The 288,358-nt window shown below is 46.6% G+C and overlaps 1 protein-coding gene across 4 annotated transcripts; it reads right to left on the bottom strand.

The window, feature by feature from the left end:
• Positions 1–149,142: 149,142 nt before the first annotated feature.
• On the bottom strand, positions 149,143–285,758 carry CRLF1 (cytokine receptor like factor 1). 4 transcript variants are annotated; one of them, XM_085639393.1, is made up of 8 exons: positions 284,943–285,660; positions 228,519–228,797; positions 215,173–215,302; positions 202,946–203,115; positions 198,352–198,509; positions 194,954–195,122; positions 164,566–164,748; positions 149,143–150,123 (listed from the first exon to the last, which is right to left on the bottom strand). In XM_085639393.1, the coding sequence occupies exons 1-8, from the start codon at positions 284,995–284,997 to the stop codon at positions 150,107–150,109; spliced, it is 1,161 nt and encodes a 386-aa protein (XP_085495519.1). In that variant the 5' UTR covers positions 284,998–285,660; the 3' UTR covers positions 149,143–150,106. The 4 variants fall into 4 exon arrangements, with proteins under 4 accessions (XP_085495519.1, XP_085495518.1, XP_085495520.1 ...); XM_085639392.1 differs by having other exon boundaries at positions 164,570–164,748; positions 284,943–285,339; XM_085639394.1 differs by lacking the exon at positions 228,519–228,797 and having other exon boundaries at positions 164,570–164,748; positions 284,943–285,758.
• Between the last annotated feature and the right edge of the window lie 2,600 nt (positions 285,759–288,358).

Raw genomic sequence — 288,358 nt, 5'->3', positions numbered from 1 at the left:
CACTCGCAGCATCTCTACCTCACAATGGCATACCTGCACGAGCCACTCACTCAAAACAAGCATTGGGATAGCCAATAGGTCTCACCTTTGGGACCTTATACGTGTTTAGCCATGCAACACTTGTTGTTGCACCAAGGATATTGTGCTGGATAACTAAACACTTATAAGGTCCCAAAGGCGAGACCTACTGGCTATGCCAATGCTAGTCTAAGAATACCAGGAAAAGGAAGATGGGAAAACAGGGACAAAGAGACAAAGTGGTGGGAAAAGAACCTGCAAGAGTAGGATAAAGACATAGGAAGTGTAGGGTAGTGAAAGAGAGGCATGAGGTGGAATAATGACTAGGCAGCCTTGGTATTCATGAGATAGAGACAGGAAGTGTAGGGGTGGTGGAAGAAAGAGGCATGAGGTGGAATCAAGACCTGGCAGCATTGGTATTCATGAGATAAAGAGACAGGAAGTGTAGGGGTGGTGGCAGAAAGAGTCTTGAGATGGAATGAAGACCAGGTAGCCTCAGTATTCATGAGATAAAGAGACAGGAAGTGTAGAGATGGTGGAAGAAAGAGGCATGAGATGGAATGAAGACTAGGCAGCCTTGCATTGAGCAAACTTGGCAATCAGCTAGACCAGTGGCGGTCTTCTAAGAAAACTCTGGTCCACTTTACATGGCCAGTGTGTCTACCTTGTTTCTGTGACGCTGAGCATAATCTGTGTTCTGTTGGATAAAGGATTGGCATTAAACTTGGATGAGCTGGCCCAGGCGCAGGAGCCTACAATTTGAGAGGCTTACAGAGCTGTCTTCATACATGTCATGCAGCAGTCTCCCTTCGACCTGACAGAAGAAAAGTACATTTCATCACCGTTATGTAGTTCACTTGCACACATATTATCCTCTCTGTATATTCCGATGACGCTCACTTCTCTTGCCCACTCCTTCTCCAATTGTTTTCGTAAGGCTTTAGGAAAACCAAATGTTTAACGTAATATTTAGTTTCACCTAGGAGGCTCTCTGAGCAAAGGCCAACCATGGTCGGCTGATGCTGTCTTGGATTCCTCGACTGTTTTCACCTTGCGTCTGATATACCCAAAGTGCTATCCAGTCTTTATCCCGCAGGCAAATACCACACAGTTTAGTACCATCCAGGCCAGTTTTCAGTACTTTACACCTCTGGACCTTGCCTAGCAGGTAAGTACATAAATATATTTATTATGCCATTTAGAAAAAAAATACACAGTGTGAGATTTAGGGTTAAGGGATGGGTAAAGGTTCAGGGTGGTAAGGGTAAGAGTGGGTAGACAGATTGATTGATAGATTGACAATTAGCACTGGGCACTTCAGGGCTTAGAACTGAAGCACCCAGGTCCGCGGCAATCAGTGACGATCCCTCTGGTCATTAAGGTGAGGGTCTTGAGGTGCTTTACCAGTGTGAAGATGTCAGACCCACAGGAGCTGTGACTTCTTTAGCCCAGCAAAGTTAAGCTCAGGCAGCCAGGTGCCTGCGCATGTCTAGCTCCCGGCTGTCTGACCTGAACATAGTCCCCGACAGGCTGACCCTTACTCAGCCTGACAGACATTCTTTATAGTGGCCAAAAGGTGAGGGGGCGTGGCGCCTCAGCCAGTTAGGCCGGGATGCGGCTGGGTAGAAGTAAATGGAGATAAGGACTTTTTAGGGTTCAGTAGCAGATAGAGGTAAATGGAGGTAAGCGGTTTTTAAGATTCAGAGGAGGGTAGAGGTAAAGGGAGGTAACCGGGTTCTATAGCTGAGGGACAGGAAGAGGTATAGGTAGGTAAGGGTATTTAAACAAGCCTTGGAAAAGCCAATAGGTTTCGCCTATGCAAGACCTATTGGCATTGTAAAACATTTTTTTGAAATGTTGCACTGTAGTGCAGGAGCTGCAGGGAGCATCAATAGACAGGCGAGGAGGTGGGAGGGAGCACTGACACTGGAAAGTGGGAGGGAAGGAGGTGGGGAAAACTACACAAGAGAATTAAAAAGCTAGCAAGGGAAATGCATTAAGTGCTCTCTGCATTTGTCTCCTCCACCAGGGATTTACCCATGTCCAGTGACTTGATCACCCTGCTTTATTTAATCAAAGTTTACACGACGGTTCAAACCATCATCTAAAACAAACCACACGAGGGAGAGGAGAAAGGGAGCCGTTAGATTGGACAGTGGTAATGGGGGTGGTAGACTAACATGAGGGAACTGCAGGGAGCATCGAAGGACGAGTGAGGAGGTGGTAGAGAGCCTGACAATGGAAAGTGGTAGGAGGGCGGTAACACATTCTTCTAGAGTTCTTGCCCAATTTCTTTTTTAAGTATCTGGAGGAGCCTGCGGCCAGGGAAGGCAGTCGGCTTCAGGCTAGAAACTCTACTTGGTCCAGGAAGAGAAAGCAATGGAGGAGGTGCTGGCCAGTGAGAACTAAGGAAATAAGAGTGACTTGAAAGACAGCCAATGGTAATTAATGGGCGAACTCTAAGCCCCTTTTACGTTTTTTTTGGTATTTTTTATTTACAAGAGATTTCACAAGCACTATGCAGGCAAAACTTAAAAATTAGTCTCTATCTGGAGAGTTACCCTCAAAACAGTATAAGGAAAATAATTTAAAAAGAGGGTTTCAGGGAGTTACCCCAACAAAACAGTAAAAGGAAAAACTAATTAAAAAGGAGTCTTTGGGAGTGTTATTCACCCAAAATTAACACACACACACACACATATATATATATATATGAAATCGCAAAAGACTTTGTCCTTTTCTACCTCGGCGTGGATGGCACTGTGCTAATCCTATGCTTAAAGACTTTGATAGAAAAGCAGACATTTGAGGTGAGCAGCTCTAGAGTGTCGCTGGTGTTGAGAGTGCTCTATACAAGAGCTGCTTTCCACATAAACTTGAGAACTACCCAGAGTTCTCTGCTTCTTTTTTTCATAATTTATTTGTCACTCTATGCCCGAAAGGGTATTTCTTTTACATATACTGGGTGCTCCCTTGTGTCTGGACAAAGCTATACCTCTCTGAAGAGCTCTAATTAGAGTGAAACACTGTGTCGGGGGTTGCTTTTACTCATTTCAGGTTGGCTTGGTTGGTATTTTACCAATTCAAAGCTGTAATACTGTGCCTGGAGTGGTAAATGGCTTTTGTCATTTTACAGCTCGGCAAGGTCCTGTGCTTAAAGACTTTGCTGTAGAAATGGTAAAAGACTTTGTCCTTTTCTATCTCGGTGTGGATGGCACTGCGCTAATCCTATGCTTAAAGACTTTGATAGAAAAGCAGACATTTGAGGTGAGCAGATCTAGAGTGTCGCTGGTGTTGAGAGTGCTGTATACAGGAGCTGCTTTCCACCTAAACTTGAGAACTACCCAGAGTTCTCTGCTTCTTTTTTGCATATATATATATATATACATATATCTCCTATCTGACAATATCGTTGCTTAGCGTGGTAAAGGTATGTGCTCTAAAGCCATCTGTGGTATTAGAATGTGTTTTGAAGGTCAACACGTTGTATTGCCCACGGGGTAACATCATGCAGTGTAAGCACTGTATTATAACATTTGATATTCCCAAAACACAAGCCTCCTCTTATGTATAGTATTGGGCTAGTGAAAAATTACAAAAATTGCTGTCTTCTGTGACATCCTAACTACGGGTAAACCTGTGTATGCATCTTGTTTCACATTCATAATGCCCTGACCTCCACCTGGGCAATGGCAGGATGAGTTAGGTAAACAAAATGTCAGGACACAGAATGCATGTAACTAACTCCTTATATCTAAAAAACATATTTTCATTATATACAATACACTCTACAGCAGGCTTCTCCAACATTAGCTTGTGAGCTAGTGGTAGCCCTCGAGGTACCAGTAAGTAGCTATCCATTGTGTAGCCCAGTGAACTAAATTATAGGGTTTTGATTAGTTGAATTAATATATGAATATCAAAAGTTTGCATTTGAAACAAAAATGTGTGTATTTTCAGAATTCATAGGCAGATGTTGGGAGAAAAATGGTTGACTTTCTAAAATATGTTTTTTAAAACTGATATTTGATTGATAAACTTGGGAAGACTATTATTAACTTGGTGCTAGGTGCACTGCAGCTATGGCTGTTATGTATTACCTATGTAGAGGAGTTATGCATTGACAATGCATTTTTAACTTAAATGCTGGTAACTGTGCCTGATGCACTGAGGTAATCACTGCTAGTACTCTTGCATATGGTTGTCACTAATGTAATTGTGTTTTCTGTAGTTAGTTTGACAGCTTAAATAGTAGTAGTTTGGGGTAATTTTCATTGAACAGGAGTAGCTCTTATTACATAAAAGTTTGTAAATCACTGTTCTACAGGTTCAGAAGAACCCCAAAGTTGGTCTGATGAACTCTGTCATGCAGCACACTGGAACTATTTGGTACATAAGGATACCTTTTGGGTTGTTGGAGCTTGTTTTTAGATTAATTCGTGGTGCAGTGTGCTATAAGGCAGGGTTGTAAATCACAATTTTTGAAATTGATAGGAAAGTATGTTACAGTTTTGGATTCAGACAAGGTCTCCGGAATGACCCGGATCCCATATCCATACCAGCTTTTCAGATTAACCACTGTGCAAATAATTTCTATTTAGTCTCTCTTTAAGTAAATTTATTTTATGAGGACATCATGAAAATCTGTAACTTTTTCTATATTTCGGCACTAAGTTAGCCACATCAACTCTACTACTATGATGTTGTAACATACTCTTATATCAATTTTGAAAACAGTGCTTTGTATCTGAAAAAAACTAGTGTCAGAAACACTTGTACCATTACACAAAAATTATAAACTTGATATATTTTGTCTTTCTTACTTGTTTGCCTCCATCTAGATGTACCAAAATGAATTGCATGGATAGTTGTAGATCTTAACAGACTTAGACTGTTAGTTTGTGCAGCTGTTCTTTCATGGCAGGAGGGAAAACAATTTCTAGCCTTGTCCTGGGCTCATAAAACTACTGGTCAAGCAGGACTGGATATATTTCACTAATTAGCTGCACACTCTCTGTACTTCTGGGAGCCTTATAAAATGGCGCCTGCACTGTTCCCACCCTCCCGCCCAGCAGCGAGGAAATTCCTGGTCCTAACTTTTTTATGTGATCAAATAAACTGTCTCCTTCCCAGAACCTAGGCGTTTGTACGAATGAAGCTGTTGTTAATAGCACCATATGCTGTGCCAAATTCGTGCCATTAGCATTTCTCCAGAAGTGAAATTTATGACTTTGATGAGATATCTCACCTTCTAAAGCTGTCTTGCCTGGTTCCCGCTCCAGGACTGCGATAAAAACCACCCACACTTCCAACACATAAAATAGCAGCCATTTCCCATGTTGTAGAACCTGAATCGCGAATCATTTATCAAACCCTGGAAATTCTGTGGGAAGCATTGGGACTCCTTTTAAGCTACTATGTATTTATTTGGAAAAGAAAGCAGCAATACTAAATAGTCTCAACTGAATCATCTCGTTACTAAACAGATTTATAGTACGTGGGACCAAGTGGAATTTGCATGCCTCTCTCATATGTCCCACCTTAATAGTTTATTTAAAAAAAATAGAGAAACCCGTGGTCTTACAATCCTGTTGTGCAAAAAATGCCCTTAAACACATATAGAGGCCTAGGATATAGTTTTAACAGGTAATAAAAAATTCGATTGATAAAACTGGATGATCGTGCCCTAGTAGGCCAAAACCAGATAGCAAGGACTGAGTATCATCTGAAAAACATATTGTGTCCTAAATATCTTTTACAAATATTGCCCTATTGGATTTCATAAGAGAACATCCACTCTGAGTGAGATTATATTTTTGTAAAGTTAATTAGGACACACTATTTATGCTAGACAATATTTTGGTCATTGATATTCCATTGATCATGTTATGCTGCTCAACCAACCTACAATCGCCAGGGGTATCGGGCACCACAATAATGACAGCCAGTCTTACCTTAACCCACAGATGAGACCAAGTAATCGGTATGAAATGGGGTGTGTGTCTAAAAAATATCCAATATTTTATGTATTAGTACTAGATTGTTCTTACTGGAGCAGAGATTAAAGTTCTACTTATGGATCTAGATGATTCAACATATTTTCATTTCCAGTCTGTTCAACCTGCCTAACCTGTACAGAAGGCCAATAAATAAAAAGGTACCAGTAGAAAACCTTCTCAACTGCAATGGAGTGTGAGAATGGAATATGTAAAGTGTCTAAACTACATTGGGCTGCACGATTTGCAGCTTTTCCTGGTATATGGTAGTTAGACTGTGCATTGTCTTTAAGATCTATGTTTTGTTTAATGGTTGAGAGGATCTTGGCGATATTGAGCTGGTTATGGTGTGCTGCCATCATGGTGGAGGAGATGGTATAACAAAGGTCATGTGAAGATGATCTCAGTGAGACAGGGGTTATAAAGAGAAGCAGCTCAGGTCATGGCACTGTGTGGCTATTGGGGCTTGGGCGCAGGGGTTCATTTCATGTTGGCTCATAACGCAGTGAATTAGCTGTCTGTGAAGGAGAATAGCCAGAAAAGGTGTTTCACTTTGACCCAAATTGGTGTGTGGTAGTCAGTGGTGTCATAGTCTGCACGTATGGCAAGTGGGATGAGGATTGAGGAAGTATGATTTGAAATTGATGTCCTGCCTGTGGACTGTCTCAGGGGTGAAGAGGAGGAAGAACATTCTTGAACTATCTTAATCAGTAGGAATTCCTCTGTGTATCATTCCGTTCCATCATTTATGGCTCATCTTCTCTTTTACAGTCTTGGTTCCACCTTCAAAAGGAACACCCGAACTGCAAGGCTGCAGTCCCTCTGAGCAGGAACAGAAACAACCCCAGACATAATTTTTACCTGGTGCATCGCCAGTGAGGTGCAGTTTTACCCCTTGGACAGTGAGGTTCTGACCCAAGTCTGGCATACCTCTCCACCCCCGAAAGAGTCCGGGAGAAAACACGTGTGGTAGAAATTACTTTTTTTTTAGCTCCTCCATACAGTCATAGAAAAGGACCAACCATCTGAAAGGCAGCCTTGGTTCCAACTCAAATTGAACAGTTCTGCCAAAAACTGCAAGGGTGCAACTACTTGACATGGTAACACTAGAAACCTCAGACATTTGTTGGCCTTCATCAGTGAGGTGCAGCTTGAGTCCCTGGGCACATTCAACTTCTCTTCCAGGGGATCCTCATCAAAGTCATAAGCACTGAATATTCCCGCCCATGTGCGGGGACCCCGGAAATAATAAAATTATATATGTAAAAAGCATACATATATACAGCTCTGTATATGTATAAACATATATCATTTTTTCCAAGCAAATGCAGCTCCCATAAAAGGCTAGGCAATGTAAATATACACATCCAATAACACATATATATATATATATATATATATATATAAAGGTATAACAATACACCTAAATCTCTTTTTATTTTTTTTTTTTTTTTTTTTTTAATGAGGTAAACACTCATGAGAAAGCAAAAAATAAAGAGAACAAACTGTGGAAAAACACAGATGTACAACACATTGCCAGCCTGCAGGCTGCATTGCAATATAATACCATAGAGACTAAAAAGCCCTGTACAGGTAAAAACTGGCACCGTGCCTTTAAGGCAGCCCTGACTTCCATATCCCATCATGCCTCAGGGGTGACAGTTAGGTCAGTTGTTCTTTCCGGCTCCTTCAGTCAGGACCCTGGAATTCAGCTCTCTTCTTTTTTGACTCTTTAGTCAAGAATTATTACTACTTTAAGATTTATTGGACTTCTTCTTAGAACCTCTTTGAGGAAGTCTGTATCCTGTGTTTTTCTGACTGACTTTTTTGCTATTTTGTCAGAAAAATGCCTTCTTTATTTGTTCCATGTCCATCTTGTGGAAAAAAGAAGGCGGCTTCAGACACACATGAGGTGTGTATTATCTGTCTGCCGGACTCTCACTCTCCAGCAACTTGCCATCATTGTGAAGACCTTTCCAAAAGGACTTTGAAGGAGAGGGAGAGGATTAGGCTGTATGGCCTAGCAGAACGGTCGACGTCGAAGCAGTTGGTCCCTGTTTGCTCCCCATCGACGTCGGGCTCGGCGTCGAAGACTCCAGCGGCGGGATCGTCGCTGAGAGGTGAGGAGTCAAGGGGAAGTCATGCTGCAAAGAGAAAATCGTCGTCGACTTTAGATTCAGCGTCGAAGCGGATGCGTTCGACGTCGACGGCGTCTAAGAGCTCGGCGTCGAGGACTCGGCGCCATAGTTCAACGTCGAAAAAGCATCTGTCGACGTCAAGAGAAGATCGATCGACGTCTGCACAGAGATATCGTTCGTCGTCGAAAGAAAGACATCGTTCGACGTCGAGGTCGGCGAGACATCATTCGACGTCGCAAGAAGTACGTAGACGATCTCCACAGTCGACGTCGAGACCAAGATCGCCGTCAAGATCAAGATCGCCGTCGAGGAAACATCGTTCGACGGCGAAGAGGCTTTCGACGTCGTCGGAGCATTCGACGTCGAGACAGAAGTCTCCGTCAGGAGTGACGTCGAGGCAGACGCCTCCGTCAGGGCCGACGTCGAGGCAGGAGCCTCCGTCGGAGTCGACGTCGAGGCAGAGGCCTCCGTCGGAGTCGACGTCGAGGCAAAGGCCTCCGTCGGAGTCGACGTCGAGGCAGGTGCCTCCGTCGGAGTCGACGTCGAGGCAGGTGCCTCCGTCCTCACAGGTCTCCAAAGCTTTGGTGAGGTACATGAAGCCTCCGTCGAAGATAATCTCGACGTCGAGACAAGAAGCTCGGAGCCTCGAAGATTCGAGTCAAAGATCTCCGGTGATAGGCCTATCACCGTCGAGACAGCCCTCTGTTGAGGGTACGCAGGAGGTGTCACATATTCGCCTCACGATTCGACCAGTCTCAAGGCGGAAATCTCCTCATAGACTGATATATACGACTCCTGAATCACCGCGTCTCATATCTATCTCGCCTTCAGGATCAGAGGGCTCAGGTTCAAGATCAGAATCACCAGAGCTGGTGCATCAATCGCCAGTACCTGCAAGAGAAAGTTCGCAGGAGGAGGACAATGCTGTACCTCAAAGTCCCGTAAGGGAGATGCCTCAGGACCCTGCTATGCCAGACACAATAAAGGCATCGCTAACAAGAATAAGGGGCGTGGTATTCCCAGCGACACCGATCAGACCAAGATCTCGAGAAAGGGAATCCCGAAGTCACTCTCGAGCACCAAGAAGGCGATCCAGGTCTCCCTCCCGCAGAAGAGAGTCGACCAGATCAGAGAGAAGGCGCCGTAGGACCCCTTCTACCTCCCCTTCTTCCAGATCATCCAAAAGGGATTATTCACCGACACTCTCGGAGACGCCACCCTCTCGGGTATCTCCGGTAGATGATATTTCTACGTTTCAAGAAGTGTTGTGTAGAGGAGCTACAAAATTAAATATCCCTATGCCGGTTCAGGAGACCACGTCATCCATAATTTTTGAAACTCTTCATGAACGCACAGTGTCACGCCCTTTATTGCCGTTAGTCCCCGGTTTGCTACAGCCGGTAATGGATATCTTTCTCACACCAGCAACCACCAAAACGGCGCCGGCGAGAATTCTAAAAAAGTACCGTCCAGCTCCGGAGGATCCTCTATTCCTTAAATCGGATCCTCCACCGGACTCTGTCATCACCGCCGCTGCCAGGAAGACGCATGCAGTAGCGGGATCTTCAACGGTACCACCAGATAAGGACAGTAAAACACAAGACTCCTGGGGGAGGAAAGTTTGCGGCTCAGCATCCTCAAGCCTTAAGGTGGCGAGTGCCTCGGCTCTTCTGGGGCGCTATGATAGGTCATTATGGGACTCTCTGCAGAGGTTCATTGACAAAGTTCCATCAGAGGACAGACGGGACTTTGAAGAGATTTTGCATGAGGGGAGTCTGGTTTCTAACCAGATCATAAGTGCAGCGGCAGATGGGGCAACACTGGCAGCGCATGAATATGCACATGGAGTCACAGCCAGAAGATCATCCTGGCTTAGATTGACGGCCTTGAAACCGGAAGCGCAGGCAAGAATTTTAAATCTGCCTTTCTCCGGTAGTTCTCTTTTTGGGTCCCATGCAGACGAAGAAATGGCCCGTATGAAAGCAGAGCTGGAGACCATGAAAGCTGTCGGGCTTGAAAAGAGAAAAGAGTTTCGACGCCGCAAGGGAAATGACAGGCGCAGTTACCAACAGAGGGTTCAAACCCCTCATTGGCAAAAGAACCAGGACCAGCAAGGTCAAAAGACACAACAATACCAGTCCCGCAAGCCATCCAGGGGACGAGGTAACAACAGGCAGTCTAATGCTGGAAACAAAGCTCCGGGGAAGCAATGAGAAGCCGCTTCCTCCGATGCTGTCCACCGCTCCGGTGGGAGGAAGTGTTGCACATCATCTTCCAGAGTGGCAATCCATCACAAAGGACAAGTGGGTACTGAATATACTGCGTCATGGGTACTCGCTTCGTTTCAAAAGTCACCCCCCATCGATTCCTCCTGTCAATTCATCCCAGCATCTAAAGCAGCTCAGAGAAGAGGTAGCGACGCTACTACTCAAATCTGCAATAGAGAAAGTGCCCATAAACCAGAGAGGAAAGGGAGTTTACTCCAGATACTTTCTCATCCAAAAGAGGAGTGTGAAGGTAGAGTTCAGACCCATTTTAGACCTACGGATACTGAACAAGCACATAAGAAAGGAAAAATTTCGCATGCTGGCGCTCCACCAAATATATCCTCTTCTCCGGATGGGCGATTGGATGTGTTCACTGGACCTTCAGGATGCATATTTCCATATTCCCATCCTAAGGAATCATCGAAAATTTCTCAGGTTTGTGGTAGGCAACTCTCACTATCAGTTCAAAGTCCTCCCATTTGGCCTGAAGTCAGCTCCTCGAGTATTCACAAAATGCGTGGCAGTAGTAGCGGCTGCTCTGAGACGCGCAGGAGTCTTCGTCTATCCCTACCTAGACGACTGGCTAATAAAGGGCTCATCACCACAGAATGTGCGGTCACAGCTGTCGCTATGCCTGAACTTATGTCGCAAGTTGGGTCTCAGAGTGAATGTCAAAAAGTCCAATTTTTCACCAACGCAGAGGATCCACTACCTGGGTGCAACTATAGACTCCGTAGTAGGAAAAGTGTTTCCTTCGGAGGAAAGACAGTCATCCATTATGCTAAAAGGCAGACAGATCATAACCAGCAATCTGTCGTCGGCAAGGCAAATCTCATCTCTGCTAGGGGCCATGGCATCCTGCATCTTCCTAGTGCCCAATGCCAGGCTAAGGATGCGTCCTCTCCAGCAAGATCTCGAGGACAAATGGGATCAAAGGAACTCCCTGTGGGAAGAAAAGGTTTGCCTCTCCTCTGCAGCCAAACAGTCAGTCAAGTGGTGGCTGAAGCCAAGGAATCTACAAATGGGGATCCTCTTCCATCAAGAGCCCCCAATTCAGACCTTAATCACCGACGCATCCCTTCAGGGATGGGGTGCGCATTTTGGGACTCTGCAGACTCAGGGACGGTGGTCCAGCAGCGAGCAGTTGTACCACATCAACATGCTGGAGCTCAGGGCAGTCCACCTAGCCCTCAAAGCGTTCCTGCCTGCGATCACGACGAGTACCATTCTAGTACAGACGGACAATACCACCACAATGTACTACCTGAACAAGCAGGGGGGTACTCGATCCAGAACGCTCTCGCTGGAAGCTCAGTCCCTGTGGCACTGGATCCTAGCAAGGAACATCTCATTGAAAGCGGTGCACCTACCAGGAGAACTCAACGTGCAAGCAGACTTGCTCAGTCGGCATTTTCAAGAACCAGAGGACTGGGTGATCAACGACGAGGTGTTAGAAGACATCTTCGAGGAATGGGGGCGCCCGCAAGTGGACCTCTTCGCGGACGAGCAAAACACAAAATGCCGAGGCTTCGCCTCAAGATACCATCGACCAGGATCCCTAGGGAATGCCCTTTTGATCAATTGGTCAATGGCATTTGTGTACGCTTTTCCGCCTCTCCCACTAATTCCCAAGGTGGTGACCAAGCTACAGAATTCATCTGCCAAGATGATCCTCATAGCACCGGACTGGCCGAGGCAGTGGTGGTACACGGATCTCCTACACATGTCGATCCGCCCCCACAAGCGGCTGCCGTGCAGGCCGGACTTGTTATCCAAGATGCAGGGGAAGATTTACCATCCCAGCCTTCCCTCGCTGAGCTTAACAGCATGGCTCCTGAAGTCCTCCAGTATGGCCATCTGAACCTCCCTCAAGAGTGTATGTCCATACTGAAGGAAGCCAGGAGGCCTTCGACAAGACACTCCTACTTCTGTAAGTGGAAAAGATTTTATATATGGTGTGCTCAGCATCATTATGATCCCACTAAATGCCAGGAGGATGTAATTTTGCCCTATCTTCTACATTTAGCAAGGGCAGGGTTGAAATTTTCATCCATAAAGGTTCACTTAGCAGCCATAACAGCATACAGGCGTTCGCCTTCACAGCAGTCATTTTTTAAAGTGCAGGTAGTGAAGGATTTCTTGCAAGGACTCAAGAAAGTCTATCCCCCTGTTAGACCTCCCTCTCCTTCCTGGGAGCTAAACTTGGTTCTGTCAAAGCTCATGGGTTCGCCTTTTGAACCTATTCATAAGGCTACCCTACAGCACCTCACATGGAAGACAGCATTTTTAATAGCCATCACTTCAGCACGGAGGGTCAGTGAGATACAGGCCCTCTGTTCTAAAGAACCCTACACAATTTTTCATCTAAATAGGGTGGTGATGAGAACTCATCCTTCGTTCCTACCCAAGGTGGTATCGGAGTTTCATGTAAACCAAGCCATCTCCTTACCAACCTTTTTTCCCAACCCCTCCTCTCCGGCAGAGAGGGCGTTGCATTCTCTAGATGTCAAAAGGGTCCTAAAATTCTACCTAGATAGGACTAAGAATGTCAGGAAATCTGATCAATTGTTTGTGAACTATGGGGTTGTCCGTATGGGCTTTGCTGCATCCAAACGTTCCATTGCTAGGTGGATTGTTTCAAGTATTACATTGGCCTACCAACTGGCTCAGAAACCATTGGGGGCGCGCCCTAAAGCGCATTCGACAAGAGGAAAAGCGGCTACCGCGGCTTTTCTCAATAATGTCCCACTCTCCGAGATCTGCAAGGCAGCTACTTGGAGATCTGTCCACACTTTTACCAGGCATTATTGTCTGGATTCGGACACCAGAGCAGACACTCAAGTAGGACAAGCCTCCTTGAGGAATCTGTTCCATGCATAATCATTTTCATGATTCTCTTTCTCCATGGGTGATACAACCTTGGTTTCATTTGCCTGCAGGTGGAAGGGGAGCTTGCTACTCTATTCAGTGCTTATGACTATTGATGAGGATCCCCTGGAAGAGAAGGGTAAGTTACTTACCTGTGATCCTAGTTCTCTTCCAGGGGTATCCTCATCAAAGTCATAAGCAACCCACCCACCTCCCCAGGCAAATGAGAAGAAGTGTATTATTCATTATGGAAAGGATATATCTTTGTGTTTAGGACTACGGTCCCGCAAAGAACAACTGACCTAACTGTCACCCCTGAGGCATGATGGGATATGGAAGTCAGGGCTGCCTTAAAGGCACGGTGCCAGTTTTTACCTGTACAGGGCTTTTTAGTCTCTATGGTATTATATTGCAATGCAGCCTGCAGGCTGGCAATGTGTTGTACATCTGTGTTTTTCCACAGTTTGTTCTCTTTATTTTTTGCTTTCTCATGAGTGTTTACCTCATTAAAAAAAAAAAAAAAAAAAAAAAAAAAAAGATATTTAGGTGTATTGTTATACCTTTATATATATATATATATATATATATGTGTTATTGGATGTGTATATTTACATTGCCTAGCCTTTTATGGGAGCTGCATTTGCTTGGAAAAAATGATATATGTTTATACATATACAGAGCTGTATATATGTATGCTTTTTACATATATAATTTTATTATTTCCGGGGTCCCCGCACATGGGCGGGAATATTCAGTGCTTATGACTTTGATGAGGATACCCCTGGAAGAGAACTAGGATTACAGGTAAGTAACTTACCCTTTCAGCCCATATTTGGCTATACACTTCCAACTTTCGAAGATTCACTTAAACTGAAAAAAACTGTGGGAGGTACTAAGATACTAGAGTTCAGTTTAATATTTTAGCGTGTCTGTTCTATTACAGAATAGGACAATAACCGCATTCAGCTCAAGAACTTCTGGAACTGTAACAGGATTATTTACCAGTGATTAAGGTTCTCAAGCATTTTCTCTCTCTCGGTTCACAGTGCAGCTGTTGCTAAACCTTATGTGATGATGAAGAGCTTCCAGGAGTCCGACAGAGAGGGACTGATGCTCCGCCCAGATGTCAGTAAACCGGAGTACAGTTTATTTGCCAAAAGCCGTGTGGTTCCACAGAAAGAGTTTATCGTGCAGGCATCTGGGATAATTTGTTTATCCTGCTGTTTAAACCATGCTCTTTATCAAGAAAAGCTAATGTGTTTGACCTTTTTGGTCAAATACTTGCCACTGTAGTGGATAGAGCTTGCCCTTTAAGGTCACACAAATGCCACTGTGAGAAACAGTTTCTCCTAGATAATTACGTAATTATGGGTTGCTCTTCTCTAGTGCCATGTGTGCACTGCTTATGCTCAAGTTGAGGTGAAGTCAGTGGGCGTGACTTGTTTATTGTGAAAATGATATGTTGAAGTAAATAGACATTTAGGGGGAGACTGTTATTACTCTAATACAATCTGCAGAGATGTATTTTGTTACACGGACTCTCACAATTTACAGTAGTAGTTTAGGGTTTTAGTGCTGGTTGCCCACTCCGACAAACTGTGGGAATAGATTTCCAATGTGATACCCCTTGTGAGGCTGTCCAAGGAGACCGAGTATTTTGGTTTACCAGCAGTTAAATTTGCATTTCTAATGTTTTGAATCTCTGCCTTATGGTTGGCATGTTGGAAAGCTTATTCTTAATATAGAGGGCCTGAGTTGGTTATGGCGATAAGCCAATAATATATTGTACAGGCCTGATTGATGCACTGATAAGTTATGTCTCAAACCATAGGTCTGATCTCTTTACTGGTAAACTTTATGACAAAGGCAGTTGGGGCGTCTTATTTATTGTGAAAGCAATTTGCTAAAGCCAATAGGCCGTTTAATAGTGGATTGGTGTCATGCTGTGTTACAGGGTGTAGAAAGGTCTTTTATTACATGAAATATCACGCATCACCATAGCAGGGAAGTTAATGTTTGTCATCTCCTGTAACAAACTGTGGTGGGGGTGAAATATTTTAATTCTGATAATTCTTGTTATGCCACCTGTAATTTTGAACATATTGCTAATTTTAAAACGTTATGTACGATGGCTTCTAGTATTCGCACACTTCAGTAAGCCTGTGCTGGTTTTGGTGTAAAGTCAGTTGTACAGGCTGTAGGCCTTATTGGTTAGTTTTGGAAACGTAATGTCAGATTTCATAGATTTGATCTCTTTATTGTGAAGCTTTATCAGAAAACCGGTAGGCCAGACTTAATTTTGGAGAAAAGCATGCGGTAAAAGCAATAGACTTTGGACAGTGCATTGCTATTACAGTGCTGTCCGAGCCTGTTCACAAGTATTGTGTTAAATTGAATCTCACAGATTGCCATAGTAGGCAAAGGTTTTGGTGTCGGTGACCCACGCAAACAAACCATGCGGACATAAAATGTGCGATGTGAAAATCCTTAATAGGCCCTTTCAGGAGGGATTATATATGGTTTTGCCAATTGTAATTCTTACATATTTGTTATTTTATTACAGTGTGCCTGATGGTTACCTTGCAGGACACGTCATGCAGTATACCACAGGTCTGCTTTGGTTCTGATGACAAGCCATTCACAAAGGCTATAGGCTTGATTGGTTCATTTGGAAAAGTCATGCCAGATGTCATAGTTCTGATAAATATTTTCCTAAAAGTTAGAACAAAGGCAATAATCCTAGTTTATTTATTATGAAACACACATGTTAAAGCCAATAAGTATTTAATTGGGGGATTGTTTTTGACCAGTGTTAAGCCTGTGTTGTGTCATTTAAGAAGCTAGTGGTCATAAATGATGTCATAGAGCATGTCATACGTGATGTATTATGTGAGGTCACAAGCAGTGTATGCGGGGGCGCAAGTTAAAGTTAGCTCTGCTAACTATAACTGGTATGTCTGATTTCTTTTTTTAGAAACATATTTTATTGCGTCAGGTGTCAAATACAATGCAGAGCTCTGTAACCCAGAGGCTATCTGCTACAGTGTAAAGTACAACAACTTTGCATTGACATTTAAAATATACATTTTTCAACAAAAAAACATTATACATAAGCAGTATAACACCCCCGCCTTTGCACTGTCTCTGCAATGCATCTCCAGCATCGCCTTTACTCCCCCTGCATCAATAACAGTTTCCGCTTAACCACTGGTCCCTTGCACCTCCGTCCTGCGCACTCATCCCAAAACCGTAGCATTTCCAGAAGAAACGGGCTCCAAGTAGAGGCCTCTATAGTCCGCCCATCGCTTCCAGATCTTGGAATGCTTTTGCGGGCACCCCCGTGCTTTAAAGATAGGAACCTCCAATCCCATGTTAAAATCAAAAACCATTTTCCATGCTGACAATGAAGGCGGGACCTCTGCCTTCCACTTACGTGCAATGTCATGTTTAGCTAGTGTAAATCCCATTAGCATTAGGTGGCATTTATAAATATTTCCCCCCACACACTCCATGGTATGTAAAAGCACTAATTTAGGTGAGAAGGGAAGCACCCACCCCAACACCTCTGCAACACGGGCCAAAATCCCCGGCCAGAACTTTGCAATGGCTGTACACTGTCAGACCGCATGAAATAAGGTGCCCTCCTCCTGACTGCATCGTAAGTAAGTTGGAGATGCCACCAAGCCTGCCCTCCACAGCCTGACCCAAGTATAATATACCTGGTGTAGGTAATTAAATTGGATTAGGCGGAGCCGCATTGCGATCACCACCTCCCGAGGGGAGTCCAGCTCCTCAGTCCAATCATCTCCATCCAATGGGCCAAGGTCATCCTCCAACGCCTCCCAAAGTTTATCTAGTGTGGTGGGACAATTCGTTACTAGAGACTGATACATTTTGAAGATTTTATGGTCCTGTAGGACTCCCATAAACACTTTGGCTTGAATGGAGCAAAAATCCGGGAGGGACTCGAGTCCCGTAACACTGGGGAGGAGGGCATGCCGAAACTGAAGATATTTATAAATTTGGGTCTTTGGCATCTGATATTCTTGCTGGAGCTCCTGAAAAGACTTCAGAGCTGTGCCCCTTTTCACATCTCCTAGAGTAGAAATCCCTATATTGTCCCAACTCCGAAAGCCCACTAGAGCAGCTAATTGAGGCAATCTCCCATTAGACCAGAGGGGAGTCTCCATCAATCTACCCCACCACCCTATCCTCCACAGAGCCTGTTTCCACACTTGGAATACCACTCTGGTGGCCGATGGCAGGGTATTGCGCACAGAAGCCGAGTATAAGATAGTATGTAGAGTGGTAGTTCCCATGCATCTTCGTTCCACCGCATACGCAGGGTCTGTCCTGTCCCCATACCACCAGTCATTTAATATCAGTAGGTGCGAGGCCATATAGTATGATTGGACATCCGAGGTGGCCAACCCACCACAGTATGTGGACTGGAAACATGTCCACAACGCCACTCTGGGTGTCTTTCCTGCCCACAAAAACTGACCCAAGGCCGAGTTGACTTGGCGAAACCACGAAGGGGGGATGGGGAAGGGATAGTTCTGCAATTGATAGAGCAGCCGCGGTAGCGAGACCATCTTGAAGATGGCCGATCGACCAGGGATGGAAAGGGGCATATGAGCCCAGGCTCTAAGCTCTTCGCTCATCCGCGCCCACACCGGCACAATGTTACGATCCCAGGATACACTTGATAAGTCTGATAGGAAGACACCGAGGTACTTTACTCCCACTGTAGTAACCTGCACCGCTGAAGCCCAAGTACCCAGTTCTATTTGTTTCCCCAGAATTCACAGGGTGGACTTACAGGGATTCATAAACAAACCCGAAGATTCCCCAAAGATTTTCATGATACGAAGCAGCCTTGGCCCTGTTCTGTTAATGTCCGTCAAGAAGAATAGGACATCATCGCCATATAATGCGATGCGGTCCGACAGTCCCTAGGCCCAATCAAAACCTTCCACCTGCGCATCCATCTGGATCCAAGCTGCCAAGGGCTCCATTGCTAAGGCAAACAGAAATGGTGACAATGGGCAACCCTGACGGACACCCCGTCCAATAGAGAAAGTGAAGGAGGCAGACCCTGCGATACAGACCACGGCCGTTAGGTCCGTATGTGAGAGGTTGGCCTGGCATATGCTGGTCACTAGTTATAGTGGCCACCTTGCACCAGTCCAATTCTACTCTTATGGTAGATAGGTTTAAGACAACCTTTTAAAGAAAGCTATCCTAGTGGTAGCTGTTGAGAGCAGCCTTCAGGCTAAGTCTCAGAGGAATGTATAGCAGCTTGTTTTACCTTATAATCTCTTGAATTAACAAATGAAAGGACACCACACAGGTATATATATCAAATATATATGTATTTATTACTAGACACACTCTACTAATCTCTTTATGAGATTAGAAGTCAGGAACATATGCAAATATCAACGTTTCACAATAAGTTGAGCACAAATATGGGGCGTACCAGACCATATACTAAAAAAGAGGTTTAGGAAAGTCGACTTGCAAGGGGACAAGGCCTAGGGCCTGTGGTATCGCTGGGGCTTCACTAATCCACCCAAGGCAGGTAAGTAAAGGACCCACGGGAGACGCGTACATTGTGAGAACACAGCCGCGGGTTCCCTATTGATTTCAATGGAGCAAGTCGCGGTTGGAATTTTAAAGTTTTAGGGTACTTCTAGAGAGTCTACAAGCAAGCCACTTACAAGGTAAGTAGTTTGAGGGCCAACACCCACAGGAGCACCGGAGTGCACGAGTTACCTCACCAAGGGAAGTCGGGTGCATAGGTGTCTTTTGGTGTCAGGCCGCGTCGTCCTTTTCAATGGAAGCCGAAGAAGTTTTGCTGCTTGTGAAGACTGGAGAAGTGTCCGGTGGAATCCAGGTCTGGATTCTGGATGAAGAAGACCTGAAAGCAGAAGGGACAGTGTTCACAGTCACTGGCCAGGAAGATGGATGCCAGCGGAATTCGGGTGATTTCAGGTGATCAAGGGTGGTTTGACTCTTCAGCCACGAGGTCCAGGAGGTGTCGACGACGCCCAGGAGCTGGATTTGGAGTGTCCCACGAAGTCTGCAGCTTACTGAGGTGTCGGCAACCGGATTGAAGCCAACAAGCCTTGGCAACAGCAAGTCTCGTGGAAATTGAAGAAAGTCAGCGGTGCAGACCAGCAAGGTCTGGGGGACTCACCCAGCGAGGGTAAGTCAGGGCAGGCCTGGAGCAACCAGGGGAGCCCTTTGGTTTGATGAGAAAGTCTTCAGGGGACCCACAAGCCAACCGGCAGGGGATCGCGAAGACGCCTCATGAGGATTCGCTTCACAGGAGCCCACGGTCACTCGGGACGAGGTAGGCCTCTGATTTTCAAGGGAAATCCTGCTTGATCATGGGCTCTTGTCTGTACCTGCCCAAAATATTGGGACTCATGATAAAGTTGGCAAACCCCATGCCACCATCACAGACTAGAGTTGCTTGTGTAGGGGACCTGGTTAGGCCAGAGTCCACCTGAGTTCCCCAAGAAAACCCCACTAAGTTCTTGAGTGCACTCCCACCACCTGGGGGATTACTACTGGTAGTAACAGGTGTTGGAGCTGCAATGGGAGAAACATTTTCTTTATTGCCATTCTTTGGACAGCTGGAGTCAGTTTTCCAGTGGCCAGGTTGTTTGCACACATGGCAATATGGTTTCTTATTGGAAGAGGAAGGATTTTGGGACCCACCCCCAGAACTGGGTTTTTGGGGCCCTTCAGAGGACTTTTCTGTATTTTTGTTATCCCCACCATTCTCTTTGGGCTTAGTTGAATATTTCTTCTGGTCACTACCTTGGTTCTTGGGCCTCATCCTGGTTCTGACCCATTTGTCTTTCCCAATTCTTGGGGAGAGGTCAGATCAGAGTCCACCAGGTACTGGTGTAAGAGCATAATCAAATTATACAATCCTTTAACGTCAGTTGCTCTACTGCCAATTATCCAACCCTCCAGAGCCTTGGTAGCACAATCTTCAAAGTTCACCCAGTCCTGTGTCTGTGCCTTCTGGGTATCTCTGAACTTCAACCTGTACTGTTCAGTGGTTACGCCAAACCCATCTATTAATACACTCTTCAAGACTTCATAATCATCAGCATCCTCTTCTCTAACAGTGAGGAGCTTGTCTCTACCTTTATCAAAAAAGGAGAGCCACAAGATTGCTGCCCACTGTTTCTGGGGGACCTGTTGTACTCTACAGGCCCTCTCCATAGCAGTTATCCATTTGTGGATATCATCCCCACTCTGGTAGGGAGGAACAACCTTGGACAGGTTCCTATGGTCTGGAATGTAATCTCTGACTCTAGGGACACTGTTGCTGCCACCAGGGCGTTCTAACCCCTCTTTTCTAGAAGCTCTCTGAAGCTCAAAGGCTTCTTTATCTAATGCCAACTGCTTGGCCTTAAGGGCAAACCTTGCTTCCTCATACTGCAGCAGTTTGTACATTCTTTCAGTGAAGGTCTCTCATCTATTAAAGTATGAGCTCCTCTGATGGACAGATTCTTTGCCAGAGTGATATGAGTGGTCAGAGTCCCTAGAAAGGGACCTAGGCCTCTCCTCCACTCTGTCAGTTCTCTTAGGTAGAATTCCTCTGTCCTTTTCAGACCCATGTGGGTCTGGCCCTTCAACCACAGAGTCCTGGTCATCTTGATTTTCATCATCTGACCCAGACACTGTAATTGACCCAATCCCTGATTCAGATCTGTTAGCTCCTAGAGCCAACCTCAGATCATCTGCTGTCAGCAGAGCTATCAGGCCTAGTGTGGAGGGACTCCGTCCTAGCTTCAAGTGTCTTGCAACACACATGGCCTTCAAGTGAAAGAAGGTCATGTCCTTATACTGAGGCTGGGTGGACCCACTGGCTCCATCCCTTGAGGACATTCTAGTGTTGTGCAGTGTTGTACTACCTACACTAGTTTGTGGCCTACTGATCCTAGCTTGAGCTGTAGCAAGGGTGTGCTATCCCTTCACAAACAGCTCTAAGTTCAGTAGAACTTATTGATACTAAGCTTGACTTTATATGTACCTTGAGTACCTTTAGTGGTTTTCAGTTAGTAATTCAAATAGAGATTCTCTGGTAAAACAGTGGCAAGCTGGAATCCCACACGCTGCCCACCAATGTGAGAAGTTGGCCTGGCATATGCTGGTCACTAGTTATAGTGGCCACCTTGCACCAGTCCAATTCAACTCTTATGGTAGATAGGTGTAAGACAACCTTTTAAAGAAAGCTATCCTAGTGGTATCTGTGGAGAGCAGCCTTCTTGAATTACCAAATGAAAGGACACCACACAGGTATATATATCAAATATATATGTATTTATTACTAGACACACTACTAATCTCTTTGAGATTAGAAGTCAGGAACATATGCAAATAGCCACGTTTCACAATAAGTTAAGCACAAATATGGCTAGGGCCCTAGGGGTGTACCAGACCATATACTAAAAAAGAGGTTTAGGAAAGTCGACTTGCAAGGGGACAAGGCCTAGGGCCTGTGGAATCCCTGGGGCCTCACTAATCCACCCAAGGCAGGTAAGTAAAGGACCCACGGGAGACGCGTGCAGTGTGAGAACACAGCCGCGGGTTCCCCATTGATTTCAATGGAGCAAGTCGCAGTTAGAATTTTAAAGTTTTAGGGTACTTCTAAAGAGTCTACAAGCAAGCCACTTACAAGGTAAGTAGTTCGAGGGCCAACACCCACAGGAACACCGGAGTGCACGAGTTACCTCACCCTGGGAAGCCAGGTGCATAGGTGTCTTTTGGTGTCGGGTCGCGTCGTCGTTTTCAATTGAAGCCGAAGAAGTTTTGCTGCTTGTGAAGACTGGAGAAGTGTCCGGTGGCATCCGAGGCTGGATTCAGGGTGAAGAAGACCTGAAAGCAGAAGGGACAGTGTCAGTGCCAGTGACCCGGGGCCAGGAAGATGGATGCCCACAGAAGTCAGGTGATTTCAGGTTATCAAGGGTGTTTTGACTCTTCAGCCACGAGGTCCAGGAGGCGTCGACGATACCCAGGAGCTGGATTCGGAGTGTCCCACGAAGTCTGCAGCTTACTGAGGTGTCGGCAACCGGATTGGAGCCAACAAGCCTTGGCAACAGCAAGTCTCATGGAAATTGAAGAAAGTCAGCGGTGCAGACCAGCAAGGTCTAGGGGACTCACCCAGTGAGGGTAAGTCAGGGCAGGTCTGGAGCAATCAGGAGAGCCCTTTGGTTCGATGAGAAAGTCTTCAGGGGACCCACAAGCCAACCGGCAAGGGATTGCGAAGACGCCTTGTGAGGATTCGCTTCACAGGAGCCCACGGTCACTCGGGACGAGGTAGGCCTCTGATTTTCAAGGGAAATCCTGCTGGAGGCTTGGACCACACGTGGTCTAATGCAGAAGTTCATAGAACGTCGTGAAGGGGTTGCACTCGACAATAGTGTACGGTACCCGGGTATTGCTGTTCCTCGTCACTCGTGGGGTCCACTCGCCTCAGCTCTGCTGAGGACTCACAATGGCCGTCGAGAAGTCAGGAAATCCACTTCTGGGGCTGCAGGGACTTCGGTGGGAGCGGGAAGGTTTACGACTGTTGATTCAAGTTTCTCATGCCTGCCAAGCAGGGGAGTCGCTCCTTGACTCCAAGGGAGATTCTTCAGTCTTCCAAAGGTAGTGGAAAGTCGAAGGGCCAGGATTTTTGTTGTAGAGCCTCGTCCAGGGATATCTGATTTGCAGTGGCAACGTTTCCCTAACTTATACCAAAAGAAAGGGAGGGACTAGCTCTATGACCACTCCTCCGAGAGGGTCAGGGGAGTGGGTGGTTACACCCACTTCCCTTTGTCCAGTTTCGCGCCAGAGCAGGGGCAGGTAGCCCCTGAACCGGTTTGAGCTGGCATATGCACAGAGAAGCCTACTGCTCCCCCAGTGCAGGACTTCAAACCACTCTAGGAGTGCACCCACCCAGCCCCAATACACTAAATCCTGTCTGGAAGGTGGTGACACCTCCCTGTGACAGGATGCCTATTGTTGGGCCTCCTCCACTGCGAGTTTCAGTCAGAAGCAGGAGGGTAGCCCAGTGTCTGTGCAGGTGGCATCCATTTTGTGATGCCAGGGCTCTTTCGGATTTCTACCGTGTTTCCACAGTAGGTGCATTTCGTCCCCTCTAGAAGGGTGGGATCATACTCCCACACCAGTTACTGGTGTGGGGGTATGATTCCAAGTTGTTTGACACCAAACACAACATGTTTTGATGCAGTCATTCCAAAGTTAGCATTTACCGCTAGGTTATAATGCACTTAAGAGTATATGGTTTAACCGCATCCACAAACAGCCACAGAGAATAGACTCTGCCAGCTGCAGAGGGGCCCTGCTCATGCAGAGGCACCACCTCACATTGTAAACCAAGCACACTGCCCTCAGGATTGATAGGGCCTGCCTTAGGGGGGACTGATAGGTTTATATGTGTGTGTAAGGTGAGATATAGGAACCTATACCTCAGTGAGGAGTGCTAACACTACCTCACCCAGGCTGCAGTAGCAGGCCTGTGGTGTCAGATTTAGTCTGCTTCCCAGGGGTGGCATAATACATGCTTCAGCCCCTGGTAGGCCTAAGGTACCATATACTAGGGGCTCATAAGGTACCACAGTATCCAATCACTAGTGCATCTAGTATGCACACCATGTCATTTAAGGGAGTAAGCAGATAGGCTGGGGTCCTGGATAGCAGGATCCCAGCCAGACTAGTCAAAAACCATCCAAACACCAGGAAAAAAGTGGGGGCAACCATGCAGTCAGATTCCACCTTCCTACACCGTATATAACAATTTCAAATAGGACAAGAAGCGTGGACCCATATTCAGGCGATCTAGAAGGGCTAATAAATACGTCCAGCTAAGGGAATCAAATACCCGATCCATATCTGCCAACAGGAGTGCTGCTGGCACATCCAGCCCCCGAATAGTGGCAATGGCAATGTGTGCTCGATTATTGTTGTGCCGCGTCGCTCTCTGAGGCATGAAGCCAGCCTGGTATGGATGGACCAAGGAATTGATATGGGATTGGAGGCGTTTGGCCATTGTTTTAGCCAGGAGTTTAGCCTCTATATTCAGTATTGAGATAGGGCGATATGAAGCGTGCTGGTCTGGGGGTCGACCCGGTTTATGAAACACGACCACCTCAGCATGCCTCCAGTCCCACAGGAGGCATCCGCGTTCGCGTGCCTCCTCTACCACCCCAAGTAGATGGAGTCCCAATTTCGTGGAATATCTCTTAAAAAACTTACAGGGGTACCCATTAGGGCCCGGGGCTTTCCCAGAGTTAAGGTCTCCTAGAGCTGAGCTCAGCTCCTCTTCCGTAAGTGGTAGGTCTAGTTCTGCCCAAGCCTCATCAGAGAGGGTCCGGGGCGGACGGTCCCCTATGAAGCGGTGTACCAGATCTACTGGTAGGGATTCCTTCGGGGTGTATTATTCCGCGTAGTAATGTGCAAAACTCTCCACAATCGAAGAGGGATCCTGAGAGTCTTCCCATCAGGTGCTGAGATACCAGAAGGATCAGGGGGCACAGGGACCCCTGGCACAGACGATGGAGTAGTTTGCTAGATTTGTCCCCCACTGGTAAATCCTACTACGGGATGCCAACAATGCCAATCGAGCCTCCTCCATTAAATGATCTGCATTCGTTTGTCTCACCATCAGCAACTGACGGTGCGCCCGGCCACCCCCTACCTCCCTACTGTCCCGCTCAAGTTCTATAATATGGGCCTCAGACCTCAGGAGCGACTCCTTTCGGGCCCGACGTGCCGCGGAGCAATACGAGATATCAATGCCTCGTATGGTCGACTTCATTGCCTCCCATGGGGGTTCAGCTGCTGCCACCGACCCTACGTTAATCTCCAAATGTTGATCGATTGCCTGCCCTAAGTGTTCTCTATACTTCTCATCCTGCAAATTCCAGGGGAAGAGGCCCAATCGAAAGGGTGACTTCGCAGGGCCAAGTTTATCATAAGCACAACTGGAGAATGATCCGATAGTCCCCTCGGGAGAATTTCTGCATCCCTCACTCTACCAGCTGCACCTGATGGCACAAATATATAGTCCATTCTTGAAAATGATTTGTGTACTGCTGGGAAATATGTGCAGCCCTGTTCCTCCCTATGCAACCTACGCCAAGAATCCACCCAGCCCAACCATGACACCAGGAAATATAATTTGGTGGGTTCACAAACAGTGGGCTGACCTCCCTGTCTCCATCTATCCCTAGCCATATCGATCACATCATTTCAATCCCCCCCTATAATTGCCAACCCATCCGGTGTGTCTGCCCATAGGGTCGTGAGGCGCTCAACCAACGTACAGGACAATGGTGTGTTAAATGGTAGCGGCAGTTTCAGTCGATAACCTTTCAAGTATTGCCCGGCGGTAATCGCCTCTTATACCATTCGATGATTAACCAACAAAAGAGGCAGGCGCCGGAGACTGGAAGGCAGGAAACAAAGTTTTATTCCGGCGGAGCAGAACACGTCAGATCGGACAGCAAGGTATCGTCTCGAGGTGCTCTAACCACATCTCTGAGGCCTGGCCTCTTATACACAGGTTTATTGCTTTATTACACGTTTATTGTACATGGCACATTCTTGAGATTGCTTTGATACATGAAAGAACATCCTCGGAATCCCCGGCTCGGATCCGCTCCCACACATAACTACAGTGGAAGTCCCCACCCCACTCACAGTAGGAGATGGCTATCACACAGCTGGACATTCCGCCAATTCCCGGGGGTGTGTGCGACTGGTCGGGTCTCAGGGGGTGGGGGCCTTGATCTACTGTAATCCCTTTGATGTGAGGTGTTTCCCTTACAGTAGGGGCAATAAACTGCATCCGCAGGGCTAGGTGTTGGCCTGGGATCGGTTCGGACAATCGGGCGCAGAGGAAGGGGGTTATCAAAAGGATGTATGACCATGTATGGGATGAAAGGAGGTGTTGGTCAGGCGCGGGATGTGGTTCCATGGCAGGGTCGCGCAGAAGGAGAGGGTTTATGGCCCGTGTATGAGAGAGCGGGGAGGTGGCCGGCACGCGGGGGGGATGTTTGCAGCGCCTGAGGGACGCGCTGGCGATCGGCAATGAGACCATGGTGCCTAAAATGGCTGTCGCGCGTTTTCTGCGTGTGGTGCTTGGGGAGAGACAAGATGGCGCAGATAATGTTCAGATACGAACTAAATTTCCACAGTCCTCCCTTTTAACATATCTCGCCAGCTTGTTTAGTTCGGATCTATCCCCATAATACCACGTACTTCTACTTCGTACAGGGCTTTCATTCGTTCTGCTTCAAAGTTCAGAGTCTTAGGGCAGATGTAGTTTGTGAAAAGTGAACATAAAGGTGGCAAGCACTGAATCCCCAGACAGCACCCACACAGTATCACAATTGGTATCATGATAAATGTAAACAACCTCCACCCCCAACTTTTAATAGTGTCCCAAAACCAACTCCCAAGCGACCATCCTTCTTGCTCCTGATGAACCTCTGCGGAAAGTCTGTGGAGGTGTTCAATCGCCTTGTAGACTGAGGGTGAGTTATCCGGTACGTAGGTACAACAGCTGGACCCAATGATGCGGCATGCTCCTCCACGATCAGCCAGAACCACATCTAGAACGAGGCGGTTCTGAAGAGCTACCAGGCGGACGGCCTGAAGCTCAGCGGTGTTGTTGGTGAGGATGCCGGCTGTAATGTTCATTGTGGTTTCGACTGCCTGGGTTAGGTGCCGGATGGCATGGCTGTTTGCCATTGGACCCCACAGTGGAACAAGTCCCTTTACTGCATCCATGAACTGTGCTCCAGTGGAGTCAGCTTGTACAATGTCCTTTGCACGTTTCTACCGGTGATGGTTTGCTGGAGCCACATATGTTGGAGGAAGGATAAAAGCGATGTAGCAGGTGCCTCCCCAACCTTTCGGAAGCCAGGTGTAGGCCTTAGTACCACAGACGAAGTACATATATGGGGAGGTAACAAAGGAGGGTGGGTCAACTGAGTCCAATGTTCGGGTGATGAGACAGGAACTGTGGCCTACCGGCTGTGTTCCTAGGCCTTCGAGGCACACCAGACCTGTGATGTTGACGACGGATAGGGCCACTGTTAGGGTGGCGGCCGTTCGTTTCCGGAGGTAAGAGAAGGTGGGTCTGGCTGGGTTGTTGAACACCTGCATTTCAACTCGCTCCTTGGCAGGGATGTCCATATGGAAAGAGGTGTTTGATCTCAGAGGACAGAAGGGGGCAGAGGTTTTTCCAGTTTGGTTCAGCCAGAACCCATGATAGAAGTGCGACACAGTTTTGCCGGAAGTGGCATGGTCCTTGTAACTTTCTTGCAGGAGGAATAGCCAAGCGAGGCAGGAGCCATGGACAGAGAAGGGCGAAGGGATGAAAGGGATAGAATGTCCAGTGGCATGTGGTAGCAATCCACAGATCCAGCAGTTAGTGGCATTGGCGGCAAGATTGTGTTGGTGGAGCAGTTGCACAAAAGAGTTATTCCAGAACTCCTTACGTCTTTCTCGGAGTTGGGGTGAAAGTGAAATCAGATGGTGTTCTTTCATGGTGGTGGGTTGAGCAGTGGTCAGCAATGTCTTATGAGCGGGTGCGTTTTCTTCCATGATCCAGAAAGTGACCATGAGAAGGAGGCAAAGGAGAAGGGTAATAAAAAGTGCAATAGTCTTTGAGCTGTGCATTTTGTCAGTCTTGGGGTTTTTGTAGTGGATCTTCGGACGTCCGGTTGCTTCCATCATCTTCATGTCGGGCGCTTCCATCACCTTCAAGGGACTCGGTAGCGGGCAGAACCACAGACTTTGTTTAGTTTCTCTCCTGGAGGCCTTTGAGGTGACTAGGCTACCGCTCTGAGATTTCAACTTAGTTCGTGGTCTGCTTAGCCGAAGTTCCCTCCTTTCGTCGTAGGTTATACCCTTCTTTGGATGGCACAGTGGGATCGGGATATTCAGTCAATTCAAGTGTCTCTGTATTCGGGTAGCAGCTCAGGGATGGTCGGTCTTTGTCCAGAAGTTCCTCTTGGGCGGTGATGTTGTCGGTGGTCGTCAGGGTCGATGATACCTTCTTGCAGTGGTGTGCATGCAGCCAATTACGTTTCCCCTCCGCTCGAAGAGCTGTTCGGGTGGTGATCAGGACTTGCAGGGGGCCCGTCCACCGGGGCTCCAGACTCTTGGTGCGTTGGAAGTTGCGCACTAGGACAAAGTCACCGGGTTGGATGTCGTGTCCGGGGCCCCTGGAAGCATCGGGAATGGCTTGCAGCACCTGCTGATGGATAACAGACAACGTTTTAGTTAGATTGTACAGATAGTCAGACATGAGGACGTCCGGGACGTCGTGAATGGATGCTGGTTTTGGTGCAGTCCAAAGGTTCACGGGTCGCCCGAAGACGACCTCGCAGGGGGTTAAGTGGTGTTTGGTAGGAGTGGAACGCATTGATAGCAATGCTAGTGGGAGGGCGTCTGGCCATTTCAGTCCTGTGGTGGCAACTATTTTGGCTAGTTTGAGTTTCAATGTGGCATTATGTCGCTCAACCAAGCCTGCAGATTGGGGGTGGAAGACCGCATGAAACTTCTGTTTTACACCCAACCCTTTTAAGATGAGTTGGATAACTTCGGCTACGAAGTGGGGGCCGTTGTCGCTCCACAAAATTCGACACAGGCCGTAACGGGGGAAGAATTCTTTCAGTAGTACTTTTGCGGTAGTCATAGCAGTGTTGTCGCGGGTTGGGTAGGCTTCCGCCCATTTGCTGAAGGCGCACACAACGACAAGCACTTACTTCAGGGTTTGGCACCTTTCTAACTGAATGTAGTCCATCTGTAGGACCTCAAAGGGGTGACTAGGAACCCCAAACCCTCCCCGGGGTACAGCAGTTCCTTTACCAGGGTTGTGTTGGAGGCATATCGGACATTGTTGGACTAGGCGTTTAGCTGAGTCTGGGATTTTGTCGTTGTGCCAGACTTTGGAGATGAGTTCAATCATGGGGGCAGACCCTATGTGTGCGGGGGAGTGTGTCATGGTCAGCATGGGAATCAGGTATGAGTCAGGTAGCAACCATTTGTTCGTGTCTCTAGTTCGCCAGCAGTCTTCATCGTCTTTCAATCCCACCCGTGCCCATTCAGTCAATTCGTGTGGTGAGCTGGCCAATTGTATGTCTCTAATAGTTTCCCTAGCATCCTTCCATTTTTCAGTTTGTGACCTGGTCACGTACATGCGTGTTGTTGACCTATTCTCGGCTGTGGTTCGGGCAGTGATGTCAGCCAGCGCATTTCCCTGTCCTATAATGTCCGTCACCTTTTTGTGTGCCTGGCATTTGATCACAGCTAGCCGTGTGGGGAGGAGGACTGCTTCGGTCAGAGCGGAGACTAGATCTCCATGTAGGATGGGTGTGCCATGGGAAGTCAGGAATCCCCTCTCCTTCCATAGGAGCCCAAAGTGGTGAACCACCCCGAAGGCGTACTGGCTGTCGGTGTAAATGTTTGCGGTTGTCCCCGCTGCTAGGATGCATGCTCGTGTGAGAGCAATCAGTTCAGCCGCCTGTGCGGATCGCTGTGTGATGCGGGCTGTCTCAACAACTGTTCGGGCCGTGGTGACTGCATAGGCGGCTGAAGTGGTGCTGTCGGGGAGCTTGATGCATGAGCCATCTACCCACAGCTCTCCGTCAGGATCTGGGAAGGTAGTATCTCGGAGGTCAACCCTACTCTTGGTCTGTTCGTCGGTGAGGGTCACACAGTCATGTATAGGGGACGCATTGAGGTCATTGTCAGGGAGAGGTAGCAGAGTGGCTGGGTTCAGAGTGGTGCATCGTTTCAATGTGATGTGGGGTGCTAGCAGAGTCAGTTCATAACCAGTCAGTCGTGCGCTAGTCAGGTGTTGAGTCTTAGTCTGGTTCAGGAGGGTGTCAACTGCATGGGGTACTAGCACGGTGAGGGGGTTTGAAAGCACGATCCCCTCACTTTGTCGGATAGAGACAGCAGCGGCGGCTACCGCTCAAAGGCAGGCGGGCAAAGCTCTGGCTACAGGGTCAAGAGTGGCAGAGAAGTAGGCACAAGGGCGTTGCTTGGGACCTATGGACTGGGTTAGAACAGACAACGCGCATCCCTCCCTTTCGTGGGTGAAGAGGGAGAAAGGTTTAGTGTAGTCTGGGGTTCCTAGGCCTGGTGCTGAGCAAAGGGCATCTCGTAATTCTTTGAAGGAGGATTGGCATTCGGGTGTCCAGGGGAGGGGGAAGGGGACATCTTTAGCCAACAGGGAAAGCAGAGGTTTTACAATAAGACTGAAGTTTGGCAACCACTGTCGACAGAAGGAGGTGAGGCCTACCAGAGACCGCACTTGCTTCTGAGTTTTGGGAACAGGGGTTTCTAGGATGGTCTGGATTCGGTCAGGTGTAAGCTTCCTCCCATCTTTGGATAGGAGGTGGCCTAGGTATGTCACTTGGGGTTGGCAGAATTGCAACTTCTTCCTGGAGACCTTGTGACCGTTCTCCGCGAGGAAGTGGAGGAGGTGGATGGTGGCTGTGACTGCAAGCGGAGTGGTGTCGGCCGCCAAAAGAATATCATCGACGTACTGTATTAACACCACTCCGTCCGGTAGTTGAACTGCATCCAGTTGTCTCTTGAGGGGTTGGCTATATATGCTGGGACTCTCAGTGTAGCCCTGTGGTGCCCTACAAAATCTGTACGAACGGGCTTTTAAGGTGAAGCCGAAAAGGTAGCGGCTGTCTGGGTGGATGGGGATGGAAAAGAATGCGTTCTTGAGATCAATAACGGTAAAGGTAGTGGCAGTGGACGGAATCAGGGTGAGGATGGTGGTGATATCTGAGACTACGGGGTACTGAGGTATGACTACTTTGTTAACCTCTCGTAAGTCGACAATGAAGCGGTATGCTTTCTCATCTCCCTCGCCTTGCTTCTTAACAATGGGTAGGATAGGGCTGTTGCAAACATTACTAACTACTTCTACCACTCCTGCATCGACTAGGGACTGGATGATTTCCACCAACGCCTTCTCGCCTTCGGGCGATATCCGATACTGTGGAAGCTTTGGGAGCACTGCGTCCGGTCGGACAGTTATGTGTACAGGGTCGATCACCATGCGTCCTACGTCTGAGTCGGTTTTAGCCCATAGATGTGTGGGTAACGTGTCAAGTAGGGACAGGTCAGCATCGGTTATGGAGAACATACATCGTGCGAGACAAGGCCTGAACAGATCTGGGTTATCGTGCAGTATGACTCGAACTCCGTCTGGGGAACATCTGATGGTAGCCCGGAAATGTTTTAGTAAATCAAGACCCATAATGGCGTCGGGGGTGTTGGAGGAGAGCAGAAATGTCGTGTCAGTGGTGTTATTTTCCAAGTCAAAGGAGATTGGTGCGGACAAGTGATTAGTGGAGGGCGTTCCATCAAAGCCTATTGAGGTTACATGTGAGCCAGACAAGGGTGCCCTTGGGATCAGCCGTTTAGATAGCGCACTACGTGTCGCCCCAGTATCTACCAAAAATGGAGACTTTGTGCCCAGGACCTTAGCAGTGACGTAAGGACCTTGCTGGTCAACACGGAGTTCGACTGGATCCCTCCCTTGCCCCTGGCGGTCCTATGCAAAGTCATGGGTGTTTTCGTAGTCGGACTGCTGGCACTGGTTCTGTCAGGGGCGGTCGAAGGTGTTTGGTCTGTCTGGCCTGTCGTTGGTGGTGTCGTTCGTGTGCCCTCGTCCCTGTCCTCTATTTCTGGGGCTGTTTGCTATGTCTCTTGTGTCCCTATTCTTGTTCATATCCAGAAGGACCGGGCACTGGGATTTCCAGTGTCCGAACCCTTTACAGAACGCACACTGATTCTCGTCTAAGTCCCTGCGTCCAGCGTAGGGTGTGGGTGCATGGTCTCTAGGCGGTAGTTTTCTTGGAGCAGTCGGTTGGTAGTTTCCCTTGGGAGGTTCCCTTCCTATGGTCACCCCTTGCAACTGTGCGATCATTACCCTTTCCTTCAGCTCCTTTTTCTTTCTCTCGGACGCCCTATCGTTCTCATTCTTTTGGTGTTTTTAGTACTGGGCCATCTGGAGGATAGCCGCGGGTTTGGAGGCTGCCCAACTACTCTCGCTGGTCTGTAACTTCTGGGAGACTTCCTGTGACAGACCCTTCACATAATTCTGGACAAAGAGGTGATGTCCGGTTGCAGTGGTCATGTCCTGGCCACTATAATCGGAAAACACTGTCTCGAATCGAGAGAAGTATTCGGATACATCCTCCTGGGGTTTCTGGTGGCAAGCCGTCACTATCGACCAGTCTACCTTCCTTTCTGGGATTAGGGTCTTTAATTTCTGAACAATCTTGTCTGGGAGTTCCAATATGGCCTTTAGAGGTTTCTGTCCAGGTTCTCGCTGCTTGTCTATGGTATCGAGTTGTACCCAGGTATATCCGAACGGCTCAGCGTGGTCGATTTTCCGGATTTGCTTCCACACATCAGCCGGCAGACATAACCCGAAGAACAAATCGATATCCGCCAAGGTCATTATAGTTGAACCTAAGGCCGTACCTAGTTCTGTGTAAAAGGCAGTCGGGTTCTTTCTTAAGTCGGGTAGGGTTTTTCTAAAGGTCAGGATGTCTTGTCGGTCCCATGGCTGATAGACCCAGTTATATACAACCCTTCCCTTCGCATCTTGGTGGTTGATGTCATCATGTGTTCCCTGACCTCGTGGGGGGACCCAGTAAGGAGCGGCTTCCTTGATGGGCATCATGGTATCAGCTTTTCCTGCCTGGGGTTCAGTCGCTATGGGGGTTTCTGTCTTGATCGTCTGCCTGTGTTCTTTAAGATGTCGGAAGACTTCGAGTGTACGTGTGAAGAGGTCCGTCACATCGCCCTCTCCCTCTTCCCCAATGTCAACCTTTCTATACAAGGTTGCTAAGCCTTCGGGACCTCTATCCTGGTACCTATCCTCATAGGCATCCAGAGTGTGATAACAAAGTCGTACGACAAAGTGTCGTCTGTGGTTGTCGGCATACGAGTTATACATATCTGTCACATATTCCTCACTTTCCTTCCGTTCTACTAGTGTTCTCACTACCTTATCGATTCCGGCTCGTTCACCCTTTGTTAGCCGATTCATTCTGGCGGAATCTTTCTTTTTCCGTCTCGGGGTCATCTAACGTTATTGCTAACGTTGTGTTCAGTACAAGAGGCTCGGCCGGCGCGGAGGCCGTGAGGACCTAGGCCCTAGTACTGCTTTCGCTTGCGTTCGGGGGTTGTGGGTGCTGCACTATAGGTTGGGAGGGAGCGTATGGAGGGGGCATGTAGATAATCGGAGGACCTAATAGCAATTCATCGTTCGCCCGTTGCTTGGAAGGCAACTCAGGGTAGAGTGTAGAGGGGGTCCTAACAGGGCACTGGCCTGACGTTTCAGATTCTTGTTTTTGTTTAGCTTCCTTTCTCTCCTTTATTTCTTCCTCTAACTTTCTAGCGACAAGGTGAGCTGCCTTTCGTAGTTCTTTTTCTGCCTTTACTTCTTCTCTCTTTTTCCGTTGCGTTGTTTCTTTGCGCCACATGCCGATACTGTCGAGCATAGTGGGCGTCGTTTTATTGCTACGTAGAGCTATTTCTAGCGTTTTTATTTTATGGTCATCAAAGGATCCCATCAGTGGCCACTGACTTTCGGAGTCCTTCTTTGTATATTTATGCCATAGTTTGCTATAAGCTACAGCGACTAGTCCATATTTAGTAAACATGTCCTTATTAGGGGTGCCTTCCAGTGGAGCCGGATGGTTCATCTCTAATAAGCAGTCCGGGCAGAACCAACTACCAATCAGTGGGGAGAAGATAGGCATGACGGGTTACAACGGGCACAAAAGTCTGCACTACCTATCTTTTCACTGCTTGCAAAGACTAGACAGAATATCTCTATTCCACGTTATTTGTAAGCAGAGAATACCTCCAAGGAACCAATATCGAACAATCAGTGTTCGGACAATCAAACAATCAAATGGTGAGAAAGAGATAGGCACGACGGGTTACAAAGGGGGACAAAAGTCCGTGTTACCTACCCTTCACTATCTGCAAAGACTAGACAGAATATTTCTATTGTACGTTATTTGCAAACAGAGAATATCTCAAAAAGCACTATTCGTCAAAAACAATCAATGTTCGGACAATCAATCAGTGGGGAGAAAAATAGGCACGACAGGTTACAAAGGGGGACAAAAGTCCGCGTTACCTACCCTTCACTATCTGCAAAGGGAGGGAGAGTATTTCTACTCTTCCCCGTTTGTAGGCAGCGAATATCTCAAAAAGAACAATCAAATAAGCAATACTAGTATTTTCAATCAATCAATCGTTTCGCAATTTGTCGTGTTACACGACCTTACCCGGACCGCATGGACAGTTTCTCGTCTTCCGCCTCCAGCGCCCGATCGTCCTCTACTCTCCGTATTTGCCGCGGCACTCCTGATGGTTCCCAGTCAGGACCGTAGATCACTCGAGAGAGGTCTGCTCGGAACCAGTGAAGTTCGGATGATCGGCTGCCAGACGAGGGTCTATCGGGCAGGAGCTCTTCCCAATCGTTGCAGTCGTCCACTCTGTCGTCGGGACCTCTCCCATTGGATCCACGTGTCGCTGATGGGCCCCACGTTGGGCGCCAATTGTTAAATGGTAGCGGCAGTTTCAGTCGATAACCTTTCAAGTATTGCCCGGCGGTAATCGCCTCTTATACCATTTGATGATTAACCAACAAAAGAGGCAGGCGCCGGAGACTGGAAGGCAGGAAACAAAGTTTTATTCCGTCGGAGCAGAACACGTCAGATCGGACAGCAAGGTATCGTCTCGAGGTGCTCTAACCACATCTCTGAGGCCTGGCCTCTTATACACAGGTTTATTGCTTTATTACACGTTTATTGTACATGGCACATTCTTGAGATTGCTTTGATACATGAAAGAACATCCTCGGAATCCCCGGCTCGGATCCGCTCCCACACATAACTACAGTGGAAGTCCCCACCCCACCCACAGTAGGAGATGGCTATCACACAGCTGGACATTCCGCCAATTCCCGTGGGTGTGTGCGACTGGTCGGATCTCAGGGGGTGGGGGCCTTGATCTACTGTAATCCCTTTGATGTGAGGTGTTTCCCTTACAGTAGGGGCAATAAACTGCATCCGCAGGGCTAGGTGTTGGCCTGGGATCGGTTCGGACAATCGGGCGCAGAGGAAGGAGGTTATCAAAAGTATGTATGACCATGTATGGGATGAAAGGAGGTGTTGGTCAGGCGCGGGATCTGGTTCCATGGCAGGGTCGCGCAGAAGGAGAGGGTTTATGGCCCATGTATGAGAGAGCGGGGGGGTGGCCGGCGCGCGGGGGGGATGTTTGCAGCGCCTGAGGGACGCGCTGGCGATCTGCAATGAGACCATGGTGCCTAAAATGGCCGTCGCGCGTTTTCTGCGTGTGGCGCTTGGGGAGAGACAAGATGGCGCAGATAATGTTCAGATACGAACTAAATTTCCACAGGTGGGGGGGCATAGACACTACCCAATATCACCTGTTCCTCATAGATAGTACCTTGAATGAAGACGTACCTCCCTTGAGTATCTACCCACATCTTGGAGTGTTTATATGGGACCCTCCGATGGATAAGAATGGCGACCCTCCTGGGATCCCTTCGTGAACCCAGAGTGGAACACCTGCAAATATCCATATCTATGAAGGCATAGGGCCTTTGTTCCCAATAGGTGCATCTCCTGCAGCATCAGGACATCAGCCCAATAGCGTTTGGCCTGCTGGAGGATGGCCCCCTCTTCACCTTGTCCAACGCACCCCTAACATTCCGGCTCACAATCCGGCAACCTATCTGTGGGGGCTGCCATCTATAGAACCAGTAACATTAGTGGTCAGGACCAGAAACAACCAATAAGCAAGTAGTGGTTCAAAGTATCGGTGGTGCACTGCAGTTCAGTAATAAAAACATCCCAGGTCATGGTATATGAAACAATCATCATCTATAGTGCAAGTAGTAACCCTACATAGCAGTGTTCCAGTGCAAACAAACAGCATAAACAGCCCTACTACCCCCCACCCCCATCCCCAATACCTCAAAACTGATGAAAGTATCGCGGCGCAGGTGGCTTGCAACCCCAACCGGAGCCCCCCCCCGCCAATGGATCCCCTGAAACCCATCCATAGTCAACGGGCTTTCCCCAGACTATAGAAGGTCAAGCGAGGGTACTAGCCCCTACTCTCGCTTCGTCGGTCAGAGCGGTTGATCTCGAGAGTTCCCCATTTGAGAGAGTTCCATTATATTCACGAGGCCAAATTCCCCGGCCGAGGCAGATCTGCTGGCGTCTCCATGGGACAGAGAGCGTTGTCTGGATCTTGATCTTCTGGTCTCCTTGGATTTAGGTTTGGGTGATTTACGAACCATTTCACCAGTCGAAGAGTCCGTGACTGGTATACCACTCGCAGCCTGGCTGGATTCAGGAAAGCATACGCCAGCTTCAATTCTCGGAGGCGGGCCTTTGCCGCCATAAAGGACTGACTTTGCTGTTGAACCAGTCTTGTATAGTCCGGAAATATAAGGACAGAAGTGTTTTTGAATTGAAGGGGTTCTTTGAGTCGGGCCTGTTTCAGGATAGTGTCCCTGTCATGATAATTTAGGATCTTTGCAATAACTGGTCTTGGACTGGCTCCCGGGGCGACTTCTGCAGAAGGGCCCTATGTGCACGTTCGTTAACGAAACTGCGAGACATCTATTCCGGGGGAAGCCAAATTACGAGCCACTTGGTCAAGAACTGTTCCATGTCTCCCACCTCACATCCCTCCAGGAAGCCCACAAAATGCAGATTGCTTCTCCTTGCCCTACCTTCTGCATCTTCAACCCGTGAGGCCAGGCCTCTGGTGATAGGTTTCAATGTCACCACTTTTTTTTCCAAGGTGGTAACAGAGTACTCCACCTCTGAGACTCTAGTCTCGGCTTCTGTGATACGCTCCGTTGCGTTCCGCAAATCCGTTAGAGGAGTAATACTTCAGAGCCCGGCTCCCTCATTTTAGTTTCCAGGGCGGTTCTGGACTGCGTAATTGCTGCCATGAGGGCTGCATTGTCCGGGACCCCACCCTGAGCTCCCCCTTGGCCAGTCGCTGGGGCCCCTGGTCCAGTGTAGAGATACATCGTGCTTTGTTTAGCCAAGCCCCCCGTCAGCTTATCTTTTGTCATTGTAGCGATAAGGCACCAATACAGTTGAGTGTCGGCAAGACAGGCCCTCAGACGGGATCCCCTGCCCATCTATAGCAGCCAAGCCCAAGACACGCAGACCCTTCTCCTGTGCAATCTCACCTTGCGTTGGCCGGGTCCGGTATGGCAACTCTTGAGGAGGTAGGACACGTGCGGAGACCTCCCACCCGCAAGCTGCACCGAGCGCTCACCCCACCGCTTCCGCTGGCAGTCGAATCTCCCCTAGCGGGTGTCCCACCTGTCTCCAAATGTTCAGGATAGTGCCCAAATAGTCCGCAAACGAGAGCACTCTGGCGTCATCAATACCACGGCTCCACAAGCCGCCTCTGTCAAGGACGGCGCCCCCATGTAAGGGGGGGCAGTCACTATCAGCCTGGGCTGCTTATCGGTCCCAAAGTGCACCGCCTGGGGTCTAGCGAAATGCTCCACTCGCCAACTACTGCAATACCCCCTCAACTCCGGCGGGCGAGAATCAGATAGGGTAAGGCTCTGGGTCGGGCACTCCAACAGACCAGGTGGCCGTAGGTACTCCCCACGGCACTGAATTCAATGACCTGTGAGACCCAAGTAATTCACTCCCAAGCTTCTGGCCTCCTACATATACACCACAACAGGCCAGTACAGGCCACGAGCAGGCCGGCTCATGAACACCCAACCCTGGTGCTACGCTACCTCTGAGGCCCCACCAAAGATGTCCCGGGCTCCTGGGGGTGCCGCGTCCTCCCCTGGCCCCTGATGCGTCAGTCCACGCTCCCCATGCGGCCCGATTCAGCTGCCGATACTCAGCGAGTGAAAGTGAGGGGGCAGAGGGAACCAAGGGCACCAAAAGGAAGACCACGGGCAGCCAAGAATGTCGTGCCCTTCACCGATCCCCGGGGCGGCTGCCCAACCTCCTCGCATGGCCCGATCGGACCATCGAGATTCGGCGAGGGGACACAAGGGGGGGCCCAAATCGCCCACCGGACTGCCAACGGTAATTTTGCTCTCACCAGCACTGCACTCCCCGCAGTCCTGGTCTCATGCCTCCATGGACCAAAGCAACATAAGCCGCAGCTTCAGGGCCCCTCCAGAAATGGCCCAGATGACCAGGGGCGCCGCACTCTTCCTCGGAACACGGCATATCTGCCCAGCCCCCCCGCGCGGCCCGATCTGGCCGCTGGGATGCAGCAAGGGGACACGGGGGGGAGAGAGGGAACCAGGAGCCCCAATCAAGATGCCACGGCCCGCCAGGGGTGCCACAATCTCCCTTTGTCCCCGGCGTAGCAGGCCAGACTCCTTGCGCGGCCCGATTCGGCCGCCGAAATGCAGCGAAGGGGGGGGGACCAGCACAGTCACCGGACCACCTCTGCCACCTCCCTCCCACGCAGGTACCACAATCGCCGCAGCCCTGGCCCCAATGCCACCTCCAGGGGCAAGATTAGTAGTTCACTGGGCTCTCTTCCAGCGAGGCACGTCCGCGCCTCTATCCCGACTTCGGCAGCTCCGGACGCCACCCAGCCAGCTCTGCCTCGAGCGCACTAGCCAGGCCTCGAGGCCGCGCATTCCGGGAAACACCTTCAAAGATCGCATCCACGGCCGACTATGCCATAGCCACATTCCCGGTGGGTTCCTCTCTCGCTCTGGGGACTTTGCAGCAATAGGATAGCTGACTAGGCAGGATAATTGTTGTATAATGAAGATGGGCTCAACGGAGCTCGCCTAAAGTGCGACCGCCATACTGGATCTCTAGGCCACGCCCCGTCTGTGATTATTTTAGTTCAAAACGGCAATGATGTAACTGGCACTTAACTATAACATTAATTTAACATTTGTGTTTTTTTCTGTGAATTTCTAAGGTTTTTGGTAAACTAAAACAGCTCCTTTTATCACACCTAATTATAACGTTACTCTAACCTTTGGGTTTTTCAGTCAATTTATATGTTTTTTTTTTATATGTAAAGGAATGTTATCTGTTATGATACAAAATGTCAAACCATCACCCCTGCAGCCAGGCCCTGCAGCAAACCCATCACAGGCAGCCATCCCAATGCTACGTACGGCCATTGGTTGTGCACCTGCACAGCACGGGGTTGCCCACCAGGCCTGGCCTGCAACCAGACGCTGTGGCAAACACACCCAGAGGCAGCCAACCCCCACGGGCAGACACCCACACGCTGCGCACAGCCTTTTATTGTGCATGACAGGGGATTGGCCGCAGGGCCAGGCTTGCAGCCAGGCCCTGCATCTAACTCCCCACAGGCAGCCACCTGGAAGCAGCCAACCCCACGTTGCACACGGCCACGGGGGGAGCCCCAGGGCCCCTGTGCCCCTAGCTGGTTTCCCGCATGGTGCGGGAACTGGCATTATGCTTGCTTCCTCTGGGCAGGAGCAGTATCTGTTCTGTGTGCATCAATAAGCAGGGAAACTAAACACAAGTCTGCTTCCAACCGGCTGCAGAATTTTTAAATCTCCCGCCGGCTGGAAGCAGACTTATGTTTTTGCTTCCATTTGGCGAGAGATTTAAAAATGCTCCCGCCAGACCGGAGCAAACACATTTCCCTGCCCGTGCTAGTGCCGGCAGGTTACATACTCTGTGCTGGGGGTGGGGCTCCCCGTGGCAGAGTACTTAAGCAGGCCCTAGGGGATAGGGCCCTGGGGCCTATAAAGGCACAGCGAAGGGGGACCCCGCTGCCTCTTTCCTTTTAAATTACAATCAAATAAATCAGCCCTGGGGAAAGGGGTCCACAGGTCTTTTCAAGGCTCGGGGAGCAGGCCATGTGGCACCACTTTTTTTTATAATTTTGTTCCCAGGGCCTTTCTAGGCTCAGGTAGGAGGGCCAGTGTACCCCCTACCCTAATGAATATATCTGGCCCCAGAGGATGGGGTAGCCAGGTCCCAAAATGAGCTTGGGGAGGGGGGTCCTACTCACGCCCCACTCCCCATATATTTAAAAGAAATTAAATGGCAGCCGGCATTTTATTTTATTTTTGCCGCTATACTGTGGGAGTCCAATGGGATTGTTGAAAAAAGCATTTATTTTTTATCTATTCCTCTGGCCTGCTTGGGGGTCCCTCCGGGTTCCCTCTCATGGGGTATAGGGGGACAGGATCTAAGTCCCCCCGAGTCCCGTTATGGGTGCCAGCAACATTTTTCTCAAGTAGGTGGCAGCCAATCAGAGCGCTCGCTCTTGCAGGAGGGTGTCTCCCGTGGGAGCATAGTGACGCACTGGAAAAAAGCTCCCTGTGCCAATCAAAATGCTCTATTTTTAAAATTGGGTTCGAGGGACTCTCATGAAAATCCCTCATACCCAGCCATCCAGATATACAAATATTTTAATTACTCAAAAACTACTGAATGGATTTACACCAAATCACAAAAAGCACGCATTCTGTACCAAGATCCAGCTTCCTACCAAATTTGGTATAATTCTGTTCAGCAGTTTGTGCGGTAGCGGCGTCTAAAAGAGTCTATGAAAATTCATGAGGATTTTGTGTTTTTGGACCTCTTTTTGTCTTGGCCTGCTCACAAAAGATCACCCAGAAACTTTCCATGCACTTTTTGGAAAGTTTTGTGAAGATTTGTCAAATGATGCCAAGTTATAAGCAAAACAAAAAAAGGCATTTCCAATGGAAACTCTGACCTAGCTATGGCACAAAACAGACATACTTATCTTGGGGCAATATGTAATAGATTTATGCGGTACAAAAACAGTAGTAAAGCCAAAATACAAAACAATAAAAATCCCGAACTGAATTGGAAAAATAGGGTACAGTTTAATAAACCACATTACAAAAATACAATCAGCAGAAACAGTTATTATTTTTTGAAGATTTAAGTAGAAATCTCACCTAAAACCACAAAGTGCCAATATTAATCAACAGTCGGTGTGGAACTAGACCTAGGTGCAATTGGAGGCTGGCCAATATGGAGCATGTGTCGGATACACCAAGCAGGTTGGTCTTAGTCAAAGATTTGACCTTATGGCTTAGTTTTTAAGTCCCTATTCCACCACAGGAGAATATCTTTAAATCCCCCAAGACCTCAAGGGAGGTACTTAGAGCCTCCCAGGATGTCAAGGAGAGACTAGCAGCAGGGTCCAGACAAGGTCTAGTTGGCAGTGCTCAGCTGAGTACCTCCAAAAGGCATCCTCGTGAAGCTTGTTGTCTCCGCTGTAGCAACACAGGAAGTCTGCGAGCCAACCCTTGGGGTCCACTTCTTTGTCCTGGGTGCAAGAGGGAGCAGGCCCAGTACTTCTGGGCTCCTTCCTGGTCATGCACAGCAGGTCAAGTCCACTTTAAATTTTCCACAAGTCCAGAAAGTTTTCTGAAGTGGGTGCCTTGAGGTGCCACATTGATGCTTGGCACTAGCTATTTGGTGTGAATAACTCCTGGTTATGTCCTAGGGTAAACGCCGCCTGGAGTAATCCTGTTCCTGTATGCCTTACTGCAAAATACCATGTCAGGGCATTTTCAAGACATGGAAAGTTTTCACCTATACTAAACTTGGGGTCTGAGGGCTGGGAATGTGTGTGAGGAATGTACTATGGTCATTTGATTGCCCTCTGACATCTAACACTAAAATCCAGTTTGAGGAGGGCACTGTGCCCACAACAAGCCCAAAGACAGAATTCTGGTAGCACAGGCTGAGAGCTGGCTGAGACGTATGCTGATGAGTCTGCTGACAGTTCTGGCGGGTAAAGGCCAAGTTACTTTTCTTTAATGTTTATTAAAAAATCCAATTTTGCCATTTAATTGGATTTTAATACCTATTAAAAATGGTTTCAATATTTTTTAACTGGTTGCATTCCTGGGATGCAGTATTAGTAGTTTAATCTGTTCTCTGTTTTTTCACATAACACAGCGGAACCTGCCACAGTGAAAATAGTCTTTAGGGCCTTTTCAATGTATGGACATGGTAATATTAATTTTCCACATGTCCCACTTTTAAATACCATGAACCTTAACTTTTGGGTTACAAGGCATACATCGGAGTGGCTTACTAATATTTAAAAGGGAAGTTTTTACCTGTCATAAGGGGTTATTTTGACAGGTTGCAGTGCATGTTTTTCACAGTTACAGTGAGGCTGCAGTTATAGGCCTAAAGACATGTTTGCACTGCCACTATAGTGAATGGCACAATAGGTTCCACAGTCCACTAGTGGCATTTAAATTCCTTGTGCTGTGTACATTTTGTACCATCTAGAAGACCTTATAGGCAAGTTAAACATACCAATTAGGAATATGCCAGTTTGACCAAGTTAAAAGGGAGAGCACAGGTTAGCAGGGGTAAAGTGCACAGAGTTCCAGCATTTAGCATAAGGTCTATTGTCCTAATACGAGTGAATTCATTTTTCTGAACACGTGCATATGCGCCTGAAAATGAGCATGCCCCAGTACTAGTACTGATGGGCCATTACCTTAGTTTTCCATTTTATTTCGTCTTATTACTTTCCGTCTCATCTTTCTGGCACTATTCATGGTCCTGCTGTTTTACCATTCCAAGATGTCCAAACACGTTGGTCTAAACGTGGCGGGCATGCTAGAACATTAAAACACCTTGTACAATACCATTGCAAGTCGACCGCCTGCTAAGTGTTACTTTATTTGTTATTGCAAACATGGGCCTGCCTTATTTAGTCACCAGTTGTTTTCTTTTTCTACTTATATTCTTTTAATTTATCTTGCATATGTTGTTGAGTTTGTGTGTGAATATACTGTGGTCCTTAAGTGAATGAATACAAGAATGAGTAAGTGAGTGGATGAATCAACGCATGACTGCTAAGATGAGAGGTAGAGTGCATGTATGATGACAAATTGAATGTCGAAACCCATCACTGACTGAGTAGGCACTTTCATTTAAAAGCTAGACCTACTGCCATTGCCAATGCTTGTTTCAGTTTGATTTAGTATGTGTACTCCTAAATGTATAAAACTGGAAATCCCAAAATGCAAACAAAATGATGGGCCTTTCCTACTTGATCACACCGTTCTCGGCACATGTTGAAATGTGTGAATGGTGTTTGTGCTGCCTCACTGCTGCAGCCCAGCTGACAGTATTCGCTGAAAAGAGCATCTTTCATACAAAGGCAGCTCGGTTGGTCCAATGCCGCTGGCGTGTCTTAAACATGTCACAGCCGATTATTCATTGTGCCTGGACCAAGACCAGGTGAACGGATACAGTTTCTGTTAAGTGATAAAATCCTGTCGGCGATGGTATGTTCTGGTCCCCGAGTTTCCTTCAGAGACACTATCAAATACTCAACATGAAACCCCAAATTGAGGAGCATCCCCTGAGAGCAGGGCTTGTAAAACTTTATAGAACGCTGTAAAACCTGCTATTTCTTTCTTTTATTTTTATTTTACATTTTTGCTTGAAGGCCTTCGCCCCACCCTCCACTTCCCTGGCAGCCAGCATTCCTCTCAGTTCAGTTCTCATGCATCAGCTTCTCTCCCAAGGACACACTTACTGTGTTATAGTTCAGTTTAACGTGAAGTGCTCTCAGCTATACTACCTTCCTTGCATTGAATTCATTCCTGCGCGCTGAGCAGGATTCTCGTGTGAAAGTACCATGTATTACCAATTGTTATCAGCTGCTAATAATGTACTCGTCTTAGTGCAGTGTTTGCTGTAGTCTTGCATCAGTACTAATACAAATTGTTACTGTTATCCTTCTGGGACCCTCGAAGACCGTGTGGTAATGAACTCGGGGTTTATGAGCATGGGTTTATTTGTCCAGACAGAAGTCAGCAATCACTTGCTGTTACTCTATCTTAATTGCGTCATTAGCTGGTGGTACTCAGGGACACATTACCTTCAGCAATGCAGCGATACTGTTGCTGATTAAAATTGCTTGCATCGCAATGAATTCGGAATCCACAATTTTTACCCCGCCACACTCTTACCACAGCTATGGAAATGAGAAGCCTAATGTCCTTCTTGTGCTATCAGATTGCTGCAAGCTTAGCGATTGAGCCTGCCCTCCACAGTGGAATCCGGTAGGTGTAGATCTCTACAGCAGAAGATGGTCAAAAGTAGGGCAAGGAGTCCCAAATAAATCCATGCAAATTTTACCACTAATTGTGCAATTGAGTGAAAGGCAGATTTATTCACCCTCATCCCAACTATTGTGCAAATCCTGGTTGAGATGCACACTCCTAATTCTTCCCAAACCGAAATTCCAACTGAATGGATGAATATTGCATTCCCCGCAGTTTTTGCTTGTACTATTTTCCTCGTACTATTTTCCCTAGGTAAAGCTTGGTATAAAGAGGGAACGCAGATAGCATACCTTTCAAATTTTCCACACCTTAGAACGGGTAAACATCTACAGTTAGAATGCTTCCCCAAATTCTGAGGTCCAGAACTGAAAATGGCATGGTATAGTTGCATTCCTGGTCAATTCCACACCTTGTGGTATCCTTATTTTCATGCTGGCAATTTGCTCCCAGGATTGTGCCAAACATAGAATGAGGATGGTTGTATGCAACTGTCTAGTATGTGGGTATCCTGGATCTGGTGGCCATCACAAAGCAGTAAAAAAGCCACAGCCCACATGAATATGTTTTATTGAGCAAGATGGCTGCTAGCCCACCTTTTCCTCCTTCTCCTTTCAGTGACCAAACATTTCCATAGAGCTTACATATGAAGACCAGACAAAAGAGAAATCCAAGCACCTTTCCCAGCTTAGGCTTAAAGTGCTGTATTGGCTACCAGTCATTCTCAAAATCAAATTTTAAATGTTGTCCTTGAAGCTGAGTGCAGGTTGGAGTATAGATCTGGTACATTTAGAATCCTGAGATCAAAATAGAGACCTTGTGCAACATCTGAAAACATCCGACATATAATTCCTACAGCTTTCAAAGTTTTTTTAAAAGATGGCAAAATACAGGTACACGGGATCAATTGACAGCCTTAGCTCGCATACACTCACTCAGAGGAATATACACAAATGTTAGTATGTTTGAACAAGGGTCTTTGGTGTTTTTCCATCATTTGCAAAGGTAGGTTTTTATACTATCCTCCACCGAGCTTGTTTCCTGCTGATGATCTTTTTTCAAACTGTGCCTAAATATCTCGCTTGAGACTTAGACACTACCAGTTCTTGGAGATAAACAGTCTTTACTACGCAACTGTTACAACGCATGCCATTGCATCGCATGCCGTTGCAACTAAAAAGGTGTGCATCAGTAGGTAGAAGGTGTTGGATTTAACTCCAACACCTTCCCTACTGTTGCACCCACTGGAGTTGGAATCGAAAATTAATCTATTCCAACTTCCAGCGCTCCCCGACAGAAAGTCGGCGTAAAGGTTGGCGTTGCAACGGCATGCCATGTAATGGCATGCGTTGTAACGTTAAATATTCGTTCTTGGAATGCTGATTCCACGAGTGTTCTTGTGGCATGCAAGAGAAGGTGTTCTATTTTACTGCATCACAGCCTAATGTGTGCAGATATTTGTTTTTCAATTAGATGATTGAATTGGATCAGAACATCTAATGAAAGCCAGGGTAGACACCTAAGATCTTTTCCTTTGGTATTTATTCACCAAAATATAGTTCTGGTAAGGCACAATGCAGCCCTCAACCTTAAATAAAAACACATCAGTAGATTATTTGTTGGTGCTTTTCCTTAGTCAAACAGTTTGCCCTATGCTTATTAGAATATGTAGTCTTTGAATGCAGTGCATTCTCTATTTGATTAGAGGAGATGTCCTCTTAGTATATATACATTTCTAACAAAACAGGAGTTATGGTTAACAGGTGTTGATAGTGGCAGCAGCAGAAGGAAGATGAAATTCATAGGTTAAGGTATTAACTTAGCCTTATCTTCCTTCCCTGCTTTACTTACTCCTCCTCAACTCTCGCCCCCGGCATTGCTTGTTGAAAGTGTGAAGGAGGTATGAATGAATTAATTACAAAGTGCGTACAGTGATAAATTTGTGCTATTTTGTATGATTGTGTGCCTTAGTAGGCATAGTTACTCTGGATTGAAAGGGCAACTGCATCATTTTATCAATGTGTGGGAAGTTGTTTAGTAAAATAGTCATAATTTGATGAGAAGAGTAGTTTTTTGTTGTGGTCCTCACAAGATATTAGTTTAAATATGTTCTTACCAATCTATGTTAGTACTTTGAGTAATTGATTGTGTTGTAATGTTTTTTTTGTCTTTGAAAAAGATTTCAGCTTAGTTACTGTAAATGTAATTTATTTATTTGGAATGTGTTATCGTATGTTTCAAATCAATGACGTTTGAAAGAGTGTGTAGTGGTGGGCAGTGGAGTAAGTAAATACTGATTATGCTGTGGATGGTCAATAAGGGCAATGGTTAAGATAATACCTTAACTTGTGAATTTCATGTCATTTTAGGTTTTGTGCTGTACCAACTATTAACATCCATGGCAACCTTAACTCCCCTATAACTGTAGTTCGTACACAGATTGTGATCGTTTTTTGATACGTCAATGGCTATTATTCTAATAGTTGAGCGGACCAGGATTACTATATAATGTTTTGGTTAAGTTGGTACTTGCAAAAACATTTTTATTTTATGCATTTGCAAACTTCATATTGAGTAGTTTATGCATTAGACGTTGATACACACCGATGTGATGTGTTTTCATTTTAGTTTGCAAAATCCTGTTGTTGGACCTGGCCCTTTTTGCAGGGCTATCCCCAAATGTTTGCCTTCTTCTTCTTTTTTTCTGACCTATTTGTGTTGACTTTAGGACTCTGGGGACCTTGCCACTGTTAATTAGTGCTCAAGTGCATATGCTCTCTGGTGTAAATTGTATTGGTTATTGGGTTATCCCTGATTGGCATATTTGACTTACTGGTAAGTTTGTAGTTAAGTGAACTGTGTATGCCCAGGACCTGTAAATCAAATGCTATTAGTGGGTCTGCAGCCCTGATTGTGCCACTCACATGAGTTGCCCTGTAGCCATATCTCAAACCTGCCACTGCAGTGTCTGTGTGAGCAGTTTTAAACTGCCATGTCCACCTGGCAAGTACACACACTTGCCAGGCCTAAACCTTCTATATTACTACATGTTAGGCACCCCTAAGATAGACCCAAGGCAGCTTCCCGGGCAAGGTGCAGTGTATGTGAAAGGTAGGACATATACTGATTTATTTTGGCATGTCCTGATCGTGAAATACTGCTAATTTTGATTTTCACTATTGCAAGGACTATCTCTCCCATAGGTTATCATTAGAGCTGCCTTGTAACCTCTTACAAGTGTAACTTCTAATTGGGAAGAGATAGAGATTTGGAGTTTATTTGTAGTCCCCGAACTCGCAATTTAAAATTTCATCTTTTAGGGATGTTGGTTATTAAATTGCGTGGTTAAAAATGCCACTTTTAGAAAGTGGCCATTTTCTTGCTTTACCGTTCTGTGCCTCTCCCTGCCTGACGGGGCGAGGCACAGGGTGACAGTTGGGCTGTGTGTGCATTCACTCTAGACAGTCACACAAAGGGGTCCTGACGTGTGCTCTGCATAGTCTGATGGCCCATCACCAGGCTGATGCTTCCTGAGCTAGAGTGGTGAGAGGAGTTGTCACTGACACCTGCATGGGACTGTGCCTGTCCTCACACACAACTGTCTGTACCCCCTGTAGTGTGTCTGGAGCCAGGTCAAGAAAAAGCAGGGTCTTGTGCACTACAAAGACGTTCCTTTGAAGTTTACCCACTTCAAAGGAAGAAACTGTTATAAGTACTGGAGCTGTGACGTCATAACTTTAGAACGCAGCTGAACTAAGAGGACATTCTGCCAAGAAGAAGAGTTGGAGAAGCTATCATGAGGGACTACCACTTTACTGGGTTGGCCTGCTGCCTGCTGCTTCTGTCTTGGGCAGTGTAAGGGATGGACTTTGCTTTCTGCATCCTGTTTGCCAAGGTTCTCCAAGGGCTTGTGTGTGTTTGCCTCCTGTTAAGAAGTCTCAGGGCCATCAAAGACTTCATGTGCAGGCTCTGGGAGTTCTGGCCTGCCACGTTGTGCCAATTCCAGGTCTGCGCTCTTGGAAGTGTTTTTGCTTCAAAGGACTGAAGAAAATCCACGCATCAACCTTCAATGCCTGTTTTTCCTGACGCAGCACCGCCAGAAAGACGGTCACCCACCCACTCATCACCAGCAGACTCAACTAGGGCAACGCGCTCTACGCTGGCGTCACCCAGAAACAGCTCAAGAAACTACAGAACGTCCAAAACGCCACCGCCAGACTAGTTCTCGACATCCCCTGCCAGAGCCACATTATGCAACACCTCTGACAACTCATCTGGCTCCCAATCAACAAGAAAGTCTCTTTCAAACTCCTCACTCACACCTAAAAAGCCCTACACCCGAAGGACCAGCGTAGCTGAACTACCGCCTAACATTCCATGCAGCCGTCAGACAACTCCGATCATCCCAACTCGCCCTCACCTCCATCCCCAAGATCCACAAGACCAGAACCGTAGGAAGGACGTTCTCCTTCCTTCCTTGCTGCCAAGACCTGGAAAACCCTGCCCCTGTACCTCAGGCAATCAGTGTCGCTGACCCAATTCAGGAAGGACCTCAAGACCTGGCTGTTCAAATGTTCCTCCACCCAGTCCAACCAGCAGCCCCTCCCCCAGCACCTTGAGACCCTCACGGGTAAATAGTCGCACTTTACAAGCCCTTGATTGATTGAAAACCCAACGCATTGCCGCGTTGCAGCCGAAGAATCGACGCACCACCTGCCATGCGGCTGAAAAGATCACCGCAGCCCGAGTACCGTGTTTTCGACATTGAGACGCCCGCTCTGATTCCAACGCAGGCCCTGCTGTGCGGCTGAAAAAATGTATGCATTACTTGCTCTGCAGCTAGAAAATCAACGCAGGGCATGTTTTGCCGCTGCATCACCGCGAAGTGTCAAAAAAACTCCGCCCCACTACACGGAGTTCCGCAAGCAGTGGAGGGCTACACGTCGCGCTGCTCGCTCTGATTTTTAGCACTGGGCATTTGTTCCATGCTGTAAAATCAGACTCACTGAGAAATTTCACCGGGAGGTGGTCTGGATTAAGATTTTCCTCGCTTGCCAACTTAACATTGGCAGCTGCAGGGGAAGAAAAACTCCGCTACGCAGAGTTTTGGGGGAACTCCGTGCTCTATTGGAGCGCTAAGTGTAAAGACTCTTCAAACTAAATTTCTTTCCCATGCCTAATATCAGTCTGTATGTGTATGCTTTCGACATGACAGTTGGGCCCACCAGATTTAGCCCACATTCTGTTTGGTGGTGTATTTACTTGGGTGTTCACAAACATTGAGGTTTGCGTTTTTTATACAGTATTACTTGTGCTTTGTGCGTTTGTTTTAGTAGTGACAGGTTAAACTACCAGGGCAAGGCCAAGGACTTTGCTTACTCAGAGTTTGAGGATATGGTTATTTTGATGCTCATACACATTGAAATGTAGTAATTTATTTTAGCATAGAATAGCTTGAACCCTGAATGTTTGTGTGGGAGGTGTCAATGTGGAACCACCACGGTCTGGGCTTTCCCCAGGTCATATTTGTTCATGTGTTTCCACAGAGGTTTGGAAATATTGGAGTTTGGTTTGTATACCTCTGTTCACATGAACTTTGTTTGTGTTGTGGTAGGAGTGGCAAGTTTGAACATCCAGCACCAAGATGTTTTAGATTACAATCATCGCAACCATGGTTGTTTTTGACCCAGGATGTTTACAAACACTTTCATCACGTTAAATCATACATGTACTAGTTGAGCATATGCACACTGTCTTCACTATCCATTGTTCGAAAAGCATTATCTTGTAATATCAATATGTATGGGCACACTTGGGTTTTAGTAAAAAGCACTACAGCAACTGGTAGATAATTCACCAATCCCTTAAGTCACGAAACGTTGAAAAGGCTGTGGGACCTGAAAAGACCGGTTCACGTTTTGAGGTTTTGGAGTTGCTTGCCATGAAACCTGATTGCAATTTTTATGTTAGATTGAAAATTACCTATTTTGGGACCATTTTAAAACATTGAAGCCTTTCAAAAATCCACAAATCTCCACCAAATTTGTCACACTAAAAAGTTAATTGTTAAATGAGTTTTTTTCAAAGTTTGATGCAAATTTGTCAATGCATGGGCATAATTGTCCTCTGTCACTAGATTCTCTGTGAATATCCATAAACAGTCAAATATGTCCCTGCTTGTGCGGGATCCCCAAAATACCATGGGGAGGCAAGGAACAACATTTTTTTAAGATTTTGTTTTTATGAAAACATTGATATAAGAGGCAACCTTTTAAAATTATTCTTTAAGTTTTAAAAGGTAAATTTAGTTAGCTATATTAACAAACAATAAATACATCTGACTGTAAACATTTCTTTATAATCCCTTTTTAAAACTCCAAAGCTAAGGAAAATCTAGCCTGCAGTAGGCTAACAAATGCTAAGTGTCCAGTTGTGGAGTGCAGGTCAGTTATGGCAATGTGCGCTCTGGGTTTGTGGCAAAAGGGATATGTCTATATTCAAAGGGGATTTGTTCTAACTGCTAGCTGTCTTGGGTTTTGTTTGCAATGCAATGGATATAAATTTCCAAGAAAGAAAGAATTTGTTTCTGCTTTATGTTGACGGCCTTGGGTCCATGTGGTGTATTAAAGTCATTTTACATGAATCGCAAATTTAAAGAAAACAAGCTACTAAATCACTAACATTCTTTTTGAAAATAGCACAGAGACATGAAGCAGATGTTTCAACAACATCAGTCAATTTGACCTCCATAAAAAGGCATCTAAAATCTATGTGAATTCCCTTTTTGTTTATAGTGTCTCTCTAGGGTAGTTTCTGCCTCTAGACATTTAGGAACTTGGTTGAAAAGGAAGAAAAGCACTGCTTTTTACATAAAGTGAGTGTTTATTGGGATTCACAATGCTCCCCAGACATACTGACCTTAGTCGAGTTAAATTGTGGATTTTTGTGGATTTGCTTGTATGCATCTAACCCAACAACTTTTCCATTGGCAGAAAATTTACTAGGTTGCAATTAGGTAACAGATGCAACTGCACCTTAATTTTTGCTTTGTTGCTTCCTGTGCCCAGAACATCTGTTTGCCTATACCCCTTGTAATGTCGTCATTTTGTGTGTTTTAACAACCAGTGCACCAGCTTACTCCATTCCTTTTTGGCACCAAGTGCTGGTGCGTCTGTTGGGTGCGAAGAACCATAAGGTTAGGCTCACCTGTACAAACGTAAAATTCTGTGGGTGTTCGTTACTTTCCTGATGGTCATTTCTGCCCCTCTCTTCGGATGACACGTCCTCACCCTTTATCCTGTAGAAAATATACGTTATCTGGGCAATTATAGAGTCATAAGTAGTGTAGGAGAGTAGGGTCTGCTTTCTATGTTCACCCCCACTTTTTGCTTTTGCTTTACTGGTTTACGACTTAGATGTGGCTGTGGGCCTGCTAATCAGACCCACAGCCCTGCTGTTCTCTCTCTAAATTACTACTATGTACTTTAGGTGCATAACCCATTTGGATAGGATCACCTTATTGGCCCCTGTACAGTGTACCCTAGGTACCCAGGGCATAGGTGTACCCTAGGCCTACCAGGGGCTGCAGCATGTATTGTGCCACCCCTGGCCTGGCCTTCCATTTTGACACAACTGGCTGATCACTCAGCTGGGGCAAGGTCGTGTAATCACCCCTTGCTTAGGTGTAGTATTCCTATACCTAACTTACATATAGACACATGTGTACCTATCAGTCACTCCTATGGCAGGCCTTGACAATCCTGGAGGCAGAGTGCTTGGTAACATGTGAGATGGTGCTCTAGCATGAGCTGAGCCTGTCTGCAGCTTTCGGAACCATGTCCTTATAGCTGTTCTATGATATAGCCTACCATATACTCTTAAAGTGCCTTATAATCTTAGACGGTTATGGTAACTATGGTTTGGCTTTATCAAAGCATGTCGTGTAAGGTGTCTAACACTCGGGAATAATACCCCCATGCCATTTCTGGACATGAGAATATTATTCCCCCCTTCTAGAGGGAAAGACATGTTAAAATCATACTTCAACTGTTAGCCTCTGACCAAAGCCTCAGCATCACAAAATGGATGCTGCTGCCACGACACAAGTCTGACCTCCTGCTGCTGGGAGGGATCCCAGCCAGGGAGGCCTGGACAATAGGTTTCCTGCTTGGGGAGGTGCTAGCACCTCCCCAGACAGCCTTTAGTGTATTGGGGCAGGGTGGGCTGAAAGGAATGAGACATGCCTGGGGCACACAAGGTGTTCCTTGCATAGTCCAGTTCAAACCGGCGCTGGGGCACTCCAGCCCCAGCTCTGGCGCGAAACTGGACAAAGGGAAGTGGGTGTAACCACCCCCTCCCAGGTCCCACCCATAAGGCGTGACCTAGCAGGTATCCCAGCCCCCCAGATTAGTATAAGAGTGGGAGTTGGGCCTCAAGACTTTAGATTATCCTGAACCTGCAAAACTGAACAGAAACTCTGGACCTTCGACATTCGACGAAAGAAGAAGACTGAAGAATCTCCCTTGTAGCCAAGGAGTGGCTACCCTGTGCAAACAGGCACCATCAAGTGACTACCCTTTGCTTTGTGAAACGTTCGACGAGGAACCGACTGCAGAGCCCGACCAGAGCCTTGATTTCCAGACTTCTCCGACCCTCATCCACATCTGCAGCAGAGCTGAGATCCGTGGAGGCGACGAGCGACGTGGGACCGGCTACCTGGGAAAAGTGGCTAGTAACTTACAGCGCAGCTTCTGAGGTACCCTCGAAGTTGTGCACCGGGGATTGAGAAGCCCCAACCCCAAGCACCATCTGCACCGAAGACCAGCCCCCCACACTCCACGAGTCCTGCGTGGGGCCCTTCAGCATTTTCCTGCTTGCCGCGTCTGTCCGGTTGCTTGCCCGCTGGCTAGTGGCCTTTGTGACGACGCTCCCTAAAATCTTCTGCGCTGGTTTGGCTCCTCCAGACTGGCTCCCGCTTCTCTGCAAAGAAGAAGCACCCCAGACCTTCCTGGTCTGCACCAGAAGCAAGTCCCTTGTTCTTCGTGGGTTCCGCTTGCCAAGGCTTGGTGAGTCCTAGTCCAACTTCGACGCCGCCGACAGCAAGAGCCTTCGTGGGACAGCTCGCCTCCTGGTCCTGGTCGTCCTCGACGCTTCCTGGTCCTCCTGGCTCCAGCGACAAGCTTCACCTTCCCCTGCAACTCTTCACGACATCGCCTGGTTCCTTCCTGGTTCCACGTGGTCACTGGCTAGTGACCTTGACTCTGTCCCCTCTGCTTGCAGGTTTCTTCTCTTCTTGATCCCAGGCTTGGGATCCACCGGACACTCTCCCCTGACTGCCTGTCAGCATCTTTCTTCAGGCATCCATAGGAGTCGACGACGAAAACGACGCATCTTCACCCCTATGCACCCGCAGCCTGTGGGCTAGGTAACTTGGGTACTCCGGTGCTCATCAGGATAGTGACTATCCTAGTGTCTAGTTTTCAAGTCTCAACTTCCTAGCTACTCCGGAAGTGTCCTAAATCTATCTATTTCTAAACTGTAACATTGCTATTGACTTTTACGCATTACGCGTGAGTGTTTCCACTCTGCACACGAATCCCGTGGGCCTCCCACTCCCTAACTAACGCTAGTGTAGTGTAGCCCCAGCGATTCCCTAGGCCTAGGCCTATTCTATTTCCGTGACAGTGGTTCTTATACCACTTATTTAGTATATGGTTTGCGTGGCCCCTAGGGCCTAACTGTATTACTTACCTGTGTGACTTACTGTATGCATTAATAAGACTGTGTTGTACTTACCTCTAAACTCATAAAGAGTGCTGAGGGTTTGCTTAGAATAAATACACTTTATTTTATGTATATATATCTGTTGTGGTGTCCTTTCATTTGGTATTCAAGGGATTATATATGGTATCACAGCTGGCTTCACATGCCATTCAGAGTTTAGCCTAAGACTGCTCTTGTCCATGCTACCACTAGGATAGCTGGTCTATAAGGTTGACTTTACAACCAATCACCATAAGGGTATTTGGACTGATATAAGGTGTACACTATAACTAGTGACATCATACATCAGGCCAACTTCTCACATTGGTGAGCAGCGGTTGGGATCTGAGCTTGCTGTTGTAATACCATTGTAATCTTGAGATACTAAATTGAAAGATCACACAGATATTGTCTAGGTACATATAACATAGATTATTATACTTAAGTCCTACTGGACTTTGTAGTTGTAGGTTGAAGGGAATAACACACCCTGACTACAACTACTAGAAAGGTTTAGTAGATACAACTAGTGTAGGTAGGTGCACACACCACACCCTCACTAGATCATGCCTCTGGGAGGAGATCAAGTAGATGCTCTCTCAGGAGGGGCAGGTCTGCAGAAGACCCCCTCTAGGTATGATACCTTAACATTCCAGGAGATGAGACAATTGTGTACCTCCAGAGGAATAAAACAGGGTGCAAACCCTACCCTCCTTCAGTTAAGACAACTCCTAGAGGAGTATGATGCTCAGAGGGCATCACAGGAAGGTGCCCTAGGCGCAGAGGAGGGTCTACCCACCACAGAGGAGTCAGATGGGCCTTCAGATGGGGAGGTAGACAGCCAGAGCCAAGTAAGGAGACTTAGCCAGGCTAACTTAAGTTTACATGGGAGTTTGCATGGGGTCCCCCCATACAGACCCACAAGTAGACATTCACAGAGAAGCAGGAGGGACAGATCCCCTTCAAGGGAATCCATCCACTCCCATGTCTCTAACACCTCTAATGCTTCCTCTCACAGGGGAATGACTTCACCTGAGAGAAAGGAGCATGCAGCCAGAATGAGGGAGGCTAATCTGAGGATTCAGAGGGAAGAACTTGCCCTTGCCAAAGAGAAGCTTGCTCTGGCTAGAGAACAAAAGTTAAGTGGGTTAGAACCCACTGGTGGCAGCAACATTCCTAGAGATAGAGACAGGCACTATGATAATAGAAACCTGAGCAAGATTGTCCCTCCCTACAAGTGTGGGGATGACATCCACAAATGGATAACTGCTTTGGAGAGAGCTTGCAAAGTACAGCAGGTACCCCAAAGTCAGTGGGCAGCTATCTTGTGGCTCTCCTTCTCTGAGAAAGGAAGAGACAAGCTCCTCACAGTTAGTGATGAGGATGCAGATAATTACACTGTCCTGAAGAGTGCTCTGATTGATGGGTTTGGCCTAACCACTGAACAATACAGGTTGTTGTTCAGGGATACCCAGAAGACACAGACTCAGGACTGGACTGACTTTGTAGATTGTGCCACTAAGGCTCTGGAAGGCTGGCTATTGGGAAGTAAGGTTAAGGACTATACAGGACTGTATAATTTGATCATGAGAGAACAAATACTTAACAACTGTCAAAACCAGCTATTGCATCAACACCTGATTGATTCTGATCTGACTTCTCCCCAAGAATTGGGAAAGAAGGCAGATAGATGGGTCAGGACTAGAGTTAAGCAGAAAAACCAGAACCAGGGCGGTGATCAGAAAAAGGCAGACCAGAAGGGTAATGAGCAGAAACAAAAAGACCAGAAGTCTTCACCAGGCCCCCAAAAGGCTCAGGGGGAGGGTGGTTCCAAAAAGGATAAGAAGAAAGAAGGCCAAAAGAAACCATGGTGCAACTATTGTAAGTCTACCTCACATTGGTTTAGTGAGTGCACCAAAAAGGATAAGCCCCCAGCCACCATTGCCCCTAAGGCAACTGTACCCCCTAGTTCAGCTGTAAGTGGTGGTTCCCAGCAAAAGGGTGTAGTAGGGTTAACCCTGGGAACTGAGGAGGATTCTGGCCTAGTCAGAGTGCCTACTCAGGCTGTCCTGATCTGTGATGGGGACTTAGCTTTGTCCTCTACTGTAGGCCCCAGTAACCTGGGCAAGTACAGACAGACACCTTTTATCAACCAAAGAATGGCTCAGGCCTACAGGGACACTGGGGCTAGTGTCACAATGGTGACACCTGCTTTTGTGGACCCTGGACAGATCATACTAGGTGAGAATTACCTAGTGACCAACGCTAGCAATGCCACTACCTCCCATAGTGTGGCTATTGTTAACTTCTCCTGGGGAGGGGTAACTGGCCTCAAGAAAGTTGTTGTTAGTTCAGACCTTCCTGTAGAGTGTTTACTGGGCAATGATCTTGAAACTTCAGTTTGGTCTGAAGTGGAGTATAGGACCCATGCAGAAATGCTGGGGATAGATGCACATGTCCTTGCTGTGACCAGGTCACAGGCCAAAAAGTGCAACACTGAACAAGTGCTGGATCCTGAAACTATGGACCAGTCACAATCCAAGAGAAAGAGCAGTAGGGTTAAGGCTGTGCCTTCCCCCCTGCCTCAGGTGGTGGATCAGCCCTCCCAGGAGGATGGTTCTGAGAGCCCTGAAGGAACTGTCCTAGAAGAACTTGAACCTGATCAGGTTGAGTTTCTTGGGACAGGGGGACCTTCCAGGGCAGATCTGAGGCAGGCTCAATTAGACTGCCCCTCTCTTGAACCCCTCAGACAGCTGGCTGCTGCTGAGGCTGCAGGGAATGCTCAAGGTACCCATAGAGTGTATTGGGATGAAGGGCTACTGTACTCAGAGGCTAGAGACCCCAAGCCTGGTGCATCCAGGAGGTTGGTCATACCACTGAAGTTCAGAGGCTTCCTTCTAACCTTGGCCCATGATATTCCCCTTGCAGGACATTTAGGCCAGAACAAGACTTGGGACAGGCTTGTCCCTCACTTTCACTGGCCCCATATGTCAGAAGATACTAAGGAGTTTTGTCGCTCCTGTGTCACCTGCCAAGCCAGTGGCAAATCAGGTGGCACCACAAAGGCCCCCCTCATACCACTACCTGTGGTGGGGGTCCCCTTTGAAAGAGTGGGCATAGATATTGTAGGACCAATGGACCCACAAACAGCATCTGGGCACAGATTCATACTGGTGATAGTGGACCATGCCACCAGGTACCCAGAAGCAATTCCCCTGAGGACCACAACAGCTCCTGTTGTGGCAAGGGCCCTGCTTGGAGTATTCTCCAGAGTGGGCTTTCCAAAGGAGGTCATTTCTGACAGAGGTGCCAACTTTATGTCAGGATACTTGACTGCAATGTGGAAGGAGTGTGGTGTTAACTATAAGTTCACCACACCCTATCACCCACAGTGCAATGGGCTTGTTGAGAGATTCAACAAGACCCTAAAGGGAATGATAAAAGGATTACCAGACAAGCTTAGGCGAAGATGGGACATCCTTTTACCCTGCCTTCTGTTTGCTTACAGAGAGGTCCCACAAAAGGGGGTTGGCTACAGCCCTTTTGAGCTTTTGTTTGGGCATCCTGTAAGAGGACCCCTGTGTTTGGTGAAGGAAGGATGGGAGAGACCTCTCAGACAACCCAAACTAGACATAGTGGATTATGTACTTGGTCTCCGCTCCAGGATGGCAGAGTATATGAAGAAGGCTTCTAAAAACCTTGAGGCAAGCCAAGAACTCCAAAAAGCTTGGCATGACCAAAAGGCTGTACTGACTGTTTACCAGCCAGGACAGAAAGTGTGGGTGTTGGAGCCAGTGGCCCCAGCAGCACTCCAAGACAAATGGTCTGGACCCCACACTATTGTTGAGAAAAAGGGAGAAGTCACCTACTTGGTGGACCTTGGGACTCCCAGAAGCCCCCACAGGGTGCTTCATGTCAACAGATTGAAGGCATATGTTGACAGGGCAGACATGGGGCTACTCATGGCTACAGATGAGGGGCAGGAGGAAGAGAGTGACCCTCTCCCAGACCTGTTGACTCAGAACCCTGATGATGGCTCAGTTGATGGTGTGGTCTTTTCTGACAGCCTCACTGTCCATCAGCAACAGGACTGCAGACAAGTTCTGCAGGCCTACAGACATATGTTCTCTCTGACCCCAAGTCAGACAAACTGGTGCACCCATGAGGTGGACACTGGTGACAGTCTGCCTGTGAAGAGTAAAATCTACAGGCAACCTGACCATGTCAGGGACTGCATAAAAGTTGAGGTACAAAAGATGTTGGAGCTGGGAGTCATTGAACCTTCAGAGAGCCCTTGGGCTAGTCCTGTAGTCCTTGTGCCAAAACCTCACACCCAAGATGGTAAGAGAGAGATGAGGTTTTGCGTGGATTACAGAGGTCTCAATGCTGTCACTAGGACAGATGCCCACCCAATACCTAGGGCAGATGAGCTCATTGACAGACTGGCAGCTGCTAAGTTTTTGAGCACATTTGACCTAACAGCAGGCTACTGGCAAATCAGACTAGCTGAGAGTGCAAAGGCCAAAACTGCTTTCTCGACCCCAGGAGGACATTATCAATTTGTGGTAATGCCCTTTGGTTTGAAGAATGCACCTGCCACTTTCCAAAGGCTGGTGAATCAAGTCCTTACGGGGTTGGATGATTATTGTGCAGCTTATCTTGATGATATTGCTGTCTTTAGCTCCACCTGGGAGGATCACCTGGTCCACCTGAGGAATGTTTTAGAGGCCCTGCAAAAGGCAGGCCTCACTATCAAGGCCACTAAGTGCCAGATAGGGCAGAGCAAGGTTGTATACCTGGGCCACCTAGTTGGTGGGGGTCAGGTTCAACCACTGGAGAGCAAGATCCAGACCATAAAGGACTGGGCTCCTCCAACTACCCAGACTCAGGTCAGAGCTTTCTTGGGCCTGTCTGGGTACTACAGAAAGTTTGTTAAGAACTATGGGTCCATGGTGACACCACTTAATGACTTGACCTCCAAGAAGATGCCAAAGAAAGTTCAGTGGACAGCAAGCTGTCAAAAAGCATTTGATGACCTGAAGCAGGCCATGTGCAGTGCACCTATTCTGAAAAGTCCAGACTACTCCAAAGAGTTCATTGTCCAGACAGATGCTTCTGAGTTAGGTGTGGGAGCTGTTCTTTCACAACTGAATGTAGATGGTCAAGACCAGCCCATTGCTTTTATAAGTAGAAGGCTGACCCCTAGAGAGAAACGTTGGTCAGCTATTGAGAGGGAGGCCTTTGCTGTGGTTTGGGCCCTGAAGAAGCTGAGGCCATACTTGTTTGGCACTCACTTCAAGATTCAGACAGACCATAAGCCCCTCTTGTGGCTAAATCAGATGAAGGGTGAAAATCCCAAACTTCTTAGGTGGTCCATCTCCCTACAGGGGATGGACTTCACAGTGGAACATAGACCTGGGACTGACCATGCCAATGCAGATGGACTCTCCAGATATTTCCACTTAGAACATGAAGACTCAACTGGTCAAGGTTAGTTTAATGTCCCTAAGTTTGGGGGGGGGTTGTGTAGGAGAGTAGGGTCTGCTTTCTATGTTCACCCCCACTTTTTGCTTTTGCTTTACTGGTTTACGACTTAGATGTGGCTGTGGGCCTGCTAATCAGACCCACAGCCCTGCTGTTCTCTCTCTAAATTACTACTATGTACTTTAGGTGCATAACCCATTTGGATAGGATCACCTTATTGGCCCCTGTACAGTGTACCCTAGGTACCCAGGGCATAGGTGTACCCTAGGCCTACCAGGGGCTGCAGCATGTATTGTGCCACCCCTGGCCTGGCCTTCCATTTTGACACAACTGGCTGATCACTCAGCTGGGGCAAGGTCGTGTAATCACCCCTTGCTTAGGTGTAGTATTCCTATACCTAACTTACATATAGACACATGTGTACCTATCAGTCACTCCTATGGCAGGCCTTGACAATCCTGGAGGCAGAGTGCTTGGTAACATGTGAGATGGTGCTCTAGCATGAGCTGAGCCTGTCTGCAGCTTTCGGAACCATGTCCTTATAGCTGTTCTATGATATAGCCTACCATATACTCTTAAAGTGCCTTATAATCTTAGACGGTTATGGTAACTATGGTTTGGCTTTATCAAAGCATGTCGTGTAAGGTGTCTAACACTCGGGAATAATACCCCCATGCCATTTCTGGACATGAGAATATTATTCCCCCCTTCTAGAGGGAAAGACATGTTAAAATCATACTTCAACTGTTAGCCTCTGACCAAAGCCTCAGCATCACAAAATGGATGCTGCTGCCACGACACAAGTCTGACCTCCTGCTGCTGGGAGGGATCCCAGCCAGGGAGGCCTGGACAATAGGTTTCCTGCTTGGGGAGGTGCTAGCACCTCCCCAGACAGCCTTTAGTGTATTGGGGCAGGGTGGGCTGAAAGGAATGAGACATGCCTGGGGCACACAAGGTGTTCCTTGCATAGTCCAGTTCAAACCGGCGCTGGGGCACTCCAGCCCCAGCTCTGGCGCGAAACTGGACAAAGGGAAGTGGGTGTAACCACCCCCTCCCAGGTCCCACCCATAAGGCGTGACCTAGCAGGTATCCCAGCCCCCCAGATTAGTATAAGAGTGGGAGTTGGGCCTCAAGACTTTAGATTATCCTGAACCTGCAAAACTGAACAGAAACTCTGGACCTTCGACATTCGACGAAAGAAGAAGACTGAAGAATCTCCCTTGTAGCCAAGGAGTGGCTACCCTGTGCAAACAGGCACCATCAAGTGACTACCCTTTGCTTTGTGAAACGTTCGACGAGGAACCGACTGCAGAGCCCGACCAGAGCCTTGATTTCCAGACTTCTCCGACCCTCATCCACATCTGCAGCAGAGCTGAGATCCGTGGAGGCGACGAGCGACGTGGGACCGGCTACCTGGGAAAAGTGGCTAGTAACTTACAGCGCAGCTTCTGAGGTACCCTCGAAGTTGTGCACCGGGGATTGAGAAGCCCCAACCCCAAGCACCATCTGCACCGAAGACCAGCCCCCCACACTCCACGAGTCCTGCGTGGGGCCCTTCAGCATTTTCCTGCTTGCCGCGTCTGTCCGGTTGCTTGCCCGCTGGCTAGTGGCCTTTGTGACGACGCTCCCTAAAATCTTCTGCGCTGGTTTGGCTCCTCCAGACTGGCTCCCGCTTCTCTGCAAAGAAGAAGCACCCCAGACCTTCCTGGTCTGCACCAGAAGCAAGTCCCTTGTTCTTCGTGGGTTCCGCTTGCCAAGGCTTGGTGAGTCCTAGTCCAACTTCGACGCCGCCGACAGCAAGAGCCTTCGTGGGACAGCTCGCCTCCTGGTCCTGGTCGTCCTCGACGCTTCCTGGTCCTCCTGGCTCCAGCGACAAGCTTCACCTTCCCCTGCAACTCTTCACGACATCGCCTGGTTCCTTCCTGGTTCCACGTGGTCACTGGCTAGTGACCTTGACTCTGTCCCCTCTGCTTGCAGGTTTCTTCTCTTCTTGATCCCAGGCTTGGGATCCACCGGACACTCTCCCCTGACTGCCTGTCAGCATCTTTCTTCAGGCATCCATAGGAGTCGACGACGAAAACGACGCATCTTCACCCCTATGCACCCGCAGCCTGTGGGCTAGGTAACTTGGGTACTCCGGTGCTCATCAGGATAGTGACTATCCTAGTGTCTAGTTTTCAAGTCTCAACTTCCTAGCTACTCCGGAAGTGTCCTAAATCTATCTATTTCTAAACTGTAACATTGCTATTGACTTTTACGCATTACGCGTGAGTGTTTCCACTCTGCACACGAATCCCGTGGGCCTCCCACTCCCTAACTAACGCTAGTGTAGTGTAGCCCCAGCGATTCCCTAGGCCTAGGCCTATTCTATTTCCGTGACAGTGGTTCTTATACCACTTATTTAGTATATGGTTTGCGTGGCCCCTAGGGCCTAACTGTATTACTTACCTGTGTGACTTACTGTATGCATTAATAAGACTGTGTTGTACTTACCTCTAAACTCATAAAGAGTGCTGAGGGTTTGCTTAGAATAAATACACTTTATTTTATGTATATATATCTGTTGTGGTGTCCTTTCATTTGGTATTCAAGGGATTATATATGGTATCACAGCTGGCTTCACATGCCATTCAGAGTTTAGCCTAAGACTGCTCTTGTCCATGCTACCACTAGGATAGCTGGTCTATAAGGTTGACTTTACAACCAATCACCATAAGGGTATTTGGACTGATATAAGGTGTACACTATAACTAGTGACATCATACATCAGGCCAACTTCTCACAAGTAGGTTTTGAAGGTGGGTAAATCTGTAAATCCCAACTCTGTGATGCAGAAGTTTAGATTTTGTGATTTCTGATCACAAATTCATCTTTTTGTATAACAATGTGAGACCCTACGGAGTTCAAAGATTTTGGGGAATGTGCCCTTGGAACAGGCATTAACATAGTGAGTCCAATCTAGGGTCCCTTCTTCCCAGTCATTAGTGTATGAGGTACTCCCAGCGATGTGCTGATACTGTTTTTTTTCTAATTCAGTATAGAGGGGACATTTTAGTTTTCCCATGTACCATTCCGTTGCATAAGAAAAATAAGGCAACAAACAACAAAGTGATGGAAGAAATTCTTCAAGTAATCTCATCCTCCGGTGATCCCTGAGTGCCATGTTCAAATTTATAATTTCCCCTACTTTGCCATTGTAGACAGGCACCAGCCATTATCTAGCAGCACCAAGACACCTCTTTGGGGTTGAACATAACATAATGTGTATTTGTAAAGCGCACATTCACCGCAACGAGTATCTTGGCGCTGAATAACAGATGTTTATTGTTAACCAACTCAATGGTACGCATTGTATCGACCTCAGAAGGATGAAATGCTGAGAGGACCTGGTGGGATTTGAACCTGTGACCATGAGGTCGAACACAGGCCCCTACAGTGGACGCATTAGTCCACTAAGCGACTACACCCCAGAACATGTGCGCTATAGTTAGGCATACTACTTTTTATGTTATGTTATTGCCTCTGTTAAGGAAATGCAGACTGTGCCTTTCATGGCTTTCCATTTGGCATCTTTCATGAATCCAAAAGTGTATTCACACGAAGAGGCAATTCTTTAAAAGATTTATTGGTGCGAAATGCAGAACTGTCATGCTAAACATTTTACGTGTTTGCGGTCTGTTTTGTTCCATTCCGTTTGGCTGCAATAAAATATGATTTGTGCACAGACCGAACGACTTCTTTTAACCAATATAGTGTGTCTTTACTCTGTACTTTCCTCATAAAGGCCAGGGGTCGTTGTATTTCACAAATACCAACGCCGGCAGAGAATACCTTGAAATACTAATCATATGTGTGTTGCAAAACAAAACCAACCGTGAGCATCTGCTTAGCATCCGTTCTGCTGTATTGCGAATTTCAAGCTTTCTTTTTTCCCCTCTCAGAGTTCTGGTTTATGTTTGATGTTCAGCTCATCATTTCCATAAAATGCTTTCATTTTTCTCTGTCCGCGCTAAATGTCATCTTGCAATCTGTCTACGGGCATCTAAAATAAAGAAAAACTATATGTATTCTGGCTCAAAATGTACACATTTGCCCTTATTAAATGTACGAAAACTGAATAATCGAACTGGTTCCAGTGTAATGTTGTATTTTGATTAGTTAGCTATTAACGTGTGCTTTTGCCAGTAGATCCCCTGTTATAAAGTAAGGGTAAAGTTTGGCAATATCTTCACATATTCATGATTTTAATGGGTGAATCGTGCATGCTAAAGCCGACACTTTAAATATATTCACATCTCAGACCAAATGTATTCAGATAATGGGTGAAACCTACTACCGCTGTAAAAAGCGGTGCAAGGAGTCGCAGTCAGAACCTTAGTCCTCCCTCTATACCTTGTGTTGGAAATGTGACATCATTTCCGCTTTGTGTGAAAATGTGGTTTTATGGCCGCATCATCACAGAAAGCCTTTGTTTTGCCATTTTCTCTGCTTTGAGCACCAAGGAGTGCACAGAACTTTAGGAGTAGTGCACAGAACTATAGAATATCTATTTGCTTGTGCAGTGACAGGCTGGTCACTGTCTAGTGTTTTTACACTATGTGGTTCCACCAGCCACTCCTTGAGGGCTGGCTTCCACACTCACCCCACACCCATCACAGGTGTCACCAGTAGGGGACCCTGCTAATAAGAGGGCCGGGCGCACACGCCCTCGGCCAGTTCCAGACATTACCACTATGTCTCTGTATGGTTATTGGAGCTGCATGAGGGCCTAGTGCCCTACTCATTACACTGGCGACCAGGGGGTTGGACCCGCGTGCAGCACAAGCCCTGAAGTTTAGCGAGGGGAGAGTGGAGCCTGCTTTTAGGGCACCCCGGCCAGCATTCGTAGTACTGACTGGTTACGCTCTGGGCATGAACTGAACTCCGGATACACTGATATACAGCATGCAAAGCCGGGCATGTGTTGCAGCCCGTACAGGGTCTGCGTGGTCGGCACGTGCTGACAGGCATGGCGAGGGAGAGCACTGCCTGCAGGTGGGAGCGTAACAGGCCGTCTCTGCTGCGTCCGTAGTCATGGACACACCCTATGGCACGGTGACAGTGGCCGACAAGTAGACGGCCTGCAGTGCGAGGAAGTCTGCGGTGGCTTCCACCAGCGTCAAGCTGCATCAAGCAATTTGCAGGTGGCGGCCCCAATGAAAGAGAAGAAGGGGAATGGAATTGGAGCGTTGTTGGGAGAGCAAGAGATGCCTGGCTGGGAGAGCAGCTTTAGCGCCGCCTAGTGGCAGCCACGTTGAAATGCACCAAAACGAAAGGGCAGGTGACTCGCACTTTTCCGTCGATGTATGCGAGTCACCAGTGGGCATGCGGTGCCCCCATGACAGTGAGAGGAGGAGAGGTCATGCACTGCCTGTTGAGGCGGAACTGGACACCAAAACCTGTGTGCAGACATATGGTCCTGCATGAAGCTGCTCCCCGTCTACTAGGCACCCCAGAAAGAGACAGGCCTGGAGAGAGAACCACATGCCCCCTGTTGACTGCTCATCGGAGAATGTTAACCCCTAAAAGAAGACCCAGGAAGTCCATAGGTGCCCAGCCCAGGAAGCTGCCAAGGGTCCAGTGATGCCAAGAGCAGCCAGACAGCAAAGTTTCAAGGTAGCAATGCCCAAAGTAAAGCATAAGAAAGACATGTGCAGAGCGTTCTACACCTGTGACTGTCTGACACCACCGTAAGCGAGGGAATTGCGCCACATGCCCCTCAGTTGTGAATAGAGACCACCGCAAGCTAGATGAATGGGTACGCAAGCCACCAGTAGAGGGTGCCCCTGAAGAAAGACTAAGCACGTTATCAGAGGTGCGCCTAGGGCCTCGTCTGGAGATCGGACTGCAGTGCAGGAGGCCATGGAAAAAGAGAGCCCTCCGAGCACAAGAAGGAATGTCGCAAGACAGAGGCTGCACCATTCGGCCACCCCAGCACAGAATGGCCACCATTTGCCCACCAAGCATGTCACACAGAGTGACCCTGCAAAGCATTACCCGAATGTAGGCAGGAGTAACTGTCACGACGGCGCAGTTGTGAGTCACATGTACGTCACCGTCGAGTGACAGAAGGAAAAGGAACGAAGAAAGGTGACCCTCCAGCTAGGGTGTGGAGCACCAAGATCCCTGAGGGAAGGGACAGGACCTGTGAGAGGTCCACGAAGTGAATACCTGTGAGAGGTTCACAACGAGAAGACGTGAGAGGTCCATGAGGAGAACGATCATGTCCTACAGACAGAACAAGAGTCAGGTCCTACAGAGAGTACAGGACGCGACCAGGGAGGCCCCTGTGAAAAGAGATCACAGCGAGAGGCCTGGTCAGGAGACGGAGAAGAAGAGAGTCCATCCTAGGGGTAGGACGTGACCAGGGAGGTCCAAGTGAAGTGCTCCTCGCATGGAGAGGCTCGGTCAAAAGTAAGAAGAGCGTAATTAGATGGCATAAAGCCACATTTTGAAGAGGTAGAGTAAAGTGGAGAAGAAGAGAGTGGCCGGATGCCACGTCGTGGAACAGGAGAAGAGTGGCATGATGCCACGACGTAAAGGAGAAGAAAGAAAGGTGTGATGTACCCATCACATTGAATATACCAATAACCAAAGGTGTGCAGGAGGAAGGAATAAAATCGACAAGTGTCATCACACTGAGCAAGACCTTCAGCATGGGTTGTCCAATGGAAAAACTTGTTACCATTGCCACTTGCATCATATGTCACCTAAGGAGCACCACACCACCTGCGTGAAGCCCACACCTGCAAAACAATCTGGATAGTCACAGGGCATCCCTGGCATCGTGTGAGGCTGGCCACCCAGAGACCTTCAGGTAGACCCAGTGTAGCTGAAGCCTGCTGAAGAGAGCATACTCAACCATTTGTATCATCGACCTTTGGGGTTGCACAAGCGATTTGGTCGTGGTCCTGTTCGGACTTCCTCAGTGACTCGGTCAGGGGGTCAAAAAGATGCTCTGAACAATCCACACAGGTCCGTGACAATCCAGAGACAAGTGCGTCAGGGAATCCCGGTGAGAGGGGAATACCGACACGAGAGATGCGTCAGCAGCAGTTCCACAACAGTTCAGTCAAGCCAAGCAAAGCTTTATTCGACTGCTGTTTTAACAATCATAAAAGCACATAAAAGAAAAAGATGCATATTCTCACAGAATTACACACATTATAAAAACAGCAGTTATTAGGAAGCACTAAGGTCGTGGTTGAGTCTTGTTATCCCAAGACTAGCAGATGCCTGTGCACCTACGTCCTGATGTCAAGAGCACACAGGCCCTGAGACAACCACTCTTGCGGCAGAAAGAGTAACTTGTATGTGGTCCTGTGGTGGTTCCCCAGTGGCCACTTTGCGTGGCGTGGGAGACTTGCTGCACAGTCCTACGGAAGTCCAGTGAAAAGGGCCTCATGGACGTCCTGCATGAAGTCCTTCTGGCAAGAGAGGGAAGTCTGAAAATGCTCCACCACTACGTACCAGGAAGCACTACCGCCATCGAGGAAGACTCTTAACCACTGCACTGTCATCCTCCGTATTTGTAGATTGGCCATCCTAGAGACAAGCCGTCTTCCAAAATATATCTCCACCGCAGACTCCACCACTGCTCTGGATGCACCATCACAGTGACATTAGTATATAGATTCCAACACCGTGAGACCAGGCGGAACAGAACTGACAGGGCCCAGGTGGACTGTAACCTCATGGACTGGCGATTGAGAGTTCCGGACTTCATCTACACTGCCATTCGTGTCCAGAGTAATCTGGTTGAACTACGGAGGTGTGCTGTGATGCCGGGTGCTGCCAGATGCAACTCTCCACTCATCCTTTCTGGAACTCAACCTAAAGATAATGGTCTTTTTGTTATGTTGTTTTCCTCTCTCCCACTGGTTGTACTTGTTGTTTATTTCCAATAAAGTTGAGAGGGATGTAGTGACTGGCTGGTGATGGTCTAGTGGTTATACACTATGTGTTTCCACCAGCCACTCCTTGAGGGCTGGCTTCTACACTCGTCCCACATCCATGCATCACAGATGTCACTAGTCAGGTGACCCTGCTAATAAAAGGGGTCATGCGCACATGCTCTGGGCGAGTTCCAGACATGACAACTATGTCTCTGTGTGGATATTGTTGCTGCATGAGGGCCTAAGGCCCTACTCATTACAGCTTGTTACCAGCGAAAATGGTACACGGATGCAAACACTGTGTGCTGCTGTGTGTACAGCGAACGGGTAGCAAGGCTTTTTTATCTCCAAATGTACTGGAGGGGTTTGGCAATGGTGCCTCAGGAGGAAGGGCACATCATTGAACTGTAAAAAAAATATATTCTGAAAGAAAGTAGCTATATACTGAGCATGTCCCAGGGAGACACTGTGGAGAGGTTAGGTCATGCTGTAGGGCATGGTGGATTCTAAAAGGAAACCGCATTGGGAGAGGAACTCGAGAATCATTCAGAATTATTCATTTGAGTACAGGAAGTGCTGATGGTATCCTCACTCAGTGCGCACAAATAGGACTAATGGACACATGGTTCCATTTAACTTGGATCAAGTCTTGTTTGAGTCCACATTGCAGGTGTTTCGGGCTAATGTTATCTTATGTCCGGGCGAGGGTGCTCCATCTTTTAGAGGTATGTTCAGACGGAAAATGTCCAGAGTTTTGAGGGGGTGCAGTTATAAGGTTTGCCCATCTAGTGCAGGAGCCGTTTGCAGTGTGTTGCCTGCCATATGACCGCTTGGGTGTTGGCAGTTGTGATATCTGGGGTGTTGGAAGTCAGTGAATGTTTTGGTTTTGCAAGTAAAGTTTTCAGCCAGGCACTTAAAAATTGAGCAAAAGATATCTCCCTATGCCAGCAGAGGTCCGGCAGTAAAATGTCTTGTTGGGACCGAGCCTGTGTTTCACAAGGCTGTATAAATTTCAGTACTACTAAAACAAGCATTTGCAATGCAATAGGTCTCGCATTTACGCGAGTTTAAGCTATTGGCATTGTAAATTACAATGCCTTTTATTTGTTTTAGAAACGAAAACAAAAATAAAAGGCATTGTTATTTGCAATGTCAATAGCGCATACTTGCGTAATGCGAAACCTATTGCATTGCAAATGCTTGTCCTCTTTGTAGTGACAGAATCTGAGGAGGCGGTCATAGGATGCAGGGCGACAAAATTGGTTGTCGCACCGAGTGCCAACAGCACTAATGCCGGCCCTGACTATGACAGCTGGTGGCGGTTCTCCTAGGCAAAAATGAGTAGGATCAGTAAGATGCTTCAGACTTTATGAGAAAACTATATGGGCCAGATTGAGGGATGAGTAACTGGAATGTATTCCTCACTTGTTCACTCTCTCTCGCGGTGGCCACCAAGGTTTGAGAATTAATGCCAGAGTACAGTACCTGGTTGGTGATGTGTGAGGTTTTGCATGTGGGGGTGTTAAGTACATGGATAAGATTCTTGACCTTCGACAACCAGGTAGAGTTACGAACATACAATACATAATGTATACACTAGGGTATATTAGGAACAAATCACACCATCTCCCCACCATACCAGGATGTGATAACCCTCCTCTCTACAGGTCATCACCACAGACCAATGTACTGCTAAGAGGTGCATGCCCCCAAAATAGGGAAACCAGAACTACATTCATCTTTGTTACTTTTATGTCAAAAATGACCACTTCTGATTTCTTTGTGCACGTCACGTTCAAAAAACGAGTAAAATGCACTAAAAAAGCTGCTGTCAAAGTACCGTCGTGTGAACTGAGAAGGCCTGAGGTAGTTATGGCCTGTAACAGCGTAGTGTTGAAGAATGCCAGTGTACATGGAACACTACACTTGCACCACAATCTGCTCTGTGAGAGGTCATCTGTAAGTGCTAGAGATACGAGGCACGGATTGCATTCTACACTCACATACATTCATGTATTAAAAGGCGTATACATTTGTCACTGTGACCTTAGTGCTACTATGAACATTTCAAACATCGATTTTGTGTGCCCTGCACTTTACAATCTCTCCCCAGCAGCAGGGAGAGCCGTTACAAGTGGTGCGAAGTGTTTGTTATGGCACCCAGTAACTAATTACTGAGGCCCTGTGGCTCAGTGGTGGTGAGGGGTTTTTAAAGATGAAAACAATACCAGATGATCCGTATTTATTAGAGCTAATAAATAACTGCATATGTGATTTTTTTTCTACCAAAAAGGGGAACAAAGGGGCATGTAACAAGCCAGGCGATAAAATTATCGCCGCTTTAAAAGCGGCGATAATGGGCTTGATAATATGCTCTATGGAATTCCAATTGAAGCCCATGTTAGACGTCCTTCACATTTAACATGGGTTTCAATTGGAATTGTATTGCCTGGCTTGTTAATATGCCCCTAAGTGTGGTTTGGTCCTTTCCGCACCAAAATCTGCATGCGCCTGTCTGCACGGGCATTTGCTCTCTATAATTTTGATAGTTTATAACCCGCCGACATTCACCGAGGTAAAATGGCGGCTGATGGCCATAATTATTGCTAAAGTCGTGCTTCCGGTCTCGTGCAAACTCGTTTGCTCAATGACAAAAAAAAAACAGAACAAAAAAAACATGCCATTCATAATGAGGGACGGTGTGAAAAGCCTGCTCCGCTCAAACCTCTGGATAAATTTCGCCACTTCAAACCTGCTGATATTTAATGGAGAGAGAATGCCCGGTAAATACCGCACTGCGTAGATTTTGGTGCAACAAGCACTAAAATGCTACAACAAAAAAACACATGTTGTGCTCATTTTGAGAGGGAACATCGGAATACGTGGTTGTTATGTTGAAATAGGCTACACCCCTACGGGAATCTCTTTACAGGCACCTTACTGGATAAAGAGGAAGAATAAAATCATAAGAAAAAGAGTGCTTCTGTATTTTATCACTAATGAGATTTTTATAAGCAATTTGCTATTTGATTGTGAACATTTTTAAACATATTTGGGATCTCTCAGAAACAAGCTGACTCGATGGTAAAAAGCGGTTGGCAATTACGATGTCAAATGTACAGAATTTGGAGCGCAATTAATGTGCAGCTAGTTACCAGCAAGTTGAGCTAATTTATTTCAGGTGTGAATCTCGATAAAAAGCATTGTCGGCGGCAGCTCCGGAACAAAAAGGCATCAGCATTCCTGATTGTGGATATTGATGGCATGCTTTGGTGAACACATGGGCGATTTTGTAAATGTTGTTTCCTTTTACACCATAGCCTCAATAGATCTGTGCTCTGTACAACGCAGCGAAGCAACTGCTGTTTAAAATGTGCCCCTTTATTTTTAAATGGTCACTGTGGGAGTGACCTGTATTAAGCATTACAGATAAAGTAACTAAGTGGGTTCAGCTGCCAGTGGCAGAGGCTGTTAGTGGCATCTTAAAACCAGGCCGGTTCCCGCCAGCTTGAAGTCAGTAAAGTGAGTTCAGTAATGCTAATGACTCCTAGTAGCCGCTCTTTGAGGCTTGGCTTAGAAACATGAGGACAAATACAAGTCTTTGTTAATTTTAAGCGGTAATCGGTATCTGATTGCGTAATTAGGTGATTAACATTCTAAAGATAGGAAATGAAGCCGTGTGCTGCACTTTGTCCCTGGCCTGCCTCCTGTAGGTTTCACTGTTTTGAGCTCCCGCTCCAGTTCCTCACTCATGGAGCAGTCTGATGGAGGATGCTGCCTGGTAGGTATTAAGGACTGCATGTATCACTCAGAATTGCACATTGCGCCAAGAAGTGGTTAGTTGTGCCCCTGCTGCTTTTAATGCACTACAGGATTTGAAAGTCTCTAGTTTTTCTATAGTAGTTACCATCGGGGCTTAGCCTGTAAGAAAGCACTGAAATATTAACAGAGTCCACCATAGCCTCAATAGATCTGTGCTCTGTACAACGCAGCGAACATGCAGCTTGCATCAGTGGAAACTGAGCCGTCAGGCAAAAGGCTGCATCGAACCTGAAACTTGGTCTAACTACCGGTGACCGAAAACGGATGCGTGGCCGAAGGGCTGGGCGAGAAGGGAGGGGGGAATGCCAGCATCAGAGGAGCCTGATTAAAGCTGAAAAGTGACACGACCGCGCGAATAAACAAGCTGCGATGAGGTGGGGAGAGAAGGGAGGGGGAAGGTCAATCCAAGGAGCAGAAAGGAAACTGATTAGAAGGGAGGGGGTAGTGTGAAAAGAGCGGGAGAGTGTAATGAAAAACAAAGGAGCCAAAGCTATAGAGAAGGGAGGGGGGAGTGGGAGCAGCTGTGCACGTGCATGTGATCGTGCACTCAAGGTTTAGGCCAGCTAAAAGACTGTGGGTAGCACTTTGAAAATCCCACATATAAAATGTCTCTTCGAGCCTTTGGCTCAGCGAGACCTAAAAACCACAGTTGAAGAGAGGCAGCATGGTCGCCCTCAAGGGCAAGATCTTCAGGATTTCCATTTCTTCAGGATCAGTGTGGTCTCCAAGAGGAGGGAGAGGGGTGGTCAGCTTAGTATGTGCAACAAAAAAAAAACACCAAAGGGTTTAATGGAGTTCTAATGGGGCCTTTTATTGACAAGGCCCAGAAGTCAGAACAGCAAAATGCTGATCTTTGCTTAGGCAATTTATGGGCTACTTTTGTTGGCTGTGTAATGCCACAAAGCATTGCAGAGCTGAGTGTTCTGTAATAAGAATCTGTTTGTCGAGTAAAAACTGGTTACTTTTAATGTGCAAAAAAGACTTAAATGTAAAAGACTTAAAACTGTATGCCATTCAGGACATAAGTTGGGAGGGTCAAATTAAAATGAAAAGGCACCTCACCACGTAGGCTACTTCCTTGGAGAAATTCAATTTCAATGCCAAAACTGACTCTTTTCCTAAAGTGTGTAAAAACATTCTCTTGTATGATGGCAGCAGTTCGTATCATACCAGCACTTTAGTTGTCATTGCATTGCTTGCATTCCATTACCCCTTGTATTTGATAACTATCGTAATTGTTTTTGGATCTAATTCAGGCAGGAGCTTCAAAATTTGATTTCTAGTCAAATTGTATGCATTTTCCATAGCCGTGCAGCTCACAGATTTTACTTTACATTTTGATAGAAGAAAGATGTAAGAAAGTCTGAATAATTGACCTTTTGGTGGTTTTATATAAAAGTCAATCATCTTAGAGTGTATATTCTTATTGAGTTATTATTTTTTGTGTATTTTGATGTTCATAAAAAATTGTAAAGCTGAAGATAAACACATAAAGTGAAAAATAATGTGAAGGATGCCACATCTTTCTGTTAATCCAACAAATATGGCCAGAAAACCCAAGTCTCTCTCCTAGATTCCCCAATTCCAGGACATTTTACAGTATTATTTGAATTGCTACTTAAAAGTTATTGATCAGGCACATTACAATCCTCCACCCAAATCAGTTGGAGATGAGGAGGCTTCAATCACAAAATCCTGGACTAGCAACTAGTGGGAATCGCCTGGTAGTCAACTGCAACTTAATATTTAAGCCACTAATTTGTATTACTTTATTTAAAAGTTGTGTAAAACAAATATATCCCGTAGCTGTACATCACAGGTATTAGAAATAAAAAAAGAATACTATTACTGTTACAGAAGTCAACTACAGGGACACAAAAAATAATCAATCACAATTATTTGTATTTTTGTTCGGAAAACATGCAATAAATTATAATTTTTCAAAAAGACTAAAATAATTTGATTAGCTATTTAACATTTTGTACTGTTTAAAATGACTTTATTTTAAAAAAATGGCTGACATCGAATGAAAGTTTGTCAGTTTGTCGTCTCTATGAAAATCTAAATAATGTATTGGTGGTCCTTCCAGCACATAAATCAATGCTAGAATCTACATGAAGATTTCTGCAAGTTGAATACAATTTAATTGTAGTGCACTTATATGCTACTCACACATTTTTTCAACTTAAATTCACAAATTGTTATTATGGATAGTTTACGAGATAAACAAAAGTGATTTGAGGTAATCTAATTAATTATGCTAGTGTATGCTTGAGCCAAATAATCTTACAGGCAGGGTATAAACCCTAATACCTTTCTTAATTAAAAAAAAATGTAGGCACACTGTTATCATTGTTATTCGTGTATTAAAAAAAGAGACAAACGTATTCTGATAGCCTTTAGACAAGTTTAACCTGAAATGATAACATATTTTTTGGGTGTGCATTGTATTTTGTACACTACGGTTGCAAAGGTATTTCAAAAGCTTCTGGTTGAAGCATATTTTGCAAAATTCGTCTGTCAACACCTATCTGCCTATCAGCCCAAATTGTGTCTACCTTAAATGGTTCTAAAGTTACAGCTGTCTTCTTAAAAGATCTTGTCTTTCAAATCTACCACGTAGCTAGCAGTACATAGCCCTTTCCACAAGAAACAGTAATTCACAATTAATCACAGATGTTGAGACTTATGTTAATGACCCCTTGAAATAAACCAAATAAAGAAGAAGTGAAGCAAGGAAGTAACACCCTCTTCTTTCCTCCTCTGGGTAGGAAGTTGCTTTGAACAAAAGTAAACATTGAATTCTTTAAACAAAGGGTGTTGTTACAGTCTTTAGAGCGGTGTATGCGGGTTACTATTTCATTTACGATATGTCATATAGTAATATCACAACCCCTACATCGACCTACGACTATATTCCACAGAAATTATGTATTTTCTGTTAGTAACTCGTTTTACTTAACTCTCAAGATAAGTATAGATGAAGTAAAGAATAATAAATTTATATTTATGCATTATTGTGGTACATATTTCAAGGAGTTTTTTTTTATGACAGCTGTTGCTTATTTGTTTTTTATCTGGCCACCTATAGGTTGATGTCACCTTTGGATCCTTTTGCCAGGGTTGACCTTTCAAAGTTATTCAGATAGTTCTTTTATGAATTCCATGTCACATTTTTCAGATAGTGTGTCCATACAACTTTGCACAAGAAGCTTACGTTTATGGTGGAGCAGGTCGAAAAACATTCAACATCGCTGTATGTGGTTTTGTATTTCGCAGTGCAAGATATCCTTTTGAATGTACAGTTGCCATTCCTTCATTTTGAAGATGAAATTGGACAAATTTAGTCTTCATAAATGGTGATTGTTGTCACCAAATTACGTCTCACTGATACTAATGATACAGTTAATACAAAAAAACTGTAAATGAGTCATGTCTTAATAACCTTAAAGCAAAATGGGCAAGCAAGAGGGGAATTCCCTTCTTGTCAACTTCACTTGTCTTTTCTGCAAACATAGGGCTTTTAAACCTTAAGATATAAGATTGTTATTCACGTCACATAACTTGCTTCTAATGTTAAGATTTACAGGGTCCGTGAGGACCAGACCGGTCAACCGAAGTCCTGGCCTCTGACCAGCTGACTGCAGACTGGCTGCCATTTCCAGAGATCTCTGCTTTCCTGGGATCTCTGTTTTACATGTGTCTGCTGATGTGGTGGATGTTCTTAAGTCACAGCTGTATGCTGAGCCACATTTTGTAGCCAATGTAGGACTTAGTTTGTAAAAAAAAGAAAAAGAAATATGGCCCCAAAAAGGAGTTTTCAGGAGGAGGAGTTGGGTGTTTAGAGACTCATCTAAGTAGCTCTTTGTAAGGTGGCCAAGCAGTTAAATACATTTCCCATATTCCACATCAAGTATGAAGAAATTGCTGCCTCCTATTCCAATGCTCTTGAACTGTGATCATGTGGGCCCTTTGCTGCTTTTGGTTCATAGGTGCATACATGATACTTACACTAATTCAGTAGGAGCAATTCCCATATTAAATGTGCCACATTCCCTTAACATTTTGCTGAAGATCAGTTTAAGAACAAAGAATCAGTTCCAACAGTTGTTAGGCCTTGTTGGCAGGAAGTACAGATGGCTGTAAGCTCTTTGTCCTTTGTAGATATACTAACATACATTAATTATACATGTATAGAAGTTCGGACCAGCTTTGTTACCATTGTGCAAGTTGATTATCCCTGCAATAATTATTTATTTGCTCTCTTTCCACTGTTCCCCTCTAGCCCGGCTGACACCTTGGTGGAGTAGTTATGACCTTAGTGACACTCCTGACTTCATCTCGCTTGTCATACCCTAAGGCTGCCTCCATTTCCTCTTCCAAAATGTATATGCCTCTTCCTCCCGTCCACTACTTCCTTTTACTTTTCTTTCTCTTGCATATGCCATATTGTGTCAAAATTCGTAAGTTGTTTTTTGCCCTTATCACCTTCATTTTCTCATCTTTCCCCTCCCATCCAGTACCCTCTCCATAGACTGTCCTTGCCACACTTCCTGCACACCTCAGTCGTGTAAGTGGGATTTTGTTCCTCTGTACCTTCTTTCCTCCTTTTCCCTTCATTGGAACTCAGCAGCCTTTGGCAAAGTTTGCCACTGTTCTTTCCTGTATGTCACAGCCAACAGTAGCTGGAAGTTACTCCAGTATTGGAACTCTCATAGATTCACATGCTTGAATCATTCCCCGTCGTCAAGATGGGTGTCCCCATCTCGACAAGGGGGAATGATTCAAGCATGTGAATCTATGAAAGATTCCAATACTGGAGAAAAGAGTGCTTTCTGCCGAGATACAATACATAACTAAACTATCTGGCAGACTCATAGGGTGATCCCCCTACTCCATGTCATTATGGACAGTATTTCCAGTCTTTGGATTTTGTATGGTAGCAAGATGATTCTGTGGATTGTAGTCTTGCATTGAATACAATGAACTGTAACACATCTGGTTAAAATTCAGTAGGTGAAAACTCCAGGACTAAAAGAAATGTCAGTAATGACATGTTGCGAGGGGGGCACACTAGGTACCCTTTTTTTTTAGATGAAAACTACTGACTACAAAGACAGGGTGATTAGAGACAGTAGGGATTTGTGGGGGATGTGGAAGCACCACTTCTGCCCCCACCAAAAAAGAAGAAATTAGTTACTTACCTGTAACTGTAGTTCTCCAGTATTGGAATCTTTCATAGATTCACATGCTTGAATCAATCCCCGCCGTTGAGATGGGAGTCCCCGTCTCGACGACGGGGAATGATTCAAGCATGTGAATCTATGAAAGTTCCAATACTGGAGTAAGAAATAAGTTACTTACCTGAAACTGTAGTTCTACATCTGACCGCTCCAAGTGGAACTCTATTTTGAAATCCTCTCCTTGACCTTTCTGGTGCTTGACTCCTTCTATCTTGGCTGGTACATCCATGGCTCTCCTTTCCAATGACAAGGCTTTTTAAGAGATCCCATATCCAAGGTCCACAGTGGGACCTGAGGTGCTTTGGACCAATTTCACAGGTGCACAATTCAGTGGCACATTCACAACAAGAGAATGAATCTGTGTGCCGTGATGTAGGACTTGTACTCAGTATGAGTGCACCATGGTGTGACAGTCACAACCCATGAGTGAGGTTGTATTTCACGATGGTAAATGTACATCAGAGAGAGGCATTGTGCTCCAAAAAGTGAAATGTACACCCAGTGAAAGAAACTCTGCTTCAGTGCTTGAGGCTACCACCAAATTAAAGAGGATGTACTTGTTCCTTTCTGTTTTCGCGTGTTTCCCGTCACTGGTGTCACTAGATCTGTCTACTCTAGCAAACTGCGTGCTCTTTGGGCCTCACCTGCAGACAGCCTTTAGCTGTCTGTTTGTGAAAGACGTCTTGTATACAGTACACCATACCAAAAACCTCAGGTGGGTTTAGGTCCCGCCCATTGCTCACCGTTGGTTGGCTTCCTTGTCTCTCGTACTTGCTTGTTATTCAATGGCCTTCCTCCCTCGTGTATTTGATTATTTGTCCCTTTCTTGGAAAACAGCATCTCCACCCTCTTTTTGACAGCATGACTTGTATCCTTCTACTGCCCACATTTAGGGAACTATTTTCTTATTTTTCTTTAAGCAGTCCATAAAAGTGCGCATGTTTTCAAGCTTTGTCTCAGGTTCTTTGTCCCCAAATACCCAGCCCATGTGCTCTAGGTTCCTCTTTTCTCCCCCCACTTGCTGTCGCCCTCTTGTTCTGCTTCTGTCGTTCAGTACCCACTCCATCACCCTACAGGCTCGATATTGGACCCTCCACCGTTTATCTCGGCTTTAAAAAAAGAAAATCTTTAAATTCCCCCTCCAGGCTTAAACCTCCGCTGCTTCCCCCCCGCCCACTCCTCGCTGCTTCCCCCCTCCACTCCTCGCTGCTTCCCCCAGCACCTGCTCCCCCACACTTTTCTCTGGTCCTTTAAATAAATTATTTTAGTTTACATTTCTTTAGTGGGTCTGGCAGCTGCTATTCACAACTAAGCCACCGTATATTCCAAAAGTGCTTTAGAGTAAGTAAAACAACTTTCTTTTTTTATTAATTTGCTCTCCAGGTAGTGTCTGCCGTTTTCGACCAGAAAATAAAACGGGATGCGCTTGCATGAAGAAGCATGGGTGGGAATACGTCATCACGCATGCATGCATGCACCTACAGAATTCAGCTGGTGCCAGATGCGGCTGCATCATCAATCCATTTCGGTTTTTTTCTTCGGATGCTGTACAGCATTAGCAAAATCCATTTTGCAGTTTGCTGATGCACTGCTTGAGCATAAAGCATTGGCAAAGCAAATAGGTCAAAAAGGCAAGACCTAATTCCTGTGCCAATGCTTGTTTTCTCTGGGATACTCTGCTGTTCTCCTTTGCCCTTACTCAGCTTATCACTGTGTCCCTGGCTCCTCAGGCCACGTTTCCCTCTGCTCATCTGTAGTCTGGTACTTTTTCATGAGCTGCCTCTTCTATTTTCCTGTCCCCGGTGCCCCGATCCTGTGTACTCATCTCTATTGTAGGATATTATTTTTCTCTGTGCTCCCTTGTCCAAGAAAACTCCTGTATCGCTCCTTGCACACCTTGCACACATTCATACAAGAATCTTAATACACAATATGGTACATGCACCTATGTTCCTGCCCAATACTAAGAGTTTAGAGGAGTTTAACAAGAGATGCTATGCTATCTGCACTAATACATGCACCAAGCCTAATTATTGTGTAAAAGAAAAACATCAAATAGCAGACGTGGTGCTGGTTCAGGAAGGAAATACCACAGGGGAAAGAGACTCCAAACTGTGAGGTTTGTCAAAATATTCGATAATGCATAGGGACTCGTTCGTAAAAAGAGCACTGCTCTTATCGCCCTTCTCTGTAGGATCTCTTTGTTCGTTTGAATTCTCTATTTGAGGAGCATACAGTGGAGATTTCCCTTGGAATCAGAGATTGATTGGTTGGAAGACATGTCTGATCCTTTCAGTTTATGCCTGGGGTAAGCAATGGCATATAATGTTGGCCCACTATAAAAGCATTGCCACATTTTCGGGATAACCCTGAATATGTTATCGGTATTCGTGTAGATTCATTGTATCTGTTAGACCTGTCAGCCCTTTGGGTGGTCCCTCCTCATCATTATTTATTTTGTCCCACTTTTGCCTCAAACCCTGTTAGTATTTTTTCCTTTTTGGGAACCACCAGACTTTTTAGTATTGATGCAGATTCAGGGAGCCATTTTATCTACCCCTGGAACTTCTGTCTGAGGGCCTGGAGCACAAAATGGTGGCCACCTGTGACATCACCAGCACCCACTGGAACCTACTAGAACCTTCTGCAACATTCTGGAGCCCTGTGACAGTTGGAGGCGGTTTAGAATGTTGGGAAGCTAAGACAGAGAGTTGGCAGTTGGAGCTGGCAGTTGGCACCTGACTGGTGAAGAGAGAGCAGCAGAAACCTGAAGGAGGAAGGAGTGAGGCAGCAGGGGTGGAAACTTGTGCCTGGAGTGGGGTCCATAAACCCACCCTTGATACTAGTCCCTACTGACTGAGCCCAGCCTGGAGCCCTGTGTGGGAAGAAGCAAGAAAAAACCATCTTAAGGACCTGGACAGCAGGAACAGGCCTTAGAAGCAAAGAACGTCTGGCAAGCAACAGGGTTATACCCAATTGACCCTATATATACCTGGGTAAGGAACAATAATATATAAACAGAAAAAGGTATACAGGAATAAATATGAAAATTACTTTTAGATTAGAGCACAATTAGTTACTCTATCTCTAGTTTATTCATCTAGAGAGATTTAATCAAAACATTTTTTACATATCTACATAAAGGATGACTTGTGATCAGGAAGGAAACAACAACCACAATACACATATACACATAAATTGTACATACGCACAACCCTAACATGAAAAAGTGAACAAAAGTATACATACAAACTAACCCCAAGAAAAACAAAAGTATATCTCCATACAAACTAACCCCAAGAAAAACAAAAGTATATCCTATAAGTGTCCTCCAAGTAGTTCTGGACAGACCACTGGGAGATAGTCCAAAATATACGCTGCAACTCTATCAATTAGTTTCGACCATTCTCAGCGTACTGACAAAGCATCTCCAGACATTGCTTAAGCTCTGTGACTCCTCCTTCAGAAAAAGTCAGACTTTTTCTGAAGGAGGAGTCACAGAGCTTAAGCAATGTCTGGAGATGCTTTGTCAGTACGCTGAGAATGGTCGAAACTAATTGATAGAGTTGCAGCGTATATTTTGGACTATCTCCCAGTGGTCTGTCCAGAACTACTTGGAGGACACTTATAGGATATACTTTTGTTTTTCTTGGGGTTAGTTTGTATGTATACTTTTGTTCACTTTTTCATGTTAGGGTTGTGCGTATGTACAATTTATGTGTATATGTGTATTGTGGTTGTTGTTTCCTTCCTGATCACAAGTCATCCTTTATGTAGATATGTAAAAAATGTTTTGATTTAATCTCTCTAGATGAATAAACTAGAGATAGAGTAACTAATTGTGCTCTAATCTAAAAGTAATTTGCATATTTATTCCTGTATACCTTTTTCTGTTTATATATTATTAGAAGCAAAGAACAGCAAAGTCCTGACCTGATTATTGGTTTTCCTGGAGTCCGACGTCGAGAAGCCTAGAGACCCGGAGCCCGAGGTGGAGAAGCGGCGCTGACTGGAAAAGCAGACGTCGTACCCGGAGCCGCCAGAGGTCGAGAGAGGGCGCCGACGGAGGTCGTAGAGAGTACCAGAGGTCGAGGAGGAAGTCACCCGAGGTCGAGTGAGCGGCGTCGACGGGGGAGTGAAGTCCGCCCTCCGGAGTCGCCGGAGACCGAGGTGAAGCGTGCCGGAGGTCGGGAGTGGAGGTCGCACTCCGGAGTCGCCGGAACCTGAGGAGAGGAGCACCGAAGGTCGGGAGTGGAGGTCGCACTCCGGAGTCGCCGGAACCTGAGGAGAGGAGCACCGGAGGTCGGGAGTGGGGATCGCACTCCGGAGCCGCCGGAAGTCGACATCGAGCCAAGGCCGGCCGACGTCATCGAACCTGAGGTCGCCATCGGACCGGAGCCGCCTGAAGTCGACATCGAGCCAAGACTGCCCGACGTCATCGAACCGGATGTCGAGATCGAGCCGAGGCCGCCGACATCGAACCAGAACCGCCTACCGGCGTCGTCAAGAACTGACATTGTGCCGAGGCCGCCGACATCGAACCGGAACCGCCTCACGGCGTCGACACGACTCCAGCGGCGTCGGAGCTTCATAAAAAGGGCAGTAAGTGGAATAGAGGGCGCCTAAGGCCCTGTGGAGCTCTAAGAGACCATCCTAAGGGATAAAGAGGTGTTAGAACCAGCCTGGGAGTACCAGGGGTGGACTGAGACTGATACAGTGACCTGTGTGAGGGGTTGTGTAGTTTGGGAGAGCCAGATTCCTAGATTACCCTTGATCTACCTCAGTTTTAGCCTCAGCCTTACCCAAGCTAGGTGAGACACCCTCAGGCCACTGGCGTTGGACACTATAAAGGAGATCCGAAGTGCCTGAAACGACCACCCCCTCCCATTGGAGGAAAGACCCCCGGAGTAGCTAGTGTAGTGCTCGGGGAGGAGATGCCCTTAACTAAGGGAAGGGAGTGGGCGGGTGTCACTTTAGTGTCCCTGGGAGAACGGGAGATGGTTCCTAAGATCCAGGTGCCCGCAAATACCGTAAAGTATGGGCAGTGGGTCACCATCAACGGCCAAAGAGGGGAGGCTCTGAGAGACACAGGAGCCAGTATGACTATGGTACGTAGTCAACTGGTGTCTCCAGAGCAGGTAATTCCCGATGTACTCCACCCAGCCGCGATGGCTGACGGCAGAACAGGCCACTATCCAGTGGCCGAGGTTCCCTTTGAATGGGGGGGGGTTGCAGGTTCACTTCGAGTTGCCGTAAGCCCTGCCGTGCCAGTCGATTGTCTACTGGGGAATGACATGGAGCACAACGCTTGGAAGGAGTGGAATACCGGACTCATACTGAGATGCTGGGTTCACCTGACTGGGCCTGTGTGAGCACAGGGTCCGCGACTACCCGGAGAGGGAGTTCGTTTCGGCTGGAGCCTGGAACAAAGGCCCAGCCAGCTGCCAGTCAAGGGAAGAACCGAGGACAGGAGGAGCCTGCCTCGGCGTCCACACCCCGTAGGACGGATAGGCCACCGGAGGTGGTGGACCAGGAGTCTGCGGTGGGGGACGTTACCAAACTGGAGGACCTACCCATCCCGGCCGAGTGGCACGTGGAGGGAGGCCCGTCCAGGGAGGAATTCTGCCAGGGCCAGAGGGAGTGCCCTACCCTTGAGGGGCTAAGGCGTCAGGCCCAAGCCCAGGCAGCAGGGAACGTTGAAGGGAACTACAGTGTTTACTGGGAGGATGGCCTCCTCTACAGTGAACCCAAGGCACCCCTACACGGATCGTCACGAGCCTTGGTAGTCCCTCAACGTTATCGAGCCTTCCTTCTGGAGTTGGCTCACGAGATCCCATTGGCAGGACACCTGGGGCAAGACAAGACCTTCGCCCGTCTTGTCCCACACTTTTATTGGCCTCAAATGAAAGTGTCGTCCGATACCTACTGCCGGACATGTGTGTCTTGCCAAGCCAGTGGGAAAACAGGGGTGAAGCTGAAAGCTCCCCTGGAACCACTTCCTGTCGTGAGCACCCCCTTTGAAAGGGTGGGCATCGACATTGTGGGTCCGTTAGATCCGCCAACGTCAGCTGGTCACAGGTTTATCCTGGTCCTGGTGGATCATGCCACACGGTACCCAGAGGCAATACCTCTGAGGACCATAACAGCACCTGTTGTGGCTAGGGCCCTAATGGGAATCTTTACCCGAGTGGGTTTTCCCAAGGAAGTTGTGTCCGACAGGGGGACCAACTTCATGTCAGCGTACATGCGGGCGATGTGGAAGGAGTGTGGAGTGACCTACCGGTTCACAACTCCTTACCACCCCCAGACCAATGGTCTGGTGGAGAGGTTTAACAAAACCTTGAAGGGCATGATCAGAAGTCTGCCTGAAAGCCTGCGGAGGAAATGGGACGTCCTCCTACCCTGTCTACTCTTTTCTTACAGGGAAGTGCCACAGAAGGGAGTGGGCTTCAGCCCCTTCGAGCTTCTGTATGGGCACCCTGTACGTGGACCTCTCAACCTGGTGAGAGACGGATGGGAAAGAACTCCCAGAAAGCTTCCCCAGGACGTGGTGAGCTACATGCTGGCCTTCCGGAGCCAAATGGCTAAGTTGTGGAAGCAAGCTTCTGACAACTTGGAGGCCAGCCAAGCAGTGATGAAGGCGTGGTATGACCACAATGCTCACCCGGTGGAGTTGGAACCTGGCCAGAAGGTGTGGGTGATCGAACCAGGAGAGCTTAGCGCCCTCCAGGATCGCTGGTCAGGACCCTTTGAGGTGTTGGAGAAGAAGGGTAAGGCTACCTACTTGGTGGACCTGAAGACCCCTCGTCAGCCCCTGCGGGTGCTGCATGCCAACCGCCTCAAACCCCACCACGAGAGGCCCGAAGTCATCTTGATGATGGTGACTGACGGAGGAGAGGACGTGGAAAGCGAGCCTCTCCCCGATTTGTTTGCGTCTCAAGAAAAGGATGGGTCGGTGGAGGGAGTGATTCTCTCCCCATCTCTAACTCCTGAACAGCAGGAGGACTGCCGCCAGGTCCTGGGGCAGTACTCTTCGTTGTTCTCCATTGTCCCGGGTAGGACTCACCTGTGCGTCCATGACGTGGACACAGGAGACAGCCCACCTGTGAAGTCCAAGATCTACCGGATGTCAGACAAGGTGAAGGCCAGCATTCACAGTGAAGTCACTAAGATGCTGGAGCTAGGAGTGATCGAACCTTCTAGCAGCCCCTGGTCCAGTCCGGTGGTGTTAGTACCAAAAGCTGCACCACCGGGTGCCCAACCGGAACTGAGGTTCTGTGTGGACTACCGGGGACTGAATTCAGTGACCAAAACTGATGCTCATCCGATCCCTAGGGCGGATGAATTGATTGACTGGCTGGGAGCTGCCCAATATCTAAGTACCTTTGACCTTACTTCTGGGTACTGGCAGATCTCTTTGACTGATGGAGCAAGGGAAAGGTCAGCCTTCTCCACGCCCAACGGCCACTACCAGTTCTGTGTGATGCCCTTTGGGCTCAAGAACGCACCTGCCACGTTTCAGCGCCTGGTAAACCAGATCCTCACCGGAATGGAGAGTTTCTCTGCTGCTTATCTGGATGACATAGCCGTCTTCAGTAGCAGCTGGGAGGATCACTTGCGTCACCTGCAAGCTGTTCTCCAGGCCCTGAGACAAGCTGGATTGACGATCAAGGCCAGCAAGTGCCAGATCGGGCAGGGGTCGGTAGTGTACCTTGGACACTTGGTGGGTAGGGGAGCGGTGCAACCCCTCCAGGCGAAGATCGAGGCCATCATGGCCTGGGAACCCCCCAAGACACAGACTGAGGTCCGAGCTTTTCTGGGCCTCACGGGATATTACCGCCGCTTCGTGAAGGGGTACGGTACCATTGTAGCCCCCCTCACGGAGCTCACGTCCAAGAAACAACCTCGACGGGTAGTCTGGACAGAGGCTTGTCAGCAGGCCTTTGTGAGACTGAAGAAAGCCATGTGCGAGGCCCCGGTCTTAAGGGCCCCAGACTTTTCCAAGGAGTTCATTGTCCAGACGGATGCATCAGAACATGGCATTGGGGCAGTGTTATCTCAACTCAATGAAGAGGGTCTGGATCAACCCGTGGTCTTCCTATCCCGGAGACTACTTCCCAGGGAACAGAAGTGGAGTGCAATAGAGCGTGAAGCCTTTGCAGTGGTATGGGCTCTGAAGAAGTTGCGGCCATACCTGTTTGGCTCGCACTTCCTGGTTCAGACCGACCACAGACCCCTTCGTTGGCTGATGCAGATGAAGGGGGAGAATCCCAAGTTGCTGAGGTGGTCTATTTCCCTACAGGGAATGGACTTTCAGGTGGAACATCGGCCTGGAGTGGACCACGCCAATGCAGACGGTCTCTCAAGGTATTTCCGCCTTAGTGATGAGAACTCCCAAGGGGTTGGGTAGCTCTCCCCACTTTCAGCTGGGGGGGACGCGTGTTAGACCGGTCAGCCCTTTGGGTGGTCCCTCCTCATCATTATTTATTTTGTCCCACTTTTGCCTCAAACCCTGTTAGTATTTTTTCCTTTTTGGGAACCACCAGACTTTTTAGTATTGATGCAGATTCAGGGAGCCATTTTATCTACCCCTGGAACTTCTGTCTGAGGGCCTGGAGCACAAAATGGTGGCCACCTGTGACATCACCAGCACCCACTGGAACCTACTAGAACCTTCTGCAACATTCTGGAGCCCTGTGACAGTTGGAGGCGGTTTAGAATGTTGGGAAGCTAAGACAGAGAGTTGGCAGTTGGAGCTGGCAGTTGGCACCTGACTGGTGAAGAGAGAGCAGCAGAAACCTGAAGGAGGAAGGAGTGAGGCAGCAGGGGTGGAAACTTGTGCCTGGAGTGGGGTCCATAAACCCACCCTTGATACTAGTCCCTACTGACTGAGCCCAGCCTGGAGCCCTGTGTGGGAAGAAGCAAGAAAAAACCATCTTAAGGACCTGGACAGCAGGAACAGGCCTTAGAAGCAAAGAACAGCAAAGTCCTGACCTGATTATTGGTTTTCCTGGAGTCCGCCGTCGAGAAGCCTAGAGACCCGGAGCCCGAGGTGGAGAAGCGGCGCTGACTGGAAAAGCAGACGTCGTACCCGGAGCCGCCAGAGGTCGAGAGAGGGCGCCGACGGAGGTCGTAGAGAGTACCAGAGGTCGAGGAGGAAGTCACCCGAGGTCGAGTGAGCGGCGTCGACGGGGGAGTGAAGTCCGCCCTCCGGAGTCGCCGGAGACCGAGGTGAAGCGTGCCGGAGGTCGGGAGTGGAGGTCGCACTCCGGAGTCGCCGGAACCTGAGGAGAGGAGCACCGGAGGTCGGGAGTGGAGGTCGCACTCCGGAGTCGCCGGAACCTGAGGAGAGGAGCACCGGAGGTCGGGAGTGGGGATCGCACTCCGGAGCCGCCGGAAGTCGACATCGAGCCAAGGCCGGCCGACGTCATCGAACCTGAGGTCGCCATCGGACCGGAGCCGCCCGAAGTCGACATCGAGCCAAGACTGCCCGACGTCATCGAACCGGAGGTCGAGATCGAGCCGAGGCCGCCGACATCGAACCGGAACCGCCTACCGGCGTCGTCAAGAACTGACATTGTGCCGAGGCCGCCGACATCGAACCGGAACCGCCTCATGGCGTCGACACGACTCCAGCGGCGTCGGAGCTTCATAAAAAGGGCAGTAAGTGGAATAGAGGGCGCCTAAGGCCATGTGGAGCTCTAAGAGACCATCCTAAGGGATAAAGAGGTGTTAGAACCAGCCTGGGAGTACCAGGGGTGGACTGAGACTGATACAGTGACCTGTGTGAGGGGTTGTGTAGTTTGGGAGAGCCAGATTCCTAGATTACCCTTGATCTACCTCAGTTTTAGCCTCAGCCTTACCCAAGCTAGGTGAGACACCCTCAGGCCATCCACCTAACCACAAGCTGTGCCTGGGCCAAATCAGCCCATAGAAATCTAGATGTGATCTGATTCTAGAAGTGTCACTGTCAGCTTTTAATTATTTATTGAGAGCACTGTATTTATTGTATTTAACCTATTTATTGCTTCACTGTATTTATTGTTCCACAGTATTTATTGTCGCACAATATTTATTGGTTTACAGTATTTATTGCCTCAGAATATTTAATTGCCTGTATGTATTGCACTTATATTTATGCCTTAATTATTTATGATCACCCCTATTTATTGAATCATTAAGCCAGTATTTATTTGACCTGCACTATTTAGAAAGCCTTGTATACTGTGATTGTGTTATTATTTATTTAACCAGCAACTAAGAGAAAAAGAAGATAAACAGAGATATTTTCATAATTTTTACGGTGTAGAGTCGTTTTTGGAACGGATGCACGCATGGTTATTGTATGGGTATGACGTATGCTTAGCACGGTGCCTGATTCCTGACCACTCGAGCCAAGCTACCACTGTGTATGTCTGGAGAGACCCCGTTACCACCATCCTTTCCGGTGTGGGAGTGGAGTATTTCCAACAGTATCGAAACGTATGATCTATACATCCTGATAATCTGGCATGGGTTTTGTCTCCTGGATCTATGTTGGACGTAACTGACTGAGAGATTTGTGTGCAGCCTGAAGGCACTCCTGAGACTAGACTGTGGAACCAGTCATGGTTTCCCCTCGATCTTCAGCCTGCCAGATTACTCAAGCTGAAGAGCAGTCTCTTCTTTGCTTTTTGACAGTATACTGATGCTTCTCTCTTGACTTTGGTGCAAATACGTTGGAAAGATACGCCAAGGTAAATGCATGATAACTTTCTTCCGGGTTAAGTGGCATATGAAATATCCCCGTTTATATTCATGTATGTGTGGAGTCAGACAAAGGGCTGACATTCAGCATCTGCAACCAATGTAAAAAATAAAAATTGTATTTTAATTCAACTTTCAAGATGATTGACACATCTGTGTAGCAAGCCACTTAGCTGAAATCCTGTCTTGTGTGGTGCCTCCTTCCATAAGCTCAGCTTCTGATAGTTACATAGAACTTTCACTTACAACTAATGTCTTACACACAAACGCATAACAGAAGACATCTCATACACCCTGCACAGCTCATGTATAGCATATTAACAACTGCTGCATAACTCCAAATAGCACTATCTACCAAACTATGCCACACCAAACCAGAACACAGCACATTAATTAATATTCTAACTAAAAGCTAAGCAACACGTAAGACAAAACTTTAATACTTATTCAAAAGAACACCCTGGTGGGCATCAACAGCATACAGTCAGAGCCCAATGAATAACCAGAACACAATGCCCAAAACATATAATCACAATTAGCATTGGACTATTTTTAGTCCGCTAAATGCAGAATCGAATTGTGATAACATTGTGAAAATGTTGCTCCTGCCTCTGGGAAGGAAAAAGACAATCTGCTGTTGAGCATCCTGTTCAGAAATCACAAATTGTCCTCCTTGTGTAGTTCCTGTGGTTTTCGTTAAGTGGTGGGATTGACAGCAGACTCAGGCACGATGAGAGTTTATCTCACAAATGTACTGTCACACAATGAACTATGACGACTTAGGCGAAGTAAGATGAAACCAGTCACAACACACACCTAATTGTTTTGTGATTTTATAAAAAAATTGATTTGAAAAGTTTTATACAGCGCAAACATGACCCTTATGGGCATCAGAGCACTTTACAAATGATAGAGAGCAGAGACGTATAGAACCAATAGTGTCATAAACTAGAACAGTACATGATAAGGCAACACCCCAGAAGAGGGTGTTGAGTCCTCAATGTAAAAACAGATAGAGCAGAAAAGACCATAACAAGCGAGTAGTAAAGTAATAATAATGTCATAATCTAGAACAGTACGGGCTAAAGCAACACCCCAAATGAGGGTGGTGACACCTCAATGTTAAGACGGATATATCAGAAAAGACAATAACATAACAAGCGAGCGTCAATCATAATGTCATAATCAAGAACAGTACAGGATCAGGCAACACCCTAGATAAGGGCGGTGTCACCTCAATGTTGAAACAGAGAAATCAAAAAATGAACAATAGCATAACTAGCTAGCAGTCATCATGAGTGTAGTTGACAAGTCATAATATGCTTGGAGTTCCTAGGGTCTAGGGCAGGAATATGTCCATAAATAGTTTAACTTTTTCTTGAAAGATCTGGTTGAAGGAATCGGTCTTATTTCAGGGGGGAGGGAGTTGCACATTCTTGGGGCGATTCCAGAGAAGGCTCTGTTGTCGGTTTTCTTTTTTAAAAATCTCTGTGTTTGAAGCAATAGAGTGCTGGAGCTTTTAGAGTATCTGAAGCCTCCTGAAAGTTCAAGCTTCTGAGCGAGGTAGCTAGGGGTATTGAAGTGTAGAGCTTTGTGGGTCAGAACATGCAATTTTCATTTGAATTCTTGCTTCATAGGGGAGCCGATTGAGGGATTTCAAATCAGGAGTGATGTGATAATTTCTTTTTGATCCAGTGATGAGCCGTGCAGCAGAGTTGAGTGAGGCCCTTAATGGGGCTGTTTTGGATCTGGGCAAGCGGCAGAGGGTGGCACTTTCATAGTCCAACCTGGGAATCACTAGAGCTTGGACGGCAGACTTGAAGTCGTTGTGGGAGAGGAAGGTGTTCTTTGGAGGTTTGCTCCTTTTAAGGGCAGCACTAATCTTTAAGGGGAGCACTAATGTGCTTCTGCATATTATGGTTCTTGTTGAGAGTTATTCCCAGTGATCTTGCTGAATCATTAAAGTGTTGTAGGCAGTTGAAGGCTGTTAGTTGCTTCATCCATTCACTAATGATGGGTGACTGGATGGGACGAATAGAAGGTTTTCTGTTTTGAGAGTGTTTAGTTTGAGGTTTGCCAATTTGGGGTATTTTGTAGAGTTAAGTTGAGGGATCTGTTGTCTTCAGGAGAGGAAACTTTGAGGCAAATTTGGATATCATTGGCGTACATGTGATATCGGATGTTGGTTAAACTCAAAACTTCTGTTAGTGGTTCCATGAACAAGTTAAAGAGAGTCAATACATAGAGCCTGATTCACAAACTGCACTTTGTAGTATGTTTTGTTGTTCTATAGTAGAACAAAACTTACCACAGAGTGCTTTTCACAATCTGCACTTTTGTATTACTTACAATTTAATAGTAAGTCCTTTGTCAATTATTCTCTATGGGAGGGTGTTACTGTACAAGTGGCTGGTCATGTGTAGGGCTGTACTTACTACAAAAGTTCAGATTGTGAATACCAAAAAATAGTAAACAGGAGCGGCCGACTCAGGTAAGAGCGGTAGGGCGGTGCGGAGTGGGATGGTAGTCGACAGAATAGGTAAAAAATAAATAAATCAATCAATAAAAACACTTACCTTGCGCTTGCTGCATCACCGAGTCGGCAATGCGGAGAGTGCAAGGTAAGTGGTTTAATTTTGTTTTTTAATTTGATTTTACTTATCCCATCGTCTGTCGACTCCCTGCCTCACCACTCTTACCTGTGCCGGCCACGCCTGGTAGTAAACTTACTCAAAAGTGTCAACTTATTCAAAAGTGTAAGATGACTTTATGAATCGGGCGTGGAACTGCAGAGAAGTGAGACTGGACCTGTAACTCTTAAAGATCTGTGGGAGGGGAGAGGCAGATTCAGTCATATGTCAGGCAAGTGTGCCTGTCAATTGTTTGAGCAATTTCTTATCAGCATTTAAGAGCGCAGAAACGTCCTACAGTCCAGCGCGCTTCTGCTCTCTTAAGCCCCACATGGTGATGTTCCAGCCCAGTGCCCCGCTCTCACTAGGCTTGTTGGCAGACACAGAGCCTCGGTGCCAATCAAAGGGTTCTCTTGCTTTAGTGCGGCATCTGACGGGGTGTTTCATAAGCAGTAACCTCGGGTTAAACATGCCGGGTAATGCAACCCACATGTACTTTATTTATAGCCTCCATCCGCTGCTCCAGGATCATTAAAGCCATTGAGGCAATCAGCGAAATACTGCGGGGCTCAAAGTACAATTTGGAGCGGAGTGATGCCTGCCCCAGGGGGCGTAGAAGGAATTGTAAGTGCTCGGAGACATTGTTTACTTTTTAGAGATTGCTGACAGACTGCTTTTTTACTGTCTTTTAACGTAGGGTAAATGAAGAGAGTGCTTTTTTGTAGGGACGAGGGGAAGTGAATGTTTGCCAGCCATGCAGAGCCATCCAAGAGTGTCTGCTGGATTGGGTGTCCATATTGCTGGCATAACGCTTTTTCCTACACGCACTTTGATACGGTCCTGTACACATACAAAGGGTCTCAGTCGCAAATAAGTTTGCAATTTTCTACCCCACATTTGCAGTGAATTTCTACATTTTTTGGGAGTTCATAAAGAATAACAGGTGTGCTGAAGCTGTGACTGTTCTGCATTCATCAGTACTCAAATGTACTTTCGCCATTTCAGCATTATTCAACAGCTCGGAATCCTTAATAACTGGTCACCCACCAGTAACAATTCCCTTCCCTATGGATGGGTGAAACGTATATAGGACCATGTCTGAGTTCTCATTGAGGCCACCATGGCCCACACCTGCACTACATGAAAGAATCAGATGTCATGGAGAACTAGCAATTAGATTATATCCACTAGGTCTACCAACAAGTTAAGAAAAAACACTCCTCCTACCCAACACGTAATGAAATCTGTGACCAACGACTGGGTATTCCAAACAGGATGCATCATCTGTATATGTGGAAAAACATATCAAGGTGTTCTAGCCTTTTCATGACAGTGCCTTAGCACAGTATCCATCAACACTGTTCCAAGCACACCTTAGCGCCTCACTCATTTATGTATTGTATTTATTTTACATTTTTCTACTGCACCCCTCTACACTTGAGTCAGTGCACTTTACAGTGCTACAAAATAATGTCAGAAATAACATTGGAACAATTGATGGCAACAATAACAAGCAACAGAAGAGTAGCAGAGAAGCATTTTCTTCGGATAGGAGAGGATGTAAGGAGAGAAAGTGTGGGGGAATAGAGTATGGTAATGGAGGAGTCTCCTTGTTATGGAGACCAGATGTGTGTGCAGTGAAAAGACAGTCCTCCGTAGTGCAGTCCTTATGCCTGCATTTGTTGGTGGAGTTTACAGCATCTGATAAGGGCATAAGTGTAGATGCCGTGCAGTTCTTTGCCCTAGTTTAAGACATTCTTGCATAGATTACCATGAATTGCCTTCTCACATGTCTCAGATTTGTCTCCCAATATTTTCTAATTTGTACCTAAAGTCATTCAATAAATTGCCACCTGTGCCTCTCTCGGCTTGTCGTTCCCCCATCATCCGATGGATATTGTTTAACTGTTCCTGTCTGTATCTTTACTGGCATGGATGACCTGCACTTTGGGTCTTTGTCTACTTTCTTCAAGTTAAGGTTGGTAATGAATTTCTAAAGTGGTTCATATGCCAAGTTATAATTTATTCTTTTATAGCTGATAAAGTTTTCTGAAAGAACTATCCTATTTTTAATATTCAATAATTCTTTTACAATTAAAATTGATTATTTGAAGCCTTTGAAGTGAATTTATTCTTTCTTAGACACTTTTTCCTCTTGGCTATGCCTGTAGGGCAACCAAGAAATCAATTTTTAGAAATCGGTTCTCTTTACTCTAAAAGTGGTGTATTGGCTACTTCAGACTTGATTATATTTGACTATCAGTCTTAAGCTCATTTTTTGTTAACCAATAAAGTTAATTCAAAAGTTGTGGTCAACGATTATTCTCTAGGTGGGATAAGGGAGCACGCTACAATGAAACCCCAGGTCTTTAAATCTAAGCACCCGCTTTGATTTTAGTAGTCTTAAACCAAAGCTAATCGGGACTGCCACTAACGATTTTCGATTGTAACCGACTTGCCCTACTTTGATTGGTACTTTCAACCAACATAAATTAGATTAATTCGCCACGCATAAAGCACAAATCTGCTCAGGAAATAAGAAAATTTGGTCCATGTAGTGAATTGAAAGGAATCTACTTTCTTATATCTAATGTCTTTCTTTAGTATATATATATATATATATATATATATATATATATATATATGTGTGTGTGTGTGTGTGTATATATATGTATATATCAATCAAAGTTGATTAAGACACGTTCTCATATAAACTTCATACAATAATTAGTGCTTAGGCATCATGCAATAACTACTACTTAATTTTCCTAAAACAGGCCTTGATATCATTTCTCACTACGATGCTCTATATGTTTCACATATAAAAAGCATATAGAGAGCCTCTACCACAATTCTGATTATTTCCTGATTAAACAGAGGTTGCAGATAAACTTTATGCTCTTGAGATATAATTGACACAACAAAAATATATGGGTAAAAGCATCAGTTTTCTTCTCACTGAAATGACACTTTAACCTTTCTGTTTTATTAACCCCTTCATTTTTGTCATCAGACTTGTCAGACTTGTAGGCTAACTGGCCCAGCTTCATTAACGTTATACTTATCCGTGTTGTTGGATAAATAGAGAGCGATAGTAAGGCACCAAAACATATATTATAATTTACCAAGTGCTGTACTTTTTTTTTAGTACATGCATAGATTTTATCCTGAGAAAGTGATTGCACATTTGCTCTCTCTTTTACTATCTCTCGAGGCAAAATGACTTGCACAAATTGCCCTAAAAATGAAAGACGATCCCATATTTGGGGAAAAGAAGTGTTAACTGGTCCCCAGCTTCTTTTGTGACTTTCTTTTGTGGCTGCCGTCGGTCATTCCGGCTGTAACAATTGAGGGCACCCCTACATTAACTAACCACTTAATAAACTTGAATTTCAATATTCACATTTTGATATATGAGGAAATCCCCTGATTTAATATCCTCACTCACAATGCTGAGCAGAGCTGAGATTGATGCAAAGAATGTCAAAACGTTACTTTAGTCAATGAAGGTTTTTTTTGTGCAATGCTCACTTTTTGAGCAGAGAACAACAATGTTAAAGGAGCAGTGAAATCTTTCCCATTATGCCTTCGGCTGGGAATAACAAAGAGGATAGGACAGAATCCTCTAGCTCTCTATAAGTGGTCACTTCCTTATCGGGTTGACTGGCCTTAAGCTTTCTAGAGACACTAGAGTGGTTCTTTCTTTTTTTGATTTATTTATGATAAACAAAATTCATAAAATCATACAGTAAAAAAGATAAAAGCAATCATAAAAACTATTCAGATGACTACTTACGAGAGAATAACACTGGTAAATTCCATTTTAATCAACAATGAAATAAAAATATAACATTCTCTTAAAATGACATTAGCCACTGCAGGAATCACTCAAGATCTTGTACAAATGGGGAGCAGGAGAATGGGATATGTGGTTTGTTACTGGTGGCTGGTTCCTGATGTGGGAGGTTTCTCATCAGTGGAGAACGGTGATCTCCTTGAAGAGCTGTGCTTTTCACTTTGTTTCTCAGGTGCAAGAGCCATGGGACGACACTGATCGGCAGAGGGATACTGATCCATCTTCTAGGTCTAGACATTGAGAAGACTTCTCTATTGTTCTCCTTCTTGTACCTCATGGCTTCAGATCTGATGATGTTGCTGTTTACAAAGCGGAATGCGGTAGGAACTACCTTCGGTTTATCTTTTGTATAAATTTTCACTAGTATGACAACTTACTGTCCCTCTGAGGTCAGAAGCCAGATGTGATCGGTCTCCCTTTTCTCCCGCTGTCACTGAAGAGGTCAAAGGGGCAGCCAGCCTATTGGCATTTCATGATATGGTTTGGAACTCTTGGTGTGCAGCCTAAGTCTACTTCTTTGAGTTATTAAGGTAAGATGCTAATTAAAGTATGAACAATGTACATTAAATCTTGATTGACATGCATCAGAGAGTTTGATGCCCACATAGTTGCAATATGGTTGTCTAAAGACAAATGGGGCCCATTTGATAGGGTGACTAACCCAATGATCCTGAAGACACTGATGCTACCTGTCTTTCAAGATACCCTTGCCCCTGGCTGGTGTGACTGGAGATGTCACTTTGCCTGACTGAACCACATTGTCTCAGGGCACTGCACCCGTTAGCATCTACAATTACATCTACCAGATTTGTAATTCAAGAAAACATGCGGAGTCCTCCAGTTATCACAGTGCTATAACATTTCCTGTGCATAAGTTGACCTATGAAGATGTAGGGGTACGAGTTATACGCAAGCAGTGTCTACTGTGGACGTCTATGAGATTCACGAGTTATGCTGGCACGGGATAAAATGATTTGTAGAAAAGTTTCAAATATTGGTCTGTTGAATTAAAAAGTACCACTTTGGACTTGTACTCAAAAAATATAAAAAAATATAAAATGTATTGGTTAAAACGCAGTATTCACATTTGAAAAATCATCCAGTGATGGAGGGGGTTAACCACAAGTTAAAATAACATTAAAAAAAAAAGCGTGACTAAATGGAAGGGGAGAAAGGTGGCTTCGCAAAGATGGAGGGCAGGGGCTGATTTCATACAGATGTGCCCGGTGAAGCATTGCACGAACTCGAATCACCTCCATAGTCGTCAGCACAAGGGATGCATTTGCCTTCAAATCCCACTCCCACGCTTCCACACACCTGAGGTTGATCAACACTAAAGCGAGCTCAGCCAGTGACTTCTTATTACTTACAACCTATAGCAGTGAAGAAGTGTAACTCGTATGTCTCGAAGATGAATGTTTTCCGCTCTGTTGAGCGTCACAAAGAAATATTGAGACATGTTCCAATAATGAACACATTGTCAAACACAAGAGTACTCTGCACGAAAAAAGCTGTAACATAATTTGAGTTCACGAAGACTTAGAAAAAAGGTGGGGAATGACGCATAATGGCAACATTTTGTAAATAAAGATCAAACGGGAAGTAAAATAAGTCGAGAAAAGTGGAACTATTCAGAGCTAGTGTGAAGTGGAGTGAAGTGGCAGTGTCTATGCATTCAAGAAACAGTGAACAGACATACTGACTGCACAGCAAAGGGCAGGGACGCAAGTTGGGGGAGCTTTTTTCAGGAGACAAGGGGCAGCCAGCGGTAACTGGGCTCAATTTGTAATACCGAGAGCATTTTACCCCTGGTGTCTTAGGGCCTTACCTTACTTTTGGACCCAAAAGTGAACACCAAGTACACCTCCTTAGCATTGGACCCTCAGGGTAGTGAAGTCGAGAAGCCAAGGCTTACTCAGGAAGGAAGAGTAGGGGAGAAACGCAGAACTCAGTGCAATACATAATAGCGATTCATAAATCATTGTGCGGCCAGTGGTTACGTCTGCACAAAGTACTTTACTCCTTCACACACACAATGTAGTACTGTACATAAAAGGACATCCGGTACATATGGTGTGCACAAGGAACGAGGTACGAATCACTGTAGGATGGAATCAGCGGGTATTATTGGCTGCTGTTCCCAGGTAATGCATACAATAGTCAGTGCAAGCTAGGGCTATTACCCTCTATGGAACAATGATGGGTACAGGTCTTCTGGCTCTGTCTGGTTTCCCTGCCCACTCCTGCCACAGGAAATATGACTAGGTTCCTGGTATCCCGTGATATTCCCAAAAGACACAATTGCCCTGCATAGCGGTTCCTCTCCACAAGCCCAATTTAGAGTTGTGTGGCAACAGAGTACCCTCTGCGCCAAACTCCTGGTCCACTGTGCAGAACCTAGCAGTGAGAGACAGGGGAAAAAATGACCTCCACATCAAGGGAGAAAACTCTCCTTTTGTGGGGGTAGGATGTTTTATTTTTTTAATTTTTCATTAAAAAAAACCCCTGCTTCGGCAGTTTGTTTTTTGACAAATAAATAACTTTGGAAAAGTTTGTAAGCTGTCTGGCAAACTTTTCCAACATGATAGCAGTTCCTGCTAATGTATAGAAATGTCTGGGGACCAGTGGACATCTCTCAGTTTGTTCGGAGTAGTAAAGGCAGGGCTGCAGATAAAGTCCCTGCCACCCTGTCTGCCTTTACTCCGTCTGCCAAACCCTAGATCAAGCCTTAAGTCCATGGAGTGTCTGCCCTCTTATGGTGGCTAACAGTAGGGCTGAGCGTCTCCAGTGGTGCAAGATCCTGAACAGCCACCAAGGAACAATTGCACTGCCTTGTCCCTGACCCAGTGCACGCAGGTGACAAGGCTGCCGTCAGCTTCTGTTGTGGTTGTTTCTCTGGCCTTAGCACAAACCCACCACCCAAAGTGAAGAGTCCATCCAGGGTCACAGTAGTGACCCAAGGGAGTACAATATATCTGTGGGATTGGATTTTGACGTAACTCCGACCTTCCCATGGTGCTTAGCTTTTTTTGGTATGAGGAGAAATGTGATTATGATTGTCGAGGTGCCTTTCAGTCACACTTGTGTGTTGTATGCTTTGGGGGAAGACACAGAATGAGGTTCTGGTCTCCATGATTGCCAAGCTGTCACAGGTGCTTCTGGCCATCCTTCAGGGGTCCCAGGGTATCAAGGGCCACCAGATCTCCTTACAATGAAGATTCTTACCTGGACTGTAGCGGCCTGTCGCTTTGGGGATAGCTGCTTATAGAATTACATTGGTACCACTATTGCCGTAATGAAGCCATACGCTTCATTACTTATAACATGACTACTACGCAATCACCTGAAACCTTGCTCACCTCATAGATCATATTAAATCTTAAGAACGTATGATAGGGCATATTGCTTTATAGTTTGTAACCTGTTTATTCAACAGATTAAATTGCAAATTGCATGGCAAACTACCTATTGCATGGCAAACTATTTTTTTTTTAAACAGATTTTATTAAGTTTTTAAATTGCAGCTTGTGCATTAGTTCAATACATGGCTGGTCACAGACAGGAACAACATGCAAAATATTGTTTCCCGGATTGGGATGAGTTAGTTTCCAATAACTTTACACATGTATCCTAACGGACTGACAATATAGCAAAGGAAAACTGCAGCTTCCGCTGCATTTTTTTTCTATGTAAGTCAGCATAACAATAATTAGATTCAATGCATCACAGCCTGTTATAAAACAAATACCCCTTCCATCACCCACCCCCTCCCACCAGTCCTATAACAACGTATGCTTATAACATCATAAAAAACACAGCTCAAACCACCAGCTTGCAACGATATCAGCAATGAAGGGTTATTAACTTTACATGTGAACCCGGGCATTCAATACATATACGAGGCAATACTTTGGCCTTATTACGACTCTGGGTGTGCTTGGCTAACATTAGAGTCCAAGTCAAGGTTTTTTAGGGCTTCCAACATAATGTCCCATTCCATTGCTATTTTACGCATACCTTTAGCTTCCTCCCTTTGTATTGCAGCACTTTCAGCGCTGCCCATCGAATTAACTCACTGTGCCAAGTGTGATCCACTGGGGGTGTCTTTGATTTCCAGCGCATAGGGATGGCTCCCCTTGCTAATATTAGGGCCAGGCATGTGAATCTGTGTATTACTTAATGTTTGGACGAACCCTTGTGTATCCCCAGAATACACTCCTCCACAGTATTCCCTACTTCTCTTCATGTGACCGCCTTCGTATACCGTCTAATTGAGTCCCAGAATCCTCGTAGGCGGGGGCCATGTGTAATAAGTCAGCTCCTTCCAATTGTCATCTGGGGCAATGGTGTTGTGTCTCTGGAAACATACGGTCTAATCGTTGGGGGGAGAGGTAGGCTCTATGTAGCAGCATGGACTGAATACATTTAAATTTTGCATTTCTGGATACCTACTTGGGGTGTTCTATCATGGTCACCCATTCTTTCTCCTCCAGTACCCGCCCTATGTCGCCTGCCCAAGTGTTGCGTAATGTAGTAAGGTCGATCGCCGCATGCGCTCGTATTTCAACATAAAGCCACTTGATAAGGTGACTGCCTCTGCCCATGTAGTATAGGGCTTTAACTAATTTGTATGTGGGGGGTTCCTGATGTTGCAGAGCCCATTGCTTCCTAACATATTGCAGTAGTGCAGTGTGCGGTAAATATAGGTGATCCGGAGCACCGTTTTCCCTCACAAAGTTGTCATGGTCCATGAGTCTCCCATTATTAAATAAATCAGTTACCGTACTAATTCCCACCTCAAGCCAGGGTGCAATACTTTGCTTTGTTATATTTCCATTCGTCAGTGGTATCCCAACAACGGGATGTTTCCGGCATATGGTGGATGCTGGGCCGTGTAATGTAATGTCCCTTTCCAGCACTGTAGTGCTGATCTGAAAGAAACACGTTAGTTAGATTCCTCACCTTAGAATATCCCCAGGCGTCAGACTGGATCCGGAAGATTTTTCGTCAGCAATACCCCTTGCGCGTCGCTAGGCGTCGTCTGCGGCTCCGCGTCCGTCGTCGGCGTCGTGCGCCGGGATGACGTCGTCGGAGTACTTAGACGCCGCCCTCGCGCGCTGACGTCAGTTCTTCTTTTTTCCGCGCCAGTAAGCGCAGATCCGGGAGAGCTACCCCTTTTAGTCTTTTTTGACTAAATCTTTTTGATCATTTTTGATCCTTGTCTGTCGACATCTGGTGCCGGTAGGATGCCTGGGTTCAAGGCTTGTGAAGATTGTCATCGACTGATGTCGGTGACCGATCACCACCGCCGGTGCCTCTACTGCTTAGGCCTCGACCACGACGCGGAGTCGTGCAACGACTGTCAGGCCCTGACTTCGAAGGCTAGGCGGGAGCGGTCCCGCAAGCTTCTGGAGCTTCGCCACTCGGCTCCGCGTCGTGCGCGATCCCGGTCCAGGAGGAGGTCCAAGGATCGCTCGCGGAGCCCTAGCCGACGCCACCATCGCTCGTCGGGCTCCAAGTCGTCGGGTAAGTCTAAACACTCTAAGAAGTCGAAGCGGCGACATCGCTCTTCGGACTCCCCTCGCCGGTCGCGCGACTCGGCCGAGGGTCCAAGTGGTTCCACCCCCGCGGCTCCGGCAGAGCCGCAGGTGCCGCGTCCGCCCCCATACCTTCCGGTCCCTGGGGCTGACGCGGCGCCGGCGGAGATCAGTGCCTTCCTCTCGGCCATGAGGAGCCTGGCCCCGCCGTCGACGCCCGCTGGCGCGCCTTCGGGCCCCGCGGACTCGACTGGGCGACCTCGCGTGCCGGCGGCTCCGGCCCCGGCGCCGTCGACGACTCCGGTCTCGACGCCGCGGGGCCCTTGCCTGGGCCCCAGTCGACGCCGGTTGACCTTGTCACTCCTCCACCGGCGCCGACGCCTGAACCACCGACGCCGTCACCGGCGCCGCCGACGCCGACGCCTGTGACGCCGACGCCCCGGTTTAGCCCTCATCCGGACCCGACGCCGGCACGGCGTCCGCCGACGCCGCATCCGACGCCGCTTGAGACCTACCATCTCTACAGTCCGGTTCCGATCATTCCTCCTGTTTATCAGGAATCGGAAGAAGGGGGCGACTGGGAGGGGTTCGAGGACCCTCTGGCTGTTCAGTCACAGCTTTCTCAGGACTGGGCAGATGAACTGGGGGAGGCCAGCGGCCTGGACACCTCGCCAGACGCTGGATTCACTTCTCCTCCGACCGTGGCTTCGGAGGAGGGTGCAGCATTTTCTGTGGTGCTGCGCAAGGCGGCTGAGGCCCTTGGGCTCGAGTTGCCTGCCGTGGCTGTGAGGACCAACATCCTCACTGAGGTGCTTCAAACCTCAGCAAGCTCCACTGAGCCTCTGCTGCCGTTCAACGAGGCCCTCACTGACGTTCTGCAGGGCACCTGGTCCAAGCCCTCCACAGTTCCTCCTGTGGATAGGAACGTTGCCAGGCGCCACCGCCCTGCTCCGGGCGACCCCAGTTTCCTGTCCCAACACCCCACCCCCGAGAGTCTGGTTATCCAGGCCTCTACTTCCCAGTCCTCCTTCCCGACCGCTCCGCCGGACCGGGATTCCAAGAGACTCGAGCAGTTTGGCAAGAAACTGTTCTCGTCCCTTAGTTTGGGCCTGCGGTCCTTAAATACCGCCTGTCTCTTGGACCGTTATTCCCATTCCCTGTGGGATACGGTGGAGGACGTGCTGCCCCTGTGTCCGGAGGAGGTCCGGACGCGGCTTACCCAGGCTTTGGCCGATGGGAGGGATGCAGCACGGCACGCCATAAGATGTGGGCTTGACACCACGGACTCGCTAGGTCGGGCGATTTCCACCACGGTGGCGCTCCGCCGCCACGCCTGGATGCGGTCCACGTCATTTTCCGGGGATGTCCAGAACACCCTCATGGACATGCCCTTTGATGGCACTCGCCTGTTTGGTGAGAAGGCGGACAGTGCGCTGAACCGTTTTAAGGACTCCCGGGCTACGGCCAAGTCCTTGGGCCTCTCGGCTCCGCGGGCGCACACCTCCGCTTTTCGCCCCTTTCGTGGCCAAGGAAGGGGCGCCTCCTCACGTCCGCAAAGCCACCAGCCGCAGAACCAACCTGCGCGCGGTCGCGGACGTGGCTTCCGCCGTGGCGGAAATGGAGGACGACGTGGTCAGCCCACATCCACCCCGGCAGCATCCGCCTCAAAGCCTTCCTAGTCCGAGCTTTCAGGCCCATACCACGCCAGTGGGCGGCAGAGTTCGCCATCACCTGCTCCACTGGCGGTCCATAACATCGGACGGGTGGGTGCTGCAAATCGTCCGAGGGGGCTACTCCCTCCCCTTCGAGACGACCCCTCCAGCCATGCCACCACAGCACCACCGTATCTCGGGGGATCATTTGGATCTTCTCCGCGAGGAAGTTTCGGCTCTCTTGGCCAAGAGGGCCGTGGAGCGCGTTCCGAGTCCAGAAGTAGGTCGTGGTTGTTATTCCCACTACTTTCTGGTTCCCAAGAAGGGCAAGGGGGGCCTGCGCCCTATCTTGGACCTCCGGAACGTCAATGCCTTCCTCCGAAAGGAAAGGTTCAAGATGCTAACGTTGGCTCAGGTCTTAGCTGCCCTAGACCCTGGAGACTGGATGGTAGCGTTGGACTTGCAGGACGCGTATTTCCATATCCCCGTCCTGCCGGCCCACCGGCGTTACCTGCGGTTCACGGTGGGCCAAGAGCACTTTCAGTTTACCGTGCTCCCCTTCGGCCTCACCAGTGCCCCTCGGGTGTTCACGAAAGTGATGGCGGTGGTCGCAGCTCATCTGCGCAGATCAGGGGTCCCAGTCTTCCCCTATCTCGACGACTGGTTGTTGAAGGCGGGCTCGCCCCAGGCAGTCGTCTCCCACCTCCAGACTACGGCGGATCTCCTGCATTTGCTGGGGTTTTCCATCAACATGCCGAAGTCACACTTGAGTCCCTCTCAGAAGCTCCTCTTCATCGGAGCGGTTCTCGATTCGGCGCAGTTCCGGGTCCATCCTCCGGAACAGCGGGTCCGGGATATACAGGCCCTGATTCCAATCTTTCGGCCTCTATCCCGGGTTTCGGTCAGGCTAGTGTTGCGGCTTCTGGGGCTGATGGCCTCCTGCATCCTACTAGTGCATCACGCCAGGCGGCGCATGCGGGCTCTGCAGTGGGACCTGAAGTTTCAGTGGGCCCAGCATCACGGCAACCTGTCCGACCATGTCTTGATCTCGGAGGGTACTGCACAGCAGTTGCAGTGGTGGCTCACGGACCGCGAGTGGGTCAAGGGCAAGAGCCTCTCCCTTCCCCAACCGGAGCATGTCGTAGTGACGGATGCGTCCCTCCTGGGATGGGGTGGCCATATGGGAGAGGCGGAGATCAGAGGCCTCTGGTCTCCGGCGGAGTCTCGTCTCCACATCAACCTGTTGGAGTTGAGAGCGATCCGGCTTGCACTGAAAGCCTTCCTTCCCTCTGTCAGGGGAAGTGTCGTGCAGGTGTTCACGGACAACACCACCGCCATGTGGTACTGCAACAAACAGGGCGGGGTGGGGTCGTGGACCCTTTGTCAGGAGGCTCTGCGCCTCTGGACATGGCTGGAACACCAGGGCGTCACCCTGGTGGTTCAACATCTGGCGGGCTCTCTGAACGCCAGAGCAGACGAACTCAGCCGCCGGTGCATGATGGATCACGAATGGCGTCTGAACTCCGAAGTGGTGCAAGGCCTCTTTCAGCAGTGGGGAGAGCCTTGGTTAGATCTATTCGCCACCGAAGAGAACGCGCAATGTCAGCAGTTCTGCGCGTTGGAATTTCCAAGGCGGCACTCGCTCGGCGACGCTTTTCGTCACGAGTGGAGTTGCGGTCTGTTGTACGCCTTTCCGCCTATACCACTTCTGCCCAGAGTGCTGAAGAAGATCAGGCGCGACCGGGCCCAAGTCATCTTGGTGGCTCCGGATTGGGCACGAAGATACTGGTATCCCGAGCTACTCAGTCTGTTGACCGATCCCCCGATACGTCTGCCCCTTCGGGAGGATCTTCTGTCGCAGCAGCAGGGGACGGTCCTCCACCCGAACCTGTCCAGCCTCCACCTCCATGCGTGGAGATTGAGCGGCGGCAGTTGATGCCATTTGACTTGCCTCCTGAAGTCTGTGATATCATTCTGGCAGCCAGGCGTCCCTCCACAAAGTCGGTATACGCCTGCCGGTGGAACAAATTTGTGGCATGGTGCACAGCAAAGGCTGTGGATCCCCTTTCCGCCCCTCTTTCTGAGGTTCTCCTCTTCCTTCTTTCTCTGGCCCGGCAGGGCTCTGCCCTGGGCACCCTGAAAGGTTATCTTGCTGCCCTCTCCGCCTTCTTGCGGCTTCCTGATCAGCCTTCTCTTTTCAAGTCCCCTGTAGTGTCACGCTTTCTCAAAGGCATTACACACACGTTCCCTCCTGTCCCTTTTGTAATGCCTCAGTGGGACTTGAATCTGGTTTTGACGTTCCTGATGTGCGCTCCCTTCGAGCCTCTTCACAATTGCCCTCTTCGTCTTCTAACTCTAAAGACTGCTTTTCTGGTAGCCATCACCTCGGCTAGACGGGTGAGTGAGCTCCAGGCTTTATCTTCAAAGCCTCCTTTTCTATCTGTTCATCCGGACAAGGTTGTCCTTCGGCCTCGTCCCTCCTTTCTTCCTAAAGTGGTGACTCCATTTCACCTTGGGCAGTCTGTCACCTTGCCCACCTTCTTTCCGCCTCCGCATCCTTCCAAAGAGGAAGAGAGGCTCCACCGTCTGGACCCAAAACGTGCGCTCTCCTTTTATCTGGACCGCACAAAACAGTTCCGGGTGGACGACCAGCTTTTTGTTGGGTACGTGGGCGCTAAGAAGGGGAAAGCTGTGCACAAACGAACCATCTCTCGGTGGGTCGTTTTGTGTATAAAAATCTGCTATTCCTTGGCTAAAAAGGACCCTCCTGTTGGGCTGCGCGCCCATTCTACTCGGGCCACGGCGGCTACTACTGCCTTGGGACGGGGAGTCCCTTTGCAGGACATCTGTCAGGCGGCGACGTGGGCTTCGCTACACACGTTTGCCAGGCATTATTGCCTTGACAGCCAAGTCCGGAGGGATGGCTTCTTTGGCCGTTCTGTCCTCCAGGACTTTCTGGTGTGATCTTGGTTCGCAGACCCACCACCGGGGATGGTATTGCTTGGGTATCTATTCTAAGGTGAGGAATCTAACTAACGTGTTTCTTTCAGATGAACAAGTTACTAACCTTCGGTAACGATGTATCTGTAAGAAACATTAGTTAGTTAGATTCCTCACCGACCCACCCATCCTCCCCGTTCTGCGAACTGACATCTAGGGTTAAGGTTGTCCTTTCAGGCCCCTAGATTTTATTTTTGGCACCAGTGTCGGTCTTTGCATGGCTCTGCGTTCCTGGCGCGGAAGGCTATGTACAAGAACTGACGTCAGCGCGCGAGGGCGGCGTCTAAGTACTCCGACGACGTCATCCCGGCGCACGACGCCGACGACGGACGCGGAGCCGCAGACGACGTCTAGCGACGCGCAAGGGGTATTGCTGACGAAAAATCTTCCGGATCCAGTCTGACGCCTGGGGATATTCTAAGGTGAGGAATCTAACTAACTAATGTTTCTTACAGATACATCGTTACCGAAGGTTAGTAACTTGTTCTTCATAGCAAGGGTGGTAGACTGTGGGGGAGTTTACAACAGGGGATTAACAGAGTGATCACCGACAGTGGTAGCGTAGTCCAGAAGGCGATGCTCGAACGCATAGCTCTGATTGCTCTATTTATGTTACCCTCCAGAATGTCTCCATGCGGCCGGTACACTTGTATCTCCAGGTATTTGAAGGTGTGTTGCGCTACCGGGAGGGTATATGCTCCAAATGTAATTTCTACAGGGTGCACCCTCTCCTGAAAGAAGAAGGCGTGTGACTTCATTGCATTAATAGCCAAGCCCGATATCTCTTCAAATATCCGAAAAATTTCAGGGATAGGATCCAGGGTAGCCCAAAGGTCCCGTATGTAAAGAATGATATCGTCTGCATAAGCTGAGAACAAGTGTGTTGTGGCCCCATTCTTTGTACCCAGAAGATGTACTTCAGTACGTAATTTAAGTACTAAGGGTTCTAATCCCAGTATGAATAGTAATGGTGACAGCGGGCATCCCTGCCTTGTACCCCTGTGTATCTTGTACTCTGCAGAAATGTGTCCCCCCTGTACGGGCGGTAGGGGCATTATAGAGCTAGCCGAGCCATTTAAGATATTCTGCGGGTAAACCGAACCTTCCCAGCGCCTCAAACAAATAATCCTAGTGGATCGTGTAAAATGCTTGTCTTAAATCCAAAGATATATACCCTGCATGTTTATGGTGTGTTGGGGCAGTCGACATTATATGGTGCAAGCGTCTGGTGTTCAACGATGTACTGGGGGCCGTCAGGAATCTGTTTTGGTCTGTATGTATAAGTTTATTTAGTGTTGGTAGGAGTCTGTTTGCTAATACCTTAATCAGTATTTTATACTCCGTCGCCAGTAAATACAACGGGCGATAACTTGCCATATCTGTGGGGTCCCTACCCGGCTTCGGGAGCGATACTACCAGTGCCTGTGCTGTAGTAAGGGGTAACCTGCCCAATTCCAGTGCTTTATTATTTAGCGTTTCCAGTTGGGGTACACGGGAGTCCGCGTATACTTCATAAAATTATGCCGGGAGCACATCTAAACCAGGAGTTTTATTGCTCTGGAGGCCTCTTATTGCAGTTTTGATTTCAGCCCTAGTAATGGGGCCTATTAGTTCTTTTTGGGCTGCTGTCGTCAGCCGGGGTATGGCAGGTCATTCAGGAATTCCTCCATGTGTGAGCCCTCTATACTATCAGGCCCTGCATATAATGAGGCGTAATGTTGTCTAAAAGCAACATTAATGTTGTGTTGAGTATGGGCTGTTGCTCCCATGGGGGTAGCAACTTCATTAATTCCAATAGTGGGTGGGTCGTCCCGTAACAATTTGGCCAGTAATGTTCCTGATTTGTCTGCGTCAGTGTGACGCGTCTGCGTGCATCACTGATAATCTATGACCTGAAGGGTCTCCAATAACTCTGCGTGTTGGATTCGCGTTTCTTGTAGTGAGGCTTTTTTGCCAGTGTCATGTATGGCCTCCTGTTCTAATGTGTTCATTTTATTTTCTGTGTCAATGAGGTTTCTGTATACTTCCTGCCTTGCTCCTACTATCGCACTGATTGCCTTTCCCCATATAACTGCCTTGAAGGCGTCCCATTCTATCAAAACGGTGGTCGCAGTGTTACTATTCTCTGTGAAGTATTGCGTAATTGTATCTGCTATAGTGGTGCGGAACACTGCGTCTTCTAGTGTTTGCGGCACATTCTCCAGGTGATCACCGGGGTTGGGACTCTGCCCCAGTTGATAGCTATTTCCATCTGGTTGTAGTCTGAGAACGTCTTGGCCAAATAAGTGGCATGTGTTACTTGCATTACTATTGATTTCGAGCAATAAATTCTATCTATTCTTTTTTTTTTTATTATTCTGTTTTTATTAACGAGAAAGGTTCAGGTCACTACAGTACATTAAAGATTCATTGCAACATCACAATTCTGGTAATGAATTCGAAACATGTCATATCACAGTACACACAGCAGAAATGAGTCCAGCAATAGCATTAGGTTCAAGGCAATAATGGTTCATCACTGGGGGGAGAGGAGGAGGCTCACAAAAATTACCACGATATATATTCCATTTATCCCAGACCGCCAACCATTTTTGGGGGCAGCCGCGTGCAACATAGACAGTTTTTTCCCTAAGCATACTCCAGTGCATGTCCACTTTCCAAGCTCCCAGTGTAGGCGGCACAGTCGCTCCCCATAACCGGGCAAAATTTCTTTTTGCCGCCATTTGTCCCAAAGTTGCCTAGAGTTTGCCCTTGCTGTTAAGGTCTGTGGGCTCCCACACATTCAAAATGCACAGCTTGGCTTCCGGCCGAATCGCCACACCCCACACTGTACTCATGCACTTGTGCACCTTCCTCCAGTACTCCTGAATCAACGCGCATTCCCATATGATATGCATGAAGGAGCCCTCAAGTCCCTTCGTTAGCCCTGCCCATGTGTACCAGTCTGGGACCAGAGATATACGTTCTGTGTAGAATTTTTAGTTGGACCAGTCGCAGTCTAGAAGAAATAGCAACTTCTCTGGGAGATGACACTTCCTCCTGCCATTCCTCATCATCTATTTCTAGCCCATCCCTTTCCCATCGTTCCCTCAATGAGACGAGGGGGTCCGGTGTATTGTTTGAGTTTTTTGTACGTGAGGGAGATGGCCTTATCTGGTAGATACCCATCAAGTTGTCTATCCTCGAGGGTGGAGGATTCCGGTGGGGAGGACCCTACGGGGAGATTAGTTTGAAGGGAGTGTCTAACTTGTATATACCTTAAATACTCCGAATCTGGTAGTTCGTGTGTCTGTTGAAGTGAGGCAAATGTAACCACCCCATCTGCTCCCCAGAGATCCCAGATGCGGCATAGACCAATTAGGTCCCATTTGTCAAAACCTCTTGACCTCCCAAGGGAGACCAGTTGTTCAGCGTCCCACAGTGGGGTGGCGAGTGTGAGTTTCTTAGCCCAACCTAATTTCTGATTAATCATGTGCCAGAACTGGACTAAGTGCTTTGTGGGTCCTGTTAGGGAGTACCTGTTGGGTCTGGAATAGAGCGCTCTGCTAAAGTTACCCCCTGGGAGTAGCCACCTGTCCATTCTGTAGCCGGGTCATCCCCAATACGATAGGTGCAGTGGCTTACGGCCGCTAAATGGGCCGCCCAATAGTATTTTTTGATGTCTGGGAATCCTATGCCCCCATCGTACCATCCAAGTGTGAGTTTGTGTAGTGCTATACGCAGTCTACCATCCCATAATAAGTCCCTAAGAGTACTTTCAATTTCGTTAAAGAACCTGGTCGGAACCAGGTCGGGGTAGTTCTGCAGAGCATACAGGAAGCGTGGGAGGGTTATCATTTTGAAAACAAACAAACATAGAGACACCAAAGCAGCGACAATAAATACTAAGCTCAGGCTAATAAGCTGGAATGTGGCAGGGTTTAACTCGATCCTGACCAATAAAGAAGCCATGGAATCTCTGAAGACAGGAGACATTCTATGTTTGCAGGAAACTTGGATGGAAACAGCCAATTACATCAAAGGCTACCAGGCGATTCATACAATGGCTAGCAAAAAAAACATCTTCGGAAGACCGAGCGGCGGGATCTCGATATTTGTAAAATTAAATCTGCAATTACAAATCAAGGAATGGCCCACGTATGCACTTGATGTCCAGATTATAACCATAAATGGGTTTAGAGTAGAGGGCACACCGTTCACAATTGGAGTAATTAACCTTTATGTCAACCCAAAAAAGAAGGACAAAAACATAATCATCAGAAGGATCACTGGGTTGATTAGAGAATATCTCCACGAGAACCCAGGATATGAATGTATCATCATTGGGGACTTTAACATAAGAGACCTATGCGGCCCTGATCAAAAAAAAAGAGGATCACGGTTGAGATCTTAAGGAAGCCTGTACTAACGAATTTAAACTGGGGTCTGCTAATAATGCAGGGCAGCTGACAACGACTCCACAACCTACATTCAAAAACATCTCTACGCTTGACTATATCTTCCTGAGTAAGAATTTGTTGAGGAGATGTGAAGAATATAAGGTATTGCACACTCCCGGAAGTGATCACCATCCAATCTCTGCTCTTGTCAATTAAACATATTAAATGGGACCCCATAAACCGGGCAAATTATAATAAATGGAAGCAGAATATATGCATAACTGGTCCACAGAGCAGCTGGTCTGAAATCATGGCTTCGCTATCCAATGCCTTGGCTTCAGGAAGGCAGCCTACTCATAATAGCAAATATATCGCTCAGGGGCAACTCAACTTCCCTGACAAAAAAATCTTCATAGTGAGCAAAAAGAGATGCCGCTTGGCAGAGTCAAAGTATAGGAGGGAAAAGTCAATTCGGACAGAAATACTACTGAAGGCAGCGAGAAAAATGCATTAAAAAATTGCTTGGCAGTTGAAACAAACTAGCATAGAGGAAAAAGGGAGAAATATCTATGTGCTATTAGCACCCAGGGAATTATAGATCGATTGCATTACTGGACGTGGAAGGGAAGGCATTCGCTAAAGTGCTCTTGAAGAGTTAGAGTCATGGATTATAAAAAACCATATAATCCTGCAATACCAGACCGGCTTTCGTCCGAACTCGTCGACCATGGACAACGCCATCGCCCTTTCATACCTGGCAACTAAGGCAACTGGGGCCACCACCCCTCCGTTATATGCTTTTTTTGTGGACTATAGTGCTGCCTTCGATGGGGTCGATCAAAACATACTGTGGGCAAAATTGGCTAAGTGGGGTATACCGAGGAAACTGGGTGCGTGTTAAGCTCACCAGCACCTGTGCAACTGCCAATATCTCCCCGAACAGGGGGCTAAAACAGGGCTGCATGATCGCCCCCACCCTGTTCAACTTGTACACCTCAGACCTGGGAGAGGCACTTCTAAAAACTAACATCTTTCCTCCAAAATTGGGCCACCTCAGATTGCCAATCATGCAGTATGCGGATGATCTTGTTTTATTGGATCAAACAAGAATAGGTATGAAAAGGGCATTAGAGATGCTACACAACTACAATATGGAAAATAAAATTATAGCTAATGCATCAAATACAAAAGTGTTAATCGTCGGCCAAAAGTCAAATAAACTATCATTGGTATGGCAGCTGGCCCCTCTAAGGATAGCCACAACCAATAAGTACACCTACCTGGGAGTACAATTTGCAGACGCCTGCAGACCAGTACTGCAGGTTAAAGCACTGGAGGCAAAAGCAGCCAAGCTATCATACGGCTTGTGAAAATTACATCACAAGCTTGTAAGCCACTCGACGGAAGGAATCCTTCAAGTAATGCAAGCCAAGCTAATGTCTACACTCAGCTATGGCCACCTCGCCTTCCCTGGTCTGCTGACCAAAAAATTCCAGGGCCTATACACAATGGCTTACAGAAAAGTTTTCAAGCTCCCAAATTCAACTAGGCGTTCACTGATCCGACTACAGTTTAACATCACAGCAATGGACATTGAATGCAAAAAAGATATAGTCAAATTTCATCACAATGTGTTTAATGCATGCCCGGGCACAATTGGGGTAGTGCTACAGGTGGTCTTTACAGACAATAACAGTCGCTGGGCGAGGTATTTCCTGATGGCCAAAAAAACATTGGGACTACCAGCTGATCTCTTAACAAACACACCATTAACAAAGCTTAGTCTAAAGAACCTGCTAACAAAGTGTGGCAAAAACATCTCAAGGCAACAAGACCTTGAACGTATCAGACCTGTTCAGGGTGCAGAAAGTCTTATTAGCTCATATGAAACCACCGCATGCCAGCCCTACCTAAAAGCAAGACTCGGAATGCAAGCCCTACAAAACGTTATGATGGTGAGGCTCTTAACTTTGCCAATACAAGACTATAGAGCTCACTGGAACAACCGGTCGTCAAGTGGGACTGGATGTTGTCTGTGCCAATACCACACAGAATCCGCGGAACATGTCATCTGCTGTTACCCAGCTTTGCTGTCCCCAAGGCGTTTGTACTTAAGATCCATGTTCATTCAGCACAGCCTAAGAACATGCAAGGAGGCCATAAGGCACATTTACACCACTATAGTCCCGGTGAAGCTGGCACGCATTGGGAAGTTTTATGCGGTTGCTGGAATGACTTTACGATCGGCCCGAGAATTGACAGTTAAATAAATTACGATTCACGGATTACCAGTACTCGCATTCGCTCAGCATCGCACTTTTAATACTATTACTGGCTACACTAACTTTTACTAGTAACAGGATATCCAATAGACTGAGCCCTCCGTGGTGACGTTGCTTTGTATACCCTCTGCATGTCAAATCTTTCATGTGTTTTAATTCTAAATGCACTTTTTTCTTTTTTTGCACCAATTTACTTATGTACTGGTACATTGTAGCATCTCTGCATTTTATCCCCCTTTTTAGAGCTTTATCAATTTTACCTTTACCTTTTTTACTTGTATCTATTTGCTCCGCTTTTGTAAAGGATTTTAAGTAATCATTCAATAAATAACTACTTACTTACATTTTGAAAAGTGCTGCACGTCCCAATAATGACAGCGGCAGCGTCTTCCTGGTCACGGCATCGTGTCTGAACCTTTTCAGTGGGGGAAGGAGATTACTCTCATAGCGAAGTTTGGCATCAGCTGTGATAAAAATGCCCAAGTATTTAAATCCTTCTGAGGCGGCTAACATGGGGCAACCCCATGGCAGAGAGGGAGGGCTTCCATGTAGAACATACAGCAGCGACTTGCTCCCGTTTATTCTATAACCAGAGTTTCTCCCAAAACTGGTGAAAATATCAAGGACAATTCGCAGTGATCTCTGGGGAGAGGCGAGATATAAGAGGATGTCGTCTGCGTACAGGTGGATGCGGTCTTCCCACCCCTCTGCCCACTTGAGTCCCCTTATAGAGGGGTCTCGCGCCGTTTCCAGGCCACCAAAGGCTCGAGAGAAAGAGCGAAGAGTAAAGGTGAGAGTGGGCAGCCCTGTCAAGTTTCCCTACCAAGGGAGAACGCCTCGGAGATCTTCTTATTCTCTACCACTTGGGCCAGTGGGTGTGTATAAAGGAGCTTCACCCAATCAATGAAGTTAGGGCCAAAGCCCAATTTCTTGAGGACCGCCATTAGATATGGCCATTCTATAGTATCAAACGCCATGGTGGCATCTAGCGAGACCACCACTGCATCTTCCTGAATAGTAGCCAGTCGCCCCATTACTCCATGTAGTCTGCGCAAGTTGAAAGCCGTATTGCAATGGGGCATGAAGCCTGACTGGTCCAGATGCACCAATTTGCATATTACCCGTTTTAGTCGATTGGCTAATAGTTTAGCTAAGATCTTAGGTTGCGCATTTAGTAGGGAGATGGGCCTGTAGGAAGAGCATTCATCTCTCTGCTTCCCTTCCTTATATATGGTGACCAGTGTGGCAGTACGTTAATCACACAGGAGTTGGCCACGGTTCGTGCTATCTTCGAACATATGTCTGAGATACGGCGCCAGCTTATCAGGTTTGAGCTTGTAAAGCTCAATGGGCAGCCCGTTTGGGCCTAAAGCTTTCCCTGACTGAAGACTTCTGCTTGCCGTCGTAATTTAGTCGTTCGTTAGTGCACTGTCTAATGTTTCCCGTTCTGAGTCTGTAAGGGTAGGCAATGCAATATCTGCAAGAAGTGCAGCAGAGTCCTCCTCCGGCAAATCTGAACCACTTTGACATACCTTCTTATAGTGATCAGCGAACTCAAGGACAATGTCATTACGGTGCCAGAGCTGTTCTTGAGCACCAGGATCAGTCTCTTTGCCCTCTCTTTCTTGTCCATCCATGCGATCAGTTTGCCCGCTTTATCCCCTTGGTCGTACAGTCGTCCATCCCTGTCTCTCGCCAGGGTTTTGGCCATGTCCGCAGCAACGGATTTGTATTCCGTTGTCTTTAGTTGTAGCCAATGGAGGGCGTCTTGATCTTCTCCCTCCCCAACTACCCCCTCAAGACGAAGGAGATCCTGCTCGAGACGAGTCATGTCTTTGCGCGAACCGGCTATTGCCGATAGCGCATGGCCCCAGACAACTGTCTTGAAAGCCTCCCAGAGGGTTGTAGGAGAGTCCACCGAGCCTTTGTTGTCCTGGAAATAATGGTCTAGTGTTTTCATAAGTGTTTCTTTGATTGCGGGAATACGGAGAAACAATGGGTTAATGGGTGCCATACAACCCACCCTCTTGTCCCCAATTGTCAAGTGTGCCCACAGCGGGGAGTGGTCAGAGATACCACTTGCTAAATGTCTGACCTCTCTGACTGTCATTGTCTGTTGCTCTGGCATGAGTATGTAGTCAATTCTGGAGAAGGTATGGTGGGACCCTGAGTAGAAAGTGCAGTGTTTGAGTTCTGGGAGGCGTGTCCTCCAGAGATCTGTGAGGCCAAGGGCTTCGGGGAAATTGACGAGCCGGTTGCCCGCCAAGCCAATATCCTGTGGCGGATGTCGGTCGAGCTGCCCCGATACAACGGAGTTAGAATCCCCACCCATCACCAGGTGACCTTCTGGAAGTGAAAGTATGAAGGTTCCCAGGTCCCTAAAGGATTGGATCTGCAAACCCGGGGGAACGCAGACTGCAATTATCGTCAGGGTGTAACCCTCCCATTGCCCGGAGGCTGCCGCATAACGACCCAGCGTGTCAGTCCAGACGTGTTGTGTATTGAACGGAAAGGATCATTTAATGAGAATGCCAACCCCTCTAGATCCTGAAGTGAAGCCCGCGTGCGCCTCAAGCGTGTACCCCCACCGATTTAGCGCTTTACAAGTATTGCCGACTAGGTGCGTCTCCTGGAGCAGTGCGATGTCTGGAGCTTGTCGCTTAATGTACTGGAGCACTATACCCCGTTTGATCTTGTCCCCCAACCCATTAACGTTCCAACTAAGGAGCTTTAGATTCTTGTCCCAGTGAGTGTTCATTTATATAAAGAAGACCTTGGCTGTGTACCCTAGACATGCCACGCAGTCCACGCAGAACAATGTGTTCATGCTGTGACCGATAGTGACCTGCCCAACCACCCACCCCCCAATACCCCTGTGAACAACTTACCAAAGAAATCAACCACATTTCCCCGTAGAACCGTTCCCCCCCTCCCTGCTACCCTGCCACGTAGGTTTGAAACTACCCTTATACCCAACTAGCAGAGCGCCTGTCGCCCAGTGAACAGATCAACAATTACGGGGGAGTAAAGGATGACACCAACTCTGGCAACTCGGGGCCCTCATCCCCACCCATCACAGGAGAGTGTCATTGTGAGGTGCCAGCAGTCCCGCAGTGCCAACCCCTGTAGGGGGTCTCAACCTCCGGTCCCCTTCGGTAAGCATTATACATTACTGTTTGCTGGAGCAGTTCCAAGAGTTCGACATCATAAGGAGACCTCTAAGTCCCCACCGCTGACCAGTGCCGCTGGGCTCACAGATGGTGAGCGGACACCAGTGTCTCTCCAGTTGTCTCCAGGGGTCGCCCTCATTCTTTACGTAGTCTCCCTGTCCAGCCATACCTGCACCTCCGACGGGGCCGTGAAGAACCACGACTTCCCATCGGCTATGATCTTGAGCTTCGCCAGGAAGAACATCATGTACTTGATGCCTCTGTCTCTTAACGCCCTCTTTACTCCTTCAAAGGATCGTCGCTCTTGCTGCACTTTGAGAGTGAAGTCTGGGGAAAACCGCACTGTGGTATTTTCATAGCGAAGATCCCCCTGTAGACGGGTTGCTTGCAGGATTGCATGGCGGTCTCTATAGTTGAGGATTCTTGCAATGATTGTCCTGGGAGCGGCTCCATGCCTCGGTGGAGGGACCGACGCTCTATGTGCTCTTTCAGTCGTAAAGAGGGAGGAGAGTCGTTTTGGTTTGAGATGATTGAGAATGAGGCCTTCAAGGAAGAGGTCCATACTCGGCCCCTCGGATCCCTCCGGGACCCCACACCACTCTAATATTGTTGCGTCGAGCCCGCCCCTCTTGGTCTTCAAGCTTGAGGGCCATCTGGCGGTGTTGATGCACCAGCTGTTGGACCCGATCTTCCAGTTTTTTAGTTGTAGTCTGGAGCTCCACCACATTTGCCTCTGTTGCAGTAACTCTGTCCGTCGTTTTATTCATGTCAGTTCGCAGCAGGTTCATTTCAGTGGAGACCTTGTCAATTTTAGTTTCGAGCGTTGCACCCAGGACCTGTAAGGCCGCCATTATTGAGCCGAGGGATGGCTCAATAATGACCTCCATCCTCCCTCCTCTGACATCGGCGGTTTCGGTACAGCGTATTTGTCGAGTTTGTTCGTCTGCGCTGCCGCAGCACCCTTGGGCTTCATGTTGTCGGGACACTTGCCAGTAGTGGTCAACCGGCAGTGCGACCTCTCCCCTGTGTACAGTCCCCACACCGGTCTTCAGTAAGAACTCTAGGATGTAAGCGAAACAGCAATTACTACCACACCCTAGTAGCGGTGCGGCCTCCTTGTCATCCGTGTGGGAGCTATAGTGTCGTCTCAGGGACCACCGGCCAGCTGCAGAGACGCATGGACCTGCCGTCCCCGACACCCTCTGGTCTTCTCACACCTCCAGGGTCACGCCGCCTCCATCACCACGCGCCGGGCAATCAGCAGGGCCAGGGGATGCCAAATCGTTGTCTGGGGGGCCTCCCCGTGCACTCCGTGGTGTTACCCTCTGTTGATCTCCAGCGCGCTGCGGCCGAATCAACGGGACCTTTCCAGCCTGTCCCGGCTCCAGGGCAATGTCAACCTTAGCGTCCAGACTCCACCGCGGCCCCCTACTGCCGACACCTCAAAGTGGGGGGGAGAGGAGTCCAGTTCGACTGGTAGCAGCCCCGCCCAGTCGGGGGACGAGGCAGTGCACCCCAGTATTCAAAGCCACGTCGCGCTGTGTGCCGCGCCCCGCCGAGTATCCGGCCGACACCAGCCAATTCTCAATGGCGGCTCCCAGGTGTACGCAATGTCTGGTGCCTTCTGGTGTCTTATGCCGTGAGCCCCCAGAGCTCTCATTGGCGTCTCCCCCCAACCAGAGATACTACACACTGCCTCCCAGCCGGCCACGAGGGTTGATGGAGGGGGAGGAGGGACGAAGAACTTCAAATTCGGTCTTGGCTCCCATACACAGTTGGGCAGCGCAGGATTACTGGCATCGAGGGGTAGCCAGGCAGTGCAAGCTTTTCGCAGTCTGGAGGGGGAAGATCCATGCAGGCACAGGGGCGGTGAAGGCCGCGGGCCCCCTCTCCCCCCGCGATCGCAGTGCTTCGTGCAATCTCTAACTGCGATCTGCGGTAGGCCGTAGTTGGGGCCGGGGGTGGGAAATCGAGGGAGCGAGACCCTGCAGGCCCGTACCTTTAGAGAGTCGTCGCTGGGGAGCTCCACACAGAGGCGGATTCACTGCCTGTTCCTCAGTCCCTGCAAGGGCCTCCGCAGGCTTTCTTCGCCCGGCGTCGCAGCTCAGTAATTAAGCGAAATCCTGCCGTTGTTGATGGGGTTTTTTGGTATCACCCAGGTTGGCCGGTGTTCTGCTGGCGCTGCGGGTGATCCGGCTCCGACAATTCAGGAGTTATGGCGGATTTTCAGGGTTTTGGGGCACGGCTCCGGCAGAACTCTTATTTCAGGCGGCCATCTTCATCGGCGCCAACAATTCTATCTATTCTTGTGTGTAATGAGTGGACAGGGGAATAGTAGGAATACTCTCTATATGTTGGGTGACACATTCTCCATGCATCGCACAAGGCCCAACCCTCTGACCATCCACACAGTGCCCTCATCTGCTTAATCACTCCTGTACCGTGTAGTGGGGGGTGGGAGCAATCCAGTGTAACGTCCATTACTGCGTTACAGTCTCCGCCTATAATACACGGGTGTATTTCCCATCCGGGCCGAGCAGGACCGATCCAGGTACCTTGCGGGAGTGTGCGAGCATGGAAATACTATAGCTCACTACCCCCCTCTCGGACCCATGACGCAACAAATACTGGTTTACTGAGCGTTACTAGCCCCTTAATTACAGGATGGCTCATGCGGTAAAACAGTGAGTCCTACCGCTCTAACACACCATTGGTTTGGGTGCACCTTAGCGTGTGCATACCGCCGTGGTGTTCCCTATGGTCCTGATGAATGCTTAGCCGACTGGGCTCATTAAGCAGAAACATGTTGACCTTCCCCCATTTGGATAAGCCTTGTCCCACCTAATTGGCCGGCTTCTGTCCAACCCACTTGTTTTTAGTTCGGTATTTGGTTTGCCAAAATTAAATTGGTTATTGGTTAAAACCACTCACCTTTTAAATTTTTCACTCCCCTTTCCATCAAAAACCAGCTCCGCTGTAGTTCAGGCGTTGTAGCACACCAGAGAGGCATTCGGCCTCTCTGGTGGAACCCGATGATGAAGCATGTCACCAACCAGGTTGGTGAGTGAGGGTTCTCTTAAAAACACAACTTTTTGCTCACGCTGTTACTTCTAGTTTGCTCCTTACTTTGTTCACTCTTTTGTTGTTGATGTATTTCCCATCCTACCAATGCTAAATTTAGATTAGTCAGAAATTTATCTTGGTCAAAATTGAGGGCATAAATATTGCCAAGGACCACCATCTGACCATCTAACTTCCCCAGTATAAGAATATATCGGCCCTGCTTGTCCACTCTTTGTTCCAAGGGCGTGAAGGGCACCCCATGCCTGATCCACACCGTAACTCCCCGCGTGAAGCCTGAGTAATTAGTGGAGAAGATTTGGCCTCTCCATTTCTTACGGAGCTTCACTGCTTCCTGTTCTACAATGTGCGACTCCTGCAAATATACTATCTGCGCCTGTCGCCTCAACAATTGTGCATGTACCCTGTGTCTCTTTTGGACTGAACCCAGTCCTCGAACGTTCCATGTTATGATGTTACATGTATTAGGTGTATGCATTGCAATGTAGGAATAGACCCTTGTTCTACCTGTGATGAATACGAGCCGCTGATTCTCGCTGCTTTAATCCATATTGTAGGACTTCCTCCCTCCCTGTAACTCCCAATACTAGGCCCAGGTGGGGAACTACACCGGGTCAAACAACAGAACATAACATTTAAACCTATGACATGTACTTCAGATGCGTTCGCAAATAGGGGTCCATCGCCAACGCCGCACATTACAGTACTGCAATATGCATTTGAGCTCTGACGGAACCCGGTACTAAAGGAGAAAACAGTTATGCCGTACACAATTACTTTGACAGAAAAAGGAAAAAAGGATATATGTTCTATTTCGAGGTCATGCCTCGGAGCCAACAGTGGTTCTTCTTACTCAGCCAAACCAACTGCTGTCTGGGGCGTCACAGTAGGGAAGAGTGTCATGCTGCCTCAGAGTCCGATTTGTTCATATTGTCATCTGAAGAGGCTGTGTTGTTAGCACGTGCACCTTCTCTAAAAGTGGAGGCTAACACCAGCGCCTGCGTTCTGTCCTGTTGTATCTGCTGTTGCGTCAGGTTGGTCGACTGTGTTGTCCTGGTGGTTCATTGGCTATGACGGTAACCTCCATAACCCGCACGTCTGGAGCTTTTGGGCGAACTCTGTGAGGCTGCCCCCTGCAACGTAGACGGCTCCATTAGTTCCAACCACTCCTCCGCATCTTCCGGACTCTCAAAGAAATGTGACTTTTGCTTATGCATAATTTTCAATCTGGCCGGGAATAGTAGTGCATACTTCAACTTCAGTCCCTGCAATTTCTTTTTGACTATCATGAAAGAAGATCATTGTCTTTGTACTAGTAGCGTATAGTCCGGGTATAATGAGATTCGACCATGCTCGAATCTATTCTGGGAGAGTTCTCTGCCCTTTTGAAGTAGCAGGTCACTGTCTCTATAATTCAACATCTGGACTATGAGAGGCCACGGTGGGACGCCTGGTCGTGGCCTGCCAGCAGGTATTCTGTGTGCTCTTTCCACACAAAACTGGTTGGAGAGTCCCTCAGAGGTGACATTGTCTTTAAACCATTGTTCCATGTATAGAGTTGCGTCAGGTCACTCGCTTCTTTCTGGCAGTCCAATGACGCGAATGTTATTGTGCCTCGCCCTCCCTTCTGCGTCTTCAACGCGATCCATAAGGCCGGCGACTTGCTTCTGTAGCTCTTGAATCTGAGTTGAGTGCTGCTTTTGCTGTGGTGTTATCTCCTCCAGCGTAAGAGAATTGTTCTTCACTTTGTCTGCCAGTTTGACGTGGTCCACTTTAAGCAGTGTGAGTCTGGTCGTGAGGGCACCAATCTTTTGCTCCATTGCTTTCCTGGAGTCCCGTACTTCCTGCAATATTAAGTCCAGCTTATCCTCTGAGCGTTCATCATTAGTAGGCGGTAGGCAACTGAGTGTCTGCGTGAGCGAGGTGTGCTCGGCGTCATCCAGAGTTGGGTCTGCGTTGGAGGTGGCCTCCTGCTGCGTCCCCTTCGTACACCCCATGGTTATGCGTGACAAGGTATGCGCAAACCGTATTGTTGCGCTATGCGACGTGAGGGGGTGGGCTTGCTGGGACCTCCGTGGAGCCAGACAATAGTTTAGAGCGCTATGGGTATGCTCCTCGAGCTCATCAAATGGGACCTCCTGCTCTTCCTGGTATGTGCTTGCAATTTCTACCCACTCCAGGCTGCGGTCCGATCTGAAGGCCCACGACTGTCCGCAAAGATATCCCTCTGGTAACCCATCTTCCCTCTGAGTCTCTGTCTCGTGCTTTTTCTCTCTGCCAGTCTAAGCGCTGTTGTCTGGTGTTTGCACTGCTGAGCACTTCCTAGCTGGTAATGGCAGAAGCTCCACACACAATATTAAGCACTGGGGGGAGAACGCGCTCTAGGCATGGGACCGGGAGCAGCCACGCAAAATCCACTATCCATGGTACTATACCACACGAAATTGCTGGCTTCTAGTGTACCAGCAGCCAGCGCACTTCAGTTGGTGCGTGCGCCTCTGGCCGTCTGCCTCCGTTCACTCACCCTGTAGAACTTTCATTCGCGGCTGCCAGACAGGTATTACTGGGCCTTGCTCCTCCCTTCCTCCTTTATCACCAGCAGGTATCTAATATGTGGCGTAGTAGAAATGCACCCACGCGCCTCTTATAAAGGGCTCCTGCCGTGCGAGTGAATCCTCCCTCACTCTGGTTGCAGTCACCAGGGTTCCCGCCGCCGCTCACAGAGGTCCCCGCGGTATTACGCAGGCCGCGAGATGCCCCGGCACCATGTACCTGTTCACTCCGGGCGCTCGCGGCGGGCAGTTTCGAACACATCCTCACTCACAATACTGCCGGTCCGCGATCAGCACCACATCAGCTGTAGCGGGATTTGGCGCAGGGAAGCCGACCCAAGCACGTCGCTGCTCCGGCTCACCAGAGGGGGCTGTGTAGTGTTGCGGCGGCGTGTCCCGCGGCCTCGTTCACAGCTCCACTGCACCTCGTCCGGCAGGGCCGCTCCACTCGGTGGTAACTATGCTGGGAGCAGCTCCGCTTGCCGGCATCACCGTGCTCCGCCGTTGTACCGAACTCTGGGCCCCAAATCTGCTGGTATACGGGCTTCTGAGTCAGGATTTTGAAGCCCGGGTCCGGAGCTCTTCTAGGAGTTGTCCGCCATGCTCGGCAGTTGGCCACACACCCCCAACTACTTACAAACTAAATGACAACTGTGCGATAAATAGCATGATATGCTATGAGTTCAAATGAAATCCTGACGTTTTCTAGGCGATAAGAATATTCTGAGAAAACAATGGAAGTAAACATGGGTCAATTTGAGACCATAACTTTCTAAAGCTGTTTTCTAAATAAGTGAGGAGGCATTGATTTTAGAGTAGGAGGCAAATTATTACATATTCCGTAAACAAGGAGCTACGGTGGAGAACGATTTTATACCGACAGAAGATTTATTTAAATGCTTGACCATTAATAGGAGTAAAGTGGAGAACTAGGGGTAGGGTGAGGAGCCTGAGAGAAAAGTGGAACTCGCGTATACAGCAAGAAAACAGCAATCGGTAAATTTGACTCTGAAAACAAAGGTTTGCGGGAGACTATTTAACCAAAGGACAAACAGTGTGGGAATATGCTTGTTTACTGAATGATTTCGACTTCCGCTTAGTCACCAACATTGTCAATGTCCTAAGTAGAACAGAGAGAAGTTTCTGAGAAACCGCTAAACGTATCCCTGGAGACCTGGTAGGCATGGCTGTAGCAATGGAGTTCTTCTGAATAGTATCTTTTCTAGATCTTTAGATTTGTCCGGCACTATCTGATTTTAGATAGAAACTTCACTGAAATGTGAAGAAATCTTCACTGAATATCAAAAGCTGAAGAAGTCATTTATCGGTGAGGAAATTAGCAAAGCTCGGGGGGATTCCTATCACACATGACATGCGCTAGAAATCTGAAGGATGGTGGCCGCCCAGGGTGTGGTCTTTAGGCTAATAGTCTCCGATTGGTTAGAGTTGTTTCTTTTTTAAAGAATGCTGTGACTATGCTACTAAACCGTCTTTGTTTCAGTTTTAGAATGATATTAACATGAAACTGCTATTGAGATGTTACTGTGGGACTCTCAGCTTGACAACGGGGATGATTCAAGCATGTGAATCTATGAAAAGATACCAATTCTGGAGAACTATAATTACAGGTAAGTACCTTTATCATAGCGGGACGTATCCCAGAAATCAACAACATCTATGTACTACCTGCAGATGCAGATAAAGTGCATTGTTAATATGATCAGAGACATGAAGTGGAATCAACACTATGCTGCATTAGTGTTCAGCCCTCCTGACATTCGATAGCGCCAACCATAGGCTTCAGAGCAAAACTTTGGGCCTCTGCATTTATTTATTTTGCTACACATTGAGTACTGTGGCTAACCTAACCATTTGTTGATAAAGAGTGCTACTTCAGAAATAGAGAGGGTGATAAAGGAGAGACTAGAATTGGTATAGCCATTCTAGTCCAAATGCTTGATGGAATGAGTGGTTCTAAAGATATCTGCAGAGCTTTCCGAAGATCCCTCGAGGCGACGATGCAAAGGAAGAGAATGCAAATACCTTCTCTGATGATGTTTTGATCTCAAAAGGAGCAGTGCAAGATTGTAAATGAGGCAGGTCTTTGGCGTCTTGTTGCGAGATATAAAGTTAAAAAATGTGGACGATGTGCTGGATGGATACTACACACCATTTTGTGGCACAAGGAGAGTGCTTTAAATTCGACAACTATTGCAGTAGAGGACTCGACACTAATATTAGAACATTGCATATAACTCCAAAGGAATTTTCTTGAACAAGTTCAAGACAAATCAAATTTTTAAATCTTCGAAAATCCAAGAACTCTGGAGGGCTGTATTTAGGCCCAGGTTCAAAAGCGGTGTCCAGCAGCTGATTGAGAAAGCTTTTTCATTTAAGCATAACAGGACAATTGGTTTTAAGTTGTATTATTTGTATCGATCAGTGTGTCTGTAAAATACTTCAGTGAGGTAAGTGATCACATCCCGCAGGTCGCAGTTCGGAGTCCTCTAATCCAGATTGTTATAGAAACCTTGTTCTCGCTGCTTTCTCAAATCCAGTACCTGAGGTTAAGCTATTTACCTGTTGGTCAACAAGTAGGACATTTCAGGTCATTTTCCACCTCCTCCTCGAAATCTAATTTTGGTATTTTACCTTATTTTGGAGCTCCAGGCAAAATTACATTTTGCTGTTTGTCCCTCCCCAGCTAGCAACATAGTTATTTCTGAGGCCTTTTGTTGCAATCTAGTGCCGTCTTGTGACCGCGTGTGGTGGTAGCATAAACAAACTGTCTTCAGTGGCCTTCATTTTGCACTGTCCCTTGTAAGAGTGCTGAGAGACACACCTGGGTTCAACACACCAACTGCAGGCAAGGCCAGAAGATGTTTCTCTTCATTTTTCTGGCAGCACTGCAAAGTGTTCCACCATCTAGAAGCAACCTAAAGCAACCTTTGTTTTTTTAAAGGACGGTAAATGTTTTATTGTTGGTTTTAATTATATACACATGGCGTTGGGCTCCAAACAAACAAACATCCTTGTGCAGAGGTAATGTAAAAGGAAAGCTGTTGCAAATGTTTCCAACCCACTCTCTGGGTTTAATTATTATGGGAAAACTTCTGAATTGTTATAGGAGAGACTTCTGAGTTCACAAGTGCCTGGGGAGTACAAGAAAGGAGTTGTTGTGGATCTGCCTTTCTTGTGAAAATGGTTGTACTAAGCAGGACTTGACCGGCCTCTTATTCCAACGGGCATTTGCCCGGTGGGCTGGAGACACCGTAGGCCGGTTTTCAAAGCCCAGGGCCTCTGTCGCTTACCCCTACTCCCAAGATTAATTTCAGAAGGAACAGGGGGCTTGAAGAGAGGGGCGGAGAGCGAGCAGACCTGAAGAGAAAGACAATGGGTGGATGGAAAGAGAAAGGTGGCAGGGCTGGTGTGAGCGTTTTTGCTGGGGCTGCTTGGCCCTGGTACTGAAGGCTAGTATATAAAATGTTGCAACTTTGTTAATGTAGACAATTTAGAAGCCACCGAGTTAAGTGCTAACTGCTAAGAGCTTTGTATAACCTGTAGGTCACAGATTCCAATCCCAGCACACCTAGCTCTTCCTTTCACCCACCTGATGTCCATAACAAGAGTGCCACTTAGTTATGGCAGAGTAACGCCAAGGGCCAGAAATATTTTAACCGGGTCGCACCTCAGTGCTCTTTTTGTTCAGCGTTTTTGATGCAACCTGCCCATTTCTTTGCACTGGCAATTGTACGGAACCTGCACAGCACAACGAGACAATTCATAAGGATTCGCAGAAATTCTGCCTCCTAAATTTTAATGGGCAACATTCTTTCTGCCTGTTCCAAAGATATATATCTATTTCTCTCAGGTGGGAGGGCCCGCATATCCAGGCTTGGATTGGGATAAAAAATCGGCCCCGGGCACACCTAAAAAAAGTGCCCACATTTGCGTAATGACTTTCCGCAAAACACTGCTTCGGCAAAGGTTTATGAAAAGAAAGGGGGTGGGGGCATGTTTTATTAACTTCACTTGGATTAAAAAAAATGCACTGATTAGTTCACATTGCAGAGCCACACTTAATGCAAGTGAGACCACTAATGCTGAGCCCCCCATCCCCCGCCTGCCCCCCCGCCGCTCAATTAGCATACATTAATTTGCCAGCCCAGCGAGAGAAAGGTACCTTCTCCCATCTTCCTCTAGAAAGGCCACTCAGGCACCCACTGGGACACTGGTGGCATCCTAACAGCACAGACAGCCCTCAGGCTGCCCAAAAAAGCGGCACACAGCTAGTACTTGGCTACCAGCCATTCAGCCATTTCCCGTGTGCCCCGCCTTACCAATGTGACCCTGCGCATATCCAACCAAACTTCTCATTGCAGAAGAAACCAAACACTCCAATGGGAATCCAAATCCTTAATTTCAGGTTCAACATCAAATGAGGCATCAAATATCCCCAAAAGGTTTGGGCGAAACCGCTTAAATCACCTGTGAGATCATCATCACCAGAAAGAAATTAAAGAAGAGATAATTCAAAACAGATCTCGAATTCGCAGCAGAACTCTAAAATGCCCCATTAGTGCCTCACCATGTGGAATACAACTATACTGAAAATTATATGATGAGGACCAACTTGAAGCATGCGTTCTCAAGGAGCGAAGATGTTGAATCAGTGCTCCTTCGGGTGGAAGCCAAAACGATCCTGAAATTACGGATGACAGAGACTGGCCTCAATGAAATGTCAGAAATCCAAAACATTAAAATGCAAGAATAGAGCAGACAAAGTCACTGATATCTTTAGGCACCAGAAAAACTTAGAAGCTGTTCAGCACTTACTGATCACACACGCTCTGAGAAATGCAGGATCGGAAGTTCCTATACCAAAAACCTATATAAAAAGATCACAACTCTCATTGGTTTTAATAGATTGAATCTGACTTGACGGATCTCAAAATAGGGGACACCAAGTCTCTCAGGCAAATGCAGTGCAAATCAACATGGTGATCCATGTGTTGCCGCATAGAGTTAAACGCTGGCACCAGACCACATATGAAACAGGCATAATGGCATCAAGTTCCAAATAGGCCAAAAAGGCAAACCATGCAACAGGACCTCAGCATCGACCAAAAAACCATGTGATGCCCGACTCTCATGCCGTAATAAAGGATAACCTCCATAAACGGAACCAGACATTATTTTGCACTCTTTCAAAAACAAATTTACTCAAACGGGAAGAACTCCATCTCCCACAGTTCCTTGGAGTTATGTGACCGTATTAATACAGTCAATGAATAGAGTTTACCATGAACACCCACACAAGTGAGAAGCAACACCCAGGAGCAAGTACTGTTCGGACAGCAGTAAAAAAAACTCACAACTGCCAAATCAAGGCATACCCCAACAGAAGCAGAGGCCGAACCGCAAAGAAAACCAATCACAGCAAAGCTTGATATTCTACGCCTCTGAAAGTAAGGTTAAAACAAATTCATATGAGAAATATGTGGCTCACAAGTAACAAACACTGGTACAAAATAAATTAGCTGACATCACATATTCCTCTCTGTTTCTATCTCCAACAGTTGATTAACCTATACAGCTGGTGAGACTACCAGAGTGAATCACCAAGGGTGGTAGGTGGCACAGCAGTGGAGTGCTTTGGTGCCATACAAACCCCTCCCCCAAAATGTAAGGCCACTAAATAAAGCACTCAAGCAGGTAACATAACACAACTGACTCTCCCCTGTACAGAGATCTATTCCTGTGTAGTGCTTACCTCTAAACCAGAAGTCAGGAACCAGAAGTACAGGATACACAAGTTTCATACATGGAAAATCACTTAGGGCCTTATGTAGGTAGCCTAACATTTACCACTTCATAAATACCGAATTTTACCGATTCGGTATTTATGAAGTGGTAAATGCTATGTAGGTAATTAGTCGGTAAAAATTACCGATTCGGTATTGGTCGGTAATTAAGAATCGGTATTTACCGATTCGGTAATGGTAACTGGCTTCCCATTGATTCCTATGGGCCAGGAGGCCCATAGGAATCAATGGGAAGCCAGTTACCATTACCGAATCGGTAAATACCGATTCGGTAATGGGGGGAGCACAATCAAGGGTGGCAGGGTGTCACAGTGACACCCTGTTGCACCCCTGATTCCTGCATGTGTGCACATGTGGTACACATACATGCCCTAAGGGCATGTATGTCTGCCACATTGCACACTTCTAAGGGCCAAATAATGTTTTTTCTCAGACATTCGTCATTTACCACCAACTTTTAGTTGGTGGTAAATAACGAATCCACACTACACCCACACACTCCCCCTACATCTCATTTCAGGATTCGGTATTTACCGAATCGGTAAAATTACCGAATCGGTAATTTTACCGATTCGAATTACCGAATCCTGAAATGTCCCCCCTACATACCAGAAGCCTGAATACCGGTCGGTAACGTGATTTTTACCGAAAATCGGCCGTTACCGACCGGTATTGGGCTTCCTACATATGGCCCTTAGTGTTAAAATGCACGCACAGTATTATGTTCAAATGTGTGGGTCAAATGCTTATTAGTCATGATTCATTTAATTAAAACCATTACATGATATAAGGCAACATACTATGTGACATGTGAGTGCTCTGTTGAAAGGGATGAGAGCTTTCATAAAGTTAAGATAATTCAAAAAATATACGAGTTATACATTTTTTTTAAATGAGGTACTAATCACCCCAACCGTTGGTTCTATCCAGTTACAGAGATGTGAATTGACCAGCTGAGATTGGTTCTCATAGAGACCTAATTGTTGTTTGATTCAGATTAGAAGGTGCTGGTGCATGATGTCATTTATACATTAAAAAAGCTTTTAAGATCTTAAAATTGGTAAGACTTTAAGTGATTACTTAAAGTGCAACGGGTTGGGTAGTGAGTCCAGACTGTTGTTCAATGTTTTGCATGTGTTTGAAAATTTACAATTATTTGCGGTTGAAGGAGCACCATATTGAATGTGTTGTATATATCAATGGTATATGATTTAACAATTTTTTCCTGCAGAAGCAAAGCAACTTAGCGTGTGTACTTGAAACCTAAAACTTTGCTGGCTAAAGTAAGGAATTTGTGAGATGATGAAAGGGGTCCACATATTACTGATTACAAGTAATTGAGCAATCTATGGCGAATGAGGGTTAGCCCGTCATCTGTTCACTGACAAGCTAATTTCATCATCAGTGATTGCCTCCCAGTAGGGAATTTGTCACTGAATGGGCTGACTCCAGCTTTGCAACCGTCACCTACTCTGGCGGCTTTTACACCTATTGCTATGCTAGATTCTTTGATGAGCCTTAAGTCCCTTAAATCGGGTTCACCGTCAGACCCGTTCCCGGTTAGACTGTTTGCCTTGGTTGCAGAGATGGTCAACCCCGTGGTAAATAGACTCATAAACTTGTCTCTCCCGGAAGACACGGTGCCTATAGCCTGGATGCAGGCCAAAATCGTGCCACTATTGAAAAAACCTACTCTGGATCCTTCTATCCTTTCCAGCTGTTGCCCTATTTCTCTCCTTCCTGGTGTGGCGAAAGTATGTGAAAAAGTGGTTAATAAACAATTGTCCAACTATGTTGAGTTTCACGGCCTGTTCCACCCGGCTCAATCGGGCATCAGAGCTACGTACAGCACAAAGACAGCTATTGTCAAAGTTGCTGAAGCGATTTGCGAAACTTTGGACTCGGGGTGGGGTTGGACAGCCCTGATTCTGTTGGACCTCTCAGCGGCATTCAACAGTGTGCCACATTTCTTGCAACTGGACCGTCTCCTGGAAATTGGAATTTCGGGGTCTGCCTGGAGATGGTTGAAGTCCTTTCTGGAGGGCAGAACGCAACAAGTCTGGCTTCCTCCTTTTTCTTCCTCCCCTCAGACCTTCACCAAGGGAGTGCCTCAGGGGTTCTCTTTGAGCCCCCTTTTTTAAAATATATATGTCACTCCCCTGATACTGATGGCTGAGGAGCTTGGAGCCAAGATCATCGCTTATGCAGATGACGCCGAGCTCCTCTTCACTTGGAAGAAAAATGACTCCTTCACCTCTCTAGCTAAAACCTGTCTGACGGCCGTTTTCCAATGGCTCTCCTTGGCACAGTTAAAGTGCAACGAGGAGAAAACTTAGATCCATCCCCTCTCAGTTCCGTAAATCGCTCTGGCCAGATGAATATCCCATGCCAACCTTTCAGGGCCAACCCACCAAAAGCCTAGGGATTTGGTTCGACGAGAAGATGAACTTCTCTACTCAGATCAAGAAGCTTACAGGTCAATGCTTCGGCACACTAAAATCCCATAGAAAGTTTTTACCTTTCCTCCCTAGGTCAGAAAGGAAAAATTGTTATCTGTGCTCTGATTTCATCACGCACGGATTATGCAAATGCCCTGTACGTGGGCTTGCCAGGTTATCTCCTCAACAGACTGCAGGTAGTCCAGAATGCTGCTGCCAGGACTCTTCTTAATATTCCTATAAAGACCAGCGTGAGGCAACACTTGCGCAATCTCCACTGGCTACCTGTGACCGAAAGAGTCAAGTTTAAATCCCTTGTCCTGGCCCACTTAGCTCTATACGGACATGGTACTACCTATCTGAGAAAGAGCTTCAGGTTTATGTTCCTGTCCGACAGCTGCGTTCAGCAACATAGTTTCTTGCCTACGTTCCACGATTTCGCCTTAGGAGAGTTGGAAGGAGCTCTCCTGCTTTTAGGGCAGCCTTAGCCTGGAATCTGCTTCCCTTGGACCTCCGTGGCATTCAGGACCCCAAGCTCTTTAGGAAGAGACTAAAGACTTTTCTCTTTATCTAGTAGCCCTTTCCCTCCTCCCCAACTCCAGGCTCGCGCCGGGATACTCTTTGAGTAGCTGTGCGCGCTATAAATTACATAAACATAAAAACTCCATCCCCATTCCCCATAGCAGGGTCAATCCCCATATCTTCAGAAACATAAGTGCATCTTGAGGCAGTTCTGAAATGAGGAACCTTTGTTCACCCTTCACTAAAGAGCTCAGCTGCATCTGTCAAAAACTGGTTAGCAAGGAAAACAATCCAGAATAACTCGTGATTCAGGAGCTCATGTGACTAGTCCACCTATTGCGAGTGGTTACCAGGGTGATGATGCCCTAAGCCCATATCAGTCGGGGGCATGGTTCTCTGGGCGTCACCGTGCACAATCCTAGTTCTATAGTGGGGCATTCAGTGAGCCTCATTGTCAGCGCAAAAATAGCTACTGAAATTTAAAATGGAAGTATAGTTTTAGAATCTGGTTGTTTGTGACTGTTCTCGCCCACTGTTCGTTAAAAGTACCGGTGGGTCGAAGGTGATGGGATGTCATCAGGAGGGGGGTCTGTAGGGAGTGCGTTGTCATTTATGTCTACCTTCAAAACATCACCATGCAGTTTAGAACTATGGTGTTCTATTGATTACTCTCTGTTGGAGGCCAAACCTCCACCGCGAAGTTAGTGGGAATTTTATTGGGTCACGCAAGACAAAAGGAAGCTGAATAAGATGTGAAACCCAAGCTAAAGCAGGGGGCAGGTGTTGCCAGGCTGTGGTTATTATGAAGTGATTTAAAGCGAAATGGCACACAGGAACCAAAAAAGCTTTCCCTCACCAGGTCCTTCTCTCTCAGAAATCCAGCAATTGGGTAAGAGTGCGACTTTGAAGCAGAGGCTGGAAAAATAAAAATGTAGTCACAAAAAGTCTGAATGTTTTGTTCCACAGGGTTTTCTGTATGTGACTGTGGAATAGTGTTCCATGTTGTTGCCAAGTGTGAACCCGCAGCAGCTGACCTCAACAGCAACCGCTAGGTCTCTGAGAGTTTCTCGGTCTCTAGCAGCTACAGGAAGGGCCACTCCTGCTTTGGTTGGCTTGTTAAAACAACACAGGATGATGGAGTATATATTTTCAAATCTACCATGCCACTAAGGAATTCACTCTTGGGGTCCACTCCCATCCTTTAAACCCACTTGAAAAATTGAAGTATTCCGGAGAAGTAAATTTACACATAGCTTGCACTGTTTGAAGTTGTCGCTCTCGCACCTGCTGAGTGCAGTCATGGAAAAGTGCCCAGCTTTCTCATTGACAGACCCCAAAGGATGCCGACACCAGGCATGAATAGACTTGCATCGAATTTCCTGTGTTGGCCGCTTCGGATCATGAACTTGGCTTTGGCGGGAAAATGCACATCTTATAAATAATTAACAACATCAGCGGCAACAGTGTGAATAGTGTTTCAACACGTCTTTTTTGTACGGCTTGCTTCTAAGAGGCCCTTGTTTTGGCAAATAAAGCAAGGGAGGAACAAGAGAGAATTGTGATGTACTAGTATGATCAAGAACGGAATCTGGGACCAGAGCCCAAATCTACAATGTCCTACAGTCAGCAAAGTAGCAATATCAACTCGCGAGTACTGTCCTAACTTGATGTCTGACGAGCAACATGGCAATGCAGGCCCAATTAACAACGATTTTACTGTGAGTAGATGTGGCTTATCCTAGACCTATGTAATACTTGAATCTGAATTCACATAAGCCTTCTTTAACAATAAAAAGCTTTGTTCATCTGGCTCATGGTGAATATTTTCAACACAGTGAAGTACAACACTGGTTCATTCCCACTCCTTTCAGTTGCTGCATTATTAAGACATTCAAACCGTTTAGCTGTTTTGATGATAAATAACACAACAGTTAGTTTCCAGATACAGGTCTGTCATACATTTTTCTGCAAGGATGTCTTGTACTTCCACAAGAGGCATCCAGTGACATGGCTTTAAAAAGAGCAACCTCTGCAATAGGGCTGAGATCTGTTTTTATACATACAAGTACGAACATAAATATGTGCATTAACCCCCCCCCCCCCAAACACACTGATAGAAACATGTATATATCTACAACAGTCTACACGTACATTCATATATTTACATAGATACAAAGCAACCTTTGGGCTACAGTGTAGACAGCGATCTACTGGGCCCCAACCATGGAGGTTGAGGTAATTTGCTACTGGTATCCTCTGGTCCAAACTACTATGGCTTTGCAAACTGGGCCAAATACAACCCTTTCTGCACTTGACCCTCTTGGCAGCACATTCAAGCAGTTAAAGACTTTTCAAGGAGGTAGTGTGGGGGCTAGAGTTCAGAACTCCATTTTCAATCTACTGACACAATAATGTATTGTCCAGCCCAGTGCTTATACTTTGGCTAAAAGAAAGTACTTGTATCTTACAACAGAACAAAATACTACACAGCTCAATTAGGGTTCTCACTTACAGGTTTATAATCATGCCAACGAAATCAAAGTGCTTGACACTTCAAAGGCTTTGCACACTTCATTGGAAGTACCTCTCTGGGAGATCGAGAACCCCCTCACAAAATGAATCACTCCTGGCTTTGCTACCTCTTTAATGTCCATTCCCTCTGGTTGTTCCTAATCGCAGCGACATACTGGCCTTCTCCTCCTGTATATTTTTGCCTCCTGCAGAGCCAGGCACACACTTTCCCTTAGCAGATAGTCAAGGAGGTTCTAGACTCTAGGTAAAACCTTAACTTCTCCAGCAGTAAGGGGGGCTTCTGGTTATGTTTCCTCACCTTCTGAAAACTGTCATGCAGACACCAGAGTTACTGAAGGATACAGCAGTCCTTCAGTAAGTCTGTGGCTCACTCCATTCCTTGGTCATGAAGAACTTGGAACAGGAACAAAGTGGAGTGGTTTGGATCCTACTTTTCTCTCATAGGGGATTTCCATGTATAGGCATAAACACTTAAATAGTCACGCCCACGTGCGGGGACCCCGGAGCACTTCTTTAGAGCTGTCTTCTTAAGCGGATATTTTTTGCCTTTTTTCAGGGAGGCCTGCAAAGACACTTAAGAGATAGAAAGACAATAGTGCAGCCTAAATACATAGGCTACACTGGCCGCATCCTCATTAAGAATTGAAAAACGGTAGCGAGTATACTAAATTTGTGTAGTTTTTGTAGTATTAAAAACATAGAAAACCCGTTTTCTCATGATAGAGATGAAAGGAAAGGACAGACTAGCCCCATAGGCTGCCATTATATGTCTTTAAAAATAGAAGCTGTGCCTTTAAGATCCCAGTGACCACCAGTATTCCATCATGCACCGCTGAGGCAGTTACTTCAGTTTTGTTTTTCCGGCTCCTGCTTTCCGGACCCTGGAGCATTGAGCTCTACCAATTTGGTGTTTCTCTTCAAAATTCACTTCTGAATTTAGTAAATAACTACTTCACTCAACGTCTTTGGTCTTCCTGTTCGTGTTTCTGTCTTTTTCTGACAGAAACTTTGCAGTTGTTCACTCAAAAATGGCATCTCTTTTTGATAAGTGCCCAGACTATGGTAGGAAGAAGGCCAAGACTGATCCTCACAGAGTGTGTATAATTTGTCTTCCTGCTTCTCATGTTCCTGATGCTTGTTCCATCTGTAAAACCTTCTCTAAGTGTACTCTGCGTGACAGAGAGTAAATCCGGCTTCAGGGAGCAGAAGAGTGAAGAAAACAGCAGGCCAAGTCTTTCAGGTGGGACTTCAGGGCGAGGAGAGGGTAATTCCTCTACCAGGGCTCTGTCTTCAGCCTCTGGGTGGCACCCCAGCAGACGAAGGGCTGGAAAACGGTGCCAGTCCCGGTGAACATCGAGGACGATGACGTCAAAAAGAGGTACAGCGCTGACCTGTTTGCTGTCGACCCAGTGCTTTGGGTCCAAATGACGTCAACGTTCCACATCGAGAAAAAGATCATCAACGTCGATTTAGAAGCCGACGACAATACCATCTCGGTGGGCTTCAGTAAGTCTACCGCCGACGGTGACACCTCGTAGGTCGCCGTCGAGAACCTTGTCTCACCGGCAAAGTCGCTCGAGTCGAGATGGCCCTGGCGATCGACATCAAGTCATTGTCGAGTTATCACCGCCGATGACCGACACACTTCCACCGTTGGTCGACGCCGATAGGGCGGCTCTCGCCGTCGAAGTGGGGTCCTCCTTCTAGACGACGTCAAAGGTCGCCGTCAACGAGTAGATTGACATCGAGAGGGAGTCAAAGAACCTCTTCAGGAACTTTGTCACCATCTTCAAGACTTCAGGAGGCGCATAAGAATAGAAGCCGTATTTACATGTCAGATTCGGATTGTTCCCGAACCTATTCCCCATCAAGGCTCGATTCTTCTCCAGCATCTCACCAGTAGTCTCCACCACCTTTTCCAAATGTGAAACCAAGATCTCCGAGGACTCCGCCTCCACCGTCTCCTCCTCCTCCACTGCCTCCTCCTCCACCTCCTCCTCCACCACCTACTCCATCACATCTTCGCCAAGAAGACCGAGGTATAGGTCCCACACAAGACATCGTTCTCGTAGCCATAGATCCTCTACTCATTCACGTCATCATAAACAGAGGTCTCATTCCAGACATACCAGAGACACTTTTTCGTCAAGCACTACACTGACGGATTCGCCTCCCCCATGGATCTCACCAGTTGATGATGTTTCAAGAGGTTTTAGTGAGGGGTGCTTCCAAGTTGAACATTCCAGTCTCCCCTCCTACACCAACTTCCGTCATATTTGAGACTCTGCAATAAGACAGGTGTCAGGTGTCACATCCTTTGCATCCCCCTGGTGCTAGGACTGTTATAACTAGCAATGGAGCTTTTCTTGACACCCCCTACTGTTAAATCAGCTCCTTCCAGGCTGCAGAAAAAATACCGGCCTCTGGAGCAGGATCTTGCTTTCCTTAGGATGGACCCAACTCCGGATTCTGTTATTAATATTGACATGGTGTGGCATTATGGCGGCATTCATGGCTACGCCTTACGTCACTCAAGCCTGAATTGCAACAGCGCATTCTGAATCTCCCATTTTCAGGTAGAACTATTTTCGGCACTCATGCAGACGAGGAGATGGCCAGGATGAAAGCTGAAATGAAGACGCTAAAAGCGGTTGGCCTGGAGAGGCCTAAGGAGCAGCACAAATCTTTCCGTCCTTTTCAATGACGCTACTCTACACAGAGGGTTCAAACCCCTCGATGGTATCAGGGCCGCCAGGCAGGTACACAACCACAGTACCAACGTTCCTACAAGCCGTATCAGAAAAAACAAACAAGAGGAAGATCAGGCCAGTAGCCTGCTCAAGGAGGCAAGATGCCAGCTGGTGCAAAATCCTGTCTTCCCTCTCTTCCGTTACCCGCTCCGGTAGGAGGAAGCATCAGACATTACCTGACAGAGTAGCAAAAAATAACGCACGACAATTGGGTGCTGAATATGGTTCGCAATGGATACTCGTTCAGGTTCATCAGCCCTCAACCGTCCATACCTCCGAAACAATCCAGGTTCCAATTGCACCAATTACAACTGAATGCAGACATTCTCTTACAGAAACAGGCGGTGGAATCCGTTCCTCCCTTACAACAAGGCAAAGGGCTATACTCAATATTTCTTCTTGTCAAAAAGAAAGACAAGAACAAGTTCAGACCCATTCTCAATCTAAAGACAGCCAACAAGTGGATATGGAAAAAGAGGTTCTTTATGCTAGCCTTACACCAAATCTACCCTCAGTTACATCGAGGAGATTGGTTAAGCGCAATCGACCTTCAAGATGCATACTTCCACATTCCAATCATAAAGAAGCATTGCAAATTCTTGAGGTTCACAGTGGGGATCAACCACTATCAATACGGTGTGCTCCCTTTCGGCCTGAAGTGAGCACCCAGGACTTTCTCTAAATACAAAGCGGTGGTGGCGGTGCATCTGAGGAAGCACAAGGTGTTTGTCTACCCCTATCTAGACGATTGGCTAATCAAGGCATCCATGGCTCAGGAGGCTCAGCTGCATTTCAATTGGACTGCCGATCTTCTCCTTTGGTTGGGTCTTCATATCAACCAGGCACAATCCACTTTGGTTCCCGTGCAGTGCCTGCAATATCTGGGAGCTTCCATTGATACTCGCACAGCAAACGTTTGACCTTCGGAGAAGAGACGCTTATCGATCCTTCGGAAGGCTTAGGCTCTCATGGCACTGTCTCGCCCGACTGTGAGAAAGGTATCCTCGCTCCTGGGTTCGATGGCATCCTGTATATTCCTCACTCCGAATACACGTCTCCACATGAGACCTCTTCAGGAATGACTGGAAGATCAATAGGATCAGCGAACAGGAGACTGGGAAGACCGGATCCAATTGTCTCACCATGCCCTCTTGTCCATCAAATGGTGGTGCAAACCTCCCAATCTCCTACAAGGGAACCTGTTTCACAAGGAGATGCCTGTTCAGACCATAGTCATTGATGCCACTGTCCTGGGATGGGGAGCCCATACAGGTCAAATTCAAATCCAGGGCAAATGGTCATAACAGGAATCTACTTACCACATCAATCTGCTAGAGCTACGAGTAGTTCACATGGCGTTGAAAGCCTGTCCTCCATCACTCAACACCAACTCCCTGCTTGTACAGATGGATAATACAACAACCATGTACTACCTCAACAACCAGGGAGGCTTGAGGTCCAGACCTTTGTCTCCGGAAGCCCAGATGGAGGTCGACTTGTTCGCCACCACAGAAAACAGCAAATGTCAAAACTTCGCATCAAGGTACTACCAACTGGGAACGTTGGGGAATGCCCTATGGATCAACTAGTCAGGCATATTTCTCTACGCCTTTCCACCAGTTCCTCTAATCACTGCAGTCCTAATCAAGCTGGCACAGTCGCGGACCACAATGATTCTCATAGCCCCAGAGTGGCCATGTCAATGGTGGTTCACGGACCTCCTTCACCGGTCTATCTGTCCACATCTCAGGCTTCCTTGCCGATCAGATCTACTAACGAAGTTCAGAGGCCAGATGGTGCACCCCAACATCTCCTCTTTGAATTTGGCAGCATGGCTCCTGAGATAGTACAATATGGATACTTGAACTTACCCCAAAGCTGCATGGACATCCTCAAAGAAGCTAAGGAGCCATCCACGTGGTCCGCTTATGCTCATAAATGGAAGAGATTCTGTATTTGGTGCTCATCAAAGCATGAGGATCCTACCTCTTGCCAGAAAGATATTATCCTTCCATACTTGCTTCATCTGGCACAATCTGGCCTTCAATTTTCTTCCATTAAGGTTCACTTGGCAGTCCTTACTGCAGTAAAAGCTCTTCACAAACTTCCTTTTTCAGAATTCCTGTCATTAAAGATTTCCTGGAGGGTTTGAAGAAGGTTTTTCCTCCCATTAATAGTCCTTCTCCTCCCTGGAAGCTCAATGTGGTACTTTCTCGTCTTATGCAAGAACCTTTTAGGCCTATACATAAATCTTCTCTTCGGCATCTGTCTTGGAAGATAGCTTTCCTTGTGGTAGTTACTAATGCCCGCAGGGTTAGCGAAATCCAGGCACTATGCTGTAAAGAGCCATACACATTTTTTCACGCATCTAAAGTGGTTATGAGGACTCATCCGAAGATCCTCCTTTAGATGGTTTTAGATTTTCATGTGAACCAGACTATCTCCTTGCCTCCCTTTTTCCAGCATCCATCTACTCCAGCGGAGAGATCGCTTCATTCCCTGGATGTAAGACGGGTTTAAAAATTTTATTTAGATCAAAACTAAGGATCTACGGAGATCTGACCAGTTATTTGTAAACTATGGTTCCCTCCGTATTGGGCTGGCGACATCTAAGCAGTCCATCTCTAGATGGATTGCTTCCTGCATCCTTTTCGGTTACCGAAATGCTAATAAATCCTTAGCTAGTAAGCCTAAAGCTCACTCGACTAAAGGGAAAGCAGCTACTGCGGCCTTGCTTCGTAATATTCCAAATGCAAAGCTGCTACCTGGAAATCAGTTCATATTTTCACTAAACACTACTGCCTGGCTTCAGATGACAAGGCAGATGCTCAAGTGGGGCAGGCTTCCCTCCAGAACCTGTTTGCTTAAATCTACATAGCTCTGTCTCTATCTCTTGCATCGCGTTTTACAGGGATGTGCTTACTAATCTATTCAAGTGCTTATGACTATACATGGAAATCCCCTACGAGAGAAGGAACAGTTTCTGACCTGTAACTCCTGTTCTCTCGTAGTGGTATTTCCATGATAAGTCATAAGCAACCCTCTCTCCTCCCCAGTGGAATAGACACAGGGATCTATAACATAGAGCATACATTCTCTTCTCATCGCCCTCAAAAAGAACTGAAGTATCTGCCACTAGCTGTGCATGATGGGATACTGGTGGTTTCTGGGATCTTTACGGCACAGCTTCTATTTTCAAAGACCTATAATGGTAGCCTATAGGGCTATTCGGTCCTTTCCTTTCATCTCTATAATGAGAGAAGGGGTTTTGTGAAGGCGATTACTCTGTGTGTTTAATACTACAAAAACTACACAAATTTAGTATACTGTCTACCTTTTTTTCAATTCCTTATGAGGATGCGGCCAGAGTAACCTATGTATTTAGGCTGCATTATTGTCTTTCTATATCTTAAGTGTCTTTGCAAGCCTTCCTGAAGAAAGGTGAAAAATATTCACTTAAGAAGATATGTCTAAAGAAGTGCTCCGGGGTCCCTGCACGTGGGCGGTACTATTCAAGTGCTTATGACTTATCAAGGAAATAACCCTACGAGAGAACAGGAGTTACAGGTAAGAAACCGTTCCTTATGCTCCATTTCGAGAAAGAAGATGTGGATCCACTACCCAAGACTTCAGAACTGGTTCTCTTTCAAATGTGATTTTCTTGGTGCTTTTTAGATGCATAATTTGTGCAAGGCGATGCCTCTGACATCAGGTAGCAATGTTGCTGGCTCCAACAAAGGGGTTGTAAAACAAGGGCATAATGAAGTGTGAAGCCTCTGTACCTGGCTGCCACCTTCTGCCAGCAGCAGAAATCAGGAACAGACAAAGGTCAACACGGGCTTACAAACTCCCTCTCTTGAATAACTGGAACTGCAGTCTTACCCCCACCCTTACCATACACTAATTGAGGTTGCTAAGAAAAAACAAATTGTTAGCTATCTGCTAACAAAGACTTTATGAAATGTCTGAGGGTAGGTCGGTCTCCATCTTTCCTCACTTCGGTATCTGGGTCTCCACACTCCAGCCACAATAATATATTCACTCCAATTCCACTACCAGCTGTATCCATCCTTCATCTTGTGCTGTGCTACACCAGGGGTCTTCTAAGATAGATCTCACTGCGACCAGTACTAAGACTCTTACCAGTCACAGAGTCCTACTACCATTCTTGTACTTAAAGCTCACTGCCTATGCACCTGCTCAACTTGCGCACAGAATGACAAAGCCAGAATCTTGGTTGGCATAACAATGGAACTTTACACTTTGAGGGTCAGCAGACAGCACTTTTCTTGACATAGGGAAAAAGATCTGGCCCTACAAATGATTCACAAATACTCACCTCTGGGACAAGCCTAGTCCACGATTGTGAAGATATCTTCATGGATGCCCCTGTCAGTGGCCACGCCCTCATCAACGACGAAAGCTCCTTCAGTAGCAGCACCATCGTCAACAACAACACAATTTACAACCACCACATGGATGTTTCTATTGCCACCGTCAATGACAGATTTGTCGACAGCCATCCATCTTTCACCTTTGACAGCAAACCTAAGAATGATGTCTGCTGCCTTGTCAAAGACAGCCCGTCAATGAAGACATATTTGACAATACCTTCGACTATGGATTTCTCAATGAGGTTACCCTTTCACCCATAAAAGTGATGGAAAGCCAACGTGCCCACTTTCTGTAGTCCAAGCTTAAGGTAGATATCAGGGACCAGGACACCTTGAAGGCTGCCTACAGACCTACATAGCTGGATGTACGTTATGTCACTGAGTTAAAAAAGACTCCTTAGTTGAAGAAGAATAAGCTTATCAGGAGCAAGAGTATGAGCCACAGACAGACCTTCCTAGGTGGCAACCTTCCTCAGTGTTCTGGCTGACATGGTTACTATAAGGAAACTAAGGGCATGCAGGTGCCTGTTGCCTTTTTGTCAGCTTTTCAGTAGATGATGCATGCCTTTCAAATATTGCTTCCACAACAGCCTGCGAGGCAGCCTACACATGCCCTGCTCTCGACCTGAACCATATCCACTCTACTGCCACCTCCGTCACCCATGCCAACTCCACCTCCTTCACTTCCACCTTTTTCATCTTGTTCACCTCCTATGGATATACCTCCCAGAGCTGTCACACAATCATTTGTCTCACCAAGATCTAAGATATGTGGGACAAAGACTCCTCATATTCTGAGCATTCAGATTTAGAAGAAGGTGAACTCCCACTAGGAGATGACAGATGCAGTGTTAAATGGACGCCTATACCTTACACAAGGATGGTGATAAATTCCACTTCAACCAAACTCAATTACTGATGTGCTTCACTCAACTAGAAACAAGTGGCTCCTAATCCTGCAAGTCCCAATAACTAAAGTCCAGAAGCTCTTTTTTATGTTGTTCTCCCAGGATCTGAAAGTGTTAACCAATGTACCTCTGCTTTGCTCTCTTTCTTTTGGAATGCAGTTGTCTCTTCTCTCAAATTTGATCAGGTACCTGAAATTTAACTATTTTACCTCTCTTCCACTATTATGCACCTTTTTAGCATGGTAAACTCATGAAAATGTCTGCTCATTAGCATTGGTGCACTCCTGCCTAATGGATTTTTGTGACTTCTGTATTGGCCCTATGGAGTTGCCTGTGAGGCAATTCTATCTTCTTTCACTTGTTTATGCACTTGAGAAAAGTTGTGCCCACCTTTTGTGGTTTGTTGCGCAAATGTCTAATTTTCTTGCATGTGCAAAAACAATTGGTTTTAATGCATCTAAAATCATTAGATGTTTGTGCTTGCACTTAAACGACGTCTTGTGCATGTATTAATACTGTTACTTCTGATGGATACATCTACCTGTGGATTGCTCACCTTTTGAATTACTCCTTGCTCAGTATACCACTGAAACTTTTCTCCATAGCTCTCCCATGTCAACGAGGACGTCACAATGGAACGGCTCCGCTTACGACCCCGCGCAACATCATCCCAGCCATAAGAAGACATTGTCTGCATGGTGACGCCAGTTCCCTTTTTTTCCGCGCCGTCAACGCGTAATGGTTTTTTCTAGGGCTCTATTTCTGAGAGTTTCATTATTGCAGGTTCTTCCTGAAATTGTAGCAGTGACATGGCTGCTCAGAAGAAATCTGGTTTAAAGCCTTGTAGGGAATGTGGGGGTCATATGTCTATCACTGACCCCACCCATGATTATTGTCTTTGGTGCCTCTCGTCGGACTACATCATCGAGGGGTGTTCTTCACGCAGACTCATGAATCCGAAGTCCCTCAAAGAGAGGGAGGCCGAGTTGTTCATGGTCAGGGCGAAGAAGCAGAAGAGGGGCCTGAAAAGGACGAGATCGAAGTCTAAGTCTCCAACTCCGCACACCTCAAAGTCATTGAGGAAACACAAGAAAAAGTGACGTCATGGTTCCTGACATTATTCGTTTAAAGATAAGTCACCGAAGTCGGGGTCCCCGGTACTCCTGCGCCACAGAAAGGATGAAGTCTCACCTTCCCCTTCGCCTCAGGTGACTCCGGCGCTTCGGGGCTTCAAGAGGTTCTCCGGTGCCCAGGGAAGTGACGCCTTTGCCTCCGACCACCCCAGCTCCAGTGTCTCCGGTGCCGCAACCGGAACCAGTCTTACATCTTCCTCGAGCTGTCCCTGAACCGGCGGTACAAGATCCGTACCCCCCCCCCCCTTTCCCACTCCAGGTACGGATCCTTTGCATTTCTTGAATGCGATGTTCGGCATGTTTGCCAGGGCGGCTAACCGTACTGGCATGCCTGTTGACCCCTTGGGACTGCTGTCATACTCCCTTGGAGGTTTGCCACCTCACTCCGCACAGGCACCATTCATGCCTTTTATGCCAATGACTCCGGGGAGTTGGCCTCTCCCGACGCCGAGGTTCTCGACGCCGGTACAATCCCTGGAGGTAAGAGGACAGTTGGAGTATTCTCGGGTGCTGTCTCGGCCTCGGCTCAGCCAACCCTGTGGAGCCTCCTTCGACCCTCCTTCGACGCCAGTCCCAAAGTCACCGGTGCCGCCTCTAGTGCCGCCAATGCAGTTACCCAGAATGAGATCCAGAAGTGAGGCAGAGAGGCTGCTGGCAGAGGAAGAGTACCAGGGGCAGGAAGAGGCTGAAGAATGGGAGATTATTGACTCTATGCAAGAATTTGAAGGACTGCAGGAGACGAGTGGTTTGGATTCATCTCCGGAGTGGGAATTCTCTTCTCCAAAAGGCCTTCAATCACAGGAGGTCCCTTCTTACCGCTCCATAATAAGGGAGGCAGCTGATCTGCTTGAATTACAGTCACCTATTGCAGAGCTTAAGTCTAACATCCTGACAGAAGTTCTTAACTCTCCTTCATCTGTAACAGAGCCTCTGCTTCCTTTTAATGAGGCTTTGACTGAGCCCATTTTAGAGGTATGGCACAAGCCAATGACTGCCCCTTCTGTGTCCATATCAGTTGCAAGAAGATACAAGGTAAAGCCTGGGGATCCAACTTTCATATCTGCAACCCCATCCCCTGAGAGCTTAGTAGTTGAGGCATCATGCTCTACTAAGCAGTCTACTGGCTCTTACCCATCCACGCCTGGAGATGGGGAATCTAAGAGGATAGAACAATCATCTAAAAAGGTGTTTTCTTCAGCCAGTATGGCCCTAAAATCCATAAATGCAACGTATCTGCTGGGACGCTACATTCACACTTCGAAGGATTCTGCAAAGAAAGTGATCCCCAAGCTTCCGGAGGACGTTCAGGGCCATTTTGTGGAGGTTCTGCCGGACACACAAGCTGCAGCCCGTCAAGTCATACAATCTGTCCTTGAGACAGCAGACTCTGTTGCTAGAGTGATGGGTACCTCAGTGGAAACCAGGAGGCACGCCTGGCTAAGAGGGTCTGTTTTTCTTCATATTTGCACGCCATCTTTTTGGACTTGCCTTTTGATGGCTCTCGCTTCTTTGGTACTAAAGCGGACTCAGTGCTACAGCGCTTTAAGGATAGTAGGGCCACAGCTAGATCGTTGGGCCTACAGACTCTGTCCAGAGGCTTTGGTTACCGCAGATTTTGTGGGTTTAGCAAGTCTCCTTCCTTTTGGGCCCAGCAGCAGCAGCAGCAACAGGTGAATCCACTGTACAGATCATACAGAGTGAAAGGTAGAGGGTAGAGGTCCCCTACGAGGCTCAGCTCGTCAGCTAGTCTCCTCCCCTTCTCCCGTTCCCCCAAATGGTACAGCCGGGAAGCAGCTCTAGATCCCCCATCTTAGAGCATGTTTGTCCCATGGGAGGTCGGGTGTCCCATTTTCTACAAAATTGGAGATCTGTTACATCAGATCTCTGGGTTTTGGGTCTCGTAGAAAATGGAAACACCCTTCCTTTCCAGGAGGTTCCCCCTCCTTTCCCCCCTCCTCAGGGCTGGTGTTCGGAGGACCATCTGTTGCTCCTGCAACCAGAGGTTCTCTCTTTCCTACAGAAAGGTGCGATAGAGGTTGTTCTGGAGCAGGAGAGGGGTCAGGGATGCTACTCCCGGTATTTCCTGATCCTCAAAAAGGACGGGCGATTGAGACCAATCCTAGACGTCAGGATCTTGAATTTTTACCTGAAACCGGAGAAATTCAAGATGTTGATCCTAGCTTAGGTTTTTTGGTGCTGCATCAGGAAGACTGTATGGCGTCGATCGATTTACAGGATGCGTATTTTCATATTCTCATCCCCAAGTCGCATCGGAAGAATCTCCATTTACTGTGGGATCTCAGCACTACCAGTTTGCGGTCCTTCCGTTTGGTCTTACAACTGCTCCACCGGTCTTCACGAAGGTGATGGCGGTGGTAGCAGTGCATCTTAGAAGATTGGGTATTCCTATTTTTCCCTACATGAATGACTGGCTGCTCAAGGCAAAGTCGCCAGAGATGGGGCTGCATCACCTGCAGGTAACAATGCGACTGTTGTTCAACTTGGGTTTTTCGATAGATGTGCCCAAATCTCACCTGGTGCCCTCTCAGCGCAACCTGTTCATAGGGGCAGTACTGGACACTACTGTGAGTCGTGCTTTCCCTCCTCCTCAGAGGATTCTAGATATCCATGATTTGATTCAAACTTTTCAAGATGGAACAGCTGGTACAGTCCTGAAGGTCTTACGCCTGCTCGGTCTATTTGCTTCCTGCATACTGTTGGTCAACCATGCATGCTGGCACATGAGGGCACTCCAGTGGTGCCTCCGCAAGCAGGGGTTTCAGCACAACGAGGATCTCAGGTGGTCAGAATCTCCAGAGACACCTAAGCAGGGCTGTTATGGTGGAGTGTTTCAGACAACCCGTGTCGTAAGGGAAGCTTTTTCAACCTCCTTCTCCAGTAGCCACAGTGATAACAGATGCCTCCACTCTAGGGTGGGGAGCACATCTGGGGGACCTGGAGGTCAAAGGTCTTTAGAGGAAAGATTGTTCCACATTAATGTTCTAGAATTGCGGGCAATACGTTTGGGTCTCAAGGCCTTTCTTCCATTCCTTCGTGGTCGGCCAGTTCAGGTCCTGACTGACAACTCTACCCCAATGCGGTACACAGGAAGGAGTAGGGTTGTATCTTCTCTGCAGAGAGGCTCTGCGACTGTGGTCCTGGGGTGCTGTGGTCCTAGGCTCAGGGCCATCAGATTTGCGTGATTACGAATCATCTGGCCGGAGAGCTGAATGTGTGTGCGACAGTCTCAGTCGGCAGTACTTGGCCGATCACGAGTGGCGTCTCCATCCGGAGGTGGTCCATTACATCTTCAGGATGTGGGGTTTTCCTTGGTTGGACCTTTTTGCCACTCACGAGAACGTGCACCGTCTGTCATTCTGCAGTCTCCAGTATCCGATGCGGGGATCATTGGGGGACGCGTTTCAGCTAGACTGGGACTCACAGCTTCTTTGCGCGTTTCCTCGAGTTCTGAGGAAGATTCGCAACGACCGGGCCAAAGTCATATTGATCGCTCTGGACTGGCCAAAAAGGGTGTGTTACACGGACCTCCTTTACCGCTCATCGCACCCTCAGCTCCGTCTCCCTCTCAGGGCAGACCCCCTCTTGCAGTCGCTGGGGCAGGTTTTACACCGCCACCTCCAGAGCTTGCACCTTCATGCCTGGAGATTGAATGGGCAACCTGAGCTCTTTGCCGGATGTGCTGAATGTTATTTTATCGGCCAGAAGACACTCCACCAAATCTGTCTACTCTGGTAGTTGGGACAGGTTTGTAAAATGGTGCGGAGAGAGATCAATTGATCCTTTATGAGCCCATTTATCTGATATTCGCAGTTGCTCTTCCCTAGCACAACAGGGTCAAGGGCTACTTGTGTGCCTTGTTAACTTTTCTTTGCTTACCAGACCGACCCTCTTTGTTTAAATCTCCCATAGTCATGAGATTCATTAAGGGTCTCACTGATAGGTTTCCTCTTACTTCCTTTATCATGCCTCAGTGAGATTTGAATTTAGTCCTTACTTTCTTGATGAGATCTCCCTTTGAACCACTGCATAGTTGTCCATTGAGATTCTTAGCATTTAAGACAATATTTCTGATTGCAATTGCCTCTGCTAGGAGGGTTAGTGAGCTGCAGGCCTTAGCTTTAAACCCCCATGTACCTCAATTCATGTGCATCAGATGGTTTTTAGGACCAGAGCTGCTTTCCTACCTAAGGTGGCCACTCCCTATCACCTAGGGCAATCTATCACTTTACCCACTTTTTACCCTACCCCTCACCCTTCCAAGGAGGAGGAGAGACTTCACCGCCTGGACCCTAAGAGGGAGGTCCGCTTCTATCTGGATAGTGCTAAGGATTTCAGGTTGGTCGACCAACCCTTCATTGGATATGTGGGCAAAATGAAGGGCAAGGCTGTCCACAAGAGAAGGCTGTCCAGGTGGATCATCCTCTGCATCAAGATTTGCTACACCTTGGCCAAGAAGGAGCCTCCTAAAGTTATTTGAGCTCATTCCAGCAGAGCTAAGTCTTCTTCTGCTTTGGCTAGAGGTGTCCCTGTGGTAGACATCTGAAAAGAAGCCACTTGGGCCTCCCTCCACACTTTCGCGAATCATTATTGCTTAGACTCGGCGGTGTGGAGGGATGGTCACTTTGCATATTCTGTCCTGCAAGATTTTTTAGTATAAGATAGGCAGGCACCTTCCTCCGAGAACCGGACTGCTTGGGGATTCAATTCAAAAGGTGTGGAATACACACGCAGTTGTATCCATCAGAAGAAAAAGTTACCTACCTTTGGTAACGCATTGTCTGGTGGATACAGTATCTGCCTCTGAATTTTTCACTGCCCCACCGGCCTACCTGTTGCCTGCCTATTTATACAGAAAAATAATGGACATGTGAGTCATATATTTTACTTTGAAATACTTGGAATGATGTAGTATTTCTCACTCTGAAATGTCTGTTTTAGAATTTTTTGTTTCTTTCTTGGTTTCTGAATACTGTGTATACTTTTGAAATGTTGTCAGTTCACCCGTTCACCTCGAAGGCACGAAAAAAAGTGGATGGGACTGATGTCAGCATGCCGACATGGTCTTCTTATGGCTCCGATGATGTTGCGCGGGGTTGCGATCTGAGCCATTCCATTGTAACGTTCTCGTCGACGTGGGAGAGTTATGTAGAAAAGTTTCCGTGGAATGCTTTGCAAAGGGGTAATTCAAAAGGTGAGGAATCCACAGGCAGATACTGTATCCACCTGAAAAAGCATTACCGAAGGTAAGTAAGTTGTTCTTCATGACACACACATAATCAAATTGGCAGTCATTTACCACCGAAGGAAGAGGAGCTAATGGTACTTGCCCTGCCTATTAAAATCTAGACATTTGCTCAACAACTCCAAATAAGAGCAAATATCTTTTGGTTTGCTACAAACCGTACTCCTTTTTGTATGTCTTATGCTTTTTAAGATTATGTTTCTGTGTTGTTTACCATCCCAATAAAGGAGAATGATGTTTTAATAACAGAACATTCCATTTCTTGGAGGTGATAAATGGACAGCATGTTGGAATCATTGCACCTGTACGGGCCTCTGGCAACCATTGGTGCCAAAACAATTTAACTGCATAAGGGGGGAGCTAAAACAAGTAGCCAATTAAGACTAGTGGTGCCAGAATAATTTAGCTATGCAGATGGGGACAGAGCATGCACGCTCTCGTTAGGCTTTTAATTGGCTTTGTAGTTGCAGCCACACATTCCCTCTGACAAGCAAAAACATTGGGGCAATATGAAATATTGGAATATTTTGTGCAGATTGGCAGTTTCCCCGGAAGTTTAAGATAGGTTTAACCTGCAATAATATCGTGCACTATGCGTTATCAAAAATAAAATGATTCGAAGCAAAGGTGCAAACCAATTAATTGAGGTATTGCCCTGGAATTTACATTATTGACAAAATAGAGAATGCAAAAAGAATGGACTAGAATGGTTGAAGGTTTATGTTGAGGTCTTGAGGGGATGCACCAGCCACCATGGTCAACAAAGACATTCTCAAATTAGACTCTTCAGCTGGTTCATGGAAACTGTGGTTTTGCCCCAGTACATGATTGAATATTATCTCAATGGAAAGGAATCTAGAGAAAGACATAAAAGAACCAAGATACACATAGTCTACAAAGATACTTGAGAGCGGCTCTGTCATTATAAGGCCAACCAAATGGTGAGATACAATATGAAGAGTGTATAGTGTGCGTGGGAAAAGTATGTTGAGACAACTCCTAGCCTAATATATGCCTTAAGCTGTCTATTGCGCTATACGTCTACCAAAAATGTCATTTAGAGCCCGGGGACAGTCTGCTGTGGGGCTTGATGGCGGCACTATGAAGGAGGGATGCCCACCCTGATTAGAGATCTCTGTGCATCATGGGGGATCTCTGTGCTATGAAGAGAGTCACAGCTGTGGCGCATCACCTCAGAACGCGGCAGATTCACAGAGTGGGTTTAAATCACTACTCAGCAAACTTTTGGTTTAGAGAACACTGACTCCCAAAGCAGAATTTATTTTCTCTAAACGAAAAACAAATTGCTCTGATGTGCAGAGGGTTTTCTCTTGACCGATCCTGGCGAAGTAAATTCATGAGGGCCACCTCATAGGATGGAACAACTCTCACTCTGACATGGCAGCCCTTAGGCCAGGGCTTTAGGTGGGCCGGGTGTCACCGGTGCTGAGCACCGGAAGTTTTTTAAAGGGGGCCTCGGGTCTCTGTCGGGCTCTGTTTTGTGCCCTGGCACAGGCGGACTGCAGTGACAGCAGGCACATCGATGTGGCATGCTCACACTGCTCACTTCTCGCTAGTGGAGAAGTTATTGCATGACGTCATGCCAGGTGAGTGTTGTAGGGGAAGGGAAATCCTTTAGAGAGTCATTTTCTCTCTTGATTTCCCTTCTCTTTTTGAAAATGGGAGCTGCAACATTGTTGCGGTGTAACCATTTAAGTCGAAGCTTATTCAATATTATATACAAGTCATAGTTGCTGCTTATTTATCTTATGCAACTAACAACCTTTGGCAATGCCAATAGTCGTGACTTGTTGTAGGTATGATGTTACTTGTTGTATCATTTATTTCGATGCAATGACAGAAACAGCAACATACAAGTTGGGTGGCACCCTATGCTAAGCACAGATTTTTTTCGCTTACGTGTTTTTATGACACACCCTTATTTACATTGGCCACGCCCTTTAAGAGACCCCCCCAGTTTTCTCATCCCACTTAAAGCCCTGCCTTAGGCGGAAGGACTGCCAGGTTAGAGGTTCAAGTTAGCGAAGTAAGTGCATTTTCCAGCGGCTGTAAATAAAGCAAGAGAAGTACTTGTTTGGTGAGGCAGGAGGAGCACTGCTGAATTATGGTGGTAGTCCTGCTCCAACAAATTCTAAATGATGCACTAATTGTTCAAAGAGCTGTAAAATGGACAGGGTTGAACCTCTTCATTCTTCCCCTCTTCCTTCTTCTACGGCGCTCTCTCTTTTTCAGAGGTGCTTATAACGAAGGTCCGTCTGAGGATCAGGAAACCTGCACAATAGATCTGTAAAACCAGTATATTACTTTGTCGTCCAAGGAAAGGTATTTATAACCAACGTAGAGGACTTACACAAGGAGTGAACCTTAAATACCTATTTTACCACAATCACACCCTAGATATTGGCCGGGGCTACATCAGACCTTTTTCTTTTAGAAAACACATAAAGTTCCTCATTTCCTTTAAAACAGTCGCTTTTTTTCAATTTTGTTATATTGGTGTTGGACTTGATGCAAGTTTTGGCTTGTGTATTTATGGCGATCATCATGCAATGGCTTGCAGCCTGGTGTTCGATGCACCCTGTGTAAGTATTTGCAAGGAGCAGGGTAATGTGATCCACAACCAATTCATAAACGTGTGTGAAACATATGTATCGATGTGGTACACACAGAGTTATTTTGGGATGTGGGTGATGTTTTTGCGACAGGGGAGGAGATAAGGATGGATTTCCATCTTTTCTGTGATGAATATAGATTTGCGTACCATGTAATGGCACTTACAAAGGACGGTCAGATATGACATGCGGTTACTATTGCTGAGCCTTTTGGAATATCATTCTACAAAAGAGCGGCCAGACATCTGTACTAGCCACAGGCCACACCAATAGGTGAAGAAATAAAACGAGGAGGATCTTTAGGTCCACTTTACCGCTGTTGTGGGAATGCCAAGATGATCAGAATAAAAGCAGGCCTAGTCACAGAGACGGCCGACACAGCCCTACGCATAAAAGTGGTTGTTGACTCCTCAGGACATGAACTATGTGGAAAATGTCTCATGTTGGATATTCTATGGCAGAACAAGCAGTCTAATGTGAAAAGAAAGTGCTGGTCTAGGAAACTCAACAAGTGACACGAGTAATTGCAGAATTATGCAACAAAAATATATTAACACATTGATAGCCAAGGATGCCATCTCCCTAGCGAACTGCCAAAGCCCAGCTGTAATACAAGAGTTTAGTACATGCTCCATCATCATGATACATATTTCACCCCAATGGTGTTGAACAACAATACTTACTTTGCTCTGCAAGGGGTATTTACTGGATCAGGCATTGGAATTGATTCACCAGACTGTAGTTTTGTTAAGCATTCTTTACTGGTTGATGTGTTTTTCCAGTGTGTTCTAGTATACGAGTTACAGTGCATGCTTTCTACAAGCGCTCAACAAACTGCTTTTTGCGTGGAGAGTATCCTCAATCATTTCAAACATGCTGGCTCAGTACCTGATGTATAACTGAAATGGACTGAATATAGAAGGAAATCAAGCGATCATCTCTCCGCTTAGAAGGGACCCATCAGTTAGCGAGTGCAGTGGGAGAAGTTTGCCCTATTGCTTCCCACGCCGCTCCAGCTTTAGTCACGCATCGAGGACATTACTTTTAAGTGGTCCCCATTGATCACTTTTGAGAATCTGACATTATCTACGATAATGTTTAAAGACAAAGAATGACGGTGTATTCCATCCCAATGAAACCTGGGAATATGTTTTAATAAGCACATCATACATCATTTTGAAATATTTATCGCAGAAAAAGGCAATTGATGGAACAGGCACTGTTTGTGTCAGGGACATGCAATTGCATGACAAGAAAGTTGATCACAACTCGGAAACGCGTATAAAGGGTTTTCTTGTATAGTCCACTTCCTACTGGCAATCTGTGCATGTGCAACCACTAAAACACACCGAAGGGGCTGTCAACGTCAGGGAGTTACAGTGTGTAAGGCAGTGATTGGGAGTTGCACGTAGGAAGGCCCCCACCACCACCCAGTGTTCACATTTTCCCGGAGTATAAGATTCAGGCATTTAAAGCTTTGTTCTTCACTCAAAGAATGTGTGAGCTTCAGCAAGTTAGCCTCTTTGTGCCTTTTGTCTAATCAACCCAAAATTGGCAAAGATTCAAAGTTGTGTTTGTCCACGTGAAGTGCTTTATAAATAAGAGTCAATTTGAGTATGTTGGACTTAAAAAGGAATAGGCTTTTCACCAGTAACAGTTTGTTTGACTTTCCTCCTCCAGGCTCTCTGGGGAGCAGGGAGGTTTGCTTTCATTGGCTTTGAGATATTTTTGGTTTACTCTTTCTTGATTATCTTATAAACAGCAGAAATGCCATCAATCAAGGTCTGTGTTTTGTCCGAAATGATTGCGTCTCTAGGTATTTGACATCTCGTTACAGCAAAGCATCGAAACTAGAGAGAGCTGGAAAAGACCATGAGATGTTTTGCAAAACTTGAACGTGTGTGCTACTGATGGAAAGTCTTTCTCGTAAGATAGCTTTTAGCGTCCCAGGATATGCTCTCTTCGGCCTTGGTGCTCCCCTCTTGCTGATGAGTTGTGTAGCATCACAGGTAGAATCTTGGGCAAATCCCTTAATTCTCTCTTTGCTTCTCCTCTCTTCGATTGGCTGGAGATAGTGCTATAATTTATCGCCTGGTAGAACCTAAAAAAAAGCACAAAACATCCTCAAAGTACAAGATTTTGTGCGAAAACGAATTTCTTTATTTGCAACTAGTTTACTTCAATTGTAGTACCCTGCAAACAAAAATGCAAACCGTGTCACGAATGCCTAATCGCTGATGTTCAGAATTAATATAATAATGCTCCAGTTAGCTCTTCCTTTTGCTCCAACCCACACAACATCAGGAGAATCTTTTATACGTCGTAGCATGCACTGGGGATCATTCAAAGATTGGACTAGGGAGGGAATATTGGGGCTAGAGAGCTCCCTACCTTAGTTTAGATTTCTAGGTCACAAAATCAGGTTGAAAAAGGATTCGAATGTCTGTCCTTAAAAAATGACATAACCCACCACGAACAAATGTCAAAGGCACTTGCCTTTGCTGTGCTCCTTAATATGATGCTAATAAAAGAAGACCGCACCCTCATTAATGCTATCACTGGCATGGGAGAAAAAAAACCCTGCCTCTCTTCCCCATTTCCCTGACTAGTAAGAAGCAGAGAATGTATGCCACCTGTGCTCTTTACCCTTAGGACCCGTACTAATAAAAGTGGGAAGGAAAGCGGCCTATCTATGGGCCAGAGCCCAGTAATAGTTCATGACCCCAGTGCTTCATTTGTTTGAAAAAAAGCGCAAGGGCCTAAAGTTTTTCTTAGGCTGCCGCGGCAGGCACTGATGAACGCCACGGTTATTGAATACCAGTGCTGCCTACTCTGGGGTTCACCTCATGCCTCTGTCATCCACCTGCCTGCAATACTTCTCTCTTTATCTCACTCTGGCAGGTCCCTATTTCCTAGCTTTCTCTTCCTCCTCCTTTCTCCCCTTCCCACCTTTCTCCCTCTTGCTCTGGTCAAAGCCCGGTTCCCCACAAACGAGTGACAGTGCCCACCTCTTGCCAAGAATTGTGCAAATGAAACATGATGGTCCACAGCTCACCCAGGACTTTGATACCTGGCACTATGAATATATAGTGCTTGGGTTTGGGAAATTAAGGCGGTGATGAGGGCTTGACCTGTTGCATGGCCTCGTTTCCAGTAATGATCATTAATCAAGTTTATCAAAGCCTATCAGACTTCTTTAGTTTACTTGGAATGCCCGGGCAACAGCACAGTCTTGAAGATGCACAAGCATTGCACCATCCAAGTAGGCACGTCAGTGCTTCTTCCCATGCGGTGGTTATGTTACGTATCAGCGATTGCTCCTTTGGCGCGGTTCTGAGGTTTCCACCCACTGGTTGTGTGTGGTTGTTTGGCTGTTCATAGTTGGTAGAGATTTGTACAGCATCTAGTTTATCAATAGTGACTTCAGTGTGAACTGAGTTGGACACTATGAAAGATCTTGGCAGTGTGTTATATGCGGTGAAGGTCTTTACCCTTTTGGGTTGCGCCATGGTTGTCTGTAACCCAGCCTGTGCAGAATATTTCCTGGACACAATTGTTAACCCAGCAAATAGCTGTGACGTGGTTCACGGGAGGGCATTGCACGTTTTAAGCTACCTTTATCTAAATGAAACCATTAATTCTTTTTTTGATGTGTAGATGCATTGCATTCTCAAATAAAGTCAATAAACGGCAGGTTTCTAATTTTCAGCACTGCTGCCATTTCTTCGGCTACCTTTCCGACGCGCCTGGGCCATTTTATTAAAACACGTGTTTGTTAAAGTTTGTTTTCAGTCTTCTCCTCACATCTTTACGTTGCAGTAATTAAACTGTTGCATCCCTCCCCCCGCCTCCCCTCCTAAACCCCATGTTGTAAAATCAAACTCGGGTCTCGTCGGCTGAACCCTTAACTCCCCGTTGAATGTACTTAGTTGGCTCCGAAAGACTTCTGCGTTTCCTTCTCTGATTCGTGCGCCGTAAAACGGCTAATGAAACTCAAGCTGAGCTCTACCTGTCATCATGAAAATGACCTGAAAATTGCCTGCAGATTGCCTGATGTGGTCTGCAGTGAGAAGCGACACTCGGAAGACGGAGATCGCACCCTGCTCCGCTTTGGAGACTGACACAATGAGCACGTGTGACCTGGAAGTCATAAAAAGCAGCCCTTTCAACCCAAATCTCGTCAATGGAAGATTTATATGGCTAGGTGAAAACTTAAAAGCGAGCGCACTCTGTTTCTTATTACCCCCAAATTCCTAATTTTAAACGATAGTTGTAATGTCAGCTGTGATCTATAAATTATTGAAGGTTGCACCAAATAAAAGATCAAACAGCAGCGTAGACGTCATGGGACGTAATCTAAAATGTAAAGCTCCTTTGGCCTATTGCTGCCACTTACAGGAATTCATATAGACGATTGGCTGTATCCCAGCTGACATTTCAGAATTGTAGTGTCCCATGTGCATTCATTCTTCAATATTTTCATTTTCAAGGACAACAGTGGGACATGCAATACATCTTTTGTTTTATTTCAATGCCTACTTTCCCCGTGCTATCGTGTAGATGGACTTCTATATCCTGGGGGGATGGGGGGGGGTGTTACAAGAGTAAATAGGACTATAGAGTGACGCCTGTCGAGTAGACTATTTCACTGTAGGTGTCTTGATATCATAGCTTCTCTAATTTTCTGTAGAATCGGATGCAGCACGTTTCCAGCTGTGTGTTTTTTTCTCGTTAAGAAATATGTCAAGCCTCTGAAAACTGTATTTTGTTGTATTTATTTCGTAACGTCTTTATTATTCATGTGAGCGCTGGCCAATATTTCTCAAAATGTCTGAAAACAGTTCTAAATTTAAAGTGAAAAACATGACCTCAGGCATGTACTCGAGCTCTTTTTAGTACCATTACTAAGTAGGACAGTTATTTGAGCAGTGTGAGAGTGGTATTTCTGATACAGAGTTGAAATTAAGTGTGCAAATTCCTCTACTTAAGAGTGTAAACTCGTGCTTGGTATACACAACGGGAATGTACACCTGTAAAAAAATTTGCGCAGCTGTAGTTCACTATATCGAGGTCTGCCATAATGACATAAAAATATTACAGCCACTTATCGCATCCCACTACATGTTCATAATAAGTATATATTTGCTATTTTTAACTCCACATCTGCTTACCTTCATGATGTAGTGTTAGTTGATGCAATATTTCTGTCATATAATATACCCTCTGAGATTTAGTGAAGGCCCGCTACCACCTTCCTCACATGTAATATTACCCTGTCGAGGAGTGAGTACCTTTTCTTTTCATGGTGGGTTTTCTACAGTGGAGATTCCTTTGTATATGTTAGGGACTTATTACTGCAGATTACCTTACCTTAGAGTTATCCCCAGGTGTCAGACTGGATCCGGTCATTTTTTTGTGAGCAGTACCCCTGCACGCAGATAGGTGGCATCGTTAGGCTCCACGTGGCATCATCTGCACTGAAAGGGACATGCACGATGCTTATATAGGTGCCACTCCAGCATGCTGACGTCATTTCTTTTCTTTCCTTGCCAGTGAGTGGAGTTCTGAAAAGAGCTACCCTCAGTCATTTTTTGACTGACCTTTTTTTGAACTTTTTATCTAAGTTTTTTGACCTCCTTCTCCTGGCGTGGCAAGGATGTCCACTAAAAAAGCTGGCTTGCAGCCCTGTGGTACCTGTCACCGACTAATGTTGGTCATGGACCTGCATTTTATTTACTGCTGGCGATTTGATTGCAACCACCATGGTGAAGACCTACATCGACCACTGCGCCATGCACCCCAAGGCCTTGAGGGAGAAGTCCCTCAAGCTCCTGGACATGCAACACTGCGAAGTTCACAATTCCGATCCAGAGATTGATCCCGAGGTCGTCGATCTTCCTCAAAGTCATCCGGGCTTTTGGGTAAGTCACACAAAAAGAAAAGAGTAAGAAGTCAAAGATGTCTTCAACTTCACCACATCCGCCAAAGTCTTCTGACGAGTCGAGGGAGCGTAGTTATTCTAGGCCTGGCTCAGCGGTTGTGCCTGGGCCGGCTCCACACCTTCCTCACCTTTCAGGACCTGGAGCGACCCCACCCAACTTTGCCAATTTTATGAGGCCATGCCCCTCATATTTGGGTGCCCAATTCTGCTAGTGCTTGTAACACGACCCCGCCCCCCCAACAGATCTGCCCCTGGCGCCAGACGGGCCCCTTGGATCCACAGATGAATCCGAACCAGCATTGTCGTGCCACCTCGATCATCTCCGATAGCGGCGCCGGTGACAACCCACACAGTCCGACGCCGACTGGAGCCTTGCCTTACAGATCGAAGCCCGAGCCCTATTCCTATGGGCTAGGACTTGGGGAGGATTGGAAGGGGCCACTGGACCCTGAGGAATACCAGCCCCTAGACCCCAAAATGGACTGGTGTGAGGATTTGGCGCATGCCAGTGGACTGGACACCTCTGCAGATACTGACATGATCTCTCATTCTACCATGTCTACGGAGGAGGGAGCTTCTTTTGCTATGGTGAAGAGAAGGGCGGCCGAGGTCCTGGACCGTAGCCGGATTGTCCGTAGCGGGCATTGGGCATTTTCCCGGTGGGCCAGTAGAGTGGGGGCCGGTTTTGGACCAGTGGGGCCTGTTTTTGTTACTGGGGGCTGGTTTTGAATCGGCCCCATGCAACAAAAGTGCAGCAGCAGTGTTTTCTACCACCACCAACCCCTACCCCTCACCCCCAGGGGCAGGTCCAACATAATTGCAGTGGCAGTCAAGACTAACGTCTTGACAGATGTTCTTTAGCCGGGAGGGACCCCCTCAGAACCACTTCTCTCTTTTATTGAAATCTTGTTTGGGACCTGGTCCAAGCCCTGCATAAGGACTCCTGTGACCAGGACAATTGCCCGCCGCTATTGCCCCGTCCCAGGAGACCCCATTTTCCTCATGCAACACCCTACCCCTGAGAGCTTGGTGGTCTAAGCCTCCACCTCCCATGTAAACCCTGGTGCATTCCCTACCACCTCACTGGATAGGGAATCCAAAAGGCTGGACACCTTAGGCAAGAAAATGTTTTCTTCCTCTAGCCTTGCAGTGCGGCCATGAACGCCACGTGCCTCTTGGGCCGTTACTTCCATAAACTATGGTTTTTGGTTGTGTAGGTGCTACTTGGTCCTAGAGGATGCCCGGGCCATATTCTCCCAAGCTATGGCAGATGGTAGAGAAGCAGCTAAGTTCACAATCAGATGTGGGCTGGATACAGCCGACTTTCTGGGCAGAGCAGTTTCTTGGTCAGAAGCCTTGTGGCGCCACTCCTGGCTGATAACTGGCTTTTTAGGTTTCAGTTTGACGTGCTCCCCTTCGGCCTTACCAGCACCCCTCGGGTGTTCATTAAGGAGATGTTGGTTGCAGCTCACCTGCGGAGAAAAGGTGTGCCAGTCTCCCCCTATCTTGGCGACTGGCTGTTGAAGGCCGGCTCTTCTAAGGCAGTCCTCTACCACCTCCAGCCTGCAGCGGACCTCCTACACTCGCTGAGGTTCACTATCAACTTACTAAACTCACACTTGACTACCTATCATTGGAGCTGTTCTGGACACAGTGCAGTTCCGGGCTTATCCTCCCGATCGGTGAGTCCATGAGATTCAGGTTATGATTCTGATGTTTCAGCCTCTGTTCTGGGTTTTGGTGAGACTGACTCGGAGGCTGCTGGGCCTCTTGTCCTCTTCCATCGTGCTGGTGACAAATGCCCGCTGGCATATGCGAGCTCTGCAGTGGGACCTGAAGTTCCAGTGGGCGTAGCATCAGGAAAATCTCTCAAACGTGGTCCAGATCTTGAAAAGAACTGCAAAAGATCTGCAGTGGTGGTTAACAAACCGCGATTGGGTCAGCGGCAGATCCCTCTCCCTTCCCCAACAGGTCTGACAGTGGTGGCAGATGGGCCACTCCTGGAGTGGGGCGGCCATCTGGGAGAAGTGGAGATCAGAACCTACTGGAGCTACAGGCGATCCAACTGGCATTAAAAAGCCTTTCTACCCTCCATCAAGTGAAGACTAGCTTAGGTGTTCCCGGACACCACCACCACCATGTGGTATTGCAACAAACAAGGCAGGATGGGGTCCTGGACCCTATGTCAAAAGGCACTGCGCCTCTGGACATGGCTGGAACGTCAGGGCATATCCCTGGTGGTTCAACACCTGGCAGGCACTCTGAAAACCAGGATAGACGAACTCAGCTGAAGATGCCTAGCGGATCACGAATGGCGTCTTCATCCGGAGATGGTGCAAGGGGCTCTTTTGGCAGAACAGTGGGGAGATATTTGGTTCGATCTGTTAGCCACCTCAGAGAATGTGCAATGTCAGCACTTCTGCGCACTGGAGTTTCAAAGGTGGTTCTCACTTTGAGACGCTTTTCATTTTGAGTGGAGCTCAGGCCTCTTACACGCCTTTCCGCACATACCAGACCTGCCCAGAGTTCTCAAGAAGATCAGGAACAATCTGGCCCAAATCATCCTTGTGGCTCCAGACTGGGTTCGAAGAGTTTGGTATCCCAAGCTGTTGGGCATGGCTATCAGTCCTCCGATCAGGCTGCCTCTATGGGAAGATCTGAGGTCGCAGCAGGGGAGGGTCTTGCACCTGAACCAGTCAACGCTCTGTCTTCATGTGTGGAGATTGAGTGGTGACAGTTGACAGCTTTCAACATTCCACTTGCAGTCTGTAATGTCTTCTTTGCAGCCAGGCATTCTCCACCAATACGGCATACACCTTCTGTTGGGGCAAGTATGTAGGAAGGTGGAATCTGACTGTATGGTTACCCCCACTTTTTTCCTGGTGTTTTGCTGGTTTTCGACTAGTCTGACTGGGATCCTGCTAATCAGGACCCCAGTTTATCTGCTTTCTCCTTACATTGATTGCATGTACTTTAGGTACACTCCAGATTGGATTCTGGGCTACTCTTATCAGTCCCTAGTATATGGTATACTATGTACCCAGGTCATAGATACCCCAGAGGCCTCCCAGGGGCTGCAGCATGTATTATGCCACCCCTGAGAGACCACTCAAACTGACACCACAGGTCTGCTTCTGCAACCTGTGTAGGGTGGTGCATGCATCCCTTACTTAGATATACGTTCCCTATATCTATTCTATATCACTGCACATATAAACCTATCAGTCACCCCTATGGCAGGCCTTATCAATCCTGAAGGCAGGGTGCTGGGTTGTATGTGAGAGGGTGCACCTGCATGAGCAGAGCCCCTCTGCAGCCTTCGGAACCTATTTTCCGGGGTTGTTTTGGAATCATACTTCCCCGCGAGTAACTGGTGGGGGAGGTATGAGTCCACCCTTCTAGAGGGACATATGTGACACACCGGGCTACCCGGTACCAGCTTTCTCTGCCTGGGCATCACAAAATGGATGCTGCCAGCCACAGACACGAGTCTGCCCTCCTGCTGCTGAGCCAAGCTCGAGCAGGGGAAGGCCTGACAATAGGTTTCCTGTCACAGGGAGGTGTGACCACCTCCCAGGCAGGCTTTAGTGTATTGGGGCTGGGTGGGTGCACTCTGAGAGTGCTTTGAAGTCTGCAATATGGGCACATTTGGTGTCCCTGTGCATAGTCGAGCTCAAACTGGTTCCAGGAGCCATTTGCTCCTGCTCTGGCGCGAAACTGGACAAAGGACATGGGTGTAGCCACCCTTCTGTCCTGACCCTCCCCTAGGTGAGTCCCCAGAGTTTGTCCCACCCCTTCCTTGGGAATAAAGTAGGAATCCCTGACTACAGGACTTTAGATTTTACCTGGACTAAACTCTGCTACAGTAACCAAGTACTTTGACGATCTGCACGACGCTGGATGACTGAAGAATCTCCCTTGGAGTAAAGGAGTTACTCCCCTGCAAGGCAGGCACCTAAACGCATCTGACCATTTTGCATCTCCCGAGCTCCTGAGGACTCTGAAGATTTCTGCAACACAGGAGGTGGGTTCTCGAGGTCTCTGAGGTCGATCTGCTCTCTCAGCAATTCTGAGACCAGTATCCCTTGTGGGGACTGTGCAACCTGAACCCCTCTGCATCGTGTACTCTTGCAGCAGCATATGCTTTTCGGTGATCCCTGAGGCTGTGATTTGGGCTACTTGTAGTCCTGACCCCGAGCAGTATTTCCACCGAAGATTTCTGGCCTACACTCCACGAGTGTTCTGTGTCCTGGTATTTCATGAATCAGCTCGAGGTCCCTTTGCGATCCCTGGTCCGTTGGCCTGTGGGTCCCTAAGAAGGTAACTTTGACTTTCCATGGGCTTTTCTGGTTTCCCCAGACGTGCCCTGACTCTCCATAGCTTGGAGAGTCCCCAGAACCTTGCTGGTCCTCACCGAAGCTTTTTTCCTCTGCCCGCGTGGGTTGCAGTTGCCAAGGCTTGTTGGTGTTCTATCCGGACCCTGACCCCCAGCACTCGACATCCTTCGTGGGACAGTTCACCTCCGGACTTTGGTCATCGGTATCCCCTGGTCCCCGTGGCTGCAGAGTCAAGCTTCTCCTCTTCTCACCTGAAACACCCGACATTGGTGGGCATTCGTCTATCGTGCCCCTGGTCACTGTGAAGTGACCCAGACTCTGTCCCCTCTGCTTTCAGGTTCTTTTCACCTCGGATCCAGGCTTGGATCCCACCGGACACTTTTCATCTTCCCAGCAACAGCACTTTTCCGCATCATGCCATTGAAAACGACGAAGGTTCCCGACATCAATTGACCCCCATGCACCCGGCTCCTCTGGGATAGGTAACACGGGTATCTCGGTACTCTCAAGGGTGCTGGCCTTAGAACCTTCTATGTTTGACAGGGTTTGCTTAAAGTCCTCTCCGAAGTGTCCTTAATCTTTAAAATTCCAACCGCGACTTTCTCATAGGATTGTACGGAGGTCGCGCCTGTGTTCACACACTGCACCCGTCCTCCGTGGGTCCCCTGTGTCACTACTTTGGGTGGTTCCTTGGGGTCCCAGCGATTCTACATGCTCTAGGCACTGTGTCTAATCAAGTCGTGGTTGTTATACCGCTTTCTTAGGATATGGTTTGGTCTCCCCCTGGAGCCCGCTGTGTATTGTGCTATTTACTGTCGTTCTAGTGATATAATATTGTGTTTTTTGTGCTCTAATCTCATAAAGTGGTTAGTAGAGAGTGTTTAGTAATAAATACATATATTATATATATCCATTGTGTGGTTCTCCTTACATTTGGTGATTCAGGAGGTTCTGATCTGGTAAAACAAGCTGCTTTGCATTCCTTCGAGACTTAGCCTGAAGGCTGCTCTCCATAGCTACCACTAGGATATCTTTCAATAAAGGTTGTGTTTAACCTAATCATCAATAATGGTTATTTGGACTGGTACAAGGTGCCCACTTTAATTAGTGGTCAAGAAAGCAAAAGACACACAATTGATTGACGGAATGCAGAACAAATCAAAACATTCACCCCCAGTCAAGAGATCTGGGCTAAATCCATCATTCTTTTGCTCACCATGCCACCCCAGTTTAGACCTTGCCATATGCAAATCAGTCTTGACCCTGTGCCTCATGGGAACAGTCCAGCCCGAACTGCCAAGCCAGGTCCACACTGGACCGGAAACAAGCATCCTAGGACCGGTTTCGGGGTTTCACCCCTCTTCAGCCAGGATAGCTTGATTCCAGTAGCACAGTGAGCCCAGGACCCACGTCTGGGCATACCTGGCGCACTTGGGGCAAGAAAGCAAAAGACACACAATTGATGGACGGAATGCAGAACAAATCAAAACAGTCACCCCCCTAGTCAAGAGATCTGGGTTAAATCCATCATTCTTTTGCTCACCATGCCACCCCAGTTTAGACCTGGCCATATGCAAATCAGTCTTGACCCTGTGCCTCATGGGAACAGTCCAGCCCAAACTGCCAAGCCAGGTCCTCCCTGGACCGGAAACAAGCATCCTAGGACCGGTTTCGGGGTTTCACCCCTCTTCAGCTAGGATAGCTTGATTCCAGTGGCACAGTGAGTCCCGGACCCTCGTCTGGGCATACCTGGCGTACTTAGGGCAAGAAAACAAAAGACACACAATTGATGGATGGAATGCAGAACAAATCAAAACATTCACCCCCAGTCAAGAGATCTGGGTTAAATCCATCATTATTTTGCTCACCATGCCACCCCTGTTTACACCATGCCACCCCACTTTAATTAGTGGTCAGCATATACCAGGCCAACTTCTCACAAAGCGTGTTGCATGGTGTGTAGAAAAACAGGTTGATCCCCTTTCTCAGTTACTTCTCTTTATTCTCTTGCCCAGCAGGGCTCTATGTTGGGCACCTTAAAGGGCAAGCTTTCTGCCATCTCAGCCTTTCTGCATTTGCCTGACCAGCCATCCCTGTTCAAATCCCTTATTGTGAATAGGTTTTTGAAAGGTCTCCAACAGGTTTCCACCTTCACCCTTTATCATGCCTCAGTGGGACCTCAGTCTTGTGCTAACATTTCTGATGTGTGCTCCCTTTGCCCGCTACATAACTGTCCTCTCAGGATCCTTACCATCAAGCTAGCCTTCCTATTGGCAATAACATGTGCCAAGAGGGTCAGTGACCTTCATGCTTCGTCATCCAAGTCTACATACCCAACCATCTTTCCAGACAAGCCGGTTCTTCGCATTAGAAATTCCTTTCTGCTGAAAGTTGTCACTCCCTTTCACGCAGGTCAGCCCATCACCCTGCCTACCTTTTATGGTCCTCCACATCCCTCTAACGAACAGAAGCAACTTCATTGACTGGACCCAAAAAGAGCTTTGTCATTCTACCATGACTGCACAAAAGATTTACGGGTGGATGACCAACTCTTCATGGGGTATGCCGGAGCCACTACTGTCTGCACAGTCAGGTCTGTTTGGATGGCACATTGCCTGTTTGATCCTGCAGGAGTTTCTAGTGTGACTTTGCCCCGCAGACCCACCTCCGGGGAGGTATTGCTTGGGTATCTATTCTAGGGCTAGGAATCCGCGGCTAGAAGTCTCTATCTGATGAACAATTACTTCCTTTCGGTAATGCTTTATCTGGTAGACACTCTACCTAGCTGCAGATTCCTTACCGACCGACCCACCCATCCTTCCTGTTTTGTAAACAGATTTCTAGGGTCAAGGCTGTTCCCCTTCAGAGCGCTAGTCTTCCATATCAGTGGTAAGTGTTTATCATGGGTCCATCCTACTGGCGTGGAAAGTCACAAAAAGAAACTGATGTCAGCATGCTGGGGTGGCTGAATGACGCCAAGTACTGCTCACAGTGGTGCTGCTCACAAAAATAATTTGGGATCCAATCTAACGCCTTGGCACAATTCTACGGTAATGAATCTGTGGCTAGATAGCCTCTACCAGATAAAGAGTTACCAAAGGTAAGTAACTTGTTCAATAAGTTGAATAACCACAAACTTGCAAGTTGGTGGGTTTTTACAAACTTTTGGCAAGCAGGTTTGCACTGCACATAGATGTACTCATTGTGAAAGGCAGGAGTACATTTCTATAAGGGATGGAAACTGGAAGAGAGCACATAGAAATTTGGTGAGGATGTGCCAATTTCAAATAAAAAGTACGTTTGTGGTGATTTTATGAAGCTTGATTGCAGAAGGAGGGGGCGGGGTGTAAATGAAATTCGAAAGAGAAGTGTCTTGAATGAAGAATGAGTAAAATTACTCCATGTGGGAAAAGTAGCCAAATGTTTAGTCTTGTTTGTTACAGCCCAGCTGACCTTTCGGAGGTATCCAACTTTGGAGCATGCTACCTATTTCCGTGAAGGCCAGTCCTTCCAAAAAGCAAAATCTGGAGGTCACTCGTGACTACAATTTCCTCTATCTCTTAGCCAAAACTACACAGCCACTTGCCACTTTCACCAGTGGTCCTTAGAGACTGCCTGCATGGGAAGTGACAGAGAGACTAACAAATTCAGTGGACAGGAAATGAGCAACTGCTTCTGGCAGCTCAGACACCTGTAGGCAAGATCACATCTGGTTTCTTCGGTTTTATGAGGGAAAATGCTTGGGAAGCCAGAAAGGGGGAATGGAAAACTGAAGGATCTTGGGAGAAATCTGATCGCACAATGGGGCATGCACAGAAGGAGAAATGGGGGAAGAAGTGTGTATTTGCAATTAGAGTATATCATTAAAATATCATTGTGGATTAATAATCCCAGTGGATTGGCGAAATAAATCACCTTGAGGGAATGGAAGTGTGCATTTGACATTTGTATTGGCTGTTTGAAGAGTTGCGCTCCACTATTGCCGTGGAAACGTCAGCTAAACGTTTTATTTTTAGTGCCATTTTTTGCTGAATCTTTCCTGTTCCTAAATTATTTCAACAAAATGTAGGTGGCTGTTATTTTGTGTTCTCTTGTTTGTTTCTTTTTAACCGATTTAATGGATTGTTATTTTGTTATACACTGTTCTGTTTTAAAATCCAGTAAAATATAAGTGAAAATGTACAATGAAAAAATGAAATTTCACCATCTACTACTTTAGTAATGGCGCGCGTCGAATGATTTTGTTTTCGCTTTCTTACATGATTGGACCATGCCATTTATATATCGACTTTAAGGATGTGAAATTTCGAATGGAAGACGCAGGAATGTGCTTGTTCACTCCTGTAAAGCCACAGGTGGTGCTGGAGGAGACTGCACGTGGTAGCAATTAGGAGAAAGCGTCTCCTAGAATAGTTTTTATTAGAACTTATTTTTCTGTTCCCTTCTGCTGCCTCAACGGGAGTCCCGACTGCCAGTGGCCGGAGGACAGCGGGGAGGTTTCAAATAAGCGGCCGCAGGAGCGGTGGTAAACAGTCCATATGCTGTGCAGGGCCCGCACAGCCGTACATCCGAAGTTCTATGAGCCCTCGGCCCTAAACACGAGTCTGGAGTTCAAGGGAAGCACAGGAAGGCGATAAAACGTGTGCTGGGAGGAAGGAATGGCAACAGTTGGTCACACTCACAAAGCCCGCCCTGCACGAAATATCAAAATGATGTCCAGAGCTGCAAATGTCCTTTCAATTTCCAAGGTGAACATTGTGGAGAGGGTCGTCCCCGTGGAGCGCGGCATTGATGTGGGTGCTGGGAGGCAAGGGGTGTAACACGGCACCTCGCGAGGTCTGCATTCACTGGCCCCGGCTTTCCTATTCTCCACATCTGGTGGCCACGAGTCTCTGACGGCCATCCTCATGAATATTGATGAATTTCTGAGAATCCTTGTGGCCACTCTTTGGCCGCGCTAGGTTCATACGTAGACCATACGAAGAATTGTGCGCTCACATTGTAGGTGCTGCATCGTGAGTGTCGCAAAGTGATCCAGCCGGTGATGTATTTGGCCAGCACAACTTTAAAGTCGTTGAGCTGCCAAGTGAATGGACCGACTGAGCACTAATTGTGCATGTCCAACATTTTACAGTATCTTCTATGCTCGTGTAAAATGAAACAGAACACACAAACTATGGGTACGCACCAGAGCCAAAAAAGTGAAGCCAAATGGTGTTTGTTGTCTTTCTGCTGTGTTAGTATAGGCGGAAATGAGCCAGATAGCTTTCTCCCTTTAATAATGTTAAAGCAGAGATTAAGTGGGAGCCGAAATCAATGTATTTGTTATTACACAAGCAAAAGCATCATCTTCGTTTTGTTAATAAGGGTTCACAGACCCAGTTTGTTGTGTCAAAAATCTAGACACATTAAACTGTTTTTAAGGAACTGATGAGACGTGCTTTTTGCAATGGTTTCACAGTCATGATATTGGCTAGACAACACCAGGCGCACTGCAGGGTTTTTTTTTATCTCTCGTCTTCTATCAGACTAAGCCTGATAAAAAAAATCATAAATTCCCATGGGTTCCTTTCTATGTTTGGAGCTGATCTCTAGTTTTTTTTTTTTGCAATTTACAAAGGAGTCCCTGAGTATCCCTGGAAGATGGCGCAGTCGCAGGTGCCTAGGGAAACTACTGAATTCCTATTGTCTATTCTGTTTATGACTATACAAGGGGGACTATGCATAGTGCGTGCTTTCACTTGTATAAATGTACATAGTGGGTATTTTCTCGTGTAAACGCACTTCTGTAGTACAGTTGTACTGTACATTTTTTCTAAATGATTATTGTTAATGATTTTGGCTCTATATTTTTGTCTTTGGTATTTCCTACTTCATTATAGTGGGCATAATACATTTTTCTCCAAAAAAAGGAAGGTCTTATGTTAAGAAACTGTATAGTGTTGTCTATAGCCATACAACAATAGTTATCACTGTGTCCTATTAATTTGCTATCTGACTCAATTCAAGTAAACCCAAAAGGTATGGTATTATCTGCATCTAAACTCTTTTGTAAAGCTCTGTGCATAGAGATCGAAATGGCCCAACGTTATTGGCAACAAAAAAGTAATTTTCATGTTGCACAACTCATTAAACCAACAGTACAGGAGTGCTTTCATTACGAAGTAATTCAAAGCTTAAATATTGGAGAAGTTAAATCTAACTTTACTTATTTTTTGGATAAATTAATTTTAAGAAGTAAGAAAGAATTAAAAGAGTGCCTTACCTACCTGGTTCCGTGTTTTGTGGGATTTCTGCAGCCACACCCTCCACTGGTCGTACAGCTTGATACTGAGGTTGGAGCAGCCGTAGGCGTGCTTCTTCACCCAACCGAAGAACTGCTTGAGTTCCCGCCGTAGCGTAGAGTTCTGTTCATTGCCCTTGGGGTCGCACACTCCTGTGATCCTTTCTGAAACCAGCCAAAAGCCCATTCGTTTTTATTGAGTAGACGTTTTTCATATGCAACAACAAAATGCTAAATAAGCATCTCTGTATGTGTCATTACCTAAAACGCTATGTATTGGGAGAAATATTCAACATCCACAAATTAAAATATTAAAAACAATAAACAATTATTTTTAACATATGTATAAAGTAGTCCCTTGTCCAGGAAATAGGTTACATAGTACTGTAAATAAGACTGTGCTATAAAAAGGTTGTGAACATATATCAGGATTAAAGGAAAAGTAATAACACAATAACAAGGAATACAGATTTGATTTGAAAGACAAACGAAGCATTAACGTTAGTATATACTGCAGTCAAAAGGTAGACGTAGTTAAGTTGTTTTCAGGCTATAGCAAAAGGGTAGTAACCACATTTTCAACAATTGAATGCACCAGCTAGGAGATTTTATCACAGGTGAATTTTAAACTGTGAAGTGAGAGAATTATCGCTCTACATTTAACTACTGGCGTCACAGAGATGAGTAAATTTCCTGCTAGACAGGTAGGTTGATTAGGGACGTTACTTTATGGGGATGCATCATAATTTAAAATAAATCTGTAGGTTAATTGGCAAACCGTCAAATTTGGCCTGATGTTCTTGTATTGCTGAGTACCAATAATATATCTTCAAGAAAAATAGAGGAGGACCTAAAACAATGGTGTTGCACCAGTCACGCCTCGAGAGAACTAAAGCTTGAACACTGTGGTCAGCTGTCCTGCAAACGGAGGCAGACTATAAGTATTTAATCTTTCAGAAAAAATAATTCAGAATACGCAAAGGATCTAGTGTAAATGGCAATCTGAGGTTTAAATTTAAGAGAAACACCAAAAACAATCAAAGGACTTGCATGAATAAAAGTAAGTCAAAGTAATACCCAGGTGCTAAATTGTAGAGCAGAATGTGAAATTCAGCGTCACACACAGAAAGGTTCATATGGCCGCCCCGACTTCCTGGAGACTGCACTAGCTTCTGAGAGAAAAATGAGGTTTTTAACCCTAGTGCACAAAGCTCTTTTTGGGACCTTACCTGCATACCATAGTAAAAGATTCATTAGCTATAGCCCCATTAGAATACTTCACTCTGGGGAGATACATGTGCCTTGAGGTCCCAGCTCGCAGGGTTATAGTGTTCCAGAGGCTATGCTAACTGAGCAATGTACCTTCTCTCTGGTAGGAAGTTAGTTGGAACCGTAATGTTCTCTTAAGTTCGCTCTGCTTAGACTCTTTGAAGCACTCGTATATCCCTCTTGGGTTTCAAGCTCTGGATATAAATATGAAGATGCTGATGCTGACCTTCAGACACTCAGTTTTGATTTTGTTGCATTGTTTACAAAAGGTATTGTGTATATTTAATGACTTGTGCAGTCACTTTGTGAGCTGCACTTGTTAGCTTTTAATGACATTATTGGACCATTCCGGCTCTCTTATACCAGTGCAATCTATAAAACTAACAGTAGTTCTGCAGTCTGAGCCGAGCCTATAAAGTCTACGTAACCTGAGCATTAATTCATTCTGTCTACTTTCTGAGATTGTAAGACTGCATAACTTCATATTCTCATCCTGACTGTTAATAGTATATTTTCCGTCTTGTACAAGGGTGTGGATGGTGGACGTGAAGGAAGACAAATTATACCAAAGGATGGAGGGCATATGAAATTGCATACCGTGGTTATCGGATTACCCTGTAAAACCTATCACAACTTTAACATTTTCTTTGAAAACTCTGCCCTGTGCACCTGTATATTGTTGAGCATTTTGCCATATCATGTACTGGACAGTGAATGGAAAGGCGATGAAGACCGCGGGGCCCCACGTGGGAGCAACCTACTACCCAGAGTAGAGCACTGGAGGTGCCCAAGGAGAGGGCTATATCAGTTACTGAACCCCCATCCTCTTGTAGGGGCCCTCAGCCATCTTCCACAATCAGTTTCCTGCAGTACTGAAAAGACTTAACCAGGCCGTTGGAGTCAAGAGGAAGGCTTACTGGAAACCCTAAATCAGCCTACAAAGTATACGCAGGAATGGTGTACCATTTTTTTAATGCACCCGATACAATAGAATTTTGCCTCCTGGAGTGCCCTCTCTGCATACAAAAAATATATTTTTTATGACCTTGTGCAGTCAGTTTGCACCACCACCGGGTGGCACCTTCAGGGTTGCTGCAACTTGAGTTTGATTTATGGATGCACGGCCCTGAGTGTACATCCAGCAGGAGGAGCACTGCTGTTGTAGCATGCTCTCTGGTGGGGCTCTTGCTTTAGTGTGTCTTTTGTTTGCTTTGTGTAACACAGCCCTACAAACTCTGGTGAGTGATCTGTTGTGAAAAATACTGTATTACACTGGAAATATGCAAAAAAACACAAGACCCTAAACAAGTGGAATAGAGTTCTATGGAAAAGAGGACGTTATGTCACTCGGGTTTGTAGAGGGCTAACTACCATTGCTGTGGCATCCTAGAGGATTATCGATCTGCACGCGCTTTTAGTACGGATTTGGGAAGGCCATCAATCAATCTGGAGGAGCCATCGTTTGACATGTCTGTTGTTTGTTGGTGTTTGGATGTAAGTGGTTAGTGCAGAGTTGGTTGAGTGTTACATTTCAAAATGGTTTGGGCGTATTGGTGTGAAACTAAGATGAGTTTGGTGTATTAGTGTGAAATTAAGATGAGTTTTATTTAGGAAGATCTTAGTGGTGTTGTTTGTGTATATGATTCTATTTTTATCTTGATTGGTGGAATCAAATAGCCATTTCTCAGCCAATGTGTAGTGCTTTTTTTTCACCAGAGTTTTATATAGTGCGAACTTGACCAGAGGATATCAGGCATCAGAGCCCTTTTACATGAGCACCAGTTGAGTTACAGATGGACTCATTCATTTTTGTTAAGCGCGGGGAGATTGAGTGATTTGCCCAGAATCGCAGGATGTTGAGCGTCATTAGTGATTGCCCAGAATCGCAGGATGTTGAGCGTCATTGCCGAGACTCGAACCCTGCTCCCCAGCTTCGAGGTCGACCGCTCTAGCTGCAAGGCTACATCCTCTACATGCTTTCTTATACTGTATCCATTAAAACCCAGGTTGTGGCTTTATGATTCGAGCTGAGACTATGTCATGCTAGTTACTTGACGTAGCTGTGTGTTTCATGGGTGTATTTATGTTGGTGTTGTGCATGGCAGTGCCATTGATTTGTCAATACATTTGTATGTCTCTAAAGTCCAACCAAAAATATTATTTTTTGTTAGGAATTTAGAGCAAGATGGCTGGTCGAGAGAAAGTGGAATTAGGAGGAAAGATTTTTGCTCTTGGCTAATCCATACACGACCCCTTACAGCAGGGGTTAAATGTGAGCTGGTTGTGAACAGGATAGGAAAACATTTATAGAGTGCACCAAAACCCGTAGGTGCCAAAGCGCTGTAGCAAGACGGATGAATGAGCAAGAGCAGCACAGCCAAGAATCAAGGATCCTGAGATAAAAAGAACCAGGTTTTAAGGACTTATGGGCATGGACTAATGATTGAGAGAAGCGTGTGGAGAATGGAAATATGGAAGGCTTGTATCGTTTTATCAATCAATAATATAAAACGCCAATGCTGAACAAAAATAGTTTAAAGTTTTGAACATTTTGGAACCAGATTTCAAAATAACTCAATCATTCCCCCCCCCAACAAATCCCATGTTAACAGTGGCAGCGGAGAAACATGAAGGATAAACGAGTAAACAGGATGTGCCAAGGCTAAACTACTTAAAATTGTATTCCTAAGGCAAATCCGTAGCCTGCCAGGACTTCATAAAAATAGTAAGTTACATAGTAAAGTAAGGATACATTTATTGACTTTGAAATGTATCGTGCGAGCATGGCAGCGTGCATAAGGAACGCAATATGTTGGCTGCACGATGAGGAAATTAAGATTGGACTAGCGAGCATGTGTGCGCAATTATTATAAGACATGCACAACTGGCTGTTGCAAGACATTTTGGAAATTGTCAGCAAAGCAACCATAGGAAATTTTATGGGGTTGACTGGGTCAAAACAGGTCCCAGAGGTTGTGATAAATTGAGAACACTCCCCACAGCAGAAAACTAAGTGGATCATTAACCCTAATTGCCTTAAGCCACATGGAATTAATGAAGAAAATGATTTTTTCTCCTTTTAAAAAAATATTCATTCATAGATTATAATGAGGTTTTATTTTCCATTGTACAACTGTATATGTTTTTAATGCTGATCTATATAATACAATAACGATGGTTAAAGGAGCGATATAGTGTTTAAGGCACAAGGCCAACAGTCAGACATTCAAGTACTGACCCTGTTGAAAGGGCTGCATTTATGACATAGAATGCAGGAAGGCATGCAGGAATGTTGACGGGGTTTTTGGACCTTGAGATAGAAGAAGAAACCTAGAGGACTTTCACTTGATAGTTTCACCTTGTAAAGGCATGTGGAAAAAGGCACAGCAAGAAGAGTGGAACGGGATTAACCAACAGAAATAATACTGTTGTGTTACCGCGTGGTTCACAAATGGGAAGCCATCATCTACACTGACGTGTCCATTTTTGGAGACCACATCTGGATAATTGTACTTGGCTCTGGAGATTCTACCTGGAGTACTGTGTCCAGCCTGGATACCTCAAGTTACGTTATATTTATTTTTAGAGCGCAAGCTTTCACCGATGCTTCATAAGGGTGAAAATCAACATATCAAGGGTAAAAGCCTAATAAAACTTAACAAAGAGATAATTTACAGGTTAAAAAGCCACGTTTTTTGTGATCACCTGGAATGGTACGGATTTTGTTTAGCAAGGAGAACCAGGGGCAGCTTATTCCATTGTCTGGCTGCAGCGACCAAGAAAGCACCGTCTCCAAAGCTTTCAGAGAGCGTTCTGGACATTTCTAAAAGGCGACGATAGGCAAATCTGAGTGTGCTAGATGAAAAGAACACTTTTTGGCATGGAAAGCTGGAGATTTAGTCTAGATTGTCATATGTACAGTTCACATAGTATTAAAGATAATCACTGTTCAGATAGGAAGCCAATGGAGAAACCATATCACCGGGGTATTGTGAGTTCTTAGGTTGGTCCCAGTGATTAGACAAGAGGCCTTATCCCAAATAGGTTGTAGCAAATGTAGTAAATTCCTTGAGGTTTCCAGGTAGATAGCATTGCATGGTCCAACCTTGACTGGATTATAGCATTTGCTACAATGAGATGTTGGTTTGCCCTAATACAAGCTAAGATTATTTTTTTTAAGATTCTAAGTTGCCAAAAGCAGCTCTGGTGACTTGTGATTGTAATGAGATGTCCAAGATTATGGACCATTTTTGCAGGAACAAACGGAAGTCCCATGCTTTCAAGCCACAACATTGTCTCCAGAGTTAACTTTAAGTTTCAAGACAAATACAATTTCCATCTTCAGATGTAGAAAATTAGCAGTCATCCACCAACGAACTGTGGAGAGTGCTTTGATAAGAGGTAGGTTGCAGCGTTTGATGAAGGATTTCGTCGAAGGGTGAGGCAAACCAAAAGTGAGCTGCATATCATCTGTGTATAGATAGAACCTAACCCTTTGTTGATGGAGAAGTGATGCCATGGGATAAAGTATAGATAAACCTAACCCTTTGTTGATGGAGAAGTGATGCCATGGGATAAAGTATAGCTAAACCGAACCCTTTGTTGATGGAGAAGTGATGCCATGGGATAAAGGCGCATGTTGAAGAGGAAAGGAGATAAAGTGGGCACCTAGTAAATGTTTCTGATCAAAAACGAGATGATGCTACTCCTTGATCCCGTTTACTTTGTGTAGTTTCCAATCACTTCATCTCCGTTAGCCATACTTGTGTAAACTGAAGGCTATGAGTGGTTAAGCCACTAACGATAACCCTGACATTGTGGTGAATTAACACCTGCATATTAAAGTACCCAAAAAGTTCCTGCCCACCAAAAGAACTCCTGGAAAACAGAGACGTATAAAACACCGCAGCAATGGCAACTGAATTTCTGTTAGATGCGAATGTCCCCAAAAAATCGACGTATTAAGTGTCTAGAAACTCTGCCAATGTTGTTGCTAGTCATAAAAAACAATAGCGGTAATGCCTAATTCTGCAGGTTGTTGTAGGTGAAGGGCGACAGCTCTTGGGGACCAGGACTTAATTATCATAATCAGACTTTAACCCAAAGAGAAGGAAAGAGGGGGGAAATAGAAAAACACCAATAAAGGAAGAAAGTATTATTTAAATATGTCCCACAAGATTGAGATAAAGAGACAAGAAGTGTAGAGCGTTGAAAGAAAAAGATGCAATTTGGAATAAAAAATAAGCATCCTTGATATTAGCAACCCACAACATTGGAGAGTACCAGTGGAGAAAGAAAATCTGTGGGAGGACTTTAATTTTAAGGAATAGAATGGAAATGAGGGGACTCTATTGTCCATTATGCAGTATAGCTATTGTTAACTCATCAATACTAGAGTTTTTCATAATATATTTGTTATTTTTTGGCTAGGAGACTTTCCATGTTCACCATATGTTAACTTCCTGCATGCACCTTCACCAGTACTGCTACTACTACCCTGACATCCCTAGACTTTGAAAACAGGACCATCTCCGCCATCAGCTCAGAACTGACGCTGTTATAGCTAGCCTCTGATCCCTTTTACTATTATTGTTATAATCTCCTATTTTCACTGATTTACTGTACCCTCTGGTTAAATATTACCTTGAAATGGCTTTCATTTAAAAATTACGTTTTATGTTATAGCCTATGAGTAACTAACAGTCCTGGAGCCCTTTATATAAATATTAAATAAGTAAATAACATTCACATTCTAGCAAGCAATTTCATACCATATGTTATTTGCTACATCATGAAGGTACCATTTGTAAGGCAGTGAATGCCTCTGAGGGCAGTTTGAGAGCACATACAATGCTAGGAGTAGTTTGATAATGTAATGTGGGATTAGGACTGTTTGACGGCCCAGAGTATTTCCATCCTTTTTTTACATCTCTATGATGGCATTCTAGAGCATCAGCCATGAGCGCCCAACTATTGTTGCATGAATTTCTTGCGGATAAATCTTTTGCACAACAAACCATCCCGAGTGCCAGCGTCTCCATGTAAATTATTCTGAACAGCGATGGATCTAATGTGAAACTGGAGGTACGGGTCCCATGTTGCCGAGCACCCACTTCAGTTTGTGCGTATCAGCAGTCTGCTATTCTGGATTTTTCATATGTTAAGTTTTATGGATCAAATTTGGTGCACAAGTTAAGAACTAGTGAAAACTCAACACCAGTTTGATATGTTTGTATAGCTCAAGCTCAAAGATAACTCTCATACCTTTATCATGACCAGACTATGAGTCCTGAAGCAGGCCCAAACACAAGGCAATTTCCACAGTCGAAACAGGACCATGATAGCAGCTGCATTCAATATCGATGGAATGGACTAGGGTGCTGCACTGGCAGACTTTACGTTGCCAGGAAACAAAGGAACAACTTGAATCCCCTCCGGCTCAACACCAGACTTCACAAAAGAAACCTTTGAACATGTTTTCATGTTTGACTGCCTAAATTAGCCATCCATCTCCCACATTACACATCATGGGAGGTATGTCTAGAGAGATTACTTGTCCAGTTAATTTCCTGGATTATAATAAATTCAACTCCTGGTAGATCCACTCAGCTTTTCATCACTCCCAGGTTGACAAAACGAGAAATGCAATATTGGTCAAAAATCATCTGTTTTTACCCCGCTTAGAGGCAGGGTTCTTCTTACATGGGGTGCTGTGTAATAATAAGGTTATTCTGATCGCATGGTAAACAATTATATGAGAATCACAATATAAATGAGTGGGGGAAACTGATGAAATCTGCTGGCAGTACATTAGGTGCAATAACCAGAGGTATTTCCCCACTGGGAAATAATAGGCTGATATTGGCTTCTGCGCAAGAAACCCAGGTGCTGGAAGCGCAATGTGTCCAGCCGCAGGAAAGCAGCAACGGTTCTCACATTAAATATTTAACGGAAAAAGAAAAACCTGAGCTCTGCATTTCTGCAGCCTCCGTTGAAACCCCCATTCACCAGCCTTTTTTTGTACCTGGTGTGAGATGAGTAAATGCAAGTTTTTTCTTTTTTTATTGCGTGTTATCATTTTGCAGAGATTGTCACGGAGTGGCTGGAGAATGTATCGAGCAGAGTGATGCAGGCCAACACCTGCCATCAGGCCGATTGTAAATGGCAGATAGTTTGGAGTGAGATAGCCATAATGTACTTTATTATATTGTATTGCAGCATTTATATAGCGCTTACTACCACTATGTGGGGCACATAAGCGCTTGCCTACATGAGTAGCATTCTACACCATGTAGGGGGTGTGGTTGGAAGGATGTTTTTGTTTTGATCCTATGGGGGAAGTGTTTCCATGTCGCAGGTGGAAATAGAGCTGGTGGGATGTCCCCGTGGTCAATTAAGGCCATTTTAGAAGCAGAGGATGTAACAGACTCAATCAGTTTCTTGTGGTATGCAGAGGCTGACTGACTTAGAGCAGGAAAGGGAGATTTCCCAAAAGGCTTATGTCTCTGAAAAGGACGGAACATACACACAAGGTGGCAGGGTGTCGGTACCAAGTGAGCACCATAACTGGGACAGTCTCTACCCTGCTTCACTTCTTCCTACTGTGACCTCGTGCTCGATGTGCGAATCCTATAGCATAGCCATCAATTTTGTTTTGCCTTTCCACTGCTCATATACTTGGAACTATGTTTTTCATTTTCATTCAGCACTCCATGTGTTTTCTTGCTTTCTGCCCCATGTGCAGCTTCGTCCCTCAAATACCTCCCTCCATACCTCTCTTGATGTTGCTTCTCACCTCTCTCAGCTTGTATGTAAAAGCATAGAAATAGATAGATTGTTGCTGTGGTATGACAAAAGAGAAGATTTAAGGGTTGTTTTTGATTTGTTTGCTTTCCACATGGCATGAAGCAAACGCCTTGGCACACAAGGGTAACAAATAGTGCTGGAAGTGGGAGGGTGTGGACGGCAAGTGACTTTTATAGTGTTGAGGGAGTTGCTGCACTCACTCAGCTGGTATTTGAGGCAGAAAGTGTACTTAGCATGACTATAAAGAGATGTCACCTCCCTGGAGGCCCACAAATGTGCTACCTGGGCCTCCGCAGAGGACCAAATAGCAGAGCATTTGTTTCCGTTCTGAGTCATATGAAAAGTAAATTAGGTCTTTGGAACGTTTTCATTTAACCCCTTCGCCGCGGCAGGAATTCTGCCGCGGCGCTGGGGGGGGGGGGGGGTTTGGGGGCACAGCGGCGGCGCCGTGCTCATGACGGAACCACTCCGTCATGAGTCACGGGCGAGCTGTGCTCATGACGGAGTGGTTCCGTCATGACTCCGCCCACGGCGCTAATCGCCCGCACAGGCGGGGAATTAGCGCCGCGTGGGCGGAGCGGCCGCCAACGGCCGCAGCATGACGGAACCACTCCGTCATGAGCACACGGCGCCCGTGGCTCATGACGGAGTGGTTCCATCATGAGCACGGAACGGGTTAAATTCTGATACTGTCTTGTTTTTAATTTTTTTTTTTTATTCTGATCAGTTTTCCAAGGGAAAAATATTTGAAATATAAACTATACCATTCTCTAAAGATGAAAAATATTGAATTAAGTGTACAGTTTTGAGGTACCTTACGTTTGCTTTTCTTCCGGTATTTCAAAAGGCCTTTCTTTTTCAACAAAACTTTACAAACAAGCTTTAGCAAAGCCACTAGCTTGGCGCTTTCATTATCAAGGAGAGACAGATTGGCTTTGCCAATTCTTGCTCATCACAGTTTTCTTTTTAATCACTTTACCACCAGCACTCGTTTTTCTATGGCAGCACGTTTTGCAAGTACTAAACCCCACCCTGCAGTTTCCCAAGAGCCTCAATATGAAAATGAGACAAAACATTAGAGTGCAAAACAATGAAAATAAAACATTGATCAAACCGAACAATGATAATTGCATTTTTTTTTTGTGAAACAGCAAATATATCCTGGAGTAGAGAGGGTTCCAGTTGCATATGAAAACTGGTTATTGGTGTAGACTTTCTTGTGTATGAGGTTGATTCAATTGGTATTGTATTTAACCTGTTTCACTTTCCTTGCTTATTTTTACTGCTGGGCATACACACTGCCACAACCTAGTCCAGCAGAATAATGCGTTTGTACATGTGTGTGTACACAGGCAATTGATTAAAGGTGCTGAGTAGGATGGAAGCTGCCTCTGGGGAGGCATTTTTCCCACCTTTTTTCTTGAATAAAACATATAATTTTATATTTGCTCTAGTTCGACCTCTTGGTTACACAGGGAATAACCTCCATTACTTCAGTAGTTTCTGCAAATTAAAAAAGGCATTGGCTAAGTCAGTCTGTCTTGCATTTCTAGCAGACGGCTTATGTTTTTTTTTTAATTATGAGTTGGTTTTGTAAAACGTTATTCTCCAGTATTGGATCTTTCATAGATTCACATGCTTGTATCATCGCCATCGTCGTAGTGGGAGTCCCACGGTGTGTATATATATATATATATATATATATATATATATATATATATATATATATTGTACAAAAACTTCAAATAATGACGCTCACTCGGGAGTCCATTGCAACCATAGAGGTTTAATAAAGTTAACCGCTACGCGTTTCGACACTGAAAGTGTCTTGATCACACGATTTTCACAGTGCTACGTGACGTGTATAAGTAAACAGTAAACATAAAAAAGGCACTACATTGGGAGCAAGCCCTTTCTGCTCCGTTTTTTGGCATCCATCTTGGAACAGTACCCACAGTCAGTATATAATATCACACACAATGTACGATCCTGAACAAAATGCAAAAATCAATACATAAATATATTGTATATGCTATTGTTCTTAGTTTCAAAGAGGTGTAAGTACCCATGAGACATCTCTTATTCAAAATGATGTTCAACCATGATTGCACATGCTTGTGTGTCGATTGCTTGAGCCTAAATAAAGTTCAAACATAATTGATTGTTTAACAGGCAAGTGCCTTTACACCAATACTATTGATTATATACAAGTGGTGGAACTCTTTTGCAAGCGCTCTAGTGGCTTTGTGCAGATACCTTTCATGAATCCTGTAAATACTTCCCCAGGCAACTATGCAAAATCAAAAGGCCCCAAACCGTGAAAAACAAGAAAAAAGTGGATAAATATAAGTATCTAAGAAGGTAAAGATTAACCAAAAGTTTTGTCACTTTACTTGTTGGAGAGTGCTTGGATGATTCTCGATGAAGAAAAGGGTAGGGTGCCCGTGAAATCTATGCCCACCAGTGCCTTTGAAGGGTCCCTACATTTTAGTGTGCCCGTGCAAACTGAGGTATGTTGGCAGTACGACTTGCATGGTTAAGAAAAGAGTTCAGGAGCACCTACGGGCCATTACCAACAAAGATTTACATTACCCGATTGCCCGTCACTTCCAGGAGAAACACCAATTGAACAATTCTTTGTTGAGATTTTTTGCCATTGAACAAATTAACACACCCAAAAGGGGCGGAAATAGAGAGCTAGCTCTTAGGAAAAAGGAATCAAAATGGATTATAGAACTGGAAACTAGATTTCCAGGAGGGCACAATCTTGATGAAGAACTGGCAAGCCATTTGTATGATGATTAGTTCTTGTATATACTGTATGCTGTGACTGTATCTTAAAACTGAATTGTAAATATTGTGTTTTTAATTGTGTGCTCTGTTTTCTATTGTTGTTTTAGGAGGAAAGGAAGGGACCCTTCAATGGCACTGGTGGGCATAGATTTCACGGGCACCCTACCCTTTTCTTCATCGAGAATCATCCAAGCACTCTCCAACAAGTAAAGTGACAAAACTTTTGGTTAATCTTTACCTTCTTAGATACTTATATTTATCCACTTTTTTCTTGTTTTTCACGGTTTGGGGCCTTTTGATTTTGCATAGTTGCCTGGGGAAGTATTTACAGGATTCATGAAAGGTATCTGCACAAAGCCACTAGAGCGCTTGCAAAAGAGTTCCACCACTTGTATATAATCAATAGTATTGGTGTAAAGGCACTTGCCTGTTAAACAATCAATTATGTTTGAACTTTATTTAGGCTCAAGCAATCGACACACAAGCATGTGCAATCATGGTTGAACATCATTTTGAATAAGAGATGTCTCATGGGTACTTACACCTCTTTGAAACTAAGAACAATAGCATATACAATATATTTATGTATTGATTTTTGCATTTTGTTCAGGATCGTACATTGTGTGTGATATTATATACTGACTGTGGGTACTGTTCCAAGATGGATGCCAAAAAACGGAGCAGAAAGGGCTTGCTCCCAATGTAGTGCCTTTTTTATGTTTACTGTATACTTATACACGTCCCGTAGCACTGTGAAAATCGTGTGATCAAGACACTTTCAGTGTCGAAACGCGTAGCGGTTCACTTTATTAAACCTCTATGGTTGCAATGGACTCCCGAGTGAGCGTCATTATTTGAAGTTTTTGTACAATTTGATACCGGCTTGGGTCACTCCCGGAGGACGCTCCACCTGGCGACGGGACTGATCCCAGAAGGACCCGCATTGTGTATGGAATATATATATATATATATATATCCAGCACAAACCTCCAGTCAACAGAAAAGAGGCACGCCAAACCAAAACTTCAAGCAGCTTGTATTTTACTACTACAGTACTACGTAGCCCTAACATACCACAAATCCCAGCATGCATTGTGAATTGTGGATTTGTGGTATGTTAGGGCTACGTAGTACTGTAGTAGTCCAACCGAAGGCGTATAAAACAGGCTGTTACGCCGCAAATCCATGATGCTACTCACCTGTGAACAAGGCTAACCACTTAGCTGAAACGCGTAAGGAAGCAAGAAGGCTGTTTTTCTGTTGGATTAAAATACAAGCTGCTTGAAGTTTTGGTTTGGCGTGCCTCTTTTCTGTTGACTGGAGGTTTGTGCTGGATACTTTTGGAGGTTGTCCGCCCCCAAACGCCATGACCGCCCTGGTGATGGTCCAGGCTCCCTGCGGGCAAACTTTTCTGGAATATATATATATATATATATATATATATATATATATATATATATATATATATATATATATATATATATATATATATATATATATATATATATATATATATATATACATAAGAAGTACCAAATTACCATAGGCTACCATGCAATGAACAGTCAGTGCCATAGCCTATCCACCTCCTTTTGTAAAAAGGACCAAAACCAATCAACAGCAAATCAGGCGACAGCACCCTCTAGAACAATCCCAAAAGAGGCTAGGTTCCTCAGATTTTCTACCGCACGTCGTGTGAAAGGGAGTCTCCCTGAGCTCTGCTCAGTTTTTTCTCTTTTTCTTCAAATTTCTGACAATATTTCTTCAAGCATGTCTGAATCTTCTAAGAAAGGCCTCTTCAGGACGTGTGGACCGTGTGGAAAAAAGAGGCTGCATTCAGAAGACCCACATAAGGACTGCATCTATTGCCTTTACCCTCAACACAAGGTAAAAGACTGTAAAATATGCAGAACCTTTAATACTAAGACCCTCAAAGATGGAGAGGGTAGACTACTGATTTGGCTTAAAAACTTGAAAAAATTAAGGCAAAATCTGATGTTCTCTCTGAGGATGAGGAGAGCTCTACCTCATTAACATCTAGAGAAACACCTAAGAGGAGGGGAAGATCTCTTGATTCTCCTGAGGTTTCAAAAAAGAAGGCATCAAAGAAATCTCGCCATGAGGAAGAAAGTACCTCACAAAAAAGGAAAGCCAACATTTGCTTCTGAGGAGAAAAGCCTTAAAAAAGACGAGGACAAATATTCTTCTTATCAGTCCATGAAGATTTCTGTCTCTAAGAAACTTTTACCGCCGAATGCCTAGGTTTCCAAGAAATCTCCATCGCCGCCGACGGTTTCGACGACGATCCAGTCGACGACGCTTCAGGTGACGATGAGTGCTGTACCGTCGACGATTTCATCGCCGACGACGACAACTGCAACTTTTTCGTCGGCCTCCTCGTCGACGACGGGGGTCTCGTCGATGATGGTCATCCCATCAACAACGGTGGTTCCGTTGACGGCTACGTCTAAGGCAATGACGACGACGATCTCGTCGGCGATAAAGACGACAGCTGTATCTGGTCCAATCATGTCCTCGTCGACGATGCAGACACCTTTACCATCGATGAAGTCATTCTACATTACGCCTGATAGCAATCGACCAACTTCTCTTCAGCTTACACCATTATATCCACCGTCGACGTTCTCGACGATGAACTCATTGGCGAAACAAATTTTGCAGAACCGGCAATAATTTCCCCTTTACCTCCTTCAACATTCCTGGAGGAATCTGATGATGATGAAGGAATGTTTGCACAAGCAGATAGTCCATCACAATTACATGTGAAATTTCAGGAAGATGATGAGGAGAACTATAGTGAATACTATCAACGAGAATATCCTCCTCCGCAAGCAAGGATGCAATACATGGAGCCGGTCTCTGAACCTATGGTTCACATGCCTGTTGCAATGATTCAAGATCTGCAGGATTTGTTACGAGACTATCGTACATGTTTTCCTTTGGCTCCTGTTCCTCCGCAGCCACCATTGACTGCTGAGTCTCAACCTCCACTGCCAGTCAATACTCCTCCTCAGACTTCTGTGCCGGCATCTGTACCGTCCCGAGAGGAGATACTAGTGTACCACAGCTGCATCCCGATACCTCTGATGAAGGTGAGATTGAAGATACGCCTCCTCGGAAGGACGCTCATACAGGAGACGAGTGGGATGACTACGTCATATCTACACCAGCTTCCCCTTCTCCTCAAATGGTAGAATCTCCGCCTGAGGACATCGGTGGTTTTCATGCTTTAATTGATAGAGCAGCACCATGCTTCCAATTATCTCTTTCAGTAAAGCAAACAGATTGCTTTCTTTATGATTTTAAAGACACAGCTATGAAGTCGATTAGATCTATCCCTATCGTTGATCACATATGGGAAGAAGGAGTGAAAGTGATGAAAACACCAGCCACTGTTATCCCGGTTTTGCCTAGAATTAACAAAAAATACAAGGCTCCGGACGATGCGCCAGCGTGCCTTGTAAGTCACCCTAAGCTTGATTGTGTCATCTCGCAGGCTGCGCAGCGGAGATCGAGGAATCCTCTAACACCTGTCACTGCTCCACCCAACAAGGAAGGGAGGCGTTTAGATAATATTGGAAAGAGATTTACAACCACATTTGGGGCAACTGTTTGAGCTGCAAACGCTATTGCGATTCTAGCTAGGTACGATCGGCAGATGTGGTCAGATATTGCCCAATTTTTAGAACTAATTCCAGAGGACAAAACAATGGCTGCAAGGAAAATCCTCCTTGAAGGAGAAAGGTTGGCCTCCGAGATCATAGACGCATCCATGGATATTGCATCATTCGGTTTCCGCCAGCTGGCTGGAGGGGCTGTTTTGAGAAGCCAGGGCTGGCTAAAGGCAACCATGTTCCGTCCTGAAGTACAAGGAAAAATTTTGGATATGCCTTTTGATGGCGAGTCACTATTCGGCAAGCATGTTGAGGATGCTTTACAAACCCTAAAAATAGATACGGACACTGCTATGGCCCTGGGAGCGCTACAATACAGGAAAACCCCATTTCGTGGAGCGCAGGGCGGAGGAAATTATTCCTTTCGAGGAGGTTATCAAGGGTACCAACCTCAATCATACACCTGTTACAGACCAACTTATCAGCAGCAACAACAATATTGAGCACCACCACAGGCTGCTTATTCCAGACAGCCCAGGAAAAAACAACAGGTTCAATCTAGAGACGCAGGCCGTAAGCAGTGACAATGTTTCGCCGTCTGCCGCTCCTCTGACTTCCAAAAAGAAAGTCCCTCTCCTTTTTCTTGGACCAATGGGAAAGAATAACATCAGACAAATGGGTCCTAGATATAATAAGGTATGGCCATACCCTAGAATTTACCACAACACCACCTCATCCCCTCCCCAAAAATCGACAACTCATCATCTCCACTTATTAAAGAAGGAGGCTTTGTTAATGCTGTAAAAAGGAGCAATGGAGCTTGTTCCACGTTTTCAGAAAGGGAAGGGATTTTACTCTCGCTTTTTCCTCATAAAAAAAGAGAAGAGAACAGGGGATTGGCGTCCCATTTTAGACCTCAGAAAACTCAACAAGTACCTGTTCAGGAAATCCTTTCGCATGGTCACTCTTCAAGAGATTTTACAGCTTTTGAACCATTTGGATTTTTTAATGAGCCTGGATCTGGAAGATGCGTACTTCCATATCCCTATTCACCCCAAACATCGCAAATTTCTATGGGTTCACAGTGGTAGGCGCCATTATCAGTTCATGGTCCTTCCATTTGGCCTTCGCTCAGCTCCACAGGTTTTTACCAAGTACCTTGCCCCTGTGGCAGCCTTCCTGAGACTGAAAGGCTTGCAAGTCTTCCCATACCTCGACAATTGGTTGGTAAAAGCTTCATCTCTTCGTCAGGCTTCAGAAGACATCTCTTTCTGCCAGCAACTGTTCCGTTCTCTGGGACTGACAGTCAATCTCCAAAAATCCATTCTAGCTCCTTCTCAGAGGATAACGTTCCTAGGAGCACTGATAGACACTACACAAAACAAGGTATACTTCTCAACGGAAAGAATGAACGCCACTTTGTCTCTGGCTCACGACCTTCACAGAAGAAAGTGCGCTTCTGTTCTTCTCCTCAAAACCTTTCTCTGGATGTTGTCTTCCGCCATTCTCATTGTTCCTCATGCTCGGCTGAGAATGAAACCACTTCAAGAACAATTTGATGCCCAGTGGCTTCAGATATCAGGATCATTCGAAAACATAGTTCGGATAACTCCGATCATGAAAGAAGCACTTCTTTTGAGGCAAACTCCTCACAATATCTCTCTGGGACAGTCATTCCTTTCTCCTCTTACAGAATTTGTTCTGACAACAGACGCATCTTTTGAAGGCTGGGGAGCGCATCTGCAAGACCTGCAAATAAGTGGCAAATGGAGTCTCTCTCCAAAATGCATATCAATTTTCTGGAACTGCGGGCAATTTCTTTAGCCCTTCAATCATTCCTCCCAAGGATAAAAGCATCCTCATTCCTCATTCGCACGGACAACACTACCTGCATGCATTACCTCAACAAGCAGGGAGGGAACGAGATCCCCGATTCTATCTTGGGAAGCTCAGAAGATATGGGAATGGGCATTACAGCACCAGATAACCATCAAAGTGGAGCCTCTCCCAGGAATAAAGAACAACCTAGCAGACACATTGAGCAGGTTAACCGTATCGAACCACGAATGGGAACTGAACCAAACGATTCTCAACCACATATTTCTGAAATGGGGAACACCCAACCTGGATCTGTTTGCATCTCAGGAAAACCAGAAATGCCGGTTCTATGCCAGCAGGAATCCTCAGCAAGGGTCATGGGGGAATGCGTTTTCAATAAGATGGTCAGGGATCTTTGCGTACGCTTTTCCCCCATGTCCTCTAATCTCCAGAGTGTTGATGAAAATGAAGAGGGAACCGAGCGCAATTCATCCTCATTGCCCCACGTTGGCCTCGTCAGCACTGGTTCACAGAACTTCTCCTGCTTTCGCAGTCCAGTCCTTTTCTCCTGCTTTCGCAGTCCAGTCCTTTTCACCTTCCTCCATCTCTCACATTGTTGACGATGAACAAGGGACAGATCCTGCATCCTCATCCAGCTTCGCTGCAATTGCATGCCTGGAACCTGAGCACAATGAGTACAAAGATTTAAACATCCCTCAAGATTGTAAATTTATTTTGTCAAAGGCAAGAGCTGAATCGACGTAAAAAACGTATAGACTGAAATGGAAACGTTCCTGTTCTTGGTGCCATCGTAATAGTATTCACCCTTTTGACTCTACCCCAGAAAAAATCCTGCCTTACCTTTTATCCCTGGCAAGGTCAGGTCTTGATATGTTTCAATAAGAGTACATCTTGCAGCTATCTCTCGATACAGATGAACATCGGATACCTCTTCTCTTTGCTCTGCTCGCATCATCAAACAGTTTATGAAAGGCCTTTTCAGAACTTGTCCTCCTATCAGGCCTCCTCCTCCTGAATTGCGCCTGAATATAGTCTTGTCACAATTAATGAAGCCACTTTTTGAGCCGATCCACAAATCAGAGCTCAAATATCTCTCATGGAAAGTAGCTTTGCTTCTCACGCTCACATCAGCTACAAGAGTGAGCGAAATCCAGGCCTTCACCATCAAGGAACCTTTCTTACGTTTCACAGAGGATTTAAAAAGTATAAAAGGTGATGTACAATGATAGAAACATGCATGTTTAGGAAACTGCTAGCTACTCTGATACAAGCATGTGAATCTATGAAAGATCCAAAACTGGAGAAGAAAATGAGTTACTTACCTGTAACTACGGTTCTCCAGTATTGGTATCTTTCATAGATTCACATGCGACCCACACTCCTCCCCGGAGAGGCTTACTTTATTCTCTAAGGTTTATACTTGCACACTTGTGCGGGAAAATCTGAGGAACCTAGCCTCTCTTGGGATTGTTCTAGAGGGTGCTGTCGCCTGATTGTCTGTTGATTGGTTTTGGTTCTTTTTATAAAAGAAGGTGGATAGGTTATGGAACTGACTGTTCATTGCATGGTAGCCTATGGTAATTTGGTACTGCTTATGTATATATATATACCGTGGGACTCCCACTACGACGACGGGGATGATACAAGCATGTGAATCTGTGAAAGATACCAATACTGGAGAACTGTAGTTACAGGTAAGTAACTCATTTTCTTACCATTCAAAATCGGCTGCCCATGAGTGCGCACTCATGGACAGCCACCTTAAAGCGGTTTTTGTCATAAAGGTATTTAAAAACCATTGAGACTTGTCCACCTTTGTATGCACACGCAGTGGCAGACACCTTTGAACGTTTGTAATTTTGCGTAAACAAGATGAACACCTATGCATTTTCAGATGCTCCTGCCTGGGTAGCCATCTTTGAATGTTTTCTGCAAACTAAACAACATTGAAAGAGGACCACTCACGAGTGTCAAATCTTGGGCCTGTCACTCATAAGCCTCCATCTCTGAATGGATTTAAAGCGTGTTCAAAAGTGGGGCCCACTAGTTTTGCAGTGCAACTCCACTGAAGGCCTGGTAGCAGTATGTGTGGAGCTGCTGTGCCATTCCAAAGTAGAAAAAAGAGTACCAAATATATATACTTTCTTTTTCATTGAAGGGGGCTATTTTCTGTGTGACTGACAACATGGTGCGTTGGCAGAATGCTATCACGCACACTGAAGGGAACACATAGCTGATGTGGGCTGACCCATTGCACTCTTTTTTGTATGTTCTATGGAAATATATGCAACAGAGTGTCGAACAAGAAACTTAAATGACTATTGGGCATACCAATATGGCGCTGCAGTGGGAATACTGATTCCCTACCTGAACCGTTGTCAATGTTTATGAACTGTATGTTTTAAGCACATGGGTTGCGATGGGGGGAATCACCAGTCATGGCTGTCGAAACGCGTTGGGTGTTGTGTTACGGACACACACACTAGTTTCTTGTCATTATTGTAGCACTGAAACTTATAAAGAGGCCTCTGAATATTTTATAAATCATTTATAACACCATTTCCCCACTAGCCAGTGAACAAATGATGTTGCTGATACAGGTACTTTGTGGCCACGTGGTACTTTGTATAGCTTCCGTCTGGCACGAAGCGCATGCCTGTTTTGAGCAGTCACCAGTATACACGCACAAATAATATATGCCTCACTTCTGGTATGTAGCATCTGTAGAGACACACACATAAATCACAGTCCTGATTTATATGCACATCTGGCAAGCACACACAGGCACACAACCCAATCTCCATGGTATGCGGATGTATATAGCACATGCAGATAACTCACCAGTGTGCATCTCCTGCATCTCTCACTTCAACCAGGAAACTGGTCTCTGCTGTTCTTTTTTTAGATCCACTCCCACCCTCTTTCTCTCTTTCACTATCACCCTCCTCCTTTCCGTGTTGCCTCCTTTACACCAGAGCCTCACATTCCTGGCTGCCTTTTGGAGCCTCTTAATTAATTCCCTCCATTTAATTATTGGGATACCAGAAGTTGGTTGGTGTGCCATGCCTAAATCTGAAGATTACAAATTATTTTCCATGGAATGGGGAATAACTCGTGACCTGGAAATACAGTTGGAAGGCTGTGTGTCCCCCCTCCCCACCCCCCCCTTCCGGGAGAAATAATGCACCTAAATAGTCACAGATTTACCACCTGCTTGTAGCAGGTTGTAAATGTGTGTGGGAGCTTTCATGAGACCTGCTTTGCGGACGGCGTGGACTGGATAGGGTGGCAAGGCACATTGGGTGGAGGGGGTTTTGCTTCTCCCACCATGTGGAATTAGAGCACCAGTTGGGGCCGCCTCACTCAAAGTCTGGGTCCAGTGCCTTCAGATATTTGCAGACCCGGTAACTCCAGACTCAGACACACCAAGAAAGACCGAGAGCCGGGTGCCTCCTGTCCAATAATAATGGGGCTTTTACTGTTATCCAAACACAGTGGGCCACACGTGCCAAAGATTTGCAACTTTAAAAAAGCATATTCCTTGTTTGTGACTAGCAACCTTCTTTGCATTTGGCCAGCAGAGACTTCTACGCCAGGTTTATACATAACAATGGTTCTCCAGTATTGGATCTTTAATAGTTTCACATGCTTGTATCATCCTCGTCGTCGTAGTGGGAGTCCTGACTCCCGCTACGACGACGGGGATGATTCAAGCATGTGAATCTATGAAAGATACCAATACCGAAGAACAGTAGTTACAGGTAAGTAACTTATTTTTTTTATCTTTTTTTCCTCTGTCCCCTTGTCCTGGGATTGCGGTAACAATATGCAAATTTGCAATGCTTAATTTGTTAAATTAAGTGGTGTGGCTCAAAGTATTTATTCGGGGGTGCTAAATACCAAGGCTGCCAAGTCTTGATTTCACTCATGCCTCTGTCTTCTACCACCCAACCAGCATCTTTATCTCACTTTTGCAGCTTTTTTCAGCTCTACTTTCTCCATTTGTCACTGTTGTTATTAATCATCCTCTTCCTTTCGCCATTTTGTGCATCTGTCTTGGTCAAAGGATTAAAGTCTGATGACGAAAAAAAGTCCTGGTTCTCTAAAATGAGTGCCATTGCCCACGATCTGCAACCACTGCCACATATTAACCTCTTCTGTGCCCATGACGAGATAGTCTCGTCATGGAGCACGGTCGCACTGTGCCCATGACGAGACTATCTGGTCATGAACCCCACCCACTAATGAAACGCCCGGCACAGGAGGGGGAAAGGGCGTGGCACAGAAGGGGTTAAGCACTGAGCAGAAGATGACTTGCAACACAATTATCAGTGCTGGTGGCTGTCTTTGCATTTTGCAAATCAGAAGTTTCTGACTCTTTGCACTCCACTGACAAAGGGACCGAATTGGGAACCATGCCGCCCTCTGTACTGGCAGACTGTGACTGTTCCAACTGTTTAAACATAAAAACGACTACTGCCTAACATGAAAACTAAAATCTCCATCGTTCACCACTTCCAATTTGTTTTAAGTAATGCTTAATTTGTGTCAGTGGCTGCCGGTGGTGGGCTCCAGCACTCACTTTTCAGGGACTGGGTCTTATTTTTCATCGTCAGGCGATGCAGGTGACCAGGCACTGATGGAGTAGGGCGTAAGAAATAGAGCTTCTGGCTGGCAGGACCCGTCCAGAAGCATCCTGACTCCCCATACATGACGAGTGGGCGCTCATAGACTGAGGGGTGCTCCCTTGGCCCCAGAAGGTGCATCGCCACAGGAAAAGCGGCAGAAAATGCCCAGAATCAGAAACCTGATGCTGTGCTCGGTGGCGCTACGACAATGGCAGACGAAGAGCACAGCTAAGCGACAGAGGCGACTGGTGCTAGGGCTTAGCTGAGACGGCCTTGGAAGGTGGAGCACTGGTGCGCGACCCCGAAAGTTCCTACCACAGTGGGAGTTTTGGCCCTGGACAAGAGGAGACGGATTGGCACCCCACAGCGCTACTGATGAATTGTGCTGACAAGATGTGCACCGGGGACTGCTGAGGACTTTGGTTGGAGCGGGTGCCCCAGGCTGCTGTGAGGTGGGGGGCCAGAACAGAGTCCCCGCAGTACCCCGTGTCAAGGGACCCTACAGTGAAGGCATGGCTGGGACCCTACTAGCAGCATGGCAAGCAGAGGAGTCTGATAGCCTGAAAGCCAGAAATAACAACCTTGATTTCCCCCCCCTCCCCTGCCACCAGAAGCCAAAAGTAGCACCCTTGCCCCCGACACCCTGCCTACGGTGCCCGTGGTGGGGAAATTGGCTTGGGACCAGTGGTGATATTGCTGAAGGCACCAGAAGTGGGAAACCCTAGAGGGGACTGCAGGTACATTGAGTGGTCCCCCCTCCTACCCAGCGCCAGGTACTTGGTTTGCTGTGCCCCTTGATTGTGGGAATGCTTTGAGGCTCTGGGGGCCATTGGGATGAGACTGGACTGAGAAGTGCGACAGTGTTGGGGGGCCCCTCCTGGCTGCAGACTATGCTAAGGTGCCCCATAAGTTTCAAGGGCCCTTAAGGCGCGTGGCAATCTGCCCATGCAAAGGAGAAACATTAAGGGAAATGGCCATGGGACACTATTGCGGCATCAAGTGGTGAAGGATGAATTGGGACTCACTTGGGCCCACTCTGTAGGGTTCTGAGACTAACTGAGGTGGGATCGAGTACACTTTACTGGTCTGGAACACTGACTGGTGATACCGGTCAAGGAGTGGTGTGTTAAAGGTGCGATGCTGCGGCAGCTCTTCAGGAGGTACAGACCTAGAGGGGGGTCTTTGCCTTCTTGCCGTTATCCTCCCGCCCTTCTGCCCCTTGCTGAGGGAGCGAGGGGAGTAACAGTATAGGTATGCAAACTATAACTGGTCGCTCGGAATCATGGGGAAGCCTTCCAAGAAAAAAGAGTTGGATGCTGAAGGAATGAAGGAAATAACTGACACTCTGAATGAAGAAGGGAAGTCTGCTTCGCAGCCGGGATCCTCCAAAGATACCACCCTGAATGATATTCTGCAGGCCATAACTGCTTCTAAGGAGATGCTGGAATCAAAAATAGAGGCATTGGTGGTTGATCTAGGGATACTGAAAGATGACCACAGGCGCCTAGCAGAACGTGTCACAAAAACGGAAAAATAGTTAGCTGGAGTTCCCCCCCGGAGATAATGATGCTGAGGGAGCACTTAAGTCCATGGGGACCAGGGTAAAAACCTTAGACTTCAGGGCAGAGGACACAGAGAACAGGTTGTGCCGGAACAATATTAGGATAATTGGCCTACCTGAACGTGAGGAAGGGGGCACATTCTGGACTTCCTTGAACAATGGCTGAGAAAAGAGGTGGTGACAGAGGGGCTTTCTCCCTCCTTTGCTTTGGAGAGGGCACTTAGGGTCCCGGCACGGCCTTCACCTCTGGGGCCTCCACCGCGCCCTCTGTTGGCTAGCCTGTTGCATTATAAGGACCAGAACTACATACTGCATGAGGCCAGATTGCGGGGATACCTGAAAGTGCGAAATAGCAAAGTCATGCTGTTCCCAGATTTCACTAAAGAGGTCCAAAAGCAGCGGTCCATATTTATGGAGACTAAGCGGCGCCTCTAGCAATTGGGGCTTAACTACGCTATGATGTTCCCCACTAGACTGCAAGTAACAAAGATGACAGTAGTGTTGTTTCTCTGGATCCCGCAGGAGGTGCTGGAGTGGTTAGATCAGCACTCGCCAACGGAAAATAGCCAGGAGTCCCCATGGTGAAATCAATGAGGCGCAGAGTTAGGAGCAGTCCCCTCTAAGGCGGAAGCCCAGCAACAACGGATGTGGGTGGTGAAAGTAGTGGCAACGATGAATGGCACTGTGGCAAGCCCCCCTCAGCTCCCCCCTCCTTCCTCCCCATCGACAGTGGGAAACTATGGCAATCTAGACTCCAACTGCAGGTCTGTCTCATCTGTAGACCCTGGTCCAGTGTTTCCTGCGGCGACAACGCAAACTGCAGATGCACTCCTGTCATTCAGTCACTTTTTGCTTTTGTTACATGTAATACTAGGGAGGAGGTTGCCCTAGGGTGTTCTGGAAACCCTTGGAAGTGCACCTAGACCCCCTCGGCAACTTGTTAATGGGGGGAGGTTGCCCTGGGGTGTTCTGGAAATCCTTGGAAGTAAACCTAGACACCTTCGGCAACCTGTTAATGGATATCATACACTGCTGGGTGGTGGATCGCCTGGCATGGTGGACTGAAACTACCACAACTCCTCTTTGAGTGGTACACGCTGGTGTTTGTATTTGGAATGTGACTTTGGATGGGAGGTAGTTGCCTAGTTGTCCTGGGTATGGGGAGCTGGGTTGAATGTTGTCGAGTTGGAAGTTGAGGTTATAAGAGTCACGCCCAAATAGACCTCCTGCATAAGTCCCAGCCCAGGGAGGGTGCACGCCAGGGCTAGATTGTGGATGCCAACTGTAGTACAAATGTGTGTCCAATAGAGTCCCCCATGAACTACAAGTTCATATCCTGGAACATTAGGGGGATGAACAACATGGCCAAGAGATATAAAGTGTTTTCATACCTAAAAAGAAGGGGGGTTCATATAGCGTTATTGCAAGAAACACACCGAACAGCTAACACACCACATACTCTGCCTATACAAGGGATGTGCTTATATGGATGCATCCGGGGGTGGGGGTGGATCCCCTTCCATTCCAGAAAACCGGGGAACTGGTCGACCTGGCAGACATGTTTATGGTGGTGACTGGGCTTCTGGCTGGCCAAGACCTGGCAGTGATTAATGTTTATGCCCCAAACGTAGACCAGGAAGCATTTGTGGAGGACTTGTCCAGGGTATTGGCGCCCTATCTAGCACAGTCAGTCATCATGGGGGGTGACTATAATTGCATAGCTGACCCTGCGCAGGATAGGTCCCACCCCCCATTAGGGTACTCTCCTTTCACTAGAACCGGTCGTTCATTTGCTGGGTGGCAAACCAGTAGATTCATGGTGCAGCACCCACCTGGTGACCAGGGATTACTCCTTCTTTTCAGGCCTCAATGAGCTGCATGTGCACTTGGACACTTATCTATGCACCCTTGATATGCATGGTTCAGTGCACGTTGTTGAATATCTAGCTAGAACTATATCGGACCATAACCCAGTACTGCTCTATCTGAGCTGGGAGCAGGTGTGGCCCTATATCCCTACATGGAGATTTAAGTCCTTAGATGATCCAGTCTTCCAGTACACAATTAGAGATAGTTTTATATAGTATTTTGAGGACAATACTGTTACAGCGTCCACCCCACAGTTAGAATGGGATGCTTTTAAAGCAGTGATTAAAAGGAAGTATATAGCGGAAACGGTCCTGGAAGCAGAACTGAGGGAGGAAGAAAAATGGAGAACGGGTCACCCAGAACTGCACAGGCCCTGATAGACTCAAGGAGCTGCTAGCGAGACGGGTAGAGGAGCTTAGATGTTTCGACTACAGGGAATACATGATTCAAGCACATGTGGAACACAATAGGGCTGGGTCACTCCTTGCTTGGCTCGCTAATCTGGCTAAACGGGGATCAGTGATAATAAAACTGAAAACAGATCAGGGGTATAGGCTTTATAGGCAGACTGATATTAATCAACACTTCAAGGAGTACTACTGTTGTCTATATCCGAGCGATTCCACGCACACAGAAAGTGATGCAACCAACTTCCTCGAGTCGTTAATCCTTCTGGCTCTCACATGAAAGGAGGCTGAGGAATTGGGAGGGGATATTACACTTCAGGAAATAAGAGCAGTGCTGAAGTGCATTGCGAGTAGGACAATACCTGGGATGGAAGGGTTCCCAGCTTAATTTTATGTCATGTAGGCTGATGTGCTAGCTCCCAAATTAGTGGACCTGTACACAGCAGCAAAGGTTATTGGTGCATATGCCGCTTTCCACCCTTGAAGCATTAGTGGCGCCATTGCTGAAACTGGGGAGGCCTCTGAATGATTGTAAAGCATATCGACCATTGTCGATGCTTAACATCAGTTATAAAATCCTCAGCCTGATTTTAGTGACTAGGATGCTGCCCTATATGACAAAATTGATACACCCACATCAATGGGGGTTTATCCCAGGCCGCAACACAGCTCTTAATATAAAGAGGCTGTTAACATTGCTGGCAGCGGATACAGTTGACCGGAGTAGAAGTGGTATTCACAGTTGATAAAGAGAAAGCTTTTGAAAGCTTAGGATGGGACTTCCTCATGGCGTAATGAAGAGATTACAGCTGGGAAATGGCTTTATAGGCTGGACCGGCCTATTATATAAGGACCCTCCAGCCCAAGTGAAAACTGGCCGCATGATCTCTGAGGGTTATGTGGTAGGCTGGGGGACCAGATAGGGCTGCCCCCTGTCGCCACTACTCTTCCCGCAGAGGATGGAGCCACTGGCCAGCTGCGCCAGGACTGGAGACCATTATCGTGGAATTGAGATAACATTGACCTATATTCAGACGATTAGTTACTATTCCTTCTGAGATACTGAAGCTGACGTAGAGGGAATAATGCAGCTGCTAGATAAATGTGTCTTGTTATCTGGGTTGGGGGTGAATTGCCAGTCTAGGGGTGAAGTATTCCAGGACCAGGCTGACTTTCTGGAGGGGCATGTGAGAGCGGCTGTCTGATCCCTTCGAGTGAGCACCAACTTCTGGAAGACGCTTCCTTAATCTGTAGTGGGGTGAATAGCTCTTCTTAAGATGGTGCTCCCTAGGCTGCTATATCTTTTTGCGGTCTTGCCTGTGTGGATCCCTCTTGCGGGGTCAGGGAGCTGGACTCGCTCATTATTGCCTTATCTGGGGCACGAGCCACAGGAGAGTGGCTTTGACAACCTTGCACCGCCTTGTGGAAGGGAGGCCTGGCGGTCCCAGAGTTCGAAACGTACTATATGTCGCGCAGCTTCTGTGGCTCACCCAACGGCTGGCTGGTAGGATGACCCAGAGGCAAGAGGTTGGACAGTTTGAACCCGAGTTCCAGTAGCTTTTCCGGGTGCTACTGATGACCAGACGCCTCCTTGCGGAGGGCAAAAGCGAATTTCAAGTGCTGTGGCGCTTCTTGGTCAGGTGCCTGCAAAAGACATAGTTACAGTTTCCGTACTCACCTGACCTGCCCATAGGTATCTTAGAACTCCTGCCGCATGGAGGGGACTGGCAGACTGGACAGCTATGGGTATAACTCGTGTAGGCAACCTGTTTCGGGCTGAAGGGCTCCTTTCGTATGAGGACCTTAGCCTGGAATTTGATGTGCTCCAGGAGCAATTTTTGCTCCATAGTGCTTTATTGTCGGAAATTAGGAAGCACTGGGGACAGGCATATCAGAGCCACCTAATCACAGGGGCTGCCAATAAATGGCCACAAGCTCCAGTACTTTCAAAGTGGTCTCCTGCTTATAGAGAGCGATCAGAGCAGCCATGATGAGACCACTGGACACATTGTGGGAACAATGGGAGGAGGATTTAGGGATTCCGGTCCCTGAGGGCGATTGGGCGAAAATCATAGAACAGTCAGTCCTCCAAGATGTCTAGGAATGCCCAGTTTAAATTGATCAGCCTCTGTGTTTTGCATAGAGCATACCTTACTCCAGGAGGAGTTAACAGGTTATTTTACGCAGTTGGAGCAGCATGTCCACGATATGGGCATGGTGGCAGAATTCTTTCATATGTTATGGTCCTGTCCATCCCTGGCTGAATACTAGGAAGAGATCACGACCACAGAAGCTGACATCACAATGAGGGAGGTCCCCTGGACCCCAGGACACTGCTTACTGAGCTGGTTCCCACATACAGCCAAAACCAAGGCCACAAGTAGGTTCCAAGATGTGGCCTTTCTTTTAGCAAAGGCAGAAATTACACTGAACTGAAAGGCTACCAGGGGACCTAGGGTGACAGTCTGACGTAGGGAACCCAAGAGATGGGCAGAGTATGAGACTGGGGTATTGATTCAAGATGCGAGACAAAGTCAGGGCTCCCAGGCCCTGAGAGGCGTTGGTGGAATGTATGAGAGACCCAGAGCCTCTTTCACAAGTGACATCCCCTGGCAGCTTGGTGGCACAGGCCCCTGTCTAGGCATATTTGAGTGGCAGAGATGATCACTACTGCTACGTGGATTTAGTGTTCTGGCCCTGTGATGCAGGATACGGATTGATACTGACTTCAGTTTGATGGGGTGGAACGGTACTGTGAAGATAGACTTGGCTTTCATACTTTGGGGCGCAACTTGGGGAGGTGGGAGGGAAGTTGCGTGTGGGGAGTTGAGGGATAGACGATGAATGGGTATGATTTCAGTGATATACCATGCAGTGTATACCATGGCCTGTTGATTGCCGATACTATGAAAACCCAAAATAATTTGTTTACAAAAAAAACAAGCATTGACCCAGAGCAAAAAAGAGATAGGCAGGAAAGGGAGAAAGAAGGTGGACAAGAAAGATAAGAACACAATGTTAAAAGTGGAATACAGGAACAGGAGGTTTGGAGTGGAATTAAGATTAACCAGGCTTGGTATTCCTTTGGATATGCCAGGGGAGTTTGGTATCAAAATATTGCCAATGGATTTTCCTGCGTTGGAGGAGCTAGCTCCAACTAGAGGGGTCCTCTTCAAATCCTGCAGCTACCAATAGGAAATTCTAGTAACAAAGCAGGAAACATAGATTTGCAAACAACCACCTGGCCATATGCCTCTTCTTATTTTTCATCATGAAATACAGCCCAAGCCCATGCATCAAGACATAATCATTGAAGTAGCAAAACAAAAATACCAAAAGTTCTAAACCATACTGCAGACAAACCCACAGGGCAAGTCAGACCTGGAGATGAATCAAACCCCCTCGATATGAGGAACAGACGTGATAGAGTTGGTCCTGAAAATGTAAAAAGAGGAAACAAATAACATAATACAGGGCTCGCCAGTCTAAAACAAACAGGATAGAAGCTATGCCATCAAATTGGTGAATATCCAGTGGCAACAATCACAGAAACGGATTTACAATGTGTAATTGTCCTTGCACTGCCAATTGTGTTGTATCCAGAGAGGCTTATGTGTAGCTGTGAGATTAAAGCCCTCTTTGCATTATGGAGTTAAAGGATAGAGGCCCTATTGTTATCAACATAGTTTGAACCAGAGATCTCTCATTGTTGTCAATAGTCTAAGCCAGAGAGGCCTTATTGTAGCCATTGGAGTATAACCAGAAGTCATAGCCAAATCCATTGGAGTATAACCAGAAGTCATAGCCAAATCCATTGGAGTATAACCAGAAGTCATAGCCAAACCTGTCCAGTTATAGCCATAGGAATCCTGAAAGGCCACATTGTTGCCAATGGATTCATATCCCCTAAGGTTCAGTTGTGGTCAATGACATTGGATCCCACAGATGCTCCCTGTAATTAGTAATCCGAGTAAAAAGAGGCCACTTGCAGCTCCAAGAGACACTATTGGTACCAACAGAGTCAGAACCACGGATGGCCCTTTGCCACCTACCGAATAAGAGCCACAATAGAGCAAGAGCCAACCAAAGACCCACTGCCACCAACACAGTTAGGGCCAGAGAAGATCCATTGCTGGCGACTAACATAGAATCAGAGAAGATGAGATGTCACCTATAGAGTCGTCGAAAATCCATTGCTGCCACCAAAGTCTGGACAAGAAAAGATTAATTGCCACCATAAGAGTAAGGGCCAAAGAAGATCCATTGCCATCTACAGAGCTAAGGCCAGTGAAGATCCATTGCCGCCAAGTGTCGGCCCAGAAGATTCATTACCACCAACAGGGAAGGTGTCAGAAAAGATCCATTTCCATAAATGGAATCATTTCAAGAGGTCCAGTTGCAGGCAATGGAATGAGAACTCATACGTGAAGATTTGAAGCCAAAGGAGCGAAATTGCAATATTTTCGTTTCATCAGTTAATCTGTTGTGTTTGTGGCAACAGTCAGCACTTTCAAACAGAACAACAAGTATTTAGACCTTGAGGCAATATAATGAGCCACTTACCACTTCGCGGGGTGGACGCGGCTGTGGGGTTACTCCAGTCACTCCATATCCCAGCTTTCTTTGATCCATAAATACCAAACGGATTACATCGCACTTGAACAAAGTACACAGTCCCAGCCTTCAGTCCAGCGAGGCGGCAGGATGTCTGATTCCCGACATCGTCGACAACCTTTACTCAGAAAAAAAGCCCCATTTTAAGTCAAATATTAAACACCCACAACTTTACAGTTGCATACCTCACAGATTATGAATAAAAAATAATTTTGTAGTTTTTCAGTCTGTCTAAAAAGTCCTTCGCCATAGTGGGAATCGATAATTGGTTGGTCAATAAAAAAATATCTTAAACATGCAGTTTTAAGGATTAACATATACTAGCCAACCCGTACAGTTTTAAGGATTAACATATGCTAGCCAACCCGCACACTGTGGATGGTGTGCAGGAAGACTAGTATATGTATTACCTCAGCCCTCAATACAGAAACAATATACATTCAGTAACTAGGAATTTGTTTAAAATTCCTTCTGCTGCATTTTCGTTCAGAGTTGCCCAATTGCTGTTCATCAGTAAATGTTGAATTTAAATGTTCTTCACTGCCTATTGTTACCCCAGAGTTCCAGTAATGAGACAGTAATCCACCTGATAGAGTAAGCAGCTCATAGGTAATTTGTTTCCAGGTTTGCTTTTTCCTTCCTGCTGGACACCACCTATGTATCACTAAGAGACTGGGTGTTCATTATCATGTGGCATTTTCTCTAATTCACACTCATCTGTGTTGCTGATGCACACATTGACTAGTATACCACTTGATTTTCAAATCTATAACAATATGCAAATAATCGTACCCTGAACATGTACAAATTTAGCTATTCCCTGAACTGTGGATCAAGGTATGTGATTAGCTGGATCCAAGATGACTACTCTTTAACTGATTTTGTTTACCTGTGAGTAGATTTATTTTGGATACACATTGATATGTGTTAAGACAGGCTCAATTCTGAAAATCCTCAAAAAATACTTTAAAAATGGTGCTGCAAATAACATGAATCACCTTTTGCCATACTTTTATCCATTTTCCTCACTCACAAGACAGACCTCGACTTGGCTTAACTTTCTATCAATAAAAGACAAAGGACACAATGTGCAGACCCTACATAACAAACAGGACTTCTGGCAGAGACAGAGCTATATCGGAAGTCCACTTCAGCAGTATTAGGGTTGCGCAAAGGGGCGTCCTGCAGGTGACGCTTTCTAAAGTTCGAAAATACCACGCATCATCAGATCCAATGGGTGTTGCGAGAAAGATGATAAACAGGATATCCAATTTAGTTCTCTAACTTCTACCACTCCTTGTGGTGGCACCACAAAATGGAAATTGAAATGTACTGGGGAACAAATCGAACGTGTGGTGCCCTTGAAATTTGGTTACTAACATTATCCCCCCACTTTGGAGATACCTTTCCAGTAGTTATATGTGTTGACAGAAACACCATCACACTACTGATAAGCCGGAATGTAACGCATGGAGTTTGTCTCCAAAGAGGCCAGATTATGCCTCTGTTACTCTCTCCAGGACAAACACCTTACCACCCTGATACCCAGCTTCATAGTCAGTCGGTGGACTTATGTTGCCAGTGTGGCATCTGGTCGTTGGCGAATTTAATGTCTGTCGTCAAAAGGATAAATTAATCCTTAAGTATATTTTCTTTGGATGGGGAGTGGATAAGACAAATTATTTTACATATCCTTGTGAGAACATTTGAAATTAATTGAAAAATATCTGAAGCAAAGAGGAAAATGAAGGTGCAATTAAGGTGCACGATGCAGTAAAAAACGGACCTGTAGTAGCTACTTGAAAGTCAAGAATTTGTGTGTGCACTAATAGTAAGTCTTGTAGAGGATCTGGTCAGTCCCATTCCCATAAGAAGAGCATGGTATAATGTAGGAATATCAAACATTTCTCTTCCAGAGGATCCTCGTCAATAGTCATAAGCACTGAATATTCCCGCATATATATATATATATATACATATCACAAAGCACTCTTCTTCCCCGCGCTTCTTCACAGCCACGACAGAAAGAGCACGGACCACTGGATTCTTTTTAAAATACCCGTTAGTTTATTCAGGATGGCTTTCACAGACAAACGGCAGAGAATAACGCGTTTCATCCCTTCTTGGGGACTTGATCACATGACATATATCATTTTTTCTCATACCAATGCAGCCCCCATCTAGGAGGTTAAACAATGCAACAATAAATAAAAAAACTACTTTTTCAAACACATAATGCATATATAAACACACCGGAGGGCAAGTATCACTTGAGGAATCTGTTCAACAGCTGATTGCTGCTGTTGTATGTTGGGTCATCCACTTTCATTTGCCTGCAGGCAGAAGATGGGCTTGCTATTCTATTCAGTGCTTATGACTATTGATGAGGATCCCCTGGAAGAGAAGGATAAGTTACTTACCTGTAATCCTAGTTCTCTTCCAGGGGTATCCTCATCAAAGTCATAAGCAACCCACCCGCCTTCCCAGGCAAATGAGATTACATCATGGTTAAACGATATCTTTGTGCCCTGACCTTCAGGGTTACGCAAAGAACAACTGACCTAACTGTCACCCCTGAGGCATGGTGGGAAGCTAGGTGTCATGGCTGCCTTAAAGGCAAGGTGCCAGTTTTGTGTGAAAATGCTTTCATTTTCTATGCTATTGGTTTACAGTGCAGCCTGTAGGCTAACAACGTCTGCTTTTGTGCAGTTTTTTAATGAGGTTTACTCATTAAAAAAGAGTTCAAGTGATACTTGCCCTTCTGTGTGTTTATACATGCACTATGTGTTTGCAAAAGCAGTTTTTTATTTATTGTTGCATTGTTTAACCTCCTAGATGGGGGCTGCATTGATATGAGAAAAAATGATATATATATATGTATATATATATATAGAGCTGTATATATATGTTTTTCATATATAATTTTTATTATTTCCGGCGGCCCCCGCACATGGGCGGGAATATTCAGTGCTTATGACTTTGATGAGGATACCCCTGGAAGAGAACTAGGATTATAGGTAAGTAATTTATCCTTATTGTCCTTGTCATCATAACTATTATCTGATGACTTCATGTCACAAGAGGCCATATTTTCAGTTCTTTACCTTCATTCAGCAAAACAGTGGATTCTGGGAATGGACTTTTGTTTCACTTCAGTTCTCCCAATATCGGTTGAACAAATGTGCCAGATTCTTTGGTTTTGAAATATTAAGCCTCCCCTGGATTCACGGTGCTATCCCAGGCTGAAGGGATAAGATTGCATTGTGCGGGCATGAAGGAAAGGGGTGATGGACTAAAAGAGTCAGAGTGGGCACTTCACTCTTAGTATCCAGCCTAACGATCCTCACCTTCCACTCCGAACTGTCTTCCACTCTGTACCGGATTTGATATTTTGCCTGAAACAGGAAATCCTTCAGTGCTGGCGGTGAGCTCCAGCGCACACTTAGCTGATCCTCCAAATCTCCCACCCGATTGACATGAACATCCTTGGGTGGGTCGGTGGTCACTGTGCCAAGAGAGAACAGGTTGAGTTAACCAAGAGGGCTTCACTTCTATTATGTTATAAAGAAAATTATCATTCAGATTATATTATTATGATTTAACATGTCTTAGATTAATGAATTTAGGAAATTTACTAATACAAATAATTTTACATACTTATTAGGTGAAACAACGTGCAAAAAAGTAAGGATCAGAAGTTATAGTTAATCATTTCCTTTAAAATCATGAATAATACCAGCTCTTTCTGTTGCCATCTAATGATTTAGAAATTAAACTATCCTAGGAATTACATTGACTCTCCCACAACAGATTCAGAAGGGCTACAAAGATGCTAAATGAAGGAATTAGTGCAGGCCCTAATCTCCCACTTCACTAAACAATGACTCTATGATTCTTCTGTAGGTAGCAGTTAAACATGCCTTCGTGAGATTAGTAAATTGATTACCTGTTAAAGTGTGCTAGAGATATAAATAACGTTACAGTATTGTCACTTTGTATGCATTTGCTGTATCTTGTGTCAAATGGGTTGACTGGTCTAGTGTTCCAAGAGATGACCTATTCTGGCAGTTGATGCATGACTATTCTTATTGGATCAGGACCAAGTCTAATTTGCATTTGGTAGGTCTCAGTCTGGGTTAGCGCAATGATCAGCAAAGCATGGACTATAATGGGGCCAACTACTAGTTGAGATTAATCAACGCATTCCATCCATCACCATTCTTTCTTAAACTGATTGCTTATCTAATAGAGACATCTAGCCACAGATTCCTTACTGTTGAATTTCCCAGGCGTCAGGTTGTCCATGGAAGACTTTTCGTCGAGCATTAATACCCTTGCGCACCAGTAGGTGGCGTCGGTCGGCTCCATGTGAGGCCGTCTGCATCGTCCGCGCCGGAAGGGACGTCCACGTCACCTATATAAGTGCCACCTCGGCGCGCTGACGTCAGTTCTTTTCTTTCCGCGCCAGCTAGCACAGATCCGTGAAGAGAGCTACCCTCTGTCACTTTTTGGTATGCTTTTTTCAATGTTTTGTCAACGATTTTTGGTGTGCAGGTTTTTCCAATTATGGTGAAGAATACTTCTGGATTCCATCCGTGCTGCACCTACCATCGCGCCATGTCAGTGTCGGATCCACACTTAATTTGTCTCTGGTGCTGGAGTGCTTCCATGACTCCAAGTCATGCTCCAACTGCCGGGCCACGGCTCCGAAAGCTTTGAGAGAGCATTCCCTAAAGCTGCTTGCGGCCCAGCAACATGCCGTTGGCCCCGGAGGTCTTGTCGGGACCGAGAGGAAGGTCCGGGCACTGCTCCTGGAGTCCTAAGTCCTCGTCCTCCTACTCAAAGTCTTCGGTCAGGTAGAGGCATAAGAAACACAGGAAGTTGAAGTGTGCTCCAACTGCTCCCCATCCGTCGGACGAGGTGAAGGAGGAGTCTTAACGCTCTAGGCCTCTTTCTGCAGAACCTGCGCCTGGGTCGGCTCCGCGCTTCATTGCCTTTCCAGGGGCGACCCCCGGCCAGCTTAAAGAATTTTATGATGCCATGTGCCTCATATATGGGCGACTTCACTCTTCCTTGCACGCCTTCAGGCCCCAGAGGCTCTGAGGGGCGTTTCATCAGGTTCCGCACCGATGGCTCAAGCCAATGCGCCAATGCCTCCCAACTGATCCTGTGTTGGATCCATACCGGCGCCGGTCGTGCCACTACGGCCCGCACCAGTCCTTTTCTGTGGAGGAGTGTAGCTCAATGGTTAGAGCGGCAGACCCTGATGCAGAGTTCTGGCCCGAGACCAGGGTTCAATTCCCGCCTCGGCGGGTCTTGGGCTTAATTTCCTCGGACCTGTTAATTCTCGCCTCGGGGCCTATTCTAATCATGGGTCCCATGCTGCAACTCTGGGCAATAGCTTGCTTAACCTCCACAACGGCCCCAACAGCGCTAGGATGCCTGGCCTCACCTTGGGGGTGCCCAGGAGTGGGCACTTCACAGGGAAAAGGCCAGGAAGGGTTCCACAGCGGTATGTGTACAGCGCCTTGAGACCCCCTTGGGGGTGATACGTGCGCTATATAAGCACTACATTTATTTATTTTTTCTTATCCCTGACGACTCAGAGCCAGGTCAGCGCCTACCGACGCAGATTCCGGCACTGACGGCATCATTGGGTCCCTCAGCCTTGTTTTGAAGGGGTAGGAATGGAGGACAATTAGGAGGGTCGCTGGACCCTTTACAGGACCAGCCTAAGCAAGAAATGGACTTGTATGAGGAATTCGGTGAGGCCAGTAGACTGGATACCTCTCCAGATTATGGCTTCTTTCTCTCCCTACCATGGCTACGGAGGAGGGATCTTTATATTCTATGGTGGTGAGAAGGGTAGCTGAAGTCCTGGACCTTCAGCTCCCTTTGGTGGAAGTCAAGTCAAACATCTTGACAGAGGTCCTATAGCCTGGTGTCTCCTCCTCGGAACTCCTCCTGCAACTCAACGAGGCCTTGACTGATGTCCTGCTGTGAACTTGGTCCAAGCCCAGCAAAAGGACTCCTGTGAATAGGACTATTACTTGCCGACATCGCCCGCACCAGGTGGCCCAAAATTCCTCATCCACCACCCTACCCCCGAGAGCTTGGTGGTCCAAGCCTTTACCTCACATGGTGCACTCCCTTCTGCACCCCCCGGACAGGGAATCCAAGAGGCTGGATGGTAGGGGCAAGAATTGTTTTCTTCCGTCAGCCTTGCATTGCGGTCAGTGAACACCGCATGCCTATTGGGCCTTTACCCCCCCGTCCTTCTGGGAAACTGTTGCTCAAGTGCTGCCACTGGTTCGGGAGGAGTCCTGGGCCAGTCTCTCTTAACCAGTATCAGATGGGAGAGATGCAGAAAAGTTCACCATTAGTTGTGAGATGGATTCCACCGACTCTCTGGGCAGATCGATGTCATTGACGGTGGCTGTTTAACACCACACCTGGCTGAGAACTTCTGACTTTTCTGGGAATGTCCAGGCTTCCCATATGGACTTGCACTTTGAAGGCACCCGTCTCTTCGGAGGCAAGGCAGACATGGCCCTGGAGCACTTTAAGGACTCACGGGCTATGGCCAAGTCCTTTGGCCTCTCAGGGGCCACCTTTCTCCTGTCTGCCTTTCACAGCCACGGAAGGGGCTTTCAGTCATGCCAGCCCTATCCGAGCCACAAGACAGCGCAAGTTCAGTAACCTCTGCGTGGCCGTGGGTGCTCCTCCTTTCAACCCTGTGGGTCAGGCGGCCAGAGGTCAGGCCAGTCCAATCCTCCCCCTGTGGCCTCCAAACCTTCCTAGTCCGACCCTTCAAGATCAAGGGCAGCCAGTTGGCGGTAGGATCAGCCCTCACCTCCATCACTGGCGGAGCATCACTTCGGACAGGTGGGTCTCCAGATAGTCCGAAGGGGCTACTCCCTCCCTTTCGAGATTACCCCTCCCTCCATGGCTCCAACTTTCATCCGACTGACAGAGGATCACCTGACTCTGCTTCTTGAGAAAGTCATGTCTCTCTTGGCCAAGGAAGCCATATAGAGGGTTCTGGCGCAGGAAGTAGTCTGTGGCTGTTATTCCCACTACTTTCTGGTCCTGAAAAAGGACATGGGTCTTCGACCTATCCTATATTTGCGAACCCTCAACTACTTCCTCAAAAAGGAAAAGTTCAAGATGCTCACTCTGGCTCAGGTCTTGTCTGCCCTAGACCCCGGAAACTGGATGGTAGTGGAGCTGACCGACGCCACCTACCGGCACGCAAGGGTATTTATTGCTTGAGGAAAAGTCTTCCGGATCCAGCCTGACACCTGAGAAATTCAAAGGTAAGGAATAAGTGGCTTGATCATATCTCTACCATATAAGGAGTTACCGAAGGTAGATAACTTGTCCATCAGTTGTTAGACATACAAGACTTAAGTGTTAGTGGATGTGAATATTTGTCTACTCTTAGTACTCAGTTACATAATATTGTACAAATCGACCCACCATTCCAGTCAAGGCTCCACGATAAAGCATAATTTTCATACTGTCCTTTTTCAGGTTTCTTTTGAAGATGACTGGAAGAATATCATAGTCCCTGGACCAGAAGAAGGCATTTAACACACTCTGGTCTTCAAAAAAGGTTTGGTGCTCCAAGATCTGGCTTGCTTTGTCAGAATGTATTACAGGCTTGTTCTTCGTATGCATATCTACAACATCCCCTGATCCTTACAATCTACATTGCTGAACATGACATCAAAGCATTCTAAGGGATTTGTCTTTGAAACTCAAATGGATTCTCCTTTTGGCCAATGTGAGTGATCCCTTGTGAAACTGTTTGAAATTAAATTATTAATTCTTTCATAATGCACACTTGGAAGTTTTAAATAAAAACAAAAGTATCGATCACTGGCACATTAGATTGACAGTGCTGGAAAATTGGCTAGAGAGCAAACGTCCAATTCTTACCCACATCAAGGATGTCTAACGTGATAACATCAGAGCTGGCAGATCCCAGCCGGTTGGAGGCCTCCACCCAGATCTCATACGGGGTGAAAAGAGCCAGGTCTTTGGGAATGTGGCAGGAGTATGGTCCCATGGTGTGATATTCTAGGCAGGTGTTATCCCGTCCATACCACCTGGGAATCAAGATGTATAATAAAGGTTGGGCACATGTATAAATCCAAAGGCATCCATAAATTCTAGAAACAGAGTTTAATCTTCATACAAATACCAATTCCTTAAATGCATCGTTCTATTTATTGATCGGAATCCAGTTTACGCTGGAAGATCGATGTACTTCAATACAGTTTTGTAGGTCTACAATGATTTTATAATAAAATACCTCAAAGAGTTCCATATCTAGATTGGTAATGGACAATATCAAGAACTAGTATCCTAACAATCCTACTGCTTGATCACACTTGATTGTACTTGCCATGTGCTCTGTGCTTCATGGTGTCCATGGAGGTGGAGGTCTGGAGGAACTGTGGAGGTGTGTTTGTGTGTGGTAGCACACCCTGGTGTTCGCTGGGAAAGAGGGGAGTGGTGTGCCCCTTTCACATATAAACAGTGTGTTTCCATGTGTAATGATTGTAATCCTGGAGGACGTCAGGTGTATCTTACCACACTTGAGTGGTTGCTTAGTGAACTATTTGACTGTGGCTGTTGCAAGCACAGATAACCACAATGCCTCCAGATGATCATCTAACTTGCATTATGTGGGCTTATAACTTTATATTTCACTGCATCGTGAATACCTGCATCTTTGTGGTGGTTCTGCCTTTGATTAATCTTTTACTGTGCTCGAGATCTCTGCATTGTAACGAGGAAATAGTCAAAGATAACAGAAATCTCCCCTCATCTTCTTTCCTCCCGAGCCCAACAGATGGTCAGTTTGTGGTCAACTTATAAGTGATCCTGGAAGCTCACCATATATGTATGACCAAGACCCATTAAGGAACAGGGGCTTGCTGACCTGTCAAAAAATTCTCCAACTGTGGAAATTTAGCTTGCAAACTGAACATTATCTGCGCCATCTTGTCTCTCCCCAGCGCGACACACAGGAAAGCGCACGGCAGCCATTTTAGGCACCCTGGTCTCTCCCTGCTCATTGCCGATCGCCAGCGCGTCCCCCTGGCGCTGCAAGCATCCCCCCGCGCGCCGGCCACCCCCGCTCTCTCATACACGGGCCATAAACCCTCTCCTTCTGCGCGACCCTGCCATAGAACCACATCCCACGCCTGACCGACATCCCATACATGGTCATGCATCTCTTTGATAACCCCCTTCCTCTGCGCCCCATTGTCCGAACCGATCCCAGGCCATCACCTAGCCCTGCGGATGCAGTTTATTACCCCTACTGTAAGGGAAACACCCCACATCAAAGGGATTACAGTAGATCAAGGCCCCTACCCCCTGAGACCCGGCCGGTCGCACACACCCCCGGGAATTGGCGGAATGTCCAGCTGTGTGATAGCCATCTCCTACTGTGGATGGGGTGGGGACTTCCACTGTAGATATGTGTGGGAACGAGCTCGAAGTGGGGATTCCGAGGATGTTCTTTTATGTTCCAAGACAATCTCAAGTATGTGCCATGTATGATAACTCTGCAATAAAGTCATAAACCTGTGTATAAGAGGCCAGGCCTCAGAGATGCAGTTAGAGCACCTCGTGACGATACCTTGCTGTCTGATCTGATGTGTTCTGCTCCGACGGAATAAAAACTTTGTTTCCTGCCTTCCAGTCTCCGGCGCCTGCCTCCTTCATTGGTAAATTATCGAATGGTATGAGAGGCGATTACCGCCGGGCAATACTTTAAGGGTTATCGACTGAAACTGCCGCTACCATTTAACAATTGGCGTCCCAAGCGTGGGGCCCATCAGCGACACGTGGATCCAGTGGGAGAGGTCCCGACGACAGAGTGAACGACTGCAACGATCGGGAGAGCTCCTGCCCAATAGACCCTCGTCTGGCAGCCGATCATCCGAACTTCACTGGTTCCGAGCAGACCTCTCTCGAGTGATCTACGGTCCTGACTGGGAACCATCAGGAGTGCCGCGGCAAATACGGAAAGTAGAGGACGATCGGGCGCTGGAGGCGGAAGACGAGAAACTGTCCACGCGGTCCGGGTAAGGTCGTGAAACACGACAAATTGCGAAATAATTGATTGATTATCTGAAATACTAGTATTGCTCATTGATTGTTCTCTTTGAGCTATTCGCTGTCTACAAACGGGGAGGAGTAGAAATTCTCTCTCTCTCTCTCTCTCCCTTTGCAGATAGTGAAGGGTAGGTAACGCAGACTTTTGTCCCCGTTGTAACCCGTCGTGCCTATCTTTATCTCCCCACTGATTGATTGTCCGAACATTGATTGTTTTGAAGAATAGTGCTCTTTGAGATATTCTCTGTTTGCAAATAACGTAGAATAGAAATATTCTGTCTAGTCTTTGCAAATAGTGAAGGGTAGGTAACGCAGACTTTTGTCCCCGTTGAAACCCGTCGTACCTATCTTTATCTCCCCATTGATTGATTGATTGATTGATTGTCCGAACACTAGTTGTTCGATATTGGTTCTTTGGAGGTATTCTCTGCTTACAAATAACAAGGAATAGAGATATTCTGTCTAGTCTTTGCAAGCAGTGAAAAGATAGGTAGTGCTGACTTTTGTCCCCGTTGAAACCCGTCATGCCTATCTTCTCCCCACTGATTGGTAGTTGGTTCTGCCCGGACCGCTTATTAGAGGTGGACCATCCGGCTCCACTGGAAGGCACCCCTAATAAGGACATGTTCACTAAATATGGACTAGTCGCCGTAGCTTATAGCAAGCTATGGCATAAATATACAAGGAAGGACCCCGAGAGTCAGTGGCCACTGATGGGATCCTTCGACGACCATAAGATAGAAATGCTAGAAATAGCTCTGCGTAGCAATAAAACGACGCCTACTATGCTTGACAGTATCGGCATGTGGCGCAAAGAAGCAACGCAACGGAAAAAGAGGGAAGAGGTAAAAGCAGAAAAGGAATTACGAAAGGCAGCTCACCTTGCCGCTAGAAAGTTAGAGGAAGAGATAAAGGAGAGAAAGGAAACTAAACTAAGACAGGAGCCCGAAACATCAGGCCAGTACGCTGTTAGGTCCCCCTCTATGCTCTACCCTGAGTTGTCCTCTAAGCAACGGACGAATGATGAATTACTATTAGGTCCCCCGATCATTTACATGCCCCCTCCATACGCACCCTCCCAATCGGTAGTGCAACACCCACAACCCCTAAACACAAGCGAAAGCAGTACAGGGGCCTCGGTCCTCACGGCCTCCGCGCCGGCCGAGCCTCTTGTACTGAACACAACGTCGGCAATAACGTTGGATGACCCTGAGATGAGAAAGAAAGATTCCACCAGAATGAATCGACTAACAAGGGAGGAACGAGCAGGAATCGACAAGATAGTAGGGACACTGGTGGAGCGAAAGGAAAGTGAGGAGTATATAACAGACGTGTATAACTCATATGCCGACAGCCGCAGATGACACTTTGTCGTGCGACTCTGTTATCACGCCCTGAATACATATGAGGATAGGTACCACGATAAAGGTCCCGAAGGCTTAGCGGCCCTATATAGGAAGGTAGACATTGGGGAAGAAGGAGAGGGCGATGTGACGAACCTCTTCACTCGTACACTCGAGGTCTATCGACACCTTAAAGAACACAGACAGGCCACTAAGGCAGAAACCCCCATAGCAACTAAGCCCCAGGAAGGAAGGACTGATACCATGATGCCCATCAAAGAGGCCGCCCCCTACTGGGTCCCCCCACGAGGTCTGGGAACTCATGACGACATCAACCACCAAGATGCGAAGGGAAGGGTTGTATATAATTGGGTCTACCAGCCATGGGACCGACAAGATATTTTGACCTTTCGAAAAACTCTACCCGACTTAAGAAAGAACCCGACTGCCTTCTACACCGAACTAGGTACAGCCTTAGGCTCAACAATAATGACTTTAGCAGATATCGACTTGTTCTTCGGATTATGTCTGCCGGCTGATGTGTGGAAGCAAATCCGGAAAGTTGACCACGCTGAACCGTTCGGATATACCTGGGTACAACTCGATACCATAGATAAACAGCGAGAACCGGGACAGAAACCCCCGAAAGCCATATTGGAGCTCCCAGACAAGATTGTACAGAAATTGAAAACTCTAATCCCAGAAAGAAAGGTAGACTGGTCGATAGTGACGGCTTGTCGCCAGAAACCCCAGGAGGATGTGTCTGAATACTTCTCTCGATTCGAGACTGTGTTTTCCGATTATAGTGGCCAGGACATGACCACTGCAACCGGACATCACCTCTTTGTCCAGAATTATGTGAAGGGTCTGTCACAAGAAGTCTCCCAGAAGCTACAGACCAGCGAGAGTAGTTGGGCAGCCTCTAAACCCGCAGCAATCCTCCAGATGGCCCAATACTACGAAAACCAAAAGAATGAGAACGATAGGGCGTCCGAGAGAAAGAAAAAGGAACTGAAGGAGAGGGTAATGATAGCACAGTTGCAAGGGGTGACCATAGGAAGGGAACCCCCGAAAGGGAATTACCAACCAACCGCCCCTAGAAAGCTACCCCTAGAGACCATACACCTGCACCCTACAACGGACGGAGAGACTTAGATGGGAACCAATGTGCGTTCTGTAGAGGGTTCGGACACTGGAAATCCCAGTGCCCGGTCCTTCTGGAATTGAACAAAAATAGGGACCCCAGAGACACAGCATATGACCCCAGAAATAGAGGACAGGGACGAGGGTACACGAACGACGCCATCAACGACAGGCCAGGCAGACCAAACACTTTTGATCGCCCCCGACAAAACCAGTGTCAGCAGTCCGACTACGAAAGCACCCATGACTTCGCATAGGACCGCCAGGGACAAGGGAGGGATCCAGTCGAACTCCGTGTTGACCAGCAAGGTCCTTACGTCACTGCTAAGGTCTTGGGCACCAAGTCTCCATTCCTGGTAGATACTGGGGCGACACGTAGTGCATTATCTAAACGACTGATTCCTAGGGCACCCTTGTCTGGCTCACATGTAACCTCAATAGGCTTCGATGGAACGCCCTCCACTAACCCCTTATCAGCACCAATCTCCTTTGACTTAGAAGATAACGCCACTGACACGACCTTTCTACTCTCCTCCAACACCCCCGATGCTATTATGGGACTTGATTTGCTAAAACATTTTCGGGCTACCATCAGATGCTCCCCAGACGGAGTTCGAGTCATCCTGCACGATAACCCAGATCCATTCAGACCTTGTCACACACGGCGTATGCTCTCTATAACCGATGCTGACCTGTCCCTACTCGACACGTTACCTTCACATCTATGGGCTAAAACCGACTCAGATGTAGGGCGCATGGTGATCGACCCAGTACACATAACCGTCCGACCGGACGCAGTGCTCCCACAGTATCGGATATCGCCCGAAGGCGAGAAGGCATTGGTGGAAATCATCGAGTCCCTAGTCGACGCAGGAGTGGTAGAAGAAGTAGTCAGTAATGTTTGCAACAGCCCTATCCTACCCATTGTAAAAAAGCAAGGCGAGGGAGATGAGAAAGCATACCGCTTTATTGTTGACTTACGAGAAGTTAACAAAGTAGTCATACCTCAGTACCCCGTGGTCTCAGACATCACCACCATCCTCACCCTGATTCCGTCCACTGCCACCACTTTTACCATTATTGATCTCAAGAACGCATTCTTTTCCATCCCCATCCACCCAGACAGCCGCTACCTGTTCGGCTTCACCTTAAAAGCCCGTTCGTACAGATTCTGTAGGGCACCCCAAGGCTACACTGAGAGTCCCAGCATTTATAGCCAAGCCCTCAAGAGGCAACTAGATGCAGTCCAACTACCCGATGGAGTGGTGTTAATACAGTACGTCGATGACATTCTTTTGGCGGCCGACACCACTCCACTTGCCGTCACAGCCACCATTCACCTCCTCCACTTCCTTGCGGAAAACGGTCACAAGGTCTCCAGGAAGAAATTGCAATTCTGCCAACCCCAAGTAACATATCTAGGCCACCTACTATCCAAGGACGGGAGAAAACTTACCCCTGACCGAATTCAGACCATCCTATAAACCCCTGTTCCCAAAACTCAGAAGCAAGTGAGGTCCCTAGTAGGCCTCACCTCCTTTTGTCGACAATGGTTGCCAAACTTCAGTCTTATCATAAAACCTCTGCTTTCCCTGCTGGCTAAAGATGTCCCCTTCCCCCTCCCCTGGACATCCGAATGCCAATCCTCCTTCAAAGAATTACGAGACGCCCTCTGCTCGGCCCCAGTCCTAGGAACCCCAGACTACACTAAACCTTTCTCCCTCTACACCCACGAAAGGGAGGGATGTGCGTTGTCTGTTCTAACCCAGTCCATAGGCCCTAAACAACGCCCTTGTGCCTACTTCTCTGCCACTCTTGACCCTGTAGCCAGAGCTTTGCCCGCCTGCCTTCGAGCAGTAGCCGCCGCTGCTGTCTCTATCCGGCAAAGTGAGGGGATCGTGCTCTCGAACCCTCTCACAGTATTGGTACCCCATGCGGTTGACACCCTCCTAAACCAAACCAAGACCCAACACCTGACTAGCGCACGACTGACTGGTTACGAACTAACTCTGCTTGCACCCCACATCACATTGAAGCGATGCACCACTCTGAATCCAGCAACTCTACTACCTCTCCCTGACGCTGACCCCAATGCGTCCCCTATACATGACTGCATGACCCTCACCGACGAACAGACCAAGAGTAGGGTTGACCTCCGGGATACTGCCTTCCCGGACCCTGACGGAGAACTGTGGGTGGATGGCTCATGTATCAAGCTCCCCGATGGCACCACCTCAGCTGCCTATGCAGTCACCACAGCCCGAACAGTTGTTGAGACAGCCCGCATCACACAGCGATCCGCACAGGCGGCGGAACTAATTGCCCTCACACGAGCATGCATCCTGGCAGCATGGACAACCACAAACATTTACACAGACAGTCAGTACGCCTTCGGGGTAGTTCACCACTTTGGGCTCTTATGGAAAGAGAGGGGATTCTTGACTTCCCACGGCACACCCATCCTGCATGGAGATCTAGTCTCTGCCCTGACCGAAGCAGTCCTCCTCCCCACACGGCTGGCCGTGATCAAATGCCAGGCGCACAAGAAGGTGACAGACATTATAGGACAGGGAAATGCACTAGCTGACATTACTGCCCGAACCACAGCCGAGAATAGGTCCACGACCCGTATGTACGTGACCAGGTCACAAACTGAGAAATGGAAGGATGCTAGGGAAACGATTAGGGATATCCAACTAGCCAGCACATCACACGAATTAACTGAATGGGCCCGGGTGGGATTGAAGGACGATGCCGGTTGCTGGCGAACTAAAGACTCGAACAAATGGTTGCTACCCGACTCATACTTGATCCCCATGCTGACCATGGCACACTCCCCCGCACACATAGGGTCTGCCCCCATGATCGAACTCATCTCCAAAGTCTGGCACAACGACAAAATCCCAGACTCAGCCAAACGTCTGGTCCAACAATGCCTAGTATGCCTCCAACACAACCCTGGGAAAGGAACTGCTGTACCCCGGGGAGGGTTTGGGGTTCCAAATCACCCCTTTGAAGTCCTACAAATGGACTATGTCCAGTTAGAAAGGTGCCAAGGTTTTAAGTACGTACTTGTCGTTGTGTGTGCCTTCAGCAAGTGGGTGGAGGCCTACCCAACCCACGACAACACCGCTATGACAACTGCAAAAGTACTACTGAAAGAATTCTTCCCCCGATACGGCCTTTGTCGAATTTTGTGGAGCGATAATGGCCCCCACTTTGTAGCCGAGGTTATCCAACTCATTCTAAAGGGGCTGGGTGTGAAACAGAAATTCCACGCGGTCTTCCATCCCCAATCTGCAGGCCTGGTTGAGCGACATAATGCCACATTGAAGCTTAAGATAGCAAAAATAGTTGCCACCACAGGACTGAAATGGCCAGACGCTCTCCCGCTAGCATTGCTATCAATGCGTTCCACCCCCACTAAACACCACTTAACCCCCTACGAGGTCGTTTTTGGGCGGCCCATGAACCTTTGGACTGCACCAAAACCAACATCCATCCACGACGTCCCGGACGTCCTCATGTCTGACTATTTGTATAACCTAACTAAAACGTTGTCTGTTATCCATCAGCAGGTGCTGCAAGCCATTCCCGATGTTTCCAGGGGCCCCGGGCACGACATCCAACCCGGCGACTTTGTCTTAGTGCGTAACTTCCAGCGCACCAAGAGTCTGGAGCCCCGGTGGACGGGCCTCCTGCAAGTCCTAATCACCACCCGAACAGCTCTTCGAGTGGAGGGGAAACGCAATTGGCTGCATGCACACCACTGCAAGAAGGTATCACCGACCCTGACGACCACGGACAACATCACCGCCCAAGAAGAACTTCTGGACAGAGACCGACCATCCCTGAGCCGCCGCCCAGATACGGAGACACTTGAGCTAGTGAAATATCCTGATCCCACCGTGCCATCCAAGGAAGGGTATAACTTGCGACGAAAGGAGAGAACTTCGGCTAAGCAGACCACAAACTAAGTGGAAAATCTCAGAGCGGTAGCCTAGTCACCTCAAAGGCCACCAGGAGAGAAACTAAACAAAGTCTGTGGGTCTGCCCGCTACCGAGTCTCTCGAAGGTGATGGAAGCGCCCGACATGAAGATGATGGAAGCAACCGGACGTCCGAAGATCCACTACAAAAACCCAAAGACTGACAGAATGCACAGCTCAAAGACTATTACACTTTTCATTACCCTTCTCTTTTGCCTTCTCCTCATGGTCACCTTCTGGATCATGGAGGAGAGCACACCCGCTCATAAGACATTGCTGACCACCGTTCAACCTACCACCATGAAAGAACACCATCTGATCTCACTTTCACCCCAACTCCGAGAAAGGCGTAAGGAGTTCTGGAATAACTCTTTTGTGCAGCTGCTCCACCAACACAATCTTGCCGCCAACGCCACTAATTGCTGGATCTGTGGATTGCTACCACATGCTACTGGACACTCTATCCCTTTTATCCCTTCACCTTTTTCTGTCCATGGTTCCTGCCTCGCCTGGCTAATCCTCCTGCAAGAAAGCTACAAGGACAATGCCACTTCCGGCAGAACCATGTCACACTTCTACCATGGGTTCTGGCTGAACAAAACTGGAAGAACTTCTGCCCCCTTCTGCCCTCTGAGATCAAACACTTCCTTTCACATGGACATCCCTGCCAAAGAACGAGTTGAAATGCAAGTGTTCAACAACCCAGCCAGACCCACCTTCTCTTACCTCCGGAAACGGACGGCCGCCACCCTAACAGTGGCCCTGTCCGTCATCAACATCACTGGATTTGTGTGCCTCGAAGGCCTGGGGGCGCAGCTGGTGGGCCACAGCTCCTGCCTCATCACCCGAACATTGGACTCAGTTGATCCACCCTCCTTTGTTGCCTCCCCGAATATGTACTTCGTCTGTGGTACTAAGGCCTACACCTGGCTTCCGAAAGGTTGGGGAGGCACCTGCTACATCGCCTTTGTCCTTCCTCCGACATATGTGGCTCCAGCAAACCCTCACCCACAGAAACGTGCCAAAGACATTGTGCAAGCCGACTCCACCGGAGCACAGTTCATGGACGCAGTAAAAGGTCTTGTTCCACTTTGGGGTCCAATGGCAAACAGCCGTGCCATCCGCCACTTAACCCAGGCAGTCGAAACGGCGATGAACATTACGGCTGGCGCCCTCGCCAACAACACCGCCGAGCTCCAGGCCGTCCGCCTAGTGGCCCTTCAGAACCGCCTCGTTCTAGATGTGGTTCTGGCTGATCGTGGAGGAGCATGCCGCATCATTGGGTCCAGCTGTTGTACCTACGTACCGGATAACTCACCCTCAGTCTACAAAGCAATTGAACACCTCCACAGACTTTCCGCAGAGGTTCATCAGGAGCAAGAAGAATGGTCACTGGGGAGTTGGTTTTGGGACACTATTAGAAATTGGGGATGGAGGCTGTTCTCATTTATCCTAATACCAATTGTGATACTATGTGGATGCTGCTTGGGGATTCAGTGTCTGCCACCTTTATGCTCGCTTTTTATGAACTGCATCTGCCCTAAGACATTGAACTTTGAAGCGGAACGAATGAAAGCTCTGTATGAGATGGAAGTTCGTAGTATTATGGGGATAGATCCAAACTAGACAAGCTGGCGAGACATGTTAAAAGGGAGGACTGTGGAAATTTAGCTTGCAAACTGAACATTATCTGCGCCATCTTGTCTCTCCCCAGCGCGACACACAGGAATGCGCACGGCAGCCATTTTAGGCACCCTGGTCTCTCCCTGCTCATTGCCGATCGCCAGCGCGTCCCCCTGGCGCTGCAAGCATCCCCCCGCGCGCCGGCCACCCCCGCTCTCTCATACACGGGCCATAAACCCTCTCCTTCTGCGCGACCCTGCCATAGAACCACATCCCACGCCTGACCGACATCCCATACATGGTCATGCATCTCTTTGATAACCCCCTTCCTCTGCGCCCCATTGTCCGAACCGATCCCAGGCCATCACCTAGCCCTGCGGATGCAGTTTATTACCCCTACTGTAAGGGAAACACCCCACATCAAAGGGATTACAGTAGATCAAGGCCCCTACCCCCTGAGACCCGGCCGGTCGCACACCCCCCCGGGAATTGGCGGAATGTCCAGCTGTGTGATAGCCATCTCCTACTGTGGATGGGGTGGGGACTTCCACTGTAGATATGTGTGGGAACGAGCTCGAAGTGGGGATTCCGAGGATGTTCTTTTATGTTCCAAGACAATCTCAAGAATGTGCCATGTATGATAACTCTGCAATAAAGTCATAAACCTGTGTATAAGAGGCCAGGCCTCAGAGATGCAGTTAGAGCACCTCGTGACGATACCTTGCTGTCTGATCTGATGTGTTCTGCTCCGACGGAATAAAAACTTTGTTTCCTGCCTTCCAGTCTCCGGCGCCTGCCTCTTTCATTGGTAAATTATCGAATGGTATGAGAGGCGATTACCGCCGGGCAATACTTGAAGGGTTATCGACTGAAACTGCCGCTACCATTTAACACAACGAATACCTTATTCAAGCTGGTAGTGTTGGTCAGGGGCACAGTCACGTTAGACCTGCCCTTAATAATTATGACAGACAGCGGATAGCAGTGAGAACAGTTCAAATAACCCCAAAAGCATGTCCTTGATTGAGATTATCCACTCAAGAGGAAGACCTGATGTCTCAGTGCCACTGGCACACTATTTTGATTTTATTGTCATTAAATCACTGCGTGCCAAACGTGTCCTTGACCGCTATCCAGCAAACCGATGCATTCTGGGAGTAATGGTCTTAAGAAAGCTTTGTATAAGGAAAGTCGTGTAACCATAAGTTCAATAGCTAATGCAACCGGCTAGATGTAACTGTTGTGTCCTCCCACACCCCATTGTATTAAACTTTATTCTGTTGTGTAGTCCGGGTTATCCAGCGATTCACAATCAGCGTAGTCCCTCATTGATTTGCATCATATATTTCCCCAATTTGCTCGACTAGGCAGGTGTAAAGAAAACTACACCCACCTTTCCATTGAACATCTCCAGCTTTTGAATTTTTCTTTTCAAAACTGCTGATCATGCGATCCACCACATATCCAGTTCATGAATAGGATCATCCAATCACCCCCCTATGTCAGAGTCTGATTTGCTCAGATGAAGTTGGGGATTGCAGGAGCACCACATGCGCTAAATGTTTACAAATTCCCCCATATGTAAACTGCAAATACTGATATTGCAATATTCTGTTGCTTTACTATCTTCTACTGGAATGTCCCCCTTTCCCTAGTAGGAGTTGAGGTTTCAGTTTCAACCATTCAGATCCTGAGCTCCATGAGAAGTCAAGATGTATGTGTCCCTTGATCTTAAAGGAAATAACTATTTTTCCCCCCACATATTTTCTACATGATTAACGCTGTGACGTGGCACTGTAGCTCCCATGTCACACAGACTTGCACCAAATTTCCTGTTCACTTTTTACATTTTCCAATTGTTTCAGTCTTAGTTAAACGTATAACACGCAAGAGCTTATTGTTTGAAGGACATCTTGCTCCTCCTGTCTCTGCTGTACCTCAGTTTATATTTCAGGGTGTAGTTGGTGTGCAGGTATGCTTCTCCGCCACTGCCCGGGGCCCACTTACAGGTCAAGTCTTTCATGTTTTTGGACCAACAGCTTATGTTCACAGGTTTTTCTGGGGGTACTAAATAAAGAGAAAAGAAATTCAAAACACAGCAAGATTGGTAAAAAGAAAACTATCGATGACATGTTATCAATAAATAATTTAAACATTTTGGGTCGAATTCATAAAGATGGTTTTGGCCATCCTGTACCATATTCACAAATATGTATTGGGAACAAACCTGGAGTTGACTGGGGTATTTAGAAGATGTACAAAAGAGGGGGGGGAATAGACCACTTGTCCTGTGTACCAGGGTCTTATTTAACGTGGATGGTTGTCGTTAAAAAACCCTCATATACGTACACAAGTCGCAGGCGGTATATGTTGGTTCTCCGCCTTCATGTGTCGTAATAGCATTATCATTGGGTTTTTTTTGTCCAAATGCTCGCCTCCCCATGGAGGAAGACCAACTGGTTCTGCAGTAGTGGTCAGAGAGATAAAAAAGAGGGTGTGCTCGTGCTCAGTGAAAAGGTGATTCTGGAAATAAAAATCCTGCTGTCAAAACTCTTTTTCTTTATTCTTGAGATATTTGACTTGGGAGATTAAAATCGTGAACGTGCATGTGGAGACCTAGTTATTGGTCTGATGCACTGGTTATTGTCTATAAGAGGTCTGGTCTACATGTTTCAGCCTCGTGCAGAGTCTAGAGGCTTTCGTCAGGACCAAGGGGGAATAGGGGGAGCTATCTTGGGCTCACCTTGTGAATTCTGGGGGCGGTTGTAGTGTACTCACCACCCTTGATGTAAGGAGTCAGATCTTTTAGTACCTGTTCCTGTGAAAAAGAAATAGCGTGTATTATCACATCCTAACAACACATTAATTGCTAGTGTTCTCTCTCATGGATAATGCTAAAACGGATATTTTGAACAGACAGTCTTAGTGTACTGTAATCATTGCGCTTCACTTGCGCTTTGTCACACACATATTTGGTGAAAGAAAGATTTAAGGTCGAGTTAAAAACAGAGGTTAAGTAAACATCACATCGCTTTTCTTTGCTTGATTTGGTTGTATAGCATGTTAGCAGCATATGTATTCTCGGTTCATTGCTAATCTAAAAATAATGGAAAAGAAGAGAAATCGGTTTTCGCTGTTTGAACAGGCGCTTTTCTTTGCTTGATTTGAGCGTATAGCATGTTGGCAGCATATGTATTCTCGGTTCATTGCTAATCTAAAAATAGTGGGAATGAAAAGAAATCGGCTTTCGCTGTTTGAACAAGCGCGAGGTTTCTAACTGAACTAATGGGAGTAATTCTCGTAAAAGGGGTTTACCTTGTTTTGGAATTGTACATCTTGCTTCAGGATATTAGTCAGGTGGTAGAAAACCTGTTGCTGTTGGAGAGGGAGAAAGAGTTAGTTTTTTTACTCACTGTTTGGCGCTAATTTTTGGAGACGGCTTCCGCGTCGCTTACCGCTCAAAAGGTTTTCAATGGAAAAGATGCACCCCTACTCAAGGGAAGACTACGTCTCACCAGACTACAAAGAAGATGACGATTCCTCAGCAGGGAGCTCCAACAATAATTCTGACTGGAGTGGTGATGAAGGTACGACTATAAGAAGAGGCAGGGGCCAAAATAGGAGAAACCGACGCCAAAGAGGGAACAACTGGCAGATGCCGAGATACTACGAACAACCACCCCCTTTTTTCCAACCCTACATGCCGAATTACCAGGGATGGATGAATCCTTACTTCCAGGGACCTCCACAAATGGGCCAAATGATGAATGCACAACCATCACCCTCTCCTTTTTTAGGAAGAGGCCCCGGGCGCCAGAGGGCAAGAAGAAAAACAGTTACTTGGAACGAGCAGGAGGGACAAATACATACCCGGAGCATGACCAAAGAACAACCAGGAACCAGTTCGACGAATCGCTGGTAGTCAATCTCACGGAGACCATCCTTACCAACGATCAGAAAATTGTCCTCAACAAGGGTCTGGGCTTCGTCCCAACTCCACCGCTCGACATCTTCAAGCTGAAATGTGAACTAGCAGAATTTTGTAGGAAAACTAAACTGAAGACATTCTTTAAAGACAAAGAAATCCAACCCAAAGAAAGCGATACAAATCTGAGGCCCAAATCTACATTCAATCCACCAACACATCTTGTACCAGTTGAAATCCAAGCTTTCGAACAAGCTATCATGCAAGAAGTGGACAACTTGAGTACCAGCAGTAGAAAACCATACATGAACCTATCAAGACAGGAACCAAGAGCGCTGGATGAACTAAGCAAAAAAGACAACCTGATCATAAAACCAGCAGATAAAGGAGGAGCCATCGTCCTCCTAACCAACCAGGGCTACAACCAACAATGCACTGACCTTCTTTCTGACAGAAGATTTTACACCAAACTGACGACTGACCCCACCAAAAGATTACAAAGGACCGTCGAGCTAATGGTTGACGAAGCCGAAATCAACCAATGGATTTCTAAACTAGAGGCGGATTTTCTAAAAACCAAAACACCGAGAGTTCCTTATTTTTACTCTTTACCAAAGATTCATAAAAATACAACTCCACCACCGGGACGCCCTATAGTATCAGGAATTGGGTCTGTATTAGAACCACTCTGCCAATTTGCTGACCAATTCCTAAAACCACTGGTACAAAAGACCCCGACATATCTGAAGGACACCCGTGATCTCCTGAACCTACTAGAAGGCCAGACCTACAATGAAAACACCATGCTCCTAGTAGGTCTAGATGTGGAGAGTCTCTACACCAGTTTACCTCAAGAGAAGACTTTGAACACTCTAGAAAACATCCTATTCTCTTGTGATTGGACCTACAGAACACCTAGACATTTCGTGTTGGAATGTTGCAGACTAGCCCTCACAGAGAATTATTTTGAATTCGAAGGGACCTTATTCGGACAATGCCACGGAACTTCAATGGGCAGTACATTTGCTCCGAGTGTAGCAGGATTGTATGTGAGCAACTTCGAACATGAACACATACAAACCCCCAACAACCCTTTCTACGAAAAAATCAGGTTCTGGCGACGGTACATAGACGACGTGTTTATGATATGGGAAGACAGCCAAGAAGCCTTAAAGAACTTCCTGACGTGGATCAATATGAGGGATGACTGCCTGAATTTCACACTAACAGCAGATAAACATCAACTGGACTTCCTTGATGTAACCATCTTTTCCATGAACGAGTCACTACACACCAGAACTTTCTATAAACCGACGGCCAGAAACAGCATTCTCTCTTATAAGAGTTTCCATCCTCGACCTTTAAGAGACAATCTACCCTACAGTCAGTTCCTTCGCTTGAAACGAAACTGCAGTGATTTGGAAGATTACAGACAGCAAGCAAGAGATCTGGAACATCGACTCACCAAAAGAGATTACCCTATTAAAACGATAAGGAAATGTCAAAAGAGAGCACGCAATCAACCCAGAGAAAATCTATTATCTACTATACAACGAGAAGAACCTGAGGATTTAATGACATGTGTCACAACATATAACACTGAATCTAACACAGTCAAGAAAATCATTAATAAGAACTGGAGAATACTGACCTCGAACACACTGAAATGGCCAAAACCAAGATTTGCCAACAAGAGAACTAAAAACATTAAAGACATCCTGGTCCACACGAGACCAAGGACTATGACCACAACAGTAACCTTAACAACAGCCTGGAACTTGAGTCCGGTAGTAGGTCACTACCCGTGTGGCTCCTGCTCGGTTTGCAAGTTAACTAAAACAACAAAATCTCTACAACTTCTTCCCAACTTCAAATGGGAATTACGTAATCACACAAATTGCAACACCACACATGTGGTGTACATGATAGTTTGTCCTTGCAACCTGAGATACATAGGAATGACCTGCCGAAAAGCCAAACTACGTATCATCGAACATCGCAGCAACATTTCGTGCAAAAGGGCAACAACAAAAATGAGTAAGCACTATATAGACACTAACCACACCCCTGAAGATCTAAATTGGGTAATATTGGAGACCTTAACGTTCAAAAACCACAATGCTGAACAAATACTTTTCGAGAAGGAACAACGCTGGGTCCATCGCTTAAAGACAGATAAAGAGGGGCTGAACGATTCCATACCCTGGTCCACTCTCTGTAAATGATGACAAACACCTCCTTAACTTTACATGAAGAGGGAGGTAAACACGTAACATAAGGAAGACCACTCTGACAAACATTATGAATCTAGAAGTGATAAACATCATCAACATAATATGGGCATAACTCCCATTTTTCCATACATAACATTGCTAACCAGAAGTATTCACCTTAATGCAACACCACACTTTGAAATCTAATTTGACTTTCCCCCCCTTTTAAAAACTTTCCTAACATTGTGCGTGTTATTGTATACAAAATTGCCAATCAGTTAAAAACAACCTAATGCCAACCAAACCGAGAAGTCTTTCCTCGATTTTTGCAATTACGGCCTTTTTAACGCGAGTCCACCGGAATGCACGTTGTCCCAGGATAACGTCAGAGTCAGAACAAGTGGGTCTGCCGGAGGAACCGGTAAGCGACGCGGAAGCCGTCTCCAAAAATTAGCGCCAAACAGTGAGTAAAAAAACTAACTCTTTCTCCCTCTCCAACAGCAACAGGTTTTCTACCACCTGACTAATATCCTGAAGCAAGATGTACAATTCCAAAACAAGGTAAACCCCTTTTACGAGAATTACTCCCATTAGTTCAGTTAGAAACCTCGCGCTTGTTCAAACAGCGAAAGCCGATTTCTTTTCATTCCCACTATTTTTAGATTAGCAATGAACCGAGAATACATATGCTGCCAACATGCTATACGCTCAAATCAAGCAAAGAAAAGCGCCTGTTCAAACAGCGAAAACCGATTTCTCTTCTTTTCCATTATTTTTAGATTAGCAATGAACCGAGAATACATATGCTGCTAACATGCTATACAACCAAATCAAGCAAAGAAAAGCGATGTGATGTTTACTTAACCTCTGTTTTTAACTCGACCTTAAATCTTTCTTTCACCAAATATGTGTGTGACAAAGCGCAAGTGAAGCGCAATGATTACAGTACACTAAGACTGTCTGTTCAAAATATCCGTTTTAGCATTATCCATGAGAGAGAACACTAGCAATTAATGTGTTGTTAGGATGTGATAATACACGCTATTTCTTTTTCACAGGAACAGGTACTAAAAGATCTGACTCCTTACATCAAGGGTGGTGAGTACACTACAACCGCCCCCAGAATTCACAAGGTGAGCCCAAGATAGCTCCCCCTATTCCCCCTTGGTCCTGACGAAAGCCTCTAGACTCTGCACGAGGCTGAAACATGTAGACCAGACCTCTTATAGACAATAACCAGTGCATCAGACCAATAACTAGGTCTCCACATGCACGTTCACGATTTTAATCTCCCAAGTCAAATATCTCAAGAATAAAGAAAAAGAGTTTTGACAGCAGGATTTTTATTTCCAGAATCACCTTTTCACTGAGCACGAGCACACCCTCTTTTTTATCTCTCTGACCACTACTGCAGAACCAGTTGGTCTTCCTCCATGGGGAGGCGAGCATTTGGACAAAAAAAACCCAATGATAATGCTATTACGACACATGAAGGCGGAGAACCAACATATACCGCCTGCGACTTGTGTACGTATATGAGGGTTTTTTAACGACAACCATCCACGTTAAATAAGACCCTGGTACACAGGACAAGTGGTCTATTCCCCCCCCTCTTTTGTACTAACCATTGGAAGCTGAATAGACCACCGCTTCTTTTTCCCTCCCCCCCATTGATGATTTGTATTTAGAAGATGCTCACTTAAAAATGGAATTTGTAATCATTTTCTCAAATACAGTGCCAGGATGGCGAGAGTGCGCTTTAGAAATACACATAACCATAACTTCATACGATCTATCACCACCCTGGTGATCGCTCATTCTACATTGAAGAACTAGCTTACCTTATAACATGGGTTAACTGACACTAATGCCGTGTGCTTAGGAGACTTTAATCTTCACTGGAATGACAGAGATCCACACCACGGTCTGTAACTTAATAAACTTAGTCGAAATCAATTACTTCAAGCAACTCTGCGAATAACAGACCCACAACAGAGGCACTACTCTAGATGCGATAATTACTAGAAGTTAAATTTTCTCTCTTCAATCCATATGCTCATCAACTGGTCGGATCACCATCTCATACAATTCAGCCTAACTGCTAACCCTAGACTCTACCAAACCACATCCAATAAATACACACTGGGGGAGGAACATCCAACAAATTCCCCTATAGAATCTGGAAACCAAGATCAACGCCCAACTTCATTCCCATCCTCATCTACGTACGGTAGATAACCTCACAACCCATATACCTCAGCAATTACAAACTTGCTTCAACAAGTGGCACGCTCAAACTTAAGGGGTCTAGAAAGACCCCGTCTAGATACTGGTTCAATCTAGATCTACATAACCAAAGAAAGTCCACCTGTACTTTTGTTTTCACTATCCTTCCAGGATACTTATTTAAGGGAAACACTGGGTTTCTTAAAATAACCTTCACCCACCAAAAGGCCCCTAATAGTTATTTTGCTTGGAAAGCTGTGGGAGGCTAAGTGTGTGGGTGAGAGTGCAGCTTTGACGAATGTGTGATTACAAGCACCCCTCCCCTCCAGTGAAGAGTTATGGGGCACAAAGTAGATATTAATTATATCCTTTTTGAAGCAATCTAACTATTGGGTATCATATTGGCATGAGAATTCTACACTCAACATTTTGCACTTGATTACAATAACCTTGGATAAGACCAATTTATAATTTTTGTTAAGAGTGGTGAAGAGATCAATTATTTTGGTCCTTATGAAAAGTCTTGGGGGATAGACTAGAGACATGTAGACCAGGAGACACACACTCATTATATTGTATTTCTCCATCTCTTCCCCTTTTAACAATACCAGCCACAGAATTTAATAAAGGTTAGGTTCCACGTGGCCAGGTAATATTTTCGATTCACATTGGTTTCTGACCCTTCCACTCTCACATCACTATATAGCCCACACCCCACAAAGTGCTCCCATGTCTCCATCGGTCGTAGCACTCCCTGACCCGCAGCAGGGTGGGAAGAACCTGATGATGAAGCATGCCACTAAAAGACCTTTTGGTGGGTGAGGGTTATTTTAACATTTAGACAGGGGGTTGAGTCCACAGAAAACCTGACCTCTTCTTCCCCTCCTTTGTTTATTTCTCAATCTAGATCTAAACACAAAGCGGAGACAACTAAGAATGACTGAAGGGTTATTGAGACAGAACCCTACACCAACACACCTCGCTCTCCTCAGGTCTGAACACCTCTCCTACAAGAAACACATCTTTAGTGAAAAGGCAGCTTTCTTTCGCACTCAACTTGACTGGGCAAGGAATAGACAGAGGGATCTCTATAACATAATTAAACAACAAACTACCCTCACTTCCCATCAGGAAATAATAGCCACTAACGAACGCTGTGAAGAAATAGTGAACTTCTTTTTTGAGAAGTCAGGCACCTCAACTCTCCTGCTCTGATGACATACCCATCTCCATGGTAACTTCCTCTCCAGGCTCTACCTCAGACCCGAGGAACTCAGAAATAAAGTCAAGAAGCCGCTTCGCCCGCCAAAAAACAATGCTAATTGGTCAGAGTTTAAACCATTGAAAGAAGGAAAAGTCCACATGATAATTGTAAACTTGAAACCTGTATACCCTCCGATCTCCTCCCCTCTACGCTAGTACAGACCCTTAACTAAGACCTGGATGTTCGAATGAGCAAACCATTGCGCAGCACCCTACTTCTACAGCACCTCGAGACTGTTGTGGGTGACTTCCTGTGTTTTATAAATGTTTGATTGATTGAACCACATCATCTCTCCTTTATCGTCCTAAATCATCAATGCTTCTCTTTCGTGGGACTGTGTTCCTGGTGCCTGGAGCAGAACCTAATGACCACAACAACTTCAGACCGGTCATCAACCTTCCTTTTCTAGCAAAAGAGATTAAAAATGAGTGTTGATCCAACTCAGGCAGCACATTGAAAAATTCAACTTCTATAGCACTTTCAAATCAAGATTCAGAAAAGGGCGTAGCACGGAAACTGCTATGCTCAATTTATTAGGTGACATTCACAGAACTTTAGATGGCACAGTCTTGAGATGATTTACGTCTTATCTACAAAATCACTCTCAACAAATTGAAATCAGCAGTTGTCTCTCACAACCTAATCCAGTTCCACAAGGCTCTATCTTCGCTCCAGACCTTTTGAACCTCTTTCATGGAACTCCTCACAATTATCCTGAACCAAGCAGGTGTGAAATACCACGTATATGTTGACGACACACAACTTTACTACTGCAAAATTTCATCCCACAGTGACATATGCCATCTGAATATCACACTAAACAAGATGCAAACCTGGCTATGCACCAAGCATCTACAATTGAATCCCAATAAAACTGAACTTTTACTCGTTTCCCCCCAATGACAAGCCTTTGCCAATCCAAGAATGTTTTGAGAGCATGGATGCTCTTAACTATTCTTTCACCCTCTCCAATTCTGTGAAGTCCCTGGAAATCAACATAGATAAAAACATGTCAATGAAAGAACACATCAACTATTCAGCCAAAAGGATGCTCCATACCTTAAAGCATCTAAAAAAATTAAACCGTTTATTCCACCTGGAGACCTAAAGACTGTGGTGCAATCACTTGTCCTCTTGAAACCTAACTACGGCAGCGCCATAAACACTGGGACCCTGAAAAGCCACTTTGTGCCTCTAAGAACAACTCTTAATTCAGCAGCTAGACTCCTCACAGGTACCAACAGATTTGACTACATCTCATCTGCTCTCAAGAGTCTCAATTGGCTCCCCATAGAAGGAAGGTGCAACTTCAAGACAGCCTGTATCACCCACAAAGCCATTGACACTGCAAGCCCTAAGTATTTGGAAAACAAACTATCGAGAGCGGGTAGAAATTAGGCCCTAAGAAGCTCCATCTCACTCCTCATCTCTTCCAAACTGGAAAAAATAAATCCCAGAAACGTTCTTTCTCAGGTTACTCTCCATGGATTTGTAACTCACTCCCTAAAGATCTCCAATGAAATCCCTCCTATACTTTTTTCAAACGAAACCTCAAATCACTATTGCTGAACAAATATTTCAAACCGCCCCGCCCCCCTCAGCTGACAACACCGACAGGATCATTTGACACAGTCGCATGAACCAATTCACCATTTAAGCCATCACTAATGCCACCAATGGATAATGTTGTTTTATTTATTACCTTTTAATATACATATGTAATGTTGCATTGTTTTTTATTCATTCTAGATATACTATGTCTACCTTGAATCCTTGCATTAATTCTATGGTTTCTGTTCACATGCCTTGTAAAGCACTCTGATACCCTCTGATATACCCCGCGCTATATAAACCTCTCAAATAATAATAAATAGTAATAATAACATAACGTCTTGAAGCTGCTCCTGGCATGTGGAATAGGCTCTACCTGAGGAGTAAAGTCAACCTTTGCCTAGCCACCACTAGCTTCAGAAAACCTACTCCCAGTCCTTCTGTGGGTGTGCTACTTGCATATTGAAATCCCTTTTTACCCACCCATGCCAAGCAAACACTACTGACTTTTTCAGAAATCATCTGAAGATCCTCCTCGTCAGTTCCTAAAATCATATATTCTCCTCTAAATCCAGTTGCTCTCTCAAAAACATCAGCTTTTAATGTGATGCTATAGTTTACTATTATGTATGCATATATATTTGTATAAATAAATGAACTTTATTTTCTTATTCTTTTGACTGCTTTCAATTAGCACCACAGCCCCTCCGTTTTAGTCTCATTTAATCTGATTTATTCCCATTTTCAGCCCTTATTCTTCCAATATGACCTCTTAATCAACCCTCATCCACTTTGAACCTAATTGCTCACTTTACCTCCTCTTTTCGCCTCATTTCCTCTTTCACCCAGTCTGACTTCTAAGACTTCTAGACTTCCATCAACTTCTAACACAATTTGGTTGACTCTCAACTTGATTGCCTCCAATTCTACATCCTGCCCTATCCAACACCAGCAAAAATCTCCTGCACTGTTATTGAGCCCTATTTCGACCTATTTGATTTGTTTTCTATTTGTAAGATGAGTTAATGAACCCCCTGCCATGCTTGTATTTCTGATAGTTTATCATTCCTTTCTACGTTAAACCATGTCAGAATTCTTTGGTGTAGCTAACTAATATTCAATATACCATCTAAATAGTCTCTTTTTTTAGTCCTTTGTTTTTTGTATGGTGTTATTGTCTCTAAGACCTAACTTGTATTCTCCTGTCTAAACTCTGAAAGGCCTTGCTCACCTTTCAGCCACCCTGTTTTGGCCATGCTAAATAAAACCTCATAAAAAAAATGTCAAGTTATGCTGCAGCGCTCAACTTTGTGAAAAAAAACTAAAACAGTAGATGATTTAATACAATAATCTTTTTTTTTTTTACATAACCTTTTGTACTTCTACCTATACTTTACCATAGGGAGACTCCACAGACAAGGTGGAGATTTCAATATGGTAATGTATAGGGACTTTCTTTTTACAAAGTTTATTATACTTCATAATAAATGATCCAATTCCATAACACAGAACAAAACAGACCCAGCCAACGCATTTCATCTCTTAAAGAGACTTCATCAGGGCATTTGATGTATCCTCCTTCTCAAAATTCTTGTATTCCATTCATTCCCTGTTAAAATGTCTGGGCTCCTATTCGAATGGATCTGTCTAGAGTGGGTCAGTAGTGCAATCGGGGGGGTGGAGGGGGTGGGGGGGGTGAGTTAGATTTATATTGTATTTCCTTTAAGGTTTGTATTGGGTATTGCTATGAAAAATGTCAAAGTCAATCTTATATACTATGATTGTGCAGACGCCTCTGGGTTACAGGGCCCTGCTGTACATGTGTCGCTTGACCAATAAAATTTGTTTAAAAAAAAAAAAAAAAAAGGTCTGGGCTTCTTTTGAGCAGCCTTTCGGCGTGTGTGTCCTAGTCCTATCTGATCGATCGATCACACCTGATGAAGTCCCTATAAGGGATGAAACGCATTGGCTGGGTCTCTTTTAAGTGTGATGGAATTAGATACTTAATAAAAACAACTTTATGGAAAAAGACACCAACGCCTGGAAATTATTTGAAAACAAAATATGTAAAGTAATTGAAAACAAGAGTGATTACAGATACATGGAATTCGAATTGGAAAGTTCAATGTGAACAAGGAAATTAGGTTGCCCTCCTAATATTGTAAAAACATTAACCAAGGATTGATTTTTGTGGGCAGTCAGAACTCCAGAAGTGTGCATAAGAGATCTATAAGACTGGGATATTTGACCCGTGCTGTCCAGAAACACCACTGCTGGCTGTTTTTTGGAAAATGGTGTAAACATGATAATGTGTTTTTTTTTAAATGAGTACGGGCACAAAAAATTAAGGATATATGTTTTGTGTTTTCCCGTAATTAAATTTTAACCTACGGAGTGCCAGAGAAGACCTCCCTCTTTAACTGGGACTTATAGAGAACGTACTATTTGGATGTGCACAAACATTTCTTTCGTTCACACACAGCTTTCTTCTCACTTATATTTTAGGAGTTGGTTTCCGTTTCCGCTTGGGAAAGTGCCGCTGATGAAACAGTGATCAAATTGGTGAGTGCCTGACAACTGCTCCCAGGTTTTTGCTTACGTGAGGCACTTCCTAAACGCATCACAATTTTTTGTCTGAACACTTGTCGGCACCACTTTGGGAGGTTGGACCTATTCTAACTTTTTCAAAAGATACAGATGGGGGTCTATGAATACACATCAAACCACTGAAAGAAAAAACGTGGGTCATCCCAAACATTTTTTGATATTCATGTGTAATGTGCAACAAGAGCTTTACTTGTTGATAATAAATAAACGTGAGCCATCTCAACACTGTCATAAATGCGATTGCTTATTCGACCCTCTCTAAAAACCGGGACATGTATTTATTTTTGATAAAATTGTCTGGACTCCCGAACAGTCTAAGAAAATCCGGGACTGTCCGGGCTAATCCAGGACATATTGTAGGCATTTTTGCTACTCCATTATTTTAGAATGACCCTCTTATAGTCGATATTTCTACACACAACCCTGCACCCTCTGTACCAATGATCACCCCTGATACTACCTGCCAATCGCCGCCCCCCCCCCCACCAGCCCTCACGCTTCAGCCATCCCCGACCCAGCACAATTCTACAAAGTTCTGATCTATTGTGTTCATTGTGTAAATCAAAGTCATGCGACTCTGCACTGTGCTGCAATGTCACATTGTGGGATGTAGCCTTGCTAAAGCCAGTATGCCTCTCCTCATCCCAGAGTGCTCCACTATGCATTTAGGGGTATTTGGCAAACGGCCTGAAACGTTTAATTTAAAGAGAATTTAGTTTGAAGCTTTTTGTTTAAAATAAAAGTTTTAAGTTCGAGCTTTGCAGCCCTTGCCCTGTGCGCTCCAGGTGGCTAGTCCTGTAGGTAAAATAGCACATTTGCATAATTGAAGTAATCGCAGGACACTGTAATGGCCAAGGTGGAAGAATACCCTTACCAGGGTTAAGAAAAGTGGTTTTAACATTTTTCTTTGAAAAGATTTCAAACATTTTGCTTGTAGTGTCACATTAAAAGGCTTGGACAGTAACAGTTTTCACTATAAGCTTTTTTCTCTGGCAGCCATAAAAATTGCTGCTGTTTATGGCAGAAGAGAGGTTTCCTTGAAGTCATTACGTCAGCTTTTTCGATCAGTCAGACCACAGGATCGCCCTACCAGCTTTTCACGCTCACTACATGTGTTTATGACATGGTGATTTGGAAAAGCCCGATATTGTATATACATTGATTTTGGCACTTGTTATAGAAGGGCTTCTTGCCAAATTGTTCCTTTACCCCAATTAATACCTCACCGTTCCAGAACGTCCCTCAACTGACCCACAAACACAAGAGATTGTTGGACTGGACTTTAGATAATAAACACTTATTATAACCTTTCTATTTCTTGCTTTTACGACTGAGGCGGTTGGATTACAAAGGGAAACTGTTTTTGCCAGAGCACATAACTTTTCATCGCCCCAAATGATTCCCTGGTAAACCAGCACGCACGCTCTCTTTGCTCATGGCTGGGGAATTTTTGGCGGGAAGTCACCTTTTTTCTAGACACAAGAATCAAAGACATACATCCAACATAAAGACACGAGCCCGCCAGAATGCGCCCGTCTCTGCCGTGACACACCAGGTTATCGCCCGACTGTTGCTTGGACCCGTTCAAGTTGGCGATGGTCACATGGAGGGTGGAGCTGTTGAGGACCACATACTGCTCCGCGGGGAGGCGGCGTCCATTCAGAGTCCAGAACAGGTCCTCGGCCCTCAGGCTCGGGTCAGTGCTCACTGAGCAGGTCGCAGTTAGGGTGGATCCTATCGGGAGCACCGGGTCCTGCGGCACAATGACTGCAGGATCTGCAGAACGAGATATATACAGAACAAGGTAAGTCAAGGCGAAGGCACGGGAGCCTCAAGAGAGGATTGAGTCCTGTCTGTAGGAAAAGCACATTAAGAGAGAAATAGCCACTTTTATATAAGTTGTGCCACCATGGATGTCGATTCACCAAAATACCAGAGGAAGTGACATCACCCACCCTGTGACCCTTTTTTGACATCACGCATTGTATCCAGAGTCCCGCTATCGGACCTTCAACAGCCTGCTATTTTCTGCTGAGAGCCCAGATTAAGGACAAATAGTGAAAACTAGAGACAGTAAACAACGCTCTAAAATCCCTGCTCAATTTCTAGACTTCTTTCTGCCATTATGAGCCCACTGACAAGGGTTCACAAGGCCGGAGCAAGGGGTAATACAAAGGCTGCCTCATCTTGATTCCACCTTGTGCCTCTTACTTTCACCACCCTACCCTTTTCTGTTTCATTATCTTATGACTACTAGTAATTCATAGTCATGATTCCATTCCATGACTTTCTTCACCCGCCAGTCACCTCCTGTATCATTATCAGAATATTAATCAAGAATATTAAGCCTGCTAGTCTTGATTTACCTCCTGCTCCTTTCTGTCATCACTCTACACTTTCTTTTTTCTTATTGATACCGAGGCTGCCTGGTCTTGATTCCACCTCATGCCTCTTTCTTCCACACCCTACACTTCCATCGCTTTATCTCATGAACTTTGAGTCTGCCTCGTCTTGATTCCACCTCATGCCTCTTTCTTCCACCACCCTTCACTTGCTATCTCTTTATTTTAATAATGCTGAGGCTGCCTGGTCTTGATTCCACCTCATGCCTCTTTCTTTCACCACCTTCCACTTACCATCTCTTTATCTCATGAAATTTGAGTCTGCCTGGTCTTGATTCCACTTCATGTCTCTTTCTTCCACCACCCTACACTTCCTGTCTTTTTATCTTAATAATGTAGAGGCCGCCTGGTCTTGATTCCACCTCATGCCTCTTTCTTCCACTATCCTACACTTCTTATCTCTTGACCTTATTAATACTGAGGCTGCCTGGTCTTGATTCTACCTCATGCCTTTCTTCCACCACCCTACACTTCCTGTTTCCTTATCTCATGAATACCGAGGCTTCCTGGTCTTGATGCCACCTCATGCCTCTTTCTTCCACCACCCTACACTTCCTGTCTATCTCATGAACACCAAGGCTGTCTAGGCTTGACTCCACCATATGTCTCTTTCTTCTACCACCCTACACTTCCTGTCTCTTTTGCTCATGTATACCAATGCTGCCTAGTTTTAATTCCAACTCATGTATTTTTCTTCGATCACCCTACACTTCCTGTCTCTTTATCTCATGAATACTGAGGCTGCCTACTCTTGATGTCACCGTGTGCCTCTTCCTTCCTTCCCCCTACATTTCCTGTCTCTTTATCTCATGAACACCAAGGCTGCCTTCCCTAGATACCACCTGATGCCTCTTTCTTCCACCAACTGATATTTATTTTCTTTCTTTTATGAATACCAAGACTGCCTAGTCTTGATTCCATCTCATGCCTCTTTGTTCCTCCACCTTACAGCTTTTTTCTGTTTATCTGTCTTGCAGGTTCTTTTTCATCTCTGCTTTCTCTCTTTGTCACTTTTTTCCTATCTTTCTCCCATTTCTTCTTTTCTCTCTTCTACACTGGGTCAAAGTTGAATAAAGAAATATACATCTTGGTCCCACAAATGACTGCTAGTAACCACCACCTGCAACCACCAGCATATATTATGCTCTGAGGGCAGGCCATGGCTAGCAGTTGCTACCCCTGTCTATGCATATGTGGCATCCATGTGTAAATGCATTGTAAAAATGGGTTATATGTATTTATTTCTTGTGAAGCATTTTTCATATGTAATACGATTTTTACAAAATGTTAAAAAAAAATCCGGAGTTTTATACAGCCCACATTTGACTCGAAGGTATCAGGTATCACAGCGCTTTACATGAGCCCCAGTTACGCTACAAAAGGACACATTCATTTTTTTGGTTAGGCACGAGGAGATAAAGTGATTTGCCTAGAATCACAGGATGTTGAGCGTCGTTGCTGAGATTGGAACCCGGTTCCCCAGATTTGAGGTCCACCGCCCTAGCTGTTAGGCCACATCCTCTCCCCAATGAATAATTTTCAATAAGAAAATTGGCGCAAGCTAATTATGCCCAATTTTGTTTTGCCCATGTGCCAAGAAGCAGCACAAAACTGCCTCATTTCAAGTTGTCTTTCCTTTCCTGTTTGATAAGGTGAGAACATTGTTGTGCTCTAGTTCTTGTTGTTTAAACAAAAAGAATTTGAATCAGTCTGTTTCATTAGGTTGCACCTGCAACAGCGCATGCGCTCTCGTTTGCGGGAGATATTGAATACAACAAGGGGCTTGTAGCCCGCCCATTGGTTAACATTCATGAGCTTCATTGTCACTCTTATTTGCTGCCTTTCAGTTGAACACCGTGTGCTGCCTCCACTTCCTCTTCTTGCGGCTGCAGCATGGAACAAGTACTAATTGCTTCAGCTTGATTGCTATCCTTCTGCTGAATGCACTGTGATTGAGATATTGCTTTTATTTTTTTTCTACTTCACTGTCGGCCTTGTTGGCTCTTTTGCCATTTGTAGGTATGTTTTACTATGCCCCACACACACTTTAAAGTGGCCCTTTTCTCCTTTGAAATAGATGTTTATTGTGACAACAGATGTTATCTATTTTTATTGTTACAACAGTTATCTGCTTCCAAATGTATTTTCAGTAAGCCATGGACTTGCGCTCAATTGCTTTCTTTATCTGATAGCATTTTCTGCCAGTAGTCATATTTGTTTTTCTTTTTCATACATAGGGTTTTTTTTTATTTTCTCAGAATCACAGGGTTGTTGCACCAAAACTAACAAGCATTGGCAACGCCGATAGGTCGCGTCTTAGTGACTGTTGGCCCTGCCATTTCCTTTTGTTCAAGCTGTGCAACATGGGCATTGCCGACTTGGGCAATGATCTGTAACCATGCTATTTAGCATCTGGGTTTTCCATATTTATAAAACAAGCTTTGGCATAGCCAATAGGTCTCGCCTTTGGGACCTTATAAGTGTTTAGTTATCGAGCACAATATCCTTGGTGCAACAACATCAACTGTTGCATGGCTAAACACTTATAAGTTCCCAAAGGTGAGACCTATTGGCTATGCCAATGCTTGTTTTTATTGACCCTACTTAAACTTTCCAGTGACGTGGGTTTAGTAACGTGTATTTTGTTAGACACAACAGTATGCACACAGAAGAGGGAGGAGCTAAGATAACTTGTTTCCTGCTGACTATGTTCTCTTTATTCCGATTAGCTGCAGCAGTAGAACCACGACACATGGTTGCCTCCCTATTGGCAAACGTAAATTCTGCTTTTCGGCACCAGCTCAGATTGGTTCAGTGGAATAGAACCATTGCACATTCATGCACTCTGATTTGACATTGTTAGCCTGCTGCTCTAGGAAGCGGAGTTCTTCTAGGAAGCGTGCCTGTTCAGAATGCTGTGGTGCAAAGAAGTCGTTCGTAAATGCTCGCTCTTAGTAAATCACCCTAGTGCTCCTCGTGTTTACTTTGAGATGAGGAATGAGATTGGCCGAAGTGACGCTTGATGTCTACCATGCCAGACTCACTCACACCTTTAAATCTTTCCTGAATAACAACCTAGAACTGTGCGTTAAGCCCGTGTTTTTACCCCATTTTCCGGGGGGGGCGGGGGTGTTGCTGATATGCTCTAAATTCTTGCTCAGAAATGCTCCCGATAGTTTAAACTTACTGCAACTTTTCAGGGAAGTTATGTTGGAAAATATTCGGCTCAATTTTTGCAACTTCTTTTCAGGGTAAATACTTCTGTGGTTAGGAGATTTGATTCCGCCAATTTGCTCACTCGCTGCTGTTCAGTTTATGCTTACCACTAGTGTACTTGCTGCCGCCAACAGCCAGGTGTGATTAGAAAAAAATAGCGGCAATGCATCATCCCAAAAACGCGCATAATCTAGAACAATAAAGCATTTAGTTGAAAAAATAAACCCAGATTGAAACCCCAACGTCCTGCAATTCACTCCAGAATGGTGAACACAGCGTGAGCGATTGTTTCTAACGCTGACGTTATTATTTTATGTGTTTTAAGTATGCTAATTAATTTAAAAATTATGCATTGTCCTTAAATTGAGAGGAACGAGCACCATGCTAAGATGGCCACCACTCTCACAGGAAGTAAAACTTTGCCTTCAGACTTTTTTTTCTCTATTTCCATGCCGCTCGTAACCTGTAACAGCTAAACATAGAAGAGGCGATTTTCCTTTATGCATGATGGCGCAGGGTCCAGTACTTATTACATTGCATCTGGCTGCCTTCGCCTGGAACGTCTTCAGTGTATTGAAGAACTTGGAGATCACTGGCCTGACCCCGAGAGGGGTCGACGGAAGAGAAATGTAAGGTGGGCGTGATATTGCGTGACGGAGATGCACCCTCTGCGAGAATCCCGAACGCTTGTAAGCGCGATGGCGGGGGAGGGGCAGAGGCAGGGAGCAAGCAAGAGGAAAGACAGATGCCGCTGAAGGCTGGCGGTTCGCGCGTGCACGCTCGCGTGTACGCAAGGGCTAGGCCAGCCAGCAGCACTTCGAAAACTCACCTACTAAATGTCTCTCCGTGCAGCGCATGTGCGCTGACTCAGCGAGATCTAAAAAAGGACTATGATGCATCCAGTGATAATGCACTTTAAAAAAAAAAGCGGATTAGCCCTGGCTGCATCATTGTGGTTTTTTAAATCAGTTTTAGCCACTCTGCAAAGCATCTGCATGGCTCCTAAACGTTGCAATAGCTGTTATAGACAAGACATGTTGGCTTTTCCAGTGCTTGTTTTTTTACCCAGCTACAAAGTTTTAGTCCTATTTACTGCATTTCATATTAGAGAAGAATCATAAATGATGGCAAATTGATGTCTGTTTTATTGCAACGAAGCAAAACATAACATAATATCTCCTGCGTTATATTGTATAAGTTGTCAACTGAGAAACTATTAGACCTGTACTCACACACCATTTTTTGGCGCTTCATGCCATAGTTTTGACATCCTTTCTTTCTGTAAAGAATTACGCTTACTCTTAGCCATGCAGTGTTACTTATGGGATCATTTAAAGTTTGGTGAGTGGCCTGCTAGGTCAGCAGATGCCATTGCCTCAGTCCCCATGGTGGAAGGTTGCACCCCCTGTAGGGGCAGGTATCACTGTGCCTCCAGTGTATTTGTTGGTGTATCAGATGTAGTTGAGATGTAGTTGAAATGTATATCCGGCCTGCTCAGCACTCAGATTTTTTTCCTGAAACAACTTTCCTAGTTGGGAGTTTTGTTCCAGAGAAATAAAAAATAAATAGCCCTGACACGCAGGAAGTTTTGTCAATGCACGTGGGGGCTATTGTTTGCTTTTCCTCGCATGGCGGGCCAGAACAGGGAAAATCAGTCACCCTGTGGTGAATGGGGAGCCAAATCAAGGTTTTCCAGCGGCAGAGCCAGCTGAGCGTCCACCCTCCAAAACCCAGTTGTTTCCACAAATCCAAATCTAAATGAGGCGAGAGAACTGTAAATTTGGTAGGGGGAACTACACCAATGTAACAAGGAGGTGTTACTGACTTCAAAATATGGAAGGCTGCAGATCACAAAGGATGTCAGCAGCAAGTATCGAACTCACTGAGACATGTACTCAGTTAATTATCTTCTCAGTTTCTGCGTTCTTGCCAACAGTTAAACCCTACTATTGACTATTGTTTAATAATTTATTTTTTGTATTCACAAGCTAAAGCTTGAGAACTACAAGAATTCTAAAAAGAGATTGTCCACATGCTTCAGTTTACGTCCTTTGTTAGTGTATCTTTGAAGTTCTGCTTGTGCCATCATTTCACTAAAGGTATTGTGGTAGTGGAAGAGACATCATACGCACTTTGACCTCCATACCTGATGAATCATTGGACATGCCCTCTAATGACTTTGACCCAATTATATCATACATCCTGATCTGCATTTTGGATTATTTGGAGATGCTTGTTTTCAGATAGATGAGCAGACAAATTGCTGGTATGGTCCCACTAAACTTTTGCTGGATTACCTGCCATTAGTGAGATTGGAGAGTATTGTAGTGAGAACCCCTAAACGTCATCTCAGCAGCAAGAATGGTGAATTGATCATTGTCATGTTAGCCAACGGTGTTGAGGATAGGCACTGAAGGTCAGACCTAATCCAGGGTCTGATGATAATCACGTACATGAGACCCCCCTGGCCAACACCGTCAGATTGCACGGACTCAACATCATCTCATATGCTGACAACACCCAGCGCATCCTCTCGCTTTCAGAAGAACCCTCCACCACCAGAGCCAGCTTCCACAGATGTATGATGAACGTCGCCGACTGGATGAAGGACAACTGTCTCAAGCTTAACACAGACAAGACAGAAGTCCTCATCTTTGGGAACAACATCTCGCAATGGAAAGATGCTTGGTGGCCTGCTGAACTCGGCCCTTCCCCCACCCCAACAGACCACGACTGTAACCTCAGCATCATCTTGGACAGCAAATTATTCTGAAACAGGTAACCCAGTCTCATTTGCCTGCTTCCACACCCTACACATGCACCATAACATTTTTAGGTGGCTCCCAACCAACACCAGAAGGACTGTCACTCGGACCTTCATCACCAGCAGACTGGACTACGGGAACACTCTCACTGCACGCCTCCTGAAGAGACTACAGACATTACAAAGCTCAGCTGTAAGACTTATCTTTGACCTCCCCAGATGGAATCTAATCACTTCACACCTCAAGAAGGTCCATTGGCTACCCATCCAGAAAAGATGCCAGTTGACCCATGCATACAAAGCCCTGCATAAGAAGGACCAGCATACATCAACAACAGGCGCGGTGCGTCCGTTGGGGTGTTGCCCCCCGCCCCCGCACCCAGCTCCCTCCTCGGTGTCTCTGAACTTAGTTTACTTAAGTTCAGAGACGCCGAGGGTGGGGAGAACTGACAATGCATGTCAGTCAGCATGACGTCGGACCGTGGGCGGTCCGGCGTCATGTTGACTGACATGCATTGTCAGACAAGCCAGGGAAAGGCAGCACTGCAGCACAAGTGCGCATGAGTGGGCATGGAGAGTAATTTTTAGCCCGTGCTCAGTCATGCGTACTTGTGTTTTTACTGCCTTGCGCATGTCCATTAGGAGCCCCTCGGTCTCCTATTGGGCAGGCGGCGGGCGTAGCGTAAGCTGTGCCCTCAGCCAATCCTGGCGCTGCTGCAGTGCCAGGATTGGCTGAGGGGTTACCACTCTAGTGCTGACGTGGTGTCCGGTTTGAAGGGGGCAGAGGCGCCAACGCAGACCAGGAGCAGAGGCGGTCAGGTAAGTTTTTGTTTTAATTTTATTCAGTTCTCACGCTGCTGGTGGTAGGGTTGGGGTGGTGTTTAGAGTTAGGTGGTAGGGTTGGGGTGGTGTTTAGGGTTGAAATTTGCTAGGGTTCCTGGAGTCTAGGGCTCAGGGCCCGATTCAGGTTCGTGCATAATGGTGTTGGGAAGGATTTAGGGTGGTTTTGCAAAATTCCATCCAGATTTGGCTGAGTTGGGGTTGGAAAGGTTTGGCTGGATTTGATGCAGATTTGGCTGGGTTGGTGTTGGGAAGGTTTTAGGGTGGTTTTTCAAAATTCCATCCAGATTTGGCTGATTTTGGGGTGTTTTTGTGGATTTGCGGGGGGCTTGTGTTTGGGTGAAAAGTCGTACCCCTTCCAGTGGATGGATTTGTGTAAATCTTGCTGAGATTCTTGGGAATGGCTGGAACTAGTGTCCCAGTGAGTTTGAAGATGATCGAAGTAGTGGAAGTGCGAAAAAAGAGCATTTTTTGTGAAGGCCCGGATTGCAATGTAATCCAATGGGCGGTGTTGGGGTGCGTGGAGAAGTGTTTTTTAGGGGGTTCCAGTGGATCGACAGGAACGGGGCTGCTGTGAGTGGCAGGGAGGTGGAATTGATGGGTGTGCAGGAAGTTTGGGAGGAATCGTTCGATGGGAAGGGTGGTTTTTGGCAAAGTCGAGGAAGGGAAAGAGCTGCCATAGGAGCCCATGTTAAACGTGAGTTTTGCATGTTTTTGGTGTTCGATTGTAGGGTGTTGCAGGTGGTTCCGAGTGGATTTGCTTAGCTGGGATCAGAGTTGGGAAGGTCTAATTCTGATTGCAAGTGTTTTGAAGAAAATCCATGGAGGGGAAGGTGTTTTTTGGGCCTAGTTTCAGAGTGCGTTTTGACGCGACTTTAGGCCTTTGGGATCTGGCGGTAATGCACATGTTTGGGATGTTAATTTAGGGTGTTCTAGGTTTTTGGGAATGGGTCTAGGGGTGTGGAAGCAATGGTGGGAAGGTCTAGTTTGTGTGAAAAAGAGCAGTTTGGTTGTAGTTGAAGGGGAAAGGGTAATTTGGCCCTGTTTTCTAGGTGTATTTTGCGCCATTGGCGAAGATTGCCTGTACTGGGTAATTACAGGTGTGCGGGATACGAATAAGCTAGAGCGATAGAAATAAACAGATAGCGGTTGGAGAGAGAGAGGTGAGGAGAGGTAGAGGCCAGGATAAACGGGAGCGTGTGCACCACACCAGGCTTGGCAGCTTTATCTCCCACCTTTGCGCCAAAGTGGTAAGCTAGTGTCCAGGTTATGTTATGGGGCACTCCTCCAGCACTTTTACGCCCCGCCATTTTCAAATGTCACCAGCCTCCCCTAATCAACAAATGCATGACTTTCCACCAGACACCTGAGATCCAACTACCTCTTCCTCGCCGACACACTCCGGATCCGCCAAGCCAACAGTGGATGACGCACCTTCTCTCACCTGGCGCCAAAAGCCTGGAACGACCTTCCCCTGCACCCTAGGCCTGCCTCATTGCTCTGGGATTTCAGGACAGGACTCAAGACCTAACTGTTCAAATGAACAGGCACCATGAAGCATCTAGCATCCCCAGCGCCTTGAGACCCTTACCAGTGATTTGATGCGCTTTATTAATCCTGCTTGACTGATAGATCTTTGACTATGTAAATGTGTTCCATTTAGATACACTGACGAGTTTATCCCAAAAATGTGGAATGGATTTGGCACTCTTGGACCTAGATTGGACTCTCCTGGTGTAGACAACTGTTCTGTTCTGTCACAAGGTAGCAGTGGTTATGATATGGCCCATGATCTCCCTGTAGCTGTCCACCCCTTACTCTGCCCAGTGTATAGTGTGTTTTTTTTTACCCCGTCTCTGCTGTATGTGTGGTTTTTCACTTGGTTTACTCACTTCCTGTCCTTTCTCGAATGATCTGTGGAGCCTTGCATTCTTACTGGATGGCCCGTGCTTACAGCTTCACACATCTTAAGAAGGCTGTTTCCTTGGGGCTTCCTGCAGCCTGTGGTTTCCTGGTGGGTGTGAGTGCTACGCTGTAATTTTCTGGTGTGTGGTCTCTAGATGCTGCGCTTTTTGCCGACTGCTCGCAAGCTGTGTGGTGGTGTTGAGGTTTCTCACATATTTGCTTCCACTGTTGCGGTTTCTGTTTTATCTTCTTGGTATTTTCCTTCTTTCGGTCCAGCATTGCTCTGCTTTGTCGAGGTGTCTTGCAGACGCGTTTGCACAGAGCCCTCCAATGCTAGATGTTTATCAGTGTCCCTCACTGATGTCGCCGATCCAGAACGATCAGATGGATGCAAGTCGCGCAACAGGTAAGCAGGTTCCAGTTCAATTCACTGTATTTAAATCCACTTTGCGCGGATGTCGTGACACCCTGACCCGGATTCAGCTCTCGCGGACCCATCTTCGATACCCCATTTAATCATTTGAAGATCAGGCACCCTCTTTTTTAAATGATCTCTTTCGCTTTCACTGCCATCCGGTTATTTTACGGACTTCTATTTAGCAGCAGGAGCGTTTCGATAAACAAAATACTGATTTCGCGAACAGAACAATGTCTCTGTCTCGTGAAGGCCATCCCTCTGAAAGGTTGGAGCGGGAGAGAGACCCTATGGAACCGGAACCTCTCTGCATGAACGCGTGCAGCTCCCGCCCAAAATATAAAATGGCGACCAGGGCAGAGCAGGCAGTTTCTTGTTTATCTCACCCCTTGTAATGCCAGGCGGGTCTGAATCGCCTCGTTTCCAGGGCTCGAGTCGGGGTACCACGCGGGTGGACGGCGTCCCCCCACTTATTTTACTGGGTTGTTACCGGGTGGACGCCGTCCCCCCTGCCCAAAAGATGTAGCCGGTATCCGAGTCTGCACCTACGTGCGAATGAATGCCTTTCAAATGCACCCGAGGCTCAGAATAATCTCCCCTTCCACCTCGCGCCCTCCCCTTGCCAGCCTTTCTCAGAGCCAAGCCGAGGCGCCAAGGCTTCAAGGAGCTGCGCTATCAACACGCCGAGCATGCCACTTCTAGGGACCCCGACAGATGCCCGTACTGCCTACGGCCCGAGTCTGTAATAACCGTGTAGTCCGAGGAATGGGTCCTGTGTATAGTGTGTTCTTGTGTTTTGAGTGACTGCCACTTATTGAAGTATTATACCTCTACTTGTATCTTGTATGTATTCACGCATTTCAGACGGAGACCAGCAAATTTCGTGACAATTCCTGTTGTGACGTCACTTCCGTTGACACAACCTAACTCGAGCGTCCCCCCACTTCTTTTTTAGGACTTGTGCCCTGCTCGTTTCACTATCCGAACTGGTGTGGAAGGTTTGGCGGACGTGGATTCAAACTTGTAATGGTCCTGTTGTATGGTATTATTTTTTTATTGCATGTTTTTCTCTCGCTTCTCCTAGCCAGGCCCGGCCCTATTAGTATTTATCGGCTGTAGGTCTTGTGAGCAGTCCTCTCGCTTGCCCACTCCCACCATAGACCCTTTATTAACTAGTCTTGGCAAAGTGTTTTTCCTGCTACTGCGTGGTACATCGTTGACTGTCTACTGAGGGGTCTGTACATGTTCTTCACTTCTAACTCACTGCATCTGGTGGAACCATATATACCCTTAGCCAAGGTGTCTGAGGGTTGTACCACAGCTGCCTCTAGGAGTTAGACTATAGATTCTTTACTGAATGGTTTTTGCAATCTACCACCCCTTCTACTCTGTGGTACATCATAGACCCTCAGCTGAGGGGTCTATATATTTTATTGGCTTGTGACATCACCTTTTCTGGGTACACCGTATAGGCCATTCATCAAGGTATGTGAGGGCTGTGCCTCATCCACCCCTTGGTGGTAGACTATGGATCCTTCACCAAGGTATCTGGGGGCCGTGCCTCATCCGCCTCTGAGTTATAATATAGACCCTTCACCAAGGTATCTGAGGGCTGTGCCTCATCCGCCCCTGAGTGGTAGACTATGGACCCTTCACTAAGGTATCTGGGGGCTGTGCCTCATCCGCCCCTGAATGGTAGACTATGGACCCTTCACCAAGGTATCTGAGGGCTGTGCCTCATCCGCCCCTGGGTGGTAACCTATGGACCCTTCATCAAGGTATCTGAGGGCTGTGTCCCATCCGCCCCTGAATGGTAGACTATGGACCCTTCACCAAGGTATCTGAGGGCTGTGCCTCATCCGCCCCTGAGTGATGGGCTATGGACTCTTCAATAAGGTATCTGAAGGCTGTGCCTCATCCGCCCCTCGGTGGTAGACTATGGACCCTTCACCAAGGTATCTGGGGGCTGTGCCTCATCCGCCCCTGAATTGTAGACTATGGACCCTTTACCAAGGTATTTGAGGGCTGTGCCTCATCCGCCCCTGGGTGGTAACCTATGGACCCTTCATCAAGGTATCTGAGGGCTGTGCCTCATCCGCCCCTGAATTGTAGACTATGGACCCTTTACCAAGGTATCTGAGGGCTGTGCCTCATCCGCCCCTGAGTGATAGACTATGGACTCTTCACTAAGGTATCTGAAGGCTGTACCTCATCCGCCCCTCGGTGGTAGACTATGGACCCTTCACCAAGGTATCTGGGGGCTGTGCCTCATCTGCCTCTGCGTGTTATAATATAAACCCTTCACCAAGATATCTGAGGGCTGTGCCTCATCCGCATCTGAGTGTTATAATATAGACCCTTCACCAAGGTATCTGAGGGCTGTGCCTCATCCGCATCTGAGTGTTATAATATAGACCCTTCATCAAGGTATCTGAGGGCTGTGCCTAATCCGCCTCTGAGTGTTATAATATGGACCCTTCACCAAGGTATCTGAGGGCTTTGCCTCTTCCTCCCATGGGTGGTAGACTATGGACCCTTCACCAAGGTATCTGGGGGCTGTGCCTCATCCGCCCATGGGTGGTACATTATAGACCCTTCACCAAGGTATCTAAGGGCAGTGCCTCATCCGCCTCTGAGTGTTCTACCATAGACCCTTCACCAAGGTATCTGAGGGCTGTGCCTCACCCGCCCATGGATGGTAGACTATAGACACTACTGAGGCACCAGTGATTTGAGACTCCACTGCTGGTGGCTGTGCCGAAAGTAGTTCTATACCATTTCACCAAAATGTATTGGTCTAAATTTGATGCTATTGAACTTATCTCAAAGTTTTCAACTAACCCTTGATTCTTTCCTCTTTCCTCTTTCCTTCCCTTGAACTTTTTTGTTCCTGTAGTTGTTTCACCATGGGAATATGCCATGTCCTATGTGCTCGCAGCTTTGCTCAGTCTCTCTTTTGCTCTCTTTCTCCCCCTCCATCTCTCTGTCTCTTTGTCTGTCTCTCTCTCTCTCAATCTCTGCAGCTCTCATTCTTCACGTCTCAACTCTGCCTTTTAATAAGCTAGGGTGCCCACACATCCATATTCTCTGATGAGCACCGGCTGAGATGTGCCTTTGCTTCCAGGGTCACGGAACCTTGTCTATATCGTTCTACTCTAACCCCACTGATAATTTGATTACCACTCTCTTCTTACTGTGGCCTTTGATTTTCTTTTTGCATGTGCCTGATGACTGCGTGTAAGTCTCATACTTCTATACTGTGGTACCCAGAGTGTTTCTTGGCACCCTGCCACTGGCACTATTGAATGTCAGTGTTGCCGAATTCCAATGCTGTTTAGCCTTGACTCCACCATATGCCTCTTCCTTCCACCGCCCTACACTTCCTGTCCTTGTATCTCATGAATGCCAAGGCTGCCTGGTCTTGCTTCCACCTCGTGCCTCTCACTTCCACCGCCCTACACTTCCTGTCTCTTTATGTCATGAATACCGAGGCTGCCTGGTCTTGATTCCACCTCTCGCCTTTTTTCCACCGCCCTACACTTCCTGTCTCTTTATCTCATGAATACTAAGACTGCCTAGTCTTGATTCTACCTCATGTCTCTTTGTTCCACCACCCTCCTCTTCCTGTCTATCTTACTCTTGTTGGGTCCTTTTCATTCTTTTCCTGCCTTTCTATCTTTTGCTCTGAATCAAAGCCAGATGAAAAGTTGAGCCCAGGTCCCCAGCACCTGCAAACCACCTGCACAAATTAAGCCCCGGACTGATGCGCGTACCTCTACCCATGTCAGGAGTGTGCAACACCATCCTCCTCAACTTCAACCGCGGCCCATAAAGCAGCTACATCCTTAGTTCTTCAAGGCCATAGTACCAGAGACATCATGGGCTGTGTCTTTCCCTTCACAAGCATTTCGGCAAACGTTCGATGAAGCTGACGGGTCCCGAGATAAACTTTATGGATTCACTGTGGGTCATTTCTTTTCGGTGAAATGGATTCGATGACATGAAAGCTAACTCTGAGAAGTCTCTGAGTGGATTGCTCCTTGAGACATCATGTAAATGTGGAGGTGTATCTGCTAGTACCAAAACTCTGGGGGCGAGGAACCCTCTTAGTATCTAGCAATACATAATATAGACGTTTTGAATTTCAGTACCTACCAGTAGAGACTCCAACTCTTTCAAATGTCCTTGTGCACAAAATGTTCAGGGGGAACCAACATTGTTCACATTTTTGAAAATTCGAGCAGCTGGATTTCAAGATGCAGGGATAAGCAAAACCGGCCCAGGCCTCTCCCTCTGCCCAACCCCACTGTCGATTACGTCAAATGCTACCGAGAGGTCAAATGAGACTGCGAGCTGATGCTGACTTAGTTGACTCGATCTGACAACTATTGTCAACACGTGCTTTGACTTGTCTGCTGTGACTTGTCCCGCTTTGTGCTATTTTCCCTGCCCATGTGCGGCATAATGTTTTCAGTTTCTTCTGCATACGCCCTCTGTTCCACGTGTATTTGAATTTTTTACACCGTCTTTGCTTCTTATGCAGTTTCTCGCATTGTATTTTTTTTTGTGGTTTATTTTTGCTTATTTTTTTATGTTTATACTTCCCTGTCCCTTTGTGCTCATCCCACACACGTGCCCTGTCATGGATGCCTCTGCCTCCTTGATTAAGGATTTTTGCTGATGACTTAATCAACATGTTTTTGCCATGAGTTGCCTGCCCTCCCTTGACTTGGAAATGTTTCTTCATCTTTGCTTTATTTATAACAGTACTCTCTCTATTCTTTTGGAGGCATTGTACAAAAAAAAACAAAGTCAGTTGAAACAATATGTCTTACATTAATCATATTGAGAGATGGAAGCCATTTTGCCACAACAAATGTTTCGATTTATGGTGTGTTCGAGTCTGCAGTCGAGTTCTCACTCGTTATTTGACATGCGAGAAGTGCCGGCTTACAAATAAAAGGAGAAAACATGAAGGTTTCACGGCATATATGTATCCTTGCCTTCCACCCTGTCATCAAGGTCTTAAAATTACATCTCTCGAAAAGGCTCAGATCTTGATATAAGAGCAAGACAGGCTTGTTGAAGTCCACTTCGAATTCGCCACTCAGAGTGCAACAATATAGACTTTATGATATCGTACAGAGTGGTATTTTAGTGGTGTATAAGTAATCTAGGGAAGGATGGGCCAGTGGCTTTCATGGCTGGGGCAGAGTCTGATGTGTCACTTTTGTAGAAGCACTTAGACGGCATAGAAGTAATGTACTGAAAAGCCTGACTCATTCCGAACAACTGGGGGCATTCTGTATCTTTTTATTTTAGCTTTACCATGATTCCCAAAAGGGACCAATCAAATGGAAATTAGTACTGGCAGCCCTCAACAGGGAGAGGTCCAGTTGAACTGCTAAGCCACAGTGGGGCTGAGTCACAAAATTATGAGCAGAGGAAGAGGTACTACAGGCGTACACTGTTATGTACTCTAACATTTCTTTGTTAATCATCTCCGAACTATCCAACTCCATACTAGTAAAAGTGCAAAGAGGGCACGCTCTTTTCTATTTGTACTAACTGTATATAAATATTCCTTGATTAGTCCCATTGTATTCACATTTTTGATGATGTAGGGCCTACTTATCTTCGCAAAAGATTGGTATAGGTGTACTACTTTACATACTCCAAAATGCCTTTGTGAATAGGCCCCAATGTCTCTGAAAGAGAAAACAACACACCCCAGTCATGTTTCAGCATTTTTGGCCTTTATCAGTGGGCTACGACTTGAGTCCTACAGCACAGCGAGCACATGGCTCACATTTGTGGAAAGCTTTGTCATTTATGCACATCGCTTCTTGAGAAATCATAGGGACAAGCTCCTGCTCCACAGGTATTGTTTGGAGGCTCCCCTATCTGTTATTTTTTTCCACATAAACAGTGACCTGAATGTGGATGGTGCAAGTTTGTGAAAAAACAAATTGATGCATCAGAAGAGAAGTCAAAGTTGCCCTGTTATATTTGTTGAGAAGCCATGCCCAGCCAAGAAATCTCCATCGTCAATCATAGACTGCAATGGTTCGCAGTGATTGATTGACAAAGGTTTGTTCAGGACTCCAAACCATCAGCCTCCGGACAGATACCTGTAGCAAACGTATCATTTTCATTAGGCATTTTAAGAGGACAAAACAGCTGGATGACAGCTTTTTGACCCGAGCCACCATAGTGAGTTTTCTGTCCAGTGTAATACCCAGGTTTTTAACTTCTGACTTGGAGGATGGGCGGTCTCCCACGGAGGGGGGCCAGCTGAGCTGATTCCAGAGTGATAGGTTGTTGCCAACTACCAGAACCTGTTTTGTCCCTATTTAACTTCAGGCATCTAGCAGCCATACAGTCATCAACTTTCTGTAAGCAAGAGTTGACTTGTTGTGAAATTGGTCCTGTGTTGGGAGTAAGGGAGATATTAATCTGGGTGTTGTCTGCATAAAACACCATACCAAAAACTATGGAGTAAATGATGTCCGACAGTAGACGAACATAAACATTTTAAAGTGTTGGGTTAACAGGAGAGCCCTGGGGAACACCACACTTCAGGTGGCAGAAAGAAATGACCATTCACTGTCTTAAAATCTTCTATTATTTAAAAAGGAAGAAAGCCATTTTAGCGCACTTCCAGTAATCCCAGCCTCTTCCAGTCTATGCAGAAGGATTGCATAAGAGACGGTGTAAAATGCTGCACTCAGGTCAAGTAGAATGACAGAAGCTGAACCACCTTGGTCGAGGTCCCCTTTCAGTTCCTCAGTGGCTGCAGGGAGCGCTGTTTCAGTATTGCACCCAGATCGGAAACCAGTTTGGGTGAGGTGCAGGAAATTATGAGACTCCAGGAATATTGAAAGTTGGTTATTAATGGCTTTTTCCAGAATTTGGTCAACTCCAGGAAGGAGGGAGATGGGCCTATAGCTTTCGAGTAACGCCGGCTCCAGAGAAGGTTTCTTTAACAAAGGTCTAATAAAAGTGTGCTTCCACGCTTCTGGAACACTAGAACACTACCACTGTCCAGTAAAAGATTTTATATATATATATATATATATAATATAGCGCAAATTTGATACTGCAAAACGACTACGGACCAACAAACCTATCGCATCCAGGCATGAGACACAAGCTAGTAGAGAGACACCCGACACCGCATCCATGTCAGATCTGAGCTCCGCCATGGGGAGTGGCACAGATTCAGAGGACGGTCGTGAAATACCAACTCACCAGCCAACTATTATCAATAACTTTACGTTAGCAGAAGAACTTGATTTTTTACGTTTAGATCGGCGCCAAACTCTGCGCCCGCGACCCCAAAAGAAACAAGATACCGGCGCAACAGAAGAAGGCGCGAAAGAAGGAAACAAAAAAGATTCAAGGCCAAACATGAACAGAAGACAGAACAACTGGTGACGTTAATGAATGACAACATGAATACAGTTATTAATCTGACTGACACTGCTTTAACCTAGATCTGTTGACTGGGTGTGAGTGTTTGATTGGTTCTGATGCTCTGTCCATCACCACCCCCTTTTGTACCGCTTTGTTCGCCATAAGTTGACAGGGTATGCTCAGACGTGAGTCCCTTGCTCACTTTGCCACTGGATTCAAGCAAGCCTGGCTGAAGACGGCTGAAATGCCAGAAACCGGTCCTAGGAAGCTTGTTTCCGGTCCAGGGAAGGCATGGCTTGGCAGTTCGGGCTGGACTGTTCCCATGAGGCACAGGGTCAGACTGATTTGCATATGGCCATGTCTGAACTGGGGTGGCAGAGTGGGCTAAAGAACGGTGATGGATCAAACCCAGATCTGTTGACTGGGTGTGAGTGTTTGATGGGTTCTGATGCTCCGTCCATCACCACCCCCTTTTGTACCACTGCTTTAACTAAAGCAGAAACCCAACTTTTATCTCTGGGCCTCACTTACTGTATGGAAAGCAGTTTCAACTATAGTAAGAGACGTGTCGACATCTACAAATTTATAAGAAAACTGAAGTTGATAAAATTCTTTAAGACTAAACACTCTAACATTGATCCTACTATTAATATGCCTGACACTACCATTGCTTGTAATAACCTTGTTGTCGCTGATATTGGTAATATCAGAACTATGAGTGTATTGGAATCAGGACATTCACCTGTCACCACCACTCAGCTCTTGCGTAACGAAGGCCTTAACATTGCAGTCAAAATAACTAGTCCTTTCAAGCCCTCTTCTACATTCACACCCATGATGCCCAAGGATGCGATTGATACCTTTAATGATGTCGTTGTTGAAGATTTAAAAGAACTACATCACAGAAGCAAACATAAAAGCCTGAATAACCGAAATAGACATTTGCTCAGCCTCATCAAAAAACTTCGTAACAACAACCAAATTGTCGTGAACAAATCCGACAAAGGAGGGAATATTGTCCTATGGCCAAAACATCAGTACCTCGCTGAAGCATTAAGACATCTTAATAACAACACATGCTATAAAGTAACTTCTCTATTGGAATACAACAAGAGTAGAGTAGAATCTGTACTCCTGAGGCACAGCCGGGAGCTCTGCGTGAAATTGTATCTTTTAAAACTTGTGTAATTGTTTTTAAGAATTTGCGCACCTCTCCCTCACTTGCTAGGCTGGTTGGGGCCTTCATCCTGTACCTAATTACCCGTGCAGCCGATCTGAACGCTGCCACGGGGTAGGGAATCGCTAGCACCGCCATCAGCGAGCGAGCCTGTTCACAGGCCACGCCCACTTCTCCAGGCCACGCCCCCCTGATTATATAAAGCGCCGACGCCCAGCCCTTCCCAGAATCTGTACTCCTGAGGCACAGCCGGGAGCTCTGCGTGAAATTGTATCTTTTAAAACTTGTGTAATTGTTTTTAAGAATTTGCGCACCTCTCCCTCACTTGCTAGGCTGGTTGGGGCCTTCATCCTGTACCTAATTACCCGTGCAGCCGATCTGAACGCTGCCACGGGGTAGGGAATCGCAAGCACCGCCATCAGCGAGCGAGCCTGTCACAGGCCACGCCCACCTCTCCAGGCCACACCCCCCACGTCCTCTTTCTGCATAAAACTATGTTCAGCACCCGGACGCGCAGCGGACAGGCGCAGCGGGCGCGCCTAAGGCAAGCCCGTCTGGGCCCGTCCGGGCCCAGCCGGACCCAGGCCCAGGAACTCTGCCGGATTTGCTGCAGGATCGCCTGGTGTACACAAGTGACATGCTCCGGGCCCTTCACCAGGAAAAAACTCAGGACTGCCACTATGTCCATGACGAAGGTAAACCCTTTGTCAATTGCGCACGATGTAACCCAGCCGAATATGGCTCGGGAAAGCCGGGACTACAGATGGGCCTCCTTAACTGCCGCTCCCTCCCTAAGCATGCGCACGAAATCAACTTGCTGATACAGGATCATGGCCTGGTAGCTCTGTTTCTCACAGAAACCTGGCTCTCTGCCAGTACGGACTCGGATATTGTTAATGCCCTACCCCCAGGCTATCTCATGCAAACCTTACATAGACCTAAAGGGAGAGGAGGAGGGCTGGCAATTATCCACAGAGAACATCTTGCCTGTAGGATTAGCAATGCCAACATTGAAGATTGCGAAAGCTGCCACTTTGCCCTTCAAATTTCCCCGGCACACTCCCTCTTAGGACTGTTGCTCTACCGCCCTCCGGGGACACTAGGGAATTTCCTCAACGCCCTCATTGACACGGCGTCACAATCAGCTTTCTCCGCCTCGAACTTTCTCGTCGTGGGTGATCTCAACCTTCACCTAATGACCCCACAGACTCCTCAGCTTCGGATCTCCTTCAGGACCTTAGGTCTCTTAACATCCGACTGATCAACAACGAACCCACCCATGATAAGGGTCACCTTCTGGACCCTGTCCTGACCAACATCAGGGATATCACTTCGGGTCCCCCCATTCCTCTCCCTTGGTCAGATCACTTCCTCGTTCCCTTTTCCTGGCTCCTTACCATTGCATTCCCCCTACCCCCCAAAATCCGAGTGACAGACCGACGTTGGCACAAGCTTGAACCGGTGGAATGGGCTAGCTTGCTCTCAGATTCCACACCTGTCCTCTCCACGGACCCGGTCACGGCCGACGAACAGTTTAACCTCTGGCTCACATCCTCACTGGATAAACTCCTCCCCAATACCACCACCTTTAAACATATGAAAAGAGTGACTCCTGCCCCCTGGTATACTCCGGCACTCAAATCCCTTCGATAGGAATGCAAGAGAACAGAATGCTCCTGGAGAAAGGATAAATCTAACGAAAAGAAGGAAGCCTATCATACCGCATCACAAAACTATAAAACCGCCCTCCGTAACACCAAAAGTCTATTCTTCCAGGAAAGAATAGAACACTCCGTTAGTTCCAGTAAGGAATCTTTCACCATCTTAAACGAACTCCTCAAAATCCCGGACCCGAGACCGAGAGACCCCCCAGACCCCAAAGCTGATGAGGAAAAGTGCATCTGAAAGAAACACGTTAGTTAGATTCCTCACCTTAGAATATCCCCAGGCGTCAGACTGGATCCGGAAGATTTTTCGTCAGCAATACCCCTTGCGCGTCGCTAGGCGTCGTCTGCAGCTCCGCGTCCGTCGTCGGCGTCGTGCGCCAGAATGACGTCGTCAGAGTACTTAGACGCCGCCCTCGCGCGCTGACGTCAGTTCTTCTTTTTTCCGCGCCAGTAAGCGCAGATCCGGGAGAGCTACCCCTTTTAGTCTTTTTTGACTAAATCTTTTTTGATCACTTTTGATCCTTGTCTGTCGACATCTGGTGCCGGTAGGATGCCTGGGTTCAAGGCTTGCGAGGATTGCCATCGACTGATGTCGGTGACCGATCACCACCGCCGGTGCCTCTACTGTTTAGGCCCCGACCACGACGCGGAGTCGTGCTCCGATTGCCAGGCCCTGACTTCGAAGGCTCGGCGGGAGCGGTCCCGCAAGCTTCTCGAGCTGCGCGATCCCGGTCCAGGAGGAGGTCCAAGGATCGCTCGCGGAGCCCTAGCCGACGCCACCATCGATCGTCGGGCTCCAAGTCGTCGGGTAAGTCCAAACGGTCTAAGAAGTCCAAGAGGCGACATCGCTCTTCGGACTCCCCTCGCCGGTCGCGCGACTCGGCCGAGGGTCCGGGTGGTTCCACCCCCGCGGCTCCGGCGGAGCCGCAGGCGCCGCGCCCGTCCCCATACCCTCCGGTCCCTGGGACTAACGCGACGCCGGCGGAGGTCAGTGCCTTCCTCTCGGCCATGAGGAGCCTGGCCCCGCCGTCGACGCCCGCTGGCGCGCCTTCGGGCCCCGCGGACTCGACTGGGCGACCTTGCCTGCCGGCGGCTCCGGCCCCGGCCCCGGCGCCGTCGACGACTCCGGTCTCGACACCGCAGGTCCCCGCGGGGCCCATGCCTGGGCCCCCTTCGACGCCGGTTGACCTAATCACTCCTCCACCGGCGCCGGCGAATGAACCACCGACGCGGCCACCGGCGCCGCCGGCACAGACGCCTACACCTCCGGCGCCGCCGACGCCTTCGGCGCCGACTCCGGACGGCGTCCAACCCCAGTTTAGCCCTATTCCGGACCCGGCGTCGACCGACGCCGCGTCCGGCGCCGCTTGAGACCTATCATCTCTACAGTCCGGCTCCGATCATTTCTCCTGTTTATCAGGAATCGGAAGACGGGGGCGACTGGGAGGGGTTCGACGACCCTATGGCTGTTCAGTCGCAGCTTTCACAGGACTGGGCAGATGAACTGGGGGAGGCCAGGGGTCTGGATACCTCGCCAGACACTGGATTCACTTCTCCTCCGACTGTGGCTTCGGAGGAGGGTGCAGCATTTTCTGTGGTGCTGCGCAAGGCGGCCGCAGCCCTTGGGCTCGAGCTGCCTGCCGTGGCTGTGAGGACTAACATCCTCACTGAGGTGCTTCAAACCGCAGCAAGCTCCACTGAGCCTCTGCTGCCGTTCAATGGGGCCCTCACTGACGTTCTGCAGGGCACCTGGTCCAAGCCCTCCACAGTTCCTCCTGTGGATAGGAACGTTGCCAGGCGCCACCGCCCTGCTCCGGGCGACCCCAGTTTCCTGTCCCAACACCCCACCCCGAGAGTCTGGTTATCCAGGCCTCTACCTCCCAATCTCCTTCCCGACCGCTCCGCCGGACCGGGATTCCAAGAGACTCGAGCAGTTTGGCAAGAAACTGTTCTCGTCCCTTAGTTTGGGCCTGCGGTCTTTGAACACCGCCTGTCTCTTGGACCGTTATTCCCATTCTCTGTGGGATACGGTGGAGGACGTGCTGCCCCTGTGTCCGGAGGAGGTCCGGACACGTCTTACCCAGGCTTTGGCCGATGGGAGGGATGCAGCGCGGCACGCCATACGATGTGGGCTTGACAGCACGGACTCGCTGGGTAGGGCGATTTCCACCACGGTGGCGCTCCGCCGCCACGCCTGGATGCGGTGCACGTCATTTTCCGGGGATGTCCAGAACACCCTCATGGACATGCCCTTTGATGGCACTCGCCTGTTTGGTGAGAAGGCGGACAGTGCGCTGAACCGCTTTAAGGACTCCCGGGCTACGGCCAAGTCCTTGGGCCTCTCGGCTCCGCGGGCGCACACCTCCGCTTTTCGCCCCTTTCGTGGCCAAGGAAGGGGCGCCTCCTCACGTCCGCCAAGCCACCAGCCGCAGAACCAATCTGGGCGCGGTCGCGGACGTGGTTTCCGCCGTGGCGGATCTGGAGGACGACGTGGTCAGCCCACATCCACCCCGGCAGCATCCGCCTCAAAGCCTTCCTAGTCCGAGCTTTCAGGCCCATTCCACGCCAGTGGGCGGCAGAGTTCGCCATCACCTGCTCCACTGGCGGTCCATTACTTCGGACAGGTGGGTGCTGCAAATCGTCCGAAGGGGCTACTCCCTCCCCTTCGAGACAACCCCTCCAGCCATGCCACCGCAGCACCACCGTATCTCGGGGGATCATTTGAATCTTCTCCGCGAGGAAGTTTCGGCCCTCTTGGCCAAGGGGGCCGTCGAGCGCGTTCCGAGTCCAGAAGTAGGTCGTGGTTGTTATTCCCACTACTTTCTGGTTCCCAAGAAGGGCAAAGGGGGCCTACGCCCCATCTTGGACCTCCGGAACGTCAATGCCTTCCTCCGAAAGGAAAGGTTCAAGATGTTAACCTTGGCTCAGGTTCTAGCTGCCCTAGACCCCGGAGACTGGATGGTAGCGTTGGACTTGCAGGACGCATATTTCCATATCCCCGTCCTGCCGGCCCACCGGCGTTACCTGCGGTTCACGGTGGGCCAAGAGCATTTTCAGTTTACCGTGCTCCCCTTCGGCCTCACCAGTGCCCCTCGGGTGTTCACGAAAGTGATGGCGGTGGTCGCAGCTCATCTGCGCAGATCAGGGGTTCCAGTCTTCCCCTATCTCGACGACTGGTTGTTGAAGGCGGGCTCGCCCCAGGCAGTCGTCTCCCACCTCCAGACTACGGTGGATCTCCTGCATTTGCTGGGATTTTCCATCAACGTGCCGAAGTCACACCTGAGTCCCTCTCAGAAGCTCCTCTTCATCGGAGCAGTTCTCGATTCGGCGCAGTTCCGGGTCTATCCACCGGAACAGCGGGTCCGGGATATACAGGCCCTGATTCCCATCTTTCGGCCTCTGTCCTGGGTTTCGGTCAGGCTAGTGTTGCGGCTTCTGGGGCTGATGGCCTCCTGCATCCTACTAGTGCATCACGCCAGGCGGCGCATGCGGGCTCTGCAGTGGGACCTGAAGTTTCAGTGGGCCCAGCATCACGGCAACCTGTCCGACCATGTCTTGATCTCGGAGGGCACTGCACAACAGTTGCAGTGGTGGCTCACGGACCGCGATTGGGTCATGGGCAGGAGCCTCTCCCTTCCCCAACCGGAGCATGTCGTAGTGACGGATGCGTCCCTCCTGGGATGGGGTGGCCATATGGGAGAGGCGGAGATCAGAGGCCTCTGGTCTCCGGCGGAGTCTCGTCTCCACATCAACCTGTTGGAGTTGAGAGCGATCCGACTTGCACTGAAAGCCTTCCTTCCCTCTGTCAGGGGCAGTGTCGTGCAGGTGTTCACGGACAACACCACCGCCATGTGGTATTGCAACAAACAGGGCGGGGTGGGGTCGTGGACCCTTTGTCAGGAGGCTCTGCGCCTCTGGACGTGGCTGGAACACCAGGGCGTCACCCTAGTGGTTCAACATCTGGCGGGCTCTCTGAACGCCAGAGCGGACGAACTCAGCCGCCGGTGCATGATGGATCACGAATGGCGTCTGAACTCCGAAGTGGCGCAAGGTCTCTTTCAGCAGTGGGGAGAGCCTTGGTTAGATCTATTCGCCACCGAAGAGAACGCGCAATGTCAGCAGTTCTGCGCGTTGGAATTTCCAAGGCGGCACTCGCTCGGCGACGCTTTTCGTCACGAGTGGAGTTGCGGTCTGTTGTACGCCTTTCCGCCTATACCACTTCTGCCCAGAGTGCTGAAGAAGATCAGGCACGACCGGGCCCAAGTCATCTTGGTGGCTCTGGATTGGGCAAGAAGATACTGGTATCCCGAGCTACTCAGTATGTTGACCGATCCCCCGATACGTCTGCCCCTTCGGGAGGATCTTCTGTCGCAGCAGCAGGGGACGGTCCTCCACCCGAACCTGTCCAGCCTCCACCTCCATGCGTGGAGATTGAGCGGCGGCAGTTGATGCCATTTGACTTGCCTCCTGAAGTCTGTGATATCATTCTGGCAGCCAGGCGTCCCTCCACAAAGACGGTATACGCCTGCAGGTGGAACAAATTTGTGGCATGGTGCACAGCAAAGGCTGTGGATCCCCTTTCCGCCCCTCTTTCTGAGGTTCTCCTCTTTCTTCTTTCTCTGGCCCGGCAGGGCTCTGCCCTGGGCACCCTGAAAGGTTATCTTGCTGCCATCTCCGCCTTCTTGCGGCTTCCTGATCAGCCTTCTCTTTTCAAGTCCCCTGTGGTTACACGCTTTCTAAAAGGCATTACTCACACGTTCCCTCCTGTCCCTTTTGTAATGCCTCAGTGGGACTTGAATCTGGTCTTGACATTCCTGATGTGCGCTCCCTTCGAGCCTCTTCACAATTGTCCTCTTCGTCTTCTGACTCTTAAGACTGCTTTTCTGGTAGCCATCACCTCGGCTAGACGGGTGAGTGAGCTCCAGGCTTTATCTTCAAAGCCCCCTTTTCTCTCTGTTCATCCGGACAAGGTTGTCCTTCGGCCTCGTCCTTCCTTTCTTCCGAAAGTGGTGACTCCATTTCATCTTGGGCAGTCTGTCACCTTGCCCACCTTCTTTCCGCCTCCGCATCCTTCCAAAGAGGAAGAGAGGCTCCACCGTCTGGACCCAAAACGTGCGCTCTCCTTTTATCTGGACCGCACAAAACAGTTCCGGGTGGACGACCAGCTTTTTGTTGGGTACGTGGGCGCTAAGAAGGGGAAAGCTGTGCACAAACGGACCATCTCTCGGTGGGTCGTTTTGTGTATCAAAATTTGCTATTCTTTGGCAAAAAAGGACCCTCCTGTTGGGCTGCGCGCCCATTCTACTCGGGCCACAGCGGCTACTACTGCTTTGGGACGGGGAGTCCCTTTGCAGGACATCTGTCAGGCGGCGACGTGGGCTTCGTTACACACGTTTGCCAGGCATTATTGCCTTGACAGCCAAGTCCGGAGGGATGGCTTCTTTGGCCGTTCTGTCCTCCAGGACTTTCTGGTGTGATCTTGGTTCGCAGACCCACCACCGGGGATGGTATTGCTTGGGTATCTATTCTAAGGTGAGGAATCTAACTAACGTGTTTCTTTCAGATGAACAAGTTACTTACCTTCGGTAACGATGTATCTGTAAGAAACATTAGTTAGTTAGATTCCTCACCGACCCACCCATCCTCCCCGTTCTGCGAACTGACATCTAGGGTTAAGGTTGTCCTTTTCAGGCCCCTAGATTTTATTTTTTGGCACCAGTGTCGGTCTTTGCATGGCTCTGCGTTCCTGGCGCGGAAAGCTATGTACAAGAACTGACGTCAGTTAAACACACAGGGGTAACCCTATAACCCAAGGAACCTGGGCTTTATCAACACAATATGAACAATGGTTCCAACGGGAAGCAATTATTTACAATTGAAATAAATCAAACTTCACAAAACACAGCATTAGTAGATCAAAAAGATTAATCAATATTAGACAATGAATAATATTTACAAAAAACACAATAGTTTATTTTTTAAGGTTCATTTGAATATCAACTCGTTTATCAACTCATTTGGATATGAACAAAAAATGAAAAAAGGCTGTATATACAATAATATTTGTAGAGAAGCGACGCAGTGACAAAGTGAATAAGGTGACTAAGTGTAATAGTGAAGGTGTAAATATTTACAATATATATACGTGATTATCAATAAAATACACAAACAGTTTTTGCAGAGATTTGCAAAAAAAAAAAAAAAAAAAACGTCCTCAGCTTAATTATGGATAGAGAATAGACCTTGTAAGGCACATGTCCTAACTTTTTATGGTATATACAAGGAATTCCAATTGATACGGGACTGTAGAATTGTCAACGTTTCGACCCTATAACAACCAGTCGTCGTACATAGTCATATCGGGTCTTCTTCAGGACACAGGAAGTGTATAACAGCCTAAAATTCAGGTGATGAGACAGATGTCCACAAAAATGCAGTTATTGCCACTCGATTTCAATCTGAAGGGACTACCAGAATTGTAGAGGATCTTGATTCGTCTTGGTCTAATTTTTAAGTCTTTTCGGTCTCTTTATACTCTGATTACCGGGACCTGACTTCAGGGTAGAGAATTTGCGTATAGTGCTGCGGACATCAGGACACAAGTTCAACTGATGTCTTCCGAATTCATCTCTTACTCAAAGGGAGTCCGTCTGTTGCATGCAGCAGACGGACTCCCTTTGACTAAGAGATGAATTCGGAAGACATCAGTTGAACTTGTGTCCTGATGTCCGCAGCACTATACGCAAATTCTCTACCCTGAAGTCAGGTCCCGGTAATCAGAGTATAAAGAGACCGAAAAGACTTAAAAATTAGACCAAGACGAATCAAGATCCTCTACAATTCTGGTAGTCCCTTCAGATTGAAATCGAGTGGCAATAACTGCATTTTTGTGGACATCTGTCTCATCACCTGAATTTTAGGCTGTTATACACTTCCTGTGTCCTGAAGAAGACCCGATATGACTATGTACGACGACTGGTTGTTATAGGGTCGAAACGTTGACGGTTCTACAGTCCCGTATCAATTGGAATTCCTTGTATATACCATAAAAAGTTAGGACATGTGCCTTACAAGGTCTATTCTCTATCCATAATTAAGCTGAGGACGTTTTTTTTGGCAAATCTCTGCAAAAACTGTTTGTGTATTTTATTGATAATCACGTATATATATTGTAAATATTTACACCTTCACTATTACACTTAGTCACCTTATTCACTTTGTCACTGCGTCGCTTCTCTACAAATATTATTGTATATACAGCCTTTTTTCATTTTTTGTTCATATCCAAATGAGTTGATAAATGAGTTGATATTCAAATGAACCTTAAAAAATAAACTATTGTGTTTTTTGTAAATATTATTCATTGTCTAATATTGATTAATCTTTTTGATCTACTAATGCTGTGTTTTGTGAAGTTTGATTTATTTCAATTGTAAATAATTGCTTCCCTTTGGAACCATTGTTCATATTGTGTCAAGAACTGACGTCAGCGCGCGAGGGCGGCGTCTAAGTACTCCGACGACGTCATTCCGGCGCGCGACGCCGACGACGGACGCGGAGCCGCAGACGACGCCTAGCGACGCGCAAGGGGTATTGCTGACGAAAAATCTTCCGGATCCAGTCTGACGCCTGGGGATATTCTAAGGTGAGGAATCTAACTAACTAATGTTTCTTACAGATACATCGTTACCGAAGGTAAGTAACTTGTTCTACAAGTTAGCGAATTTCTTCAAGGAGAAAACCCAAAAAATCCTCGACTCCATTCCATCCACAAGTTCAAGCGAGGAAAAAGAAGCCAACAACTTTCCTACCCCCCCATGTCTCACTTCCTGGGGACAAGTGACGGCAGAAGAGGTTGAAGATACGCTGAATATCATTAAAAGCGGGTCTCCCAGGGATCCTGCCCCCTTACGTATTCTCAAAAAGGTAGTACCCACGATCGCTCCCTCCCTCACTCACCTTATTAACGCCTCCCTCCAACAAGGAGTCGTCCGCCCCAGCTGGAAGGCGGCAGTCGTCAAGGCACTTTTAAAGAAACCCTCCCTTGACTCTGCCGACCTAGCAAACTATAGACCAATCTCCCTCCTCCCGGGAACTAGCAAGATCGCGGAAAAGCTTGTGAACAGAAAACTCTCACAATTTCTGGAGAACAACAACCGCCTAAAAAGTTCGCAGACGGGATTCCGCCCCGGGCAGGCCACCGACATCGCCCTCCTCATGGCAGTGGAGGAGGCCAGAGCACTCTTAGATGAAGGAGGATCAGTGGCAGTGATCCTCCTCGACCTGAGTGCGACCTTCGACACCGTCAATCACCAGCTCCTTATCCAACGACTCAGGAGTGTCGGTGTTGAAGGAACTGCTCTGTCCTGGCTATCGTCCTTCCTGAGTCAACGCTCCTTTCAAATCTGGGAGAATAACACCCGCTCCTCCGACACTCCCCTCCAATGTGGCGTGCCTCAGGGCTCTTCTCTGAGCCCCACATTATTTAACATCTACATGTCCCCATTGGAGGAGGTTGTTACTCCGTTCGGAGTGAGCATCGTCAGCTATGCTGACGATACACAGTTAGTGGTGTCCCTATCACATCCCAGACAACAGCCTGCGGACCTTTACAACTGTCTGACACAGATACAAGGATGGATGAACCGATCGTCTCTGAAACTTAACGGTTCAAAGACTGACATTCTCCTCCTTGGTCAGAAGGGACCCTCTCCACTACAATACATCTGGCCACCCTGTCTAGGCCCGCTCCCAGACCCCAAACCAGAGGTAAAAAGCCTAGGTGTTTGGCTTGATAAGGACCTCTCATTCACAACACAAGCAAAAAAGGTAGCCGGGACGTGCTTTGGGCTGCTCAGGTCAATTCGAAAGATCCTGCCCCTGCTCCCCCACAAATCCCAGAAACTGTTGATTCAAGGCCTGATACTCTCCAGGCTTGACTTTAGTAATTCCATCTACTTAGGGGCCCCAGAGGTAACCCTGAACAAACTACAAAGGGTCCAAAATGCAGCTGCCCGGATCCTCACTAACACCCCTGCCAGAGCCTCGGCCAAACCAGCTCTGAAGCGTCTCCATTGGCTTCCGGTGAGAGAACGTGTGATGTTCAAGGCCCTCTGCCTGGCACATAGATTGCTTCAAAACAATGGCCCCCCAAGCCTGGAAAAATTCATCAAACCTTACAAAGCTCCTAGAGCCCTCCGCTCCGACCAGGAACATCTTATCGTCACTCCCAGAGTGAAGAAGGCCCAAACAGGAGGAAGACGCTTCTCGGTCCATACCGCACGCCTCTGGAATGCCCTACCTCACCACCTGAGAACTGAACCCAACTTCCTATGGTTCAGGAAGCAATTGAAAACCCACCTCTTCCCTTAACCTGTCTCCCTCCCTGCCCCCGCTGACCCCCCAGCTGTACTGATCCTAGCGCTGGGATACTTACGGGTGACTACGCGCTCTATAAAAATAAATAATAATAATAGAGCTTCACTTAAAAAGAAACTTCTCAGCTACAAAATGGAGGTGCTTATTAGCAAAGATGAATTCTCTTTTCTCCATCATGAAACTCCTACTATGCCTGTTCTCTACTTTCTCCCAAAAGTCCACAAGGGCACCTCACCCATACCGGGGCGCCCCATTATTTCAGCGTGTAATAGCTTTTGTGAGAACATGTCTAGATATGTAGACTTCTTTCTACAGGATCTTGTGATAGCCTTACCCTCATACCTACGCGACACAAGTGAATTCCTTAACAAAATCATGGACATACAATGGTGTGATGAATTCCTTTTCATATCTATGGATATCACGTCCCTTTATACCAGCATTAATCACTGAGATGGACTAAAAGCATGTGAACATTTCTTACAGGGGCGTTCAATCTCGCATTATCGTCATAATACTCTATTGTTGTTCATGATTGATTGGTGCTTGAATAATAACTATTTTTTGTTTGACAGAACTGTGTACCAACAGATGCGTGGTGTTGCGATGGGTGCCTGTTTCTCTCCCAGCTATGCGTGTTTACACGTAGGCTGGTGGGAGGAACAGGTACTTCAAGTCAACCACAAAGAAGCATGGGAAACCAACATAGTCAGTTGGCTCCGATACATAGACGATGTTTTTGTTGTATGGAGGAGTACCATTGAGAGTGCCCAGAATTTTCTTAAAGCCATCAACTGCAATACTGTCAATTTAGAATTCAGTGCTAACATTAGCGCCACCACTATAGATTTGTTAGGATTCTCCAACATCTAAGAGCGATTGTTAACAGTGATCCTAACTATCCAGTGGTGAGACACTTCAAAGAAACACACAAAAATAATCTAGATCATCTTCAGTACTTTGTGATAGACAGTGTTCCAAACCTTAGACGTGGTGGCAATCGAGAGAAGAAATTGCGACAGCTAGAAAGTCGCTATATCCTTGAACTTGATACCAAGGTTCCTTTCAGTTTAAATAGCAGTGAAGACCTGTATAACTATCTTTAAATTGACATGCTTGATTTACGTTTGCTCTTTCATGTCGCATTTCTATGATGAAAAATATTCTGTTACTGCTAGTTTCCTCCACCTTACATCGTCTGACACCTACTCACTTCCATTGTTGAGTTGTTTTGCTCTGTGTTCCAGTTATCTGCCTCATCTTTCAATTTTCTGTATCTTATTCTTTTCCAGATGTCTGCTTGTGTGTCCTTTGTCTTATCTTCAATTCTTTCTTAACACTAGAATTTCAATTTCATCCTCATAGTTGGAGGTATGTTCTTTTCGCATTATGTGGATAAGATTGCAATCTACCTTAGGTAGCTTTTCATGCTATATGCAGAAATCCGGCTGGGTTTCATACATTAGTTTATATCTCTGTGATTCCCACCTTGTGGTTGTCATATTCATTGATATGAGATATATAACTTTTCACTATCAATATGATGCATCACATTTATTTATGTGTCACTATAAAATATGTTGCACTATTCTTTCACTCATATTATGTTCTGTACGGTAAAAGGCGCTGTGACTACTACTGCATAGACTCAAGTCATCACGTAGTATGTGTTTATATTCGAATATTATTTTTTTGATAGCAATCCTTGCATTTGCTTTAGGATGTGACATATATTGTTTTTGAATGTATCTGTCCTATTTCAGATGGTCACGTATTTTGCAGACACTGGGGCTTAGCTACTTTTAGGTATTTGCATTATTGTTCTATTTTCCTTTTCGAAAGCTCACAGCATTTTGACTGAATTGAGAGATTTTTTCTTTTAATGCTGCTCTATATCTTTATTTATGAGTTTGTTTTCTTACACTATTTAGGAATCCAACTCTACTATGTCTCTGAGCATTTAAGCTATGCAAATGCTGTTTGACTACTATTTGCATTTTGAGTCAGTTGTTATCTAATAAGTCACTGCCTTTTATTTATTGCTTATTTTTGTTGCAATTCCAAAGGACAGCAAAAATGTGTATTTATACGGCCTCTTTACTTTACCGTCACAATATGAGTATGTTTTCACTTTTTACTAGATCTCGCAACGCCTTTTTTCACTTACCTGCCTATTTATGCTGCTACTTGCACGTAGCGCGGTCATGTGATCAAGGTCGCAGGTCAGCGACCGAAACGCATCATGTGGACCGTCTGCGGCTCGTAAAATAAACTTGGATTTCACCCGTTGCTGCTGTGGTCTGTGCCCTTGTGTTCCTCTGGTTAAGCCGATTCACTACGGGACTTTTTGTTGATATATATATATATATATATGTATATATATATCAGTGAGTACTGAGAAAATTGCAACCCCCTTCTTTCGATACAATATCAAGAATTGCGGGGTCTAGCAGTGAGCCGGATTTCATTGTTTTTGCTGCATTCATGCTTTCATCCTTGCTGTCTTGGGGGCTTGAGGAAAGTTCTTGTTTTAACGGGTCAGTTGAATCTTGTAGTTGGTCGTATTCTTGTGTTCTGATGCTCTACCGAGCTAATCATAGATAATCTTTGCTTTCACGAGAAAGTAATTGGCTAATAGTTCATATAGTGGCTTTAATGGTGGAGGGTCTTAGCTCATACTGGCTGGTTTAAAAAAGGAGTTGACAATTTTTTAAAGTTCCGTTGAATAATTGGGTGAGCTTTGGATCCTAGAACTGATATCATTCATCCTGACTTTCCTAATGGCAAACTGATACTTTTAAAAAACTTTTTTGTAGATAGGTTTGCTTGTTTCATCATAGCTTAATCTCCACTTCCTTTCCCTCCTTTTACATTCTTTTTTCAGTTCAACTAGTGTTGCTGAAAAGCACAAGGCCTTTGCCTGTGGCCAAGCATTCTTACTAAGTCTCATGGGTATTAACTTGCTATAAACTTTTGCTCCATGTAGAATAAGAATCTATCCCACATATTGGGTACACATGACCCCTGACTTGCCTCTTAGTTTGCTAACAGCATAATCATCAAGGGATGGATAGGAATTTTTCTCAGTTTATGTTTTAAAACTCTCACCTTTAATTAAATATACCATTAAAACATGATGTGTCAGCGCATTGTCATTTACAGACAGCACATTTTCTATTGAAATGGCCACACAAATTCCACTGACCTGCAGTTTTGATGATAAAACTAGATGGGTTACAAATGAAAATATTTGGAAATCCGGTTTCAGCACATATTTGTCATTTGCATTTGTAAGTGTTCTTATTTGTTTTGATCCTATTAAAATCTATCTCCTTACACTTATGTATTACAAAAAAGTGGTCTCCCAACTGCTGAATATTTTGAAATATTTGTACTATTTATTTACAAGTCAGAGAAAGAAAAGTAGACACCAATTTGAAGGCTAAAACAAATAGCAATTAATTAGTAAGAAGAAATAAGTTGACATTTGACTTATGTCTTTGAACGCACAGCAAATGTGACAAGATAAAAACAAAATTTAAAGACCTCTATAATGCTCATTCACTTTCTAAATGAACAGAACACCTGTCGTTTACCAACCCTCGCTCTCTCACCAGAATGGGTATTAGGCCCTAAAAATAGCTCACCCTGATAAAATCTGACTCACCATAGCGAGTGTGCGAGTAGATATATTGAGGCCTGGTACAGTATAACTAGTCTTTACTTTTAAGTTTCCCTTCACAAAAGGTTAAAAGCAATCCCGAAGCATTTCTCAGCTGGAGCAGAACCACTTTAACACAACACACAGAAGTCCAATCCCACAAGAGGCATACACTGTAAAATAAGCTTCCATTTTCATCTTTATGTACAACATCTCTGTATGTGTATATAATCCTTACGTTTCTACCTCAGACACAGCTACACAAAAAATAAGGAAAATAAAACATGTGTCTTGACAAAGATAAATATATCAGCTTTGAAATGTTTTAGGTCTGGTTTTTCACAGTGCAGCTGTCAAAATGGCCTGTTGCTAACAATAAACATAGAGTGGCCTATGTGTCCGCCCCTTTCTACGATTGGCTTTCTTCGACTAACCACCTTCAGCCACTGGCTTCCTTTAACCAGTGATTTTCAACCATTGACTTGAGTCTTTGTCAATCACGTCTTATTTCAGACCAGTGGACAATGTATCTCTTCACCCATTGCTACTGGCTGTTTGCATGTTTCCTTCCTCCACCACTCAAGTACCTGTATTGTACTGCATGAGGGACTACTTTACATCTAAAGGCCCTCTCTGCCCAATGCTGCTGGCTTCTTCATTGCGTGTCTTGCACTAATGTACTTAACGCTTGATGTGTTAGCACGATAAACCCAGAGATGTAGGTGAGGCTCATATCTGTTTTTTTGCTTTATCTTTTCTATTTTGTATTTTGTTGGATTTAATATAGTGCCTATAAATAGAGAGACTGCAAGAGACCAACATAAAAAAGAAAGGAGTTGGATAGAAAGGAGTAGGGCAAAATAGGCCGAAGAAGGCAGAGCCAAAGACTAGTAACCCCTAAAGCTGTGTGGCTAGACGGGTCTGCTGGCTTTGTGAACTATGCAGCCAGTGTAGGAATTTGTGTTTAACCCCATGGTCGCAGGGTTGAATCCTGGAGGGTCTACTCGGCCTTTCATCTAAGGTAGATACCATGATTGCCGTTGAGCTAGCTAGCAATAAACATCTAGGGCTTTATAATAGAAAGATCCCTAAGGGCACATTGGGCACGTGCATGTGCTATTTATGACCTCCGAGTACTTTGATATTACAGAAGGTCCGCAGATGCTTGCGTGGTCCATTCTGTGATATAGATTGAACCAGAGTTAAATGCACACCAGATGCTCTCATGGGTTTGTTCCATCATTTTCATGGGGTTTGGCCCCATGTAAATGAGGGAATCCTTTGCCTCGGCGTCCACGCTGCATTACAGGCTTGGGTGCTCAGACAAAGAAGGTGGCCCACAGGTGTTGCACCAGGGGATGGTTGTGTAGCTTACAATACTGGTGAATTTCAGTGAAGGTCAGATATTGCATTGTAATCATACCATCCCTTTCAATGTATGGCTTATGGGGATTTTTTTAATGTTTATAGGAACATTTGTTTAATTACTAATCATATAATAGACAATATTGTTCCTCAGTGGATTATTTTCGGGTGAATTTTGAGGGTTTCTTAATGATATACTTAAACTAGTACCCTTAATTTCCCTGTTCCTTTACCCAATCCCAATTGGACACAAGGCACGAGTCATGGCCATTGCCTGTGGCCAGGCCCAGCAGAACTGAGCTTGGGGTATAGTTCTCCCCCACTTCCTGTTCCCAGTATGCATTATTAAGTACTTCCTGGACATGTCTCTGGACACAGGGCACAGCGCACAGGCCATAGACTCTGCCCCCATTGGTCAGTGATCCATATGCACAGCCTGCAGCCATGCCCACTGATAACGGCCACAGGTTACACGAGTACTTTGTTTTGCATATCAAATGGCCCTTAAGTTATTAAGACTGTTTGCTTTATGCTGGTGGTTGCAGGTGGTGGGCTGGGACACTTATTTTTGGGGAATTATGTTTTATTGCAAGAGCTAGAGAGAGCAAGAAAAGGAATAAAAGATGGAGAGAAAGATATGAAAGCCTTGGCAAAGGAAGGAAGCTGGGATGAAAAAGAACCTGCAAGGGTGAGATAAGGATATGAAACGAGATGGAATAAAAACTAGGCTCCCTCAAAATTCATTCTTGTGAAGTGTAGGAAGAAAGAAGCATGAGATGGACTCAGGACCAGGCAGGCTTGGTATTCATTGGTTAAGGAGACAGGAAGTGTAGGGTAGGAGAAGGGGATATCCGTGGGATCAAGGTAAAGCATATTTGGTAATCATGAGCTAGAGACAGGAAGGGTAGGCGGGTGGAAGCAGGTGGTGTGAGGTGCAATCAAGACCAGGAACCTTGGTATGCGCCAAACTGGGCGTCTGGCAATGCCGGGGCGGGCTCCTGGGAAGCTTTGGGCCCAGCGCTTGCTTTATTTGTTTATAGATTCAGAACACTTTTTAAGGAACATTTAAAAATGAATTTAATATAAAGTGTGACTCAACCATAACTACAAAGATGATGTCACTGCTCTGAGATAGAACATATTTAACGATTTCAGAATATTCAATATATATATTTTTATATATATATATATGTAAATATATGCTATATATGTATACATATGCTATATATATGCTATGATATATACATATGATATATATATATATATATATATATATATATATATATATATATATATATATATATATATATGCTATGATCTATACATATATTTTTTTTTGAGGAATAAAGGCTCTCAGGCTCCAAATCAAGTCCTGGCGTTCCCGTGGTCAGGGAAAGGCCGCCGCCCGCTGCCCGTGAGTTATGGCCCTCGGGCCTCACTAATGAATCCCCCAGGCCTGCGTGGCTCACCTCTGGGCCTCATTATGTCACGTGTCTTTCTTTAAAGTCACTGGAGGGCAGTTCAAAGGGCTGCGCCGCGCGGGTCACTTGCAAGCCACGGGACAGCGCTGCTCCCTATTACTGCTTCGTAGCACTGGAACGATTTTTGCGATTACCGATGTTGGCATTTTGTAAGACGCACGTGACTTGGAAGACTCCTGTTGTTTTAAATGAAAAAAGACGTATAACGCATCTCGTCACTTTGATACTCATCTTATCTAGCTCTGAAGGATGAAGGGCTGAGTCGTCCACCGACTCAAGCAAGCTCTGAGACACACAAACAACTGAGGTGTGTTAATAAATCCGCAGCCCATGATCTGAGGAATCAAATTAGTATTTCGTGCTTGAAATAATTAAACCGGAGAAAACAACTGAAAATGAAAAATTATTTTCATTAAGAACACTGCGAACCGTTGGACCTGAATACGGCAGAATGATCAGGTATGTGTAAGCAATGTAAGAAAGCACTATCTGCCGCCCGGGCCGCTTCAGGGCGCCATCTCCAGATGTTTTCGATTTGTACTCGTGAGGGGCTGCACTATCAGACAATTCGAGTCCAATTTACCAACCGACTTTGTATTGTTGTCCTTTATTTCTAGTGCCTCTCACAACAGAGAGGGCCTCTTGGCGCACTCGCACAGAAGCTTCAAAATATATATGACCCCGTTCGAAAGAAGATTTATAGTGTCACAGCATAACATTCTAGGGATCGGAGTCCGATCCGACGTGTTTGTACTTTAATATGGATAGTTGCGGGGGCTCCGTCGAGCCTTGGAACTCCACGCCCCCCCCCCCCCCCCAAATACCCGAAAAATCGGAGCAGAATGCGTATTATTCCGACGGGCCTCACTCAACTGAAATCCGTCTGAAATCGATATATGAAGTGATATTGTGTCCTGTCATATTAATGCATGATGTTTGCGGTGCTATGAAAAGACAAAACTGTAGCAAGCGCTATATAAAAAGGAAGTTATTGTAATAAGGCAGAGTGACGTCTCTAGCACACACGTCATCTTTAAGAACTGTCCTGTGTGCATCGGGAATGGGTGGCTGGGCAGACGAACAGTAGTGCATGTTCTTACTGCTAAAAACGGTAATTTCTATAAATGGGAATGGTGTTCTGCAAAACAGATTTATTAAGCTTCTCCTCACACCGTACTAACTTTTTTATTTATTCTATGTACAATATAAATAGAAGACACGCACAAATAAGCAACGGATAACAAACATGGATCCCTCTCTCGGTAGTCATACGTACACACTCTGGTAGTTTATTCCCCCCCCCCCCCCTCTTTTTTTGTCTAAAGCGACCCGAAGTGGCCGAGGACTCGGCGCGGCGCTGTCCGAGGAAACGCAATCCCATCACATCCCGCGGCAGAAGGACCAGCGAGATGTATGCTCAAAGGTGGGAAGGAGGGGGGGGGGGGGGAGAGAGGGGACACTGGAAAGAGAGAAAGAGGGGGCACGGTGGAGGGAAAGGCGGGGAGGTGGAGACAGGCGGAGCTGTGCAGAGTGGGAGGAGTACAGAAGGTAAGGAGGGAGGAGGAGTAAAGGGAGAAGTAGTGAATGTCAGTAGGATAAAGCGAGGGGTGGAAGAGAGAGAGAGAGAACAGAGCGAAGAGACAGAAAGTGAGTGGGTGATGGGAGACAAACATAAGCCCCGCTTTCCTCCCACCTAGCCTTACGAATCCGCTCGCCTCGAGCAGTAAGGTGTGTGCGCTGTAGAGGCGCCTAGAGCAGACCGCAGAGCACTCATCCTTGACAGGACATGCCTGTAGCGCCTGAAAGGACGGCCTCTCAGAGCTCCTCTTCTCAGACAGAAACACGCGGCTCTTTATTGGCCCTGGAGTCACTGTTTTTTTTTAAGTCTCTTCACATGTCCTAGGCGGCAGACAGCAAAAGGATCGGTTTAAAAATGAGATGCCTTGATTTTTTATGTTTTGTTTTGTGTTTTTCTAAAGCGCTACTGACGACCCGATGGTGTCTTCAGGGCACCATAGGATGCAGGGTCAGTGAATGAACCGATAAACACGGATACACCGGTGGATTCACACGGTCAAACATGTCCCCAGGTGATGCCCAAGGCTTTAAGAACAAGCCCAGTCCTCCGCAGCCTCGAAATATGACAAAGCCGGACGCAGGCGCCTTGCTTCATCCACCCACATGTTCTTTTTGGCGCTATGAAGCATAGCTCTGGCCTGCACTGCAACCCAAGGCAATAGCTGTCAGCCGGAGTAACTCGAGGTGGGACTGGGCTGCCCCAGAGCAGCCTTGAACTCTTCCATGTTGTACCTCCTTGACACCCAAAATATACCAAGACCCTAAATCAGGGCACTGACGTTATACCCGTGAACTGCAGGCTGTCGTTTGTGGTAAAGGCATCCGCTCCATGTCCCACCCAGTGTCTCCGCGCTCTGCTAAGTCACTGGGGATCAACGAAGAGTCGGATTTCTGGTCAGACCTATAAACCACCCAGCCTTTAGCCTTCGGGTTCATGACGTCACTAGAAGCCTTTCATTACAATACAGAACCATATTACATTGTTAATATTCATTATGACACTCTCTCTCTCTCTCTCTCTCTCTCTCTCTATATATATATATATATATATATATATATATATATGCTTTTATTGCACACAAGGCAATGGAATTTGTGCAACTGTGTAATATAGGGATTACGCCACCATTCGCTGTGTAATATGGGTTTCATGAAAACAATGTTAGCCATAAAACCACTCTATAGGGCTTTCACATTGTCAGGGCTGCTGGGAGTGTGGCGCTTGGAGGACCAGATGACATGGCAAGTAAGTCTTGCAGCATATGCTCTGGTAGTCTTGTTTTCATTATTTCAGCTAGAAACAACATTGTGAAATCTGCAAATTATGTGGCAACTGTGGTAAATCTATAATTATGTGGTAAATGCTGCAGCCACAGAATTGTACGAGTCTACTGTCCCTCAACATGGTCCATAGTTTTAGCAACAGTATATTAAGAAAAGCTGAACAAAAGCTATACATTCTAATTAAAATGAAGACCGAATATTATGTGCACTTTGGAGAAAGCAGCCTTTTCAAGTTAAGTACCTCAAAATAAACATAATATTAAAAAAATACTTATCAGATGTTATTTAGTCCTATATTGCCATCTCGTTGTCCTGGTGGCATTTACAAACTACTCACTCTGGAGCATTTTGGTTTATGATGTCACTAGAACCCCTTGATAGAATATTGGATTATATTGCCAGTTTCATGTTATGTGCTCCTATATATTCATGTAAAAACATTTAAAATGCAGGCATGGTTATGAATTAAAATTGAAAAACCACTTCTGAACTAAGCAAGCTATGGCTAGGACCACAACCCATATTTTGCACCACAGCTGTGCAAACCGTAACACACACACCAAATGCAGTGTTCATGACCTCACTTTTAATGAAACCAATGCAATCACAAATGTTGTGATCATCCTACAGATGTGACTGCATATCACATTACCCTTACTACTTTGACAGAAATGACTAAGAGGGTAGTATCATTTATTGGTTGGGTAATTACATTTTGCTTTTGCGTGTTATTTATTCGCATAAATATTGTGAAGTCATAAGCATTGCACTGGTGTGAACGTTATGCTTTGCGTGGCTGTTTTGCAATGTATGGATTGTGGTCCTCACCATAGCTTGCGACTCTCAGTTAAAAAAAAACCTCCACATTTTCCACAGGTTTCGCATACCTGATGCTGAAATTGCGAACTTTTTTGCAAGGGGGCCCTTTTATTCCCCACTACATTGACCTGGGGGGGGAGGATATGCTCAGCATGCCCCCTTCATTCATTTTTGTTTTTATTTTTTTCCAAGATGATGCTTGGAGCACCATGTTGGGTAATGGCTGCAACAGAAATTTTTCGGTGAAGGACAGCCAATCAGAGCGCTGCAGATTTGAGACTCCACAGTCGGATTTGTGAATCCAAAATGCACTGCGCGAGAAAAAGCCCTTTTGCTGTGCCTTTCATTTTTTGTGACTGATTCACAAACTATCTGTGGTCTCCGGAAACCATGGGGGATCCTCTAACTAATGAGCCCAAGTTCTCTTAATGTTAACTTCTCAGAGCAGAACACTTTTAAAACACACATTTTTCAAATTTATTTACAGCAACTTATTTGCACCAAACCAAGCAAAGGCACTTCTTTTACTAATGTTCTGTTTATACGCCGAGTTTCATGAGATTCCCTTCAGCTGTTTTTTCTGTATCAAGAAGCAACCACCGCTGGACGGTTCTGCAAGACACTTGTCAGCGAAGCAACTAATGTGGATGCACTCTTTTCTTTCACCTTTTGTGTAAATTCATTGCATGACACCAACGTTATTAAGAAAACAAAGACTGCCCTTTCAATGGAAACTTTCACTGTCGCATCTTTACCGCCCCCACACGCACACACGACTTTCTGTGACTTCAAGTAAGGGCTTGCAAAGATTGACAAAGTCTGTTGTGCACGGATGAGGGAGTGATGCTGAACCAATTCTGAATAAGAAACTCCAGAAATCACAAATCTGCAATAATTAATAAGAAAGGTGATGAGCCTGTGGCTAATTATTTTAACCTCTCAAATATGGCTGCCACATGTAAAGATTTGGCCTGACTAATATGCCTTCAGCCTAGAATTATTGGACCCAAGAGAAAACCTCTGGATTTGCAGTTTGAAATCATTGCATCCAGGCGGACTGAACATCAATGACAATAGCAGCTGATGAATGACCATAGCACAAGCGCTGCCGACTGAATTGATTCTACAATCCAGCGGAAATCCTCACTTCGGATCCTTTTGAGAATCCAACAATATCGGTAGAGGACAGTTGCTGAGAAAGCAATCATGTACCTGAGGAAGGCAGAAGACGAAACATGTAGTGGAAATATATATTTATGTATATGTGTGTGTGTATGTATATATACATACATATATATATAAATCAATTGGGCACATGCATGTAAAGTGTGCTTTTGCTCGCATGTTGCAGATATGCCCTCCGTAGTCCAGCACAGGTGCGAGAGCTATCCACATATGTGCTGCAAGTTACTTTTCTTCTTTTGGGCAGACCAGTCCGCCCTAACACGTGAGCACCCCTGATCTGTATTACACAGAGGTCTCCTACCAGTTCTTTACTCTGGATTCTTCACACTTGCGTCTTATAACATTCCTTGACTTTTGAAAATGGACGCAGGAGCTTTATTGTTTTTTTTAGACCAGACAACTTAAGAAGTCTGCATTTGTTTTCTGTTTTTCTGAAGCTTTTTCCCGGTAATCGGCTTAACAATTGTGAACCACAACATTCCTGCCGTGACATGTACACGCTCACTGGCTTTCACTTGAAGTGCTTTGGGGAATGAAACTCTTGTTCCTGCGTGTAGTAGTCCAGCCCCAGCAAGCCTCTTGTACACTCCCTTCACTGTCTGATGCAGCATATGGATTCTATACCTGAAACTGGTCCTGACATGAATAGGGCCGACATGAACTGCCTCGATTTTTTAGATGCAGCCATGTTGGACACTCCATTTGCCCATTTTCAAATGTTTTTCATTATCCAGTTGCCACCCATGACTTGTTGAACATAGGCCTAAATCGGTTTTTCAGAAATTGCATGGGGAATTTTACTGGTTACCAAACAGGAACTGAAACCGTTAGATATTATTCAGCGACAAACTCCTGTCCCAAAATGCAGCTAGAACAAACCAGCGTACTGTTGTCATTAGGTGTCCAAAAATCTATTTGCCAGTTAATGGATCCAGTGAAGGCTACATGTAACTGGTCTACCGGACACACTGGCCAAAAGGTGTTAATGCTGTTTGTTCTGAATGCTGCGAAATGTGAACTGGGTGGCCATCATGTCCCTCTGGAAGGCTGGTAGCGCAAGAGTATATGTTGTGACTCGGCCCCAGCCATGTTGGCATTGTAGAGGCACTTACCCGTTGCAAAATGACAAAATGTCCCTTTACGCATGTCCGGCACGTACTTGAACCCGTTTAATCTGTGTTGTCAAGTGGCAGAAATGCCAAGAAGCCTTCACGCAATATTATTTTTCACATGACAGTGGCACATGCCCTCTCCAGGATGCCTCCTTATGTGTCCTCACCACTCACCCTAAGGACAAGTCCCCATCAGGAGGACGTACAATAATGCTCCTTTCCAACCAGACGTTGGAAGAGCCCTCATACTTGAGCTTAGTTCAGTCAATTCCCGAATAAGTCGCAAATAAATCTAGAATAAGCCACACCTACACAATGAAAAAGCTTTAAGTGTGGCCATCAAAAATGGATCTTTTGACATTGTGGTAGGATGTGGTCCCAATGCAGTCAGCATTCCCTGCGGTTAGGGAGACTACATAATGATTAAGTTGTGGATCTCCGTCAGCTCTCCAACCACAATGCCAGTGAGCCACGTTGGATTGAAGTCCTGCCAAGGAGGTCGGTCCATGACCTGCAGGGCAATGGTTACCATGATACACAGCCCTCCAGTAATGCAGCAATAACAATGAATGTGGTATTACACTAAAGCTGCTGTAAGATGTGTGTTCACGCGTGTGTGGGCTTGTGTGTCAAAGTGGACAGTGTATTAATTACCATATTAATGTGACTGCTTTGGGTGGGTTTTGTGATAGTCCATGAGTGGCAGAGCATGGACTCTCGCATTCTGATTTACATCCATGTGATATTGCATGATTGACTGGGTCATACATGGTTAATTCCAGATTATTCCAGCCTTGTGAAGAAACAGACGGTGGTGTGTAGATAAATACTGCTCAGGTGCCAAAAAATACATTTACTGACCTTATGTTTAGACCTACTTTGGAGTAAAAGTACTTTTTTTTCTAAATGTACATGGTGTCAATTCCAACATGTGCTAATGCTTAGTAAGTGTGTTTGGGCAAAATGTTCCTCTTTCTTCAATGAAGCATGTTCTCGCCACGGAGAAACCTCGTCTCCTCTGCCCCACCAGTTTTGTGGGTGTTTGCTCCCCATTCTTTTTCTAGCTAAGGATCTCTAACCGCATCCACGGGAGGAATTGGCAAGGAAACAGTTTTTGAAGACCCACAATAGATGTACTCCTACATTGCCTTCATCCATCCAAAGAGAGTGGCATCAAAAAAAGAACTGACGCACAGCCTCCCGAGCAGTCCAGCATCTTACAATGAGTGCGACAACCTCTATCAGCAGTGAGCCAGCGGAGTGCCGCACCACCTTCCAAGCAGTCCAGCATCTCACAATGAGTGCGTCAACCTCTATCAGCAATTTACTGGTAGAGTGCCGCACCACCTTCCAAGCAGGCCAGTATCTCACGATGAGTGTGTCAGCCTCTATCAGCAGTGGGCCAGCGGAGTGCCGCACCACCTTCCAAGCAGGCCTCTATCTCACAATGAGTGCGTCAACCTCTATCAGTAGTCGACTAGCGGAGTGTCGCACCACCTTCCAAGCAGTCCAGCATCTCACAATGAGTGTGACAACCTCTATCAGCAGTGGGCCAGTGGAGTGCCACACTACCTTCCAAGCAGCCCAGCATCTCACAATGAGTGCGACAACCTCTATCAGCAGTCTACTAGTGGAGTGCCGCACCACCTTCCAAGCAGCCCAGCATCTCACAATGAGTGCGTCAACCTCTATCAGTAGTGGACCAGTGGAGTGCCGCACCACCTTCCAAGCAGGCCAGTGTCTCACAATGAGTGTGACAACCTCTATCAGCAGTGGACTAGTGGAGTGCCACATCGCCTCCCTAGCAGTCCAGCATCTCACAATGGGTGCAACAACCTCTATCAGCAGTGTTCTAGTGGAGTCCCACACCACCTTCCAAGCAGCCCAGTATCCCACAATGAGTGCGAGAACCTCTATCAGCAGTAGACTAGTGGAGTGCCGCACCACCTTCCAAGCAGGCCAGTATCTCACAATGGGGGCAACAACCTCTATCAGCAGTGTTCTAATGGAGTCCCACACCACCTTCCAAGCATCCCAGTATCCCACAATTAGTGTGACAACTTCTATCAGCAGTGGACTAGTGGAGTCCCACACCACCTTCCAAGCAGCCCAGTATCCCACAATGAGTGTGAGACCCTCTATCAGCAGTAGACTAGTGGAGTGCCACATCGCCTCCCTAGCAGTCCAGCATCTCACAATGGGTGCAACAACCTCTATCAGCAGTGTTCTAGTGGAGTCCCACACCACCTTCCAAGCAGCCCAGTATCCCACAATGAGTGCGAGAACCTCTATCAGCAGTAGACTAGTGGAGTGCCGCACCACCTTCCAAGCAGTCCAGCATCTCACAATGAGTGTGTCAACCTCTATCAGCAGTGGACTAGCAGAGTCCTGCACCACCTTCCAAGCAGGCCAGTATCTCACAATGAGTGCGTCAACCTCTATCAGCAATTGACTAGTAGAGTGCCGCACCACCTTCCAAGCAGGCCAGCATCTCACGATGAGTGTGTCAGCCTTTATCAGCAGTGGGCCAGCGGAGTGCCGCACCACCTTCCAAGCAGGCCTCTATCTCACAATGAGTGCGTCAACCTCTATCAGTAGTCGACTAGCGGAGTGTCGCACCACCTTCCAAGCAGTCCAGCATTTCACAATGAGTGTGACAACCTCTATCAGCAGTGGGCGAGTGGAGTGCCACGCTACCTTCCAAGCAGCCCAGCATCTCACAATGAGTGCGACAACCTCTATCAGCAGTCTACTAGTGAAGTGCCGCACCACCTTCCAAGCAGCCCAGCATCTCACAATGAGTGTGACAACCTCTATCAGCAGTCTACTAGTTGAGTGTCGCACCACCTTCCAAGCAGACCAGCATCTCACAAAGAGTGCGTCAACCTCAATCAGTAGTGGACCAGTGGAGTGCCGCACCACCTTCCAAGCAGGCCAGTATCTCACAATGAGTGTGACAACCTCTATCAGCAGTGGACTAGTGGAGTGCCACATCGCCTCCCTAGCAGTCCAGCATCTCATAATGGGTGCAACAACCTCTATCAGCAGTGTTCTAGTGGAGTCCCACACCACCTTCCAAGCAGCCCAGTATCCCACAATGAGTGCGAGAACCTCTATCAGCAGTAGACTAGTGGAGTGCCGCACCACCTTCCAAGCAGGCCAGTATCTCACAATGGGTGCAACAACCTCTGTCAGCAGTGTTCTAATGGAGTCCCACACCACCTTCCAAGCAGCCCAGTATCCCACAATGAGTGTGACAACCTCTATCAGCAGTTGACTAGTGGATTGCCACATCGCCTCCTTAGCAGTCCAGCATCTCACAATGGGTGCAACAACCTCTATCAGCAGTGTTCTAGTGGAGTCCCACACCACCTTCCAAGCGGCCCAGTATCCCACAATGAGTGCGAGAACCTCTATCAGCAGTAGACTAGTGGAGTGCCACAGCGCCTCCCTAGCAGTCCAGCATCTCACAATGGGTGCAACAACCTCTATCAGCAGTGTTCTAGTGGATTCCCACGCCACCTTCCAAGCAGCCCAGTATCCCACAATGAGTGCGAGAACCTCTATCAGCAGTAGACTAGTGGAGTGCCGCACCACCTTCCAAGCAGTCCAGCATCTCACAATGAGTGTGTCAACCTCTATCAGCAGTGGACTAGCAGAGTCCTGCACCACCTTCCAAGCAGGCCAGTATCTCACAATGAGTGCGTCAACCTCTATCAGCAATTGACTAGTAGAGTGCCGCACCACCTTCCAAGCAGGCCAGCATCTCACGATGAGTGTGTCAGCCTTTATCAGCAGTGGGCCAGCGGAGTGCCGCACCACCTTCCAAGCAGGCCTCTATCTCACAATGAGTGCGTCAACCTCTATCAGTAGTCGACTAGCGGAGTGTCGCACCACCTTCCAAGCAGTCCAGCATTTCACAATGAGTGTGACAACCTCTATCAGCAGTGGGCGAGTGGAGTGCCACACTACCTTCCAAGCAGCCCACCATCTCACAATGAGTGCGACAACCTCTATCAGCAGTCTACTAGTGAAGTGCCGCACCACCTTCCAAGCAGCCCAGCATCTCACAATGAGTGTGACAACCTCTATCAGCAGTCTACTAGTTGAGTGTCGCACCACCTTCCAAGCAGGCCAGCATCTCACAAAGAGTGCGTCAACCTCTATCAGTAGTGGACCAGTGGAGTGCCGTACCACCTTCCAAGCAGGCCAATATCTCACAATGAGTGTGACAACCTCTATCAGCAGTGGACTAGTGGAGTGCCACATCGCCTCCCTAGCAGTCCAGCATCTCACAATGGGTGCAACAACCTCTATCAGCAGTGTTCTAGTGGAGTCCCACACCACCTTCCAAGCAGCCCAGTATCCCACAATGAGTGCGAGAACCTCTATCAGCAGTAGACTAGTGGAGTGCTGCACCACCTTCCAAGCAGGCCAGTATCTCACAATGGGTGCAACAACCTCTATCAGCAGTGTTCTAGTGGAGTCCCACACCACCTTCCAAGCAGCCCAGTATCCCACAATGAGTGTGACAACCTCTATCAGCAGTGGACTAGTGGAGTGCCACATCGCCTCCCTAGCAGTCCAGCATCTCACAATGGGTGCAACAACCTCTATCAGCAGTGTTCTAGTGGAGTCCCACACCACCTTCCAAGCAGCCCAGTATCCCACAATGAGTGCGAGAACCTCTATCAGCAGTAGACTAGTGGAGTGCCACATCGCCTCCCTAGCAGTCCAGCATCTCACAATGGGTGCAACAACCTCTATCAGCAGTGATCTAGTGGAGTCCCACACCAGCTTCCAAGCAGCCCAGTATCCCACAATGAGTGCGAGAACCTCTATCAGCAGTAGACTAGTGGAGTGCCACATCGCCTCCCTAGCAGTCCAGCATCTCCAAATGGGTGCAACAACCTCTATCAGCAGTGTTCTAGTGGAGTCCCACACCAGCTTCCAAGCAGCCCAGTATCCCACTATGAGTGCGAGAACCTCTATCAGCAGTAGACTAGTAGAGTGCCGCACCACCTTCCAAGCAGGCCAGTATCTCACAATAAGTGTGACAATCTCTATCAGCAGTGAGCCAGTGGAGTGCCGCACCACCTTCCAAGCAGGCCTCTATTTCACAATGAATGTGCCAACCTCTATGAGCAGTAGACCAGTGGAGTGCCGCACCACCTTCCAAGCAGCCCAGTATCTCACAATGAGTGCGACAACTTCTATCAGCAGTGGGCCAGCGGAGTGCCGCACCACCTTCCAAGCAGCCCAGTATCTCACAATAAGTGCAACAAGCTCTATCAGCAGTGGGCAGTGGAATGCAACGCCACCTTCCAAGCAGGCCTCTATCTCACAATGAGTGCGTCAACCTCTATCAGCAGTGGACTAGTGGAGTGCCGCACCACCTCCCAAGCAGTCCAGCATCTCACAATGGGTGCGTCAGCCTCTTTCACCAGTGGGCCAGCAGAGTGCCGCACCACCTTCCAAGCAGGCCAGTATCTCACAATGAGTGCGACAACTTCTATCGGCAGTGGATCAGCGGAGTCCCGTTAGAAGCAGGATTTCTGGATATGGAAACCTCACCTACTCTTTTGTGGCCTGGTTCTACATAGGTAACCTCACCCGTCCTTTAAAGTTGGTACTGCTCGGATGGAGGGAGTTCTTACAAAGTAATACTGGATAGGAAAAGGGATCCAGATGTATGAAATGATCTTCAGGCTAGAGCCAAAGAAATGCATTTTTATTGATCCAGGTACCCCATGGAAGATTAAAAGAGCGAGATGTCCTGTGAGTACTATGATGACTCGTGCATCCTTCAGCCTGTTGCGTTGCCTCTGTGAGTCAGAGGCCGCGTTCAGGGCCAAGACAGATCCCTCCCTGGCTGATGCATGTGCTCATGCGTGCAGGCTCTGATAGGGAAGCACCTTCATACGTCACTCGGTCCGAAGATTGCTGTTGGCGCATCCCTAGCTGAGGGATACCCGTTGGGGAAGTTATGGTGGACAGAGGGCGAGTGGCAGTTAATAGGTGAAGAGGCCGGCACTCTCTATGGAGGAATGTGTGACCGCAGCGGGTGTCTCTCGCTTATGACCATGAGGCCCTGCTGTCTCTTCCTTATGAATAGCTCCCTCCATAAGGAGCTTGAGTCCGTCCAGGCGGTTCTTCCTACCAGGACGGGGAAGGTCCCCTCTGATGAAGCAGCCACCAATGAGCAGGCCAGGCTTCCTTATCCAGAGATGCTGGTACTGATGCGCCTCCGCTGGACCCTGGCTGGTATAGGTTGCTGCACTAGTCGCGACATACTCCATCACTCCATGGCAACCCCTCCCCGGAAAAGCCACTCCGTCCAGGAGAGCAGATGTACCCCCATGTAAAATGTCAACTCCTGGCGTCATTTGACGTCCATCAATACACTTGTGTGGATTCCAGTGGTATGAGTTCCAATGAGAGTTTCCACTCCAGGGCCATGGTGTTTGCACAGCTAAGTGATACCTGTGTGCACGGACACATGTGTGACAGTGTTAGTGCATTAACATTGAACATGTATGAATGCACACCTTGATATAGAATGTTCCCTGTGGGGCCGAAGCTGTTTGTCTTCACTAACCCGGTGAGTTGTGTTAACCGCTCACTGCAAGCCCCGCCCTCCTTTCCCCGCAGGGTTGCTTGTGAATGAGGTCAAGTGAACATGTGGGAAGCGCCGTGCACTGCTCGTGCACACTGGCATAGCCCTCGCACTGGTCTTGCAACCCCCAGAGCTCGCTCCTCCCTGCTCCTCTTTTCGTCGTTTCAAGCTCGGCTTCGTTCTGCTGCTCGGTCTGCGAGTCTGCCGCGTATTCATTGTTTGATGTGTTCCCCGGCAATGAATAACCCTCGTTTGGGAAACATTGTGGGGCCGCTCGACTACTCTTTCGGGCACTTCAACAGATGGAAATAGACCGATTGTGCCTGGTCGGTTTCCGAGGGTTTGGGGGGGGGGGGGGGGGGCGAACCCTTGGAAAGCAGAGGTTTTCTGAGCAAAGTCCCGCACTTTTTAGCCCGACCCCCGCGACGGACATCAGTTGGGATTCCCCCCTGTTCCGCCTCCCTCCCGAGGTCTGACCCCCCACCCCCATCACACTCTTTTGTACGAGAAGCAATTGCTTTCTAGTCTCATGAAATATAAATCGCATACTTTGTGTTATACTTGTAAGCACTCCTCCAACACACACACACACGTACAGGTGGCACAGAGTGAGATGCCCCCGCCTCCCCTGTATGGGCCATGCCGGTGAGAGAGGTGCAGCTCTCGCGGGACTGGGCGACTGAACGAGCGGGACTGTTAGGACGGGAAAGACGCTCAAAGTTAGTAATATTTATGTGCAGGAGTGGAGTAAAATAGAATAGACAAGACTGGGTGGAAGAACCCGCAAAATAGGATCTACACTGCAAGGAAACGAGCCCGTTTCCAGATCAGCGCTACCACTCTTGTTCTAAAAAAAAAAATGCGGCGCTTTCAGCACCACTTCTGAGCACATATTTTGTTTTCCTGATTTTCATAGATTTTATTTCTTAAATTAATGATTAATACATGTTTTCACGATCGTAATATGAAAACGAATTTACTAAACGAACAAGCAAACCAAACTTCGCCCAATGGCCAATTAGAATGCACTTTTAGGGTTTGTTTAAGCATGAAGCCTTTGTTTATTTATTCTTTTAAAAAGACTGTTTGAGCCTTACGTCCTGCACATTTGCTTTTAAGAGAGGACCTGTGATGTGTGCTCGTTCCCTGTTCGTTCAGCGGGGGATCCTCGCGTTCTTGGTTTGAGTTCCTCCCGGGTGTAGTTATTCTTTTTGTCTCTTACATTGTTCAGGTTCTTCGCCTGCTCTCCGCGAGGACGCCGTTCCTCCCCGCCTTCCTCGCTTCCCCCTCAGGTGAGTGCAGGGGCCAGACGCCCTGTGCTGCCGCCCCTGTCTCCGTATCACAGAGGTTCATGGCTTTGGGGGGCTGAATGGGCCCCTGAAGGGTTGGCCCCCACCCCTTGGGGTTCAGCGGCCGCCTCCAGCAGAGGACCCTGGAATTAAACACATTCGTCGTTTATTGACCAGTAAGAGCCCGCAGCCTCTGACAGGATTCCGTTTTGCTCTGCTCACAGTTCTCCCAGGGAAGCGGCGCCGACTCTGAATTTGGACGATTCGTAGATTTGCAGTTTTCGTGCCGGTGATTTTTCCTGCACAATCCTTGTTTTAAGGAAAACTTTTTCCTAATCCTACATTTCGCTGAGGTTTCCTATTGTGGAAATCTACTCGTAGCAGATTACTTTTTTTGTGTGTAACTTTCTGTCTCGGTAAACGCGTGGTTTTCCCCCCCAATTTTTCGAGTTGATAAAGCTACCTTCACGATCTTGGAGCAGGCGGTGTGACAACGTGTGGGCTGCACTTCGACGAAGGTGTGCGGGGGTGCGATGAACACATTAGCATGCAGAATCTTGGATCACGCATTTGAGGTTTCAGTGACTAAATATGAGAGGGTGCCTCTGAGCCCCGGAACCCCCCTCATTCAAGCTGGACTCCTGCTCTGACGGTTGGCCCCATACAGCAGGGTTATATGGGGGACTCCTGGTTTCTGTTCTACGGGGCCGGGACATATTCTGAAAACCCAGCTCGGTGGTGCGTCCGCAGCCTCGCCCCGTCTTTCTCTCCCCCCTCCGTTCTCTCTGCCTGGCACTCCCGCAGGGTCCATGGCTGCAAAACACTGCTCCTGACCGCTGCCGACTCCTAATGTGCGTCATTTACATTTATTTCATTTAACAGACCCCACCAAAGCCATCTCAATGGCTTCATTTGAATGTTTCTCGGCTCTGTTGGTCAGTTGGCTTATACATTAACTTCTCCGTATATGTTGCAGATGGTACATATATTTAATCCCCCCCCCCACGTGCATGGGTGAGTGAGTATGTGTACTCCGAGAGTAGAGAACAGCGATGGTAAGAGTTCGGATTTCTTCTCTGGATGGCAGGAAAGGAAGTCTCGACGCCCACACACCCGAGTTTTCATCCTTTTCTGGTAGGTAATACGCCTACTTGGAGACTAGCTCTTTCTGTGCACGGAGAGCAGGCTATGTGAAGGCTCCGATCTAAAAACTTGTGAATACTGCTTTATTCAAGATTTTAGTGTATCAGGGGAAAGACTCAGAGGTATGGGAGAGCTCTGGTATATGTGGAACTGTGCGCAAATTACTAGACGTACGTGGAGGGAATGCAACCACCTGTTCAAAGAAACAGGAAAGAGGCAGACGTTGGTTACAGTGAAGAAGGCAAACACTTTTGTTTGCCAACACTGACAATCCGCCATTGAACACGCGTGTCCTTTGAAGCACGCTGTTTCCCCACCCAAAGGTTAGTTTTAAAAGCAAAGTAACTCAAAGGGGTAGTGCACCTGCTGCAAACGTCTGGGTGCACCCTGAAAGTGACGTGGTTTGATGAGCTGCTCACACCTGACACAGAGCAACTACGGTTTGGTGGTAATTCTGAAGACAAATGTAGAAAATTGGCCATGGTGGGCTCAAAGTAGGCGGGATTCACTCCAAGAAATGAAATAAAGACCTGCCTGTCTTGACAGGTGAACTAACTGACTCCTTCTATGAGCCGCAAGTGTCTGCCTTTTGTTGCCAAATGCTTCTGGGCGTCTTACTCCGATGTGGGATTCTAAGTGCGTTGGGCACGCACAGTAGGTATGGCCATTGAACGTGTCGCACCGCAGGCTGAATGCACCTCGTTGGGGTGAAACTCTGCTTTCAGGTGGAGGCACAGGACTTTCTTGGGCCCTTTAAACAGGTGAGGCAACCTCCAGGCCACATACAGCTGAGCTATCCTCCCGGCCTCCTGCGAATGAACTATCCTTCCATCCTCGTATAGCTGAGATATGCTGCTGGCCTTGGACAGCTGAACTATCCTCCTGGCCTCATACAACGAATGTATGACGGAATTCGCATGCGTTTTTCACGCATGCCTTCGGAACTCCATCATTTGAACAAATACGTCTTTAGCACGCCTATGTTCTGCACGCAAGTCATTTTAACAACTTACCTAAGGGGGGAGCTGGGTAATGGAATAGTTTAATTTACCAGTCCAACACCACTCCACCATTGCGCCCCCCCCCCCCAAGCAAGTCGTTGTAAAGACTTGCGTGAATGCGTAATAATGACACATTTGTTGTGTTGCCGGCACTGTGAAGGCACAACATGATTCCGGATTCGCCACAAGGACATTTCCCCATACAACGGAGCCTTCCTTCCAGCCACATACAATTGAGGTATTCTGCTATCCTTGTGCGGCTCAACTATCATTCTAGCTTCATATAACTGAGCTATCCTGCAAGCTGTGGATAGCTAAGCTATCCTCCTGGCCTCATACAACTGAGCTATCCTCCTGGCCGTATATTGCTGTGCTGTCATCATGGCCTCATATAACTGAACTATCCTTGCAGCCGAGTTATCTTCCTGGGATCATATAGCTGAGTTATCTTACTGGCCTCATATACATGAGCTATCATTCCAGCCATTTACAGCTGAGCTATCTTCTTGGCTTCATATTAATGAACTATCCTCCTGACCTTGTACCGCATAGCCATGCTCCGGCCTCATGTAATAAAGTGCCATACAGCTGAGCTATCCTCCTGGCCTTGTATAGCTGAGCTATCCTGGTATTGTACAGCTTATCTGTTCTTCCAGCCTCATAAAGCCGAGTAATCATTTAGGATTCTACAACTGAGCACTGTTTCTGAACTCGTAGAGCTGAGCTATCCTCCAGGCTTCATACAGCTGAGCTATCCTCCTGGCCTTGTTTAGCTGAGCTATCCTGGTATCGTACAGCTTATCTGTTCTTCCAGCCTCATAAAGCAGAGTTATTCATTTAGGATTCTACAACTTAGCACTGTTCCTGAACTCGTAGAGCTGAGCTATCCTTCAGGCTTCATACAGCCAAGCTATCTTCCCAGCTTCATATAGAGGAGCTATCCTCCAGGCTTCATACAGCCGAGCTATCCTCCCAGCTTCATACAGCCGAGCTATCCTCCCAGCTTTATATAGAGGAGCTAGCCTCCAGGCTTCATACAGCCGAGCTATCCTCCCAGCTTCATACAGCTGAGCTATCCTCCCAGCTTCATACAGCTGAGCTATCCTCCAGGCTTCATACAGCTGAGCTATCCTCCCAGCTTCAAATAGAGGAGCAATGCTCCCAGCCTCATTTAGCAGATCTAGTCTTCCAGCCCCGATAGATGGTTGGTTTTCGTTATTTACAAAGCGCCTCATTTGCTGCACAGCTATTTTCAAAACGGTAAAAGATTGAGTTAAATGAACGTTTGATCTTTTAAAGACAAGGCAATGCACCTCTGGAACCCGAAAAATATTCCATTATTTAGATGTTAGGCTATTTTACAACAAAAAAATCGCAAAAACTCCTAAATACTGCACACAATATAAAGTTCCTTAGTTAAGTCCAATCTTTTTTTGAGGAATTTGGAATTTAGAAGTTAGGGCTCACAACTCCAAAGCGGCACTCATGCGCGTGGAGCCATTTGTCATCATTTCTAAAGCAATTTATATGTAAAGTGAGCCTCGGCGTGTAAGAAGCACCTACAGCCAGCTTGCCACAACAGCCATATGTAGCATGTTTTGTTGTAGCTATAAGAACTTGACCTTAATGCACAACACTTAATGATGCCCATGTACTCTATACTATGAGCACTATACAAGCCATGCACCCAAGCCCTGGCTACCACCGCACAAGACAAGGTCTCCACCGCGCTTCGAGGCCACTCTGGTAGCATGAAACTGCTCTACAAATGCACAATACAACACAATGAAGGTTCAAAGATCTGAAGAAGAGCTCCGAGCAGGCCACATGTCCAACAAGCCTTGGCTTCCGCTACACTTGCCATGTCTGTCTTTGACAAAGCGGATGGTATACAAGGCTCCACTTTATTTGTCAGCGTACAGCTGGCGCCGCTTTTATTCTCTTTTGTACTCTTCCTTTTCGTGGCTTGTGATCCCCTCAGGTGAGTAACAGAGAAGGAGGCAGACGCTTCTGAAACACAAGTAATCTGGAGTTGGGAGTCTCGGGTGCCTTTCACCATCAAAGAGACGGCCTGCGTTTCACCACTGTCGCGGGGTGAGGAATGGTGACCTCTATTTTATGTTCCAAACAGGTTAGCTCAGATCCAACCCAGTCATGACCGGTGCACACTTAACCTTCTCCATACCCCTGAGAGTCATGGAGAGGTAACACAGCGCCGCGAGCACTGAAGGGGAAAGCCTCATTCCATGGCGGTGATGCTCAATTCCTCTCCTTGTGCCCTTCACCACATCCCAGCCAGTGCGACTGCATAGACAACGTCATTTCCACATATGCAAACGCTGTTTGTGTCATATCCCGCTCAGTACACTAGCAAGCCGGATTCTGCGCTCTCCAGATTATGGTAGATATGTGAACGGACAGAGGGACAAATCAATGTACCCAGGATCACACAATTTCATCAAGTGTTAAAGCTGGTTCTAGAATGCAGACTGTCTGATCCAACAGCCAACAACTGACCTGTAATCCGTAGTGATTTGCAAACACACTCTGGATTCCATCTCTTCACGAGTGAACATTCAAGGCACTTTACCGTGCTGCTTGTGTACAGCACTCGGGTTTCCAGTAAACAGACCCCAAGCTAGCATTTGTTATTTTAACAAGACAGGGAATGTAAACAAATGTTACAAATTAAATATATATATATATATGTTGTGTGTGTAGTATAAATGCAGGCATGCATAGTGTAATATGCCATTTATTACCCCTGTTGGGCGCGTTGAGGGTCCATGGCTGATGTGAGGCGAAGCCTCAAGTGGGCTGTGATACCGCTTCCCACCCCCAGCCATGGCATACTGGACTCTGCTGCTGCCTACATGGCTTTTGCTATGATTTTTGTGTGTGTATTCTTTTAAACAAAAGGTATTTAATTCAAACCAAGGTCCAAAGGGTTACATTTGCGCAGTTATGTAAAATCCCTTTGAGCGGCCTCCTGATGAGTAGGAGTGTGTTCTCCTTGTAAAGTAATTCTAGCCCTCCATCAGTGAGGCAGCGGACGGTGAGCTTCTAATGTCAGTTTTACTGCACTCTGCGAATCAACTCGAAGGTGATCTTTGCTCGGTAATGGTAAGTGTCTCAATGAGCGTTTACTAGTAAAGTGGCTCAAAATAACCTGTTAGTGGTCTATGTTTATGTGCAGTGCTATTGTGTGTGTGTATGTATATATATATATATATATATATATATATATAATGAAATGAAAATAGAATTTATATAGCGCACTACTACCCTCGGGTGTCTAGGTGCTGTAGCTTCAAAAAGGGGAAGTGAAAGAACAAATTTAAACAACCCCCGGACTAGGACATACAAAAGGGGGGCCTGAGGGAACTAAATGTTAAAAAGCCAGGTTTTCAGAGCTTTGCGGAAAGAGAGCAGATTAGAGGTAGTTTTTAGCGAAAATGGCATGGTATTCCAAAGTTTGGCCGTCACTGCGAAACTCTTGCCTCCTCAGGGGTATTTACATATACATACCTCTTCATTTTAGAAATGCGTTTCTTGATGAAGGACATGAGGTATGTATATAATATCAAGGGGGCATACATTCCCACCCCATAATACAGTTAATGTATTTGCGCCATTTTGTAAATTACATGTCATCATTGATAGTGAAGGTTACAAAAAAATGTTCCGAGGTAAGAAATGTCCCAGCAGACTGCGCTGTCACCCTAATGACTTCAGAGGGGGGACATTGAAACTTTCCCTCTTCTCGTGAATTCTGTCAGTCCCTCTCCCAGTCACCAGAGCAATCTAAATAATGCCAAATGACACTGTGTGTGGGTGGGTACATACACACACACACACATATATATATATATACACACACACATACCGCTAATTTAGGTTTCCCTGTATCGCGTTAGCCAACACAATCTAAGTTCAACTGAATAAAGTAAGCCAATAAACTCCTAATTCTGCTAAGAAATGAATTCCTTTGCAAGCTTTCATGACCGATAAATGATGTATATACACATATGCATTACACATGTATATATATATATATATATATATATATATATATATATATATATATATATATATATATACATATACACACACGCACACACACATCCATAAATGTATAAGCGCTCGCTCTATTTGGCGGACATATGTGCACGGCTATCATACACGAGAATACAATTTAAAAACTTACGAATTAAGGACCCCACGTCGAGCAGGCTCAGGCACAAAAACAGCACAGTGATCATATTTGGAGGGTTGTGTGTCCACAGAGTTCTTCTGTCCACCAAAGTGATTCCTCGAAGTGTCCCCCGAATGTGTCAGGGCTCTGCCGCTTCCCTCCCTTTAAAGCAAGCCGAGCAGATGCAACAATCCGTTGTGACAAACAAGAGGGGTAAAGCCACCGCCTCCCTGGCCCCAGAAGCGCGAGGAGCCGCGAGTGGCACACGTGGGAGAGTCCGGTGCGTGTCTGAGCAGCGGCGGCGGCATCCGACAAGCAAGGAAGGCATCGCCCCGGCCGCCCCGCCTCCCCCGCACGGGCCGCGCTAACGAGCCCTCCTCTGCCATTCACCCTGCGCTCTCTTTGTCTCCTTGAGCCGGGAGGCGTCTCGGTGACATTCCCCAGCCCTCTCCGCCGCACTCCACCCTGCAGCGGGGATCCGCTGTGACTCACGCCTGTCTCTGAAGCACCCACCGGCGCGCCCTCCCCGACTGGGGAACACTCGGTGCTCTCAGGGGCTTCACGGGGAGAGAAACCGCTCCAGAGACCGAGGAGCGTCCTTCGCTCCCAAGAGTTTCCAGGGGTAGTGTGCGTCCCCCCACACCTACACATGAGTTGTGTTCCCTCTGTAGGGCTATTTGAACAGCCAACACGAACACAGAGTTCATCTCCTGTACGTGTCCCTTGTCCTACCTGTGATGGGAGGGTGGAAGTGACTTTGCTGCTTTTGTCTGTAGCCACGTGGGTGTTTACGCGCTGTTGTAGGTTTGATTGTTGCTCTCGGATGCTTAAGAGTAAGGAGTGCCACAAAGGTCAGAGTGGGCGGGGCCATGGCAGATTATCAGGAAATGAACCGACTATCTGAATTAGGTACAGTTTCATTCTTTTTTTAACTGTGTCTTATGCGGATGTCCTACAGATCTTGCATTGATCCAGATTACCTATGCCTAGGGTGGAGTCACCGGTGTTGGTGCTCTTGCTTCATGAACTGCACGCGCTACGTCGAGTTGTATGTCACTATATCAAGCTCAACTATATCAGCCTAAAAATATATCACATCCACTACATCGTCAAGGTTGTATAGAATTACTATATCACATCCACTACATCGTAAGGGTAAGGATAGATTTGCTATATCACTTCCACTACATCATCAAGGTAAGTATAGGTTTGATATATCACTTCCACTACATCATCAAGGTATGTATAGGTTTACTATATCACTTTCACTACATCGTCAAGGTAAGTATAGATTTACTATATCACTTCCACTACATCGTCAAGGTAAGTATAGATCTACTATATCACTTCCACAACATAGTCAAGGTAAGTATAGATTTACTATATCACTTCCACTACATCGTCAAGGTAAGTATAGGTTTGCTATATCACTTCCACTACATCATCAAGGTAAGTATAGGTTTACTATAGCACATCCACTACATCGTCAAGGTAAGTATAGGTTTCCTATATCACTTCCACTCCATCATCAAGGTGTTATGTCGACCAGTCCTCAGGATCGGATTGATGATTGAGGGGTCCACCTCTTGATCTAACCAAGCCTATTTGCCGTAATCGCACAGGTCAGCGGAAGGATCAAGTGGGGGAAGGAAAGGAAGGGAACGCCAGGGAGGGAGATCTGCAAGGAGAAAGAACAACACATACACTGGGAAGGATCACTTGAAACAGATATACAAAGCAAACACACGTGTTCTCGACCTGTTAGATCCCATAACCCCTATACCTGTAAGGAAACATAATCATCCATTCAATGATGGCGACAGTAAAATAAAGTGGAGGGTTGGTTGAGATGTGGGCGAACTTTGCTTGTGGTGGGGGGGGGGTTTCTGTAATAACGAGAAACAAACAATGATCAACCCCACAGGCACGATCCTACTCTTGGTAATTAGGCCCTGAAGCATGCATCAGCACCTACCCTCCACATGACTCCACCGTGCGTCACAGTGGTAGAGCGTAGCCCTCTACCACTCGTAAGAACCCCTGTTAAGATAGAGCCAAGAAAAACACCATTTAGACAATACGGCAAAGTGTTGCGTCACAGTTACTGCAATCCCACATTATGCATTCGCCACACTCTTCCCCTCGTGTGCTACCCCGTCCCTGCTGTCCCGGGTAGCTTAACCTGTGTATTCAATGCAATGCTGGCAGTGTAGAGCACTGCCCAATGAGTTTTCCTTGTTCTGCGAGCTCAGGTACCAACTGACCGACTTGAAGGACTGAGAGTCCCCGTGACTTGTTTCGGGATATTTCAGGCTATACGCCCCCCCCCCGCCGGCCGACAAAGCAGGCCGAACACATCCAGAGCGAGGGCCTCGCTCTCCCCGCCAGCCGACAAATGTAGGCCGAGTAAATCCACTATGATTTCTTTAGAGCGTTAGAACCACAAAAGGTCTCCCGCCAGCCTCCGTACGAGCGTCAGCTCCCAAACGGAGTAGGCACCAAAAACCCGAACTACAGTTGGTGCAAGCACCCTTACCGTACTCCGAGTACAGGAACTGGGACAAGGATCGGTCGAGTTCGACTCCTCGAACGAATTTCCGACATCAGTGTGCAGAGGACTCCCTGCTTTATGCATCTTGGTCGCGTAGTCTCGCGAGACGCGCTAAGCATCATGGGAGGTGTAGTTTTGGCGGCGCGGCGAGCGAACAACTTCGTTTCTCTGCCTGCGCTCGCCAGTTGGTACATGACAGTACATCCCTCCCTCATCGTGAGCGCCTTTAAGGGCCGGGTTTTGAAGGATGTGCGCGATGAAAGGCCGCCACCAACCGTGGAGCATGAATGCCCAACGCCGGTTCCCATGAATTTTCCTCAGGACCGTAACCTTTCCACGCCACCAAATACCATACTTTCCCGCGGCGTAACTTCGAGTCCAACACCCTCAGGACTTCGTATTTAAGTTCGCTTTCCACCAAGACCGGCATTCGCCACACTCTTCCCCTCGTGTGCTACTGTCCCGGGTAGCTTAACCTGTGTATTCAATGCAATGCTGGCAGTGTAGAGCACTGCCCAATGAGTTTTCCTTGTTCTGCGAGCTCAGGTACCAACTGACCGACTTGAAGGACTGAGAGTCCCCGTGACTTGTTTCGGGATATTTCAGGCTATACGCCCCCCCCCGCCGGCCGACAAAGCAGGCCGAACACATCCAGAGCGAGGGCCTCGCTCTCCCCGCCAGCCGACAAATGTAGGCCGAGTAAATCCACTATGATTTCTTTAGAGCGTTAGAACCACAAAAGGTCTCGCGCCAGCCTCCGTACGAGCGTCAGCTCCCAAACGGAGTAGGCACCAAAAACCCGAACTACAGTTGGTGCAAGCACCCTTACCGTACTCCGAGTACAGGAACTGGGACAAGGATCGGTCGAGTTCGACTC

Source organism: Triturus cristatus, chromosome 12 (genome assembly GCF_964204655.1).
Source record: "Triturus cristatus chromosome 12, aTriCri1.1, whole genome shotgun sequence".
Lineage (NCBI taxonomy): Eukaryota > Metazoa > Chordata > Amphibia > Caudata > Salamandridae > Triturus > Triturus cristatus.
This window is presented reverse-complemented; position numbering and strand designations above follow the sequence as displayed.

Excerpts from the sequence above, each read along its gene's own strand:
- CRLF1 (XM_085639392.1), bottom strand. The coding sequence starts at position 284,997 with ATGATCACTGTGCTGTTTTTGTGCCTGAGCCTGCTCGACGTGGGGTCC. Across the intron at positions 228,798-284,942 it reads CGACGTGGGGTCCTTAATTC|ATCCTGCAGTCATTGTGCCG; the intron begins GTAAGTTTTTAA and ends CTCGTTCTGCAG. Across the intron at positions 195,123-198,351 it reads AAGACAGTTCGGAGTGGAAG|GTTGTCGACGATGTCGGGAA; the intron begins GTGAGGATCGTT and ends TTCTGAGTAAAG.